Raw genomic sequence first — 223,531 nt, forward strand, 5'->3', positions numbered from 1 at the left:
CCCCCTCCCCGACCAAATATCGGAAAATAATGTAGCGGATTTTTGTCTACATGCCAACCCCAACATTCAATGAAAATTTCAAGCAAATCGCATAATTTTGTTCCAAGTTTCAAAAAGTAGGGCAAGGGGGAGGTCCCCCTCCCCATCCACATATGAAATCATCGGGTACCCCATATTAATTCCATAACCTCACCACATGTTCTCTGTAAATCTCAGATAATTTAGAGAATTTTAGTTTTTTTCACTGTACTTTAAAAAAAGTCGAACAAAGGAGAGGCCGCCAAATATCGAAATAACAAGTAGCGGATCTTTGTCTAGATGCCAACCCCAATCTTCAACGAAAATTTCAACCAAATCGGTAAACTTTGGTCCAATTTTCAAAAAGTCCGACAAAGGGGAGGTCCCCCTCCGCGACCAGGTGTCAAAAAATGAGGTACCCTATTTTCACCACATGAACGCCCCCTACGATCTCTGAAAGTTTCAAGTCGGTTCAGCCGTTTCGGAGCCAACTCGGTACATACAAACAAACAAACAAATAAACAAACATAAATTGAATTTTATATATATATAGATAGATATAGTCGAAAATCGATATTTCGATGTGTTACAAACGGAATGACAAACTTGTTATCACCATTCTATGGTGATGGGTATAAAAATTATCATGAAATGATAGAAATAAAATTTTGATTTAAAAAAAAAAAATTGACAAAATTTTCTATACATATAAATTTTTGAGAAAATTTTCAATAGAAATAAAATTTTGACAAAATTTTCTATAGAAATAAATTTTTGAGAAAATTTTCAATATAAATAAAATTTTGACAAAATTTTCTATAGATATAAAATTTTGACAAAATAATCTATAGAAATAAAATTATCTCTAGAAATACAATTTTGAGAAAATTTTCTATAGAAATAAAAGTTTGAAAAAAAATTTCTATAGAAACAAAATTTTGAGAAAATTTTCTATAGAAATAAAATTTTGAGAAAATTTTCTATATAAAAAAATTGAGAAATTTGTCTATAGAAATAATATTTAATATTAATATTAAATAGAAATAAAATGTTGACCTAATTTTCTATAGAAATAAAATTTAGAGAAAATTTACTATAGAAATAAACTTTAGAGAAAATTTTCTATAGAAATTAAATTTGGAGAAAATTTTCTATAGAAATAAAATTTTGAGAAAATTTTCTATACAAATACAATTTTAAGAAAACTTTCTATAGACATAAAGATGTGAGAAAATTTTTTATAGAAATAAAATTTTGACAAAATTTTGCTTTAGAAATATAGAAATAACATTTTGAGAAAATTTAGCTTTAGAAATAAATTTGTGACAAATTTTTCTATAGAAATACAATTTTGTAAAGATATAAAATTTTGACAAATTTTTCTATGGGAATAAAATTTTGAGAACATTTTCTATAGAAATAAAATTTTGACAAAATTTTCTAAAGGAATAAAATTTTGACAAAATTTTCTATAGAAATAAAGTTTTGAGAAAATTTTCTAAAGAAATAAAATTTTGACAAAATTTTGTATAGAAATAAAATTTTGACAAAATGTTCTATAGAAACAAAATTTTCAGAAAATTTTCTACAGAAATAAAATTTTGATAAAAATTTCTATAGAAATAAAGGTTTGAGAATATTTCCTATAGAAAAAAAATTATGAAAAAAAAAGTTCTATAGAAATAAAATTTTGAGAAAATTTTCTATAAAAATACAATTTTAAGAAAACTTTCTATAGAAATAAAATTTGAAAAAGTTTTCTATAGAAATAAAATTTTGACAAAATTTTCTATAGAAGTAAAATTTTGACAAAATTTTCTATATAAATAAAAATTTGAGAAATTTGTCTACAGAAATAAAATTTTGACAAAATTGTATATAGAAATAAAATTCTGAGAAAATTTTCTATAGAAATAAAATTTTGAAAAACTTTTCTATAGAAATAAAATTTTGACAACATTTTCTATAGAAATAAAATGTTGACCTAATTTTCTATAGAAATAAAATGTTGAGAAAATTTTCTATAGAAATAAAATTTTGAGAAAATTTTCTATACAAATATAATTTTAAGAAAACTTTCTATATACATAAAGTTTTGAGAAAATTTTTTATAGAAATGAAATTTTGAAAAAATTAGCTTTAGAAATAAATTTGTGACAAAATTGTCTATAGAAATAAAATTTTGACCAAATTTTGTAACAAAATAAAATTTTGACAAAATTTTCTATAGAAATAAAATGTTGACAAAATTTTCCATACAAATAAAATTTTGACAACATTTTCTATAGGAATAAAATTTTCATAAAATTTTCTACAGAAATAAAATTGTGATAAAATTTTCTATAGAAATAAAATTTTAACAAAATTTTCTATAGAAATAAAATTTTGACAATATTTTCTATATAAATAAAATGTTGATAATATTTTCTATAGAAATAAAGTTTTGAGAACATTTTCTATAGAAATACAATTTTGAGAAAATTTTCTATAGAAATAAAATTTTGAGAAAATTTTCTATAGAAATAAAATTTTAACAAAATTTTCTATAGAAATAAATTTTTGACAAAATTTTCTATAGAAATAAAATTTTGACAATATTTTCTATAGCAATAAAATTGTGACAACATTTTCTATACAAAAAAATTTTGACAACATAAAATTTTGAGAAAATTGTGTTTTAAAAATAAAATTTTGACAATATTTTCTAAAGAAGTAAAATTTTGATAAATTTTTCTATAGAAATAAAATTTTGACAAAATCTTCTCTAGAAATAAATTATGACAAAGTTTTTTATAGAAATAAAATTTTCACAAAATTTTATATAGAAATAAAATCTTCTCTTTCTATAGTTTTTGCCAATTCAAAATATCTGTATGAATATTGCAATGGAATGAAATAAATGGTTTTATTCATAGACCCGACTTTAAGATAGCTCAATAGTAATTTTGTTTGCATCTATTCGAAATGAGGGCTAACTGGCGTCATACAAAACTCGAGAGTCATAAATGCAAATATGCATAAACCCTACTCGTATAGGAACCAACTTTATTTCGTGTATATTTACATACGTAATGCGTTTTAGACGTTCGCAAAGCATGACAACATCTATATTGTATGGATTTTATGGTGAATCAATAACTGGCATTTTTCTACGTCATCATCTGTTCACTTTTAAGCATACGCATGCATAATGTGGCCATTCTGTTCATTTATTTTTCTGTCCGTCCTTCTAGTTAATTCAATTTAAATACTACTTTGATAGTAGTCTTCAATGCATTTCCTATATGAAATGTGTGTGTGTGTATTTTTGCTTTCAGTATTGTATTAATGTATACATACGCATAATAATTAGATATATGTTGACGCATATTAGGTTGGTTAGAGGAAGATATTAATAAGTAATAAATTATCATTGAACCGTAAAGTAAAAAATAATAATAAAAGCAAGTAAGGAAAGTCTAAAGTCGGGCGGGGCCGACTATATTATACCCTTCACCACTATGTATATCAATATTTTTGATACAATCTTAACACCTTAAAATTTGTTAGGAACTACTGCGAGTTTTCGACTTAACAGCGACGTTTTTACAAGGAACATTCGGGTATTTTAGCCATATTTGCTAAAATCGGAAGAATATATATATGGGGACTTTGTCTAATTCTGAGCAGACTTTGACCAATATATTTGGCATACATTGCTAAAATTTTGGCCTCCGTGGTCATATGAATCTAAATCTGAACCGATTTCAACCAAATTTGGCATGTGTTGCAAGAATGTTAGTCCTCCTCTCTGTGAAAAACATTAAGGAAATCGGCGTGAAATTTTGACCTCTGGGGCCATATAAGTTCGTATCGGACGAAAAATATATATGACAGCTATATCTAAAATTGAACAAATTTCAACTAAATTTGCATGCATAGTAAAAATGTTATTTCCATTTCCTGTGCACAATTTTAAGTAAATCGGACGAAAATTTTGATCTACGGTGGTCATATCTGTAAATCGGACGACAGTTTTATATGGGAGCTATATCTAAATCTGAACCGATTTCAACCAAATTCGGTGTGCATATTTATAATGTTAATTTTACTCCCTGTGCAAAATTTTACGTAACTCGGGGAAAAACTTTGGCCTCTGGGGCCATAGGAGTGTAAATCGGGCGAAAGCTATATATGAGAGCTATATCTAAATCTGAACCGATTTCAACCAAATTCGGTGTGGATATTTATAATGTTAATTCTACTCCCTGTGCAAAATTTCACGTAAATCGGAACAAGAGATTGGCCTCTGAGCCCATAGGAGTGTAAATCGGGCGAAAGCTATATATTAGAGCTATATCTGAATCTGAACCGATTTGACAGATATTTTGCAAAATTTACGAGACTCACAAAATATTCGATTATACGAAATTGGAAGAAGATAAATAAATAAAGAAGTTGATAAATACGTCATTTCTGACCAGATCTGTTATAAATATATATGACAGCTATCATCAATAGGGATCGTCTTTGAAACGAAAAAAGACCCTATGACAAATTTGAGGACGATCGGACTTAAACTGCGAGCTGGACTTTGCACACAAAAATACGTCAACAGACAGACGGACATCGCTAAATCGACTCAGAATTTAATTCTAAGACGACCGGTATACTAAAAGATGGGTCTATGGCTACTCCTTCTCAGCGTTACATACAAATGCACAAACTTATTATAACCTGTACCACAGTAGTGGTGAAGGATATAAAAAAAAAAATTAACACATATTAAACGGAAGTCCAGAAATAAAGAAAAAATAAATAACGATGAAGTGCAACAGGCATTGTAAATTTCCTATAGAAATAAAATCTTGACAAAAATTTTCTATAGAAATAAAATTTTGACAAAATTTTCTAAAGAAATAAAATTTTTACAAAATTTTCTATAGTAATAAAAACTTGACAAAATGTTCTCTAGAAATAAAATTTTGACAAAATTTTCTATAGAAATAAAGTTTTGACAACATTTTGTATAGAAATAAAATTTTGACCAAATTTTCTATAGAAATAACATTTTGACAACATTTTCTATAGAACTAGAATGTTGCCAAAAATTTTTATAGATATAACATTTTGACAAAAATTTTTATAGATATAAAATTTTGACAACATTTGCTATAGAAATAAAATGTTGACAAAATTTTCTATAGATATAAAATTTTGACAACATTTTCTATAGAAATAAAATTTTAACAAAATTTTCTATAGAAATAAAATTTTGACAAAATTTTCTAAAGAAATAAAATTTTGACAAAATTTTTTATAGAAATAAAATTTTGACAAAATTTTTTATAGAAATAAAATTTTTATAAAATTTTCTATAGAAATAAAATTTTGACAAAAATGTTCTATAGAAATAAAATTTTTACAAAATTTTCTATAGAAATAAAATTTTGGCAAAATTTTCTATAGAAATAAAATTTTGTCAAAATTTTTTATAAAAATAAAATTTTGACAAAATTTTTTATAGAAATAAAATTTTGATAAAATTTTCTATAAAAATAAAATTTTGACAACATTTTGTATGGAAATAAAATTTTGACAAAATTTTCTATAGAAATAAAATTTTGACAAAATTTTCTACAGAAATAAAATTTTAACAAAATTTTTTATAGAAATAAAATTTTGACAAAATTTTTTATAGAAATAAAATTTTGACAAAAATGTTCTATAGAAATAAAATTTTTACAAAATTTTCTATAGAAATAAAATTTTGACAAAATTTTCTATAGAAATAAAATTTTCCGTTATTGTTTTTTATTGTTGGTTTGTACTTTAAACGTATTTGTTGTTTTGATCTCAGCTTTAAAACCATTGCGTTGACTAAACTACAGGAGTAGCTTAACCAACAGATGAAAAGAATGTTTGTCAAATTTATTTGGGCAAAGCCCTATAGACTGCAAGATGGTAGGATGGACGCACGTTTCGGAATTACCACCATAGGTTTTATTTCTGAATGCAGTAGATCAAAATGCTTTTGTAGGCTTTTCAAAAATAAAAATGAATTGTCACTGGAATAAATATGTGAGATGTCTGTCAAACCTGCTCGACTAGGTTTGAAATGTTGATTGATGGTTGCAATACATATCAGTTAGCCTGTATATTATTTGAATCAATTAAAAAATATTTTCTCTAAAAAAAGTGATCTACCCTAATACACATTATAAAAAAATGTATGCATTCATTTTGTATTGGAACAAAAGACCTTAAGTGTCTAATGTCTAGTCACTATTGCAGATTTAGAAGAAGAAAACAAGGCATTTTTTTCTATCTACATAAAATTGCAATATTATTAATGATCTTGTTTTAAAAGTATTTATTTTCTTCTGGTATATCTACGATTAGTAATTCAATAGAATTCAGGGGCCAATGGAAACTTTTATATTCCAACCATAAAATTATAATTGTCAAGTTAAACATGCAAAAATGAAATTCGCTATTTTCTTTTCTTTTTTAAATGAAATTTAATTTGCATCATGAAAGCAAAAGCGGAATTTTTAATTATTTAGAATGACAATTAACCAAAAAAAAAAATCCCAAACAAAATGATATAAAAATTTATTTTTGTTTATTATGGTATTATGTATGTATGTGTTTATTATTATAATTGTTTAAGAATCTATAAAATTTATTATATTTAACTCTATATATAGATTTACGGCCAATTTCATGTAGCTTCGTTAGGATTTAACTGTCATTTAACAGAAAGTAAATTTGCGGATTTCTTCTCTATGGTTAACTCTTACGATTTAAAATTTAATTATCTATGTTAACTTAGCACTAATGGAGCTTCATGAAAATGGGGGTTAATATCTTTCACTTTTAACTTGTACTTCATTGCTGTATTGTTTCGTGCTAATTCAGCAGATTTAGTAATAACAAATGATAAAGTTAAAAATATGTATATTTAAATATATTTATATTGAATTTGTTTTTGTATATTTTTGATTGTTGGTTCATCACAGTGTCGTCTTATATCTTTTTCGCTCATCGTCATGTTCAGGGCTATACAGTTCATAATTTTGTTTTTTGCTACTCGCTTTATCATGATGGCAGTGATGATGGTCATGACTAATTGCATAGATATTTCTTACCTTTTTTTTTGGAGAGTAAAATATTTCAGTGTCATCATTAGATAGATGTGAGTAGAGAAAATTACCCTACAGCACGCTTGCCACAGTTGGTAGAATTCTACCAAAAATGGTAGATTTTCTACTGTTTTATAGATTGGTAGAGACAAATGTCAACAGAATTTCCGATAGAAGTAAAATTTTGACAAAATTTTCTATAGAAATAAAAATTTTGACAAAATTTTCTATAGAAATAAAAGTCGACTGAATTTTCTATAGAAATACAAATTTGACAAAATTTTCTATAGAAATAAAATTTTGACAAAATTTTCTATAGAAATAGAATTTTGACAAAATTTTCTATAGAAATAACATTTTGACACAATTTTCTATAGAAATAAAAATTTTGACAAACTTTTTCTATATAAATAAAATTTTGACAAAATTTTCTATAGAAATAAAGTTTTGACAAAATTTTCTACAGAAACAAAAATGTTGACAAAATTTTCTATATAAATAAAATTTTGATAAAATTTTCTATAGAAATAAAATTTTAACAACATTTTCTATAGAAATAAAATTTTGACAGAATTTTTGATAGAAGTAATATTTTGACATTTTCTATAGAAATAAAAATTTTGACTAAATTTTCTATAGAAATAAATGTCGACTGAGTTTTCGATAGAAATAAAAATTTGACAAAATTTTCGATAGAAATAAAATTTTGACAAAATTTTCTATAGAAATAACATTTTGACAAAATTTTATTTCTATAAAAAAATTGACGAAATTTTCTATAGAAATAAAATTTTGACAAAATTTTCTATAAAAATAAAATTTTGACAAAATTTTCTATAGAAATAAAATTTTGACAAAATTTTCTATAGAAATAAATTTTGACAAAACTTTCTATAGAAATAAAATTTTGATAAAATGTTATTTCTATAGAAATAAAGTTTTGACAAAATTTTCTATATAAATAAAATTTTGACAAAATTTTCTATAAAAATAAAATTTTGACAAAATTTTCTATAGAAATAAAATGTTAAAAAATTTTCTATAGAAATAAAATTTTGACAAAATTTTCTATAGAAATAAAATTTTGACAAAATTTTTTATAGAAATACAATTTTGACAAATTTTTTTATGGAAATAAAATTTTGACAAAATTTGCTATAGAAATAAAAATTTTAACAAAATTTTTTATAGAAATAAATAAAATTTTGACAAAATTTTCTATAGAAATAAAATGTTGAAATAAAAATTTTGAAAAGCATTTTCTATAGAAATAAAAATTTTGACAAACATTTTCTATATAAATAAAATTTTGACAAAATTTTCTATAGAAATAAAATTTTGGCAACATTTTCTATAGAAATAAAATTTTGACAACATTTTCTATAGAAATAAAATGTTGACAAAATTGTCTATATAAATAAAATGTTGACAATATTTTCTATAGAAATAAAATTTTGGCAACATTGTTTATAGAATAAACGTTTGGCAAAATTTTCTATAGAAATACAATTTTGACATTTTTTATAGAAATAAAATTTGGCAAAATTTTCTATAGAAATAATTTTGAAAAAAAAAAATTCTATACAAATAAAACTTTTGACAAACATTTTCTATAGAATAAAAATGTTGACAAAATTTTCTATAAAAATAAAAATTTTGACAAACATTTTCTATATGAATAAAATTTGACAAAATTTTCTATAGAAATAAAATTTTGACATCATTTTCTATAGAAATAAAATTTTGACAAAATTTTCTATAAAAATAAAATTTTGACAAAATTTTCTAAACAAAATTTTCAAAGTTTTCTATAGGAATAAAATTTTAACAAAATTTTCTATAAACAAAAATTGTCAAAATTTTATATAGGAATAAAATTTTAACAAAATTTCCAGTAGAAAAAAAATTGACAAACTTTTTTATAATTTCAATATCTTTAAAAGATTTAAGTTTCGTGTAAGGCCCTCTTATCAAGCCCATTGTGAGTAAATTCTCCATTTTTGTAGAAGAAATAACTGAAATAACAAAAAAAAAACATTTTTTTAATTAGGTAGATTTTTGGTAAAATTTTCTTAAAGTTTTGGTAAATTATTTTTGGCACGAGTGGCAACCGTGGCCGACAGCCGAAAAATTCTGGCGTGTTGAAACTTAGGTACTTTCAACGATGGTAAAGTATTATCTTGATTCTAAATTTCTCTCAACTGCATTATTTGAGGTCTAGGGAGGGTAATGGAGAAATATCACAATAATTCATGTAGGTTAAATTAGGTTAGGTTGTAGTGCTGTATACTCTCATACTTACGTCCATATAATCAAAGCAGTGTTATCGTTGATTTTGTACCACTAAATGTAATTTACAATTTTGTGCCACCTTTTTGCCATATTGTGCTACTTTATGATTAATTCAATTTTTAGTGCAATAGTTTTCGTAAATTTTGATGCCGGATCTCTTCTTGCTCGTTTTATATAGACGAGTATATAAATAATTGTGAACCGATATAAACCAGTTTTAACATGAACCAATTGAGAGGGTCAAATTTCAACCGGATCAGATGAAACTTTCGAAATTAAATCTTGGAGAGGTTAGATCATATAGCTGCTCCTGATTTGACTTCGTGGGTTTCTAGCTAGAAACCGATATTTTTATTTTATTTGCTTGAAATTGGAAATCTAAAAGTATTTTAGGCCCAGATAGAAGTGTGTCGAAGATGATGTGTATCGGACCATGTTTTGGTATATCCCTCATATAAACCAATCTCCCGATTTGATTTCTTGAGCGTCTAGATATCCGAATTTTTATCCGATTTGCCTGAAATTCAAAATCTAGAGGTATTTCGGGAGTATGAATCCACCCGAATATTTTCTTCTGTTCTGACTCTTGAAAATTTAGTTCAATTTTTATCCGATCACAATCACAATGGAATGAATAGTCTAAGTGAGCCTGAAACTTAATCGGGCTGCCACTTTAACCTTTAACCTTAACCTAGATCGACTTCACAACCTTAATTTTGAGTGTTTTTAATTATGAATTTAAAGAAATTTGACGAAGATACAAAATCTACGAATGTACCAAACACCTAGTCAGATTCTACCCACCAAAATTGGGACGTATTCATTTCCTCCAAAAATGGGTCGTATTCATTCTCTGTCTAAAACGATACCTAGGCATTAGAAACGGAACAAACAAAATGTGTTCTGTGAAACATAGTACTTTTAGATTTTACGATCTCTAAGAACTTTTGAACCGGATGGTAGCAAAATTTGAAACGATTACAACTTGGAAATCGCTGCTATAGCTTTATACACCTGAATTCTTGCTCAACCCATTGGAATTTTTCTTGCAATAAATTTATGTAGGTCAAATATGCCCATATTTCCACATTTGTTTTTCTATAGAGCAATTCAATGTGGAGTGGTGGTGTGGCAATTACATTTTTTTGGTCAAGTTGTAATTAAATCCTATTGTCCATCAAATCTTTTCAATCATTCCACACTTTGAGTGTAGGTCGAGAAGGAAGGTACAAATCATACCTAGACTATAGAGGTGGTGGTGCTTGAATATCTCATAAAACCTTGTCGTTGTAATGGTCTGAAAAAAAATGATTTTTTACTACCTCGACAATTCAATTAATACAATAATTTCAAATGTTAGAGAAATAACGATTATATTCAATTTGGCTTTCGAATATTTCGAAAAGTACCAACTAATGGTAGAGTCTGTTGCTTTTTAACCAACATAACTACCTCCGCACACACACATACGTGCCCTCTCATATAACACAAATGAAACAAAATAAATCGTAAATTCCGAATAGTCATCATCTGAATTTTATGTGATTTTATTTGCTTAGCTTCATTACCAGCATCCAGCATTGAGTATTGGGAAGTTACCATAGTCATCGTCCATATCTTTTTGCCCCTTCATCATCAAATATCTATTATATAATGATGCAGTGGTGGGAGGGGAGTGTTAGCGAAGTTGCGATTGGTTTTCTGTCTATTTTTTCTTTTGATTTTTTTTTTTTGGGTTAGTGGCATGTCTTCGTCATTTTCGTAATGTTACAAACTAAGTCAAGGTTGTCCTTGATCAATCAGGTGAATGCCCTACAATTTATCCCATTAACCATGTGAGTATGGGTCACAAACGTGTTAGAGATTAGACATGAATTTCAAATCAGATTGATGTTCCAGATGAACACAGTGGGGGGACATTTTTGAGAATATGTGGGTAGGCTACACGCAGCGAAGGAATATGATCACCTCCAAACTGTTTCAAGAGCACAATAGAAATAAAATTTTGACAACATTTTTATGGAAATAAAATTTTGACACAATTTTTTATGGAAATAAAATTTTGACAAAATTTTTTTATGGAAATAAAATTTTGACAAAATTTTTTTATGGAAATAACAATTTTTATCGTTTGATTTATCTATACATTCTGAATTTTCAAACCTTTCCGAAAGGTTAGGTACGTAAATGACCGATTTGTAAATTCGTGATTCTTTATTTTTTGGATATGTCGTTTTTTTCCTCTTTAGTAGTTGATTTATTGTATTTTGTGGGAAGCTGTAATATTCTGATTATTTTCTGTTTGTTTTATTTATGGAACCGTTTGTCGCTCGTATTTATGACCCTTTCGATGAAGTTATATGCAGTATTCATGATAATTCGTTTCGGATGTTTGGAATAATAATTCAGTAATCTGCCCGAAGAACTAAATATTTGCGTCAAAACTATTGAATGTTGTCAAAATTTTATGTATTGCACTAGTTTTAATTATTCCAAAGAGGTCGTCCACATATTTAGTCAAGATCTTAGGTCTAATATCACAGTTTTCGAGACATTTATCCAATAGCTCTTCCATCACTATATCGGCTGCTATTGGTGACTCTGCAGATCCCATGGGCAAACCCTTCATTTGCATGTAAATGTTGTTTTTGTATCTAAAATAACGGTTGTCCTTTATGCAAAAACTGAGTATTTTCAGGAAAAGGCCCTTCGTCATGTGTGTATAATTTTGAAGATATGTCCATTTGCTTTCAATAATTTATAGAAATAAAATTTTGAAAAAAAAATTCTATAGAAATAAAATATTGAAAAATAAAATATAAAATATTGAAAAATAAAATAAAACTTTGAGAAAATTTTCTATAGAAATACAATTTTAACAAAATTTTATATAGAACTAAAATTAGATTGAGAAAATTTCCTATAAAATTTTGAAAAAAAAATTCCATAGAAATAAAATTTTTAGAAACTTTTGTATAAAAATAACATTTTGAAGAAATTTCCTATAGAAATAAAATTTTGACAAGATTTTCTAAAGAAATAAAAATTTGAGAAAATTTTCTAAAGAAATAAAATGTTGAAATAAAAATTCTATGGAAATAAAATTTAAAAAAAATCTATGGAAATACAATTTTGACAAAGTTTTTATAGAAATAAAATTTTGTATAGAAATAAAATTTTGAAAAAATGTTCTATAGAAATAAAAATTTGAGAAAATTTCCTATAGAAATAAAATTTTGACAAGATTTTCTATAGAAATAAAATTTTGACATAATTTTCTATAGAATTAAAATTTTGACAAAATTTTCTATAGAAATAATATTTTGACAAAATTTTTATAGAATTAAAATTTTGACAAAATTTTCTGTAGAATTAATATTTTGACAAAATTTTCTATAGAATTAAAATTATGACAAAATTTTCTATAAAAATTAAAATTTTAACAAAATTTTCTATAGAACTAAAATTTTAAAAAAATTTTCTATAGAACTAAAATTGGATTGAGAAAATTTTCTATAGAAATAAAATTTTGACAAAATTTTCCATAGAAATAAAATGTTGACAAACTTTTTTTATAGAAATAAAATTTTGACAAAATTTTCTATAGAAATAAAATTTTGAGAAATTTGCTAAAGAAATACAAATTTGAGAAAATTTTCTAAAGAAATAAAATTTTGTATGGAAATAAAATTTAAAAAAAAAATCTATAGAAATAAAATATTTACAAAATTTTCCATAGAAATAAAATTTTGAGAAATTTGCTAAAGAAATACAAATTTGAGAAAAATTTCTAAAGAAATATAAATTTTGTATAGAAATAAAATTTTGACAAAATTTTCTATAGAAATAAAATTTTGAGAAAATTTTCTATAGAAATAAAATTTTGAGAAAATTTTCTATAGAAATAAAATGTTGAAAAAAAAATTTCTATAGAAATAACATTTTGAAAAAAAAAATCTATAGAAATAAAATGTTGAAAAAATTTTCTATAGAAATAAAACTTTGAGAAAATTTTCTATAGAAATAAAATTTTGACAAAATTTTCTATAGAAATTAAATTTTGAAAAAGAAATTTCTATAGAAATAAAACTTTGAGAAAATTTTCTTTAGAAATAAAATTTTGGCAAAATTTTATATAGAAATTAAATTTTGAAAAAGAAATTTCTGTAGAAGTAAAATTTTGACAAACTTTTCGACAGAAATAAAAATTTGACATAAATAGTAATAAAATTTTGAAAAAGAAATTTCTGTCGGAGTAATGTCAAAATTTTACTTTTCGATGGAAATAAAAATTTTACAAAATTTTGTATAGAAATAAAATTTTGAAAAAATGTTCTATAGAAATAAAAATTTTAGAAAATTTCCTATAGAAGTAAAATTTTGACAAGATTTTCTATAGAAATAAAATTTTGACAAAATTTTCTATAAAAAAAAATCTGACAAAATTTTCTATAGAAATAAAATGTTGACAAAACTTTTTATAGAAATGTAATTTTGCTAAAATTTTCTATAGAAGTAAAATTTTGCAAAATTTTATATAGAACTAAAATTGGATTGATAAAATTTTCTATAGAAATAAAATTTTGACAAAATTTTCTATAGAAATAAAATTTTTACAATATAAAATAGAAATAAAATTTTTATAGAACTAAAATTGGATTGAGAAAATTTTCTATAGAAATAAAATGTTGAAAAAAAAAATTCTATACTAATAAAATTTTGACAAAATTTCTTTTATAGAAATAAAATTTTGACAAAATTTTCTATAGAAATAAAATTTTGCTAAAATTTTCTATGGAAATAAAATTTTGACAAAATTTTTTAAAGAAATACAATTTGCCAAAATTTTCTATCGAAATAAAAATGTGACAAAATTTTCTATACAAATACATTTTTGGCAAATTTTTTATAGAAATAAAATTTTGACAAAATTTTGTATAGAAATAATTTTTTTAGAAAATTTCATATAGAAATAAAATTTTGACAAAATTTTTTATAAAAATAAAATTTTGACAAAATTTTCTATAGAAATAAAATTTTGAAAAAATTTTCTATAGAAATAAAAATTTGAGAAAATTTCCTATAGAAATAAAATTTTGACAAAAATTTCTATAAAAAAAATCTGACAAAATTTTCTATAGAAATAAAATTTTGCTACGATTTTCTATAGAAATAAAAATTTGAGAAAATTTCCTATAGAAATAAAATTTTGACAAGATTTTCTATAAAATAAAATTTTGACAAAAATTTCTATAAAAAAAATCTGAAAAAATTTTCTATAGAAATAAAATTTTGCTAAAATTTTCAATAGAAGTAAAATTTTGACAAAATTTTCTATAGGAATAAAATTTTGATAAAATTTTCTATAGAAATAAAATTCTGACAAAAATTTTTATAGAAATAAAATTTTGGCAAAATTTTCTATAGAAATTAAAATTTTACAACATTTTCTATAGAAATAAAATTTTGACAAAACTTTCTATATAAATAAAATTTTGACAAAATTTTTTTATGGAAATAAAATTTTGCTAAAATTTTCTTTAGAAATAAAATTTTGACAAAATTCTCTAGAGAAATAAAAATTTGACAAATATTTCTATAGAATAAAGTTTGGAGAACATTTTCTATAGAAATAAAATTTTGACAAAATTTTCTATAGAAATAAAATTGTGAGAAAATTTTCTATAGAAATAAAATTGTGAGAAAATTTTATATAGAAATAAATTTTTGACAAATTTTCCATAGAAATAAAATTTTGACAAAATTTTTTTATGGAAATAAAATTTTGACAAATTTTTCTATAGAAATAAAAATTTGCTAAAATTTTCCATAGAAATAAAATTTTGACAAAATTTTCTGTAGAATTAAAATTTTGACTAGATTTTCTTAAAAACTGTTTTTGGTTTGTCAACAACATCTCGTAATGTTTAAATTATTCTTAGTTAATTCCATTCTACATATTCTCGCCCAGTGTTAAACCCAAAATTGCTAATACTAATAAGACTACATCTCATCTCTCCATTTGAATTGTCTAAAGAGTTTAGTTTTTTGTTTTCCAATACAAATTCAAATATGTGTTAGAAAAAGAAAAGAAAAAATCTCCCAAAAAAAAAAATAAAATTTTAGAAAAACAAAAATTATGTAAAATAACAGGTTTTATGAATGCTAGTGGTTTTAAAATACATAAACAATCGGTGTTCCATTAAATTTTGAAGTCTTGGTAATGTGAAGCCACAGATATATGCTTAAACAAAGCTCGTCAAACTATTAGGAAATGGCATTTTTTATTTTTTTATTTTCAGTTTGGGCCATAGATATTCGATATACGATTATTAACCTTGAAATATTTAACCATATTTGGATGGTGAGATAGTTTGTTTGATGTTTTATTGACAAGTAATAGAACAAATGAATTCATTGATTGAATTGAAGACTGTAGAGGTATTTGGCGAAACTAAGCTAAGTATGATATTGACATAAGAGGCAGGCACACTCATTTCAATACTATGGGTGAACTTTACACACGGCTTGATGGGAATTTTGATTGACCAGGAATTAGAATCATTATGATACGCATGCGATGTTCATAATGGGAACAGGTTCTAGAAGAGCTTTTAATTGTAATTTTATCAGGCCTGTTCTGGTTTTTGGAACGTTTTAGATTTTCGTATTCGCAAATGCGGGAAATTTTGCAATGTAAATAAGATGTTTGCTTAGCATAGAAGACGCATTTCTGTGAAAAAAAATCGATTTACTTTACCAAAAGTCAATAAACTTATCATTGACAGCGTTTCGTCCTTAAGCCTAGTACTAAGTTTTCGCACGAACAACTTTTACACTCCATATAAAAAACGTTCGCAACAAATTGATGCATTTCTGGAATATTTGCATGGAAAAATAAGCAGACATATTATTTCACAAGTGTGTTGCCAGTATTGGAGAATTTTCCCCAAATTGGGAATGGGGACGAAATTTTTGAGGGGATTTTGGGGACTTGGAAATTTGGTGAAGAATTTTCATAAATTCGGGGATTTTTGTGGGGTATTTGTTTCTTCAAAGGCTCCGTATAATAAATCAGGCTTATATGAAACTGTTTTATTTCGATATTATTAAAAAAGGCACAACCAATCGTCAAAATTAAAATATGGAAAATTTTACTCCTCTTTATTCCACGGCAATCAATAGAGCGAAAATGGAGCATATGGGGACCTTGGGGGACCAAGAGCTTATTAATATTTTTTCTCAGCTTGGCCAAGACTTTTTTCTACAAATTGTAAAAATATTTCCTGAGGACACGAGTCTAAATCGAGAGGCCAAACCTCACTCATTTGGACAATATATCATATAAAAGTACATGGTGATCGAACTCCCATTTACATTTTCCGAGCATTTGGAAGACGATCACCCTTCTCCTGGTCTTGTGTTTCGAAAATTTGATTTTATTACAGTCTACAAGCTGTCATGACAACAATCTAATATATTTTTTTAAGTTTTAAATTATTACTGATTCTGATTTTTTTAATTACAAATTGCCAAAAAAATATTGGGGATTTTTTGTGAGGAATTTTAATTCAAATTAGAGATTTTTGTTACCAAATGTCAGAAAAATACAGACTACACTGTTTCGCACCAATAAGTTAACAATCTTGAGTTTGGGACCCTATATTCACGGTGAAAAATGCTGATATTCGTTTTTCTCAGAAATGAACTTAGAACTAAGCATTAGAGTTAAGCGATTAAAAGAAAAATCCTTTGAACTAAGGTCAACTTGGCTTTAATAATTTAGACACACATCTTAAGTATTATACAAATCGAAAGCCCGAACTTAACCGTAACCAACCGTAGTGGTCAATTTACAAATATGTCGTATTTTAACTCTTAATGCGCACTGTATCTTTTAAGATACAACGAGAAAAAAATTCCTACGTCTTAAAATTTTGACCGAATTCTATGAAATCTATGAATACATCATAGCGCTATTCTATGAATACATCATAGCGCTATTCTATGAATACATCATAGCGCTATTTCTAAAAATATGTTTTTTTCGGAAACTTTGTTGTACTTCTGAGTAATCTGCAGTCAATAATAAAAATCAAATTTTGACCAAAAATTAAAAAAAACAAGTATATACGGCCGTAAGTTCGGCCAGGCCGAATCTTATGTACCCTCCACCATGGATTGCGTAGGAACTTCTACTAAAGGCTGTCATCCACAATCGAATTACTTGGGTTGCGATAACACTTGCCGATGGCAAGGTATCGTAAAACTTTTTAACACTGTCTTCTAAATTGTAAGTTAGCCCATACGGGGTATATATTAAACAAAAAAAGGCCGATTAAATACGTATATAATCTAGTTTGACAAAATTTTCTATAGAAATAAAATTTTGACAAAATTTTCTATAGAAATGAAACCTTGACAAAATTTTCTATAGAAATAAAATTTTGACAAAATTTTCTATAGAAATAAAAATTTGACAAAATTTTCTATAGAAATAAAAACTTGACAAAATTTTCTATAGAAATAAAATGTTGACAAAATTTTCTATGGAAGTAAAATGTTGACAAAATTTTCTATAGCAATACAATTTTGACAAAAATTTCTATAGAAATAAAATGTTGACAAAATATTGTATAGAAATAAAATTTTGACAAAATTTTGTATAGAAATAAAATGTTGACAAAATTTTCTACAGAAATAAATTTTTTACAAAATTTTCTATAGAAATAAAATTTTGACAAACATTTCTATAGAAATAAACTTTTGACAAAACTTTCTATAGAAATGAAATTTTAACAAAACTTTCTATAGTAATACAATTTGACAAAATTTTCTATGGAAATAAAGTTTAGGTAGATTACAAAATTTTCTATAGAAATAAAATTTTGACAAAATTTTCTATGGAAATAAAATTTTGACAAACATTTGTATAGAAATAAACTTTTGACAAAACTTTCTATAGAAATGAAATTTTGACAAAACTTTCTATAGTAATAAAATTTGACAAAATTTTCTATGGAAATAAAGTTTTGGTAGATTATTTTTGGCGATATGGACCAATTTTTGTGTAATAAGTCATCGGCTATATATAACTAAAGACCGATATGGACCAATTTTTACATGGCTGTTAGAGGCCATATATTGACAAAATGTACCAAATTTCAACCGTATCGGATGACTTTTGCTCCTCCAAGAGGTTCCGGACGTCAAATCTGGGGACGGTTTATATGGGAACTATATATAATTATGGACCGATATGGACCAATTTTTGCATGGTTCTTAGAGACCATATACTAACACCATGTACCAAATTTCAACTGGATCGGATGAATTTTGCTCTTCCAAGAGGCTCCGGAGTTCAAATCTGGGGATCGGTTTATATGGGGGCTATATATAATTATGGACCGATATGGACCAATTTTTGAATGGTTGTTAAAAACCGTATACTAAGACCACGTACTAAATTTCAACCGGATCGGATGAATTTTGCTCCTCCAAGAGGCTCCGGTGGTCAAATCTGGGGATGGGTTTATATGGGAGCTATATATAATTATAGACCGATATGGACCAATTTTTGCGTGGTTGTTAGAGGCCATATACTAACATCAGGTACCAAATTTCAACCGGATCGGATGAATTTTGCCCCTCCAAAAGTCTCCGGAGGTCAAATCTGGGGATCGGTTTATATGGGGGCTATATATAATTATGGACCGATATGGACCAATTTTTGCATGGTTGTTAGAGACCATATACTAACATCAGGTACCAAATATCAATCGGATCGGATGAATTTTGCCCCTCCAAGAGGCTCCGGAGGTCAAATCTGGGGATCGGTTTATATGGGGGCTATATATAATTATGGACCGATATAGACCAATTTTTGCATGGTTGTTAGAGACCGTATACTAAGACTACGTACCAAATTTCAACCGGATCGGATGAATTTTGCTGCTCCGGGAGGCTCCCCAAGCCAAATTTGGGGATCGGTTTATATGGGGGCTATACGTAAACGTGGTCCGATATGGCCCATTTTCAATACCATCCGACCTACATCAATAACAACTACTTGTGCCAAGTTTCAAGTCGATAGCTTGTTTCGTTCGGAAGTTAGCGTGATTTCCACAGACGGACGGACAGCCGGACAGACGGACGGACGGACGGACATGCTTAGATCGACTCAGAATTTCACCACGACCCAGAATATATATACTTTATGGGGTCTTAGAGCAATATTTCGATGTGTTACAAACGGAATGACAAAGTTAATATACCCCCATCCTATGGTGGAGGGTATAAAAACTACAAATTGGAAGTCAAATAATATTTACCAGAGATGAAAGTAAGGTAAAAAAGCTGTGTAGTGTAAATATAGCTCTATTCTCTACTAAAATCAAATTGTTTATTTGTAAATAAAAATTTAGTTTAATTCGCATCGTATTTTATTTTTTTTTATACCCTCCTCCATAGGATGGGGGGTATATTAACTTTGTCATTCCGTTTGTAACACATATTCATATATATATATATATATATATATATATATATATATATATATATATATATATATATATATATATATATATATATATATATATATATATATATATATATATATATATATATATATATATATATATATATATATATATATATATATATATATATATATATATATATATATATATATATATATATATATATATATATATATATATATATATATATATATATATATATATATATATATATATATATATATATATATATATATATATATATATATATATATATATATATATTCTGGGTCGTGGTGACATTCTGAGTCGATCTAAGCATGTCCGTCCGTCCGTCTGTTGAAATCACGCTAACTTCCGAACGAAACAAGCTATCGACTTGAAACTTGGCATAAGTAGTTGTTATTGATGTAGGTCGGATGGCATTGAAAATGTGCCATATCGGATCACTTTTACGTATAGCCCCCATATGAACGGACCCGCAGATTTGACTTGCGGAGCCTCTAAGTACAGCAAATTTCATCCGATTCTGTTGAAATTTGGCACGTGTTGTTAGTATATGGTATCTAACAACCATGCAAAAATTGGTCCACATCGGTCCATAATTATATATAGCCCCCATATAAACCGATCCCCAGATTTGACTTGCGGAGCCTCTAAGAGAAGCAAATTTCATCCGATTCTGTTGAAATTTGGCACGTGTTGTTAGTATATGGTCTCTAACAACCAACCTTATATATGGTATATGGTCTCTAACAACCAACCTTATATAAACCGATCTCCAGCTTAGACCTCCGGAGCCTCTTGGAGGAGCTAAATTCATCCGATCAGGTTGAAATTTGGTACATTTCTCTAGTGTATGGCCGATAACAACCATGCCAAAATTGGTCCTTTTCAATCTATATTATATATAGCCCCCATATAAACCGATCCCCAAAAAAAATTATGTGTTAAAAAAACAAGTATATACGGCCGTAAGTTCGGCCAGGTCGAATCTGATGGACCCTCCACCATGCATTGCATAGAAGCTTCTTCTAAAGACGGTCATCCACAATTGAATTACTTGGGTTGCGGCCGATGACAAGGCATCTTAAAACTGTTTAACATCATCTTCTAAATTGTAAGTTAGTTCATGCGGGATATATATAAGACAAAAGAAAGGTCGATTAAATACGTACATATTCAGTTCTTGACCGGTATATATAGGAAAAAAACTACGAACCGATATGAACTTTTGGACGGTAATTATAGAGCGAGAATTAAAATATGGGAACCGCTTTATATGGGGGCTATATACAATTATGATCACGAGTCTACAAAAAAAGGCAAATTTTTTACTGTTTGGTAGATTGGTAGAATTCTCGATGTTTTGGAAGATTTTGCAAAATATTCCTCTCCAACTAAGAGGTGCTTCATAAATTTTCTATAGAAATAATATTTTGACAAAATTTTCTATAGAAATAAATATTTGAAAAAAATTTCTATAGAAATTATATTTGACAAAAATTCCCAAAGAAATAAAATGTTGACTAAATTTTCTACAGAAATAAAATAAAAATAAAATTTTCTAAGGCAATAAAATTTTGGTAGATTATTTTTGGCTCGAATGGCAATCGTGATTTTTCTGTGATTGGGGATCGATTTATCTGGCGGCTATATATAGATCCATACGGACAAATTTTGGCCTGGTTGTTATCGGCCAAATATTAGAGCAATGTACCAAATTTCAACCGGATCGTATGAATTTTGCTCCTTCAAGAGGCTCGGAGGTCAAATCTGGCGATCGGTTTATATGAGGGGAATATATAATTATCGATCGATATGGACCCATTTTGGTATGGTTTTTAGAGACCATTTACTAATGCCATGTACCAAATTTCAGCCGGATCCGATGAAATTGGCTTCTCTTAGAGGCTCCGCAAGCCAAATATGGGGATCGGTTTATATGGGGACTATATATATTTATGGACCGATATTGACCAATTTTTGTATGGTTGTTAGAGACCATATACTCACACTATGTATCAAATTTCAGCCGCATTGGCCAATATGGACCAATTTTTGCATGTTTGTTAGAAGTGGTGCAAAATTGGCGCCGTTGCACTGAAATTGCATCACTTCTTAAGGTGTGATCCGAATTCAGTGTTTCGGATGTGAATTAAAAAAGTTTGTGATATTTTCAAAATAAATAATTTTTATAATTTTTGAGGCATTCTAACGCTTGACCTCAAAAATTTTCAAAAACTCGCAATTTTTCTAGAATGGATTTAGTCGATTTTTGTCGACAAAATTTTAATAATTTGTACCACTTTATTAATTCTTACTTAAAAGTGGAATTAAAATAACTCATTAAAAATATGACAAATGCGAGTTAGGCAAAACTGAATCTAAAGAACTTCCAGAGCAGTTAAACTAAAGAACTTGTTTGGGAGGACATTTTTGGAAGTGCTTTTACTGATGTGCCTTCCAAAAATTTTTGCTGGGAAGCAAAATACAATCTTGGGATTTGCGATTACGAATATCGGAACCATGCCATTTATCGCAAAGGAATTAGAAAAGAATTTTAATATTTCATCCCAAAACATGCACCAATTCTGTGAATTAAACAAATTTACTAAAGTAAAATTTAATTCATTTCAAAATCATTAAAATAAACCTAAGTTAAAAAAAAAATGATAATATCTCACATTGGTGCTCCTCTTGATTTTCCCTATTTCCCACGATCCTGCAAAATTCAGAGTATAAATTTCTCTTTAGATGCACTTGGAATACGCAAGCGCTCTAAAATATTTCCAATAGCTAAGAGAAAAAATCGCCCCACGTAAATTGGGTCTGGGTAGTGAAAAGTGAAATTATTTTGAGCACTAGAAATAGGCATGGATGGCTATCATCAACACCAGCCAGTCACTGTGGTGCTTTCATTAACCACAAAACAGGGGAATATGATTAACCAGATCCGTCATAGCAAAAATGGAAGACCCAACAACTTCACGCAATATAACACATATTTAATTCACCATACAAATAAAAATAAGCCTAAACAAAATATGTCTCAGTCGCAATCAACGGTGGTGATGTTTTTTGTTTGTTTGTTTGTTTTTTTTTCATTTAAAATGGACAAGTTCCTTCCGCTCAACCACAAAAAATTATGATAAATTAATTTAATCACCATCGCTGGTTGGGACTTATCGTATGAGATGCGTGTAGTATAAGCTGCTGTCAATTATGAATGTACTAGGTATCATGTTTTGTCCCAGTTTGTGGGGATGCCATCATTCGCATTCGGATGAAATATTACAACGCTTTTACATTTACCCCAAAATATTGAATGAGACGATCTGTGTGAATAACGTTCACACTATGGCTATGCAAAGGGCAGACAAAGTGGCGGTCAGAGAATATATATGGGACATTTTTAAATTGTTACAAAATACACTATTCTACAGAATTGCACGACTTCAATAAGACATTGTGGGAATGGTTGATGAAAAAACAGTGATTAATTGAAAACAAATATATACGGCTGAATGTTCGGCCGTATATACTTCTATAGAATTAAAATTTTGACAAAATTTTCTATAGAAATAAAATTTTGACAAAATTTTCTATAGAAATAAAATTTTGACAAAAATTTTTACAACATTTTCTATAGAAATAAAATTTTGACAACAATTTCTATAGAAATAAAATTTCGACAAAATTTTCTATAGAAATAAAATTTTGACAAAATTTTCTATAGAAATAAAATTTTGACAAAATTTTCTATAGAAATAAAATTTTGACAAAATTTTCTATAGAAATAAAATGTTTACAAAACTTTCTATAGAAATAAAATTTGTACAAAATTTTTTATAGAAATAAAAAAATTACAAAATTTTCTATAGAAATAAAATTGTTTAAAAAATCTATAGAAATAAAAGTTTTCTATAGAAATAAAATGTTGACAAAAGTTTCTATAAAAAAAGTTTTAACAAAATTTTTGATGGAAATAAAATTTTGACAAAATTTTCTGTAGAAGTAAAATGTTGACAAAATTTTCTAAGGAAAGAAAATTGTTACAAAATTTCCTATAGAAATAAAATTTGTACAAAATTTTTCTATAGAAATAAAAATTTAGACAACATTTTCTATAGATTTAAACATTTTGACAAAATTTTCTATAGAAATAAAATTTTGACAAAATTTTGTATAGAAATTAAGTTTTGACAACATTTTCTATAGAACTAAAATTTTGACAAAATTCTCTATAGAAATAAAATTTTGACAAAATTTTCTATAGAAATAAAATTTTGACAAAATTGTCCTATAGATATAAAAATTTTGACTAAATTTTCTATAGAAGTAAAATTTTTACAAAATTTTTTATAGAAATAACATTTTAACAAAATTTTTTATGGAAGTACATTTTGACAAAATTTTCTATAGAAGTAAATTGTTGTTACAAAATTTCCTATAGAAATAAAATTTGTACAAAATTTTCCTATTGAAATAAAAATTTAGACATCATTTCCTATAGAAATAAAATTTTGACAAAATTTTCTATAGAAATAAAATTTGGACAACATCTTCGATAGAAGTAAAATTTGGACTAAATTTTCTGTAGAAATAAAATTTTGACAAAATTTTCGATAGAAATAAAATTTTGACAAACTTTTCTATAGAAATAAAATGTTGACAAAATTTCGTATTAAAATACAATTTTTACAAAATTTTCTATAGAAATAAAATTTGGACAAAATTTTCTATAGAAATAAAACTTGGACAAAATTTTCTATAGAAATAATTTTTTTACAATATTTTCTATAAAATAAAATTTTGACAATATTTTTTATAAAATAAAATTTTGACAATATTTTCTATAAAAAAAAATTTTACAAAAGTAAAATGTTGACCAAATTTTGTAAGGAAAGAAAATTGTTACAAAATTACTTATAGAAATAAAATTTGTACGAAATTTTCCTATAGATATAAAAATTTTGACTAAATTTTCTATAGATGTAAAATTTTTAAAAAATTTTTTATAGAAATAAAAAAATTACAAAATTTTCTATAGAAATAAAATGTTGACAAAAGTTCCTATACAAATAAAATTTTAACAAAATTTTTTATGGAAATAAAATTTTGACAAAATTTTCTATAGAAGTAAAATGTTGACAAAATTTTCTAAGGAAAGAAAATTGTTACAAAATTTCCTATAGAAATAAAATTTGTACAAAATTTTCCTATAGAAATAAAATTTGTACAAAATTTTCTATAGAAATAAAAATTTTGGCAAAATTTTCTATAGAAATAAATTTTTGACAAAATTCTCTATAGAAGTAAAATTTTGACAAAATTTTCTATAGAAATAAATTTTTGACAAAATTCTCTATAGAAATAAAATTTTGACAAAATTTTCTATAGAAATAAAATTTTGACAAAATTTTCTATAGAAAAACAATTTTGACAAAATTTTCTATAGAAATTAAATTTTTACAAAATTTTGTATAGAAATAAAATATTACAAAATTTTCTATAGAAATAAAATATTGACAAAATTTTGTATAAAACTAAAATAGTGACAAAATTCTCTATAGAAATAAAATTTTGACAAAATCTTCTTTAGAAATAAAATTTGACAAAATTTTCCAAAGAAATAAAATTTTTACAAAATTTTCTATAAAAATCTAAAAAATCTAAAAAAAAAATTGACAAAATTTTGTATAGAAATTAAGTTTTGACAAATTTTTCCAAAGAAATAAAATTTTGACAAACTTCTCTATAGAAATAAAATTTTGAAAAAATTTCCTCTAAAAATAAAATGTTGACAAAATTCTCTATAGAAATGAAATTTGCAAAATTAGATTGTTTTGTTTGGTAGTTTTTTGATTAAATTGTCTCCAAATTTTGGTAGATTATTTTTGGCTCGAGTGGTTGGTGACCACAATAAAGCTAAGTCACTAGAAGGGAGCCACCGAGGTGCAATGGTTAGCATGCCCGCCTTGCATACACAAGGTCGTGGGTTCGATTCCTGCTCCGACCGAACACCAAAAAGTTTTTCAGCGGTGGATTATCCCACCTCAGTAATGCTGGTGACATTTCTGAGGGTTTCAAAACTTCTCTAAGTGGTTTCACTGCAATGTGGAATGCCGTTCGGACTCGGCTATAAAAAGGAGGTCCCTTGTCATTGAGCTTAACATGGAATCGGGCAGCACTCAGTGATAAGAGAGAAGTTCACCAATGTGGTATCACAATGGACTGAATAGTCTAAGTGAGCCGATACATCGGGCTGCCACCTAACCTAACCTATGTCACTAGAACAAAATTTTCTATAGAAATAAAATTTTGACAAAATTTTCTATAGAAATAAAATCTTTACAAAATTTTCTATAGAAATAAAATTGTGACACAATTTTCTATAGAAATATAATTTTGACAAAATTTTCTATAGAAATATAGAGATTTTTACAAAATTTTCTATAGAAATATAATTTTTACAAAATTTTCTACAGAAATACAATTTTGAAAAATTTTTCTATAGAAATAAAATGTTGACAAAATTTGGTATAGAAAAAAAGAATTGACAAAATTTCCTATAAAAATTAAATTTTGACAAAATTTTCTATAGAAATAATTTTTTTACAATATTTTCTATAAAATAAAATTTTGACAAAATTTTCTATAGAAATAAAATTTTGACAAAATTTTCTATAGAAATAAAACTTTGACAAAGTAAAATGTTGACCAAATTTTGTAAGGAAATAAAATTGTTACAAAATTTCTCATAGAAATAAAATTTGTACAAAATTTTCTATAGAAGTAAAATTTTTACAAAATTTTCTATAGAAATAAAATTGTTTAAAAAATCTATAGGAATAAAAATTTTCTATAGAAATAAAATTTTGACAAAATTTTCTATAAAATAAAATTTTGACAAAATTTTCTATAGAAATAAAATATTGACAAAATTTTCTATAGAAATAAAATTTTTACAAAATTTTCTATAGAAATAAAATTTTGACAAAATTTTCTATAGAAATAAAATTTGTACAAAATTTTCCTATAGATATAAAATTTTTGTCTAAATTTTCTATAGAAATAAAATTTTTACAAAATTTTCTATAGAAATACAAAAATGACAAAATTTTCTATAGAAATAAAAATGTGACAAAATTTTCTATGGAAATAAAATTGTTTAAAAACATCTATAGAATAAAAATTTTCTATAGAAATACAATTTTGACAAAATTTCTATAAAAATAAAATTTTAACAAAATTTTCTATAGAAATAAAATTTTGACAAAATTTTCTATAGAAATAAAATTTTAACAAAATTCTTTATGAATAAAATTTGTACAAAATTTTCCTATAGAAATAAAAATTTAGGCAAAATTTTTTATAGATATAAAAATTTTTACTAAATTTTCTTTTTATTTAAATTTTTACTAAATTTGACAACATTTTCAATAGATATAAAATTTTTACAAAATTTTCTATAGAAATAAAATTTTGACAAAATTTTCTATAGAAATTAAGTTTTGACAAAATTTTCTATAGAACTAAAATTTTGAAAAAATTCTCCATAGAAATGAAATTTTGACAAAATTCTCTATAGAAATGAAATTTTGACAAACTTCTCTATAGAAATAAAATTTTTACAAAATGTTCTATGGAAATAAAATTTTGACAAATTTTTTTATAGAAACAAAATATTGCAAAATAAGATTGTTTTGTTTGGTAGTTTTTTGATTAAATTTTCTCCAAATTTTGGTAGATTATTTTTGGCTCGAGTGGTTGGTGACCACAATAATGCTAAGTCACTAGTATTGTATGAGAGTGTAAAAGAAAAAAACAATTGCAGACACGAGTGTATTTCCTGTGATGGGAACCAAACAAGAACATGGAAGTGAAAATGCATTTAAGGGGCAGACTCAAGAGTTCTCAAACACAAAAATTTTCAGAGAGAAAAGTCACCGAAAGTCAAAGAGAGTAAGAAAACTGGTAAACAATGTTGCCAATACAGTATATTATTCCAATTTGCTGATAGGGGATACATAATTTTTCGAATAATTTATTTTAGAGCAAAACCCAATTTATAGGCAAATTTCGGCAAACCGGGTAAAACATGTGTATGAGAGCTATGTCTAAGTCTGAACCGATTTGGATGATATTTTGCAGGTCTATTTAATATTGCAGAAGATTATATTGTGCCGAGTATGAATAAGATCGATAAATGAATGGTATTAGATGTTGGGGCCAAAATTGGGGAAATCGGACGAGATACATACGTATATGCGAGCTATATCTAAATCTGAAGAGATTTCGAGTTTGAATTAGATCCGTTAATAAATAAGGATATTATGGCCAAATTTCACCAAATCGGGCGATACATATATATGGGAGCCAAATCTAAACCTGAACCGATTTCGATGATATTTTACAGATTAGAAGGGCAGAGTAAAGGATTATTTTGTGCCGAATTTTACAACGATCGGTTAGTAAATCATAAATATGACCCCATGAGGTGGGGCTACACCTCACTTTGCGTCGTTTCGAAGTTGCGTCGCTGCTGCATCAGTACTAGTTTTCATTTTGCGTCGTTAGATTTTCGAAGTGGCGTTGTTATCGTTGTTAACTATCTCCAATCTTTGCATGGTTTGCCATAAAAATTCATAATTCACTTTGCGTCGTGTTTTTTTGGAACGTATCTGCGACGCAAAGCGAGGTCTAGGTGTATATCTAAATTTGATGCGATTTATTCCGAACAACAAGATTGATTCAGGTGGTGATTCTGGGTCAATTGGTAAATATTTAATGGGGTCTAAATCAGGTTACCACAATTGGTAGAATTCTACCAAAAATGGTAGATTTTTTACTGCTTGGTAGTTTAGTAGAATTCTTGATGTTTTGGTAGATTTTGCAAAATATTCCACTCCAACTATGAGGTACTTCACAAAGTTTTACAGAAACAATTTTCTATAGAAATAAAATTTGACAAAATTTTCTTTAGAAATAAAAATTTCTATAGAAATAAAATTTTGAGAAAATTTTCCATAGAAATCAAATGTTGACAAAATTTCCTTTAGAAACGAAATTTTGACAAAATATTCTATAGAAATAAAATTTTGAGACAATTTTCTATAGAAATTAAATTTTGACAAAATTTTCAACAGATATGAAATTTTGAGAAAGTTTTCTATAGAAATAAAAATTTTAACAAAACTTTCTACGGAAATAAAATTTTGACAAAATTTTCGATGGGGACAAAATTTTGACAAAGTTTCCTATATAGAAATAAAAATTTTCTATAGAAATAAAATTTTGACAAAATATTCTACACAAACAAAATTTTCTGTAGAAATAAAATTTTGACATAAAATTTTGACAAAGTTTCCTATATAGAAATAAAAATTTTCTATAGAAATAAAATTTTGACAAAATATTCTACACAAACAAAATTTTCTGTAGAAATAAAATGTTGACAAAATGTCCTTAAGAAACAAAATTTTGACAAAATTTTCTATAGAAATAAAAATTTGAGACAATTTTCTATAGAAATATGAATTTTGACAAAATTTTCTATAGAATAAAATTTTGATAAAATTTTCCATAGAAATAAAATTTTGAGACAATTTTCTATAGAAATATGAATTTTGACAAAATTTTCTATACAAAAAAAATTTTGAGAAAATTTTCCATAGAAATAAAATTTTGACAAAATTTTCTATAGGAATAAAATTTTGAGATAATTTTCTATAGAATTTAAATTTTAACAAAATTTTCTATAGATCTGAAATTTTGAAAAAATTTTCTATATATAAATAAAATGTTGACCAAATATTCTATAGAAATAAAATTTTGACAAAATTTCCTATAGAAATAAAAATTTTGACAAAATTTTTTATAGAAATAAAATTTTGACAAAATTTCCTATAGAAATAAAAATGTTGACAAAATTTTCTATAGATATGAAATTTTGAGAAAAATTTCTATAGAAATAAAATGTTGACCAAATATTGTATAGAAATAAAATTGTGACAAATTAAATTTTGACAAAATTTTCATCAGATATGAAATTTTGAGAAAGTTTTATATAGAAATACAAATTTTAACAAAACTTTCTATGGAAATAAAATTTTGACAAAATTTTCTATAGAAATAAAATTTTGACAAATTTTTCTATGGGAAAAATTTTGACAAAATTTTCTATGGGGCAAAATATTGACAAAGTTTCCATTGAAATAAAATTTTGACAAAATTTTCTATAGAAATGAAGTGTTGACAAAATTTCCTTAAGAAACAAAATTTTGACAAATTTTTCTATAGAAATAAAATTTTTACACAATTTCCTATAGACATATGAATTTTGGCAAAATTTTCTATAGAAATAAAATTTTGAGAAAATTTTCCATAGAAATAAAATTTTGACAAAATTTTCTATAGAAATATGAATTTTGACAAAATTTTCTATAGAATTTTCTATAGAAATAAAATTTTGAGTAAATTTTCCATAGAAATAAAAATTTTACAAAATTTTCTACAGAAATAAAATATTGACAAAATTTCCTTAAGAAACAAAATTTTGACAAAATTTTCTATAGAAATAAAATTTTGAGACAATTTTCTATAGAAATAGGGGTTTGGATTTTGGGTTTAGGGAACTGCCTGAATTTATTCTGATAATTGGTTGATAGTTTTGCTGCAAGTAGAGGATACTGATGAGGAATGTGGTTGCAGTTTATAGGGCTTTGCCCAAATAAATTTGACAAACATTCTTTTCCTCTGTTGGTTAAGCTACACTTGTAGTTTAGTCAATGCATGGTTTTAAGCTGAAATGAAAAAACAACAACAATGATCAAAGAAAAAAACCAACAATAACAAAACAAAACGAATAAAAAAAATTTTGACAACTTTTCTATAGTAATAAAGATTTTGACAAATTTTTCTATAGAAATCAAAATTTTATTTCTATAGAAACATTTGTCGACAAAATTTCCTTTAGAAATAAAACTTTGAAAAAAATTTTCTATAGAAATAAAATTTTGACAAAATTTCTATAGAAAAAAAATTCGACAACTTTTCTGCAGAAATAAAGATTTCGACAAAGTTTTCTATAGAAATTAAAATTTTATTTCTATAGAAAACTTTGTCGACAAAATTTCCTTTAGAAATAATAGAAATAAAATTTTGACAAAATTTTCTATGGATTTAAAATTTTGACAAAATTTTCTATAGAAATAAAATTTTGACAAAATTTTCTATAGAAATAAAATTTTGACAAAATTTTCTATAGAAATAAAATTTTGACAAAATTTTCTATAGAAATAAAATTTTGACAAAATTGTCTATAAAAATAAAATTTTGACAAAATTTTCTATAGAAATAAAATTTTGATAAAATATTCTATAGAAATAAAATTTTGATGAAATTTTCTATGGAAATACAATTTTGATAAAATGTTCTATAGTAATAAAATTTTTCACAATAAGATTTTTTGTTTGGTAGTTTACTCAAAATTCTTTGATTATTTGTGCCTCGAGTGGCAACCATGGTTTAAGCCCAATATTTCTGGTAGGCACGTTTTCTTTCTGATCAAAGTTATTATAACAACTGACAAAAGGACTTTTTGTTTTTCTAGACTATAATATGCGTTTTTAGCTTATATGCGATGTGCTTTGGTTTCATATAACGCCCTACGGGAAATGTATCAACCCCAGGACCGGTGCCACCGTGGTGCAATGGTTAGCATGCCCGCCTTGCATACACAAGGTCGTGGGTTCGATTCCTGCTACGACCGAACACCAAAAAGTTTTTCAGCGGTGGATTATCCCACCTCAGTAATGCTGGTGACATTTCTGAGGGTTTCAAAGCTTCTCTAAGAGGTTTCACTGGAATGTGGAACGCCGTTCGGACTCGGCTATAAAAAGGAGGTTCCTTGTCATTGAGCTTAACATGGAATCGGGCAGCACTTAGTGATAAGAGTGTGGTATAACAATGGGCTGAATAGTCTAAGTGAGCCTGATACATCGGGCTGCCACATAACCTAACCTAACCCCAGGAGCGGTACAGGGTTAGTCCCTGGTGTGTATGGACCAGTCACAGTTCTGGTCCAAGCGTATGGAATGGACCGGTCACTTTAACATGGGTTTGTCATTGGCTGGGAAAATTTACACTTTAGGACACGACTTGGACTCATCCCAAAGGACACGTCCTGGAACAACTTAGTAGGACTACCCCATAGACAACTGCTCATGAAACAGTCTCGGACAAACTTTTAGTATCCTGTTTCCATCCGTATCGTACCAGAAAGGAATATGTTGAACAATAAATAATTCTGATAGTTGCATTGTATTAAAAGCGTGGATTCAAAAATATTTTAATATCAAGTGTGTATAAAAATCAATAAATTATAAGACAATTAAAAACGTTGATAAACTTGAGCACTAGTACCAGTCCTGTAATGGGTCCATTAGTGGCAATTTGCACTAATTTCCCGTACGGCGGCTACATTCATAGAGAAGAATAAAAAAATAGTCGTAATAATAGCGTTTTCACGTGCGTGCATTTACGACGAGTTAGAACAATTAAAAATGTTGATAAACTGGAGCACTAGTACCAGTCCTCTAATGGGTCCATTAGTGGCAATTTGCACTAATTTCCCGTAGGGCGGCTACTTTCATAGAGAAGAATACAAACATAGTCGTAATAGTAGCGTTTTCACGTACTTGAATTTACGACGAGTTAGAACTGATTGTCTTAAGTTTAAATCCAATAGAGTTAGCATCACTGTTGCCAAAGAAAGTGATAGTGCAATATAGAGAATTGAAAATTCACAATGGACAGGGGTGTGTTTCAATGAATTTCTCTCGCACATGGCCAAAAAAACTCACGGCGAATTCAAAATTATTCATCTCATCCATTACGGGGGGTGGTAATGATGACTGCTATGCTAATGTAGTAGACTAGGCTGCTTGCAACAAACCAATGTTGAAGGGCATAATGCGCACACTCCCTAACGAATGTGGCCGAACATATTTGAGCAAGAAAATAAACGTGTGTATTGGAAAGTGGCGAAAAACCATCATCTTTTACCGCCACCGCTGCTGCTGCTACTCCTGTCAACAGCCATTAATGTGGTACAGGGCAAACAACAAACGAAGGGGAGGATAAAATACCGAAAATTGCAGGGTACCAAGTGTTTGTTGTCACCCTTTAACTTTTAGTATTTGCGTGTATATTGGGAAGTGAATCGCGCGGTACAAACGCACGCACGCACATAGATTGTGGTAACCTCCCCCCAAAAAATTTGTTCTAACAAAAAAATCTAAAAAAAAAAAACAAAAGAAAATAATTAACAAAAAAGAAAAATTATACAAGACACGCGAAGTCATTTTAGGGTTTTGTCAAGTGAAAAATAATAAGCAAAGAAAAATCGAAAAGATATATACGAAAATATTTGCCAAAAAAAAGGGAAAATAATTTGCCCATAACTAAATTGTATAAGTGTGTTTGATTGTAGCTGTTATATTATTATAAAAAAAAAATAATATTTGTTTAAAAAAATACTTGAATAATATTCTTGAGATTTCGCCCAAGAAAAAAAAAAAACATCACATAAATCACCTTTACATCATTGGATTTATTCGCAAAAAAAGAGATTTCTTTAAAGTCCCTTCACAAAAAGGTATTATATATAGTTTATAAATAAATATGTTTTATAATATTAAAAAAAAAAATAATGAAATAAAATTAAAAGAATATATAAAAATGATAACTTATTATCTCATAGTTGTCGCAAAGCATGTCTGTCTGTAGTCTCTATTGGAAATTGTGACTGAAAATGTGGTAGCAGCATATGCCAAAAAAGTGCGTTTATTCTTTGCTTTCTTTTTGACATTTCCTTTTAGTGGTGTCATTTTTAAGAGAGTTTCCTATATGACTTGACCATCATTTTGACATGATTTCTTACAAACACACCCACGCACACACATACTCCCTCTTAATATATCCAATAAGCCGGAATAAAAGATTTCCTTTTAACCTCTGAAACCTGGACTTCTTAATTACAAGGAGTATTATAATTACTACTCCAACTCCAAAAAAATTTGTATATCAAATTATGGCTCCTCTCTAGAATTTGCCATTGTCATCCTCCACGTTTCCTACGCTTTTCCTTTAGTCTCACGCAAGGAAGAAGAAAATACCACATTTTAGCTTTTATAACACCACCTTGAGCTCCATATTCATGTACATTTATGGCAGCAGGAGGAGGAGGAGGAGGCACTACATATCATTTACGAGTACTACCCCCATCACTATTACCACCACCTCCTCTAGGAATTGTTTCATTCAGTTTTTCTTCCGTCGAAAAAAGCAGCAGCAGCGGCAGCACCAAACAAGAAAATAAAACGAAAACATCCTCATTGCTGCCGTTATCCAATATCATCATAACCACCACATCACCCTTGACAATTCGAATTTGAAATTTGTTTATTAGTGTTGCCATATTTAAGTTTTTGTTTTAGCTTCTTTTTTTGTTATTGTTCTTGCTCTTCTTCTTCTGACATGATTGTACTGTATTATTTAGCAAGGTTTGTAGTTCCACTTGACATGCGAATATCAATACCGCAGGCAGGGGGGGAAATGATGAAACAAAACAAGTTGGTAAACTGATATAAAGAGATATAGCATATAAATGTGGAAAATCTCTCTCTGCATGCAAAGCAAAAAAAACGTTTGGAAAACGAGTACCAAAAACGTTTTTCTTTTGTTAGAGTTTTTTGAATTGGTTCGAAAATTTTAAACTTTTATCTCCAAAAAAATCGTTTGTTACAAAATTTTTATTTTTTCAATAAAAAAAGTTATTTTTGAAACAACAACACAGTCCATTTCGGTTATATCAAACACTGTTCTTTTCTGACTTTAGGTCTTTAATAAGACACATTTTACAGTTCAAAATTTAATATACTACAATGTAATGTTGAACATTTTTTCGGAATCTTCCGAACATATCTGGAATATATGTAAAAAAAAAAAAAAAAAAAAAAACTTTGGTCGAAGCAGGGATCGAACCCACGATCCTTGGCATGCAAGTCGGACGTAGCAACCACTGCTCCACGGTGCCAAACTAAATGTTTGTTTCTGTTAAATAAACTTTGTTTATTCGGTTCGTGGGCGCCGCAAGCTATGCTATATAAATATAACTTATATGGATGTTTATCTATTGATGACCATAACAGGTACATAGCTCAGTGGTTAGTGTATTGGCTTACAAAGTGCATGGTCCGCGGTTCGATTCTCCGTCCAGGCGAAAGGTAAAAAAATTTTAAAAATTTATAAAATCGTATAATTTCTTCTACATTGTTGGTATTACAAGAAAAGGTGGTCCCTTGTCATTGAGCTTAACATGGAATCGGGCAGCACTCAGTGATAAGGGAGAAGTTCACCAATGTGGTATCACAATGGACTGAATAGTCTAACAGGTTGGCTGATAAGTCCCAGGTCTAACGAAGAAAAACAAATTTTTTTGTCCAAATTCGTTTTTATTATTCAACATAGTTCCCTTCAAGAGCGATACAACGATTATAACGACCTTCCAATTTTTTGATAAAATTTTGGTAGTACTCTTCGGTTTTGCCTCAAAATAGGCCTCAGTTTCGGCGATCACCTCTTCATTGCAGCCAAATTTTTTCCCTGCGAGCATCCTTTTGAGGTCTGAGAACAAGAAAAAGTCGCTGGGGCCAGATCTGGAGAATACGGTGGGTGGGGAAGCAATTCGAAGCCCACTTCATGAATTTTTGCCATCGTTCTCAATGACTTGTGGCACGGTGCGTAGTCTTGGTTGAACAACACTTTTTTCGTCTTCATATGTGGCCGTTTTGCCGCGATTTCAACCTTCAAACGCTCCAATAACGCCATTTAATAGTCACTGTTGATGGTTTTTCCCTTCTCAAGATAATCGATGGGAGCCACCGTGGTGCAATGGTTAGCATGCCCGACTTGCAAACACAAGGTCGTGGGTTCGATTCCTGCTTCGAGCGAACACCAAAAAGTTTTTCAGCGGTGGATTATCCCACCTCAGTAATGCTGGTGAGATTTCTGAGGGTTTCAAAGCTTCTCTAAGTGGTTTCACTGCAATGTGGAACGCCGTTCGGACTCGGCTATAAAAAGGAGGTCCCTTGTCATTGAGCTTAACATGGAATCGGGCAGCACTCAGTGATAAGAGAGAAGTTCACCAATGTGGTATCACAATGGACTGAATAGTCTAAGTGAGCCTGATACATCGGGCTGCCACCTAACCTAACCTAACCTAAGATAATCGATAGAAATTATTCCATGCGCATCCCAAAAAACAGAGGCCATTACTTTGCCAGCGGACTTTTGAGTCTTTCCACGCTTCGGAGACGGTTCACCGGTCGCTGTCCACTCAGCCGACTGTCGATTGGACTCAGGGGTGTAGTGATGGAGCCATGTTTCATCCATTGTCACATATCGACGGAAAAACTCGGGTGTATTACGAGTTAACAGCTGCAAACACCGCTCAGAATCATCAACACGTTGTTGTTTTTGGTCAAATGTGAGCTCGTGCGGCACCCATTTTGCACAGAGCTTCCGCATATCCAAATATTGATGAATGATATGACCAACAGGTTCCTTTGATATCTTTAAGGCCTCTGCTATCTCGATCAACTTCATTTTACGGTCATTCAAAATCATTTTGTGGATTTTTTTGATGTTTTCGTCGGTAACCACTTCTTTCGGGCGTCCACTGCGTTCACCGTCCTCCGTGCTCATTTCACCACGCTTGAATTTTGCATACCAATCAATTATTGTTGATTTCCCTGGGGCAGAGTCCGGTTTTTGCTTCCACCGTATTTTTTCCCTTCAGAAAAAAGTATTTTATCAAACCACGAAATTCCTTTTTTCCTTTTTTTCACAATAACAAAAGTTGCTTCCCAAAAGACGCTCTATCTCACAAACTAATTGACTTACAGACGTCAAATTTTGACACGAATCATTTGAAGGTTGGTACTATATAAAAATAATATGCATTTAACACTAGCGACGCCATCTATGTGTCAGACCGGGGACTTATCAGCCAACCTGTTATGTGGCAGCCCGATGTATCAGGCTCACTTAGACTATTCAGTCCATTGTGATACCACAGTGGTGAACTTCTCTCTTATCACTGAGTGCTGCCCGATTCCACGGACCTCCTTTTTATAGCCGAGACGGACGGCGTTCCATATTGCAATGAAACCACTTAGAGAAGCTTTGAAATCCTCAGAATCCACCGCTGAAAAACTTTTTGGTGTTCGGTCGTAGCAGGAATCGAACCCACAACCTTGTGTATGCAAGGCGGGCATGCTAACCATTGCACCACGGTGGCTCCTAAGCCCATGTTAAATTCATCGCTTCTGCGTCAATTTTGCACCACTTCCAAAAAAGAACATTTTCATTACATTTTTGGCGACGCTTTTTTAGCTGGGTTTCTATAAAAATAAAATTTTGATATAATTTTCTAACATTTTGTCAAAAGTTTCTATAAAAATAACATTTTGTCAAAATGTTATTTCTATAGAAATAAAAGTTTTGACAACATTTTCTATAGAAATAACATTTTGACAAAATTTATTATAGAAATAAAATTTCTTATAAAAAAAGAACTTCTTATAGAATTAAAAGCCGTTATAAGTCGATGCGATTCTTTCTCCAAAATTCCTGCAATATTCCATTGTCTCTTGCTAGATGTTCCCCGTAGGATTTGTCGTTCAATGTTGGTTGCCACCTACAGTTTTTACCGCTCTGTTGTCGGATGGTCTATTGGTATAATTCTCGATATCACTGGTACAATTTCTGACGATATTGTGCGTTACGATGATGTGACTTTCTGGGTTGTTTTTCTCGGCAGGAAGCATATGGAGCATGTACTGGATTTTAACTAGATTTTACTGGATTTACTGGATTTTTACTAGATTTTTTCTAGTTTTTTGTGTGATAAACTCTGAAGAGATGGGGTATCGTATAATCGAAAAAATGGAGGGAGATGGATTTCAAGAGGATTTCCGTCCTCTGATATTGTATCACAATATGGAGCAAATAAAAAATTAGATATTAGAAGGTTAACTTGTCGTATAATCAAGAAAAATTGAGGGAGATGGATTTCTGATATTGTATCACAATCTGAAGCTTCATAAAATTTGTACTCATTAAACCATGTAAATTCTAATGCAGTAACATTGATACCTCAACAATATTTAAATACTTCTATAATTTAACCCCAAAAAGGATATCCTTAAAGTTCGTAAAAGAAATATTATCCAATTTTTGATTTCCTTCTTAAGCGCACGCATCATATACGCACGCACACACACATAATCCAAAGACAAAAATGCCGGTTTATCTACTCCCCCATTCATTATGGCTAATAATTGGGTGGCGACAGAATAAAAAAAAAAACAACAACAACTAATGTCATTCACTTTATTCTCACTGTGGAGGCATGTATGCGCTCTCTTTTTTTGTATTCACATTCGCAATAGAATTAAATTGCCGGGCTGCCAGATGACAAAATTTTCTATAGAAATAAAATTTTGACAAAAATTTTCTATACAGATAAAATATTTTGATAAAATTTTCTATAGAGATAAAATATTTTGATAAAATTTTCTGTAGAAATAAAGTTTTGACAAAATAAAAAAAATTAAAATTGTCAAAATAAATTTTTGACAAAATTTTTCTATAGAAATAAAACTTTGACAAAATATTTCTATAGAAATAAAATGTTAACGAAATTTTCTATAGAAATATACAATTTTGATAAAATTTTCTATAGATATAAAATTTTGACAAAATTTTCCATAGAAATAAAATTTTGATAAAATGTTCTATAGATATAAAATTTTGACAAAAATTTTGACAAACATTTTCTATAGAGATAAAATAATTTGATAAAATTTTATATAGAAATAAAATATTTTGATAAAATTTTCTGTAGAAAAAAAAATCTTGACAAAATAAAAAAAATTTAAATTGTCAAAATAATATTTTGACAAAAATTTTTATAGAAATAAAATGTTAACGAAATTTTCTATAGAAACATACAATTTTGATAAAATTTTCTATAGATATAAAATTTTGACAACATTTTCTATAGAAATAAAATTTTGACAATATTTGCTATAGAAATAAAATTTTGGCAGAATTTTCTATACAAATAGAATTTTGACAAAATTTTTCTATAGAAATAAAATTTTGACAAAACTCTTTTTATAGAAATAAAATGTTAACGAAATTTTCTACAGAAGTAAAACGTTAACGAAATGTTCTATAGAAATATACAATTTTGATAAAATTTTCTATAGAAATAAAATTTTGACAAAATTTTTCTATAGAAATAAAATTTTGTCAAAATTTTTTATAGAAAGAAAATGTCAACGAAATTTTCTATAGAAATATACAATTTTGATAAAATAAAATTTTGACAAAATTTTCTATAGAAATAAAATTTTGACAATATTTGCTATAGTTTTGACAAAATTTTCTATAGAAATAAAATTTTGACAAAATTTTCTATAGAAATAAAATTTTGACAAAATTTTCTATAGAAATAAAATTTTGACAAAATTTTCTATAGAAATAAAATTTTGACAAAATTTTCTAAAGAAATAAAATTTTGACAAAATTTTCTAAAGAAATAAAATGTTGACAAAAATTTTCTATAGAGATAACATATTTCGATAAAATTTAATATAGAGATAAAATATTTTGATAAAATTTTCTGTAGAAATAAAATTTTGACAAACTAAAAAAAATTAAAATTTTCAGAATAAAATTTGGACAAAATTTTTCTATAGAAATAAATTTTTGACAAAATTTTTTATAGAAATAAAATTTTGACAAAAATTTTCTATAGAAATAAAATTTTGACAATATTTGCTATAGATATTAAAGTTTTGACAAAATTTTCTATAGAAAAAATTTTCTAGATAAAATATTTTGATAAAATTTTCTGTAGAAATAAAGTTTTGACAAAATAAAAAAAATTAAAATTGTCAAAATAAAATTTGGATTAGAAATAAAATTTTGTCAAAATTTTTTATAGAAAGAAAATGTCAACGAAATTTTCTATAGAAATATACAATTTTGATAAAATTTTCTATAGATATAAAATTTTGACAAAATTTTCTATAGAAATAAAATTTTGACAAAATTTTCTATAGAAATAAAATTTTGACAAAATTTTCTATAGAAATAAAATTTTGACAATATTTGCTATATATATTAAAGTTTTGACAACATTTTCTATAGAAATAAAATTTTGACAAAATTTTCTATAGAAATAAAATTTTGACAAAAATTTTCTATAGAAATAAAATTTTGACAATATTTGCTGTATATATTAAAGTTTTGACAAAATTTTCTATAGAAATAAAATTTTGACAAAATTTTCTATATAAATAAAATTTTGACGAAATTTTCTATAGAAATAAAATTTTGACAAAAAAAAATAAAATTTGGACAAAATTTTTCTATAGAAATAAATTTTTGACAAAATTTTTTATAGAAATAAAATTTTGACAAAAATTTTCTATAGAGATAAAATATTTTGATAAAAATTTCTGTAGAAATAAAATTTTGACAAAATAAAAAAATTTAAATTGTCAAAATAAAATTTTGAGAAAAATATTCTATAGAAATAAAATTTTGACAAAAATTTTCTATAGAAATAAAATTTTGACAATATATGCTATAGATATTAAAGTTTTGACAAAATTTTCTATAGAAAAAATTTTCTAGATAAAATATTTTAATAAAATTTTCTGTAGAAATAAAGTTTTGACAAAATAAAAAAAAATTACAATTGTCAAAATAAATTTTTGACAAAATTTTTCTATAGAAATACAATTTTGTCAAAATTTTTTATAGAAAGAAAATGTCATCGAAATTTTCTATAGAAATATACAATTTTGATAAAATTTTCTATAGATATAAAATTTTGACAAAATTTTCTATATAAATAAAATTTTGACAAAATTTTCTATAGAAATAAAATTTTGACAAAATTTTCTATAGAAATAAAATTTTGACAAAATTTTCTATAGAAATAAAATTTTGACAATGTTTGCTATAGATATTAAAGTTTTGACAACATTTTCTATAGAAATAAAATTTTGACAAAATTTTCAATAGAAATAAAATTTTGACACAAATTTTCTATAGAAATAAAATTTTGACAATATTTGCTATATATATTAAAGTTTTCTATAGAAATAAAATTTTGACAAAATTTTCTATAGAAATAAAATTTTGACAAAAATTTTCTATAGAGATAAAATATTTTGATAAATTTTAATATAGAGATAAAATATTTTGACAAAATTTTCTGTAGAAATAAAATTTTAACAAAAAAAAAATTAAAATTTTCAGAATAAAATTTGGACAAAATTTTTCTATAGAAATAAATTTTTGACAAAATTTTTTATAGAAATAAAATTTTGACAAAAATTTTCTATAGAGATAAAATATTTTGACAAAATTTTCTGTAGAAATAAAATTTCGACAAAATAAAAAAAATTTAAATTGTCAAAATAAAATTTTGAGAAAAATATTCTATAGAAATAAAATTTTGACAAAAATTTTCTATAGAAATAAAATTTTGACAAAAATTTTCTATAGAAATAAAATTTTGACAATATTTGCTATAGATATTAACGTTTTGACAAAATTTTCTATAGAAAAAATTTTTTAGATAAAATATTTTGATAAAATTTTCTGTAGAAATAAAGTTTTGACAAAATAAAAAAAAATTAAAATTGTCAAAATAAATTTTTGACAAAATTTTTCTATAGAAATAAAATTTTGTCAAAATTTTTTATAGAAAGAAAATGTCAACGAAATTTTCTATAGAAATATACAATTTTGATAAAATTTTCTATAGATATAAAATTTTGACAAAATTTTCTATAGAAATAAAGTTTTGACAAAATTTTCTATAGAAATAAAATTTTGACAAAATTTTCTATAGAAATAAAATTTTGACAATATTTGCTATATATATTAAAGTTTTGACAAAATTTTCTATAGAAATAAAATTTTGACAAAATTTTCTATAGAAATAAAATTTTGACAAAATTTTCTATAGAAATAAAATGTTGACAAAATTTTCTATAGAAATAAAATTTTGACAAAAATTTTCTATAGAGATAAAATATTTTGATAAAATTTAATATAGAGACAAAATATTTTGATAAAATTTTCTGTAGAAATAAAATTTTGACAAAAAAAAATTAAAATTTTCAGAATAAAATTTGGACAAAATTTTTCTATAGAAATAAATTTTTGACAAAATTTTTTATAGAAATAAAATTTTGACAAAAATTTTCTATAGAGATAAAATATTTTGATAAAATTTTCTGTAGAAATAAAATTTTGACAAAATAAAAAAAAATTAAATTGTCAGAATAAATTTTTGAGAAAAATATTCTATAGAAATAAAATTTTGACAAAATTTTCTATACAAATAGAATTTTGACAAAATTTTCTATAGAAATAAAATGTTAACGAAATTTTTTATAGAAAAAAAATGTTAACGAAATTTTCTATAGAAATATACAATTTTGATAACATTTTCTATAGATATAAAATTTTGACAAAATTTTCTATAGAAATAAAATTTTGACAACATTTTTCTATAGAAATAAAATTTTGACAAAATTTTTTATAGAAATAAAATTTTGACAAAATTTTTCTATAGAAATAAAATGTTGACAAAATTTTTTATAAAAATAAAATTTTGACAAAATTTTCTATAGAAGTAAAATGTTAACGAAATTTTCTATATAAACAATTTTGACAAAATTTTCTATAGATATAAAATTTCGACAAAATTTTCTATAGAAATAAAATTTTGACAATATTTGCTATATATATTAAAGTTTTGACAAAATTTTCTATAGAAATAAAATTTTGACAAAATTTTCTATAGAAATAAAATTAAAAAATTTTGACAAAATTTTCTATAGATATAAAATTTTGACAAAATTTTCTATAGAAATAAAATTTTGACAAAATTTTCTATAGATATAAAATTTTGACAAAATTTTCTATAGAAATAAAATTTTGACAATATTTGCTATAGATATTAAATTTTTGACAACATTTTCTAAGAAATAAAATTTTGACAAAATTTGCTATAAAACTAAAATTTTTACATAATTTTCTATAGAAATAAAATTTTGACAAAAATTTTCTTGATAAAATTTTATATAGAGATAAAATATTTTAATAAAATTTTCTGTAGAAATACAATTTTGACAAAATAAAAAAAAAAAATAAAATTGTCAAAATAAAATTTTGTCAAAATTTTCTATACAAATAGAATTTCGACAAAATTTTCTATAGAAGTAAAATGTTAACGAAATTTTCAATAGAAATTTACAATTTTGACAAAATTTTCTATAGATATACAAGTTGGACAAAATTTTCTAAAGAAATAAAATTTTGACAATATTTTCTATAGAAATAAAGTTTTGACAATATTTTCTATAGAAATTACATTTTGACAAAATTTTCTACAGAAATAAAATTTTGACAAAATTTTCTATAGATATAAAATTTTGACAATGTTTTCTATAGAAATAAAATTTTGCCAAAATTTACTATAAAAATAGAATTTTTACATAATTTTTTGGTAAAATTTTCTCCAAATTTTGGTAGATTATTTTTGGGTCGAGTGGCAACCGTGAAGGAGGTCCCTTGTCATTGAGTTCAACATAGAGCTCTCTCAATGATAACAGAGAAGTTCACCACTGTAGTATAACAATGGACTGAAGTATCGGGCTGCCACTAAGTGAGCCTGAAATATCGGGCTGCCACTATACCTAACCCAACCTAACTGTATTCAAGTCCTCGGACATGCTGGTTTACAAGTTATGGTATGGTGACAGCCCAATGAAATGAATACCACAGATGGTGAACTACACCCTTATCGATGAGAGTTAACCCAATTATCACAATGGACTGAATAGTCTAAGTGAGCTTGAAATAAAATCGGGCTACCACTTTAACCTTTAACGAATTCTGCCCAATTCTATTAAGTATAATAAGAAGGATGTCCCCTTTCCAGAGGCGAGCCCTAATGTCGCCAGTATAACTGAAATGGATAAACCAAAACTCTTTCGAGTTCGATCGAAACTGGTACCATTTGCATGGAAGGCAGCCATGCTAAGATGTGCACTACGGTGGCTCACCATATGTCAAAGAAAATATCTCCAAATCACTTCATAGGTTAGTTTTGGATAGGTTGTAGAGGATGACAACAATTTTTGAATCGAATTTATGTCCACTTAGAACACTACAGGTCCATTGTAATTTTCTCATCTTCTTATTCGTGAAGTGGTCTTTTTTAAAGTTGCTCAAGAACTTGCATTTATTCGTCTTCTTTGCAGTTGATTAAAACATCCAGCCAGAGGCCTACCTACCGTAGATCGACGAGAGCCTGAAAGAAAAAGGGACCCAGCGTTTGTTTCTCCTACACACAAATTTTTTTTCTGGTTCAATCACGAAATTAATTGATCCAATTAATTTTTTAATTGAAATGTCTTCAATCACAGAAATGATAGTATCAATTAAAAAATTAATTGAAGGTCAATTAAAAAATTAATTGACCCAATTAAAAAATTAATTGATACTATTAATTTTTGTTTCAATTAAAAAATTTGTTGAATAAATTAAATTTTTAATTGAATATTTTTTAAAACTCAATTAAAATTTTAATTGGAAAAATTTTCGTGAAATTTTTTTCTATGTAAAGAAAAATGCTGAACACTGGCTTTGGAAGTGGTAGTAGTCTTCCGTAATTTCAGAGTCCAGACACCATCAAATATCATCATCTTTAAGGCCTTTCCTAACATATGTTTTGCAAATCTGTTATGCCCGGTTATACTGCCAATTAAAGGCCTCAAAGGCCTGTCTGTTCATCGCCATCAGCTTTTGAAAACTCTTAGGGTTCTTTTCGTCCTCGGCATAGCTCATCATATTTGACATGAATTCTGTTCATAATTGCAGATTGAAAAGTTAAAACTAATGTTTCATTCACACGAGATGACCAATTTGCCGTAACTATGTAGGGGTCCACAAACTTGCAAATTTACAACAAACACCTCAGCTTTCTTTATTTACCCTTCATAGACAGCAATTTTGAAAATCTGGCATCACTGCTGCGTGAGTAAAATAAAGTTATCTCCTCAGTGCTCTCCCTCTCTAACTCTTTGTCTCTCTCTTTTTTTGAGAGCGAAAAGAATCCTTCAGTTGGATGACAGTTTCAACAGAAGAATTTTCTACAAATTTGGCAATAAAACAGAAGTCGAAAGCAAAAGTAGACATTTAACATTGATTTTCAAGGCGGTAGTGGTGAACGACCAAACGTCAAAAGTGTTAAAGGATATGTTAAGCAATAAAATCAAATAAAATACTAGTGAAATGTGCAAAATATTCCTTCAAAAAGAAAAAGAAAATTTAAAACTTTATTAAAAGAAAAAAAAATTGGAAAACGTTGTGTGAATTCGCCTCAACTCACAATGTGCTTTAAAACTCTGCGGTCAAAGGAATAGAATCCCCTAAACAAAAAACAGAAAAAAATGTGTGAATGTGATTGCATAAAAAAAGTGTTGTAAAAATGAAAAAATTGCAAAATGTTGCGTATTCCTTCTAGTATGTTGAGGATGATGGGTCTGAGATGATGATTCTGCCACTACAGCAAATTTCCATGATAAATCTCCCACTTAGCTCCCAACGGAAGGACAAGGGTAAATAAAAGCAAATCAGAAATCACTGTCAGTTAAGTTGTTCATTTCTCTAAATATTTAATGAAATTTCGTGGCTCAAGAACTGTGAGGTGGTTTGCTTGAAGCAGAAGGGAAAATTATGATTCCCATCCAAGGAAGGTAGTACAAACAAGTACTACTTCAGAAACAGGCCAGCACAGGCGCAGTTGACACGTTAACCCACAAATGTGTATTGCAAAGGCAAAACGTGGGGCCAACACGCGTTTATGTATGGCCATAATATGCCACAAAATGTTGTGATGTTTCTTGGAAAGGGAGCAATGGTTAGCATGCCCGCTTGCATACACAAGGTCGTGGGTTCGATTCCTGCTTCGACCGAACACCAAAAACTTTTTCAGCGGTGGATTATCCCACCTCAAAAATGCTGGTGACATTTCTGAGGGTTTCAAAGCTTCTCTAAGTGGTTTCACTGCAATGTGGAACGCCATTCGGACTTGGCTATAAAAAAGAGGGCCCGCACTCAGTGATAAGAGAGAAGTTCACCAATGTGGTATCATAATCGACTGAATAGTCTAAGTGAGCATGATAACATACATCGGGCTGCCAACTAACATAACCTTGGTGGAATAAAAAAAATACCAAAAATGATATTTCCAAAAAAAAAAACTAAATTAAAAAGTGTTAAGTAACCATTGTAAAGTTTTCCATTTATTAAAAAATTTCATCTAAAAAGCAAAAATGTCAGAAATAACATCACATTTTGGAACCAGTTCAGATTTGTTCAAATCGCCTAATTTTGGCACAAATTATAGCCGTCAGACGACTGACAAAGCCAAATCCCAAGTTGCAGGAGTGGCTCTCCTGTATTTGGCCCATTTCCGGCGAAGCGTCGTCTTGAGATTATCGACACTTTGGCGTTTTGGGAGCCACCGTGGTGCAATGGTGCGCACCGTCATGGTTTCAATACCAATTTTAACCAAACACCAAAAAGTTTTTCAGCGATGGGTTATCCCCACTCCCCAAAGCTTCTCTAAGCCGTTTGGACTCGACTATAAAAAGGAAGTTCATTGCCATTGAACTATGCATGGAATTGGGCAGCACTAAGTGGCAAGAGTGAGTCTGAAATAACGGTCTGCCACTATACCTAACCTAACCTTCGTATTATGTAATGTCAACCTTACTCTCCATAATGTCCCAGGTGCAAAAGTCAAAGGGTTTGATATCCAGAGATTTTGATGGCGATTAGGATCTTGAAATGATCGTTACTTTGTTCGCCTTACTCTCCATAATGACCCAGATGCAAAAGTCCAAGAGGTAGAAATGAGGCGGTAACCTCCTTTTTGAGCCATTCTTGGTTGATGCGTGTTGAGTGCGATAATGCTGAGCCGATGGCGATTAGGATCTTGAAATTATCGTTACTTTGTTCACCTTACTCTCCATAATGACCCAGATGCAAAAGTCCAAGAGGTAGAAATGAGGCGGGAACCTCCTTTTTGAGCCATTCTTGGTTGATGCGTGTTGAGTGCGATAATGCTGAGTCCCTTTAGAATATCCGTGGTCTGCGGCCGAAATGTTTGTCTGCCCAAAATTTCATTAGTGTCTTAGGTCATTTTTCCAATAGCATTGGATGCTTTGTATCGACGAACCGCCGTCTTAAATTGAAGTTCAATAGATTGAGATCCAGGGATTTTGATGGTCTGTGGCCAAAGTGTTTGTCTGCATTACTGTCTTTAGGACATTTTTGCGATAACATTCGACCTTTTTAGTTTTGCCCATTCCCGACGAAGCGCCGTCTTGAATTGATCGTCCATCACGTTGGTATTTTATAGTGGCATCCTTACTCTCCATAATGACCCAGGAGCAAAAGTTCAATTGATTGATATCCAGAGATTTTGATGGTCATTAAGCGCTAGAAATTAAGCGGGATCTTCGTTTTTGAGCCATTCTCGGAGTGCGATGATGCTGAGCCCCTTTAGAATGTCTATAGTCTGTGGCCGAAATGTTTGTCTGCCCAGGGCTTCGTTACCGTCTTTACGAAATTTTTCCAATAGCATTGGACCTTTTGTGTCGATGAACCGCCGTCTTGAATTGATCGTCACGTTGGTATTTTATAGTGACATCCTTACTCTCCATAATGACCCACGCGCAAAAGTTCAACTGATAGAGATTCAGAGATTTTGATGGTCATTGGGCACTAGAAATGAAGCGGGAATCTCGTTTTTGAGCCATTCTCGGAGTGCGATGATGCTGAGCCCCTTTAGAATGTCGACTGTCTACGGCCGAACTGTTTGTTTGCACAGGGCTTCGTTACTGTCTCTAGGACATTTTTCCGATAACATAGGACCTTTTGTTTCGTTTACCCATTTCCGACAAAGCGCCATCTTGAATTGACCGTCTTTTTAGTATTTCTTTAGTGTCAGCCTTACTCTCCACAATGTCCCAGGTGCTAAAGTCTAACGGATTGAGATCCAGAGATTTTGGTGACCATTGTGCGGTAAAGTGAAACAAGAAACCTCCTTTTTGAGACATTTTTGGTTGACAGGTGCTGAATAGATTTTTTTGGGAAGGGATGTGTTAAAATGCATTTATGCTTCTAAAAGACCGTATTCGGGACTCGATCGATATATCTATAATACCGGCTAAAAAAATGCGACCCTTAACGCTCTTGGAGTTTTCGACGTTTTATTAACGCCATCTATACGTTCCCAGAATAATACTCAAAAGTTGTATATCGTAGCATAGTTAATTTGTTATCCTTGTACCTCTTTTTCTTACCTCTTATGACATATTCTAATGTGGACGTGCTACACAGAAAAAAATATTTTTTGTCTTCAAGTAAAAAATTAATTAATCAAATTAAATTTTAATTGAAATGTATCCATCACCAAAGTCAATTAAAAAATAATTTATTCCAATTAAAAAATTAATTATTTCAATTAAAAAAATAATTAATACATTTAATTTTTGTGATTGATTTTTGTTTCAATTAAAAAAATTTGTTGAATTCATTAAATTTTTAATTCAATATTTTTTTAAATTCAATTAAAATTTTAATTGGGAAAATGTTGGTGATATTTATTTCTATGTAGCCTATTTGGCCCTTTTCTATCTTCCTTTTTATTATACCCTGCGCCACACTGTGGAACAGGGTATTATAAGTTAGTGCATATGTTTGCAACACCCAGAAGGAGACGAGGTAGACACATGGTGTCTTTGGCAAAAATGCTCAGGGTGGGCTCCTGAGTCGATATAGCGATGTCCGTCTGTCCGTGAACACATTTTTGTAATCAAAATCTAGGTCGCAGCTTTAGTCCAATCGACTTCAAATTTGGCACAACTATGTTTTTTGGCTCAGAATAGAACCCTATTGATTTTGGAAACAAATCGGTTCAGATTTAGATATAGCTCCCATATATATCTTTCGCCCGATATGGACTAATACGGTCCCAGAAGCCAGAGTTTTACCCCAATTTGGTTGAAATTTTGCACAGGGAGTAGAATTAGCATTGTAGCTATGCGTGCCAAATTTGGTTGAAATCGGTTCAGATTTAGATATATCTCCCATATATAGCTTTCGCCCGATTTACACTCATATGACCACAGAGTCCAATTTTTAACTCCGATTTAGTTGAAATTTTGCACAGGGAGTATAATTAGCATTGTTGCTATGCGTGCCAGATTTGGTTGAAATCGGTTCAGATTTAGATATAGCTCCCATATATGATTTCGACAAAAATGGTCAAAATACCAACATTTCCCTTGTAAAATCGCCACTGCTTACTCGAAAAGTTGTAAAAATGACTCGAATTTTCCTAAACTTCTAATACATATATATCCAGCAATAAATCATAAATAAACTTTTGCGAAGTTTCCTTAAAATTGCTTCAGATTTAAATGTTTCCCATATTTTTTTACTAACATTGTGTTCCACCCTAGTGCATTAGCCGACTTAAATTTTGAGTCTATAGATTTTGTAGAAGTCTATCAAATTCTGTCCAGATCGAGTGATATTTAAATGTATGTATTTGGGACAAACCTTTATATATAGCCCCCAACACATCTGACGGATGTGATATGGTATCGAAAATTTAGATCTACAAAGTGGTGCCGGGTATAATATAGTCGGCCCCGCCCGACTTTAGGCTTTCCTTACTTGTTTTCTATGTAGCCTATTTGGCTCTTTTCTATCTCCCTTTTTTATTAAATCTAACATATCGCCTTTTATATCAATAGGCTTAATGTTTTAGAAGTCTAATCCAAACTTCCACTTTACTCTTATATATTTATATATCTCGAACTTTGCTCAATTGGTGGTCCCATTGTTTGGGAAACGTATGGAAGATCTTGGTTCTGAGCTAGATATACAAAACGGTATGCTATTAACGTAAACAAATTACTTCCGTAATCCATTCCTTACGAAATACATGTTCAAGGCTTTGTATAGAAAAAAACGGATTTGGCAGCACTTTTTCGTCCAAGCTGACACTTGCCGCCTGAAAGTATGCAAAGATTTAAATTAAAAATTTCTATAGTAGGTTATAATACTCAATAACAACGAATAACTAATAAAACGCGACAAAAATATTTTAAACTTGATATAAATTTTTTTATATCTTCTATGTATTGCTAAATGAAACCCTTGCCCATTTAATGTTAAATTTTATATTAAATGTGTCAACTAGTGTCATTGTTATAAATATCTGTGACTTTTACTTTGGAAGGAGCGTTAAATGAGTGTGTGTGTGAGTATCACAGTCGCTATATATGTCGAGTAGCTTTACGACCATATGACACTTGCCACTTGCTTTGATTTCGTGACCATCCTGCCTACTTAAATTACCTGCAAATAAAAACAAGACATTGTTATCCAAAAACAAAAAAAAAAAACAGGGTGTTCTCGGAGTTTTAAAATGAGGACGCCGCCAAAACGGCGCTTCAAACTTTATATCATGTGTTCGTTCTGGTACACCAAACCCCTTACTCATAAAAAAAAACAAGTAAACGTCAATTATTTTGTCGATGAGTATAGCATGAGAAATAACAATTTCCTATTTCACTTAGAAATGTCATACCAAGCAAGTAACAATAAAAGGTGTGGGGGGGGGGGAGGGGGGAAATAAGTATCACATATAATCCTCAAAATCCCTACATTTGTTTACAGATATTTTTACCTACTAAGCTATTTAATCAATGAAAAATCTAGAAAATAAACAGTTAAGTAGAGATTACTAAACACCGTCGTCACCAGTTATCCTCCAATCGGTGGCCAAGTGCAATGTTTCCACTACATTGACTTGTGGGAATTGCAACAAAAAAAAAAAAAACAAAGCAAAGCAAAAAACGAAAACAAACCATGAGCAACAATAAACCTCAAATCTACTCAGTTACTCACTCTTTAGTTGGTTACAGCGTTTGTGGGTGCCGTTATCTCTTTTGTTCACATATCCGTTATGCGTCCTTCGTTTGTTAGTTTGTCGTCATTTTCCCATTCCGCATTTTCTCGGTCAAAAGTGCATTATGTCATATCGTTTACACACTGGTGGGGGGCTCTGTGTGCAAACAGGCTATGTAGCAAAGAGTACAAGTGAGCGAGTAATCTTTAAGTGTCATGTTTAGTGAGATTTTAAGCTTACTCATGGGGGAAAAGCTATTTATTGACCCTACACACGGAAAGAAAATGTTTTTTTTTTCGTATTAGTTTAGATGGAGAATCGGACAAAATGGCATGACATATTAGAAATGCCATAGATTAGATAGACGATTGTTACATCAGCTACATTTAGAGAAAAAAACTCCTTAACGTCTTTCACGTTTCAACTACCAGGATGGGCAAAGGAAATTGGTTGAGAAATAAAAAAACAATCATAGGAACCACGTGGATTGTTTTAGCAAAAAAAGCCCTGAAATCATATAGAGCGTTGTGGAACCGTGACGTTGGGAACGTTATAACGCAAGCACAAGTTAAAATAAAGAACTACTGTAACGGGAAAATGTCGATTGATTTTGCCATCGTAAAATGTAGAAATTTTACAGTACCTTTAATCCTACAATGTACTGGTAAATGCTGTGGTGGCCTCCGGTGCCTTAAACTAAATGAGTATTATCACTCACTTATCTAAGGGGGTAATAGTGGTAAAATTGCATGTTTAATTTTTCCCTATGTCCATTTGTCTGTAAAAAATGATTGGTATAGAAGGTGTGATTAAATGAAGGAAATAGATAATATGTATGCTCAATGGGCAACCGACAGCACGGTTTTGTTGTTATCGTTTATCTCCTGCATAAAATGATGATTTACAATAGTATTTATGTTATTGCAAATGAAACTTAGCGAATGCATTAAAATGTCAAGGAAATTGTCTAGACAAATAACCTATGAATGGCAATACTGGCTATACTGCAGTGCTACAAGTCAAATACATGTAATCACGGTTGTTAATCGGGCCAAAAATAAACTACAAAAATCTATCAAATTTAAAAAACCTTAATTTGAAGCTTTGCATCAAATTTTTGTACAAAATGTATTTCCAAATTTTATTTCTATAGAAAATCTTTGCAAAATTTTATTTCTATAGAAAGTTTTTGCAAAATTTTATTTCTTTAGAAAATTATTGCAAAATTTTATTTCTGTAGAAAATTTTTGCAAAATGTTATTTCTATAGAAAATTTTTGCAAACATTTTTGTTTTGTAGAAAATTTTTGCAAAATTTTATTTCTATAGAATTTTTTTGCAAAATTTTATTTCTATAGAAAATTTTTGCAAAATTTTATTTCTATAGAAAATTTTTGCAAAATTTTATTTCTATAGAAAATTATTGCAAAATTTTATTTCTATAGAAAATTTTTGCAAAATTTTATTTCTATAGAAAATTTTTGCAAAATTTTATTTCTGTAGAAAATTTTGTCAACATTTTAATTCTATAGAAAATTTTGACAAAATTTTAATTCTTAAATAAATTTTTGTGAAAATTTTATTTCCATAGAAAATTTTTGCAAAATTTTATTTCTGTAGAAAATTTTGTCAACATATTAATTCTATAGAAAATTTTGACAAAATTTTAATTCTTAAATAAATTTTTGTGAAAATTTTATTTCCATAGAAAATTTTTGCAAAATTTTATTTCTATAGAAAATCTTTGCAAAATTTTATTTCTATAGAAAATGATTGCAAAATTTTATTTATATACAAAATTTTTGCAAAATTTTATTTCTATAGAAAGTTTTTTGCAAAATTTTATTTCCATAGAAAATTTTTGCAAAATTTTATTTCTATAAAAAATTTTTGCAAAATTTTATTTCTATAGAAAATTTTTGCAAAATTTTATTTCTACCGAGAATTTTTGCAAAATTTTATTTCTATAGAAGTTTTTTGCAAAATTTATTTCTATAGAAAATTTTTGCAAAATTTTATTTCTATAGAAAATTTTTGCAAAATTTTATTTCTATAGAAAATTTTTGCAAAATTTTATTTCTACCGAGAATTTTTGCAAAATTTTATTTCTATAGAAGTTTTTTGCAAAATTTATTTCTATAGAAAATTTTTGCAAAATTTTATTTCTATAGAAAATTTTTGCAAAATTTTATTTCTATAGAAGTTTTTTGCAAAATTTTATTTCTATAGAAAATTTTTGCAAATTTTTAGAAAATTTATTCAAAATTTTATTTCCGTAGAAAACAAAATTTTAATTCTATAGAAAATTGTGACACAATTATATTCCTATAGAAGAGTTTGTCAAATTGTATTTCCATAGAATATTTTGTCAAAATTTTATTTCGGTAGAAAATGTCAAAATTTTATTTCTATAGAAAATTTTGTCAAAACTTTATTTCTGTAGTAAATTTTGTCAAAATTTCATTTCTGTAAAAAATTTTGTCAAAATTTTAATTCTATAATAAATTTTGACAACATTTTAATTCTATAGAAAATTTTGACAAAATTTTAATTCTTAAATAAATTTTTGTCAAAATTTTATTTCAACAAAAAATTTTCTCGAAATTTAATTTCTATGGGAATTTTTGCCACAGTTGTATTTTATTTTTTCTGTTGGAAATTTGGTTTTTATATCTTTAAAAAAATTGAAGTACTTGATATTAATAATTCAGATAAATTCTTTAAATTTAATGCAATTGTCTTTAAATTTGTTGTCTTTTTGCATCTTGACTATAAAGCAAAAAATCGTTCAAATATAGGACATGTGTTAGCACTTTATTTTAAAGACATTTTTACTTGAAACATAGCATAATTTCTACTGGAAGTCGAGTCTTAATTTGTCGTTTACTCGTTTTTAAAGATATTTGATAGCATATGAAGAAAAAAGGCTGAAAAAGCGAAAAATTAAAATTGGCTTCCTAGAAGCAAGTACACAAAACCCAAATTTAACAGAGAATTGTGTTTTAAAAGTATCCTTATTTGTATTCTCCACTTCTTTGGCTCGGAATCAATACCAAAATTTTTAAAGTAAAGACAACCGGACATGCTTTGTTCAGTGTAGGGACATTATATATAAATATTTATACTTTGTGTAAATCGGGTGTGGGTGTTTCCATTAGATCGTTAAGGTTGAAATCTCGCGTTTAGTTGAAAAGCGATTTAAAAATGTCGATAAAAGGTAATTTCAAACAGAGTGTAAACGTAGTTTTAATGAAAACGGACTTAATATATAGTATCGCCATTGAATGCAATATTCCCTTTCATACACAATTTTTGTAGCATATCTTAAGGAGCGACTTAAATATCTATTGTCATTATTTTTCAGTAACTCCAAAAAGTATGCTTTATAATTTATGCTTAATGTAATTATAAACGAAAGATGGCGCTTTAGAGTCGTTTTGAAAATTTATATTTTTATACGATCGATTAAATGAAATGAAATCAAATTAAATTAGGATTGTACTAACAAACTAATTAATGTGGCAAACAACAACTACAATTAATTCTGATGGAACTAAGAGATTTCGTTTGGCAAGAAAAATGAAAGGCATAAAAAAATTTTATGCAAAAAAGATGGTAAATATTGGAATAAGGAAAACGCATATGCAAATTTTTTGTATTTTCATAAAACACATTGTTTATTCAGTACTTATTAAAAATGATAGGTTTTTGTTTTTTTTTTTTCAAGAGATAAGTGATTTCTCTATGATATATGAAAGAAAAATGCAAATTATATTGAAGTGTCAAATATTTGCAATGTATCTAGCAATGCGGATACATTGAAATTTAAAAGGGCATAAAGAATTGTATATGGAGAGTGATAATAAAATAAAATAAAATGAAATGAAATAAAGTAGAAATTTACGTTAGTTGTTAAAACTAAGTACGACTCTATGTTGGGCCACTGGGCCCATAAGCCTTGTTTCGACCATTGCGTATATCAAGCACTGTTCTTTTCTGACTTTAAGTCTTTAATAAGACACGTTCTACAGTTTCATAATAAACAATTGATATAGTAGTATGTAATGTTGAACATCTTTTCGGAGTCTTCCGAACATATCTGGAATATATATAAAAAAACAACTAAATGTATGTTTCTGTTAAATAAAGTTTATTTAATCGGCTCGTGGGCGCCGAAAACGATGCTATATAATTATAACTGTTTGACTGTTGATGTCGATAACAGTTACGTAGCCCAGTGGATAGTTTGTTGGCTTACAAATTGTATGATCCGCTGTTCGATTCTCCGTCCAAGCGAAAGGTAAAATTTAAAATATTATAAAATCGAATAGTTTCTTCTACATTGTTTGTATTACAGAAAAAGGTGCCAAGAACCAAAAAAAATCTAGTGGAAGTGAGAAAGATGTGAGGGAAAATGCAATTAGCCAGAAAAGATTGTTTTTTTGAGTTAGTCTTTATGAAATTGCTTTCACATCCTGGGAAATAATAAACGTTTATCACAAAAAGTATATACGTTTCTTCCAAAGAAACTTCCTTACAGCGAAAAGCAAATGAGAAACGATCTTTGTTTGTCTAAAATTTCGTTAGGGAGGAAAGAATTTTTTTCACATTTAGTGGCACAATCAAAAGCGTGACAAAAAATGTCACTCTTAAAAACTGGCAAATTGTTGACCAATATCGCTAATGCAGTATGTCTACTTTAGGGTATCGTCTTCCTTCGATTTTAGCTTTGAGTGAAGTAAGAAATTCACTACAGTTTGTCGATATTTTATTTCACCTTTACCCCTGTGGAATGATGCTAAACAACCATAGAGAAACGTCAACGTGATCGATAGCCATAAAAAACATCATGTTTATTTATTGAAAGCTTCAAAGTGACTTATTTGAACCTTTCCGATTTCACACTTTTGCCAATTGTCTTTAAAATTGTTGATTTAGTTGTACCGACAAATTTTCTATCTATTTGTTTATAAATTATTATTTATATTTGTCCATAGCCTGTGTGTGAGAGAGAATTTGATTAGTAAATAAAGAATGCAATAGAATAGAAATGTGAAATACATTTCCTGAGTTAGTGACAAAAATGCAAAAATATTGTGAATGACTTAAGGTAAGATTAAAAAAAAAAAAAAAAAACTATTTTCACGAAATTTTTTCCAATTAAAGTTTTAATTGATTTTTAAAAAATATTCAATTAAAAATTTAATTGATTCAACAAATTTTTGAATTGAAACAAAAAATCAATCACAAAAAGTAATAGTAGCAATTAATTTTTTAATTGATACTATCATTTCCGTGATTGAAGACATTTCAATAAAAACATAATTGGATCAATTAATTTCGTGATTGAAGACAAAAAATATTTTTTTGTGTGTACTTGCATTTAAAGAAAATACTTTATAACAAGTATATACGGCCGTAAGTTCGGCCAGGCCGAAGCTTATGTACCCTCCACCATGGATTGCGTAGAAACTTCTTATAAACACTGCCATCCACAATCGAATTACTTAAGTTGCGGTAACGCTTGCCGATGGCAAGGCATCTTAAAACCTCCTAATACCGTCTTCTAAATTGTATGTAAGTCCATACGTGGTATATATTAAATCAAAAAAGATCGATCAAATACGTATGTAATTCAGTTTAACAAAATTTTCTATAGACATAAAATTTTGACAAAATTTTCTGAAGACATAAAATTTTGAAAAAATTTTATATAGAAATAAAATTTTGACAAAATTTTCTATAGAAATAAAACTTTAACAAAATTTTGTATAGAAATAAAATTTTGACAAAATTTTCTATAGAAATAAAATTTTGACAAAATTTTCTATAGAAATAAAATTTTGACAAAATTTTCTATAGAAATAAAATTTTAACAAAATTTTCCATAGAAATAAAATTTTCACAAACTTTTCTATAGAAATAAAATTTTGACAAAATTTTCTATAGAAATAAATTTTTAACAAAATTTTCTATAGAAATAAAATTTTAACAAAATTTTCTATAGAAATAAAATTTTGACAAAATTTTCTATAGAAATAAAATTTTGACAAAATTTTCTATAGAAATAAAATTTTAACAAAATTTTCTATAGAAATAAAATTTTCATAAAATTTTCTATAGAAATAAAATTTTCATAAAATTTTCTATAGAAATAAAATTTTATATAGAAATAAAATTTTAACAAAATTTTCTGAAGAAATAAAATTTTAACAAAATTTTATATAGAAATAAAATTTTGACAAAATTTTCTATAGAAATAAAACTTTAACAAAATTTTCTATAAAAATAAAATTTTGACAAAATTTTCTATAGAAATAAAATTTTGACAAAATTTTCTATAGAAATAAAATTTTGACAAAATTTTCTATAGAAATAAAATTTTGACAAAATTTTCTATAAAAATAAAATTTTGACAAAATTTTCTATAGAAATAAAATTTTGAGAAAATTTACTATTGAAATAAATTTTTAACAAAATTTTCTATAGAAATAAAATTTTAACAAAATTTTCTATAAAAATAACATTGTGGTAGATTATTTTTTGCTCGAGTGGCAACCATTATTATGAACCAATTTTTGTGTGATTGGGGATCGACTATATATAACTATAGACCGATATGGACCAATTTGGGCATGGTTATTAGCGGCGTAACACCACGTTGCAAATTTCAACCGGATCGGATGAATTTTTCTCCTGCAAGAGGCTCCGCAGATCAAATCTGGGGAACGGTTTATATGGGGGATATATAAATATAATTATAGATCGATATGGACCAATTCTTGCGTGTTTGTTAGAGACCACATTCTAACACCACGTTCCAAATTTCAACCGGATCGGATGAATTTTTCTCCTCCAAGAGGCTCCGGAGGACAAATCTGGGGATCGATTTATATGGGGGCTATATATAATTATGGACCGATAAGGACCAATTCTTGCATGGTTGTTAGAGACCATATACCAACACCATGTACCAAATTTCAGCAAGATTGGATGAAATATGCTTCTGTTAGAGGCTCCGCAAGCCAAATCTGGGGGTCTCTTTATATGGGGGCGATACGTAAAAGAGGACCGATATGGCCAATTTGCAATACCATCCGACCTACATCAATAACAACTACTTGTGCCAAGTTTCAAGTCGATAGCTTGTTTCGTTATATATATATACTTTTTGGGGTCTTAGAGCAATATTTCGATGTGTTACAAACGGAATGACACAGTTAATATACCCCCATCCTATGGTGAAGGGTATAAAAAAGAGGAATTTGCTTTTGAATAAAATTTGTTTTTCCTCGGACCTATGTTTACGAAAAAAAAACGTAAAGCAAACAGTTTCTGGAAATATTAAATTCGTCCAAAAATATTTGAAATTTGAAAAATTGTTAACCAATCTTGTGAAAGATTTTTTGCCAAAGCACGAATTGATGATCCCGAGCAGAATTGTGAACGAATGTTTACAAAACCAAGAACTGATGTTTACGAAATGGAAACCCCAAAAGCAACATCATTGTTGTTATTGCAAGTATATGATTCAACTTGTCGCCCATTAATTTTTCTATTTGGATTTAAAATGGTCTCTGAACGAATGTTTACAAATTCGAGAACTCATGTTGAAAAAACTATAGAGCATTATTTGTTGTTTTATATAAAATTTTGTGAAAAATCCTTATTTAATTAAACCTTTTGGATAGTGTCCTTTTTATTATAAATTTACGGAAATTTCCTATTTATAATAATTGTTTTGAAAATTCATACCAGTAAAGCAAACAGTTTCTGGAAATATTAGATTCGTCCAAAAATATTTGAAATTTGAAAAATTGTTAACCAATCTTGTGAAAGATTTTTTGCCAAAGCAAGAATTGATGATCCCGAGCAGAATTGTGAACGAATGTTTACAAAACCAAGAACTGATGTTTACGAAATGGAAACCCCAAAAGCAACATCATTGTTGTTATTGCAAGTATATGATTCAACTTGTCGCCTATTATTTTTTCTATTTGGATTTAAAATGGTCTCTGAACGAATGTTTACAAATTCGAGAACTCATGTTGAAAAAACTATAGAGCATTATTTGTTGTTTTATATAAAATTTTGTGAAAAATTCTTATTTAATTAAACTTTTTGGATAGTGTCCTTTTTATTATAAATTTACGGAAATTTCCTATTTATAATAATTGTTTTGAAAATTCATACCAGTAAAGCAAACAGTTTCTGGAAATATTAGACTCGTCCAAAAATATTTGAAATTTGAAAAATTGTTAACCAATCTTGTGAAAGATTTTTTGCCAAAGCACGAATTGATGATCCCGAGCAGAATTGTGAACGAATGTTTACAAAACCAAGAACTGATGTTTACGAAATGGAAAACCCCAAAAGCAACATCATTGTTGTTATTGCAAGTATATGATTCAACTTGTCGCCTATTATTTTTTCTATTTGGATTTAAAATTGTCTCTGAACGAATGTTTACAAATTCGAGAACTCATGTTAAAAAAGCTATAGAGCATTATTTGTTGTTTTATATTAAATTTTGTGAAAAATTCTTATTTAATTAAAATTTTTTAATAAATTTACGGAAATTTCCTATTTATAATAATTATTTTGAAAATGCATACCACATTGTCTGAAATTTTGCTGTTTATAGTAAGTTTTCCGAAAATTTCCTATTTAAAATAAATTCTCCGAATTTTTGTTACTTATAGTAAATTTTCCGAAAATTTGCTATTTATAGTAAATTTTACGAAATTGTGCTATTTATAGTAAATTTTACCACTTTTGGCTAGGTTAGGTAATGTGGCAGCCCGCTATATCAGGCTTATCTAGACTATTAAGTCCATTGTGATACCGCAGTGGAGAACATCTCTCTGAGTGCTGCCCGATTCCATGTTTAGCCCAATGAGCCGAGTGACATTCCACATTGCGGTGAAACCATTTAGAGAATCTTTGAAGCACTCAGGTAATATAAAAGGGGTTTAGGACTTTCTCCTATGGACACAGCCCAAAGTTGTCTAACTCGAAAATAGGCACTATGAATATGGACCCCATGAAAATTAGCCCCGAAACCTAAATGAAGTAGGACCTCAAATAATTACGTGGAAAACAACAACACCAAATTTATATGAAAAACAACAACATCAAATTTTTATGTTTTTTTTTTGGAGTAACTTCATTTTATTTTTGGGGCTTGTTTGCAATATGGAAATGAACCCCAATTTCTTTGTTTGGGATTGTGCGTGCTTCGTCGTTTTCAAGTGGGGTTCATTTTCGCTTTCTGAGATTTGACAATGGTGTTAACAATAGACACTTTTGTTGTTCCGAATAGCATTATTATGCATAAAATTAGCTCTGTGCGTGGCCGGCCTTCCATCGGGGTTTAGGACTTTCTTCTAAGGACAGTATCCAAATTTGGGATAACGCCCAATTCCAAGAGATTCGTATTTTTTTTTTGTTTTTCTAAGACTTAATATTTTTCCATCAATTAAAATTAATTTTCATTAGTTAGGCTTCATTTCTTTTAAATCAAAAGTGAAAATTAGCCCTAACTTTATTTTGGTGTCGTTTTTCATGCTTCTGTTACATTTTGGTTGGGACAAATAAAACAGGGCCACATTTGTGGCTCTGTTTCATTTGTCTTTTGGAACTTATTTTACTTGTTTCATATACTTACCTGTTTCATTTGTCGTTTGGGGCTTATTTTACTGGGGGGGGGGTCCATTTTCATAACAGCGCAAAAGGCGATAGGAATATAGGTCCTATGATAATTTTCCCCAAAAAAAACTCCAAAGAGATTCGTAATCATTTAAAGCCTATTTAATTTTTTTCTTTATATTTTTCTATCATTTACGGTTCATTTTCACATAGTCAAAACAGAAAATGAACCCTAATTTTATTTTGTGGTCGATTTTCATGCTTTAGTTACATTTTGTTGGGGTTAATTTTCGTGGGTCTGATATTCAATGTGGTCCTGTGTCATTTGGGTTTTGGGACTAATTTTTGCAGGGGCCATTTTCACATCGCCTTGGCATGTCGCAGAATATATATTTTTATACCCTCCACCATAGGATCGGGGTATATTAACTTTGTCATTCCGTTTGTAACACATCGAAATATTGCTCTAAGACCCCATAAAGTAAATATATTCTGGGTCGTGGTGAAATTCTGTCTGGGTCGTGGTGAAATTCTGTTCGTCCGTCTGTTGAAATCACGCTAACTTCCGAACGAAACAAGCTATCGACTTGAAACTTGGTTGATGTAGGTCAGGTGGTATTGCAAAGGGACCATATCGGTCCAATTTTACGTATAGCCCCCATATAAACGGACCCCCAAATTTGGCTTGCGAAGCCTCTAAGAGCAGCAAATTTCATCCGATCCGGCTGAAATTTGGTACGTAGTGTTAGTATATCGTCTCTAACAACCATGCAAAAATTGGTCTACATAGGTCCATAATTATATATAGCCCCCATATAAACCGATCCCCAGATTTGGCTTGCGGAGCCTCTAAGAGAAGCAAATTTCATCCGAATTTCCAAATCGATTAAGTGATAATTTTTCAGACACACTGCCTCCACCGAGAATAAAAAACAGGCTGATAGACGCTGAAACATGTAACTTGCTACTTGTAATTCAACATCATTCTTTTATTAATGCAAAAAATTATGTTAAATGTGATAGTCGTGTAAATGTTATATTTATAAGAATTTATAAATGTTTAATCAAAAAAACAAAAACATCTAAACAATCGTGTTTTACTTGACCACAATTATTCTTTTAAAACTATCTCAAAATGCCCTTTTTCTAATAGTTTGAAGGGGCTCTTGTTGGCGTCGTTTTAAATGTATTTAAAAAGGCACCTAATAATTGCACTCATGCGATGCCTTTTTGTAGTAACTTGGCGTGGTACAACTTCTCAGTAGTGACGGCTCTTTTCCGACGTATTTTGGATATCGTATACGACTGTTTTTGACGTGGTGGGGATTCTCAGAAGCGCCGTCAAATTCAGAAAATGTTGGCAGGATAATAGCCAACATCTAATGTTGTTTGAAATCGCATGAATTTTTACTGCACACATCTGCAATATGCTACACCCAAAGAAATTTGTTTGTAGATACAACATAAAACTTTGCTGAAACAGCAGAAAGTTTGTTGAAAAAGTGAAATATGATTGTGCCTACATATTATACCGAAACAAGAATATACGGCCGTAAGTTCGGCCAGGCCGAATCTTATGTACCCTCCGCTATGGATTGCGTAGAAACTTCTACGAAAGACTGTCATCCACAATCGAATTACTTGGATTGTGGTATCTTAAAACTTCTTAACATCGTCTCTAACAACCATGCAAAAATTGGTCTACATCGGTCCATAATTATATATAGCCCCCATATAAACCGATCCCCAGATTTGGCTTGCGGAGCCTCTAAGAGAAGCAAATTTCATCCGATCTGGCTGAAATTTGGTACATTGTGTTAGTATATAGTCTCTAATGACCATGCAAAAATTGGTCCACATCGGTCAATAATTCATATAGCCCCCATATAAACCGATTACCAGATTTGACCTCCGGAGCCTCTTGGAAGATCAAAATTCATCTGATTCAGTTGAAATATGGTGCGTGGTGTTAATATATGGCCTCAAATACCCATGCAAAAATTGGTCGAAATCGGTCCATAATTGTATATAGCCCCCATATAAACCGATCCCCAGATTTGACCTCCGGATCCCCTTGGAAGAGCAAAATTCATCCGATTCGGTTGAAATTTGGTATGTGATGTTAGTATATGGTATTCAACAACCATGCAGGAATTGATTCATATCAGTCCATAATTATATATAGCCCCATATAAACCGATCCCCAGATTTGACTTCCGGTCCCTTTTGGAGAAGCCAAATTCATCCGATCTGGTTGAAATTTGGTACGTATATGTTATTTAACAACCATGCCAAAAGTGGTCCATATCAGTCCATAATCATATATAGCCCCCATATAAACCGATCCCGAGATTTGGTTTTGGGGCCTCTTGGAGGAGCAAATTTCATCAGAGTCAGTTGAAATTTGGTACATTTTGCTAGTATATGGCCGTTAACAACCATGCCTAATTAGGTTCATATCGGTCTATAGTTATATATAGCCCTCAGATAAATCGACCCCAATCACACAAAAATTGGTCCATATCAAGTTCATCATTGTATATAGCCCCCATATAAGCGACTAATTCACAATTTAGAAAACGGTGTTAAGAAGTTTTAAGATACCACAAAAAAAGTAATTCAATTGTGGATGACAGTCTTTCGTAGAAGTTTCTACGCAATCCATGGTGGAGGGTACATAAGATTCGGCCTGGCCGAACTTACGGCCGTATATACTTGTTTCTTTTAGTATACTCGTAGAATGTCTCATATTTAGACTTTCCTGTTTGAATTAAAACTGTCGAGTTAAAATAGCAACCGAGTGTTTCTACAACCAAGAACTCATGTTTACATCTTATTTGTGTAAATTTTTGTAGTTTTCCTGGAATGACCCACATTCAAGAATTTCTCTTTGATACAAATTTTTATGGAAATTTGCGTTTTAGCCCATGTAAAGGTATATATTTCCTTAATTGACATTTACTTGTGTTTATTTTCCTAGAATTCAATGGCAAATAAAGATCTAAACAAATATATGTAAATACAAAATTTCCATATGTAAACAAGAATTTTCTTAAAAACAAAAATTAAATAAAAATCACACACGTATACATGTATTGAATATAAAGTCAGATTCATATTTTGATTCAATGAAATCCGAAATTTGAATTTGGCTGGTAATTATGTTTTTTCTGTATGGTAATAAATTAAGCCATAAATTATTGCATTCTAGCTACATTTATTGCAAAATAGGTGGAAATTCTATTATTTGCTTGCGAATATTTTTGTAAATCCCCCGCTACCTCAAGAAAAGAATCGAAAGTAAGTTGAACATATGATGATGATGATGTTGAGACAATTGAACAATTTAGAATATAACATGATATTGTGAAATCGTATGTAAATAAGTTTCAGTGACTATGTTATATTTCTAAGTAAAATTTTTGTACTTATACACCCTCAAAAAAATTGTTTCATTAACATATGTTCCAAACATATTTTGCAGGAAGCACATATATTATTGGATACTGCCGAAATATTAATATGTTTGTTTTATGTGAACATATTATATGTTTGGAAGCATTTTGAGCCCAAAAATATTATATGCTTGGAAGAATTTTTCCCAAAGACGATTGTGCTCATTGCCCAACATACTCGTAATTTTCAATTCCACGAAATATTTCAGTTCTTGGCACCTTTTTCTGTAATACAAATAATGTTGAAGAAATTATTCACTTTTATAAATTTTACCTTTCGCCTGTACGGAGAATCGAACCGAGGACCATACAGTTTGTAAGCCAACACACTATCCACTGGACTACGTAGCTGTTATAGTCACCAGTAGATAATTATCGTTATAAGTTACATTTATATAGCATAGTTTGCAGCGCCCACGAGCCCATGCAAACATAACATTATTTAACAGAAACATACATTTGTTTGCCACGTGGAGCAGTGGTTAGCATGTCTGCCTTGCATGCAAAGGGTCGTGGGTTCAATATTTATACTATATTAAATTTTTATAATGAAACTTCGAAATGTGGGTTATTAATCATTTTACTGACTAAAAAGAGTATAGTGCCCTTTCGTTATTTTTATGGAGACCCCTGATTTCTTTTAACGAACCAAGAAAAAAATTATGCCCATAATGCCAAAATGGTAAACAAAACACATGTCCACACATACATAAAATGCTGCTCTCAAGGCGAAAACATAAGCTGTTTGTTTTTCAAATGTCTATTCTCTTGGTTCCGAATGTCTATTCTCTTTATTCAAATTAAATAATATTTAGACTTAAGCATATCAAATTTTTGGCCTTATCATAAAACAGTTTTCCGAAACAACATAAAAGCGGTTTCACAGAAATTGTTCTCTTTTGATTCTTTCTCTGTGTTATGTTGATATCTTTCGTCAACTCTCCCGGTTTCCATCTCTATTTCTTTCTCTATACTCTCTCTGTCGCTTTGAATAAAATATCACAACATATGTATGTTTAGTCGAAATTTGTAAATATATATAAGTTTGCATTTACACATATGATTTTTATGAAACATTCATGCCCCAAACATAATATATTCTAACATATTAACATAGATGTCCCAAACATTTAGTGTTAGTTTAGGAACATTACATGTATGCACTTAAATATATTGTGTTTTAAAATTGTGCCAGAAACACATTTTGTTTATATCGGGACATATGAAAAACATATTTTTCTAACAGTGTACTACTATGTGGTAAGCGTAATAACACTCACAGAAAAGCCTTTGATATTACCCTGCCAGCATTTCAAAGATCCATTTCATACTCATCGCTACCACAGACTCGTTAGTGACACTGCAACAATCGCCAACTGTGATGGGGAAGCGCGTATCAGAAAGTACAAAATATACATGAAGGTATTTTGCCATCACTATTGTTACAAAAGCCATTTTATATTTTGTGAAACGCCAAGCGCAACTAGCTAATTATAATTTATTTAAAAGAAAAACGAAAATTAAGTGCTGAAAACATAGTTATTACGCTTAAAATTATGAAAGGTATATTGGTGAACAATTTCCGAATTTCCAAATCGATTAAGTGATAGTTTTTCAGACACACTGCCTCCATCGAGAATAAAAAAAACAGGCTGATAGACGCTGAAACATGTAACTTGCTACTTGTAATTCAACATCATTCTTTTATTAATGCAAAAAATTATGTTAAATGTGATAGTCGTGTAAATGTTATATTTATAAGAATTTATAAATGTTGAATCAAAAAAACAAAAACATCTAAACAATCGTGTTTTACTTGACCACAATGATTCTTTTAAAACTATCTTAAAATGCCCTTTTTCTAATAGTTTGAAGGGGCTCTTGTTGGCGTCGTTTTAAATGTATTTAAAAAGGCACCTAATAATTGCACTCATGCGATGCCTTTTTGTAGTAACTTGGCGTGGTACAACTTCTCAGTAGTGACGGCGCTTTTCCGACGTATTTTGGATATCGTATACGACTGTTTTTGACTTGGTGCGGATTCTCAGAAGCGCCGTCAAATTCAAAAAATGTTGGCAGGATAATAGCCAACATCTAATGTTATTTGAAATCGCATAAATTTTTACTGCACACATCTGCAATATGCTACACCCAAAGAAATTTGTTTGTAGATACAACATAAAACTCAACTTAAAAAAAAATATTCATATAATCTCATGTGTAGAAAATTTTATTTATGCATAGGTATACAATCTTTTTATAATATTAAATTTAGCCGACGGGCTTTTTGGGCAGCAAATAAATCAATGACTTCTTCAGTCGGCACATTTATTCGGCGATGAACCGACATTAATGCCAACCCTTTGAGTCTATTCTCTCTAGTCGAATTTCTAAGATACGTCTTTAATCTCTTCATTGTTGAAAATGAACGTTCGGATGAGCACGTAGTAACTGCAGGGATGGAAAATGCAGTACTATAGTACTTTTTTCAAACCTTTTTCACCCCGGTCAGTACCGTAGTACCCCCGCGAATGATTTAGTACCTTTTGTGTAGACATTTTTGAGTCGATATCAGATTTATGGTACAATAGCTTTGACAAAATATTTTAATATTTTGAGAAAGTCTTTATCAACCTTATTTGCTAATAGTCTTTTACAAATATGGCATGTGGGAAGAAAATCTCGATTTTGTAAAAGACATAGTCAAAAACAGGATTTTATTGAACTTCAAGAAAGTTTTAGTCGAAAAAAGAATGCGATTCTATATTATCGATTTTTTATTTCGGTAGAAAATGTTGTCAAAATTTTATTTCTATATAGAATTTTTGCAAAATTTTATTTTTATAGAAAAGTTTGTCAAAATTTTATTTCAATTGAAAATTTTGTAAAAATTTTATTTCTATAGGAAATTTTTGCAAAATTTTTTCTATAGAATTTTTTTGCAAAATTTTATTTCTATAGAAAATTTTTGCAAAATTTTATTTATATAGAAAATTTTTTCAAAATTTTATTTTATTTAAAATTCAGTCTCTTGACAATAATCTTCCAGTGAATTTTTTGTTGAAATTTAGTAAAAAGTACCTTTCCGCTCAAAAAATACCTTTTTTGTACTTTCTTAAAAATTGTATTTTCCATCCCTGAGTAACTGGCAAAGTGACCAAAATTTTTAAAAGAATATGCACGTTTGGAAATATCTCTTTATTGCTTCTATCGCTGAATTAGGCAGGTTCTTTTCGCAGGTTTTGCGCCATTTCATTTACACATGTGTGTTTGGCTGTTTCGTTGTTGTTGCTATGGCCAAACAAAGCGAGTCATGTTCACAAAAAGAACAACAAACACATAAAAAGCAGAAATACATTTTCCAAAATGAAATTTGTGGTGCGAGAACAAAAACAATTTGTTTTTTTTCGACCGTCGTTTGACGGGCTTTTCAACTACTATTCTATGATTTATACAAGTTTTATAGGTAAGCGTTTTTCAAAATAAAACCTCCAGCTTTTCTTCAACATCGTCGATAAGATTTTTCTATGCAGCTAAAAATATATACAGTATGTCAAGTATGTCTTTTGACATTGCCAAATATTTCAAATTCTAGAAATAATTGAAATATTAAATATTTTATTAAATTTTTAATTCTGTGTACGTATGTATACTTTGCAAAATACATAATAAAATATTTTTTTAAAATTTCATTATATTTAATTTTGGAACAAAACATAATTTTTATCCCATTGTCAAAACACTTTCTTGACAAACTGTATTTATTTATATAAAAATATTCATTCATTTCGGGGGGGGGTTTGATCCCCCTCATCCCCCCCCTGAATACGGCCTTGACTGATATGAACCAATTCCTGCATGGTTGTTGGATACCATATACTAACATCACGTACCAAATTTCAACCGAATCGGATGAATTTTGCTCTTCCAAGGGGCTCCGGAGGTCAAATCTGGGGATCGGTTTATATGGGGGCTATAAATAATTATGTATCGATTTCGACCAATTTTTGCATGGCCATTAGAGACCATATACTTACACCATGTACCAAATTTCAGCCGGATCGGATGAAATTTGCTTCTCTTAGAGGCTCCGCAAGCCAAATCGGGGGATCGGTTTATATGGGGGCTATATATAATTATGGACCGATGTGGACCAATTTTTGCATAGTTGTTAGAGACCATATACTAACACCATGTACCAAATTTCATCCGAATCGGATGAAATTTGCTTCTCTTTGAGAGTCTGCAAGCCAAATTTGGGGGTCCGTTTATATGGGGGCTATACGTAAAAGTGGACCGATATGGCCCATTTACAATACTATCCGACCTACATCAATAACAACTACTTGTGCCAAGTTTCAAGTCGATAGCTTGTTTCGTTCGGAAGTTAGCGTGATTTCAACAGACGGACGGACGGACGGACGGACATGCTCAGATCGACTCAGAATTTCACCACGACCCAGAATATATATACTTTATGGGGTCTTAGAGCAATATTTCTATGTGTTACAAACGGAATGACAAAGTTAATATACCCCCATCCTATGGTGGAGGGTATAATAATAATTATGTCTAATAAATTTTCTTGAATTTGTCGAAAAATATTTACTGATTTTTGTGAAATCGGTGTGACATTTGCCTTGGTAATACAGATTAGTTAAAATTTTGTAAAATTAACCTAAATGTTCAAAAATTAATCAAAATTTTCCTTCCTGGCGGGTTCACTATTTTGTTGAGTTAAAAAAAAAAACTTTGAACCACAGTGTACAATGGCATTGCATGCTGATTTTTATGTTAGCCAAGAGCATAAGATTAGCATTTATTCCATTCATGATATCGAAAGAAACATTCGCATGTCAATGAACTGATGCATGATGTTGATCAATTTCAACGCATGTACTTAAAGTTATATCAAAACTTATCTGTCGGTTAAACCACTTTAAATTGAATCTCATAAACGTAGAGAAAAATATATTTGACCGTGGTAATAATTTAGAGCTTATTTTTAGAGAATTTCATGTACTGCTAAATTTCTAACCATTTGAATTGATAAAAGTTACTCAGACCAATATGTCAAACTTTTTCAAACAGATTGACACAGTTCGTATATCCACATTCTATGGTGGATATTATAAAAAAACAAGTATATACAGCACTAAGTTCGGCCGGGCCGAATCTTAAATACCCACCACCATGAACCAAATATTAGGGTTTTACTTTGAAATTTCAGGAGGGCTTGAGGACTTGAGGACACTTCCCGAAGATAAATTTAAAGATTTCACCTATGAGGACTATATCAGATTCTGGATTTATAAGAACCATTTTTGTTTGAATTTTAGAGGAATCATTACCATCTCTTGTAAGTGTGCAAGAAAATTATAAAATAACGTCTTGATTTGAAATCTTAAATCTGTAGAAGTAAAGTCTGGAAATTTTACATTGAGTTTCAAGCAATTTTCATGATAAGTGCGCCTTCTACACCCTCAAGAAGTGAAGTCGGTCTATATGGAGGCATTACCAAATAGACCGATAAAAACTTAATCCGATACACGTTTTTGTGAGCCTAACATACCAGAATATTTACAATTTCAGGCAAATCAGATAAAAACTACGGTTTCTAGAAACCCAAGGAGTTAAATCGGGAGATCGTTCTTATGGGGGCTATACTAAAATATGGACCGATACTCACCGTTTTCGGCACACCTCTTTATGACCCGAAAATACCTCTAGATTTCAAATTACAGGCAAATAGGATAAAAACTTCGGATTCTAGAAGCCCAAGAAGTAAAATCGGGAAATGGGTCTATATGGGGGCTATACCAAAATATGGACCGAAACTCACCATTTTCGGCGCACCTCTTTATGGTCCTAAAATATCTCTAGATTTCCAATTTCAGACAAATTGGATAAAAACTACGGTTTCTATAAGCCCAAGACCCCAAATCGGGAGGTCGTTTTATATGGGGACCATACCAAAACATGGACCGATACTCACAATTTTTGGCACACGTATTTGTGGTCCTACAATACCTCTAGATTTCCAATTTCAGGTAAATTGAATAAAAACTGCGGTTTCTATAAGCCCAAGAAGTAAAATCTGGAAATCGGTCTATATGGGGGCTATACCAAAACATAGACCGATACTCCTCATTTTTGGCACACCTCTTTATGGTCCTAAAATACCTCTAGATTTCCAATTTCAGGTAAATTGAATAAAAACTGCGGTTTCTATAAACCCAAGAAGTAAAATCGGGAGATCGGTCTATATGGGGGCTATACCAAAATATGGACCGATACTCTCCATTTTCGGCACACCTCTTTATGGTCCTAAAATACCTCTAGATTTCCAATTTCAGACAAACTGGATAAAAACTACGGTTTCTATAAGCCCAAGACCCCAAATCGGGAGGTCGTTTTATATGAGGACCATACCAAAACATGAACCGATACTCACAATTTTTGGCACACGTATTTGTGATCCTACAGTACCTCTAGATTTCCAATTTCACGTAAATTGAATAAAAACTGCAGTTTCTATAAGTCCAAGAAGTAAAATCGGGTGATCGGTCTATATGGGGGCTATACCAAAACATGGACCGATACTCACCATTTTTGGCACACCTCTTTATGGTCATAAAAAACCTATAGATTTCAAATTTCAGGCAAATTGGATAAAAACTACGATTTCTATAAGCCCAAGACCCCTAATCGGGAGGTCGGTTTATATGGGGACTATATCAAAACCTGGACCGATATAGCCTATCTTCGAACTTGACCTGCCTGCAGACAAAAGACGAGTTTGTGCAAAATTTCAGAAAGATTGCTTCATTATTGAAGACTGTAGCGTGATTACAACAGACAGACAGACGGACATCGTTATATCGTCTTAGAATTTCTCCCTGATCAAGAATATATATACTTTATATAGTCGGAAATCGATATTTCGATGTGTTACAAACGGAATGACAAACTTATTATACCCCCGTCACCATTCTATGGTGGTGGGTATAAAAATAGGTCACCCTTTAGAGTGACCGACACAGTTGGTATAATTGTACCAAAAATGGTAGATTTTTTACTGTTTGGTAGATTGGTAGAATTCTTGATCTGTTGTTAAATTTTCTGTAGAAAAAAAATTTCGACAAAATTTTCTATGAAATAAAATGTTGCCAAAATTTTATATAGAAATAAGATTTTGCCAAATTTTCTATAGAAATAACATTTTGACAAAATTTCTATAGACATCAAATTTTGACAAAATTTTCTATAGAAATAAAATCTTGAGAAAATATTCTGTAGTAATAGAATTTTGATAAGATTTTCTATAGAAATATAATTTTGACACAATTTTTTATTGAAATAGGATTTTGAGAAAATTTTCTATAGAAATAAAATTTTGACAAAATTTTATATAGAAATAAAATGTTTACAAAATTTTCTATAGAAATACAATTTTGACAAAATTTTATATAGAAATAAAATTTTTACAAAATTTCTATAGAAATAAAATTTTGAGAAAATTTTCTATAGTAATAAAATTTTGACAAAATTTTCTATAGAAATAAAATTATGACAAAATTTCTATATAAATAAAATTTTGTCAAAATTTTTTACAGAAATAAAATTTTGTAAAAATTTTCAATAGTAATAAAATTTTTTATAAAAACCAAATTTTTACAATTTTTTTTTTATAGAAATAAAATTTTGACAAAATTTCTATAAAAATAAGATTTTAACAAAATTTTCTATAGAAATAACATTTTGACAAAATTTTCAATAGAAATAAAATTTTGACAAAATTTTCTATAGAAACAAGATTTTGACAAAATTTTTATAGAAATAAAATTTTGCCAAAATTTTCTATAGAAATAAAATTTCGACAACAATTTCTGTAGAAATAAAATTTTGAAAAAAATTCAATAGAAATAAGATTTTTACAGAATTTTCTATAGAAATAAAATTTTGACAAAATTTCTATAGAAATAGAAATTTGACAAAATTTTCTATAGAAATAAAATTTTAAAAAAGTTTTCTATAGAAATAAAATTTTGACAAAATTTTCTATAGAAATAAAATGTTGACAAAATTTTCTATAGAAATAAAATTTTGACAAAATTTTCTATAAAAATAAAATTTTGACAAAATTTTCTATAGAAATAACATTTTGACAAATTTTCTATAGAAATAAAATTTTGACAAAATTCTCTATAGAAATAAAATTTTCTATAGAAATAAACTTTCGACAACATTTTTATAGAAATAAAATTTTTACAAAAATTTATATAGAAATAAAATGTTGACAAAATTTTCTATAGAAATAAAATTTTGACAAAATTTTCTATAGAAATAAAATTTTGACAAAATTTTCTATAGAAATAAAATTGTGAAAAAAAAATCTATAGAAATAAGATTTTGACAAAATTTTCTATAGAAATAAAATTTTATCAAAATTTTCTATAGAAATAAAATTGTGAAAAAATCTATAGAAATAAAATTTTGACAAAATTTCTATAGAAATAAAATTTTGACAAAATTTTCTATAGAAATAAAATTTTGACAAAGTTTTCTATAGAAATAAAATTTTGACAAAATTTTCTATAGAAATAAAATTTTTACAAAATTTTCTATAGAAATAAAATTTGGACAAAATTTCTATAGAAATAAGATTTAGACAAAATTTTCTATAGAAATAAAATTTTGACAAAATTTTATATAGAAATAAAATTTTGACAAAATTTTCTATAGAAATAAAATTTTGACAAAATTTTCTATAGAAATAACATTTTGACAAAATTTTCTATAGAAATAAAATTTTGACAAAATTTTCTATAGAAATAAAATTTTCTATAGAAATAAACTTTCTTTCGACAACATTTTTATAGAAATAAAATTTTGACAAAATTTTTCTATAGAAATACAATTTTGTCTAAATTTTCTATAGAAATCAAATTTTGACAAAATTTCCTATTTATACAATATAATTTTGAGTAATCTTTCTACAGAAATAAAAATTTTCTATTGAAATAAAATTTTGAGAACATTTTCTATAGCAAAAAAAATCGACAAAATTTTGTAAACATTTTCTATACAACCAAAAATTTTCTTTTCTGATTCAATCATGAAATTAATTGATCCAGTTAATTTTTATTTGAAATGTCTTCAATCACAGAAATGCTAGTATCAATTAAAAAATTAATTGAAGGTCAATTAAAAAGTTAATTGATCCAATTAAAAAATTAATTGATACTATTATTTTTGTGATTGATTTTTGTTTCAATTAAAAAATTTGTTGAATCAATTAAATTTTTAATTGAATATTTTTTAAAACTCAATTAAAATTTTAATTGGAAAAATTTTCGTGAAATTTTTTTGTGTGTAGAAATAAAATTTTTACAAAATTTTCTATAGAAATAAAATTTTGACAAAGTTTTCTATATAAATAAAATTTTGAAAAAAATTCTATAGAAATAAGATTTTTACAGAATTTACTATAGAAATAAAATTTTGACAAAATTTCTATAGAAATAAAATGTGGACAAAATTTCTATAGAAATAAAATTTGGACAAAATTTTCTATAGAAATAAAATTTTGAGTAAATTTTCTACAGAAATAAAAATTTTCTGTAGAAATACAATTTTGTCTAAATTTTCTATAGAAATACAATTTTGTCTAAATTTTCTATAGAAATAAAATTTTGACAAAATTTTCTATAGAAATAAAATTTTGACAAAATTTTATATAGGAATAAAATTTTGTCAAAATTTTCTATGAAATAAAATTTTGACAAAATTTCCTATAGAAATAAAATTTTGCAAAAATTTTTATAGAAATAATATTTTGTCAAAATTTTCAATAGTAATAAAATTTTTTATAAAAATAAAATTTTTACAAAATTTTTTTATAGAAATAAAATGTTGTCAAAATTTTCTATGAAATAAAATTTTGACAAAATTTCTATAAAAATAAGATTTTAACAAAATTTTCTATAGAAATAAAATTTTGACAAAATTTTCGATAGAAATAAAATTTTGACAAAATTTTCTATAGAAATAAACTTTTCTATAGAAATAAAATTTCGACAACATTTTTATAGAAATAAAATTTTTACAAAATTTTCTATAGAAATAAAATTTTGACAAAATTTTCTATAGAAGTAAAATTTCGACAAAATTTTTTATAGAAATAAAATTTTGACACAATTTTCTATAGAAATAAAATTTTGACAACATTTTTTATAGAAATACAATTTTGATAAAGTTTTCTATAGAAATACAATTTTGACAATATTTTTAATAGAAATACAATTTTGATAAGGTTTTCTATAGAAATAAAATTTCGACAAAAAATTTTATAGAAATAAAATTTCGACTAAAATCTGATTTGTTCACTCAATAGCTTATAACCTTCTCATTTTTCGGTCGTTTTTCTATACCACCATGGAGAGTGGTTAATACTTTTCTGGCAGAAAGGTCCATTGTAAAATACAATTTTTTTTTTTTGAAAATTTTGCCTTTTCGTATCGATATTTTTTGAACCACAGATCCTCATATCTGCTATAACGGGTCGCTGCCTGATAGGCGATTTTGCAAAAACTATTGGCGCGAAGTATAATGACTATTGTATGAGCTGTCATGATGCGGAGGAAAAGGAATCAATTAAACACCTCTTGTGTGAGTGTCCGGCATTTTGTGTAAGGCGTAAGCAAATATTAGGGGCATATAGCTTTAGATTACTGGCGGACCTGGAAAACGTTAACTTAAGCAGTCAGCTAATGTTTTTGGAACAGAAGGTTCAGCGGTTAAAACTAGAAGTGCCCATATGTAATAGGTACTTTTTGTTAAATGTGGTACCACAATGGACTGAATAGTCTAAGTGAGCCTGAATTTTAATCGGGCCGCCACTTTAACTTTACCTAACCTATCACAGATCCAATTATAAACGATTATTCGTCATCTTAACACCTTTCATTTAAGTATCAGCAACATATAATCGGACATTTCTAACTCGAGATATAATTTGTTTAGTGAAAAAAAGAGCAAAAAACTAAAAATAACGGGATAACTCAAAAACTGTTGCATAAAAATTTTTTTTTAAATGTTTTTCGATTTCAGCAGATCAAAATACATAAGAAAAGTCGACTCTCATCAAGTGTCCATGAATATTTTTTTTGTAAACTAGTGTTATTTTTGGCTCGAGTGGCAACCGTGCCCATACTAACCACAATTACAAAACGAGGCAACAATTAAAATTATTTGTGGCAAGCATTAAACGTCAACAAAACAAGTTAGTAGGGAGGACACCTATATACCTATTAGCGTCAAATAGTTTTTTCCACTATGCACATGAACTTCACACTGTCACTTACAACCACCACCCCGAACAAATGCAACACCAATGTTGCATACATAATCAATGAATGAATGAATGAACTATGATAATACCGTTAACAAGTATACGACGGCATTGTATACGTAAACGTTATACATAAACGAAGAAATACTCTCTTTCAAACAAACTCTCATACACACACATGTGCTTTCACATATATTTGTTTATTAGGTAAGGTGTTGCTGGGGACTACTTAGTAGTATTGACGAACTTAACCGAGATTTTCTTGTGAGGTTTTTTTTTCTCCCGACTTTCTTTTGTTCTTTGGTGTGGCATAAAAACATGGAAATACATACAAACATACTTGCATGAGTGTACAAATATATGTACGCGAGTATATTGTTATTGTTTTAGTTGTACTAAGCAACTATAGAGTACAAAACTTTAACTTATTTATTCTTATAATCTCAAACAAAAACAACATTAGTAGGACCATTAAAAAGCATAGCAAAATAATTTAGCCATGGCATTGGGAAGTCTGGAGTAAAGTTTCGAATACCACATTTAAAGAAGAAATGTGGCAAGTGTGACATAGTTTTCTTTGCAATTTCCATACAAGATTATTACACCCAAAACAAAGTGAATCCACCATGAAAGCAAATGTAGGTTGATTTTAGAAAACAAGTGTTGCAACCACGGTTACCAATTATTTTCGAGATTCCCAAAATTTCCCCAAAAAATTCCTAACCGAAATAGTTTTCATCATGAAAAATTCATATGATTATTTTTTGTATACAATTAAATAAATTTTATTCCATAAAAAAAAAAAAACAAAACTAATGTTATATTATCGAATTCTTTAATGGGTAAAGAATTCAATAAGTCTATGAAAAATTCATATGATCATGAAAAATTCATATGATTATTTTTTGTATACAATTAAATAAATTTTATTCCATAAAAAACAAAACTAATGTTATATTATTGAATTCTTTAATGGGTAAAGAATTCAATAAGTCTATCAAGTGGTCAACAATTGAAATCGATATGTGTTTTGTAATAAGAATTCCTTGAAAAACATTTTTAATTCCATTGAAAAAAATGTTTAGGTCCAGAAACAACTCTTGTAATGAAAAAGAACAAAATTACCATAGTTTTATAATTTTTTTTTTATTTCTTTCCAATATTATTTTTTAATTTCCGATGATCGACCCTACACAAAAAAACTGTAGTTAAACTAACACTAAATTTAACTTATTTTTTGGAAAAATTATTTGCTAATAGTTTTAAATATTATTATTTTTTTTTTTGATTTTTTAAGTATGCCTTAAACATTTTATGAACTAAACGTGGGTATCTGATCTCTCAACAGGCTTAAAAAAATACTATTTAGAAGATCATGTTATGAAGTTTTAAGAGACCTTGTCATCGACAACTGTTATAACAATTCAAGTAATTCGATTTTGGATGACTTTAGTACATAAAATTCGGCTGGGCCAATTCCGGTTTTTTGGAAATTACAATTTTATAATACATCAAAATTATTAAATTCATGAGCTTTGAACCGTTTGAATTTAATTATTTATTTTTTTTTACACCAAAATTCGTATACATTAATTTTAATCATTTTTTACAGGTAAGAACTATAGAGAAAAATTCACCTATATGGACCCTATAATTGTAACCATAAAGAATGGACATTGACTCTACTATAATAAAGTATTAAATTAAGGTAAGCCTTCAAATTGGACAATATATAATTTAAAAAAATATTAATTTTATAAAAAATCTTAAACCAAACAACCCGCTTGTGTATATATCATACACTCTACGGAATGTACACTGAAAAAAAAGTGAACCCACCAGGAAGAAAAATTTTGGTTAATTTTAGAAAATTCAGATTATATTTAGAAATTTTAATTTTTAATTTTTAACTTAACCGTATTACAAACGCTGACATCACGCCGATATCACAAAAATAAGTAAATATTTTTCGATTAATTCAAGAAAACGTATTAGACGTAATTAACTCGTTTCATTTGTTACAGAAAATTTTGCAGTTTGAAGGAAAAAATTGGAGTTCAAAATTGCAAGAATGTCTTTAGTGCCATACGAAATTCATGATAGGCGCATTATTGGTAAAATTTACAAATTTTAAGGAATTCTGAACTATTTTATGGGAGACACGAATTTAGTAAATCTTTATGCATTAATTTTTCCAGTTTTTTTATTTAATTTAACTAACGTACCCAAAAAAAATTATTAGAGCAAAGGAAACTTTCTCCAGACATTAATTAAAAAAAATGTGAAGTTGCCAATATGTTAGGCTAGGTTAGGTGGCAACCCGATGTATCAGATTCACTTAGACTATTCAGTCCATTGTGATAACACAGTGGTGAACTTCAATAGAGGGTTCACTTTTTTTGAGCGTACGTTTTGGTTAACGAAAAGTTCTTTATAGACAAAAACTCACATCAAAAGCTTAAGTTTTTATTGAAGATTTTTTTTCTTAAAAAAAAAAACACTGTAATAGAAAAGGAAACTTCTTTAGCCATTGATGACATTTTGAAAAATCAAGAAATTGAAATTTAATTTTGGTGATTTTCTCTATGGTATAGTTCACTGTTTTATATGTAAAGAAAAAAAAAAAAAACAAAATATATTCGATTTGCTGGTTTTAACCTATTGTGCTGCGAGATTAAATTTTTATTTGTATTAAAAAAGAAATTTTTAAGGAAATTAGAATCCATTTAAAGAAAAAATTCACCCCAAAAAAAGTTGTCTGATTTCCCCTAAAAACATCTTTCGCACATATCTTTTTCATTATTTCTTAAATTAATTTAATTTTTAAACTAAAATAAAGAAAAATAATTTAAGTATCCAAAAATAAATATTTTAGAAATCTCCCTTAATGGCACTCCCTCCCCATGGTCGGTAAGAGTACATAGAGGGCTGAGGGAGAGTTGTGAAGTTACGATTTTTATACCCACCACCATAGGATGGGGGGTATATTAACTTTGTCATTCCGTTTGTAACACATCGAAATATTGCTCTAAGACCCCATAAAGTATATATTCTGGGTCGTGGTGAAATTTTGAGTCGATCTAAGCATGTCCGTTCGTCCGTCCGTTGAAATAACGCTAACTTCCGAACGAAACAAGCTATCGACTTGAAACTTGTCACAAGTAGTTGTTATTGATGTAGGTCGGATTGTATTGCAAATGGGCCGTATCGATTAACTTTTACGTATAGCCCCCATATAAACGGACCCCCAGATTTGGCTTGCGGAGCCTCTAAGAGAAGCATATTGCATCCGATCTGGCTGAAATTTAGTACGTGGTTTTAGTATATGGTCTCTAACAAACATGCAAAAATTGGTCCATATCGGCCCATAATTATATATAGCCCCCATATAAACCGATCCCCAGATTTGGCTTGCGGATCCTCTAGGAGAAGCAACTATCATCCAATCCGGCTGAAATTTGGTACATGGTGTTGATATATACACCGAAAGAATTTTCTTCGTAAAAAGAACGAAAAATTTCGTTAAAAGTACGAAGTTTGTCATTGTTTTACAACCAAAGAAACTTTTCATTAAAAGTACGAAATATTTCGTACTTTTTACGAAGAAAAGTTCTTCCAAAATTTTCGTAGTTTGTAAGAAAAAAATTCGTACTTTTTATGAAGAATCTTCGTACTTTTTATGAAAAATCTTCGTACTTTTTATGAAACAATTTCGTAGTTTTTATGAAAAATGTTCGTACTTTTTATGAAAAAATTTCGTACTTTTTTCTGAAAAATGTTCGAACTTTGAGAAAAAAAATTATAGTCGAAAGTGCATTTGGTTGTAGTTGCAAGTGTGAAAAATGACATCACTACTTTACATCTTAAGTTTTTGAATAATTTTGAGTTTTATTGCTTCACTTTTATTCATAGCGCGCTATCACCCAAATGAGAAGTAGCATAGACTTGCATACAAAATAGAATAAAGGAATACACTCAAGCACATTATAAAAGACAATTTAATGCCGCGAACGGAAATTTTACAACTTCAATGAAACTTCTTAGTTATTTCAAAGAAAATGTTTCGTACTTTTTATGAAGACATTTTAACGAAGAATGTTTCGTAAAATATTCGTAAAAACTTCTTCACAAAATTCATGAAATGTGAAGAAAGTTTCGTTAAAAGTACGAACTTTTTACGAAGAAAAGTTAATGTAGAATGTTTCGTAGAAGTTTCGTATATTCGTAAAATGTTCTTCGTAAAATTTACGAAAATGAATGAAAATTTCGTTATTTTAATGAAGAATTCAGGAAGAATAGTTAATGAAGAATTCTTCGTAAAATTAACGAAGAGAATTCTTTCGGTGTAGTCTCTAACAACCATGCAAAAATTGGTTCACATCGGCTCCATATAAACGGACCCCCAAATTTGGCTTGCGATTGCTCTAAGAGAAGCAAATTTCATCCGATCCGGCTGAAATTTGGTACATGGTGTTGGTATATAGTCTCTAACAACCATGCAAAAATTGGTTCACATCGGCTCATAATTATTTATAACCCCCATATAAAACGATCGCCAGATTTGGCTTGCGGAGCCTCTAAGAAAAGCATATTTCATTAAGTATATATTCTGGGTCCGTCCGTCTGTTGAAATCACGCTAACTTCCGAACGAAACAAGCTATCGACTTGAAACTTGGCACAAGTAGTTGTTATTGATGTAGGTCGGATGGTATTGCAAATGGGCAATATCGGTCCACTTTTACGTATAGGCCCCATATAAACGGACCCCCAAATTTGGCTTGCGATTGCTCTAAGAGAAGCAAATTTCATCCGATCCGGCTGAAATTTGGTACATGGTGTTAGTATATGGTCTCTAACAACCATGCAAAAATTGGTCCATATCGGTCCACTTTAACGTATAGCCCCCATATAAACGGACTCCCAAATTTGGCTTGCGATTGCTCTAAGAGAAGCAAATTGCATCCGATCCGGCTGAAATTTGGTACATGGTGTTAGTATATGTTCTCTAGGTTAGGTTAGGTTATGTGGTAGCCCGATGTATCAGGCTCACTTAGACTATTCAGTCCATTGTGATACCACAGTGGTGAACTTCTCTCTTATCACTGAGTGCTGCCCGATTCCATGTTAAGCTCAATGACAAGGGACCTCCTTTTTATAGCCGAGTCCGAACGGCGTTCCACATTGCAGTGAAACCACTTAGAGAAGTTTTGAAACCCTCAGAAATGTCACCAGCATTACTGAGGTGGGATAATCCACCGCCGAAAAACTTTTTGGTGTTCGGTCGTAGCAGGAATCGAACCCACGACCTTGTGTATGCAAGGCGGGCATGCTAACCATTGCACCACGGTGGCTCCCATATATATGTTATGTTCTCTAATGACCATGCAAAAATTGGTCCACATCGACTCATAATTATATATAGCTCCCATATAAGCCGATCCCCAGATTTGACCTCCGGAGCCTGTTAGAAGAGCAAAGTTCATCCGATCCGGTTGAAATTTGGTACGTGGTGTTAGCATATGGTCTCTAACAAACACGCAAGAATTGGTCCAAATCGGTCCATAATTATATATAGCGCCCATATAAACCGTTCCCCAGATTTGATCTCCGGAGCCTCTTGGAGGAGCAAAATTCATCCGATCCGGTTGAAATTTGCAACGTGGTGTTAGTATAAGGCCGCTAATAACCATGCCAAAATTGGTCCATATCGGTCTATAGTTATATATAGCCGATCCCCAATCACACAAAAATTGGTCCATATCGGTTCATAATCATGGTTGCCACTCGAGTCAAAAATAATCTACCAAAATTTTATTTTTATAGAAAACATTGTCAAAATGTTATTTCTATAGAAAATTTTGTCAAAATTTTATTTCTATAGAAATTTTTTCCAAATTTTATTTCTATAGAAAATTTTGTCAAAATTTTATTTAGTCAAAATTGTATTTCTATAGAAACTTTGAGCTTAATTATATACGTATTTAATCGGCCTTTTTAGTTTAATATATACCACGTATGGACTATGTGGTATATATTACGGTGTTAGGAAGTTTTAAGATACCTTGCCATCGGCAAGTGTTACCGCAACCCAAGTAATTCTATTGTGGATGACAGTCTTCAGTAGAAGTTTCTACGCAATCCATTGTGGAGGGTACATAAGCTTCGGCCTGGCCGAACTTACAGCCGTATATACTTGTTTTTAATTAATTTTTTTTTTAATTTACCGTTTTATATATTTTTTTTTTAATATATTTTTTACGAAAATGTTTATTACTGTTGAAAATGTTAAATATATAATTAAAAAATCAAAAATATTTATAAATTTTCTCCTTCGAAACTTTTATACATATTTTTTTTTAAATATAAATTTTTAAATAAGAAATATGCTTCAGATTAAATTTTTGCATGTGTTTGAGAGAATTTTGTGTACTTCGTTATTTAAAAATTACTATACCAAATTTTAATATTTTTTTAATTATTTTTTTTTTAATTTTACTTTTTCATACATATTTTTTTTTGAAAAGATAAATATTTAATAAAATTTTTTTTACTGTTGAAAAAATTATATATAAAGTTAAAAAAATCAAAAATATTTATTAATTTTCTCCTCATCTACAGTTCTTTCTGTGTAAAAAATTTGAAGAAAAAGAAAAACTATAGGAAAATTATTCTCGAATGTTCTTCTCACTCACTTACTCACTTAGATATAGCACATTGCCAATAATTTTCTCTGAGATTATTTTTATTTGTTTTGAATTTTCTCGTTTTGCGCTAGAGTCAATGATGATGTTTTTTCTTCATCATCATAAGACCTTGAATTAGGTATATATTGCAACTTTCGCCTCTTCCCCTGCTTACATCCCAATACACTTGATCATCATCATCATAATGGATTTAGAGCACAGCCATAGGTAGAGAGTTCATGAACACAAATTGTTGTTTTGTTTTTGTTTTTTTTTGTAAATTTTTTTCTCTTTTCCAAGTTGGCTAGGAAACTATAAAATCATACCTGTTCATGTCGGCTAGATACGCTGGCAGTGAAAAAACTTTGCGCATGCGTTGTTATACAAAAGTTACTACTATGTAGGCAGCATTATTTTCTTTGATTTCATGCAACAGCTACTTTTACTCAACACCATCATCATTCAACGTGCAATTGGACAGAGACGTCGACGATGGTTGGAAGATCATGATGATGGCATTGACTGAGCCAGACTTTCAAAGAGGTTTTGAACAAAAATATTTCTACAACGATGAAAACGGTTTAGTTGGATTTTGACCGGCTTTTAAAACGCTTCTTCAATTTCTTTGGCTTTTCGAAAAAAAAATATATATATAACACGGTATATTAAGACAAAAAATAAGAAGAAAAAAAATTATTATGTATTAATGGAGCTAAACTTAAAGAGAACGAATGCTCTAATTCTCCGGTTGGGGATTCTTTAAAAGAAGAGAAGAAGTTTATGGTGGAAGTTTTTTACTTTTTCCTCTGCTTTGATTTTTTTTTTTCAAAGCCCTAACCAATAATCAATTTGAACTTCATTATCAACATTTCCACCATCGTCATCAGTAGTGTGGAAGTGATTTTGCTGCCAACCATCATAGCCAACATCGTCGTTATCGTTGTCGTCGTCAATGGCTCCATCCATGACTTCTCCTCTTCTTTTTTGTTTTTGCCCCCCCCCCAAAAAAAAACCATTCATTTTCCCCATTTCATCCAAGTATTGAAAAGTGTATGCTGAAGGCATACAAAATTATGAGAAAGTGAAATTTTTTGGTCTTACGATCGCCGTTCATATTGACCAGTATTTATTTAAAAATATACGCGTACGCATGTGCCCGTTCAACCAAACCATTGTCGAGAGTTACTTTGTGTAAGAGCCTCAGCTCTGGTAGTGTTGTTTTTATTTTTTTTTTCGTTTTTTTTTTGGTCAGTTAAAAATTTACCAAGAAATTTTTTCCTGATTTTTTTCCCTTCATTTTCGATTCTTTGTAGTCGTTTGTGGTGCTAACGGAGAAATTTCTTCAAATAGAATATTTGTGAAGTGTTGGATAAGAGAAAAACAAAAAAATAAAATAACAGGTTTAAAAAAATTGTATTGAATTGGAAAATAAATCCCAAAAAAGTGAAAGAAACGAAAACGAAACTTTTTTTTTAAAGAAATCAAAAAAAAGTTATGGAATAAATTAAACAAACAAAAATTAAATAATTGGAAAAACAACAAAAAACAAAAATTCCTCAAGTGGATGTTCTAACTTCGTAGCCGTTTCAAACCTAAAACTGAAAGCGAAAACTTCACTCTCCATAGGCCTGAAGTAAGTGACCTTTAAAAAAATTAATTCCTTTTATATAAAAACTCTTTAATATTAAATAGCCAAATATATCTAAAAATTAATAAAAAAAATTTCTAAAAATTTAATTCATTTCCCCCCATGTAATATGGCCAATAAAAAAATCGTATTGAAACGAAGCAACCAAAAAATTAACCGTTTAGCGGAAGTAGGTCAGCCATGTTTGTTGCCATTGTCGTTTTCTTTTGACGTTGCGACGCTAAGTCGCTGTTGTCAGCATTGCCTTTTGGTTTATGTTGTTAGTGCTGCTGCTGCTATTATTGCTGTTTAGGGACAGACGAATGTGTAAATTGTTGCCGATGTTGTTGACGAAATCAAAAAAATAAATATATGAAAATATTTTTCAATTTCTTAAACTTTAACCAATTGATTTACATGTCAAACACGATTGTATTGTGGTGTTTTTTTTTTTTTTGTAGTGGGGAATTTTTGCAATTATTTTTTTTTATCTTGACCCTGATCATCTGTTGATTCATGTTGATCAATAATCGAAATCAGTTTTGAGAATCATCACAGAGAGACAAAAAACCAATAATAAAATAAATGTTTCAGTAAAGTCTAGAATTATAGATTTTTCACTACATGGAAAAAAAAATATTTTTTTGTCTTCAATCATGAAATTAATTGATCCCAATAATTTTTAATTGAAAAAAATTCTTCAATCACGGAAATAATAGTATTAATCACCACCGACAATTAAAAAATTAATTGGTCTAATTAAAAACAAGTAAGGAAAGTCTAAAGTCGGGCGGGGCCGACTATATTATACCCTGCACCACTTTGTAGATCTAAATTTTCGATACCATAGCACATCCGTCAAATGTGTTGGGGGCTATATATAAAGGTTTGTCCCAAATACATACATTTAAATATCACTCGATCTGGACAGAATTTGATAGACTTCTACAAAATCTATTGACTCAAAATTTAAGTCGGCTAATGCACTAGGGTGGAACACAATGTTAGTAAAAAACCAGTAAGGAAAGTCTAAAGTCGGGCGGGGCCGACTATATTATACCCTGCACCACTTTGTAGATCTAAATTTTCGATACCATATCACATCCGTCAAATGTGTTGGGGGCTATATATAAAGGTTTGTCCCAAATACATACATTTAAATATCACTCGATTTGGACAGAATTTGATAGACTTCTACAAAATCTATAGACTCAAAATTTAAGTCGTCTAATGCACTAGGGTGGAACACAATGTTAGTAAAAAATATGGGAAACATTTAAATCTGAAGCAATTTTAAGGAAACTTCGCAAAAGTTTATTTATGATTTATCGCTCGATATATATATGTATTAGAAGTTTAGGAAAAATAGAGTAATTTTTACAACTTTTCGACTACGCAGTGGCGATTTTACAAGGAAAATGTTGGTCGAAATCAGAAAAACATATATATGGGAGCTAAATCTAAATCTGAACCGATGTCAACCAAATTTGCCACGCATAGCTTCAATGCTAATTCTACTCCCTGTGCAAAATTTCAACTAAATCGGAGCTAAAAATTGGCCTCTGTGGCCATATGAGTGTAAATCGGGCGAAAGCTATATATGGGAGATATATCTAAATCTGAACCGATTTCAACTAAATTTGGCACGCATAGCTACAATGCTAATTCTACTCCCAGTGCAAAATTTCAACTAAATCGGAGTTAAAAATTGGCCTCTGTGGTCATATGAGTGTAAATCGGGCGAAAGCTATATATGGGAGATATATCTAAATCTGAACCGATTTCAACCAAATTTGGCACGTATAGCTACAATGCTAATTCTACTCCCTGTGCAAAATTTCAAATAAATCGGAGTTAAAAATTGGCCTCTGTGGTCATTTGAGTGTAAATCGGGTGAATGCTATATATGGGAGCTATATCTAAATCTGAACCGATTTCAACCAAATTTGGCACGCATAGCTATAATGCTAATTCTACTCCCTGTGCAAAATTTCAACTAAATCGGAGCAAAAACTTGGCCTTTGTGGGCAAATGAGTGTAAATCGGGCGAAAGCTATATATGGGAGCTATATCTAAATCTGAACCGAATTGGCTGATATTTTGCAAGTTTTTCGAGACTCATAAAATATTCGGATGTACGGAATTTGAGGAAGATCGGTTGATATACACGCCAATTATGACCAAATCGGTGAAAAATATATATGGCAGCTATATCTAAATCTGAACCGATTTTTTCCAAAATCAATAGGGATCGTCTTTGAGCCGAAACAGGACCCTATACCAAATTTTAGGACAATCGGACTAAAACTGCGAGCTGTACTTTGCACACAAAAATACATCAACAGACAGACAGACGGACAGACAGACAGACGGACATCGCTAAATCGACTCAGAATTTAAATCTAAGACGACCGGTATACTAAACAATGGGTCTCAGACTTTTCCTTCTTGGCGTTACATACAAATGCACAAACTTATTATACCCTGTACCACAGTAGTGGTGAAGGGTATAAATATGGGAAACGTTTAAATATGAAGCAATTTTAAGGAAATTTCGCAAAAGTTTATTTATGATTTATCGCTCGATATATATGTATTAGAAGTTTAGGAAAATTAGAGTCATTTTTACAACTTTTAGAGTAAGCAGTGGCGATTTTACAAGGAAAATGTTGGTATTTTGACCATTTTTGAAGAAATCAGAAAAACATATATATATGGGAGCTATATGTAAATCTTAACCGATTTCAACCAAATTTGGCACGCATAGCAACAATGCTAATTCTACTCCCTGTGCAAAATTTCTACTAAATCGGAGCAAAAAATTGGCCTCTAGTGCAAAATTTCAAACAAATTGGGCCAAAACTCTGGCTTCTAGGACCATATTAGTTCATATCGGGCGAAAGTTATATATGGGAACTATATCTAAATCTGAATCGATTTCAACCAAATTTGGCACGCATAGCTACAATGCCAAATCTACTTCCTGTGCAAAATTTCAACCAAATTGGGCTAAAACTCTGGCTTTTAGGACCATATTAGTCCATATCGGGCGAAAGATATATATGGGAGCTATATCTAAATCTGAACCGATTTCAATCAAATTTTGCACACTTGACTATACTACTAATTGTACCCCTAGTGCAAACTTTCAACCAAATTCGGCCAAAAATCTGTCTTCTGGGGCCATATAAGTCCATATCGGGCAAAAGATATATATGGGAGCTATATCTAAATCTGAACCGATTTCAATCAAATTTTGCACACTTGACTACACGACTAGGTGCTATGTTTGTACAAAATTTCAAGCAAATCGGTGTAAAACTCTGGCTGCTGGGTCCATATTAGTGCATATCGGGCGAAAGATATAAAGGGTGATTCTTTTGAGGTTAGGATTTTCATGCATTAGTATTTGACAGATCACGTGGGATTTCAGACATGGTGTCAAAGAGAAAGATGCTCAGTATGCTTTGACATTTCATCATGAATAGACTTACTAACGAGCAACGCTTGCAAATCATTGAATTTTATTACCAAAATCAGTGTTCGGTTCGAAATGTGTTTCGCGCTTTACGTCCGATTTATGGTCTACATAATCGACCAAGTGAGCAAACAATTAATGCGATTGTGACCAAGTTTCGCACTCAGTTTACTTTATTGGACATTAAACCAACCACACGAATGCGTACAGTGCGTACAGAAGAGAATATTGCGTCTGTTTCTGAGAGTGTTGCTGAAGACCGTGAAATGTCGATGAATGAAATGTCGCAGCAATTGGGTTTGTGTTATTCGACCACATGGAAGATTTTACGCAAAGATCTTGGTGTAAAACCGTATAAAATACAGCTCGTGCAAGAACTGAAGCCGAACGATCTGCCACAACGTCAGTGAATGGGCCCTAGAAAAGTTGGCAGAAAATCCGCTTTTTTATCGACAAATTTTGTTCAGCGATGAGGCTCATTTCTGGTTGAATGGCTACGTAAATAAGCAAAATTGCCGCATTTGGAGTGAAGAGCAACCAGAAGCCGTTCAAGAACTGCCCATGCATCCCGAAAAATGCACTGTTTGGTGTGGTTTGTACGCTGGTGGAATCATTGGACCGTATTTTTTCAAAGATGCTGTTGGACGCAACGTTATGGTGAATGGCGATCGCTATCGTTCGATGCTAACAAACTTTTTGTTGCCAAAAATGGAAGAACTGAACTTGGTTGACATGTGGTTTCAACAAGATGGCGCTACATGCCACACAGCTCGCGATTCTATGGCCATTTTGAGGGAAAACTTCGGAGAACAATTCATCTCAAGAAATGGACCGGTAAGTTGGCCACCAAGATCATGCGATTTGACGCCTTTAGACTATTTTTTGTGGGGCTACGTCAAGTCTAAAGTCTACAGAAATAAGCCAGCAACTATTCCAGCTTTGGAAGACAACATTTCCGAAGAAATTCGGGCTATTCCGGCCGAAATGCTCGAAAAAGTTGCCCAAAATTGGACTTTCCGAATGGACCACCTAAGACGCAGCCGCGGTCAACATTTAAATGAAATTATCTTCAAAAAGTAAATGTCATGGACCAATCTAACGTTTCAAATAAAGAACCGATGAAATGTTATGCGTTTTTTTTTTAAAAAAAGTTATCAAGCTCTTAACAAATCACCCTTTATATAGGAGCTATATCTAAATCTGAACCGATTTCTTCCAAAATCAATAGGGTTCTATTCTGACCCAAATTAGGAACATGTGCCAAATTTGAAGGCGATTGGACTTAAATTGCGACCTAGACTTTGATCACAAAAATGTGTTCACAAACAGACGGACGGACGGACGGACAGACGGACATGGTTATATCGACTCAGGGACCCACCCTGAGCATTATTGCCATAGACACCATGTGTCTATCTCGTCTCCTTCTGGGTGTTACAAACATATGCACTAACTTATAATACCCTGTTCCACAGTGTAGCGCAGGGTATAAAAAATATTAATTATTTTTCATAAATATTAAAAATAATTAATTAATTATTTTTTTTTGTATATTATTTGTATGTCAATTAAAAACATAAAATTTAATAAAAAAAATAATTATATCAATGATTTTTTTATTTAAAGATTTTTTTAATTCAATTAAAATTTAAATTGGAAAAATGTTGGGTAATATTTTTTCTGTGTTTTAGGCTTTAGAATTTTTTAATAAATTATTTTGTATCTTAATTCATATTTAATTAATTTAATTTTAATAAATTTATTTCACTGCTCAGGTTTGCTTCAAATACATAGAATAAATTTTGTTTTTTGGTTAAATCATAAAATTAATTGATCTCATTAATTTTTTTGATTGAAGTTTCTTCAATCTCGAAAATTATAGTGTCTATCATAAACTAATTAGAAATAATAAATGGAAATAATTAAAAACTTAATTGATTTCTTTCTTGCAATTAAACACTGTTTGGTGGAAAAACTCTACTTTTAATAGAGGCAATCAATTACACAGGGGAACAAAATTGAACTTTTTTGTGTTGATTTGTACAGTAAATTTTTCGTAATTTGAGGTTGCTGAATTAAAATCTGCACTTGGTTTTTTTTCTATCAGCTCGAATTTTCGAGATATACCGTTATGTTCAAAAATAAGGCACTTTCGGTACATATATTGGAATAACTTCAAAACGGTTTAACATATTAAATTAAAAAAATCCGAAAATCCCAAACAATATTCCCTTTAAGCCGTGCTTACATTGTTTTAAAAATTTCTAAGTCGTTTAAGAGATATCGTCATTTGGATCATATTCCTCTTATCCCATCGCTGTTACTAAACCAGGAACATCTGAACAATAAACAAATTCATCGTCTTCGGAAAAGAATGGAAGTGTGTTTTTTTTAGAGGAACAATAAAATTTATAGGCATTATGACTTTGCTACCGCACCATAAACATAAAATAATCTGTTAGTTAATTTTATTTAATTCTTAGAATAATAAAAAACTAACTTATTGTTCACGATTTACTATCAAATTTTTTAAATGTAAATCTTTTTCATTTAATTAATCTGTTAATTGGAATTACAATTAAAGAGTTTTAATAACATAAAATCCTTAATTGGCTTAATTTTGTTTTTTTTTTTAATTGGTACTTGTTTTTACTTTTTTACTTTTTTTAATTAATTTTAATTTAATTTTTAAATTGGATTTATAAATATTTTTATTAAAAATATCAACAACAAAAAAAAAATAATTTCCAAATAAATTTGACAAGCATACTTTTCCTCTGTTGGTTAAGCTACACTTGTAGTTTAGTCAATGCATGGCTTTAAGATGAGATCAAAAACAACAATAATAATAATTTCCTTAATTTTTTTTTAATGTGGTTAAAAATTTTTATATCTTAAACTTCAATGAACTTTTTAATTGGAAATATTTTGATGATATTTTTCTGAATAAGCCTGATCAAAAGATGCCCAATAAATAACAATAAACTTCAATATGAAATACAATTGGAGGCATTGAAACATTTTCTGTATACTTATGAGCTTTCACATAGCCGCGAAAAATAATCTAAATACGTTAAATCTCACGACCTTGACGACCAATTGACCGGTCTCTAAATAAAATGTTCACCTAACTAGCCGTAAAAAAGTTGGCTATCATCTTGTGGTAGCGCTGCTCATCGTTCACAGTTACGTTACTACACACAAAAAAAATTTTTTCTGATTCAATCACGAAATTAATTGATCCAATCAATTTTTAATTGAAATGTCTTCAATCACGGAAATGATAGTATCAATTAAAAAATTAATTGAAGGTCAATTAAAAAGTTAATTGATCCAATTAAAAAATTAATTGATACTATTATTTTTGTGATTGATTTTTGTTTCAATTAAAAAATTTGTTGAATCAATTAAATTTTTAATTGAATATTTTTTAAAACTCAATTAAAATTTTAATTGGAAAAATTTTCGTGAAATTTTTTTGTGTGTAAGTACGGGCCAATAATGCCACCAGCCCATAATACCACATTGGAGAACTTCTCTCTTATCACTGAGTGCTGCCCGATTCCATGTTAAGCTCAATGACAAGGGACCTCTTTTTTATAGCCGAGTCCGAAAGGCGTTCCACATTGCAGTGAAACCACTCAGAGAAGTTTTGAAACCCTCAGAAATGTCACCAGCATTACTGAGGTGGGATAATCCACCGCTGAAAAACTTTTTTATGTTCGATCGAAGCAGGAAATCGAACCCACGACCTTGTGTATGCAAGGCGGGCATGCTAACCATTGCACCACGGTGGCTCCCATGTACTGAAAGTAAGCCTGAAATATCGGGCTGCCACTATACTATGGATCGATATGGACCAATTATTGTAGTCTTGTTCAACCGAATTGGATGAAATCTTCTCCTTTAAAGGGCTCCGGAAGTAATATCTTGGGCTCTATATAACTATCGATCGATATAGACCAATTTTTGCATGATTTTTCGTTCTGAAATTAGCGTGATTTCAACAGACGGACAGATGGACGGAAATCGCTAGATCGACTCAGCATTTCACCACGACCCAGATAATATATAAGCTTTATAGGGTCTAAGTCCAACATTTTGATGTATTACAAACGGAATGTCAAATTTAATGTACTTTTCATTATATTGGGGAGATTTTTTTTCTGTGAATAAAAAAAAATTAGTTATTTTTTTTTTGTTTTATTAGCTTTATTAAAAAAATCTTTCTTTTCCAAAAATTAGCTCCAAATTTCTTTAAAATTAATATATTTTAAAATTTTAATTTAAAATAAATATATTTTATATTTAATGAAAAGAATGTAACTAATCTTAGCTTTAAAAATTTGTTTCATTGAATTTAGTTAAATTTTCCTAAATTGAAAGTAAAATATATTTGATTAATAAAACATTTAAGTTAGCTGAGATTCATATGCAAGAGAAAAATACATTTTATTTTAGTTTTTGCAAATTATTATAATATATATCATTACAATTTTTTAAGTTTTATAAAAATATAAAAAAATATTTATTTATTTATAGCGGCGTTTGTAATATCAAAAAAAATTTTTGAAGTTGTTCCACAAACATTTCTTTTAAAGTGCATCCCGGAATTCCCCATCATTTTTTTTCATTTCCGATACAGTCCTTTTGGACAAGTCCACAGACATTTCTTTTAAAGCTCATCCCGGGCTCTATCGGTGCTGTCCTCTTCGACAAGTATTAGAAAGTACGTAATTACGCTATTTTAAGTGATTATTTTAGACAATTAAATTTCACAAAAAATAGAAAATCAATAAAAAAGTAAAAAAATATTTAAAAAATTAAGTTTTAAATAATTTGCAAAACCTTTTGGGAAGGTTTTGCAAATTACGATAGTTTTTAATATTTTTTTGATTTTTAATGGAAATATACAATTAAATGCCGAAAATATCAAAATAAAAACGATATATAAAATAAAAAAATATATACAGTGAAACCTCCGAAAAATGGACACTCACGGTCGCCTAAATGTTGTCCACATTTGGGAGGTGTCCAGCTTTGAGAGGTTAAATTTAATGTGTTAATATAGCATATGTCCCCAGCAAACTGTCCACGTTTGGGAGGTGTCCGGTTTTCAGAGTTTCCAAGTTTGAGAGGTTTCACTGTATTTTAGAAAAATATTTCACCGCTGATGAGATTCGAACCTGTGCTCCTTATCTTTTCGTTCATACTAATAAAGAACATCTCATGAAGCAGTTAGAATGTTATGCTTTAATGTTATATTACAATCATATCACAAACATTTGAACTGGCGTTTCGAAGCTTTGCGTTTAATAGCGTTTGTGGCTAAGTGTGCTAAGGCGTTATGTTATGGTGCCAACAAACCCGTGTCCAACCCCAGGCGGAGGCAAAAAAATTTTCAAATTGCTAAAAGTAGATAATAACAAAAAAATATAACAACAAATATTGGTAAAAATAAAAAGTGAAATTGGTGAAAAATGTTTTTGTTTTTTTTTTTTTTCATTGCTTAAATTTCCAACGAACAACTTCTAAAGCAATGCAAAGGATCCAAAAGTGGTGTACTTTCGTGCTATGACAAGCCCATGTAAAATTCATTGGAGATGATTCAAGTTTGCACTACTTCTGGATCACAAATTGGGGATCCAAACAATTTTTTCGGAAGCTCGTTTTTTGCTGGGATACTTCACACTGAAAAAGGGCACCAAAATCAATTAAACTCTGTTTTACTTCATTGAAATTATTATATTGTTGTTAAAATTTCCTTTAATAATTTTTTTGCGCCTTAGTTAAATTAACTAAAAAATTCATATTCTCAAAATTTGTAAATTTCATCAAAACGGAGTCCATAATGAGAGTCATATGGTGCTAAAGAAATTTTTCACATTTTTTTCCTTAGAATTCCGAAATTTTCTTTAACAAGTGAAAATAAAAAATTATTAAAATTTTCTTTAATTTGTGGAAAAAATTTACTTATATTTATGATATCGGCGTTTGCAATACAGTGTAGTTAAAAATTTCTAAAATCTACCACCTCTAAGAATGAAGAGGGTTTCCAATTTTTTCTGGTGTAGTTAAAAAAAAAATTTTTTTGTAGTGTAAAAAGTTGTGTAAAGTTTTTCTCTCGAGGTAATTCATGTTTCCCATAAAAGTTCATTTATTATTATTTTTTTGTAGATTATTACAACCATCGTTGAGTCATTGTTCACAAAACCTTGTGAACTGCAAAAATAAAAACAGCCATTGTAATAAATAAATATTAATATTTTTAAGTCTCATATGATATTTCATATATTCAATATCCCTTTTGATCATCCTACAATGACTGGGATTAATTCTTGATATTCAGAGTCAATAGGAAATATCCTTGAAAACTGTATATAATCTTTAAGTCATTGTTAATCTGAAAAAAAAAATGATTAATGATGACTAAGGTATTAAGGGCGAAATATCCTTGAAGCTATTGGTGAGAACATTGAACGTCTGCAATAAACAGGAAATTTCCTAGAATATGAATTATTATGGTGTGGCAAAAATAAAATAAAACATCATCTAGTGACCCTGCTAGCTATCAGTTAACCCTGGAATTTTTTCTGCAAACAAATAAAAAATAAACTCTTAAGTAAACCTGATAGCCAGGGCCAGGATAACTTCACTGTAATACATCGACTTGAAGTTAAATGAACTTGAATAAGGTTGATGTGTGTCATCTTCCTTATAATTTGTGTCAATATTTTTTAATGTGATTTTTATTGACATAGTCAATGACATTGGTATGGATTAACTACTGAAAATTGAAATGAGGATTTTTACAAGATTTCACTACTACCACTATTAACGGAAATTATCTATTTTATTTATCAAAAAAAAGTATATTGCATGACATTTATTGATCGATTGATTGATTGACTGGCATATTAAACCGTTAAGCGTTCAATTGAACCTGGTCTAACCTGTTTCTTATTTTTTTTTTTACTTTTTCTTCATTCGATCTCTTTATCGTCTGATGATGCACTGGGCGACATTTCAATTACAAGTGGTGGTTGTGGTGGTCATGCCATGCCACAGACAAAATGATAACACGTTTTACGCATCATCACATCTCTGTAGGCATGTATTTTCTTCTTTCATCGTATTGGGCGCATTTGTGATCTCAAATATTGCATATTTTCATGAAGTTTCAATAAGATTTCAACATTTTTGCAAATGTTTGGAATTTTTACCAGGGTTATGAGTAGTTTTTATATATTGAATTAAATGTTTTAAAGAATCAAAGTTAATTTTTATAAGTGTTTATAATTTAGTAAACTATTAACAGAAGGACCCAGCAAAAAATGCTTCGCCCAAAAAGTTGGGAAAATTTTCGTTTCGGATCCAGAAGTGGTGCAAAATTGGCGCAGAAGCGATTAATTTAACATGAGCTTGTCATAGGACGAATATGGCGGACATCAACAGCCGTTGCACTGAATATGCATCACCTCTTGAGGTTTGATCCAAATTTAGTCTTTTGGATGTGAATTAAAAAATTTTTGTGATATTTTGCCAAATATATAATTTTTATAATATTTTATTTATTTATATAAAAGTCTTCTGTTTTTTCGAGCTTGAGATCGGTATATATTTATGTATTATTTTCTTTCGTGTGTTACAACGAGAGAGCAACATAAACAAGAGATACACCTTAGAAATGCTACACATAAACAACGTACCAACGACGAGGAGAATAAATTACAAAACAGACACGGACAACATCGCTCACATATACAGACAAATGGTATGCAGAAACAAAACTAGAATATACGACGAGCAATTGGCAGAGCAACATTCAGTGCAATAATGAAACCTGACGAGAGCAGTGATGTTTCGCTGACTCCAATAAAAATAAGTGTTTAGTTATTGTAGACGATGTAAGTGAAATGAATGTTGTATCCACCTACTTTTTATGTTAGCCTGGTACAATGTGTTATGTTGAGATGTTAATTATTTATGTTGTTAATGTATTTAATATAAAAATAAAAAAAAAAGTTTGTTATCAATAGTTTATACTATTAATTTAATTTATTATAATATACTTATTATAGATACATATTTCCTGAAGAAGCAATTCAAAGAAATTGCGAAATATTGAAAGAAAATAATACATAAATATATACCGATCTCAAGCTCGAAAAAACAGAAGACTTTTATTTGAAAATAAAGATCGAAAAACAACAAAAACATAAAATTTTATTTATTTATTTTATTTCTATAGAACATTTTGTCAAAATTTTTTTCTTTAGAAAATTTTGTCAAAATTTTATTTCTTTAGAAAATTTTGCAAAATTTTATTTCTTTAGAAAATTTTGTCAAAATGTTATTTCTTTAGAAAATTTTGTCAAAATTGTATTTCTTTAGAAAATTTTATTTCTAAACTTGCAGCAAAACTATCAACCAATTATCAGAATAAATTTGGATAATTAACTCAACCCAAAGTGAATTACATTTGAACCTTCCGAAAAAAGGTTTGATAGTCGGCTACTGCCCCAAGCTACACTTGTTGTTTAGTCAATGCATGGTTTTAAGCTGAGGTCAAAAACAACAATAATGATTGAAGAGAAACCAACAATAACAAACAAAACGAATGAAAATTTTATTTCACTAGAAAATTTTGTCAAAATTTTATTTCTTTCGAAAATGTTGTCAAAATTGTATTTCTTTAGAAAATTTTATTTCTAAAGAAAATTTTGTCAAAATTTTATTTCTTTAGAAAAACTTTGTCACAATTTTATTTCGTTAGAAAATTTTGACAAAATGTTATTTCTATACAAAATTTTATTTTTTAGAAAATTTTGTCAAAATTGTATTTTTTTTAAAGAAATTTTTGTCAAAATTTTATTTCTATAGAAAATGTTGTCAAAATTTTATTTTTTTAGAAAATTTTGTCAACATTTTTAATTCTTTAGAAAATTTTGTTAAAATTTTAATTCTTTTGAATATGTTGTCAAAATTCTTTAGAAAATTTTGTCAAAATTTAATTTCTATAGAACATTTTGTCAAAATTTTATTTCTTTAGAAAATTTTGTCAAAATTTTGAATTCTCTAGAAAATTTTGTTAAAATTTTAATTCTTTAGAATATGTTGTCAAAATTTAAATTCTTTAGAAAATATTATTTCTAAAGAAAATTTTGTCAAAATTTTATTCCTATAGAAAATTTTGTCAAATATTTATTTCTTTTGAAATTTTTGTCAAAATTTTATTTATTTTGAAAATTTTGTCAAAATTTTATTTCTTTAGAAAATTTTATCAAAATTTTATTTCTTTAGAAAATTTTGTCAAAATTTTATTTCTATAGAAAATTTTGTCAATTTTTTTTATTTCATTATTGTTGTTTTTGATCTCAGCTTAACAGCATGCATTGACTAAACTACAAGTTTAGCTTAACCAACAGAGGAACAGTATGCTTGTCAAATTTATTTGGGCAAAGCCCTATAGACTACAAGATGGTGGGATGTACAGTTCTTTCGTAATTACCACATTCCTCATCAGCATCCTCTACTTGCAGCAAAACTATCAACCAATTATCAGAATAAATTCGGGTAATTCACTCAACCCAAAGTGAACTACACTTGAACCTTCCGAAAAAAAGGTTTGATAGTCGGCTACTGCCTTAAGCTACACTTGTTGTTTAGTCAATGCATGGTTTTAAGCTGAGATCAAAAACAAAAATAATGATTGAAGAGAAACCAACAATAACAAACAAAACGAATGAAAATTTTATTTCACTAGAAAATTTTGTCAAAATTTTATTTGTTTAGAAAATTTTGCAAAATTTAATTTCTTTAGAAAATTTTGTCAAAATTTTATTTCTTTCGAAAATGTTGTCAAAATTGTATTCCTTTAGAAAATTTTATTTCTAAAGAAAATTTTGTCAAAATTTTATTTCTTTAGAAAAATTTTGTCAAAATTTTATTTCGTTAGAAAATTTTGAAAAAATGTTATTTCTATACAAAATTTTATTTTTTAGAAAATTTTGTCAAAATTGTATTTTTTTAGAAATTTTTGTCAAAATTTCATTTCTATAGAAAATGTTGTCAAAATTTTATTTTTTTTTTTTAGAAAATTTTGTTAACATTTTTAGTTCTTTAGAAAATTTTGTCAAAGTTTTTAATTCTTTAGAAAATTTTGTTAAAATTTTAATTCTTTAGAATATGTTGTCAAAATTTAAATTCTTTAGAAATTTTTGTCAAAATTTAATTTCTATAGAACATATTGTCAAAATTGTATTTCTTTAGAAAATTTGTCAAAATTTTGAATTCTTTAGAAAATTTTGTTAAAATTTTAATTCTTTAGAATATGTTGTCAAAATTTTAATTCTTTAGAAAATTTTATTTCTAAAGAAAATTTTGTCAAAATTTTATTCCTATAGAAAATTTTGTCAAATATTTATTTCTTTTGAAATTTTTGTCAAAATTTTATTTATTTTGAAAATTTTGTCAAAATTTTATTTCTTTAGAAAAGTTTATCAACATTTTATTTCACTAGAAAATTTTTTCAAAATTTTATTTCTTTTGAAAATTTTGTCAAAATTTTATTTCTTTAGAAAAATTTTTTCAAAATTTTATTTTGATTTATTTTGCCACTCGTGCCAAAAATAATCTACCAAAATTTTAAGCAAATTTTACTAAAAAACTGGCAAATAAAAAAATCAAAAAACGAGTTTCTAGCAAATTTGTCAAAATTTTATTTCTATAGAAAATCTTGTCAAAATTTTATTTCTATAGAAATTTTTGTCAAAATTTTATTTCTATAGAACATTTTGTCAAAATTTTTTTCTTTAGAAAATTTTGTCAAAATTTTATTTTTTTTAGAAAATTTTGTCAAAATTTTATTTTTTTAGAAAATTTTGCAAAATTTTATTTCTTTGGAAAATTTTGTAAAAATTTTATTTCTTCAGAAAATTTTGTCAAAATTGTATTTCTTTAGAAAATTTTGTCAAAATTTTGAATTCTCTAGAAAATTTTGTTAAAATTTTAATCCTTTAAAATATGTTGTCAAAATTTTACTTCTTTAGAAAATTTTGTCAAAATTTTATTTATTTTGAAAATTTTGTCAAAATTTTATTTCTTTAGAAAATTTTATCAAAATTTTATTTCACTAGAAAATTTTGTCAAAATTTTATTACACTAGAAAATTTTGTCAAAATTTTATTTCACTAGAAAATTTTGTCAAAATTTTTGTTTCACTAGAAAACTTTGTCAAAATTTTATTTCTTTTGAAAATTTTGTGAAAATTTTATTTCTTTAGAAAAATTTTTTAAAAATTTTATTTCGTTAGAAAATTTTGTCAAAATTTTATTTCATTAGAAAATTTTGTAAAAATTTTATTTCTTTAGAAAATTTTGTCAAAATTTAATATTTTTAGAAAATTTTTGCAAAATTTTATTTATTTAGAAAATTTTGTTAAAATTTTATTTATTTAGAAAATTTTGTTAAAATTTTAAGTCTTTAGAAAATTTTGTCAAAATTTTATTTCTTTAGAAAATGTTGTCAAAATTTTTAATTCTTTAGAAAATGTTGTCAAAATTTTATTTCTATAAAAAATTTTGCAAAATTTTTGTTTTTTTCGTAAAATTTTTTTTTAAATTTTTTATTTTAGAAATTTTTGTCAAACTTTTATTTCTTTAGAAAATTTGGTCAACATTTTATTTCTTTAGAAAATTTTGTCAAAATTTTATTCTTTGGAAAATTTTGTCAAAATTTTAAGTCTTTAAAAAATTTTGTCAAAATTTGTAATTCTTTAGAAAATTTAGTCCAAATTTTTAATTCTCTAGAAATCTTTTTTTAAATTTTATTTCTTTAGAAAATTTTGTCAAAATTTTATTTTTTTTGAAAATTTTGTCAAAATTTTATTTCTTTAGAAAATTTTGTCAAAATATTATTTTTTTACAAAATTTTGTAAAAATTTTAGCTCTATAGAAAATTTTGTCAAAATTTTATTTTTTTTAGAAAAATTTTGTCAAGTTTTTATTTCGTTAGAAAATTTTGTCAAAATTTTATTTATTTAGAAAATTTTGTTAAAATTTTATTTATTTAGAAAATTTTGTTAAAATTTTAAGTCTTTAGAAAATTTTGTCAAAATTTTATTTCTTTAGAAAATGTTGTCAAAATTTTTAATTCTTTAGAAAATGTTGTCAAAATTTTATTTCTATAAAAAATTTTGCCAAATTTTTGTTTTTTCGTAAATTTTTTTTTTAAAATTTTATATTTTAGAAATTTTTGTCAAACTTTTATTTCTTTAAAAAATTTGGTCAACATTTTATTTCTTTAGAAAATTTTGTCAAAATTTTATTCTTTGGAAAATTTTGTCAAAATTTTATTCTTTGGAAAATTTTGTCAAAATTTTAAGTCTTTAAAAAATTTTGTCAAAATTTGTAATTCTTTAGAAAATTTTGTCAAAATTTTTAAATCTTTAGAAAATTTTGTCAAAATTTTTAAATCTTTAGAAAATTTTGTCAAAATTTTACTTTAGAAAATTTAGTCAAAATTTTTAATTCTCTAGAAATTTTTTTTTAAATTTTATTTCTTTAGAAAATTTTGTCAAAATTTTATTTTTTTAGAAAATTTTGTCAACATTTTATTTTTTTTTAGAAAATTTTGTCAAAATATTATTTTTTTACAAAATTTTGTAAAAATTTTAGCTCTATAGAAAATTTTGTCAAAATTTTATTTTTTTAGAAAAATTTTGTCAATATTTTATTTCGTTAGAAAATTTTGTCAAAATTTTATTTCGTTAGAAAATTTTGTCAACATTTTATTTCTGTAGAAAATTTTGCCAAAATTTTATTTATTTAGAAAATTTTGTCAATTTTTTTTTTTTTTTTAGAAAATTTTGGCAAAATTTTTATTCCTAAAAAAATATGGAGTATTTTGCAAAATCGACCAAAGCACTAAGAATCCTACCAATCTACCAAACAGTAGAAAATCTACAATTTCTGGGAGAACTCTACCAACTGTGATTCTAACTCTTGTCTGAAACGTTTGACCTGAACTATTTTGTAAAAAATCGCAATTTTTCTAAAATGGATTTAGCCTTTTCTCGACAACATTTAAATAATTTGTACTTTGTAAAGAAAAAAACCAACAATAACAAAACAAAACGAATGAATTTGTACTATTTTAATAATCATTTCTCTGTTTTTAACCTATTTGAAAAGTTAAAATTACCCATTAAAAATATGAAAAAAGCGATTTATAAAAAATTGAATTAAAAGAACTTCCTGTGTGAACAAAATAAAAAACCTTTTTTGGGAGGACACTTTTGGAAGTGCTTTTAAAGTTGTGTCTTCTATGCTAACTTATTTAGTATCCTAAAATTCAAGATTTATAATCTTTGGTATGAGGCCATAATTTTTCAGTTTAGGTTTATTCATAAATTAAAATGTAATGTTGATAAAAAAATAATAATAAAAAAATTAACATATTTTAATTCAATGTCATAATACGCATAATTACGATTGTATATAATTTTCTTAAAGTATATTCGACTTTTCTTCAATGCTTTGCCGTAGCCTTTTATCTTTAAGAAATATCTACCAGAAAACTATTGCAGTTAATTGGGTCATAAATTCATTGCCATTTACTTTCCTTAGCCTATCATTTGTCTGTGCTTCGTAGCCCATCATTTCCTATATACAATTGCTCAGACCGTGTGCTTCCGTTTATTCACAATTATTTGCCAACCAAACATTTTTCAGATAGGCAATTTGTCCATCTATCTCATGTCCATAGGCTTTTGGTCATTTCTTCTTATCTACCAGCAATGTATTTGCAAGGTTTGCGCATTTTGGGCCATTTGACAGCCGAGCCCATTTTCATAGCCTTCCCTGTTGGGTTAGTGAAGCTACCATACTAATCATGCCGCTATTTAGTAAAGGCAAATATCTTGACACTCTGTTGCGTCTTAGACGATTGTGATTGTATTTGGAAGACGCAAAAAAAAACACACACACATACACACAAAACGAAGCAAAAGCTAAAGTGTGAAATATTTACTTAATTACATAAACTTAGCTTACAAATCGTATTGACAAGACCTTCCTGGCCCCTGTAAATGTGACTTTTTATTATCATCCTCATACACTTACTATTCCCCTCCCCCAAAAATACTAGCTTCTTTTTAAGATATCCCAAAATACCTACGAACAATGTATTAGTAATTCAGCAAATATTTACTAAATTGCATGATATCGAATGTTTTGAAGGGTAGGGAGGGTAAAGAGGGTGGCAAACAAAATTACTAAAATAAATATGAACAAATACTATGAGTTACAACAACAACATAAACAAATCGTTATAATCAGATATCTACGATTTATATTAAATGAAAATGTGATGAGGATTAGTAGCATATTTACATAAAGTTGGATTTAGGCATATTTTGCATATGTGTACGATTTTATTTTTAGTTATTAAAAATTATAGATACAAAGACTGGGACAACATTTACACCGAGAGGAAATGTTGGTTAAATAAAAAAAAATTTCAAGAAATATCTGCTTCTTGATTACCCAGCAAACACAAAAACCTGGAAGTTGTCCATGGGCACAAGTGTATAAGCACTTCCAAAAATGTCCTCCCAAAGATGTTATTTTTTTTTTAACTACACAAGAAGTTCTTTTAATTCAATTTTTTTATAACTCACTTTTTTCATATTTTTCATATGGGTAATGTTAACTTTTTTTTGTAACTTTTGTGTCAAATGGGTTAAAAAACAGATTAAAAACAATTAAGTAAAGTCTAAAGTCGGGCGTGGTCGACTATATGTTACCACAATGTAAATGTAGGTGGTAAATTGTATGTTGTGAGATATTTTTTTGCCAAATCGGGCAACACAAGTCACAAACGCAAAGTATTTAAGACCCTACCTAAACTTAAAAATGAAAAACTCAACACTGCAAAACGCTTAATTAAAACAATCACTTTGTACAATTTATTTTGACGCCCACTGTATATGGGAGCTATATATCTAAATCTGAACCGATTTCAACCATATTTGTCATACTTGACGATACCATCAGTTGTACTCTTTGTGCAAAATTTGAAGCAAAGCAATATAAAATTCTGCCCTCTGGAACCAAATGAATGCATATCGAGCGAAAGATACCCAGCAAAAAAATTTGGAAGTACTTCTAAGAGCACAACTTTAAAAGCACTTCCAAAAAATGTCCTCCAAAGATGTTCTTTATTTAACTACTCAGGAAGTTCTTTTCATTCAACTTTTTATAACGAAATTTCTGAATTGGGGACTTGGGGATTTGGTGGGGAATTTCCATAAATTTGGGGGTTTTTGTGGGGATTTTTTTTATATAGAAAATTTTGTCAAATTTTTTTCTATACAGAAAATTTTGTCAAAATTTTATTTCTATCAAAAATTTTGTTACAATTTTATTTCTATAGAAAATTTTGTCAAAATGTTATTTCCATAGAAAATTTTGTCAAAATTTTATTTCTATAGAAAATTTTGTTAAAATTTTATTTCTATAGACAATTTTGTCAAAATTTTATTTCTATAGAAAATTTTGTCAAAAATTTTATTTCTATAGAAAATTTTGTCAATTTTTTTTTCTATAGACAATTTTGTCAAAATTTTTTTCTATAGAAAATTTTGTCGAAATTTTATTTCCATAGAAAATTTTTGACAAAATTTATCTCAAAATTGTTTTTCTACACAGAAAATTTTTTAAACAATTTTTTTTCTATATAGTAAATTTTAACAAAATTTTATTTCTATAGAAAACTTTCTCAAAATCTTATTTCTATATAGAAAATTTTCTCATATGGGGGTAGACGAATGACACACTTGGCCGTTGGTTAGTAATAAGGAATCATGAAAAAAGGAGACTACCTTGACATTGTGTAATCAAATTTGCCTGAGTTTGTGGAAGTTTGCGCCTATCTTGAAAAAAAAACTTAGTAGAACTATGCAAGATGACTTAAAACCATTAAATATAAAGGACTGTGGGCTAAATACTAAGACATTTTAATGAATTAGACATAAAGTGTAAAGCTGGATTCAGACTTTTTTTATTTTTTTTTTTTAATAAATACATTAGTATAGATATATAATTTATCTCAATGTACAATTTTGTTTATCAGGAAATAAAGTATAAATTACATAAATTTTGTAGCAATTGGACTCAATAGACGGTTTTTAGTAAGCAAATAAAGCTTACTAACTCATGCACTCGGTTTTGCTCTCCACTGTATATATTGGAGCTATATGCAAATCTGAACCAATTTGGCTGATATTTTGCAAGTTTTCCGAGTATTCGGATGTACAGAATTTGAGGAAGATAAATTGATAAACACGCCAATTATGAGTAGCTCGGTGATAACCGATTTTTTCCAAAATTAATAGCGATTGTCTTTGAGCGGAAATATGACTCTATGTCAAACTTATGGACAATCGGATCTAAACTGCGAGCTGCGAGCAGATAGACGGACAGACAGACAGACGGAAATCGCTAATTCGACTCAGAATTTAATTCTAAGGCGATCGGTATACTAAACGATAGGTCTGGGACTGGTCTTTCTTGGCGTTACGTACAAATACACAAACTTATTATATATACTCTGTACCACAGTAGTGGCGAAGGATATAATTAAAAAAATGGGACAAAGTATTAAAATTTTTTTTCGAAAAAATGCAAAATCCAATTTAGAAAAATTGCAAGTTTTTGACCACATTTAAGGTCAAACGTGCATTAAAAAATTATAAAAATTATTTATTTGGCAAAATATTACAAAGTTTTTTAATTCACATCCAAAACACTGAATTCGTATCAAACCCAAGTAGTGATTCAAATTGAGTGCAACGACCGTTGAAATTTATTAAAAATAATATTTTTTTCTGTTCTTTAATAAAGTTTCAGATTTTAGAAGAAAAAATTGGAATTAAAAATTTTTGTCTGTTGTGGAATGTCTTAAGCGTTATATGAATTTCTAGACAGTCACAATTTAATTAAAATTTACTCATTTGAGAAATTTATTTTAACTACGTAGAAAGTTCTTTTCACTCAATTTTGTATAACTCGCTGTTTTCATATTTTTAATGGGTAATTTTAAATTTTCTTGTTTCAAATAGATTAGAAACAGAGTAAGAATTAATAAAATTAATTAAAATTTTTCGAAAAAAACATCTAAATCTATTCTAGAAAAATTCCGAAAAATATTTGAGGTTAAACGTTTTAGATAGCTTTAGACTCTTTTAAAAATCATAAAAATTATTTATTTGCCAAAATATCACATTTTTTTTAATTCACATCCAAAACAATGAATTCGGATCACACCTTAAAAAGTTATACAGTGCAACGTCTGTTGAAATGGGGGACATCTGTTGAAATGGGGGATATCTGTTGAAATGGGGGACATCCATTTTGCACCACTTCCGGATCCAAAACGAATATTTTTATTATCTTTTTGGTGACGCTTTGTTTGCTGGGACCAAGTTTGCCAGTATTTTTCTAGCTCTTGTCCCCAAAAATCCCAAAATTAAATTAAAAATCCTCACTAAAATCCACAATACATTATTGGAAAACTTTTTATGAAATAATATAAGAAATACGTTCTGCAGTATTTTAATTTAAAAAATAAAAAAATATATAAATATAAAATTTTTGTCAAACCAGTTTGCGAGGACCAGTGATGCCAGTATTTTTCTAGCTCTTGTCCCCAAAAATCCCCAATTTAAATTAAAAATCCTCACAAAAATCCCCAATACATTAGTGACAAATTTTTATGAAAAAAATAAGAAATATGCTCTGCAGTATTTTAATTAAAAACAAGTAAGGAAAGTATAAAGTCGGGCGGGGCCGACTATATTATACCCTGCACCACTTTATAGATCTAAATTTTCGATACCATATCACATCTGTCAAATGTGTTGGGTGCTATATATAAAGGTTTGTCCCAAATACATACATTTAAATATCACTCGATTTGGACAGAATTTGATAGACTTTTACAAAATCTATAGACTCAAAATTTAAGTCGGCTAATGAACTAGGATGGAACAAAATGTTAGTAAAAAACAAGGAAAATGTTGGTCGAAATCAGAAAAACATATATATGGGAGCTAAATCTAAATCTGAACCGATGTCAACCAAATTTGGCACGCATAGCTACAATGCTAATTCTACTCCCTGTGCAAAATTTCAACTAAATCGGAGTTAAAAATTGGCCTCTGTGGTCATATCAGTGTAAATCGGGCGAAAGCTATATATGGGAGATATATCTAAATCTGAACCGATTTCAACCAAATTTGGCACGCATAGCTACAATGCTAATTCTACTCCCAGTGCAAAATTTCCACTAAATCGGAGTTAAAAAATGGCCTCTGTGGTCATATGAGTGCAAATCGGGCGAAAGCTATATATGGGAGCTATATCTAAATCGGAACCGATTTCAACCAAATTTGGCACGTATAGCTACAATGCTAATTATACTCCCTGTGCAAAATTTCAACTAAATCGGAGCAAAAACTTGGCCTCTGTGGGCAAATGAGTGTAAATCGGGCGAAAGCTATATATGGGAGCTATATCTAAATCTGAACCGATTTGGCTGATATTTTGCAAGTTTTTCGAGACTCATAAAATATTCGGATGTACGGAATTTGAGGAAGATTGGTTGATATACACGCCAATTATGACCAGATCGGTGAAATATATATATGGCAGCTATATCTAAATCTGAACCGATTTTTTCCAAAATCAATAGGGATCGTCTTTGAGCCGAAACAGGACCCTATACCAAATTTTAGGACAATCGGACTAAAACTGCGATCTGTACTTTGCACACAAAAATACATCAACAGACAGACAGACGGACAGACAGACAGACAGACAGACAGACAGACAGACAGACGGACATCGCTAAATCGACTCAGAATTTAATTCTAAGACGATCGGTATACTAAACGAAGGGTCTCAGACTTTTCCTTCTTGGCGTTACATACAAATGCACAAACTTATTATACCCTGTACCACAGTAGTGATGAAGGGTATAAAAATATATATAAATATAAAATTTTTCTCAAACCAGTTTGCGAGCTGCAATGAGGTCGAGATTTGGGAATACAACACCAAGTGGCAGGTGACCGTCTTACAAATACTCGAGATACGAAAATGAAAGTTTGGCCACCATATACTTATGAACGAAAATTCACTTCCAAATATTCAAATAGTAAAATTTGATGGTAGATCATTATGAAGTTGAACCATGTTCATTATTTCAATATTTGTGGCAATTATCATCCATATCAGTGATGAACACTGATTAGAGGGAAAATTTAGGCCCGAGTTCTCATGCAATTGTACAAAAATGACTTAGCCAAGCTAAGTGCAAATATAAATTAGCGCTTGGGTCACAAAATTATTTCATGTGTCCGTTTTTAGTCCAAGTCCATCGTTTGAACTTTCGAATACCGTGGAATAAAGAGCAGCATAGCTTTCTTTTTTATTAAATTTTAACTCGCTGTCCTTTTTTATAATAACATAGAAATTTCATGTTAATTTATTATACTGAGCTGATTTAAAAAAAAAAATCCCCACAAAATCCCCCAAATTTATAAAATTCGCCAAATCTCCAGTTCTGAAATTTCGTCCCTATTCACGAACAAATATCCCCAATTTGGGGAAAAATCCCCAATGCTGGCAACACTGGCTGGGACATAGATCGAATATCGATAATAAAAAAATTTATGAATGAAATGAATCAACTAATTTAGCTAAATCTACGCAACAACTTTGATAAATATTTTCAAAAATTTCTTCAATGGATACATTTGGGTTTTTTCTCAGGTTCATATGTTTATTTAAAAAATTCGCACAAATACTCCAAAAACTAAATTCCCAAAAACCCACGAAATAGGATTTCACACCATAGATGCCAACTATTTCATAATCCCGGTTTAGCTAAAGAAAACAAATTATGTTTTTTTTGTTATTGTTGTTAAAAAAAAGGCCGACAAATTTAGTCTCTTTTCATAGATGGTAAAATGGGTATGGACCTCAACCAAAAAAAAAAAAATACAGAAGAAGATAACCATAATACTGACCGTTTAAGCAAACAAAAAAAATGAATCTTAGTACAAAAACACAACAGCTATCAATTTTATGTGTAAATATTTCAGTCAATATCTAAAAGGCAATAACTTTTTGGCAGTATCAGCTTACCAGTCAACAATAAAGGCAAGTTAAAAAACTGTCTTAGTATACATAATTAATTTCATTTTGTGTTAACACAGTACAACAATACAAATCACTATGAAAAAAATGAATTTAAAAATTTTTTTCCTAAAAAAAAAAATAAAAATAAACCTTCATTTGGCACAGGGTCACTGGCAAAATGGCAACACAGGCATAAAGCCATAAACGATACAAATAAATTGCATAAATGTCGCTTTTTTTAACAAAATCACAATTTTTTCCTCCATCACCAGCTACTACTACTGCTGGTGCTGCTGCTTCTCTTGCTGTTGCTAGAGATGAACTGGTCAGTTTTGGGCTGGATGTTTTTTTTATCTCTGGCCCCATTCATCCATATCCGTCAGTCATACAGTCAGTGTTTGTCCATACGTCTGTCCTTCGTTGAAACCATCTGCCCATGCGTATTTAGTGGTTACAAAATGTTACACAAATGATAAACTCAAATCATAATGGTTTGCTTGGAATGTTCACTACTGCTCCTCAATCAATGAGTGTGAGGTTTTTTTTTTGGTTTTTTGTAATGAATGGAGTCGAAAAAATGTGTGTCTTTGAAGTAACCCTGGGGGTTAACGAGAAATTGCTAGCTTATCAAAGCGTGTTAATTAAAAAATTAAACTAAAAACAAAAAGATTTAATGCTCTTCACAAGATGATCGTTATACATTTACATCTATTTAATTATTTGTTAATAGTGGCATAATTATATGGGAAGCGGTCATGCGCAACATCTCATTTAATAATCTGAAGGTTTTTTCTTCTATTTGTTTTCGAACTTGCAACATAACCACGGCTGCCACTCAAGCCACAAATAATCTACCAAAAATTTGAGAAAATTTTACAGAAAACAACCAAACAAAACTTTATTTCTAAAATATTGTCAAAATTTTATTTCCATAGGAAATTTTGTTAAAATTTTATTTCTATCGGAAATTGTGTCAAAATTTTATTTCTACAGAACATTTGGTCAACATTTTGATTTCTATAGAAATTTTTTTCTTCATTTTAATTCTATGGAAAATTTTGTCAAAATGTTATTTCTATAGGAAATTGTGTCAAAATTTTATTTCTATATAAAATTTTGTCAAAATTTTTTTTCTATAGAATTTTTATCAAAATTTTATTTGCGTAGAAAGTTTTGGCGAAATTTTATTTCTACAGAAAATTATGTCATCATTTTATTTCTATCGACAATTTTGTCAAAATTTTATTTCTATAGAAACTTATGTCAACATTTTATTTCTATTGAAAATTTTGTCAAATTTTTATTTCCATAGAAAATTTGGTCAAAATTTTTATTTTTATAGAAAATTTTGTCAAATTAAATTTCTATAGAAAATTTTGTCAAAATTTTATTTCTATAGAAACTTTTGTCACAATTTTATTTCTATAGAAAGTTTTGACATAGAAATTGTTGTCAATATTTCTATAGAAAATTTTGTCAAAATTTCATTTTTATAAAAACAAAAATTGTCAAAATTTTATTTCTATAGAAAATTGTGTCAAAATTTTATTTCTATAGAGAATTTGTCAAAATTTTATTTCTATAGAAAATGTTGCCAAAATTTTATTTTTATAGAAAATTTTTTCAAAATTTTAATTCTATAAAAAATTTTGTCAAAATTTTATTTCTATAGAAAACTTTTATTTTTGTAGCAAATTTGGTTAAAATTTTTATTTTTATGAAAATTTTGTCAAAATTTTATTTCTATACAAATTTTATCAAAATTATATTTCTATACAAATTTTATCAAAATTTTATTTCTATAGAAAGTTTTGTCAAAATTTTATGTCTTTAGAAACTTTTGTCAAAATTTTATTTCTATAGAAAATTTTGTCTAAAATTGATTTATATAGAAAATGTTGTCAATATTTTATTTATATAGACAATTTTGTCAATATTTTATTTCTATAGAAAATTTGTCTAAATGTTATTTCTATAGAAACATTTGCCAAAAGTTTATTTCTATAGAAAATTTTGTCCAAATTTTATAGAATATTTTGTCAAAATTTTATTTCTATAGAAAGTTTTGTCAAAATTTTATTTCTTTAGAAAATTTTATCAAAATATTATTTCTATAAAAAATATGTCCACATTTTATTTCTATCGAAAATTTTGTGAAATTTTTCTTTCCATAGAAAATTTTGTCAAAATTTTATTTCTATAGAAAAATTTTTCAACATTTTATTTCTATAGAAAATTTTGTCTAAATTTAGAAATACAATTTAGACAAAATTTTCTATACAAATTTTATCAAAATTTTATTTGTGTAGAAAATTTTGTCAGAATTTTATTTCTATAGAAAATTTTCTCAAAATTTTATTTCTATAGAAAATTTTGTCAAAATTTTATTTCTATAGAAATTTTTTTCAAAATTTTATTTCTATAGAAAATGTTGTCAAAATTTTATTTCTGTAGAAAATTTTGTCAAAATTTTATTTCTATAGAAAATGTTGTCAAAATTTTAATTCTATAGAAAATTTTGTCCAAATTGTATTTCTATAGAAAATTTTGTCAAAATCTTATTTCTATAGAAAATTTTGTCAATTTTTTTATTTTTTTTATTACTTATTTAAATAAACATACAGAATTCTACCAATCTACCAAACAGTAAAAAATCTACTATTTTTTTGGTAGAATTCTGGCAACCGTGCATCCAATGCATCAATTGGAGCGGTCTTGTCTGTGTACTCATAGATACAAGCTTCGTCATATCTCCACAAAAAATAGTCTAAAGGCCTTAAATGGCACGATCTCGGTACCGAACTTGAAATAAAATGTTCATCGAATTTGCCCCACAATAACTTCACTGTTAACCCTCTATCACTCATGAACTCCGATTTGTATGATTTTTTGTATTGGAGATGATAACGAAAAAAATAAAATAAAATACACGTAAATATTTTTTAATTTTCATTTATTTTTATTATTTGAAGAGAACCTGCTACAAATTGGGTGTGTTGCCAAACATTATTTGCCACCAAAAACAAAAAAAAAACGTAAAACTTGTTCAAAAAGAACATTCTACAATAAAGCTCAAACACTTACCTCTCCAATTTATCAAGATTACACACAAAACACAAGCACAACAATTTTTTATTATTTTTTGAAGTCACAGCAAACCGGCACTTTTCGTAAATACCAATAGTCAATAAAGAAATGTCAATTTCCAGTAAGTAGTGCCACCTAATTGTTCTATTTTTACAAGTTTATTAGCTCAGTATGTAAACCACGGGATACAGTGCGTGATTGAGCTAAAGAAGTTATTTCTATTAATTTTGAGGCATTCGAACGGTATGTTGCCTACAGTCTACACTATGATACAGAGGGTTAAGGCCAGGTTATGCATCTAAAAATGTAACGTAGCCGTAACATAACGGCATTGTATGATTTTTTTTTGGCGATTATCCTAATTGAAAAAACGTACCAACAAACTATCTAGAACAGGTAGAAAAAAGGTTGATTTTTGTACACTTAAAATGAATTCTATGAATAATATTAATATCTTATAGTCAATTTTAACCGAAAACAACACAATAATATTTTTTATTGAAATGAATTTTCTCGTTATCAAGGTTAGGTTAGGTTATGTGGCAGCCCGATGTATCAGGCTCACTTAGACTATTCAGTCCATTGTGATACCACAGTGGTGAACTTCTCTCTTATCACTGAGTGCTGCCCGATTCCATGTTAAGGTCAATGACAAGGGACCTCCTTTTTATAGCCGAGTCCGAACGGCGTTCCACATTCCAGTGAAACCACTTAGAGAAGCTTTGAAACCCTCAGAAATGTCACCAGCATTACTGAGGTGGGATAATCCACCGCTGAAAAACGTTTTGGTGTTCGGTCGTAGCAGGAATCGAACCCACGACCTTGTGTATGCAAGGCGGGCATGCTAACCATTGCACCAAAGTGGCTCACGTTATCAAAGTTTTCTCTCGCTTTCAATCGATGACGCTTGTTTTTTGATCAGCTGATGCGAAGACTAAACGTTTACATTTTGCTAACGTTGGGTAATAGTTTGTATGGGCTCTCGTATATCAAAAAACAAACAGCTGACACGCAATGCTACGTTTACAAGCCGTTTTTGAATGCATGGGCCACCAAGCCTTTACCCGTGCTGTGTGGCATGTGGCTCCGTCTTGTTGGAACCACATTTCATGTAACATAGATCAAGCTCTTGGATATTATATCACGGTAGTGCTCACCATTCACAATTTGCCTTCATCTTTGAAGAAGTACGGTCCAATGACGCAACCAGCCCACAAAATGCACCAAATGGTGACATTTTCTGGATGCATTGTAAGCTTTTACAATGCTTCTGGCTGATCTTAAATCAAAAACTGACAATTCCGTTTATTTACGTATTCATTGAGTCAAAAATTAGCTTTGTCGCTGAACACTACTTTTCGCGCGATGAACTTTCTGAACAGAGCATACATTTAAATTCAATAACTTCCAAGCCTTTTTCGTTTGTAAGACGAATCATGGTTAAATTATAGACCAAAGTGAAGATTTTTGACAGTGAAACAAAACACGATACGTTCGTCAGTTGTTCATGTTGTCAAAAAGATAACTAAAAATTCACCCTTTAGAAATGTTTTTTTTTTTGCCTTAGCTCTACCAATTAAAGTTGACTCATTACCAATTCATTTGTCTATGATTTGGTTATAAGTCTATTAGTCAAGAATTAGGTCTATAAGAGAAGAAAAAAAAATCACCCTTTATATCTGAGTTATTGCCTTAAATCTACCATTTAAATTTTTCTCATATCAATTCGTTTGTCTATGAAATCAAATTTGGTGATAGGTCTATTAGTTAAGAATTGTGATTATAAGAGCTTTCATATCGCACCATAGCCATCCATAGCAGATTCATAAATAAGCAAAAGAGTTTTATACGATTACGTATAAAAATTTTCATAATAATATGCATCTGAATCAAGTTTAAGAAAAAGAGGTCAAATATATGAAATAATATGTAAAACTTATTTAAATTCAGTAGCATTTGTTAAATCTTGCAAATTTTTTCATAGCAAAAAAAAATGCGGAATTTAACAAAACATAAATAAAAGAAGAAATGCTGTATGTTTTTTTTGTGATATTTAGATATTAAAAATCCCTATTCATATTGCCACTTAATATCTGGTTAGCCCATTTGATTTATTGTACGTAAACATATGAATTGCAGTGTGCCAACATACAGAAAAATAAATGTGTAAGTTTGCTATGCTGCGCTGCTGACCTACTTTACACCTGCGCACTCGCGTGCTTTCATTCAAAAATGTTTTTCTCCACCAAGATATTGAATGCTACTCTCTTGTTGTGTTTAGTTTTACCCAACATATGAATGGGTATGTGTGTGAGCGTGTGTTTGTTTGTATGATATAAAAAAGGAATGTTAACTCCCGCTATTTCTCTCGCTCTCTTCCCAGTTTAAAGAGTAATTCAATCATATGAAATATCTTCTTACATATGAGCAAATGACTGTGTGCGTGTGTGTGTGTGATATATGATCCAAGTATGTTTGATAGCAATGCACGAGTAATGCTTGTATATTATTTCTCAACTCTCTACCGGCATTAGCATTCCTCGGCCCCATCAATGCAGTCGCCAGACGCAGCAGCAGAAGCAGAAGCAGCAACATAAGACAAGTTTATTAACTTTGAAATTATTTTAAAGATGGTATGGACGTGTAAGTCTGGTTTAGTGATTTTTTGACGGACATTTATAATTTGGCAAATTGTAGTAGCATTGCTTAAATTCTTAGCATAGGATTAGTAGAGGAGAAAGCTGTCTAAAATAAATTTGGATTAAAATTGAAGATGTGCAATGCCGTAGTAGTTTTTAGAGAAAATTATAATTCGGTTATTTTTATTATGGGCCAACATAAGATAAGTTTATTAACTTTGAAATTATTTTATAGATGGTGTTGACCAACGTGTAAGTTTGGTTTATTGATTTGTTGACGGACATTTATAATTTGGCAAATTGTGGTAGCAGTGCTTAAATTCTTAGCATAGGGTTAGTAGAGGAGAAAGCTGTCTAAAATAAAATTGGATTAAAATTGAAGATGTGCGATTTCGTAGCAGTTTGTAGAGAAAACTATAATTCAATTTGTATTTATGTTATGGACCAACAATTATTATTAAAAATAATTTAAATGTTGCAAAATGCATTTCCTCGGTTTGGGAAGATATAAACTAATCGATAGGTATACGAAAAATAGTTCAGATGAAGGCATTACGAGTATGTTATATTATTTATTTTTTATCGACTAAAGGCACATAACACTGAAAAACAGCATGGTATTGAATTCCGAACCAAAAAAGAAGCGGAGCAAACTTAAGTCACAATTCCCTTTAACAGATTGGCTGATAACTCCCCGGTCTAACAACGAAAAAACACATTTTTTTCTCAAAATTCGTTTTTATTATTCAACATAGTTCCCTTCAAGAGCAGCGTTGCCAATTTAGCTTTTTTCCCGCTAGATTTGGCTTTTTTTGAAGACGTTTAGCGGGAAAAAAATGCATTTAGCTTTTAGCTTTTTTTCTGGCTTTTTTTCATGGCCCTTTTAGCTATTTTTGGCTTTTTTTATTTTCGACATGTTTCTATTGAAATATGGATAAATCGGCGTTTTTATCTAAGCCTTGCTGCAAGTATAAGGGTTTCCACATATTTCAAAGCTCAGTTGAAACATTAATAATGAGTCCAGCCATTATGCGGGCATTCTTGTAGCAAATACACCTTGTAAAGTTTTTTCATTATATACATAAAAGTTATCGTAAACTTTAAATCTACTATTACCATACAAATTTGTTAGATAAACTGTCAGTAAATTATTGGGAATATTATCATTTGACTCGTTTATCCTTTTTATGTTATTATAATATTCTAAAGTTATTACGATATTACTAAATTAAAATAGTAGATGTGAATAGCTTTGTGCACTGAAAAAATACGAACGCGAATTTTGGTTATAATAGCATTTGTGAATTTCTTTTATATAAACTGTTTTCCTTGTCCAAAAGACGATAAAGTCGTTTTGTCCTTATAATTAAGTGATTCAACTTAAAAATGGGTATGTTTTCATGAAAGAAGGAAGAATAAATGAAATAGTCTTTAAATGTGAGGAGTTTTTGCATCTTAACCACAAACCAAAATAGCGTTCAAAAAGAGAAGATGTTTTTCAACACTTTATTTTAAAAACGTATATATACAATAATTTCTACTTGAAGTCGAGTCTGAATTTGGAAATTTAAGTTGGCGTTAGAACGTTTTTAAAGCACTTTGATAGCTCATGAAGAAAAGGAAAATGTTTTTACTGGGAAATGTAAACTATAGGTATTTTCTACAATTTAAATAAAAGTAATGTATTTCGAATTTTTCACAATTTCAAAACCAAACTAAAATTTTATTTAAAAAAATGACAAATCATTTTTTTACCAAATCCAAAGCATGCTTAGATCATTTAATATTTTAAAATAACAAGTAAATAAAATAGAGGTGTTGGGAAGGTAGCTCCCACAAAACGAAGGACTTCCAGTAAAAAATTTGTGATAGTAATCAAAATGTATCGAATACGCAAACAGAGCTAAATGCTTTAGATATTGTTACAGTCTCACAGAAGTGAAATTAAAATGAAAATAATATGCATTGTAAGTGAAATAAAGCCTTTAAGTTTGTTAAATTTCAATCAAAAATGTGACTTTTGATACAAAAAAATTTAGCTTTTTTTCTAGCTATTTTCTAGCATTTTTTAGCTTTTTTTAGCTATTTTTTTGGGCAAATCTAGCGGTTTTTGGTGAAACAATTCTGGCAACGCTGTTCAAGAGTGATACAACGATTATAACGACCTTCCAATTTTTTGATACCATTTTGGTAGTACTCCTTTGGTTTTGCCTCAAAATAAGCCTCAGTTTCGGCGATCACCTCTTCATTGCAGCCAAATTTTTTCCTTGCTAGCATCCTTTGAGGTCTGAGAACAAGAAAAAGTGGTTGGGGCCAGATCTGGAGAATACGGTGGGTGGAGAAGCAATTCGAAGCCCAATTCAAAACAGAGGCCATTACTTTGCCAGCGGACTTTTGAGTCTTTCCACGCTTTGGAGACGGTTCACCGGTCGCTGTCTATTCAGCCGACTGTCGATTGGACTCAGGAGTGTAGTGATGGAGCCATGTTTCATCCATTGTCACATATCGACGGAAAAACTCGGGTGTATTACGAGTTAACAGCTGCAAACACCGCTCAGAATCATCAACACGTTGTTGTTTTTGGTAAATGTGAGCGGCTCCCATTTTGCACAGAGCTTCCGCATATCCAAATATTGATGAATGATATGACCAACACGTTCCTTTGATATCATTAAGGCCTCTGCTATCTCGATCAACTTCGTTTTACGGTCATTCAAAATCATTTTGTGGATTTTTTTGATGTTTTCGTCGGTAACCACCTCTTTCGGGCGTCCACTGCGTTCACCGTCCTCCGTGCTCATTTCACCACGCTTGAATTTTGCATACCAATCAATTATTGTTGATTTCCCTGGGGCAGAGTCCGGAAACTCATTATCAAGCCAAGTTTTTGCTTCCACCGTATTTTTTCCCTTCAGAACACAGTATTTTATCAAAACACGAAATTCCTTTTTTACATTTTTTTCACAATAACAAAAGTTGCTTCACAAAAGACGCTCTATCTTACAAACTAATTGACTTACAGACATCAAATTTTGACACGAATCATTTGTAGGTTGGTACTATAGAAAAATAATATGCATTTAATACTAGCGACGCCATCTATGTGTCAGACCGGGGACTTATCAGCCAACCTGTTAAAATTTGAGTTTTGTGTACTTGATTCTAGGAAACAAATTTTAACTTATTGTTTTGTCCACCATTAAAGTCAAGTTGACTTAAGTAAAACGAAATTTTCTTTCATGTTATGATAACCAATTTGAAGTCGAATCACTTAACTATAAAGACAAAATTACTTCATTTCAGAGTTTATCGACTTTTGGACAAGGAAACAAAAAAATTTATATAAGAGAAATGCGTCTTCTATGCTAAGCAAAATTCGCATTCGTATCCCAGCAAAAAAAAGCGTCGCCGAAAAAGTAGTGAAAATGTTATTTTTGGATCCGGAAGTGGTGCAAAATTGGCGCAGAAGCGATGAATTTAACATAAGCTTGCCATAGGACGGATGTCCACCATTTTAACAGCCGTTGCCCTGGATTTGCATCACTTCTTAAGGTGTGATGCGAATTCAGTGTTTTCGATGTGAATTATGAAATTTGGTGATATTTTGACAAATAAATAATTTAAAAAATTTTTTTTATGAGTTTTAATGTATTCTTACGCTTGTGTGGAACGTTTGTTATCAAATATTTTCAAAAATTCGCAATTTTTCTAGAATGGATTTGGTATTTTGTTTTCAGAAAAAATTAAATAATTTTTACCATTTTATTAATTCTTAAAAAAATTCTTATAAAAATATGAAAAAAGCGAGTTATAAAAAATTGAATTAAAAGAACTTCCTGTGCAGTTAAAATAAAGAACTTCTTTGGGAGAACATTTTTTGAAGTGCTTTTAAAGTTGTGCCTTTAGAAGAACTTCCAAATTGTTTTGCTGAGATTTTAAGGGCATGAACTCTTTGGCCTCCCGACAATATTTTTCTCAATGTGGAAGACCACAGGATTTTCTCTATTATCGATATATTGGATTTTCATAGATTCGGAACTACGGTTACAACTCGTACCAAAAATAATCTACCAAAATTTAAAGAAAATTTTACCAAAAATATGTCAACTTTAAAAATTATATTTATTTTGAAGTTTCTGATCATTTTTTTTTTGGTAAAAACAAACAAATTTTTTCTTCGAAAGAAATGTATTATTATATTATTTTATAAGTTTATTTATTATGTATTTTGATCTCACTTACTAGCGACAATTTTTTTTTTTGTGTGAATAAATATCACTTGCATTGAAAAAATAGTGAATAGCGAATATAAGAATACACTGCAAAAACAGTGAAACCACCATAAAGAAAAATGTTGAAATTAGAAAATTTTAACTAAATTGTATTATAAATAAGATTCGCCCTGGCCAAACTTTCGCCAGTATATACTTGTTTTTATTTCCTTTATATTCCAAAAAGTTTTAAATATATTATAATATTATGACCTTATAATGTTTATACCCTCCATCATAGGATGGGGGTATATTAACTTTGTCATTCCGTTTGTAACACATCGAAATATTGCTCTAAGACCCCATAAAGTATATATATTCTGGGTCGTGGTGAAATTCTGAGTCGATCTAAGCATGTCCGTCCGTCCGTCCGTCTGTTGAAATCACGCTAACTTCCGAACAAAACAAGCTATCGACTTGAAACTTGGCACAAGTCGTTGTTATCGATGTATGTCGGATGGCATTGAAAATGGGCCATATCGGTCCACTTTTTCGTATAGCCTCCATATAAAGGGACCCTCAGATTTGGCTTGTGGAGCCTCTAACAGAAGCATATTTCATCCGATCCGGCTCAAATTTGGTACATGGTGTTGGTATATGGTCTCTAACGACCATGCAAAAATTGGTCCACATCGGTCCATAATTATATATAGCCCCCATATAAACCGATCCCCAGATTTGGCTTGCGAAGCCTCAAAGAGAAGCACATTGCATCCGATCCGGCTGAAATTTGGTACATGGTGTTGGTACATGGTCTCTACCAACCGTGCAAAAATTGGTCCACATCGGCCCATAATTATATATAGCCCCCATATAAATCGATCCCCAGATTTGGCTTGCGGAGCCTCAAAGAGAAGAAAATTTCATCCGATCCGGCTGAAATTTGGTACATGATGTTGGTATATGGTCTCTAACAACCATGCACAAATTGGTCCATATCGGTCCTTAATTATATATATCCCCCATATAAACCGATCCCCAGATTTGGCTTGTGGAGCCTCTAAGAGAAGCATATTTCATCCGATCCGGCTGAAATTTGGTACATGGTGTTGGTATATGGTCTCTAACAATCATGCAAAAATTGGTCCACATCGGTCCATAATTATATATAGCCCCATATAAACCGATCCCCAGATTTGGCTTGCGGAGCCTCAAAGAGAAGCAAAATTCATCCGATCCGGCTGAAATTCGGTACATGATGTTGGTATATGGTCTCTAACAACCATGCAAAAATTGGTCCACATCGGTCCATAATTATATATAGACCCCATATAAACCGATCTCCAGATTTGGCTTGCGAAGCCTCAAAGAGAAGAAAATTTCATCCGATCCGGCTGAAATTTGGTACATGATGTTGGTATATGGTCTCTAACAACCATGCACAAATTGGTCCATATCGGTCCTTAATTATATATAGCCCCCATATAAACCGATCCCCAGATTTGGCTTGTGGAGCCTCTAAGAGAAGCATATTTCATCCGATCCGGCTGAAATTTGGTACATGGTGTTGGTATATGGTCTCTAACAATCATGCAAAAATTGGTCCACATCGGTCCATAATTATATATAGCCCCATATAAACCGATCCCCAGATTTGGCTTGCGGAGCCTCAAAGAGAAGCAAAATTCATCCGATCCGGCTGAAATTCGGTACATGATGTTGGTATATGGTCTCTAACAACCATGCAAAAATTGGTCCACATCGGTCCATAATTATATATAGACCCCATATAAACCGATCTCCAGATTTGGCTTGCGAAGCCTCAAAGAGAAGCACATTGCATCCGATCCGGCTGAAATTTGGTACATGGTGTTGGTATATGGTCTCTAACAACCGTGCAAAAATTGGTCCACATCGGTCCATAATTATATATAGCGCCCATATAAAACTTTCTCCTGATTTGACCTCCGGAACCTCATCCGATCCGGTTCAAATTAGGAACGTGGTGTTAGTTTATGGTCGCTAACAACCATACCAAAATTGGTCCAATCACACAAAAATTGGTCCATATCGGTTCATAATCATGGTTGCCACTAGAGCCAAAAATAGTCTACCAAAATTTTATTTCTATAGAAAATTTTGTCAAAATTTGATTTCTATAGAAAATTTTGTCAAAATTTTATTTCTAGAGAAAATTTTGTTAAAATTTTATTCGGTTCATAATAAAATTTTCATCATTGTCAAAATTTTATTTCTATAGAAAATTTTGTTCAAATTTTAATCGGTTCATAATCATGGTTGCCACTCGAGCCAAAAATAATCTACCAAGATTTTATTTCTATAGAAAATTTTGTCAAAAGTTTATTTCTATAGAAAATGTTGTGAAAATTTTATTTCTATAGAAAATTTTGTTAAAATTTTATTTCTGTAGAAAATTTTGTCAAAATTTTATGTCTACTTTGTCAAACTGAATTATATACGTATTGGATCGATCTTTTTTTTTTATTTAATCTATACCACGTATGGACTTACATGCAATTTAGAAGATGGTGTTAGGAGGTTTTAAGATACCTTGCCATCGGCAAGCGTTACCGCAACTTAAGTAATTCGATTGTGGATGGCAGTGTTTAGAAGAAGTTTCTACGCAATACATGATGGAGGGTACATAAGCTTCGGCCTGGCCGAACTTACCGCCGTATACACTTGTTCCCTTTGTCATGACCACTTGTAACGATGGTCAGGTTGTAACATAAATTAAACTGTCATAAAATGTAAAAGTCTTACATGTATGGTAGGTATTTGGAAAACACTCCTTATAAATGATTCACAATAGACCGTGTTTTAAGGATAAACAAATTGTCGTTAGTGTGTTCCATTTAAAGAGGGAGTTCTTTTTGCTCTGCAATAAATTCCAAATAAAAAACAAACATGTATATTATAATATTACTTAATTGTTAGATGCCTACAAGTTATTTCATTCCTACAAATTATTGCGGCATAAAAGGGTGGTTCCTAAATTATAGAGAATTTTGCATAAGGCTGACAACCAATTCTATTCCCCCTATCAACATAGGGATACCGTGACGAAAAAACAACGACTCGCCATTTGATTTGAATTTTTAAATATTTGAAAAAATCCTCCAATTTTAAATTGACTTTCCAATACGAAAAAACAATATTTTTTCTCTTCAAACAATGCATGTCCCCAAATTATGCAATATACTGATGAATGGGGACAGTCTTCTAAGAATGCAAATGACCACAAACAAAAGAGTATAAAAAAGTGTCCCCGAACAATGCGGTATGACTATATAAACTAGCCAAATCGTTCGAAGTTATACTGCAAATGACCACAAACAAAATAGTATAAAAAAAGTGTCCCCAAACAATGCGGTATGACTATATAAACTAGCCAAATCGTTCGAAGTTATACTGCAAACGATTTCCCATCGATTGAAATTATTGGAAATGATCAAACAGCAAGGGTATCATACGCGTTGAAGCCGAGGGACATCGAAAGGGGATTTTTCACTTAAGAACGGCGGCTCCAAAGGCAAAAGAGTTATGGGTTTTTTGCATTGCATTGTTACTGGTGATGAAAAGTGGATGCACTACTGCAAGCTGAACAAGTGAACAAAATCATATGGTTACCCTTTTAATTTAAAATAATCATGTACCTGAACAATGCGATTACTGGTAATCATATCCCTAAACAATGCGATATACGTCAAGCCCAAGTGAAATAATTCATATTGTTACCCTTTTAATTCAAATTAATCATGTCCCCAAACAATGCGATATACTACTAAAAAAGTTCGGGGACAGTCCTTAAAGAATGCAAATCATCTCAAACAAAACTGTATATAAAAAAGTATCCCCGAACAATCACAAGAGCATTGTGTCGAACTCAATTTATGAGTTTGAACCGAGCATAGAGTGATAAATGGCCACAATATTCCGATCGTTGATGTACTTTTTTAATTCAAATTAATCATGTCCCCAAAATAATGTGTTATTCTTTGAGCTCTGGGGACAGTGATTGAAAAATTGTCCCCGAACAATCAACAGAGCTTTGAACTCAATTGATTAGTTTGAACCGATCATACAGTGATAAACGGCCAGAATATTTTGCGCGATATCACTTGGTCACACGTTGCAAAACCGGTCAAAACTTATTTGGAAACATTTAAATGAGAATTCTTACTCACCCGCCGTATAGGATATACATTGCCATTTATTTATTTCGATCGTTGACGTACTTTTTTAATTCAAATTAATCATGTCCCCAAACAATGCGATAAACGACCACAATATTTGACAAGGTGATGTTGCACGATAACGCTTGACCAGACGTTCCAAAATTCGTCAAAACTAATTTAGAAACACTACCCACATCCCGTATATGGCAGACATTGCTCTTATAATTACCACTTATTCCGATCGATGACATATTTTTTTTATTTAAACTAATCATGTCCCCAAACAATGCTATATACTGGTAAAAAGTTTGGGGACAGTCCTCAAAGAATGCAAAGGACCTCAAACAAAACATTTTTCAATTCAAACTAATCATGTCCCCAAACAATGCGTTATACTGGTAATAACTTTGGGGACAGCCCCCAAAGAATGCAAATGACCTCAGTATGTAAAAAATGTCCCCTAACAATGCGGTACGACTATATAATATATATTAATAGAGTTTTACTTTCAAAAATAATTCAATTTTTAATTGCATCAATTGTATTTTTGACGTGTTATTAAAAATATGATTGATAATATAATTTTTGGCACTGTGGAACCACCCTAATATAAAGAAAAATATTTCTTTGTGTATGCCATATGAAAAGGGAAAATTATAATTCTTTCAAAATTACATGACAAAAAATCGTTACTGTTTTAAATAAGGAATAAGTGAGTAATATCTCTCAATCTGTTATGACTACTTTAGAAATTTCTTTAAACTAATGATGTCCCCAAACAATGTGTTATATTGGTAATAGGTTTGGGGACAGTCCTAAAAGAATGCAATAGACATTAGTATGTAAAAAAACAGGTCCCCGAACAATGCGATACGACTATATAAAATACATTAATTGAGGTTTTCTTTCAAATATAATTCAAATTTTAATTGCATCAATTGTATTTTTGACCTGTGATTGATACTATCATTTTTGGCACTGTGGAACCACCCTAATATAAAGAAAAATATTTCTTTGTGTATGCCATATGAAAAGGGAAAATTATAATTCTTTCAAAATTACATGACAAAAAATCGTTACTGCTTTAAATACCCAGCAAAAAATTTTGGAAGTTCTTCCAAAGGCACAACTTTAAAATCACTTCCAGAAGATGCACTCCCAATGATGTTATTTATTTTAACTACCCAGGAAGTTCTTTTAATTCAATTTTGTATAACTTGGTTTTTTCATACTTTTAATGGATAATTTTAACATTTTTTGTTTCAGATAGGTTAAAAACAGAGTAAGAATTCATAAAATTTTAGAAATCATTTAAATTTTGTCGACAAAAATGTAAAATCCAATCTGAAAAAATTTGAATTTTTGAAAATATTTGAGGTCAAACGTTTCCGACAAGCGTTAGAATCCATTAAAAATTATAGAAAATTATAAAAATTATTTATTTGACAAAATATCACACAATTTTTTAATTTACATCCACAACATTGAATTCGGATCACACCTAAAGAAGTGATGCAAATTCAGTGCAAAGGCTGTTGAAATGGAGGACTTCCGTCCTATGACAAGCCCATGTTAAATTCATCGCTTCTGCGTTAAATTTGCACCAATTCCGGATCCAAAAAGAACATTTTCATTACTTTTTTGGCGACGCTTTTTTGCTGGGTAAGGAATAAGTGAGTAATATCTCTCTCTCAATCTGTTATGACTACTTTAGAAATTTCTTTAAACTAATGTGTCCCCAAACAATGTGTTATACTGGTAATAGGTTTGGGGACAGTCCTAAAAGAATGCAATAGACATTAGTATGTAAAAAACCTGGTCCCCGAACAATGCGATACGACTCTATAAAATACATTAATTGAGGTTTTCTTTTAAAAAATAATTCAATTTTTAATTGCATCAATTGTATTTTTGACTTGTGATTAAAAATATGATTGATACTATCATTTTTGGCATTTTGGAACCACTCTAATATAAAGAAAAATATTTCTTTGTGTATGCCATATGAAAAGGGAAAATTATAATTCTTTCAAAATTACATGACAAAAAATCGTTACTTCTTTAAATAAGGAATAAGTGAGTAATATATCTGTCTGTCTGTCTCTCTCTTTCTCTGTGTTATGACTACTTTAGAAATTCCTTTAGAGGTGCGTTTCGCATTTCACTTTTCTACCTTTATTTCTCATCAAAAAAAAAAAAAAACACTTACAGTTCTTTGAACAGAGATACAAGTCGATTTTTCAAAGTAAATTATGTCACGTTCAGTTTGATTCTGTAATTCTTCTTGATTAACACACAATACACGAATATTTATTAAGGTCACTGACTTGAGATATTTTAATCCACATGGAATTCTGAATTCTGTACTATTGCTAAATTCAAAAGGAAACACCATATAGATGCTATGTGGATGGATATGATAGTCAATAGTTGACTATTCATAGTTTAATAATACAGTAGGCCATAAATGATGTTGAGCCAGATGATAATGATGATGTTGGAGAGGAGAAAACTCAACGTTACTTTGCCACGAATAAGAAATATGCTAAGCTTCACATGTGAATCCGAGTCTTGTTTTCTAGACCAGACTGCCTATGGGGTTCAGAAAGAAAATAAATAAAGAATAGGAAAAAGTTATACAAACAATCGTCGTAATCATCATAATCATCAACATCATCATCCTCTGATTTAATAGATCATCAACCACTAAGATTTGTTTTGTAGTTATTGTTGTCTCTCTATTCGCTCTGATGATATTCCTTAGTTTAGAGGGTAATTAAGAATGATTTTATTTGCTGCTTTAATTCATACATCATCTAAATACCATGCGGGACAATGTCGAATTTGAGGTTTGACAGTTGTTTTTTTTCTTGGTCTATCAAATTGTTGAGTTCCCAGGCGCAATTTCTGCGCAGTTTATTTAAATGAGACATTAAGTAGATATTCGTAATCTTTGTTTTGGGAAAAATAAATTATGATTCATTTTCAGTAAGTAAACACATTGATTTCCGTTTTGTTTTTGTCAATGATTCTATTTTAATTGATTATCATTAGCATTTTTTTCATATAAGAAAAATTCATAGAAAAGAAGAACATTGAAATCACACAAAAAAATATAGTAAAATATTTTTTCTAAAATTTAGATGGAATTGAAATGAAATTAAAATAAAATTTACAAATCTACAAAAGGCTTGTATAGTTATACACGCAAAAAAATAATTCTTTCCTCCCAAACGAAATTTTAGACAAACAAAGTTCGTTTCTCATTTGCTTTTCGCTGTAAGGAAGTGTATTTGGAAGAAAAGTATATACTTTTTGTGATAAACGTTTATTCTTTTCCAGGATGTAAAACAATTTCATAAAGACTAGCTCAAAAAAAACATTATTTTCTTGCTAATTGCATTGTCCCTCACATCTTTCTCACATCCACGAGGATTTTTAGTTCTTAACACCTTTTCCTGTAATACCAACAATGTAGAAGAAATTATACGATTTTATAAATTTTTAAATTTTTTTTACCTTTCGCCTGGACGGAGAATCGAACCGCGGACCATGCACATTGTAAGCCAACACACTAACCACTGAGCTATGTACCTGTTATGGTCATCAATAGATAAATATCCATATAAGTTATATTTATATAGCATAGCTTGCGGCGCCCACGAACCGAATAAACAAAGTTTATTTAACAGAAACAAACAGTTAGTTTGGCACCGTGGAGCAGTGGTAGCTACGTCCGACTCTCATGCCAAGGGTCGTGGGTTCGATCCCTGCTTCGGCCAAAGTTTTTTTTTTTTTGCTTTTGTTTTTTTTTTTTACATATATTCCAGATATATTCGGAAGATTCCGAAAAAATGTTCAACATTACATTGTACTATATTAAATTTTGAACAGTAAAATGTGTCTTATTAAAGACCTAAAGTCAGAAAAGAACAGTGTTTGATATAAACGAAATGGACTGTGTTGTTATTTCAAAAATAACTTTTTTATTGAAAAAATAAAAATTTTGTAACAAACGAATTTTTTTGGTGATAAAAGTTTAAAATTTTCGAAGCAATTCAAAAAACTCTAACAAAAGAAAAACGTTTTTGGTACACGTTTTCCAAACGTTTTTTTTCTTTGCGTGTAGTTCAACACATTGATTGCCGCTTTTTCAATGATTCTATTTTAATTGAATATCATCAGAATTTTTTCCATAGGATTTTTTTTTTCATATAAGAAAAAGTCTTAGCAAAATATTTTTTTTTCTAAAATTTAGATGGAAATGAATATTAAAATAAAATAAAAGTTACAAATCTATACTACAGGCTTGTATAGTTATAGTTCAATACAGGCGTATATACCTGCTGTGGGAGATAAATTTCGGCCATTATAAATAATCAAAAATCGAAATCCAACCATATCCAATAGGAATATCCTCTAAGGAATTTGCAGTCGTATCAACGGATGATACCCAACACTGAAGAAAAACAGCTTTTATTAAAATCTTAATTGTAATTATTTGAAATTTTACTATAGTTTCGAAACAAAAATTCATCATAGAAATTAGTTCAATTTTTTAATGAGATCAATTACACACTAATTTTTTTTTTATTTAATCACGAAATTAATTGATCTAATTAATTGTTTAATTGAAGTGTCTTCAATCACGAAAATGATAGTATCAATCGCAGTTTTTAATTGGGCATAAAAAAACTTGATTAGAAATTTAATTGATTTCCTTGGCAAATTTCAATTAATGTTGATTGTAAAACTCAATTAATTTTTTTATTAAAAACTTAACTATTTTCAATGACTTCTTAACTGACTTACCCCCATTTTCATAAAACTCCGTTAGTGCTATGTTAGCTAACGAACTTTTAAACCATGATATGTACAAATCTGTCATCTTGCGTATATATTCCATATGCCAGTCATAAACTTAACTGCTCAAAATTTTTCAGTTAAAGTTACCCGTATACAAGATTTTTCGATTTTTCTTTCTGTTAACTGGAAATTAAAGCCAAACGGAGCTACATGAAAATGGCCGTTAGTGTTCTTAGTTTGACTAAAGATTGATTATTTGATATAAATGTTTAATTAAAAAAATTCATTCGCCTTTTTTAACTGACTTAGTCTTCCGAATTTGATTAAAACGTTAATTGTATCAATTATTTTTTAATTAAAAATTTCAAAAAGTTCAATCATTGACTTAATTAGCTTAATATTTCTATCTGGATTAAAAAGTTAATTTATCAATAAAATTATTCATTGAAAAAATTTTCAACTTCAATCTACTTTTTAATTGGAAATATTCCGGTGATATTTTTTTTCTCACCTCAGAAGAATTTTGTTTTTTTATACCCTCCATCTTAGGATGGGGGTATATTAACTTTGTCATTCCGTTTGTAACACATCGAAATATTGCTCTAAGACCCCATAAAGTATATATATTCTGGGTCGTGGTGAAATTCTGAGTCGAACTAAGCATGTCCGTCCGTCCGTCTGTTGAAATCACGCTAACTTCCGAACGAAACAAGCTATCGACTTGAAACTTGGCACAAGTAGTTGTTATCGATGTAGGTCGGATGGTTTTGAAAATGGGCCATATCGGTCCACTTTTACGTATAGCCCCGATATAAAGGGACCCTCAGATTTGGCTTGTGGAGCCTCTAACAGAAGCATATTTCATCCGATCCGGTTGAAATTTGGTATATGGTGTTGGTATATGGTCTCTAACAACCATTCAAACATTGGTCCACATCGGTCCATAATTATATATAGCCCCCCTATAAACCGATCCCCAGATTTGGCTTGCGGAGCCTAAAAGAGAAGCAAATTTCATCCGATCCGGCTGAAATTTGGTACATGGTGTTGGTATATGGTCTCTAACAACCATGCAAAAATTGGTTCACATCGGTCCATAATTATATATAGCCCCCATATAAACCGATCCCCAGATTTGGCTTGCGGAGCCTCAAAGAGAAGAAAATTTCATCCGATCCGGCTGAAATTTGGTACATGATGTTGGCATATGGTATCTATCAACCATGCAAAAATTGGTCCACATCGGTCCATAATTATATATAGACCCCATATAAACCGATCTCCAGATTTGGGTTGTGAAGCATCAAAGAGAAGCAAATTGCATCCGATCCGGCTGAAATTTGGTACATGGTATTGGTATATGGTCTCTAACAACCATGCAAAAATTGGTCCACATCGGTTCATAATTATATAGCCCCCATATAAACCGATCCCCAGATTTGGCTTGCGAAGTCTCCAAGAGAAGCAAATTTCATCCAATCCGGTTGTAATTTGGAACATGGTGTTAGTATATGATCTTTAACAACCGTGCCAGAATTGGTCCATATCGGTCCATAATTATATATAGCCCCCATATAAAACGTTCTCCAGATTTGACCTCCGGAGCCTCTTGGAGGAGCAAAATTCATCCGATCCGGTTCAAATTAGGAACGTGGTGTTAGTATATGGTCGCTAACAACCATACCAAAATTGGTCCAATCACACAAAAATTGGTCCATATCGGTTCATAATCATGGTTTCCACTAGACCCAAAAATAATCTACCAAAATTTAATTTCTATAGAAAATTTTGTCAAAATTTTATTTCTAGAGAAAATTTTGTTAACATTTTATTCGGTTCATAATAAAATTTTCATCATTGTCAAAATTTTATTTCTATAGAAAATTTTGTCAAAATTGTATTTCTACCGAAAATTTTGTTCAAATTTTATTCGGTTCATAACAATGGTTGCCACTCGAGCCAAAAATAATCTACCAAGATTTTATTTCTATAGAAAATTTTGTCAAAAGTTTATTTCTATAGAAAATTTTGTTAAAATTTTATTTCTGTAGAAAATTTTGTCAAAATTTTATGTCTACTTTGTCAAACTGAATTATATACGTATTGGATCGATCTTTTTTGATTTAATATATACCACGTATGGACTTACATACAATTTAAAAGATGGTGTTAGGAGGTTTTAAGATATCTTGCCATCGGCAAGCGTTACCGCAACTTAAGTAATTCGATTGTGGATGGCAGTGTTTAGAAGAAGTTTCTACGCAATCCATGATGGAGGGTACATAAGCTTCGGCCTGTCCGAACTTACGGCCGTATTGTTTTTTATTAAAATCTTAAGCTGAGTACTATGTTCAGTTTTCAAGCTGAAAACTAGCTTGTTTTCACGGTTACTTTTTTTTTAATTAACTAATTTAGAAATATGAAATTATTTGCAATCAATTCCTTGAATCTTTTCCATCCATTATTTGGCAAGACTCGATCAAAATATAATCGTCTTCATAAATATATTTGTACTTTTAATTTAGTATTTTGGTGAAAAACCCGAACATAGTACTCGCCTTTAATTGAAATTATTTAAAATTTTGCTATATTTTCGAAACAAAAAATCATCACATAAATTAATAAAACTTGTAATGAGATTAGGTTTTATATGATTTTTTTTTAATTTTATATATTTTGTTTTAACCATTTTATTAATTTTCCAAAAATTTTCTTTTCATTACAGGTAATTATCCCAACAAATTTAAATACAAATCACAATCGTAAGTTTTAAAAAAAAATTAAATTTGGGAAACATTTTTACACTGCATAAATAATAATTAAAAACAAGTAATTACGTTCGTAAGTTCTACCAGGCCGAATCTTATGTACCCTCCACCATGGATTGCGTAGAAACTTCTACGTCTTCCAAATTGTAAGTTAGTCCATACGTGGTATATATTTGACGAACAAAGGTATATATAGGCAAGTCTAGATAGCCAGAATTGAAATATGGCGGTCGCTTTATATGGGGGCTATATACAATTATGAACCGATATGGACCATTTTTTGTGTAATTGGGGATCGATTTATCTGAGAGCTATATATAACTATAGACCGATATGGAGCTAGTTAGGCATGGTTGCTAACGGCCATATACTATACTTTGGGAAACATTTTTACACTGCATAAATAATAATTAAAAACAAGTAATTACGTTCGTAAGTTCTACCAGGCCGAATTGGGGATCGATTTATCTGAGAGCTATATATAACTATAGACCGATATGGAGCTAGTTAGGCATGGTTGCTAACGGCCATATACTAGCACAATGTACCAAATTTCAGCTGATTCGGATGAAATTTGCTCCTCCAAGAGGGTCCAAAACCAAATCTCGGGATGGGTTTTTATGGGGGCTATATATAATTATGGGTTGATATTGACCAATACCTGCATGGTTGTTAGAGACCATATACTAACATCACACACCAAATTTCAACCGAATCGGACGAATTTTGCTCTTCCAAGGGGCTCCGGAGGTCAAATCTGGGAATCGGTTTATATGGGGGCTATATATAATTATGGACCTATTTCGACCAATTTTTGCATGGTTGTTAGAGACCACATAGTAACACCATGCACCAAATTTCAGCCGGATCGGATGAAATTTGCTTCTCTTAGAGGATCCGCAAGCCAAATCTGGGGATCGGTTTATATGGGGGCTTTATATAATTATGGACCGATGTGGACCAAGTTTTGCATAGTTGTTAGAGACCATATACTAACATCACACACCAAATTTCAATCGAATCGGATGAATTTTGCTCTTCCAAGGGGCTCCGGAGGTCAAATCTGGGAATCGGTTTATATGGGGGCTATATATAATTATGGACCGATTTCGACCAATTTTTCCATGGTAGTTAGAGACCACATATTAACACCACGTTCCAAATTTCAGCCAAATCGGATGAAATTTGATTCTCTTAGAGGCTTCGCAAGCCAAATCTTGGGATCGGTTTATATGGGGCTATATATAATTATGGACCGATGTGGACCAATTTTTGCATGGTTGTTAGAGACCATATACTAACACCCTATACCAAATTTCAGCCGGATCGGATGAATTTTGCTCTTCCAAGGGGCTCCGGACGTCAAATCTGGGAATCGGTTTATATGGGGGCTATATATAATTATGTACTGATGTGGACCAATTTTTGCATGGTTGTTAGAGACCATATACTAACAACACACACCTCATTTCAACCGAATCGGATGAATTTTGCTCTTCCAAGGGGCTCCGGAGGTCAAATCTGGGAATCGGTTTATATGGGGGCTATATATAATTATGGACCAATTTCGACAAATTTTTGAATAGTTGTTAGAGACCATATACTAACATCACACACCAAATTTCAGCCGGATCGGATGAAATTTGCTTCTCTTAGAGGCTCCACAAGCCAAATCTGGGGATCGGTTTATATGGGGGGCTATATATAATTATGGGTTGATATTGACCAATACCTGCATGGTTGTTAGAGACCATATGCTAACATCACACACCAAATTTCAACCGAATCGGATGAATTTTGCTCTTCCAAGGGGCTCCGGATGTCAAATCTGGGAATCGGTTTATATAGGGGCTATATATAATTATAGACCGATTTCGACAAATTTTTGCATGGTTGTTAGAGACCACATATTAACACCATGTACCAAATTTCAGCCGGATCGGATGAAACTTGCTTCTCTTAGAGGCTCCGCATGCCAAATCTTGGGATCGGTTTATAAGGGGGCTATATATAATTATGGACCGATATGGACCAATTAGTGCATGGTTATTAGAGACCATACACTAACACCATGTACCAAATTTCAGCCTGATCAGATGACATGTGCTTCTCTTAGAGGCTCCGCAAGCCAAATCTGGGGATCGGTTTATATGGGGGCTATATATAATTGTAGACCGATGTGGACAAATTTTTGCATTTTTTGCAATTTTTTTGCCCATTTGCAATACCATCCGACCTGCATCAATAACAACTACTTGTGCTAAGTTTCAAGTCGATAGCTTGTTTCGCTCGGAAGTTAGCGTAATTTCAACAGACGGACGGACGGACATGCTTAGATCGACTCAGAATTTCACCACGACCCAGAATATATCTAGTTTATGGTGCCTCAGAGCAATTTTTTTCAAAGTTGTGTCTTTAGAACAACTTCCATTTTTTTTGTGGGTACTTTAAGACATTGGGAGCCACCGTGGTGCAATGGTTAGCAAAAAGTTTTTCAGCGGTGGATTATCCCACCTCAGTAATGCTGGTGACATTTCTGAGGGTTTCAAAGCTTCTCTAAGTGGTTTCACTGCAATGTGGAACGCCGTTCGGACTCGGCTATAAAAAGGAGGTCCCTTGTCATTGAGCTTAACATGGAATCGGGCAGCACTCAGTGATAATGGAGAAGTTCACCACTGTGGTATCACAATGGACTGAATAGTCTAAGTGAGCCTGATACATTGGGCTGCCACCTAACCTAACCAACCCAACCTTTTCTTTTATAGCCAGTTTAATTTTTTACGTTTTTGTTTTTTATTCGTTTTCTTTAAAATAAGTAAACAACAACATGATATTTTTACGCTTCGACATTCAATTTCTTTTACTATACAAAAACCATATATCGTTAACAATATTCGTAGAAGAAACAAAATAAAATCTTAACAAATAAAAACAAAAATAAATAGTTACTTGTAAATAAAAATAAAATCGTCATCGCTTACAAGTTTTAAAACTTAATAATAAATATTGGCTAGAATTCTATTGACTTTGTGTTATATGAGAATGTGAGTGTGTGTATGTGTGCACATGATGCCTGTTGCTAAAGTCACAAATTTTTTGTAAATATTTGGTCAAGTATTTGCGCATGTATAACCACAATTTTTTTTGTATTCTAAAAAATTTACATACAGTTTTTTATGGCAATAGACGCTATACAAAAAGCTGACGAAATATACGGAAGAGAAAACAACAAAAAAAAACAAAATGAGGCATATTGAAAGTAAAAGAATCGGTTTATCGCAATGGGAATGGTTCTTAATTATATATCTGGATCAATAATGGTCACTTATGGTACACACAATAGGCCGACTTCTTTGAACTAAAAATATTTTGAGGAAGCAAATCTAGTGTAAATCTAGGACTTATTAATTGAAAATTACACTGAAAGAAAAAATTGACCATTTAGGAATAATTATGTAACCTAAATTTAAAGACACGTAATTTACATTATAATAGGGACAATTTTTTTTAACTTGATACATTTTTAATTAAAAGGAAGTCTAGAATCTTTGTTTCAAACACAATTTTCATTAAATTTAGGACACGAATCTTGAAAGTTTGCGCCCCTCAGCTAAAGTCTGATTTTTTTGACAAATTTATCTATAAAAATAAAATTTTGACAAAATATTCTATAGAAATAAAATTTTTGTCAAAATTTTCTATAGAAATGAAATGTTGACAAAATTTTCTATAGAAATAAAATTTTGACAAAATTTTCTATAGAAATAGAAGTTTGTAAAAAATTTTTATAGAAATAAAATTTTGCCTAAATTTTCTATAGAAATAAAATTTTGTCAAAATTTTCTATAGAAATAAAATTTTGTCAAATTTTTCTAAAGAAATAAAATTTCGACAAAATTTTCTATAGAAATAAAATTTTTGTTAAAATGTCTATAGAAATAAAAGTTTGTCAAAAATTTCTATAGAAATAAAATTTTGTCAAAATTTTCTATAGAAATAAAATTTTTGTTAAAATGTCTATAGAAATAAAATTTTGTCAAAATTTTCTATAGCAATAAATTTTTACAAAATTTTCTATAAAAATAAAAATTTTGGCAAAATTTTCTATAGAAATAAAAATTTGTCAAAAATTTCTATAGAAATAAAATTTTGTCAAAATTTTCTATTGAAATAAAATTTTGACAAAATTTTCTATAGAAATAAAATTTTGACAAAATTTTGTATGGACATAAAATTTTGACAAATTTTTCTATAGAAATAAAATTTTGACAAAATTTGCTATAGAAATAAAATTTTGCAAAAATTTCCACTACAAATAGGATTTTGAAAAAAATTTCTATAGAAATAAAATTTCGAGAAAATTTTAGATTACTTTTGGCCCGAATGGCAACCGTGGTTGCACCTCAAGACTTTCATTTTATTTTTTTTATTTTATATTCTATATAAATAAAATTTTGACAATATTTTCTATAAAAATAAAATGTTGAGAAAATTTTATATAGAAACAATATTTTGAAAAATAAGATTTTTTTGTTTGGTAAAATTTTCTCCATATTTTGGTAGATTACTTTTGGCCCGAGTGGCAACCGTGGTTGCACCCCAAGACTTTAATTTTATTTTTTTTTATTATATATTCTATAGAAATAAAATTTTGAGAAAATTTTCAATAGAAATAAAATTTTGAGAAAATTTTGCTATAGAAATAAAATTTTGAGAAAATTTTCTACAGAAATAAAATTTTGAGAAAATTTTCTATAGAAATAAAATTTTGAGAAAATTTTCTATAGAAATAAAATTTTGAGAAAATTTTCTATAAAAATAAAATTTTAACAAAATTTTCTATTGAAATAAAATTTTAATAAAATTGTCTGTTGACATAAAATCTTGCAAAATAAGATTTTTTGGTTTGGTAGTTTTTTGACAAAAAATTCTTCCAATTTTGGTAGATTATTTTTGACTCGAGTGGCAAACGTGCACAATAATTTACTAAATTTTGGAGAAAATTTTACCAAGAAACTACCAAAATATAAAAATCGCATTTTGCAGTTTTTCATCAAATTTTTTGTGGTTTTATCAAAAAATATTTCTTCGAAGGAATTGATTTATTATTTTATATAAGAAGTTTATTTTTATTTTATGATCACTCTTGAAAGCGAGAATTAAAATTTTTAAAGATGTTGACCTAATATTGATTTTATAGAAAATGCAGTCAACATTTAATTTTTATAGAAAAAAAAATTCATTTCTATAGAAAATTTTCTTTTTTAAAGAAAATTTTGTCAAAATTTTATTTGCATAGAAAATATCGACAAAATTTTTTTCACATAGAAAATTTCGACAAAATTTTATTCCTACAGAAAATTTTGTCAAGTTATTATTTCTAAAGAGAATTTTGTCAAAATTATAATCCCAGAGAAAATTTTATTTTTTATTCCTCCACTCAAAAAAAAGTGAACCTTCTATTGCACTAAAGCCAATTTAATTTTATTTTAGGTCAGGGAATTATTATGTTTGGAGAAAGCTTCCTTTACTCTAATAATTTTTTGCGTATGTTAGTTAAATGAACTAAAAATCGGGAAAATATTATACACAAATTAAGCAAAATATTTACTAAATTTCTCACAAAATAGTTCATTATTTCTTTAAATTTGTAAATTTTACTACAAATGCGCCCATATTGAACTTTGTATGGCACTAAAGACATTTTTGCCATTTTGAACTCCAATTTTTTCCTTCAAACTACAAAATTTTTTTTAACAAGCGAAAAAAAAAAAATAATCATGTTGAATAAATTTTCTTGAATTTGTCGAAAAATATTTACTTATTTTTGTGATATCGGCGTGATGTCAGCGTTGTAATACCGATTGGTTTAAATTTTCTTAAAATAATCTAATTTTTCTAAAATTAACAAAAAATTTTCCTCCTGGTGGTTTCATTGTTTTTTTTTTCAGTGTGTGTACTGAAATCAGTAGGTAATCAATACGAATCCTAGAAGACAATAATTATGAGAAACTTATATTTATGTTTTCATTAGAAGCCTGTTGTTACTTCATTGTAGACTATAAACAACAACTGGGTGGATAATAAAACTTATAGACCAAAACCATATAAATATAGTATATAAAAATTCAAATCAATTAAGATTAAGTTTAAAGCATATTATTTATGTTTGTAAAAGTCAAAATGCCAAAGTCATAACATCCAAGTACTATATTTTTCTAACGGTTTGAATGGAGCATTTTAATTTCATAAATTAAATTCTTATTTTGTTTATTGCACTGAAATATAATTATATTAGAGTAATAAACTGATTTGCATTAAACTATGATTTATTCACTAATCCTATTAACAAATTGTATACAGTGAAACCTTCCAAAAGGGGACACTCATGTGTTGCTCAAGTGTCCATTTATGAGAAATTAATATTATTTTAATAACGTTTGCCCAAGAAAACTTATCTTTGTTTTAAAAGGTGCCCACTTTTGTCCAATTTAGAGAGGCTTCACTGTATCTACTATCAAAACTATACGAATGGAAATTGAAATTTCCCATAAGAAATTCCATATAAAGTTGTATGCCCTAGGAAAATTTTCCCATATACTGACTGTTTCAAAGTCAATATGGCTCATCTTGAGAATTGAGGAAACAGTTAAATGTGTTTCGTCTTTTGAATAGAGGAAACTTTTCTATACAAATTTTTATGAAGATTTGCGATATCTCTCTACTGCGAAAAACAAATAGATGGATAGACGGACGGAAACATGAGATGTCTGGTAGACATATTTTCAATTAGGTTTTTCAACCCGACCACATAGTGGTCATGGTCGAAATCTCAGCCATATTTACTTGTTCATTTATTCTTGGTATGTAAAAAAGTCATTGTTAAATGTGCCTTAAAAATATTCTCACTTCTTTTGCCATATTAACACATTTTAATTTATAAACAATTAATTTTGTTAGACTGTATAATGATTTAAGTTAACAATTTGTATAGCACATTATATGGACAATAGCTAGATGAACGTGACTCCAACTAATCGCAATTTTATATAGAAAAGTATTATAATTAAAGGATTTTTTTTCTGTGTTCACGCCAAGAGTAGTTTTCAAAAATTTTGCCAAAATTTTCCATAGAAATAAAATTGTGACAAAATGTTCTATAGAAATAAAAAAAAACAACAATACCCAGCAAAAACTAGGTAACCACATCTCATTACAATTGACATTACCAGGAGTAAAGCTGTCATTACACGTTGCATTACATTGCGGCGAGTTATAATGACTAACTTGTAATGACAAAAATAAATACTTCTCGGTAATTTTCGAATTGTTATTCTCAAATTTTTAGGCAGTTGTAGTTAATATAAGTATTCACATAATCGAGCACTTACATAAAAAATCAAAAAGAATATGTAATGTAACGGTAATTCTGAAGATTTTTCCGTTAAGAATTTTTTATCACAAATATTTCATAATAATTGTGTGTAATGACATTATCATATTATGTTTTAAATAAATGTTTTCTTATACCTCATTGACATTACACTTCCAAAATGCGATATTTTGATCCATTGTAATCGGCGATAGAAATCAATATTTTCGAGATTTGGTTGCCTGAGACAATAAGTGGCTATTTTGCAAGCTTTGGTGTATCTACGAATAAGTCATTACATATTAGGTGATTATATGCTTTAAATGCACTACTTATTTTATGGCCGAAAGTATGCCTGGGGAGAAGTACTTTCCTCCTAGGACACGCGTATGTAAATGTAATCCGAAACGATGCCAATTAATAAGTGGTTATTAATTTTTAAATAGGCTTACCTACAAGATTACCGGGTAATGAGAGTTTTTGCTGGGTAACGATTGAAGACAAGCCAACAATAATAAACAAAACAAATAAAATTTTGACAAAATTTTCTATAGAAATAAAATTTTGACAAAATTTTCTATAGAAATAAAGTTTTGCCAAAAATTTCTATAGAAATAAAATTTGGACAACATTTTCTACAGAAATAAAATTTGGACAAAATTTATTATAGAAATAAAATATTGATGAAATTTTCTATAGAAATTTAATATTGAGAAAATTGTCTATAGAAATAAAATTTTTACAAAATGTTCTATAGAAATAACTTTTTGACAAAATGTTCTAAAGAAATAAATTTTTGACAAAATGTTCTACAGACATAAATTTTTAACAAAATTTTCTATAGAAATACAATTTTGACAAAATTTTCTATAGACATAACATTTTGACAAAATTTTCTATAGAAATAAAATTTTGAAAAAATTTTCTATAGAAATAAAATTTTGACAAAATTTTCTATAGACATAACATTTTGACAAAATTTTCTATAGACATAAAATTTTGACAAAATTTTCAATAGAAATAAAATTTTGACAAAATTTTCTATAGGTAAAAAATTTGGACAAAATTTTCTATAGGTAAAAAATTTGGACAGAATTTTCCATAGAAATAAATTTTTGACAAAGTTTTCTAAAAAATAAAATTTTGACAAAATTTTCTATAGAAATGAAATTTTGAGAAATATACAAAAAAAAAATTTTACAAAGTTTTCTAAGGATATATATATATATATATATATATATATATATATATATATATATATATATATATATATATATATATATATATATATATATATATATATATATATATATATATATATATATATATATATATATATATATATATATATATATATATATATATATATATATATATATATATATATATATATATATATATATATATATTATTATTATTATTATTATATGGACAATAGCTAGATGAACGTGACTCCAAATGATCGCAATTTTATATAGATAAGTATTATAATTAAAGGATTTTTTTCTATGCTCACGCCAATAGTAGTTTTCAAAAATTTTGCCAACATTTTCTATAGAAATAAAATTGTGGTAACATTTTCTATAGAAATAAAATTTTACCAAAATTTTCTGTAGAAATAAAATTTTTACAAAATTTTCTATAGTCATACAATTTTGACAAAATGTTCGAAAGACATAAAATTTTGACAAAATTTTCTATAGAAATAAAATTTTGACAAAACTTTCTATGGAAACAAAATTTTGACAAAATTTTCTATAGAAATAAAATTTTGACAACATTTTCTAAAGACATAAACTTTTGACAAAATGTTCTATAGAAATAAAATTTTGACAAAACTTTCTATGGAAACAAATTTTTGACAAAATTTTTTATAGAAATACAATTTTGACAAAATTTGCTATAGAAATAAAATTTTGACAACATTTTCTCTGGACATAAAATTTTGACAAAATTTTCTAAAGAAATAAAATTTTGACAACATTTTCTATAGACATAAAATTTTGACAAAATTTTCTATAGACATAAAATTTTGACAAAATTTTCTATAGAATTAAAATTTTGACAAAATTTTCTATAGACATACAATTTTGACAAAATTTTCTATAGAAATAAAATTTTGACAAAAAGTTTTCTATAGAAATAAAATTTTGACAAAGTTTTCTATAGAAATAAAATTTTGACAAAAAGTTTTCTATAGATATAAGATTTTGCCAAAATTGTCTATAGAAATAAAATTTGGACAAAATATTCTAAAGATTTATAATATTGAGAAAATTTTCTATAAAAATAAAATTTTGCGAAAATTTATTATAGAAATCAAATATTGAGAACATTTTCTATAGAAATAAAATTTTGACAAAAAGTTTTCTATAGAAATAAATTTTTGACAAAATGTTATACAGACATAAACCTTTGACAAAATTTTCTATAGAAATAAAATTTTGACAAAACTTTCTATGGAAACAAAATTTCGACAACATTTTTTATAGAAATACAATTTTGACAAAATTTTTTATAGACATAACATTTTGACAAAATTTTCTAAAGAAATAAAATTTATACAAAATGTTCTAAAGACATAAAATTTTGACAAAAATTTCTATGGGAATAAAATTTTGACAACATTTTCGATAGACATAAAATTTTGACAAAATGTTCTAAAGACATAAAATTTTGACAAAATTTTCTAAAGAAATAAAATTTTGAAAAAATTTTCTAAAGAAATAAAATTTTGAAAAAATTTTCTACAGAAATAAAACTATGACTAAATTTTCTATAGAAATAAAATTTTGCTAAATTTTTGTATAGAAACAAAATTTTGACAAAATTATCTATAGAAATAAAATTTTTAAAAAATTTTCTATAGACATAAAATTTTGACAAAATTTTCTATAGAAATAAAATTTTGAAAAACATTTCTTTCTATGGAATCAAAACTTTGACAAAATATTTTATAGAAATATAATTTTGACAAAATTTTCTATAGAAATACAATTTTGACAACATTTCTAAAGAAATAAAATTTTGACAAAACTTTTTATGGAAACAAAATTTTGACAGTTTTTTTTATAGAAATACAATTTTGACAAAATTTTCTATAGAAATACAATTTTGACAAAATTTTCTATAGAAATAAAATTTTGACAAAATTTTCTATAGAAATAAAATTTTGACAAAATTTTCTATAGAAATACAATTTTGACAAAATTTTCTATGGAAATAAAATTTTGCCAAAATTTTCTATAGAAATAAACTTTTGCCAAATTTTTCTATAGAAATAAAATTTTGACCAAATTTTATATAGAAAAAAAAAATTGACACAATTTTCTACATAAATAAAATTTTGTCAAATGTTTCTATAGAAATAAATTTTTGCCAAAATATTATACAGAAATATAATTTTGACAAATTTTTCTATAGAAATAAAATTTTGCCAAGAATTAAAATTTTGACAAAATTTTTCATAGGTATAAAATTTTGACAAAACTTTCTATGGAAACAAAATTTTGACAAAATTTTTTTATAGAAATACAATTTGACAAAATTTTCTATGGAAATGCAATTTTACCACCATTTTCTATAGAAATAAAATTTTGACAAAGCTTTCTGTGGAAACAAAATTTTGACATAGTTTTTTATAGAAATACAATTTTGACAAAATTTTCTATAGAAATTTAATTTTGAAAAAATTTTCTACAGAAATAAAATTTTGACAACATTTTCTATAGACATAAAATTTTGGCAAAATTTTCTATAGAAATTTAATTTTGAAAAAATTTTCTACAGAAATAAAATTTTGACAAAATGTTCTATAGATTTAATGTATTGAGAAAATTTTCCATAGAAATAAAATTGAGACAAAATTTTCTATAGGTATAAAATTTTGACAAATTTTTTTATAGAAATGAAATGTTGACAAAATTAAAAAAAAAAAATTAAATATTGATAAAATTTTCTATAGAAATAGAATTTTGTCAACATTCTCTATAGAAATAAAATGTTAGCAAAATTTCCTATTCTATATTTATTTCTATCAACATTTTATGACTATAAAAAAATTCGTCAAAATTTTATTTCTATAGAAAATTTTCTCAAAATTTTATTTATATAGAAAATTTTCTCAAAACTTTATTTATACAGAAAATTTTCTCAAAATTTTATTTATAAAGAAAAATTTGTCAAAATTTTATTTCTATAGAAAATTTCGTCAAAATTTTATTTCTGTAGAAAATTTTGTCAATATTTATTTCTATAAAAAAATTATTTTTATTTATCTACCAACTCTGGCAACCGTGATTACATCATTGCGGTAGTCTTTGTAAGCAAATAAAAAACTAACAAAATATTTAAAATTGAGTAGTTGACAAACAAAATTTTATTTTCTTTAAAATTCAGTCTGTAGGAGTTCTTGACAATAATCTTCAAATAGAATTTTTGTTGAAATAAATAAAGAGTACTTTTTCCATCTAAAAGAAATACATTGTTTGTACTTTCTTAAACATTGCATTTTTCATCCCTGGCTGATAGACGAGTATGATAACAAGTATATACGGCCGTAAGTACGGCCAGGCCGAATCTTTGTATCCTCCACCATGGATTGCATAGAAACTTGTATTAAAGACTGTCATCCACAATCGAATTACTTGGGTTGCGGTAATACTTGCCGATGGCAAGGTGTCTTAAAACTTCTTAACTCCGTGTTCTCAAAACAAAAAAAATGCCGATTAAATACGTAAATAATTCAGTTTGACAAAATGTTTATGGAAATAAAATGTTGACCAAATTTTTTATAGAAATAAAATTTTGACAAATTTTTTTTATAGAAATATAATCTTGAAAAAATTTTGTATAGTAATAAAATTTTGACAAAATTGTCTATAGTAATAAAATGTTGACAATTTTTTTTTGTATGGTTGTGAGAGACCATATACTAACACCATGTACCCAATTTCAACCGGATAGGATGAATTTTGCTCCTCCAAGAGGCTCCGCAAGCCAAATCAGAGCGTCAGTTTATATGGGGGCTATACGTAAAAGTGGTCCGATATGGCCCATTTGCAATACCATCCGATCTACATCAATAACAACTACCAAAAAGTTTATTGATGTAATGATCGGTCATTCATTACCCCTTTGTCTGCGAATATTTAACGTGATCGGAACAATTTATGCCCGTCCTACAATTACACTAAAGGTGCACATAAAAAGAAATGTTGCGATTCAATCACGAAATTAATTGATCCAATTAATTTTTTAATTGAAATGTATTCAATAACAGAAATGATAGTATCAATTAAAAAGTTAATTGAAAGTCAATTAAAAATTTAATTGGTACTATTATTTTTTTTTCAATTAAAACATTTGTTAAATGAATTAAATTTTTAATTGAATATTCTTTAAAACTCTATTAAGATTTTAATTGGAACAATTTTCGTGAAGTGGGTATTAAGTTTGAGTTTAGACGCTAAAATCGCTAAATTTTTTTCACCATAGATTTGGGGCTATTTCCTATTATGAAGTACAATTTTATACTTTTTTTTAATGTTTTATTTTTGATTTTCGCGTCTAAATTCGAACTTAGTACTCACCTTAAACACTGATTAACTAGCGTAGAAATTAACATTTCGCTTTGAATTCTGTTCTGTTTTCTTAGCGTTTCACAGTAACACAGGCACAACAGCATCCGCGCCCCCTAGTAGTAACGCTTTAGCATTAACATCAACCTCATCTTCATGAGTATCGTAGAATGTCGTTATCATCATCATCGGCGTTTTCGTTGTTGTTGTCGTCGTCAATGTTGGTGTTGATGTCTAGAGCAGTTCAGAAAACGCCTTATTGTTATTCTTATTCTTAGTCAGTTATATATAGTCTTTGTATTGTGATTAGAACAATTCAGTCGATTTTCATAATTTATCGTGTTTAGATGTCGTTATCGGTCAGTCCCGGAAAAAAGGTAGTACCTAGTAGCATATGAATGAATTCGGCAAAGACAATTAAAATCAAATCAAAGTGATAACAGTGAGTTTTTTTCTCTTTAAATTTCCCTCCCTGCTTTTGGTTGAAAAGGAAATGTAAATACAAGAAAACATGAAGAAAGAAAAGTAAAATATTTTCTAAATATTATAAATGAAAAGCAAAACAAAAAAAAATAATACAAACCATAAATAAAATATAATTAAAATTAATTGCTATAGTGTTGATGTGTGTGCCTTTTTTTTAATATGTGAGAATGGTCAGCCATTACCTTGCTTTTGTGATGTGCTAAGCATAAGCTAAAGGAAACGGAAGTGCATACACATGCTCCAATTGTAATTCCCTTATAATTAAGAAAGAACAATGCCAACAATTTAATTAAAATAAAAAGAAAGTACACTGAAAAATATATTGACCTAATATGAAAGATTATGCAAAGAAAAATTTTAGGACACACAATTTAAACAATATGGAGGACAAATTTTTTTAACCTTTAAATGCACAAGATCACCGATTGCTCTGAAAAAATATTTAATATGCAAAATGATAAATAAAGAACATTTGCATACCTCATTTAAAAAAAATTATATGCGTTATATTTTTTATTTTTATTTATTTATTTTATTTTTATTTATTTATTTTTTTTTGTTGAAAAAAATAGAAAAATGCAATGCGCATTAAACTAAGTTTTTATTTAAAAATAAACACTCAAAAAAAAAGTTTACTTGGATCCAAAGATTTCGACCTTCCCTTAAGGATTTTGGTATTGATTCCGAGCCAAAGATGCGGCTTCTTTAAAATAAAGAAATTTTTTACCGACCTTTCTGGCTTTAAATCTAGGACCAATAATATTAAAATTAGGATACAGATCATCTCATTTATCAAATTTTCATTCTCTTTTCGCGGTTTATTAAAAAAATACTCACGTACAAACAAATGCCAGTTTAAAAATCCAAATTATAACGGATACTTCAAAGTAAAAAATGTTTTCTTAAATCCAAAAAACACTTTAAACCAAACACGCTAAATCCTCAAAATAAGTCTTAGCCTATATTTGAAGCGTTTTTATCTTAAATCTAAAGTTTCAATATTTCAGTTAATTTAAAGATAAATTCTTTAAATCAAAAATGCGTTTCTTTACTTTAAAGAAAATTAGCCTTAGTTCAAAGACATGCGACTTTAACGGAGGAGCTGTCCAAATTTTATTTCTATAGAAAATGTTGTCAAAATTTTATTTCTATAGAAAATTTTGTCTAAATTTTATTTCTATAGAAAATTTTGTCTGAATTTTATTTCTATAGAAAATTTTGTCTAAATTTTATTTCTATAGAAAATTTTGTCTAAATTTTATTTCTATAGAAAATTTTGTCTAAATTTTATTTCTATAGAAAATTTTGTCAAAATTTTATTTCTATAGAAAATGTTGTCCAAATTTTATTTCTATAGAAAATGTTGTCTAAATTTTATTTCTATAGAAAATTTTGTCTAAATTTTATTTCTTTAGAAAATTTTGTCTAAATTTTATTTCTATAGAAAATTTTGTCAAAATTTTATTTCTATAGAAATACAATTGGTCAACATTTTATTTCTATAGAAATTTTTCTTTAAATTTTATTGCTATAGAAAATTTTATCAAAATTTTATTTCTATAGAATATATTCTCAAAATTTTATTTCTATAGAAAATTTTCTCAAAATTTTATTTATATAGAAAATTTTGGCAACATTTTTTACTATAGAAAATTTTTTTTTAAATTTTATTACCGTAGAAAATTTTGTCAAAATTTTAATTCTATAGAGAAGCTTGCCAAAATTTTATTTATATGGAAAATTTTGTTTAAAATTTTATTTCTACAGAAAATTTTGTCAAAATTTTATTTATATAGAAAATTTTGTCAAAATCTTATTTCTATGGAAAAATTTGTCCAAATTTTATTTCTATATAATTTTTTTATCAAAATTTTATTTCTATAGAAAATTTTCCAAAAATTTTATTTCGATGGAAAATTTTCCCAAAATTTTATTTCTGTAGAAAATTTTATTTCTATAGAAAATTTTGTTAAAATTTTATTTCTATAGCAGATTTTCTCAAAATTTTATTTTTATAAAAAAAAAGTTTTATCTAAATTTTATTTTTATAAAAAAAAAGTTTTATCTAAATTTTATTTTTATAGAAAATTTAGTCAAAATTTTATTTCTATAGAAAATTTTGTCAAAATTTTATTTCTATAGAAAATTTTGTCAAAATTTTTTATTTCTATAGAAAATTTTGTCAAAATTTTATTACTATAGAAAATTTTGTCAAAATTTTATTTCTATAGAAAATTTTCTCAAAACTTTGTTTATATAGAATATTTTGTCAAAATTTTATTTCTATACAAAATTTTATTTCTACAGAAAAGTTGGTCAACATTTTATTTCTATAGAAATTTTTCTTTAAATTTTATTGCTGTATAAAATGTTGTCAAAATTTTAGTTTAATATAAAATTTTGTTAAAACTTTATTTCTATAGAAAAATTTCCCAAAATTTTATTTGGATAGAAAATTTTCCCAAAATTTTATTTCGATAGAAAATTTTCTCAAAATTTTATTTCTATAGAAAATTTTGTCAAAATTTTATTTATATCGAAAATTTTCTCAAAATTTTATTTCTATAGAAAATTTTCTCAAAATGTTATTTATATAGAAAATGTTGGCAACATTTTTATACCCTTCACCACTACTGTGGTACAGGGTATAATAAGTTTGTGCATTTGTATGTAACGCCAAGAAGGAGTAATCATAGACCAACCTTTTAGTATACGGATCGGCTTAGGATTAAATGCTGAGTCGATTTAGCGATGTCCGTCCGTCTGTCTGTCTGTCCTTCTGTTGATGTATTTTTGTGTGCAAAGTACAGCTCGCAGTTTTAGTCCGATTGTCCTAAAATTTGGTATAGGGTCCTGTTTCGGCTCAAAGACGATCCCTATTGATTTTGGAAAAAATCGGTTCAGATTTAGATATAGCTGCCATATATATTTTTCACCGATCTGGTCATAATTGGCGTGTATATCAACCGATCTTCCTCAAATTCCGTACATCCGAATATTTTATGAGTCTCGAAAAACTTGCAAAATATCAGCAAAATCGGTTCAGATTTAGATATAGCTCCCATATATAGCTTTCGCCCGATTTACACTTATTTGCCCACAGGGGCCAATTTTTTGCTCCGATTTAGTTGAAATTTTGCATAGGGGGTAGAATTAGCGTTGTAACTATGCGTGCCAAATTTGCTTGAAATCGGTTCAGATTTGGATATATCTCCCATATAAAGCTTTCGCCCGATTTACACTCATATGACCACAGAGGCCAATTTTTAACTCCGATTTAGTTGAAATTTTGCACAGGGTGTAGAATTAGCATTGTAGCTATGCGTGCCAAATTTGGTTGAAATCGGTTCAGATTTAGATATAGCTCCCATATATATGTTTTTCCGATTTCGACAAAAATGGTCAAAATACCAACATTTTCCTCGTAAAATCGCCACTGCTTAGTCGAAAAGTTGTAAAAATGACTCTAATTTTCCTAAACTTCTAATACATATATATCGAGCGATAAATCATAAATAAACTTTTTCGAAGTTTCCTTAAAATTGCTTCAGATTTAAACGTTTCCCATATTTATTTTTTACTAACATTGTGTTCCACCCTAGTGCATTAGCCGACTTAAATTTTGAGTCTATAGATTTTGTAGAAGTCTATCAAATTCTTCCAGATCGAGTGATATTTAAATGTATGTATTTGGGACAAACCTTTATATATAGCCCCCAACACATTTGACGGATGTGATATGGTATCGAAAATTTAGATCTACAAAGTGGTGCAGGGTATAATATAGTCGGCCCCGCCCGACTTTAGACTTTCCTTACTGGTTTACTATAGAAAATTTTTTTAAAATTATATTACGGTAGAAAATTTTGTCAAAATTTTAATTCTATAGAACATTTTCTCAAAATTTTATTTATATACATTTCTATATAAAAATTTATTTCTATAGAAAATTTTGTCAAAATTTTATTTCTACAGAAAATTTTTCAAAATTCCATTTCTATAGAAAATTTTCTCCAAATTTTATTGCTATATAAAATTTTGTCAAAATTTTACTTCTATATAAAATTTTTTTAAAACTTTATTTCTATCGAAAATTTTGTCCACATTTTATTTCTATAGAAAATTTTCTCCAAAATTTATATAGAAGTAAAATTTTGTCAAAATTTTACTTCTATATAAAATTTTGTTAGAACTTTATTTCTATAGAAAATTTTCTCAAAATTTTATTTCTATCGAAAATTTTGTCAAAATTTTATTACTATTTTCTCAAAGTTTTATTTCTATAGAAAATTTTCCAAAATTGTATTTCTATAGCAAATGTCCTCAAAATTTTACTTCTTTAGAATTTTTTATTTCAAAATATTATTGCTATCGAAAATTTCTTTAGTAAATTTTCTCAAAATATTAGTTCTTTAGAAAATGTTCTCAAAATTTTAGTTCTATAGAAAATTTTGTCAAAATTTTATTTCTATAGAAAATTTTCTCGATATTTTATTTCTATAGAAAATATTCTAAAAATTTTATTTCTACATAAAATTTTTCAAAATATTATTTCTATGGAACATTTTCTCAAAATTTTATTTCTATAGAAAATTGTTTCTACCTTTTGTACGCGATGCAATACTGCCAGTATCACGGTAACGAGCAATGTTAGGAGAAACAAAAGATTTTTTTCACATTTAAATGCAGGAGGGCTCTAACGATAACCGCTTGTGCTTTTCCAGCCAAATAAAAAGTCATCACACTATCTCGTTTGAATTCCATCACAAATAACTTTATTTCTGAATATAACAGATCAAAATGATTTTGTAAACTTGTAAACAATAAAATTAACTGTCACAGGAATACATTTTACAGCTAATAGACGAGCTATTTAGAAATTATAGCAATCTGATATCACTCACCCTGTATATAAATTTTAGTTAATCACATGTAAGTTCAACAAACTTTTGATTAGAGTGGAGAAAACAAAACACTTTAAACAATTTTAATATCTTGAACTGGTTTCCTAAAATTTGCTGTTATTTTACAAAATTTACATACTCTTCAAATTTTTGTAAAGAATCTAAAGTAGATGAATAACAAGATATTGCGAGCCCCCAAAAACGACTTCTTCAAATTTCTTCATAAATTTAGAATAACTTGAAAACAAATTAAAAATAATAATAAAAACCCCCCAACCATTTTTACATTAAAACTAGATTGATGGTTAGGATAAAAAGTTCATGTGTAAATTTTTTTATGAATGAATCAATTATATAATAAATAAAAAAACAATCCCCTTAATATTAACTAATGTGAAACTATCATGTTGTCATCGATAGGTTATTGTAAGATATAAAATTTAAAACCGCTATAATAATAAAATCGCCCCAGGTCAATGATCTTCATGAGATGTAAATGGCAAGGTCGTAGTTGATATTGATACTGAATGATATTGAATACTATGATTAAGTATTTACATATCATGAATTCTTAGGCCAAGTAATTTATGTTTATCATATTAAAATTTATACACATTTTTGATTGGAATAATAAGAAATAACCCCCCTTAGATCTTAGATTATGATAAACGGTTTCCATAGGCAATAACCAGAGAACAACGTTATGGGAAATGCTAAAAGTTGACATATCTTAATATCGGATTTTATTGATGATGAGATTCACTTTCATTTTAATCGCTGTCCAGTAGAAGTTCTTGAAGAATTCCTACTTGTTAGATTTTAATTTTTATTTCAATGGTAATGAGGCTCTAGTTTACAGATTAATTCTTATTTAACATTAAAAAAATTGCCCAATTTTGTGTTTTAATATATGAAAGTTCAACCTTTATACAAACAAAAACAAAATAAGCGAACATTTCTATTTTTTTTTTGCGTTATGAAAACGGGTCCCTGGAAAATGAGCCCTAAAACGCAAATTAAACAGGGCTACAAATATGGCGCGACAAAAAATAAAAAAATTACAAAATACAATACAATGCCATTTAGAACAACAAACGTGTTTGTAGTTGCCACCATTGTCAACTCTCAGAATGCAGAAATAGGCCCCATTTTAAAACGAAGAATAATCCCAAAACGGAAATTGGGATTTATTTTCATTTAACATATTGGGGTTTAATTACATAATGCAAACGGGCCCCAAAAATAAAATGAAGTAACTCCCCAAAACAACTTAACAATTTGGGTGTTGGTATTTTCCATAACAATTTTTTGGGGTCATACTTCATTTAGGTTTTTGGGCCAATTTCCATTGGGGCTCATATTCATACCGCCTTTTTATTTTATATGAAGGTGCAATCTTTATACACAGAAAATTTTACCAAAAAACTACCAAACCAAAAAATCATTTTTTACGAAATTGTATTTCTATAGAAAATTTTGTCACAATTTTACTTCTATAGAAAATTGTATTTCTATAGAAAATTTTGTCAAAATTTTATTTCTATGGCAAATGTTATCAAAATTTTATTTCTATAGAAGATGTTGTCAAAATTTCATTGCTATAGAAAATTTTGTCAAAATTTTATTTCCATAGAAAATTTTGTAAAATTTTTACTTCTATAGAAAATTTTGTCAAAATTTCATTTCTATAGAAAATTTTGTCAAAATTTTAATTCTATAGAAGATTTTGTCAAAATTTTATTTTTATAAAAAACGTTTTATCAAAATTTTATTTCTATAGAAAATTTTGTTAAAATTCTATTTCTATAGAAGATTTTGTCAAAATATTATTTTTATAAAAAAAGTTTTATAAAAATTTTATTTCTATAGAAAATTTTGTCAAAATTTTATTTCTATAGAAAATTTTATTTCTATAAAAAATTTTGTTAAAATTTTATTTCTATGGAAAATGTTGTCAAAATTTTATTTCTATGAAAAATGTTGTCAAAATTTTATTTCTAAAGAAGATGTTGTCAAAATTTCATTGCTATAGAAATTTTTGTCAAAATTTTATTTCCATAGAAAATTTTGTCAAATTTTTACTTCAATAGAAAATTTTGTCAAAATATTATTTCTATAGAAAATTTTGTCAAAATTTTATTTCCATAAGCAGGTGAGATCTTTATACACAGAAAATTTTACCAAAAAAACAACCAAACCAAAAAATCATTTTTTACAAAATCTTATTTCTATAGAAAATTTTGTCAAAATTTTATTTCTATAGAAAGTTTTATTTCTATAGAAAATTTTGTCAAAATTTTATTTCTATGGAAAATGTTGTCAAAATTTTATTTCTATAGAAGATGTTGTCAAAATTTCATTGCTATAGAAAATTTTGTCAAATTTTTACTTCAATAGAAAATTTTGACAAAGTTTTATTTCTATAGAAAATTTTGTCAAAATTTTATTTCTATAGAAAATTTTGTCAAAATTTTATTTCTATAGAAGATGTTGTCAAAATTTTATTTTTATAAAAAAGTTTTATCAAAATTTTATTTTTATAGAAAATTTTGGAAAACATTTTATTTCTATATAAAATTTTGTCAATATTTTACTTCTATAGAAAATGTCAAAATTTTATTTCTATAGAAAATTTTGTTAAAATTTTATTTCTATGGAAGATTTTGTCAAAATGTTATTGTTATAAAAAAATGTTATTTTTATAGAAAATTTTGTCAAAATTTTATTACTATGGAAAATGTTGCCAATTTGTTTTACAATAGAAAAATTTGTCAAAATTTTAATTCTATAGAAAATTTTCTGAAAAGTTTTTTGCTATAGAAAATTTTCTCAAAATTCTATTTCTATAGAAAATTTTGTTAACATTTTTAGTCTATAGAAAATTTGTCAAAATTTTATTTCTATAGAAAATTTTGTCAAAATTTTATTTCTATAGAAAATTTTGTCAAAATTTTATTTCTATAGAAAATTTTGTCAAAATTTTATATATATAGAAAATTTTGTCAAAATTTTATTTCTATCGAATATTTTCTCAGAATTTTATTACTATGGAAAATTTTGCCAACTACTATAGAAAATTTTGTCAAAATTTTGTTTCTATAGAACATTTTCTCAAAAGTTCATTTTTATACAAAATTTTATTTCTACAGAAAATTTTGTCAACATTTTATTTCTATAGAAAATTTCTCAAAATTGCATTTCTATAGAAAATTTTCACAATTTTATTGCAATATAAAATTTTGTCAAAATTTTACTTCTATATAAAATTTTTTTAAAACTTTATTTCTATCGAAAATTTTGTCAACATTTTACTTCTATAGAAAATTTTCTCCTAATTTTATATAGAAGTAAAGTTTTGTCAAAATTTTACTTCTATAAAAAATTTTGTTGGAACTTTATTTTTATAGAAAATTTTGTTGGAACTTTATTTCTATAGAAAATTTTCTCAAAATTTTATTTATATAGAAAATTTTGCCAACATTTTTTACTATAGAAAATTTTGTCAAAATTTTATTTCTATAGAAAATTTCTCAATATTGCATTTCTGTAGAAAATTTTCTCCAAATTTTATTGCTATATAAAATTTTGTCAAAATTTTACTTCTATATAATTTTTTTAAACGTTATTTCTATCGAAAATTGTGTCAACATTTTATTTCTATATAAAGTTTTCTCCAAATTTTATATAGAAGTAAAATTTTGTCAAAATTTTCCTTGTTAAATCTTGCTAGAATTGCTAGAATTTTGACAAAATTTTACTTGTTAAATCTTGCTAGAACTTTGTCAAAATTTTATTTCTATAGAAAATTTTGTCAAAATTTTATTTCTATAGAAAATTTTTTCAAAATTTTATTTCTATCGAAAATTTTCTCAGAATTTTATTACTATGGAAAATTTTGCCAACTACTATAGAAAATTTTGTCAAAATTTTTTTTCTATAGAACTTTTTCTCAAAAGTTCATTTCTATACAAAATTTTATTTCTACAGAAAATTTTGTCAAAATTTTATTTCTATAGAAAATTTCTCAAAATTGCATTTCTATAGAAAATTTTCACAATTTTATTGCAATATAAAATTTTGTCAAAATTTTACTTCTATATAAAATTTTTTTAAAACTTTATTTCTATCGAAAATTTTGTCAACATTTTACTTCTATAGAAAATTTTCTCCTAATTTTATATAGAAGTAAAGTTTTGTCAAAATTTTACTTCTATATAAAATTTTGTTGGAACTTTATTTTTATAGAAAATTTTGTTGGAACTTTATTTCTATAGAAAATTTTCTCAAAATTTTATTTCGATAGAAAATTTTCTAAAAATTTTATTTATATAGAAAATTTTGTAAAAATGTTATTTCTACAGAAAATTTTGTCAAAATTATATGTCTATAGAAAATTTTGTCAAAATTTTATTTTTATAAAAAAGTTTTATCAAAATTTTATTCTTATACAAAATTTTGTAAAAATTTTATTTCTATAGAATTTTTTTTTTCAAAGTTTTACTTCTATAGAAAATTTTTTCAAAATTTTATTTCTATAGAAAATTTTGTAAAAATGTTATTACTATAAAAAATTTTTTTAAAGTTATATTTCTATAGAAAATTTTGTCAAAATTTTATTTCTATAGAAGATGTTGTCAAAATTTTATTTTTATAAAAAAGTTTTATCAAAATTTTATTTTTATAGAAAATTTTGTAAAAATTTTATTTCTATAGAAAATTTTGTCAAAATTTTACTTCTGTTGAAAATTTTGTCAAAATTGTATTTCTATAGAAAATTTTGTCAAAGTTTTATTTCTATAGAAAATTTTGTCAAAATTTTATTTCTATAGAAAATTTTGTCAAAATTTTATTTTTATAAAAAAGTTTTATCAAAAGTTTATTTTTATAGAAAATTTTGTAAAAATTTTAATTCTATAAAAGATTTTGTCAAAATTTTACTTCTATAGAAAATTTTGTCAAAATTTTATTTCTATAGAAGATGTTGTCAAAATGTCATTGCTATAGAAAATTTTGTCAAAATTTTATTTCTATAGAAAATTTTCTAAAAATTTTATTTTTAAAAATTAAAATTTTCTAAAAATTTTATTTCTATAGAAAATTTTTTCAAAATTTTATTTCTATCGAAAATTTTCTCAAAATTTTATTTCGATAGAAAATGATCTCAAAATTTTATTTATATAGAAAATTTTGTAAAAATGTTATTTCTATAGAAAATCTTGTCAAAATTTTATTTATTCTATAGAAAATTTTGTCAATTTTTTTTCTATTTTATTTCGTCCCTTTTTTCAAGTCTCATATCTGGAGTTATGGCAATTTTTTTTTAATTTAAAGAAAATCATTTTTGTTAAAAAATATCTTTAAATTTACTGAGATAGTGAATCTTTGGACTAATGTTAAAAAAAAAGATCTAGAAAGGCTAAGATTTTAAATTCTAATAAAAGCTATGATTTATTTTGAGGATTTTCCATCCTTGGTTTAAAGGTGTTTTTTTTTTTTTGTAATATAGGAAACATTTTGAAATGAAAGATGATGATTGCTTCAATTTTTTCATTAAATTTAATCGTATATCTTTTAGTTAAAATAAATTGTTTTAATGTAAAGAAAATATTTTTTTTTTTATTTAAAGAAATAATCTTAAAATTAAATGAATAATGAAACTTTTGATTAAAGCTAAAAAATCTTCTAACAAAAGCCCAGCCAGATCTTACTAGAGACTATGGAAATGTGGATTAGCCAACACTGAAACATATGTATAGTCAGGCTTGTAAGATGGGTATCTGGCATTTTTCTTTTCAATAGCATAATAACGCCAATTCCTTAATCTTCACGTCCATTTAGCTCGCATTTAAAATTGTAATTAATGTAAAGTAATAGATTTGGACGAAAAACCAGCCTATGTTGATATCAGACGAACATAAAAATAAAAGCTAAGACGTAATTTGAGAATTTTTCATTTTTAGTTTAAATTTAAATTTTACTTTTGTTTGTTTTTAATTTGAGCACAATAACTGCGAAAAATCCTTATTTGAAAATATAACCACATCTTTCGAATCTATACCAAATTCCTTAAGGGAGGTCAAAATCTGTATTTTTATGCGTTTTTAAGTTGATGGTAAACCATTATTCCCAAGCAAACGATAACACTGGCCATATGACACAAATCCCCTGGGTTTGTCAAAATTCAGTCCCCCATTATACAACGTCTAAACGAAAGGGATATGAAACCCCCCTCAAAGTATTTTTCAATTACAACTGACGTCACACACTGATACTGACAATGATGATGTCAAAATGAAATTTTGGCAAAGTGTCAAAGATGCTCTTTATGTGTGTCACACATTATCGTCGGGAACATTGAGTGCGTAATTTTTTTGTAAATATTTTATAAGAGGATAATTTCTGGTCGACATATATCACAGACCAAAGGTTACCCACATTATATCAATGTATACCACAAACATGGTGGTTGGGATTGTGGTCAACACTACTAACATTTATTGAGTAAAAATAACCTAAAGTGTCAGATAAGCAACAATTTTTGTTTATCACAATGACAGTTGTTTTTAAATGAAAGGACTTTGTGAAAAAAGGAAAATTTCAATTATGACGTCATTCAAAGAATTTTTGAATGACATTAAAACAAAAAGGTCAGTTTAGGGTTGACCCCGGTTTAAATTTAATTGATGATATATGTGGTATTTGAGATAATTTGTACAAGGAAAGGATGACATAGAGGATATGATTTAATTTTAATTTAGCATATGAATGCTTCGACTAAACGAAAAATCTGTTGGAAAAAAAGAAAGTTGATCAGAGTCCTTGATTCTCTGGACCCAACTTTATTGAATTGGCATACCATACCCTCAACAACAAAAAAACGCCTCTGTAACATATACTCCCAAACATATTCTGCTTCAAGCATATATATTTTCAGAATTTGTTTATACTGTGCAAACATATTATATTTTAGCCTAATCATATATTTTTTAAGGCTTCAAATAGTTAATTCCACTTCGCTCCTGCAGCACTTTGTACAGAATTTAATAAATCACATATATGATTTATTTAATTTTTTAATTTAATAAAAACTTTATATATGAAATTTAATATACGTATCTGAATTCATTTTAATAGGAGATAAACGAAATTTCTACATAGGCCACTTATTCAAGAATATTATATACAACAAAAAAAGTTTTCAATGAAATGATGTCTTTTCGTGGTTTTTTTGCGCTTTAATTTTCATTCATTCAAATTCGCTTTGCTTTGTTGTTTTTCACTTTAATTAGTTTTACTTTGAACGTGGTGTGGCAATTTTAAATGCCATCACATTATTTTAATTGTGATTTACGGGATTTCTTAAATATTTATCTTAGCTTCTATCATAAGCATGCAAAAATGTGCGAAAAATATTTACTTAGTTGTGCGTTATTGAAATTTTCGTTTCAATTCATAAATGCCTTTTTCCACTGAGAAAAATTAAGGACTTAATAAAAAATATATAATAAATAAACAAGAAAAATTGATTTACTTAACGCATTTCGCTTCTTTGTACAAAAAATATCAAGAATTAAAATTTTAAGGAAATAAAAATTAAAACCCAACCCTCCCTTCCTTCTTCGGTTTACATCAAGGTTTACATCAAGGAGTAGGGAAAGAAAAATAAAATTAAAAAACTAATAATAAATTATTATTACCCAAAATCCTCCATTAAAAACCTTTCCTCTCCCTCGACTTTTGGATTCATTTTTATTCAATAAAAAATAAAATTAAAATTAAAAAAAATTGAAAAAAAAATAATGGGCATAATTTATTTTTAAATTTCTGTAATTTGAATTTAAAAACATAAATAAAATTCGAAAAAATAATAATGAATTAATAAAAGGAAAAAGGAATATTTTAAGCAACAGTTGGCATAGCTATTAGGTCTCTTCTTTCAGCAAATAAAAACTAAAACCCAACCCTCTCTTCATTTCTCGTTGAACACCTGCCCTCGAGAGGTAGGGAAAGTTTTTAAGAAAAATTTATGAAATTTAAATTTAAAAACCTAAATAAAATTAATAAAATAATAATGAATTAATATTACCCAAAATATAAAAAATATATAAATAGTATTTTTTAATAAATAAAAAATCATCCATTAAAAAGCTTTCCTCTCCCTCGATTTTTGGGATTCATTTGTATTCAATAAAAAATAATGTTAAAATTAAAAAAAATGGAAAAAAATAATGAGGAATTATTTATTAATTTATTTTTAAATTTCTGAAATTTGAATTAAAAAACATAAAATTAACAAAACAAAATAAAGAATTATTATTCAAAATATAAAAAATATATAAATCCTATCTTTCAATAAGTAAAAAATCCTCCATTAAAACCTTTCCTCTTCTTCGACTTTTGGATACTTTTTTATTCAATAAAAAAAATAAAATTAAAATTAAAAAATAAAAAAAAAATAATGAGGAAGTTTTTATTAATTTACTTATAAATTTCTGAAATTTTAATTTAAAAATATAAAATTAACAAAACAAAAGAATGAATTATTATTATCCAAAATATAAAAAATATATAAATCCTATCTTTCAATAAATAAAAAATCCTCCATTAAAAACCTTTCCTCTCCATCGACTTTGGGATACTTTTTTTTATTAAATAAAAAAATAAAATCAAAATTAAAAAAAAAAACAAAAAAAATAATGAGGAATTATTTATTAATTTATTTTTAAATTTCTGAAATTTTAATTTAAAAACATAAAATTAACAAAACAAAATAATGAATTATTATTATCCAAAATATAAAAAAATATAAATCCTATTTTTCAATAAATAAAAAATCTTCCATTAAAAACCTTTCCTCTTCCTCGACTTTTGGATTAATTTTTATTCAATAAAAAAAAAATAAAATTAAAATTAAAAAAAAAAATAAAAAAAAAATAATGAGGAATTATTTATTAATTTTTTTTAAATTTCCGAAATTTTTGATTTAAAAATATTAATAAACTTGAAAAATAATATTGAATTACTATTATCCAAAATATAAAAAATATATAAATCCTATCTTTCAATAAATAAAAAATCCTCCTTTAAAACCTTTCCTCTCCTTCGACTTTTGGATACTTTTTTATTCAATAAAAAAAAATAAAATCAAAATTAAAAAAAAAAGAAAAAAATAATGAGGAATTATTTATTAATTTATTTTTAAAATTTTCCGAAATTTTTGATTTAAAAACATTAATAAAATTGAACAAAATAATAATGAATTACTATTACCAAAAAAAAAAAAAAAAAAAAAATATATATATATATATATATATATATATATATATATATATATATATATATATATATATATATATATATATATATATATATATATATATATATATATATATATATATATATATATATATATATATATAAATCGTATATTTCAATAAATAATGAAAATCCTCCCTTAAAACCCTTTTCTCTACCTCGAATTTTGTATACTTTTTAATTCAATAAAAAAATTAAATTAAATTAAATTTGAAAAAAAAATTAATGAATAATTATTTATTAATTTACTTTTAAATTTCTGTAATTTTAATTTAAAAATGTAAATAAAATTAGAAAAAAAAATTATAATAATGAATGACAATTTATATCATATCTTTCAATAAATAAAAAATCCTCCATTAAAAACCTTTCCTCTCCCTCGACTTTCCGACACTTTTTTATTCAACAAAAAAATTAAAATTAGAAAAAAATAATGACGAATTATTTATTAATTTAATTTTTAAATTTCTGAAATTTAAATTTAAAAACGTAAATAAAAATAAAAAAAATAATTATTATTATCCAAAATATAAAAAATATATAAATCAAATAAATTTGACAAACATTTTTTTCCTCTGTTGGTTAAGCTGCACTTGTAGTTTAGTCAATGCATGGTTTTAAGCTGAAATTAAAAAAAACAACAACAATGTATAAATCATATTTTTTAATAAATATTAAATCCTCAATTAAAAACCTTTTCTCTCCCACGACTTTTGGACACTTTTTATTTTTCTCCTCTCCTTCGACTTTTGGATACTGCTTTATTCAATAAAAAAATAAAATTAAAATTAAAAAACGGGAAGAAAATAAAGAGGAATTATTTATTAATTTATATTTTTAACTTCTGAAATTTAAATTGAAAAACGTAAATAAAAAAATGAATTATTATTACCCAAAATATAAAAAATATATAAATTATATTTTTCAATAAATAAAAAGTCCTCCATCAAAAACCTTTTCTCTCCCACGACTTTTGGATACTTTTTATTCAATAAAAAAATAAAATTAGAATTAAAAAAAAATGGGAAGAAAATAAAGAGGAATTATTTATTAATTTATTTTTTTTTAACTTCTGAAATTTAAATTGAAAAACGTAAATAAAAAAAATGAATTATTATTACCCAAAATATAAAAAATATATAAATCCTATTTTTCAATAAATATTAAATCCTCAATTAAAAACCATTCCTCTCCCTCGACTTTTGGACACTTTTTATTCAATAAAAAAATAAAATTAAAATTAAAAAACGGGAAGAAAATAAAGAGGAATTATTTATTAATTTATTTTTTTTTTTAACTTCTGAAATTTAAATGGAAAAACGTAAATAAAAAAGAATGAATTATTATTACCCAAAATATAAAAAAATATATAAATCATATTTTTCAATAAATAAAAAATCCTCTACTAAAAACCTTTTCTCTCCCACGACTTTTGGATACTTTTTTCTTCAAAAACAAAAAATTAAACTTAAGTTAAATTAAATTAGGAAAAAATTATTAATTATTTAGTAATATATTTTTAAAATTTTAATTTAAAAATATGAAAAAAATTCAAAAAATAATAATAATACTGAATTACTATTACCAAAAATATCAAAAATATATAAATCATTTCATTCAATAAATAAAAAAATCCTCCTTAAAAACCTTTTCTCTCCTTCGACTTTTGGATACTTTTTTATTCAATAAAAAAAATTAATATAAATAAAACAAATAAGGAAAGTCTAAAGTCGGGAGGGGCCGACTATATTATACCCTGTACCACTTTGTGATCTACATTTTCGATACCATCTGAAATCCTTCAAGTTGTTGTTGTTGGGTGCTATATATAAAGGTTTATGTTCTCATACACATACGTTCTGCGCATATATAACTCCATATCGGGCGAAAAATATATATGGGAGCTATATCTAAATCTAAACCGATTTCAATCATATTTTGCACACTTGACTATATGACCAAGTGTTATGTTTGTGCAAAATTTGAAGCAAATCAAAATAAAACTCTGGCTTCTGGGCCGATATAAGTGCATATCGGGCGAAAGATATATATGGGAGCTATATCTAAATCTGAACCGATTTCTTCCAAAATCAATAGGGTTCTATTCTGACCTAAAACACATACTTGTACCAAATTTGAAGTCGATTAGACTAAAACTGCGACCTAGACTTTGATCACAAAAAATGTGTTCACAGACAGATAGACATATCGACTCAGGAGCACACCCTGCGCATTTTTGCCAAAGACACCATGTGTCCATCTCGTCTCCTTCTGGGTGTTGCAAACATATGCACTAACTTATAATACCCTGTTCCACAGTGTGGCGCAGGATATAAAAATAATGAGGAATTATTAATTAATTTATTTTAAAATTTCTGAAATTTGAATTTAAAAATAGAAATAAAATACAACAAAAATAATATTGGATTAATATTACCCAAAATATAAAGAAATATATAAATCATATTTTTCGATATTTTCTTTATAATATATTTAAATTTTTATAATTTACAAATGGCTTAAAAAATACTAATCCCCAAAATTATTTATTTTTCTTTCTCTTTTCAGAAATCGAAATAACAAAATCTTTGCGACCATCTTAATATAATCCGAGAAAATTTCTTTTGAGAAACGAAAATGGATAAAAGCTCAAATTCAATAACAAACGAAACAGCAAAGCTTTTCAGAAGTTGATAAAAAGAAAAACATCACAAAAATAATAAATATACCCACAAACAACAAAACCCCCAAAAAACGTTTGTAGTGCAAATAAAATTAAAATTAATTTATTTTTTATAACAATCAAAAAAAAAAAAAACAAAAATAAAATAAATATTGTAAAAAAAAGTAAAGAAAAAAAACAAAATCAACTGCTTCCAATAACTTCCAAAGCTTTTTACAAAATTTTAAAAAATAAATAACTAACTAAATAATTGTTCTAACAATAACTATACGCACATAACTACACATTTCTTTGTAATTATAATCGCTTCTTCCTAAACAAACAAAAAAAAATTTAATTAATATTACAAAAAAAATTAATGTAAATTTGAAAAACAAAAATATATAATTACAAACATTTATTGCCTGCTGAAAAAAAATCAAGAAAAATTAAAGTCCCGCCATTTTAAATTCGGTGTTTTTGTGAGTTGTTTTTTCTCTATGCCACAAAATCCGAAAGAATTTAAAAGAAAATTAAATCTTAGACCATACAAAAATTTTTATATGTTTCCTGTGTAGCAGATAACCCTAAAATTATTTCCTTATTATTTAATTTACGACCACTCTCTCTCTCTGTCTTTGTGAATCAAAATAAAATTCTTTGGTCCAGTCTCAATCTTCTAAGTCTTTGTAAAAAAAAAGAATCGTAAAAAATTTTTTGCAAATAAAAACGAAAATACAAAAACTTCTAAACAAAGTCACTCATCCATCCATTTACATTAATACAACAAAAATATAAAATTTTTAACCATTAAAAATGTCGGAGAATACTTTAAACAGCACCACCGCCTCTTCGAGTACCACCAGTGGCAGTACGACGGCGGCGAGTACTAGTAACGGCGGCACCACCACAACAACCATGATGAACGGTCACATCGGTACACATTTCACCTCGAAAAATAATTTCGAATCGTATGACCGTTCCACCGATACATATTTGTCGATACCGCAATTCTATGCTGGCCGCAGTGTTTTCATAACCGGTGGTACCGGTTTTATGGGCAAGGTAAGTTTTGCAAGTTCTTTTTTTTTCAAAATAATTTTCGAGTCAATCTTAAGAAACTTCTCCAAAAATATAAAATTTTATATGAAAAACTTGTTTTCCATGTATATCCTTAAATATACACTTTAACGGTAAATTCGTCATTACTAGGGATTGTAATCTGAATTAAAAGTCGACTTTTAGAGTTTTCGACTTTTTTGGAAAAATTGACTTTTTAATCTTTCGTCTTTTTTTTTTTAAAATTTGGAAAAGTCAACTTTTCCCCATTCTACATATATTTTTTTTAAATTTGTAAATAACGAATTTTTCTGTTTTTTTTTTTAATTTTTTAAAATGTGGACTTTGCCTTTTTGAAATTTATAAAAAAAAATAGAATTTGAAAAAGACGGCGGTTTTTAAGATTTGACTTTTTCAAAATTTGAAAATTGATTTTCCAACCATTTAATTTATTTGAGACCATTCGAATTTTTGAAAACATGGAAATATCGAATTTTTCAGTTTTGGACTTTTAATGTTTGGAAAAGTCGACTTTTCAAGTTTCAAAATTTGACTTTGATTTTTTTTTTAAATTGGAAAAGTCGACTTTTCATGTTTTTGAATTCAATTTTTCAAGTTTTTTAAAAATTTGGAAAAGTCCACTTTTTTTTAAATTTGGAAGTCGATTTGTCTTAATTTAATTAATTTTTTAAAATGTGGAAAAGTCGAATTTTTGAAATGTAGAAAAAAATAGAATTTGAAAAAGTCGACTGTTTTTAAGATTTGACTTTTTTAAAATTTGAAAATCGATTTTTCAACCATTTAATTTAATTGAGACCATTCGAATTTTTGAAAACTTGGAAATATCGAATTTTTCAGTTTTTGACTGTTTGGAAAAGTCGACTTTTCAAGTTTTCAAAATTTGACTTTTTTAAAATTGAAAAAACGACTTTTCGTGTTGTCGAATTCGATTTTTCAAGTTTTTTAACGTGGAAAGTCGAAAGAAAAATGTGGAAGAACATTTCGATTCGATTTTTTTCAAATTTGGAAAAGTCGACTTTTCAACCATACGAAATTTTTAAAATGTGGAAAAAAACGCCTTTTTGAATTTTTGCAAAAATTAGAACAATTGTTAAAAATTTGGAAAGTCAACTCTTTTTAAGATTTGACTTTCAAAATTTTGAACCTTTTGAATTTTTAAAACGTAGAGAAGTCGACGTTTTTAATTTTCGACTTTTACAAAATTTAGAAAAGTTGACTTTTCGAGTTTTCGACTTTTTAAAAATTTGGATAATTCGACTTTTTCTAAAATTAAAAGTCAATTTTTCGACAATTCGAATTTTTTAAAACTTGGAAATATCGAATTTTTCAGTTTTTCGACTTTTCAAGTTTTCAATATCGAATTCGATTTTTCAAGTTTTCTTTTTTTAACGTGGAAAGTCGATAGACTTTTTTCGGCTCTTAAGAAAAAGTCGACTTTTCGACTTTTTAAAAATTTTGTAAGTCGACTTTTTCCAAAATTGGAAGTAGATTTTTCGACTATTTGATTTTTGTGAAAACTTGGAAATATCAGTTTTTGTTTGGAAAGTCAAGTCAAAATTTTACTTTGACTTTTTTAAAATTGAAAAATTTCGACGTTTTGAGCATTTGGAAAAGCTAAATTCTTGAGATTTCTACTTTTCCAAAATTTGGAAGTATATTTTTGAACCATTCGAATTTTTAAAAATTTGGAAAAGTCGACTTTTTGAAAATTTTCGACTTTTTCAAAAGTTAGAAAAATTTTTCGATCTTTAGACTTTTTCAAAATTTGGTAACCAATTTTTCGTCCATTCGAATTTTTTACAATTTGGAAAAGTCAACTGTTTGAGTTTTCAACTTTTCAAAATATTGAAATTTGAGGAAGTCGACTTTTCGAGTTTTCGACTTTTTAAAAATTTGGAAATAAGGACTTTCCCACCTTTTGAGCTGCTTTTAAAACGGAAAATGTAACGTCTTCATTATGTTTTTATTTAATAATTTTTTAAAAGACAGAGTTACCATAAAAATATTTGCATTATATTCCGCTTTTAATTCAATATCGACGTTTTAAAAGCTGATTAAACGATTGCGGCTAAGATCTATAATCGATTACTCGATTTTCACAAATATCAAAAATCCTATTAGACGAATTTGACGCGGACGAAAAAGACTGTTTTTCATATGTTTGGGTGGAAAAATTGTATGTTTGGAACCCAAATTTTTTAACACAATATTTTTAAGTTCAAGCATACAATGTTCATAAACTAGCATAACATGTTTGGGACATATATGTTAATATGTTATTATGTTTGAGACATAAAATGTTTGTCAATATAATATGCTTGGATTCAAACATATATTAATTTAGAAATAGCCTATAAACATATATGTGTTTAGAATGAGAGACCTAGAGAGTAAGCTGCAAGTAAAAGAATGGAAGTAACCACTTGGTGCCTTCAAAATATATACAATTTCATTAAAATTTTATTCTACCAGTGTATGCCTAAGGTGAAACATAATATGTTTAAACAATACAAACAATATTTTGTTAGGACAAATCCTGAAAATATATATGCTTGAAGCAAAATGTGTTTGGGGTATATGCTACATAAGCTATTTTTTTTTTTTTGAGGGTGCACGTATACCAAACATGTTTCAAGAGCAAAATGTTATTTTTGGATGGTGAACATGGAACATCTTGTCGGGAAAATGTTCTTTTCTCGGCAAACATATACATGATTGCCGAAATCAAATACATAATTTTCGGGAAAATAAAATTTTTGCTTCAAACATGTCACATGTTCTCCACTCAATTTCGTTTTCGACGGTTTTTTTTAACAAATTATCAATTATTGGAAAATCGGGTTTTTATATTTTGTATCGCTTGTCATGACCCTTAAAAAATCTCAAATTTTATGAAAATCTTGCGTCAAACATGTCACATGTTCTCCATGCAAAAAATAATATTTTGCTCTTAAAACATGTTTGGGTGATCATATTTCTTCTCTGGGTGCAGAAAGCCGCTTTGGATGTTTTTTTTTTTTAACAAACAATCAATTATTGGAAAAATCGTTTTTTAATTTTTGTATCGCTAGTCAAGTCATGACCCTTAAAAAATCTCAAATTTTATGAAAATCGTTTTTTTTTTTTGAAAACCCCCGTTTTTTTTCTAATATCTTCTTAGATATGTATCCTAAAGCGAAAAAGAGGTTATGTTATTATTAGATTATTAATCCTTAAAAATCCAAAACTCCCAAATGAAAGAGATTTTTTTAAACCTAAATTCCCATAATGGATTTCTCAAAGTCATTTACCTTCTTCTACTTAAAACGAAAAACTGTCTATTGCCAAAAAAACCGTCTATTTTTGCATCAAATATGTCACATGTTCTCCATGCAAAAAATAATATTTTGCTCTTAAAACATGTTTGGGTGATCATATTTCTTCTCTGGGTGCAGAAAGCCGTTTTGGATGTTTTTTTTTTTTTTTAACAAACAATCAATTATTGGAAAAATCGTTTTTTAATTTTTGTATCGCTAGTCAAGTCATGACCCTTAAAAAATCTCAAATTTTATGAAAATCGTTTTTTTTTTTTTTGAAAACCCCCGCTTTTTCTAATATCTTCTTTGATATGCATCCTAAAGCGAAAAAGAGGTTATGTCGTGATTAATCCTTAAAAATCCAAAACTCCCAAATGAAAGAGATTTTTTAAACCTAAATTCCCATAATGGATTTCTCAAAGTCATTTACCTTCTTCTACATAAAACGAAAAACTGTCTATTGCCAACTACAAAGCATTGGCATTTAATTTTAAAAAGTAAGAAGAAAAAATGCAAATCTATGCAAAAGTAGATATTTATGTTATAAAGAGGAAAGAAAAGCAAAGCAATTAAGGCAATGCAAAAAGATGATAATAATGGTTTGCCACAAATTGTTGGTTTTGCGTTGTTTTTTTTTTTTTTTGTGACAATAAATAGGCTTTTATGTTTCATGAGAACAGCCATTTGGTTCAACACCATCTCTGATTACGACCAACTAGCATCCGAGTTGTACACTAGGTTTCGAAAAAAGAAACATAACCATCATCATTATCAAACAGGGTCTTCCTTGGCATTTGTAATTTACAACAGACTAGTATGAGCCCCCAAATGCTTTGTTGTACATTTAAGGGTATTTTAGATTATTCATGTCGTAGTATGTTCGGATAAAGGGATATACGCTCAAAGAAAAAAAAAATAATAATAATAACTTACCTACAAATATCCTGCTACTCTCTAAGTTGGTTAAATTCAACTAATTCACCGTTTAAAGTCCTTTGCATTTTTTGTTTATTAATATATTGATTTTTGTTTTGGTGTAATAAAATTCCTTCCCAGCTACTTTCCCTCCCTCACAGCAATATATCTATAGTGCCATACTTTCGGTGGCCCATCATAGACTTTCATAATTCTCAAATGTATTATAAAAGCAAAGAACTATTTTTAGAGACAAAATGAAAAAGAATTGTATTGTATTCGCATTGTATGACGATGATGATGATGATGAAGAAGATGACAACGAATGAACCTACAACTAAATAAAGCAACAACAATGACTTTTGACGATGATGATAATAATGTTGAACATGGGATATAATAAAAGTTGTTGAGTATCTCACTGCCGCAGGTTGTTGTTTTTGTTTTTTATTCTTCGCCTTCTCAACGTATCGTATCGTATAGTATCGTATTCTATAATATAGCAAAGAGTAGCGTTGCCACAACCAAAGAGGACTAGTTGTTATAAATTCATTAGTATGTAAGTGTGGGTGGGTGGGAGTATAATATTAAATGCCATTGATATTCATAGTTATACGATTCACGAATATCCATTAAAGAGACACGAATAGGCAGGTTAGCAGAACGAAGTTTAATACACACTCTCCTATAGTAATGAACATGTATATATGCAAGTACTTAACACAAATGACGATACATATGACGATATTTTCTGTTATACACCCACCCCCATTGAGCTACTGTAACTAGGAGATTTCATAGCTCTCCCTATTCATTCGCTCTTTAGCTATGAGCTGTGGGAATGTAAATGTATGAGTGGGTGCATGTTATGAGTAAACTTTCTTCATTGCATTGTTATTATCATTGTTGGTGTAAGTATTAGTCGATTTTTTTTGATGTTGTTGTTGCTGTACTTGGAGTCATACGTTGGCTTTTCATTGTGAGCTTTGTTGGTGTGCTCTTTATTTTTTGTATGATCCGAATAATGAAAGACATTTGTTTATTTTAAGGATTTGTTAAAGTGATTCTATAGAATAGCTGGGGATAATCTCTTCAAGAGTTTTTCTCTGGGAGTCTTTCATTTTTATAATCGTACATTTTTTTTTGCATATTTTTCGTATATGAACTCATACATATTTTTGTGAGTATTTTATTTTTCGCTGTTGTTGTCATAAAATTCCAGAGTGATAATAGTCACGAGTTTGTGTTAAGCTTTTGCTTGACATACTTCCTAGTATACGACACTTTTCCATATAATTCGTATGGGGACATAATTGTGATTATAAAGGTACTGTGGGTAAATTCATACACTCATAGAAAAAAATTGTGCTTGAATCGCGAGATTAATTAATACAATTAAAATTTTAATAAATTTAAACCACTAAAATATAAAATATATATAAAATAAATTTTATACAATCAATTATATTTTTATTTAAGTATTTTTTTAAAAATCAATGAAATTTTTAATAAAGAAAATGTTGGAAAATTTCTTTTCTGTGCACAAAAAAAGATAAAGGATCACTGACATCATAGAGGGATAAAGGTTCAAATGGCATAAGACCGTTTTATAAAAACCCCATCTCTAGTCGATAATAGTATCCGCATTGCACTCATCCCTGCAGACATTTTTTATCAAAAGGGTATCAAAGTGATTTCGCCATGGAAGGTAAAACTTTCATAGGCAATACAATCTTCTTATCGAGTGTCCCCGTTTTGGGTGAAAATGCTCCACTAGGTGATAGTTTCTTGGGAAAGTTGTATCAGTGGCTAAGATGATTCTTAGCTATATTTTAAAAAATAAAATTGGTATTCGCCCAGATCGAGCGTTCAAGTAGGAACCTTTCATTTTCAAATCATAGTTTGTTCGTTACTATGGTGAAATAGACATTTTTCTCCGCCAACTGGGATTGTTTTATTCAATTAAGCAAAAAAATAATAATGAAGTGCGAGGGTAAGGCGTTTGTCAGGATTTGCCCCAGTTTTGAAACTGGGACTGAAGACAAACTGGAAAATAAGTTCAAAAATAAATTCATAAAATCGCAAGTTAGAGTGTTCTTGGTATAGCAAACGGCCAAAATCTACTTTTGCTAACGATCAAAATCGACTAAATGACGTTAATGAAAAACATTAAAAAATCTATTTTCCCGCACAGAAAAAAACTTCACGAATTTTTTTCCAATTAAAATCTTTATTGAGTTTTAAAAAATATTCTATTAAAATTTTAATTGATTCAAGAAATTTTTTAATTGAAACAAAAATCAATAACAAAAATTAATAGTATGAATTAATTTTTTAATTGGATCTATTAATTTTGTAATTGACTTTCAATTAATTTTTTAATTGATACTATCATTACTGTGATTGAACACATTTCAATTAAAAAATTAATTTGATCAATCAATTTTGTGATTGAATCAGAATTTGTTTTTTGTGTGCGACAATTTTTCTGATTCAATCACGAAATTAATTGATCCAATTAATTATACCCTTCACCACTACTGTGGTACAGGGTATAATAAGTTTGTGCATTTGCATGTAACGCCAAGAAGGAAAAATCTGAGACCCATCGTTTAGTATACCGATCGTCTTAGAATTAAATTCTGAGTCGATTTAGAGATGTCTGTCTGTCTGTCTGTCCGTCTGTCTGTTCATGTATTTTTGTGCGCAAAGTACAGGTCGCAGTTTAAGTCCGATCGTCCTCAAATTTGGCATAAGGTCGTTTTTTGGAACAAAGACAATCGCTATTGATTTTGGAAAAAATCGGTTCAGATTTAGATATAGCTGCTATATATATTTATCCCCGATCTGGTCATAATTGGCGTGTTTATCAACCGATGTTCTTCAAGATCAGTACATCCGAATATTTTATGAGTCTCGAAAAACTTGCAAAATATCAGCTAAATCGGTTCAGATTTAGATATAGCTCCCATATATATCTTTCGTCCGATTTATACTCATATGACCACAGAGGCCAATTTTTAACTCCGATTTAGTTGACATTTTTCGCAGGGAGTAGATTTAGCATTTTAGCTATGCGTGCCAAATTTTCTTGAAATCGGTTCAGATTTAGATATAGCTCCCATATATAGCTTTCGCCCGATGTACACTCATATGACCACAGAGGCCAATTTTTAACTCCGATTTAGTTGAAATTTTGCACAGGGAGTAGAATTAGTATTGTAGCTATGCGTGCCAAATTTGGTTGAAATCGGTTCAGATTTAGATATATCTCCCATATATAGCTTTCGCCCGATTTACACTCATATGACCACAGAGGCCAATATTTAACTCCGATTTAGTTGAAATTTTGCACAGGGAGTAGAATTAGCATAGCTACAAGCGTGCCAAATTTGGTTGAAATCGGTTCAGATTTAGATATAGCTCCCATATATATGTTTTTCTGATTTCGACAAAAATGGTCAAAATACCAACATTTTCCTTGTTTTTTTTACTAACATTGTGTTCCACCCTAGTGCATTAGCCAACTTAAATTTTGTGTCTATAGATTTTGTAAAAGTCTATCAAATTCTGTCCAAATCGAGTGATATTTAAATGTATGTATTTGGGACAAACTTTATATATAGCACCCAACACATTTGACGGATGTGATATGGTATCGAAAATTTAGATCTACAAAGTGGTGCAGGGTATAATATAGTCGGCCCCGCCCGACTTTAGACTTTCCTTACTTGTTTTTTAATTGAATTGTCTGCAATCACAGAAATGATAGTATCAATTAAAAAATTAATTGAAGGTCAATTAAAAAATTAATTGATCCAATTAAAAAATTGATTGATACTATTATTTTTTGGAATTGATATTTGTTTCAATTAAAAAATTTGTTGAATCATTTAAATTTTTAATGGAATATTTTTGCAAACTCAATTAAAATTTTAATTGGAAAATTTTTCGTGAAATCTTTTTCTGTGTAAAGGCCGTCATTTTCAACTTTTGGAGAACTTCAACAATAAAATTGTCTTGATTTTGAAGAAGTCGAAAAAAACCTACTTTTTGAGCTTCACTACAATCCCATAGGTTATAAAGAATACAAACAATATATTTTAAATTAAAATGTTAATTGATTTTGGGAAAAATAAGCAATTAAAAGAAAGTCAACGTTCGTCTTTTCCAAATTTTAGAAAAGTCGAAAAAACGAAAATTTTTGTTTTTGAAGAAGTTGAAAAGTTGACTTTTCGATCTTCATTACAATCCCTAGAGCAAAGAAAAAATATCAGCAAAATTTTTTCACTTAACATTTTCATTGAATTTGAAAAAAACGTTCAATTAAAAGATTAATTGGTTTAATTAATATTTTAATCAAGACAAATATCGAGCACAAACATTATATGAATTAATTAAATGGCTAATTGCATCAATAAATTAATCAATACAATTTTAATTGGAGCTGCTGATTAATAGTATAAATCATTTTTAATTGCATCAATTAATTAGTAAATATTTTTTTACTTGGCGTTGGTGATTCATATTATCAATTAATTGATTCAATTAACTTCGTGACTTAAATCAAAAATGTCTTTTTTTTCTGTAAGTTCACAAATATTCGAATACTGTTCTAAATTAACATTAGCCAATATAAGATAGGTAAACCTGGATAAAGTTGCAAATTTCTCGATGGTCATCATCTTCTTCGTCATCTGACCACCAGGTACAAACCATTGTTTTGGTCATTTCTTGATCTATTATTTTATTTTAATTGTGCATTTTCATAACATACCCTAAAGAAGTAACGAAATCCCTTCTATACATATTTCTCTCAATATTAATATAACTCATACGACATTGTGCACCCTGTTATTGAATTCACAATATTAATATCACTCATACGGCACATTGTCGCTATATTATTACAATCAATCATACGCCATGTTGTATCGTTCTTTAATTTTTTTTCTTGAACTTTATGAAAATATTTAGAATTTATAAATAGAAACAAAAATTTATTGAATAAAGTCTGCATTTCTTTTTAATACTGATTATTGATAAAACACAAAATTTTTTTCTTTCTAAGTTCTCAAAATAAAATCGGTCTATTTAACGTCAGCATGGGAACAACCCATAACAGGCTTATGTATGTGAAAAGCTTTTGATGGAATATAAAATTAAATTAAAGGTCATAAAGCATACATTTAAGAATGGCTATACTTGGTAGACTTGAATTAGTTTCTATGTTCTTCCATGTTACAATGCTTGGGACATAATTTAACGATTTAAAATAGAATGACGAATTGTGGCCTAGCTATTGTCTTCTTTATTAAGTCTTATCTAGAATTCTAAATGGTAAACAATAGCTGGTTTAGTAAAATAAATGAAAGACATTTCCCCATTTAAGCAAAACAGTATAACCATGTAAAGAATACAAAAACAAATGAAAAGGCTGTTATTTAAATTTCTAGACATATGAGTATATAAATAAAATTTAAAAAAAAAAAAAAAAATCCTCTTCCTTACCAAACCATATGTGAACATGTGTTGAACATAGTCGTACAGTAGGGTAGTACAGTTTAATACAAGAAATCCATTAAGTTCTCTTAAATGGCATATTAATTTATTGTTCGATTTTTATTTATGTATATTTTTTAATAGGAAAATTCGACTTTTCGGGTTTTCGCCTATTTGAAAAATTTGGAAAAGTCGCATTTTAGAGTTTTAGACTTTTTTTAAATTTGCAATAGCCAATTTTTTGAATACTGGGAAAGCCGACTTTTCGAAATTCTAAAAATTTAGACATATTTAAAATTGGCATAACTCGTCTTATTGTAAATTTGGAAAAATCAAATGTTCCATTTTTTTAAATATGCCACATTCTATTCTATTTTCCTCAATATTCAATCATATTGGTGATGCATTAAACAAAATCAATTTAAAATGATGTTCTATTGTGTAACTGTTGTCGTTGCCATTTTTTCCCTAGATATCCTTGTTATGACACTTAAGTTACCATCAATGAGATGTGTTAACATTACATGCGACAGAAATGACAACAATGTCAACAAAATGTCACCATTAAGATGCTAGCACTTATATATGGCCATGACATTAGGGTGGGTCGCATTTCATGAAAATTCGATAAAATTCATTATCCTTCTCCACACACAAAACAAAAAATTCTTTTCTCTGGAAAAACACTTTAAAGCAGCGAAGATTTCTTTTCTTGGTAAAGTTGACTCATCAAAGAGTTCGTTGATGCCAAGTTTGTCATCAACGAATTTTGTTTGAAGCAATTTTAACAATAAATGAGAAATTGTTTGGTCTAAAATTTCATTTTCGAAAAAAGAAATTAATTTTTTGCATATAGTGAAACCTCTGAACCCTCGGTCACCTAAATTTTGTCCATCAATTTATAAGAGATTAACTTTTATGTGTTAAAAAAGCACACTTCTCACGACAGTTGTCCCTTATTTGGGAGGTATACGCTTTAAAAAAAAAAGTGTCATTTCACTTAAACAAGGCTTTATTTGATATGAATAGCGTTTCATTTGATTTGAAAATGGTTTCATTTTAAATGTAAAAGGTTTCACTTGACATGAAAATGTTTTGGAGAATTATTTTCTTCATATGTCACGGTCATGTAAAAGTTAACAAGATTTCCATTCGATACTTAAGAATATTAATTAATTAAAATTCAAGATTATTTGGTAATGAAAAATCTTCCGGGGTAATTTTTATACCCACCACCATGGAATGGTGATGGGGGTATAATAAAATTGTCATTCCGTTTGTAACACATCGAAATATTGATTTCCGACTAGGTTAGGTTATGTGGCAGCCCGATGTATCAGGCTCACTTAGACTATTCATTCCATTGTGATACCACAGTGGTGAACTTCTCCCTTAACACTGAGTGCTGCCCGATTCCATGTTAAGCTCAATGACAAGGGACCTCCTTTTTATAGCCGAGTCCGAACGGCGTTCCACATTCCAGTGAAACCACTTAGAGAAGCTTTGAAAGAAACCCTCAGAAATGTCACCAGCATTACTGAGGTGGGATAATCCACCGCTGAAAAACTTGTTGGTGTTCGGTCGTAGCAGGAATCGAACCCACGACCTTGTGTATGCAAGGCGGGCATGCTAACCATTGCACCACGGTGGCTCCCTTGATTTCCGACTATATATATTCTTGATCAGGGAGAAATTCTAAGACGATATAAGCATGTCCGTCTGGACGTCTGTCAGTCTGTTGTATTCTCGCTACAGTCTTCAATAATAGAGCTATCGTCCTGAAATTCGGCACAGAATCGACTTTTGTCTGCACACAGGTTCGAAGATGGGCTATAGGACCATAAAGAGGTGTGCCAATGTCTGTCATCAAACTCCTCTGAAATTTCAAAGGAAACTATTATATTTGATTGATGGTTGTTACTTACTGCTCTATATACTTGTTTTTATTTTAATTTTAATTTTTTTTTTTTTTTAATTTTTAGAAAATTATTTTCTCACTCACTTTTATATTTTTTTCGGGGTAAAATTTTTTATTTTATTTTTTATAATATAACAGGTTGGCTGATAAGTCACCGGTCTAACAAAGGAAAACTCATTTTTTTGTCAAAATTCGTTTTTATTATTCAACATAGTTCCCTTCAAGAGCGATACAACGATTATAACGACCTTCTAATTTGTTGATACCATTTTGGTAGTACTCCCTCGGTTTTGCCTCAAAATAGGCCTCAGTTGCGGCGATCACCTCTTCATTGCAGCCAAATTTTTCCCTGCGAGCATCCTTTTGTGGTCTGAGAACAAGAAAAAGTCGCTGGGGGCCAGATCTGGAGGTGGTTGATTTTTTTTTTTTTTTTTATTTCCCTGGGGCAGAGTCGGGAAACTCATTATCAAGCCAAGTTTTTGCTTCCACCGTATTTTTCCCCTTCAGAAAACAGTATTTTTACAAAACACGAAATTCCTTTTTTTTCCATTTCTTTTCACAATAACAAAAGTGGCTTCACAAACTAATTGACTTACAGACGTCAAATTTTGACACGAATCATTTGAAGGTTGGTACTATATAAAAATAATATGCATTTAATACTAGCGACGCCATCTATGTGTCAGACCGGGGACTTATCAGCCAACCTGTTACATATATACTTTTTTTTAATTTTAGAAAATTATTTTCTCCCTCACTTTTATATTTCTTCCTAGGTAACATTTTTTACATTATTTTTTTATAGTATAATTGTTCAAGCTTTTTTTTAATTTTCGAAATTTGCTTTTCCCCTTCACCTTTATCGTTCCACCTTATGATTAAAATAAACGTAAAATGGAACCCTAACATTGTCATCGGCATCCCTTTAAATACTTAGACCCCCGGTAATGCAAATCATTACCACCAGCTCTTGATCATTGTTTCAAACAAGGCTCTTCATCATTATCGACAGTTTAGCTTGATGGATTTTCAATTCTCTTCTTGATGTAGGAGGGTGGGAATATTTGTTTGTGTTTTTTTACTCGAATATTGGTTAAATACGCTTGAAAAAATTACAAACAAACAAAATATAAGCACTTCTAACTAAAGTACTTTTTTTATCCATATACGAATGATAATCGTTGTTGTCATAGCCATCATTAGTGAGATTGTTTGTTTTTCAGAGACCCCCTCCTCCCCCATATACCCTAGATTAGTATGCAATTTTTATATTATGGCCTATAATGCAGTCACTACCACCACAACCACCACCACCAATGACTTTGTTTTTTAGATGATGGCGATGGTGATGACAATGGGCCAACAATAATAGTTGTGGGACTCTTCAATACGATTAGTATGATAAATAAACAAATTGTCAACAAATAAATTGTTTTCTCTTTTATTGTTGTTGTTATTGTTGTCTCCTCATCCTCTATGGCATATTTATTGTAGTAGAGAATTCATATTGATGAGCTGGGAGCAGATGCCACCATCTATCTCTCCCTAGCTCTCTCTATCTCACTAAATGTGAATAGTCAGAGACTTAAAATGTACATTCTACATGACATAGTCCTTTCCCCCTCAGGCTCTCTTTCCTTCTTTACCCACGCAGACTAATGGGAAAAGGCAATCATTTTTATATTAACAAAAAATACAAAGAAAAAATATGGCAAAGAGCTACTAAATCGTTGCCGGAGACATGTTATTAAAAAATCCTTTGTTTGGTCTCCTCCTATCATGATAGAAGATGACATCGTTATAGTATCCTTGAATTCAGGTTTGTGAAACAGCAAGACGATAACAAGACAATGTTAAGCCATAATATTTGCCATTCTATTGAAAAATAGGTTTTTAAAGAATTTTTTTTATTTCATGAAGTTGATGTTTCTTGATCAACTGCACTGAAAAAAAAATATTCAACTATATGACATGTAATTTACCAACATTAAGGATATTTTTTATATAATAACATTTTTATCAAATTCGAATATAACAGATTGGCTGATAAGTCCCCGGTCTAACAAAGAAAAACACATTTTTTGTCAAAATTCGTTTTTATTATTCAACATAGTTCCCTTCAAGAGCGATACAACGATTATAACGACCTTCCAATTTTTTGATACCATTTTGGTAGTACTCCTTCGGTTTTGCCTCAAAATAGGCCTCAGTTTCGGCGATCACCTCTTCATTGCAGCCAAATTTTTTCCCTGCGGGCATCAAAACACGAAATTCCTTTTTTTTCATTTTTTTTTTTTCACAATAACAAAAGTTGCTTCACAAAAGACGCTCTATCTCACAAACTAATTGACTTACAGACGTCAAATTTTGACACGAATCATTTGAAGGTTGCCAACCTGTTACAGTCGAAGCTCGGTTTAACGAACGATATATTGTCAGGCCCTTTCGTTATTTCGAAAAATTCGTTAAATCGAACGGGAATATTAAATGTTAAAAATCGTAGTTTTTACCAGGCACTTAAAAAATATTGATTTAAATAATCCTTAAAAACTGATGAACTTGATACATCTAGTTGAGATTAGATTGAAAAGAGGATCCAAGATTCGCTATCTTATGGGGGCCTATATACACCCATGTCAATATTTGTAATTTGTTTCCAGTCTCCGCTTTCAAGATGGGCCAGGCATAGGAAGTTTTCATAGTAACATCTTCCTAAAACGTCCTACATGCTCCTGTCGGCATAGATGTACTCTCAACGCACCAGCACCAAAAAAAGTTTTTCAGCGGTAGGTTATCCCTCTCACAAATGGTGTTGACATTCCTGTGTATTTCTTAGTTTCTCTTCAGCTAGTTTTTCACAAAAACACATACATTTTTTATACCCACCACCATAAAATGACGGGGGTATAATAAGTTTGTCATTCCGTTTGTAACACATCGAAATATCGATTTCCGACTATATAAAGTATATATATTCTTGATCAGGGAGAAATTCTAAGACGATATAAGCATGTCCGTCTGTCTGTCTGTCTGTTGTAATCACGCTACAGTCTTCAATAATGGCGCTGTCGTCCCGAAATTTGGCACAGATTAGTTTTTTGTTTGCAGGCAGGTCAAGTTCGAAGATGGGATATATCGGTCCACGTTTTGATATAGTCCCCATATAAACCGACCTCCCGATTTGGGGTCTTGGGCCTATAAAACCCGTAGTTTTTATCAGATTTGCCTGAAATTGGAAATCTTAAGGTATTTTGGGACCATAAAGAGGTGTGTCGAAAATGGTCCGTATCGGTCCATGTTTTAGTATAGCCCCCATATAGACCGATCTCCCGATTTTGCTTCTTAGGCGTCTAGAAACAGTATTTTCTATCCGATTTGTCTGAAATTGAAAATCTAGAGGTATTGTAGGACCATAAGGAGGTGTGTCGAAAATCTTTCGTATCGGTCCATGTTTTGATATATCCCCCATATAGACCGATCTCCCGATTTAGCTTCTTACGCGTCTGGAATCAGTATTTTCTATCCGATTTGTATGAAATTGAAAATCTAAAGGTATTTTGGGACCATAAAGAGGTGTGTCGAAAATGGTCCGCATCGGTCCATGTTTTGATATAGCCTCCATATAAACCAACCTCCCGATTTGGAGTCTTGGGCCTATAAAAACCGTAGCTTTTGTCCAATTTGCCTGAAATTGGAAATATAGAGGTATTTGAGGACCATAAAAAGGTGTGCCGAAAATGGTGCTCATCGGTCCATGTTTTGGTATAGCCCCCATATAGACCGATATCCCGTTTTCGCTTTTAGGGCTTCTAGAAACTATATTTACCATCCGATTTGCGTGAAATTGGAAATCTAGAGGTATTTGAGGACCATCGGTCCATGTTTTGATATAGCCCCCATAGAGACTGATATCCCGATTTTGCTTCTTGAGCTTCTGGAAACTATATTTTCTATCCGATTTTCCTGAAATTGAAAATCTAGAGTTCTTTTGGGACTATAAAAAGGTGTGCCGAAAATGGTGCCCATCGGTCCATTTTTTGGTATAGCCCCCATATAGACCGATCTCCCATTTTGCTTCTTGGGCTTCTAGAAACTATATTTACCATCCGCTTTGCCTGAAATTCTTGAGCTACAATAAACTGCATTTATTACATGATTTGCCTGAAATTCGAAATCTAGAGGTATTTTTAGACCACAAATAAGAGTGCCGAAATTGAGGTATATCGGTCCATTTTTGTTATAACCCCCGTATAGACTGATCTCTCGATTTTTACTTCTTGGGCGTCTAGAGACTATATTTTCTGGCCAATTTGTTTGAAATTGAAAATCTGGAGGTATTTTAAGATCACAAATATGTGAGTAGCAAATGGTGCCTATCGGTCCATGTTTTGTTATAGTCCCCATATACACCGATCTCCCGACTTTATTTCTTGGGCCTCTAGAATCCGTAGTTTTTATCGGATTTGCTGGAAATTAGTAATCTATAATAAAATTTTAGACAAACGAAATTTCTTTTTCTTATAAAGCGTTTTCGTTTATTCAACGATTGTCTCTAAAATTTGTGTCAAAAGAAAACTTTGCTTGTCTAAAATTACGTTTCTCAAAAAAGAAAACACTTCTTTCAGGGTATAGCAGGCGCACTGATCATGAAAATTGCTTCAAACTGAATGTAAAAGTTCCAGATTATACTCATCGTATTTAAATAAATGCGGAAAAATCTACAGATTTAAGATTTTAAATCAAGGCGTAATTTCAACATATACACGATATGTTTATATTTTCTCTAAAACTCAAACAAAATTGGTGCTCATAAATCCAGAATCTTATCTGGTCTTCATAGGTAGAATCTTTAAAGTTTGTCTTCGGAGCTGGCTCGTTTCGGAGAAGATTTGTCATCAAACCATCTACAATTCTATATATTATCAAGTAAACCACTACGAGGAAGAGTTTTCATAGTAAACTATTATACTTGATTCATGGTGGTGGGTATTTAAAATTCGGCCCGGCCGAATTTACTGCTGTATATACTTGTTTTTTTTTTTTTTAATGTGGTATGTAGATTTTCTTTTTTACCATTTGGCATATTATTTCTTTTCGGAGGATTCGATGATCTTGTGTATTTAAGGGTTAAGTAAAGCTGAAAATCTTTGGACCCAAGTAAACTTTTTTTTTTGAGTACATCCTTAAGCTTTTAAATTATTTTGTTAAAAATTTCACTCGAGTTTTTTTTTTTTATATATAGAAACGCTTTGATATTGAAGCCTCTCTTATCTTGTATCTCTTTTGCCCATTACAATGAAAATTTTAATACCTGTTACAAATAAATTTTACACTCAACACTATGTAAATTTTATTGATATTTAAATTTAAATGGGTTCAACGAACACCAAAGAAATAAAAAAAAATAAACAATAAAATGCAAAATTACAAATGGTATTCAAATTTCCAATTCTAATTCTTAATATTCGTTACGAAAACTTTAGGTTTTGACAGAAAAGAGGGCATGAACACCAATTTATGTAAATAATTAATTATAGTTTTATAACGAAAATTGTTAAGCAATATGTATATTCTTTACACCCTGATCTATTACAAAGTTTAATGACTTGCCTAAAGGCATGTTAAAACGCAAAAACGAACCTGTATTGATTTAATGGTAACATAAAGAGATCGCATGGTCAAATTCAATTAATATTTTAGAAATGATAAACATTAATTTACATAAACTAATATAAACAACTTTCTTCATTTTACAAAAAAAAAATAAAACTATTTAGAGTTTTTACCCTGAGATGTCATTAAAGTTTTGTCTAATATTTGTTTGCTAAAGAGATTTTATTTGAATTTTTAATTAACACTAAGCGCAAAGGTTTTTGTACTTTGATTAAATTCAGTTTCTATATTTTATATGCACAGAAACCAATTCTAATGGATTCTGACCAATTTTCTTCATTTTACCATAATGAAAAAAAAAATTTGTTTAAAAAATTTAATTTATTTAGGGATTTCCCCTTTTAGAAATAATTTAGCCTATATTTCATATTTCATATTTGATTTTATTTTGGATTTCCTCTCCAAAGATTAAATAATTTCTTAATTGCGGCAACCAATTATTTTGTAATGAGTTTTGATTTTTGGTTTGATGTGATGGTGTTGTTGCAAAAATTTGGCCTGCCTAATGAGGTGCCGGCGCTTAAAAACGCCACTTGGCAAAAAATGTTGTTATTCTGTTATTACAGGCACAATTGAGTGCCACAGCAATTTAAATGAAAAGATTTTTCTTTTTAGGTTGAAATGCCAGTTAAAGGCTTCAAAACTTGAATGTTGCTTTATTTAATTTTTCTTGATCTTTTATACAAAGATAACGGCATTTCTTATTTTATTTTCTTTTTTCAAACATATCCTTAATAAAAATAAACAACAATCCTTATATCTAATCATATGTTCTATTACTTATTACTAAACAGCTGTTTGAAAATTTTCTGAATCTAATCATACATTTTATAAATACATTTTTCTAATTCAATTACGAAATTAATTATTTCAATTGCGGCAACCAACTATTTATACATTTTTATACCCTCCACCATAGGATGGGGGGTATATTAACTTTGTCATTCCGTTTGTAATACTAAGACCCCATAAAGTATATATATTGGGGGTCATGGTGAAATTCTGAGTCGATCTAAGCATGTCCGTCCGTTTGTTGAAATAACGCTAACTTCCGAACGAAACAAGCTATCTTGAAACTTGAAACTTGGCACAAGTAGTTGTTATCGATGTAGGTCGGATGGTATTGAAAATGGGCCATATTGGTTCACGTTTACGTATAGCCCCCATATAAACGCACCCTCAGATTTGGCTTGCGGAGCCTCTAAGAGAAGCATATTTCATCCCCATATAAACCGATTCCCAGATTTGGCCTCCGGAGCCTCTTGAAGGAGCAAAATTCATCCGACCCGATTGAAATTTGGTACATTGCGCTAGTATATGGTCTCTAACAACTAAGCAAAAATTGGACCACATCGGTCCATAATTATATATAGCCACCATATAAGCCGATCCCCAGATTTTACCTCCGGAGCCTCTTGGAGGAACAAAATTCATCCGATCCGGTTTGGTACATTGCGCTAGTATATGGTCTCTAATAACCATGCAAAAATTGGTCCACATCGGTCCATAATTACATATAGCCACCATATAAGCCGATCACCAGATTTACCTTGTGGAGCCTCAAAGAGAAGCAAATTTCATCCGATCCGGCTGAAATTTGGTACTTGGTGTTGGTATATGGTATCTAACAACCATGAAGAAATTGGTCCACATCGGCCCATAATTATATATAGCCCCCATATAAACCGATCCCGATTCCCCGATTTCAGCTCCGGAGTCTCTTGGAGGAACAAAATTCATCTGATCCGGTTGAAATTTGGTACATTGCGCTAGTATATGGTCTCTAACAACTATGCAAAAATTGGTCCATATCGGTCCATAATTATATAATTGAACCCACCAAATTTGTCAATCACGTGACTAATTAGAAAAAAAGGTGATTAAATGTTTAATGGTATAAATAAAATTTTTAATTTAATTCGTTGTATATCTCAACTTTTTTTTTGAAACAAAACGTTGGTGATATTTTTTTTTGTGTAGAGGAGCTATATCTACTTATGAAACGACATGTACTGATGTTTGTTTGGTTGCTAGAGAGTGAATTACCGCATTCCGCATTTCATGTAGCTCGACTAAAAAAATAAACTATTCGGTGACCTATGGAAACAACCTACACAAAAAAAATTTGTAATTGGATCAATTTTTTAATCGACGTTAATGATTGCTACTATCGTTTCTGTGATTGAAGATTTTTTTATTTATTATTCAATTTATTATAATTACAAATTACAATAAACTTATTTATACGGGCACTAGCAACTAGAGGCTATCGGTTATCGGCCTAGGAGCCACCGTGGTGCAATGGTTAGCATGCCCGCCCTGCATACACAAGGTCGTGGGTTCGATTCCTACTTCGACCGAACACCAAAAAGTTTTTCAGCGGTGGATTATCCCACCTCAGTAATGCTGGTGACATTTCTGAGGGATTCAAAGATTCTCACTGTAATGTGGAACGCCGTTCGGACTCGGCTATAAAAAGGAGGTCCCTTGTCATTGAGCTTAACATGGAATCGGACAGCACTCAGTGATAAGAGAGAAGTTCACCAATGTGGTATCACAATTGACTGAATAGTCTAAGTGAGCCAGATACATCGGGCTGCCACATATCCTAACCTAACCTAGGTGATTGAAGAAATTTCAATTGAAAGTTAGTTGGGTCGATTAAATGTGTTCGATTGAAGAGAAAAAAACTACTGTGCAGTAAAAGAGAAGCTTTCAAAAAGTGATTTGTGATCAGGAAGTTATGAAAATTTCGATAATTTCCAATCTATGTTACATGGGCTTATGTTATAATCGGACTGAAGAATTTCATGTGGAATTATTTATTTTTTTTTTTTTAATTTATTTTTTATTTCTTTAAATTTAATTAAAATGTTAGTTGGAAAAATACAATCAATATATTGGAGATTTTTTTCTCTGTGTAGTGACCTTCTGTTCAATTACAAAATTTTATAAATACATTTAAAAAATTAATTATTTAATAAATCTCCAAGATATCTGCAATATTTATTCAATTAAATTAAAAAATAAATAATTTAAAAAATTAATTAATTCAATTTTTTAATAAAAAAAAATAATCACAAAGGCCACTAGAATCAATTGAAGTTTTAATTGGATTATTTTATTTTGTTATTGGTGTGGTTGATTGATATCATCAATTCAGTGATTCAAACAATTTCAATTAAAAATTAATTGGATCAATAAATTTCGTGATTGAAACCAAAAGAAAAATTTCTTTGTGTGTGTATATTCAATTAAATTAAAAAATAAATCATTAAAAAAATTAATTAATTCAATTAAATTTTTAATAAAAAAATAACCACAAAGACCACTTGAATCAATTAAAGTTTTAATTGGATTATTTTATTTTGTTATTGGTGTGGGTGATTGATATCATCAATTCAGCGATTCAAAAAATTTCAATTAAAAATTAATTGGATCAATAAATTTCGTGAGTGAAACCAAAAGAAAAATTTCTTTGTGTGTGTTGAAAATGTTCAATTATTTTGTCAATTGAAAATATATTTTTATTTAATTAAAATATTAATTGTGATAGTTAATATTTTAACTAAAAGCGTAAAAATTTTTAATATTTTGTTTTTTAACTGAATGTTTTTAATTTGATTACAAATTTAATTTTATTAGCAAAAATTTTCATTTGACTGCATTTTCATCTTCAACGAATTTTTTATTGGAGGAATTTTTTATAGGAATTTTTTTCGGTATATATTTGCTTTTAGCATGATATTATTGTTAAATTTTCTGAGTTAAGTGATATTTAATTACTAACGGCAAATGAATTGTATCAATCAATAACTCTGATCAGATAAACTGCTAACAGGTCCCACTGACTACTGATGTATGGTTGTGGTAAAATGATTAGTAGAATATTACTAACGGTGTTTATTAAATGTCATATTAAATGGCTCGAATTAGCTCCCATTAAACTCTATTCACAATAATCGCATTTTATTGGACACACAATTAAAACACATAAATAATTAATAGACTTATTGTGCATCTGGCAGTAAAGGTTAATTGGACACTAATAAAAATAGATCAGTTTTCGTAAAAAATTTTACTAAACTATGTTGTTGAGAAACGAATTACCATATCTGAAAAATAATTATTCGACTAGCTTGAGGATGGGTTCCTATACAAAAAAAAATGTTTCAATTCAATCACAAAACTAATTGATCTATTTTAATTAAATTTTAATTTACATTTCTCTAATCTCGAAATTATTGGTACCAACTACCGACCGATTTAATTGACAACAAATCAAAGTTTCAATAAAACAAAAATTGTTGTTTACAATATGATTGACTAAATTAATATTTTTTCCATACATATTTATCTAATTCAATTCTAATTTTAATGTGTTATTTGGGTAATACATTATCCCAAATCTCATTAGAAATATGGATGTGATTTGTGCCTTAATAAAGTTATTATGTGTGTGTGAGCACTTTTCCCTACTCATATCATGGCCTTTTTGAAGCGTAGAAATTATACAGCCTAAAAGTATGCAACAAAATTTGTATATCAAGTGTAAACCTAGTTACTGCGCTAAGGTACATATTTCAAAGAGCGATTTTCGATGAAATGAAAATAAAATAATTTTTAGATTAATTTATATATGATATGGAAAAGGTGATTTCACAATTCCCTATAATTAAACGAATGTAAATGTGTTTAAATCATATTTATCCTATTATGACGAAGTATACAATTTTTTTTGTCACTTTTCAACTTTTATTGGGAATTCCATTTTTTAGACATTCGGCAACAGCAACGCTTTTGCCAATTCTTATCTCCAAACCTAATTACAATCCCATATTTTCCACCCAAATGAAATTCCATATTTTTTTTATTGTTCGTCTTTCTGGGAAAATAACTCATATTTATGAATTCGGTCATTTTATGGCTAGACCCTAAAACTAAATGAGAAAATTAATTAGTCTACGTTCAGTTATGGGAACAAATAAACTGATAAGGGAAAACCTACATTAAACGTCCATTAAGCAGGACCACATAACTAAATTGGAAAAAATCACTTTAATAGCACCAGCTAGCCTTGAATGTTTGTCCATTTGGTATTTTCAAAAAACATAGAAGCCTTACCAAGTTTAGAGTAATAGGAATATGTCCTTACATATCCTTCACTTCCTTTCACCCATCAGAATTTGATCGAAAGGCCGGCCGGCCGGTAGCTTGGCTTCCATGGCTATCGACTGTTGACAGCAATGAGTTAAGTTATACAACCTATTATTATTAGGTTGGTAATTGCCTGGGTAAATGGACTTCTCTTAGTGGTGCGGGAGGTGACCACCAATGGACAACCCTCATCATTGTCACCATTAGCCCCCGTCCCCTCTACTATCCTTCATGGAAACGTTGTTATAAATTTTTAAAATTGTGTTCATAAAAGCGTGTTGAAAAGTCAAAATGTTTGGGGCTAGTGTAAATGTGAATAAAGGAAAACATTTTACTCCCTAAACCAAGAAGGAGGTTCATGACTACGAATAAGAGGTATGATAAATACTACAGGTATATGAGGAGGCGGTTGTGGAGGGGTTGAATAATTTATTACATGTACATACATATATCCCTGGAAGGTCAACAAATAGTCGTTTTAATGGATTTTTTTTGATTTCAGTAGCAATTTCATCGATTTATAGCTAATTAATAATGGACATTTGGCTTTATCTAATTTATGGTAGGGTCTTCAATGGCTTAAAATCTTGTATAGGATTCACTAAATGGAAATGATTGTACACACGAAAAAACTCCATCGTTAACTCAAATAAAAATTAATTTACTTTTATATTTTGTATGGATTTATTTTTAAAGTTTTTTTTATAATTTTTTTTTTTTAAGAAATTTCCCCCATACCAATGAAAATATAAAAATCATTGACCGTACAAATAAGTTCAATGCAAACTAAAACACAATAAGTTTTTTTTTATAATTCTTAAAATTAGTTAGAATAAACTACGTGGTGGTTAATATGGTCATGATTGGGTGCCAATTATTTTTATACCCACCACCATAGAATGGTGATGGGGGTATACTAGGTTTGCTATTCCGTAGGTAACACAGCGAAATATCGATTTTCGACTACAAAACGTATATATATTCTTGATTAGGGAGAAATTCTAAGATGATGTAGGCTTATCCGTCTTTCCACCTGGCTGTATGTCTTAGTGTTGGGAAAGTAACGAGTATTTGATTACAAGTACTCGTTACTGACTAATTTTTTGAGTACTCGTTACTAGTAAAAGAGTACTCAATATCTTCAATACCAGTTTTTTTCTTCTGACGGTAAGTAAGTTGGCGGTTTGGAAGTAAAATTCTTGACTTCTTGGAAAATATTAATTGAAGTTTTCGAAAATAGTTTTGTCAGTTAAAATAACACGAAAAGGATATATGGCTTCACCTTTGAACAAAGTGAAAAATGTATCTGATTTCTTAAAAACGTTTGCATTTGAAAAAATTTGAAGGTACCCAAGCTTATTCAAAAACCCTTGGAAAATTTCAACATTGGGTCTCACGATAAAAATGATCGCTAAATATGTTCATCCACTGTCAATGGTGGATTTAAAAAGTTTGCAAATTGCAAGCATCAGTAATACACAATGCCATTTAGATATACCCTGACGAAAAAATACCAAATAGTGAATACGAAATTGGCTCTAAAAATTTGAATGATTGGTGAAAATCTTTTTCTAACGAGACCCATATATCTACAACACCACATTTTATAACACTAGAATAAAACTGGATAATGTAATTTGCTTTTCTATACTGTTTTTAAATTTAAAAAAGAGGAAGATATTATTAAAAAGTGCCCACAATGTCTTTTTTAATTTTTTTATAAAAGTAACGAGTACTCAATTCAAAAGTAACGGGTAGTAACGAGTAGTCAAAAGTAATCAAAAGTGGCAGCCCGATTAAGATTCAAGCTCACTTAGACTATTCAGTCCATTGTGATACCATATTAACTAAAAGTACCTATTACATATGGGCAGTTCTAGTTTTAACCGCTGAACCTCCTCGATTATTTTTCTTCGCTGAACCAACCAGATTGTTCCAAAAACATTAGCAGACTGCTTAAGTTAACGTTTTCCAGATCCGCCAGTAATCTAAAGGTATATGGTCCTAAAAGTTGCTTGCGCTTTACACAAAATGCAGGACACTCACATAAGAAGTGTTCTTTTTCCTCCGCATCATGACAGCTCATACAATAGTCATTATACTTCGCGCCAATAGTTTTTGCAAAATCGCCTATCAGGCAGCGACCCGTTATAGCAGATATCAGGAGTGATATCTGACGTCTCGAGAACTTGCAATTCTCCCATCGAACATCATAACAGGCTTCTCACGCAGTATGAGCTTGCAGGTAGCTAGGGGCATACCAACAAATTCTAGTTCCCCTGGAATATGTAAGGTAGTCCCTAGCCTTGCCAACTCATCCGCTTCGCAGTTGCCCGGTATGTTCCTATGGTCAGGCACCCATATTAGGTGAATATTGTACTGCTCAGCCATCTCATTGAGAGATTTGCGGCAGTCGATGGCCGTTTTCGAGTTGAGGAACACAGAGTCCAAGGATTTTATTGCAGGTTGACTGTCTGAGTATATATTAATGCCCACATTTTTTGGAACATTACTTCTCAGCCAATTCGCCACCTCTCTTATTGCTAATATTTCAGCCTGAAAAACACTACAGTGATTAGGTAATCTTTTCGCTATTCGCCCCATGTATCAGGCTCACTTAGACTATTCAGTCCATTGTGATACTACATTGGTGAACTTCTCTCTTATCAATGAGTGCTGCCCGATTCCATGTTAAGCTCAATGACAAGGGACCTCCTTTTTATAGCCGAGTCCGAACGGCGTTCCACATTGCAGTGAAACCACTTAGAGAAGCTTTGAAACCCTCAGAAATGTCACCAGCATTACTGAGGTGGGATAATCCTCCGCTGAAAAACTTTTTGGTGTTCGGTCGAAGCAGGAATCGAACCCACGACCTTGTGTATGCAAGGCGGGCATGCTAACCATTGCACCACCGTGGCTCCCAAATTGCTAGTTTATGAACATTATATGCTTGCACTTAAAAATATTGTGTTAAAAAATTTAAGTTCCAAACATATAATTTTTACACCCAAACATAGGAAAAACTGTCTTTTTCATCCGTGCAATTTTAATGAAATGAAATGAAATTCAAAATCTACACCGAAAAAAAATCCGTAGTTTAATGTTCAATGACCATACACATAAGTTCAATATAAACTAAAGCAAAAGAAAATTTTCGTTCGATTGCCAAAAATAGTAAGAATGAATTTTTCGGTGTAGAGGAATTTAGGTTACGTAAATAAATATGTGTGGCGAAAATGTTGTGATTCGGTGCACATTTTATTATAGCCCCATATAACCCGATCTCTCGATTTGACTTCTTGGACTTCTTGACTTCTTGCGCTTATCCGATTTACTTGAAATTAGAGATGTTTTAAGTCCACACATAAGTGTTTCGAAGCTGGTATGTATCGGTCCATATTTTGGTATCTCCCCCATATAGACCGATCTCCCGATTTGATCTTTTTAGTGTCTAGACACAGCAATTTTGTAAAATTTTAGGCGATCCTTCACATTTTTATTTTTCAGACCTGCTTCTTGTTTGTTTTATTGACCGTCCCCCTGTATAGGACTGTAATTTGAAAATGCCAGAATAATAAGTTCTCCGACTACACAATTAATATCTCTCCTTCCTTAAGTGAAGTATTGTAGATTTCAGAATCCTTGGACCACTTTAACATCCCAGCAAAAAAAACTTGGAAGTTGTTCCACAAACTTTTCTTTTTAAGAGCATCCCGGGCTCCCCCATCAATTTGTTCCACTTCCGACGAAGTTCTTTTTGACCGGCAGTTTAAAGTCGAAAATTAAATGTTGGATAATTAAATGTTGCAAAAAAGAAAAGATAATCAACAAAAAAGAATAATAAAAATAAAATTAAAAATTTCACTCATGCGGGGATTTGAACCTGAGTCTGTTGATCATTTTTTTAACTTTTGGAGAAGGCTTTGCAAGTTACTAGAATTATCAATTTTTTACATTTTTTAACAATCTTTTGAAGAAATATTTGATAAAAAATTTGCCCCTGGGGAGATTTGAATCTGTGTTCTTTATTTTTTCGTTGATATTAACAACGAACATCTCCGGAAGTAGTTAGAATATTTTGTTTTGGTGTCATGATCCAAGTTGGCACTACTTCCGGACCACAAGCTGGGGATCCAAACTACTTTTGTGGAAGCTCTTTCTGGGGACTCTTATAACAATTAAAATTTCAATACTTTTTATACTCGTTCAAATTTTCAAGGATACATATTAGTTGAAATCATTTAATGAAATTTAAAAACAAAATACCCAAAAAAAATCGTCTTTCCGCACAAAGCATATTTGACTTTATATTGTTTAAGTGAAAAATACCCCCCCAAGAGTAATGACGTTAACAGGGATTTCCTTGTGCAACAGGAAGTAAAGAAAAAAAGGCTAAAACATTAAACAGCAGTAACTACAACTTCAAAGTTCATGTCTTGCAGCGACATAATAGCCTTCTCTCTGTACTCCCTGTACACCCGCACTCTTCACACACACGCTCACGCTGGTATTAAATTATTCAAAATATTTTTGTAGTTGCTGCATAATATTGCCACCCACAAGTGTCAACACTTTTTACAGCTCACGACTCTTAATACTCATAGAAAATTGGGTTACAGTGTGTGTGTACACAGTCTTACACAAGTTTACATACGGTTTAAGAAATTGTATTTTCTTTAATTATTAAAATATAATAAAATATGCATATATATGCTTTAGATTTTGTAAATTAATTTGAAAAAACAAAGTATTTGTCCATTTTCAAGAAGATGTTTTTAGTCTGGATTATAAACAACAACAAGAAACATGTTTAGTTATAAGGTAAAAACCTCAAGGGTATGTAAACTTATGTGAGACTGTGTATGTGTGTAGTAGTGACCACCAGTAGTATGCAGAAGTATGTGCCTGTTCGGGATAGACATAATAATCATAAAGAGTTGGTAAGGACATGATTATATACAGTGGCGAGCACTTGTGGATACACTGAAAAAAGGGTTTTTTTTATACCCTCCACCATAGGATATTAACATTGTCACTCCGTTTGTAACACATAGAAATATAAGACCCCATAAAGTATATATATTCTGGGTCGTGTTGAAATTCTGAGTCGATCTGACCATGTTCAAATCACGCTAACTTCCGAACGAAACAAGCTATCGACTTGGAACTTGGAACAAGTAGTTGTTATTGATGTAGGTCGGATGGTATTGCAAATGGGCCATATCGGTCCACTTTTACGTATAGCCCCCATATAAACGGACCCCCAAATTTGGCTTGTGATTGCTCTAAGAGAAGCAAATTTCATCCGATCCGGCTGAAATTTGGTACGTGGTGTTAGTATATGGTCTCTAACAACCATGCAAAAATTGGTCCATATCGGTTCACTTTTACGTATAGCCCCATATAAACGGACTCCCAAATTTGGCTTGCGATTGCTCTAAAAGAAGCAAATTTCATCCGATCCGGCTGAAATATGGTACATGATGTTAGTATATGGTCTCTAACAACCATGCAAAATTTGGTTCACATCGGTCCATAATTATATATAGCCCCCATATAAACCGATCCCCCGATTTGGCTTGCGGATCCTCTAAGAGAAGCAAATTTCATCCGATCGGGCTGAAATTTGGTACATGATGTAAGTATATGGTCTCTAATGACTATGCAAAAATTGGTCAACATCGGTCCATAATTATATATAGCCGGCATATAAACCGATCCCCCGATTAGGTTTGCGGAGCCTCTAAGAGAAGCAAATTTCATCCGATCCGGCTGAAATTTGGTACATGGTGTTGGTATATGTTCTCTAATGACCATGCAAAAATTGGTCCACATCGACCCATAATTATATATAGCCCCCATATAAGCCGATCCCCAGATTTGACCTCCGGAGCCTGTTAGAGGAGCAAAGTTCATCCGATCCGGTTGAAATTTGGTACATGGTGTTAGCATATGGTCTCTAACAACCATGCAAGAATTGGTCCATATCGGTCCATAAATATATATAGCCCCCATATAAATCGATCCCCAGATTTGTCCTCCGGAGCCTCTTGGAGGAGTAAAATTCATCCGATCCGGTTGAATTTTGGAACATGGTGTTAGAATGTGGTCTCTAACAAACACGCAAGAATTGGTCCATATCGGTCCATAATTATATATAGCCCCCATATAAACCGTTCCCCAGATTTGATCTCCGGAGCCTCTTGGAGGAGCAAAAGTCATCCGATCCGGCTGAAATTTGCAACGTGGTGTTAGTATAAGGCCGCTAATAACCATGCCAAGATTGGTCCATATCGGTCTATAGTTATATATAGCCGATCCCCAATCACACAAAAATTGGTCCATATCGGTTCATAATCATGGTTGCCACTCGATCCAAAAATAATCTACCAAAATTTTATTTTTATAGAAAACATTGTCAAAATGTTATTTCTATAGAAAATTTTGTCAAAATTTTATTTCTATAGAAAATTTTGTCAAAATTTTACTTCTATAGAAAATGTTGTCAAAATTTTATCTTGTCAAAATTTTATTTCTATAGAAACTTTAAACTTAATTATATACGTATTTAATCGGCCCTTTTGTAGTTTAATATATACCACGTATGGACTATATACCTTGCCATCGACTTCAGTAAACGTTTCTACGCAATCCATGGTGGAGGGAACATAAGATTCGGCCTGGCCGAACCTACGGCCGTATATACTTGTTTTTTGTATAACGAATTTTAAATATCCCGTCAGATCTACACAAAAACTATTGAGATTCGAATTTGGCAGCATTGAAACAAGTGTACAGTCATGCTTGCAGAGATTGGTATCTGGCATTTTCTTAATAATATCAGAAGAGAAAAAATTGTAATTATATACGAACACAAAATTTTCTTTGAAGTTTAAAAAATGTTCTTTAAAATCAAATAAAAACAAGTCCCGTGACAATTGTGACATCGTTTATCAAAAATTTGGATTTACTTGCACTGAAAAAAATATTGTCGTGGGGCAAAGATTTCATGTTCTTAAAATACGAATGCAAATTTAGCTTAGCATAGAAGACGCATTTCTCTAATATAAATTGTTTTCCTTGTCCAAAAGTCGATAAACTTTTCAATGAAGTCGTATTGTCCTTATAATTAAGCGATTTGATTTAAAAATGGGTATCATAAAATTTTTTTGCGGTAAGGTCAACTTGACTTTAATAATTCAGAAACAATTTTTAAAATTAATGAAATTGTCTTTAAATTTGTTGTCTTTTTGAATCTTCACTACAAAGACAAAAATCGTTACAAAATAGGACATGTTTTTCAACACTTTATTTTAAAGATTTTTTTACATAATTTCTATTTGTAGTCGAGTCCGAATTTGCCAAACAAAATTTTCTTTCATTTTACTCAATACTCAATTTTAAGTCGAATCACTTTACTATAAGGACAAAATGACTTCATTCAAATATTTATGGACGTTTGGACAAAGAAAACAACTTTATATAAAGGAAAAGCGTCTTCTATGCAAAGCAAAATCAAATTCGTATTTCAAGGACATGAAATCTTTGGCCTCACGGCAATATTTTTTTCAGTGCACAGAGTGCATACACGAACTGGTCTGACATTTGCTATAAAACAAACAAAAAAAACACTGTAGAACAATTCTATTTTGCGATTTTTTTGAAATTTTAAAAAGTTGACTATGGACTTTTCCACCTTTATACTGTTTTAAAATCTGGCAATGTCTACTTTTCGAAAATTAAAAAAAAATAGACTTTTAAAATTTTTGGCTGTTTTAAACTTTGAAAATATGGTTAAATCATTTTTTTTTGCTTTTTCCACATTTGAAAATATCTACTTTTCGATTTGTTGACTTTTTCAACATTTGAAAAATGAACTTTCTTGAAGACTTCAAAAAGTCGACTTATGCTTTTTTTTCAATACTTTTTATACTCATTAAAATTTTCAAGGATACATATTTGTTGAAATCATTTAATGAAATTTAAAGACAAAATACCCTAAAAAATCGAACTGGTCTGACTCAGCTATAAAACAAGCACTGTAGAATAATTCTATTTGCGATTTTTTTTTTAATTTTAAAAAGTTACCTATGGACTTTTCCACCTTTATACTGTTTTAAAATCTGGAAATGCCTACCTTTCGAAAATGAAAAAAAATATACTTTTCAAATCTTTGGCTGTTTTAAAATTTGAAAATATGGTTAAATCGATTTTTTCCTTTTTCCACATTTGAAAATATCTACTCTTCGATTTGTTGACTTTTTCAACATTTGAAAAATGAACTTTCTTGAAGACTTCAAAAAGTCGACTTATGTTATGCTATGATCACACTGGGCAAATATTTGACAGAAATCAAAAAAGAATCCGTCGCCACAGCCGAAGCGGAAAACATATTTAGCTCATATTGGATATATAACATAATGGTAGGATTATTTTCCAAAAACCGTATTCAGATATTTGGAAAATGATTCTAGAAAAATGTTTGACACTCATTTTGGTCAAATATTTGCCTAGTGTGACCATAGCCTTAGATTTTTGATATTTTTCAACGATTAGTCGGAAAGTCGGTTTTCGACTTCTGTATACCTAATCCTGTGATTGAGAAAAATGCCAGTAGAGAACTATCGTAGGTTTAATGATAAGGTTTAATCCAAAGGTAGGTGCTCTGACACTTAACTAAATAAAGGGTGATTTGTTAAGAGCTTGATAACTTTTTTTTTTAAAAAATCGCATAAAATTTGCAAAATCTCATCGGTTCTTTATTTGAAACGTTAGATTGGTCCATGACATTTACTTTTTGAAGATAATTTCATTTAAATGTTGACCGCGGCTGCGTCTTAGGTGGTCCATTCGGAAAGTCCAATTTTGGGCAACTTTTTCGAGCATTTCGGCCGGAATAGCCCGAATTTCTTCGGAAATGTTGTCTTCCAAAGCTGGAATAGTTGCTGGCTTATTTCTGTAGACTTTAGACTTGACGTAGCCCCACAAAAAATAGTCTAAAGGCGTCAAATCGCATGATCTTGGTGGCCAACTTACCGGTCCATTTCTTGAGATGAATTGTTCTCCGAAGTTTTCCCTCAAAATGGCCATAGAATCGCGAGCTGTGTGGCATGTAGCGCCATCTTGTTGAAACCACATGTCAACCAAGTTCAGTTCTTCCATTTTTGGCAACAAAAAGTTTGTTAGCATCGAACGATAGCGATCGCCATTCACCGTAACGTTGCGTCCAACAGCATCTTTGAAAAAATACGGTCCAATGATTCCACCAGCGTACAAACCACACCAAACAGTGCATTTTTCGGGATGCATGGGCAGTTCTTGAACGGCTTCTGGTTGCTCTTCACTCCAAATGCGGCAATTTTGCTTATTTACGTAGCCATTCAACCAGAAATGAGCCTCATCGCTGAACAAAATCTGTCGATAAAAAAGCGGATTTTCTGCCAACTTTTCTAGGGCCCATTCACTGAAAATTCGACGTTGTGGCAGATCGTTCGGCTTCAGTTCTTGCACGAGCTGTATTTTATACGGTTTTACACCAAGATCTTTGCGTAAAATCTTCCATGTGGTCGAATAACACAAACCCAATTGCTGCGAACGGCGACGAATCGACATTTCACGGTCTTCAGCAACACTCTCAGAAACAGACGCAATATTCTCTTCTGTACGCACTGTACGCATTCGTGTGGTTGGTTTAATGTCCAATAAAGTAAACTGAGTGCGAAACTTGGTCACAATCGCATTAATTGTTTGCTCACTTGGTCGATTATGTAGACCATAAATCGGACGTAAAGCGCGAAACACATTTCGAACCGAACACTGATTTTGGTAATAAAATTCAATGATTTGCAAGCGTTGCTCGTTAGTAAGTCTATTCATGATGAAATGTCAAAGCATACTGAGCATCTTTCTCTTTGACACCATGTCTGAAATCCCACGTGATCTGTCAAATACTAATGCATGAAAATCCTAACCTCAAAAGAATCACCCTTTATGACACTAAAACCCTATTTTATTTAGACAAAAAACTGTATTGCTATGATTTTTTGATATTGAAACTGATTTTCTAATACCGTTTTTGTCTTATCTTCTTCTTTTGCAGGTTTTGGTTGAGAAACTATTACGCTCTTGTCCAGATATAAAAAATATATATTTACTAATACGACCCAAAAGAGGACATGAAGTATCACAGCGTCTCAACGAATTACTCGAAGCACCGGTATGTAAACAACCATTAACCCCCATTTTCATGAAGCTCCGTTAGTGCTACGTTAGCTAACGAACTTTTAAACCGTACACATATCTGTCATCCCGCCTATATATTCTATATGTCAGTTAGACATCTAACTGCTAAAAATTTTTCAGTTAAAATTAACCGGAGAAAAGATATTTCCATTTTACTTTCTGTTAACTGGGAGTTAAAGTCTAACGGAGCTACATGAAAATTACCGTAATAGATATAATATAATTGGTTAAAAAAATTTTTCTTATTTATTCATTAATAGCTTTTTGAAAAATTAAGAAGAGAAAAACCAAAGGATTTGAGTAAAGTTATTCCTATATCAGGCGATATAACATCTGAAGAATTGGGTATTTCCGATAGTGATCAGGTAAGAGAGAACAGCATAAACTACAAAAAATATATATTTTTATTCCATAACAATCAAAGTTCATAGCATATTACACAGAAAAAAATATCACCAAAATATTTACAATTAAAAGATTGATTGAAGTTCCAAAAATTTCAATTAATAAATTAATTGATGCGATTAACTTTTTACTCAAGATAGAAACATTAAGTTAATTAAATCATAATTGAACATTTTAAGATGTTTAATTAAAAAATTAATTGATACAATTAACTTTATAATCAAACTCAGAAGAGTAAGTCAATAAAGAAGGTGATGGATTTTTTTTTTAATTTTTAACTAAAAATTAATTTCAAACAATCATTTTTTTAATCAACCTATAAACACTAAGTCAATTAAGAATGTAATTGCAAATAGTTAGGTTCATAATGAAAAAATTAATGGAGTTTTGCAATCAACATAAATTAAAGTTTTAATTGAATCAATTAATTTTTTAATCAAGTATTTTTTTAATGTCCAATTAAAACTGTGATTGATACTATCCTTTTCGTTATTAAAGATTGATTTTTGTTTCAATTAAAATTTTTATACCCTCCACCATAGGATGGGGGTATATTAACTTTGTCATTCCGTTTGTAACACATCGAAATATTGCTCTAAGACCCCATAAAGTATATATATTCTGGGTCGTGGTGAAATTCTGAGTCGATCTGAGCATGTCCGTCCGTCCGTCTGTTGAAATCACGCTAACTTCCGAACGAAACAAGCTATCGACTTGAAACTTGGCACAAGTAGTTGTTATTGATGTAGGTCGGATGGTATTGCAAATGGGCCATATCGGTCCATTTTTACGTATAGCCCCCATATAAACGGACCCCCAAATTTGGCTTGCGATTGCTCTAAAAGAAGCAAATTTCATCCGATCAGGCTGAAATTTGGTACATGGTGTTGGTATATGGTCTCTAACAGCGTTGCCGTTTTGGTCCGATCGGACCAAAATTGGTCCAAAAGATTTCTAATTTTTAAATTTGGTCCGATGGTCGGACCAAACGAAATTTGGCCCATTTTGGTCCATTTTCATAAATTTGGTAAAATTTATAAATTGTTTCTAGTATTTAAAATTTCTATCACATATTCATTAGTATATGTGCACTGTCGTGAAGGCAAAGATTTCATGTGCTTAAAATACGAATTTTGATTATTTCTCTGAAATAAAGTTTTTTTCCTTGTCTATAAACTTTTCAATGAAGTCCTTATAGTTAAGTATCCTAACATGAAAGAAAATTTCGTTTTACTTAAGTCAAAATGGATTTAATATTTCTGAAAAAATCTTCAAAATTAATGATATCGTCTTTAATATTGTTGACGTTTTGCAGTTTGACTGTAAAACTAAAAGCGTTTCAAATAGGAGATGTTTTCACACACATTTTTTAAAGTCGTTTTTTTACTTGAAACAAAATAATTTTCAATTGCAGTAAAAGAGCATTGTGACGTAAATGTGTCCTCACTTCAAATCTCTGCTTCTGAAAAAACAGTGAACCCACCAGGAAGAAAACTTTTGGTTGATTTTAGAAATTTTTTTAAATTTTTAGAAAATTTTAACTAAACGGTATTACAAACGCTGGCATCACGCCAATATCACAAAAATAAGTAAATATTTTTCGACAAATTCAAGAATATTTATTAGACATAATTATTTTTTTCATTTGTTAAAGAAAATTTTGTAGTTTGAAGGAAAAGATTGGAGTTCAAAATTGCAAGAATGTCTTTAGTGACATAGGAAGTTCACGATGGACGCATTTATAGTAAAATTTACAAATTTAAAGAAATAATAATAAATAATTAACTATGTTGTGAGAAATGCGAATTTAGTAAATCTTAATGCTTAACTTGTGTATAATTTTGTCCTGTTTTTTAGTTAATTTAACTAATGTTAAATTGGCTTTAGTGAAATAGAGAGTTCACTTTTTTTAAAGACAAAATCTTTGGAGCCGTGAGTTTGTTTTCAGTGTGGTATTAGATACCATTTCAATCACAGAAAATCGAATAAAAATTCGCGTTGATGTCAACTACAATTGACTTTAAAATTCAACCTTTTCACAAAGTAATTTTTTTCAAATTTAAAAAAAAATTGAAAAGTCGATGTTTTGGTGTCAACCACTAAATCATATCAGTCCTTTCTGATTTACTATACTTTTTTAATAAAAGCACTAAGTACAACAATAAAATATTTTTTAAAGCCTGTTTCTTCAAAATTGGAAATTTGGTCCGCTGGAGGGAATTTTGGTCCGATTTTGGAAAAGTTTTGGTCCAAAATAAAATTTCGTAGTGGCAACGCTGGTCTCTAACAACCATGCAAAAATTGGTCCATATCGGTCTACTTTTACGTATAGCCCCCATATAAACGGACCCCCAAATTTGGCTTGCGATTGCTCTAAGAAAAGCAAATTTCATCCGACCCGGCTGAAATTTGGTACATGGTGTTAGTATATGGTCTCTAACAACCCTGCAAAAATTGGTCCACATCGGTCCATAATTATATATAGCCCCCATATAAACCGATCCCCCGAGTTGGCTTGCGGAGCCTCTAAGAAAAGCAAATTTCATCCGATCCGGCTGAAATTTGGTACATGGTGTTGGTATATGTTCTCTAATGACCATGCAAAAATTGGTCCACATCGACCCATAATTATATATAGCCCCCATATAAGCCGATCCCCAGATTTGACCTCCGGAGCCTCTTAGAGGAGCAAAATTCATCCGATCCGGTTGAAATTTGCAACGTGGTGTTAGTATAAGGCCGCTAATAACCATGCCAAAATTGGTCCATATCGGTCTATAGTTATATATAGCCGATCCACAATCACACAAAAATTGGTCCATATCGGTTCATAATCATGGTTGCCACTCGAACCAAAAATAATCTACCAAAATTTTATTTTTATAGAAAACATTGTCAAAATGTTATTTCTATAGAAAATTTTGTCAAAATTTTATTTCTATAGAAAATGTTGTCAAAATTTTATTTCTATAGAAAATTTTTTCCAAATTTTATTTCTATAGAAAATTTTGTCAAAATTTTACTTCTATAGAAAATGTTGTGAAAATTTTATTTTGTCAAAATTTTATTTCTATAGAAACTTTAAACTTAATTATATACGTATTTAATCGGCCTTTTTAGTTTAATATATACCACGTATGGACTATGTGGTATATATTACGGTGTTAGGAAGTTTTAAGATACCTTGCCATCGGCTTAAGTAGAAGTTTCTACGCAATCCATGGTGGAGGGTACATAAGCTTCGGCCTGACCGAACATACGGCCGTATATACTTGTTTTTGAATCAATTATATTTTTAATTAAATATTTTTTTTCAAACTCAATTAAAATTTCAAGTTGAAAAATTTTCGTGATATTTTTTCTGTGTATGTTTGAAGCTATGATTATTACTAATATAAATAAATTCCCTTAGTTTTTGTTTGTATATATTTAATTAAATTTATATGATTTCTTTTTTTGTCATCTCCGTAGGCTCTATTGTGTCGCAATGTCTCGATTGTATTTCATTCAGCTGCCACTGTTAAATTCGATGAAAAGCTCAAATTATCAGTTACAATCAATATGTTAGGGACAAAACGTTTGGTGGAACTATGCCATCGTATGATGTCCTTAGATGTAAGTATATAACCGCAATTTAATATTGAATAAAAAAACCAAATTTGTAATACATATTTCACTATTTCCACCTTTCTCTCCCTCTCTTTGGTCAGGCATTAATTCATGTTTCCACTGCCTATTGCAATTGCGATAGAACCGAAGTATCTGAAGTAATATATGCACCACCTTATAATCCCGATGATATTATATCCTTAGTAAATTGGCTTCCGGAAGATACACTTGATAAGGTAAGAGACCGGATGACGATGATAGGAAACGATATTGAAAAAAAATCCATCTATATAAGCTAGTTAGCCGAACAAGTATCTCTTTCCTCTAAAGAGCATTTGTGCTTTTTTTTAAATATATCCTCTATATATGTATGAAAGAGTTTATATGTGTGTCTGGTTTTTCTCATATCTCTTACTCTCTATCTCTCTCTTAAATTCAGCTTACCCCCTCATTGATTGGTGAACGTCCAAATACTTATACATTTACAAAAGCCTTAGCTGAACATATGCTACTCAAAGAGGCCGGTAATCTTCCAGTTGCCATTGTGAGGCCATCTATAGGTGAGTACGAACACACGCATCCACATATATACACACTTGAAAGAAGATTATACTTACGATTTCTCATATTTATTTGTTGTTGTTGTTTTTGCAGTGACTGCCAGCTTAAATGAACCCTTTGCCGGTTGGATAGATAATCTAAATGGTCCCACTGGACTATTATCAGCCATGGCCAAGGGTATTTTTCGCACTATTGTATGTGAGGAGAATTGTATTGCCGATGTGGTACCTGTTGATATTGTGATTAATCTAATGATAACGGCCGCCTGGCGCACAGCATCACATAAAACTGATAATTTATTAATTTACAATTGTTGTACCGGCCAAAGACATCCCATTACATGGGGCACATTTGTTAACTATGCCGTTGATCTTGCGCGCAAACATCCATTGGGTATGTATATGATAAAAAAAATGTGAAGAAAGTATTTATTTTTTTGGTTTTGATCCGAAAGAAAATCTAGGACATTGTTCATAAACGCAAACATTTGACAGACGATTCGGTTTCCCTTATAGCCGATGTACCAACACATCGAATTTTCTAAATGTGCTAAATGGGTTCTTCCTTCTCATTCTAGTCAGGACCAGAGATTAAGGTCAACTGCTTTGCACAAAGAAAAAATACTTTCTTCCGAAACGAAATTCTAGTCAGACGAAAGAATTTATAAGAAGCATTTAACAATTTGCTCCAATAGTTTTTTATTTGCTTGGAAAGAAAAATGTCTTTCCTCACAAAAGAAATCACGTTTTACAAAGTATCTTCTCATCATATTTCGATAGATCTGTGAAACTTTTGTTTTAATTAGATTTATGCGCTTTACAGACTATCAGTTATTCCGGACGACAGTGCAAGTTTCGAACATATCCCATATATTGTGCACATATAAGTTAAGTCCGAAGGTATACTCGATACTGCTGCTTGTTTATGGTATCGATAACACATTTACCGATTATTTAGTCATCGCCGACAAGTCGTATCGATCCGACACATTGTAAGATTCTTTACAAACACCGACATTCCGTCCGGAATAACTGATAGTCCTTAAAGCGCATTAGACAAGTATAACAGAACATTTTCTTAGCATACTTTTAGGCTCAAACTCTTTTATATGTAAAGGAATTAACCCTGGAAAGTCATCCTTATTTTTTGTACACTAACGTCATCCTTCGTCATTTTGACTACGGCTTATTTCAAGACGCTATAATTTACTTCGTAAGCAAAAATGAGAACCAAAATTGAGTTTATTTTCTTATTCAATTTTTTTTTAACTAGTATAAAACAAAAATTCATAAAATGATTGAATTAGTATAACATAAATTTATCATTTCCCAATCGATTAAAACGCATTTTAAATCGAAAATGAAATTACGCGTCGTCGTTTTGACGAAGGATGACTGTCCAGGGTTAATCACATCTCTAATCTTGAGAGGAGCTAGGATCAAAATTTGCAAAAAAAAAGTAATACGTTGCAGAGGGTTATGGGTTCAATCCCAGTTTCGACCTAGCACCAAAAAGTTTTTCAGAGGTGTATTATCCCCTCGCAGAAATGCTGGTGACATTTCTGAGGGTTTCCAAACTTCTCTAAGTGGTTTCACCGCAATGTGACACGCCGTTCGGACTCGTATCACGGTTGCCACAGTTGGTAGAATTCTACCAAAAATGGTAGATTGTGGTAGATTGGTAGAATTCTTGGTGTTTTGCTAGATTTTGCAATGTATTCCTCTCCAAAAATTTTCTATTGGAATAAAATTTTGACAAAATTTCTATAGCAATCAAATTTTGAAAAATTTTTCTATAGAAATAAAATTTTGACAAAATTTCTATAGAAATCAAATTTTGACAACATTCTCTATAGAAATAAAATACCAAAATGTTCTATAGAAATAAAATTTTGACAAAATTTTCTATAGAAATAAACATTTGACTAAATTTTGTATAGAAATCAAATTTTGACAAAATTTTCTATAGAAATAAAATTTTAACAAAATTTTCTATAGAAATAAAATGTTGACACAATTTTCTATAGAAATAAACATTTGACAAAATTTTGACAAAATTTTGTCAAAACTTTCTATAGAAATAAAATTTTGACAAAATTTTGTCAAAATTTTCTATAGAAATAAACGTTTGACAAAATTTTCTATAGAAAAAAAAAATTGACAAAATTTTCTATAGAAATAAAATTTTGACAAAATTTTCTATAGAAATAAAATTTTTACAAAATTTTTTGTAGAAATAAAATTTTAACAAAATTTTCTATAGAAATAAAGTTTTGACAAAACTTGCTATTGAATTTTAATAAAAATTTTCTGTAGAAATAAAATTTTAACAAAATTTTCTATAGAAATAAAATTTTGACAAAATTTTCTATAGAAGTAAAATTTTGACAAAATTTTCTATAGAAATAAAATTTGGACAAAATTTTCTATAGAAATAAAATTTGGACAAAATTTTCTATAGAAATAAAATTTTAACAAAATTTCTATAGAAATAAAATTTTGGCAAAATTTTCTATAGAAATAAAATTTTGACAAAATTTTCTATAGAAATAAAATTTGGACAAAATTTTCTATAGAAATAAAATTTTAACAAAATTTTCTATAGAAATAAAATTTTGTACAGAAATAAAATTTTTTCCAAATTTTCTATAGAAATACAATATTGAAAAAATTTTCTACACAAGATTTTTTTGTATGGTATTGAGCTAAACATAGAATCGGGCAGCACAGATTGATAAGAGAGATGTTATCAATCTGTGCGGACGCCAATCGTACGTGGAATTCAGGGACAAGAAGTCGAAACTCCGTAGAGTTCAACATGGAGTTATCCAGGGTAGGTGATATCTCCGGCACTGTTTAATATCTACCTGTCTTCGATTTCCCCTCCTGACGGCGTCGAAATTGTATCATATGCGGACGACTGTACAATCTGGCATCCGGGCCCATTGTTGATGGCATATGCGATCGCTTAAACGTCTACATTGCTGATCTTATTAGTTATTTCACTGCTAGAAATTTGAGGATATCTGCCACCAAACCACTACATGGACGGCGGAAATGCGTAGGCAGTTGAGTGTTAGAGTCGATGGCGAAATAATTCCGACAGTAAACTACCCCAAGATACTCGAGGTCACATTCGACAGCCTTTATAAGTCGTCTGCCCATGCCACTGCATAAACAAGGTCCTCACCTTGTTTATGCAGTGGACAAAGAAACTTTGCTGACTACTTATGTTATAAGGCGATTGGCCGGTCAGAGAGACCTCCCACGGCAGACTAGTGGTTTTAGCCCAATTAAAATCAGGCAAGTGCAGCCGCCTCAATTCCTACCTATCAGTGATTGATAGCAGCGTAGCTGACGTGTGTCCCATCTGTAACCAAGGGCCACATGACACTCGCCACATGACACTCGCCACATGACACAACTAAGAAAATACCGTTTTTTTAATATACCTTCTGAACTGATCGTTGAGTTCATCTTTCCCCCAAATGTGAGGGAAGGAAATTAAAATAAGCACAAACATTCATTAAACGAGAAAGCAGACTCGACCAGTAAAACAGTTCTATAACAAAAGTGTTGAGACATCCGCTATAAAATTCTGGGTTGATGTAAGCGAGAACTGAGAATAGCTCAATACGAGTCCCGAACTAAATTATGTTACAGTACACAATCCACTTCCAGATCTCTAGGCTAAACAGGATTTAAGTAACCACAAAATTCTTTATCGGTGGACCACTGATCAATATCCAGTGAGCAGATTTGAGAGGTACTGTTGGACTCGCATTTTCCTGAAAATAACACAACTGGCATGTGGCCTAGGAACAAATCCTGCAAAAAAACACAACTAATTTAAACCAATATCCTTATAAGAAATTTCTTTGAGTTTGTACTAAGAGCAAATATGTAATATATATTTGTTTTTAATTTTAATTTTCAAAAAATATTCATTGATTGATTGAATAAAATGAATATGTATTGATTTGTTTTATTTTTCTTTTTACAGAGGGTTGTGCTTGGTATCCAGGTGGTTCACTGCGCAGCAATGCTACCATGAACACTGTTAACGCTTTTATTGTACATTATATACCAGCCTATATATTGGATGTAATGGCTCGGTGTATTGGTAAGAAACCTATGTAAGTATTGAGAAAAAAGGAATAACAAATAATGTTTAGAAAGTCAAAAATTAATTAAATTTATTATTTATTTCTTTTACGCTTTTCTAGCTTTGTTAAAATCCAAAATAAAATCGCCAAAGCTGTTGAATGTTTGAATTATTTTGCCACACACGAATGGCAATTCAAAGATGACAATGTGTGCGCATTACTTCAGACCCTGAGTCCAAAAGATCGCGATAATTTCGTTTTCGATGTGACCACAATTAATTGGGAAAAATATATGGAACGATATGTGCTTGGCTTTAGAGAGTTTCTGTTCAAACAAAAGCCACAATCATTACCTGGAAGTCGAAAAAAGATGATGAGGTAAGCGAATGAATTCTTTGTATAAATTAATTTAAAATTAATTTAATTAAATTTAATTTAGAATATTTTAAATTTAATATATAGTTCTTAATTTGTTACATTTTCCAAGCAATGATACTTTTGCCATAAATATTTAGTGAGAAATTTTAGGGTGATAGCTTCTTGTTGCTAGTGTCCGTATAAAAAAGTTTATTATAATTTGTAATTATAATAAATTAAGTAATAAATAAATAAAGTTTGATCCCAAATAATTAACAAACAACATCGTGTTCACGCTTCTAATATTATCACTTTTTCCTTCGCATAGCATAATGGATTCAAGCGAATACATGTAGCGCCTAAAACTATGCAACGAAAGTTATCTATAATACGTAAATCCTGCACTGTAAATTTCAAGTGGTGATTTTTGATAAAATATATCTTTTTTCTCTCAAATGATTATTAGATTTTTTTCAATTTAATTTGAAACAAAGTGATTTAATAATTCCATAAAAAAGAACTGATGTAAATTCATTTAATATTTATTTATTTTGTTATGAAAATGTATGAAACTTTTTGAAATGTTTTTTTTTTTTTTTAACTTAGATTACAGTTCTTTAAATTATCATTGAGAAATAAATTCAAACTAAGCGAAAACCTGTATTATTTTTAATCTCCTATATAGTGGGTATTGGTAGTCAAAAGATTAATAATTAAATCTCTGATAAATTAATCTATATTAATATGCAAATACACAGAAATAAAATCGATTATCGATACATTTGATAAATTAAATATTTAATAATAAACTAGCGTAACCCAGCCCGTTTCGCTGCGCCTCCCGAAGCAATTTTTCGTTAACTTGGTCAACCATATCCTTCGATCTGAAAACAAATTCGGAAAGATTTGAACTCTTTTAAAGAGTAGGGTCAGGGGAAGTGTGGCACAAAAACTGAAGTAATTAATCACTCCATGGTTTCCACACACGTGTCCCGTACATTAAAAAAAAAACAGGTATATACGGCCGTAAGTTCGGCCAGGCCGAATCTTTTGGACCCTCCACCATGGATTGCGTAGAAACTTCTACGAAAGACTGTCATCCACAATGTAATTACTTGGATTGTGGTAATACTTACCGATGGCAAGGTATCTTACAACTTCTTTACATCGTTTTCTAAATTGTGAGTTAGTCCATACATGGTATATATTAGACAAAAAAGGTATATATAGGGAAGTCTACAAATAATTACGAATCGATTTGGACTTAGAGAGCTATGGTACTTAGAGAGCCAAAATTGAAATATGGGAGTCGCTTATATGGGTCCTAAAGGGTGATACGGCCAAAATTTGGTCAATATAAACTTGACGTATTTCTTTCAATTTTGCATTTAAAAAACCTGAACACCCCTCATTTTGAAGGTGTGTGTGTGTAGAATGTTGCTCCTATTTTGATTTTGGAATTCACTCCTCAGTTGTCAAAATGCCGTCGAAGCAAGAAGAGCAGCGTATCCAAATTTTGCTCGCGCATCGCGAAAATCCGAGCTACTCGCACGCAAAGCTGGCAAAATCGCTAAAAGTTGTCAAATCAACCGTTACAAATGTAATTAAAGTGTTTGGCGAACGTTTGTCGACAGCCAGGAAGTCTGGATCGGGGGGAAATCGAAAACCGGAAGCCGCTGAGACGACAAAGAGAGTTGCCGGTAGTTTCAAGCGAAACCCTAACCTCTCTCTCCGAGATGCCGCAAATAAGCTGGGTGTATCGTCTACAACCGTGCATCGAGCCAAAAAACGAGCCGGACTATCGACTTACAAGAAGGTAGTGACTCCAAATCGCGATGATAAACAAAATACGACGGCCAAAGCGCGATCCCGGAGGCTGTACACGACGATGCTGACGAAGTTTGACTGCGTGGTAATGGACGACGAAACCTACGTCAAAGCCGACTACAAGCAGCTTCCGGGACAGGTGTTTTATACGGCGAAAGGAAGGGGAAAGGTAGCAGATATTTTCAAGCACATAAAACTGTCAAAGTTCGCAAAGAAATATCTGGTTTGGCAAGCCATCTGTACCTGTGGCTTGAAAAGCAGCATTTTCATAGCTTCCGGGATTGTCAACCAAGAAATTTACGTGAAAGAGTGTTTGAATAAACGTCTGCTGCCTTTCCTGAAGAAACACGGTTGTTCCGTTCTGTTTTGGCATCTTGCCATTACGGTAAAAAGGCCATGGAGTGGTACGCCGCCAACAACGTACAGGTGGTTCCCAAGGACAAGAACCCTCCCAACACGCCAGAGCTCCGCCCAATTGAGAAATACTGGGCTATTGTCAAGCGGAACCTAAAGAAGACCCAAAAAAACTGCTAAGGACGAGCAGCAGTTCAAGGCAAACTGGCTTTATGTGGCGAAGAAGCTGGACAAGGTGGCCGTACAAAATCTGATGGCAGGTGTCAAGCGTGAGGCCCGGCAATTCGGATTTGGAAAAGCGAAAGCCTAACTGAATATTTTTCCTGAATTTTATACTAATTGAACTTGAAAAAGAAATTTAATTTGATTTTTTAAATAAACGATTTCACCGATTTACACACGTTTTCCCTTGACCAAATTTTGACCGTATCACCCTTTATATACAATTATGAACTTGATATGGACCAATTTTTGTGTGATTGGTGATCGATTTATCTGAGGGCTGTATATAACTATAGACCTATAGACCTAGACCTATAACTATAGATATGGACTTAGTTAGGCATGGTTGTTAACGGCCATATACTAGCACAAAGTACCAAATTTCAACTGACTCGGATGAAATTTATTTATAAATTCCAAATTTATAAATTCCAAAACCAAATCTCGGGATCGGTTTATATGGGGGCTATATATAATTATGGAGTGATATGAATACCTGCATGGTTGTTAGATACCATATATTAACACCACGTACTAAATTTCAATCAGATTGGATGAATTTTGCTTCCCCAAAAGGGACCGATATGGACCAATTTTTGCATGGTTGTTAGAGACCATATACTAACACCATGTATAAAATTTCAACCGAATCGGATGATATTTGCTTCTCTTAGAGGATCCGTAAGCCAAATCTGGGGGTCCGTTTATATGGGGGCTATACGTAAAAGTGGACCGATATGGCCCATTTGCAATACCATCCGACCTACATCAATAACAACTACTTGTGCCAAGTTTCAAGTCGATAGCTTGTTTCGTTCGGAAGTTAGCGTGATTTCAACGGACATGCTTAGACCGACTCAGAATTTCACCACGACCCAGAATATATATACTTTATGGGGAGCCATCGTGGTGCAATGGTTAGCATGCCAGCCTTGCATACACAAGGTCAAGGGTTCGATTCCTGCTTCGACCGAACACCAAAAAGTTTTTCAGCGGTGGATTATCCCACCTCAGTAATGCTGGTGACATTTCTGAGGGTTTCAAAGCTTCTCTAAGTGGTTTCACTGCGATATGGAACGCCGTTCGGACTCGGCTATAAAAACGAGGTCCCTTGTCATTGAGCTTAACATTGAATCGGGCAGCACTCAGTGATAAGAGAGAAGTTCACCAATGTGGTATCACAATGGACTGAATAGTCTAAGTGAGCCTGATACATAGGACTGCCACATAACCTAACCTAACCTAACCTAACATATATAGTAGATAATTTAATTGGCATGAGTATCTAAATATATAGAACTTTAAATTTTTAAATTTTTTAAATTTTAAATTTTTTTTTCAAATAAAATTTCAATTAGAGTTTAAAAAATATTCAAAACAAAATTAATTGCTTACATTTTTAATTGTTGTTCGTGATTGATAAATTCAATTAAATTCTTTTCATGCATCAATTAAATATTTAATTATTTTTATATAAATATTTAATTATAATAGATATAATTAAATATTTATATAAAAAATACATTTAATAATTATTTTTTATTACAAAAAAATGATTACCATCGAAAATTGTGATTGTTTTTGTGTTTTTTTTAGGTAATTCTTTTTAAAAAAAATTAAACAAAAATATTGTTTTTGTTTTTCTCTCATTTCAGATTGTATTATATCGATATATTAACAAAACTTTTTATGGTCATTTGTACTTGGCGTTTCCTGATGTCACGTTCAAAACGTTTGAATGCCTTGTGGTCATCGTTTTTACAAAATATTTTAAAATTAGTGCGTTTAATGCCATTTTTGTAATATAATTTATAAACTACAAAACAAACAAACAAACAACCAACCAACCAACTACTCAATTATTACTTTTTGGGGAATGAGACAAACAAACAGACATACATAATTTTACATTTACAAAACAAACAAATACACACTCACACACAAGAACAAAACCAACATACAGACACATACACCCATACATATTTAAGCATCTAGTTTGTAATTAAGATTTAAATTTTTGTTTGTTTTTTTTAGTTACATAAAATATATATTTTTTTTTATTTTTGTGTTTTTATTATTATTATTTTTTGTTTATTTTAAAATAATAACATTTTATTTTAAATTAATTGTTTTTATATGGAAAGTGCGAATGATTTGTATTTATATAAATATATACATAAAAAAAATAATTATATTATTATTATAATTATTATTACATATATCATAACTAAATTAATTCTTTATTATTGTTTTATTATATATTTACCTACATTTACTATTATAAAGTTTTTTTTTTCTTATTTGTAATTATTACATGAAATTAGAAATAAAAATTAAGGCTTTTTCTATTAGATAACGTGAGGGGATCGAAAGATTTCATAACAGAATTACGAAATAAACAATAAACTTTGAAACCCGAAAGGTAACAGGTGGTGTGAGGAAAAAGGATATAAGTGAAACATGAAAATATCAGGGATATATTTCCAAATCTTGAATATCTTGGATTTATACAGTATAGACATTTCTCTCAAATTAAATTACATTTCTAAATTAAATTGTTTGTTTTTTACTAAATATACTTAAACATAACAGAAAATTTTGAAATTTCCATAATGCACATCTTCAAAAATATCCTAATTATTATATTGAGGATTTTGGATATAGGTTTCACTTTTGTTTATCAATTCTATATTCTATTTCCAAATCTTGAATATTTTGGATTTATACAGAATAGAAATTTCTCTCAAATTAAATTGCATTTCTAAATTAAATTGCTTGTTTTTTACTAAATATACTTAAACAGAAAATTTTGAAATTTCCATAAAGCACACTCAGAAAAATCTTCAAAAATATCCTAATTATAATATAGAGGAATTTGGATATAGGTTTCACTTTTGTTTATCAATTCTATATACTAAAATATCTGAAAAATTTTTAAATTTCTCAAATTTTCATAATTTATTAATTACAATAAATTACAGTTCTAAATTATTATTTTTTTTTTTTTGCTAATTCACACACAGAAAATATATCCATAATATCCCATATATTATATTAAAGGGTTTGGATATGATTTCCATATTTGTTTATCAATTCTTTATACTAAGATATCAAAAAATTTTAAATTTTCTCAAGTTATCATAATTAAATTGATAAAATTTATAAGGGTTTAACTTTTGTTTATCAATTCTATATTTTATTCTATATTCTATTTCCAAATCTTGAATATCTTGGATTTATACAGAATAGAAATTTCTCTCAAATTAAATTACATTTCTAAATTAAATTGTTTTTTTTTTAATAAATATACTTAAACAAACCAGAAAATTTTGAAATTTCCATAATGCACACACAGAAAAATCTTCAAAAATATCCTTATTATTATATTGAGGAATTTGTAAATGGGTTTCACTTTTGTTTATCAATTCCATATACTAAAATATCAGAGATATTTTTAAATTTCTCAAATTTTCATAATTTATTAATTAAATTCTAAATAATTTTTTTGCTAATGCACACACAGAAATTATATTCATAATATCCCATATATTATATTAAAGGATTTGGATATGATTTCCATATTTGTTTATCAATTCTTTATACTAAGATATCAGAAATTTTTGAATGTTCTTAAGTTATCACAATTAAATTTATGTTCTCAAACAAATTTATTGAATAAGTTATCCACAAATTTAAAAATTTTCGATTATAACACTAAGACGAATTGTCCTAGTGTTATTTCGTTTTTTTATGAAGACAAAAACCATGGTTTAGTAAAAACTAAGATAAACATTTTGAAGTTAAAAGTGACTATCAAAGTAGCAATACAAAATGTTATATTAAAATTCCAGAAGAGTTGATCTTTCAAAAGCATATATTATTTTGCAGACGATATATAGTTTGACATCACTGAGAGTCAGGTCGAAATATGTGTGCGTTAGAAAATCTATATAAAAACAAAAATCGCATAAGGTTTTCTAAAGTTATCATACCAACAATAAATTTTTGAAACCTAAATGAATTGATATTTGACAACGTCAATCCACTTGTTATGGGTAATTAACCGCACTTTTAGAGTACAGTTAATATTTTCATGTGTGCATTCAAATGATTTTAGGAAATGATTTTGAATGTCCAAAGTTATGGATTTTTTTCTCTAAACTATTAGTCACATGTATATGACCCATTGATTTTCAATTAAGTCAATTAAGTTTCTTTTGGAGGGGTATCACCTATTCATAGAAATTATAAATGTATCCATGTTTGAATACCAATCTATTGAATTAGCGAAATAAAACTACAAAACTTCTTGCTAGGGACCGGAAAAAATTGCACATTGTATAAAATCCAAAATGCACACATAAATCACCTTTACCCAGTTATAAGGATATAATATAACTGAGTAAAGCGGATGGTTAGAAAAACGTATATCAATTACTTGAGACGTAAAACAAGCAAATGAATTAATTAATTTTTTTCCTATAATTATTTGAATCATATCTCATGAAACACAGAATACACAAAAAAAAAATGATAATTGAAAGATAATATCTAGAAATAAAAATTTAAAAGGTTTCTTATCAGTATATCAATACGTTGATATAAAAATTCTTAAATAAATTAATAACAACATAATTGATTTTGAAATATCAATCATGGTTTCCTGTCAACCTATATGCTGGCTTTATTAAAATGAGAAATATTTCTGTGTGTGCAATTATATTCCATAAAAACTTCTATATTTAATGAGAACCCAAAATCTAAGAACTTGAATTTATAATGAATTCCGACTTCCGATTTTTTTTTAAGAATTTTAATGGCCTCTAGGATTTTTTAAATTATAATAATGATTTTGTTTACTATAATTTCATTTTATTCTCTCCCTTATTATTATTTCCAATCTCACGCCAAATGTTTCACTTATCACTTCAAATAATCACTTTATAATAATTTCCCAAACACCACCACCACCACTGAATTAAAAACAACAATAACGAACTATTTTTATTAGTTGTATAAATTATTTATTAAATAAGAAAGTAAAAGACATGTAAACATTTTTCAATATTCTTCAATATCCAATTTCTACAATTCTTTTGATTTTTCTCGAATTTCAATTTTCAAACTATTTATAATTTCTACAAAATAGTAACATAAATACCCACACGAAAGCATACTATATTCTCGCTAATTGTTTATTTTTTTTTTCTCTAAAGAAAATATTTATAAAGAAGAAGGTAACAAAAAGAAAAACAAGCGGAAAAAAAATTATTCACAACAAAGCAATTCTCCTTAAACTATTTCTAAAATTACAATCTAAACAAAAAGATGAAGAACAACAAATTATAGTTGTAGTCATTATACAAAAAAAAAGGAAAGAACAACAAAGATTATAAAAAAACTACCACAAAAAATGCATAAAACCTTAGTGCAGTTTTTATTATTAACTAAATAAAAAATAAAACAAACAAAAAAAGAAAAAAATAATGATGCTTATTGTTGCTTTAAACAAAATATATAGTAAAATTACAAAAAAAAATATATAAAATAACTTAATTGGTATTATAAATAAAAAAATAAAAAACGAAAAGAAATAAAAGAAAAAAAAACACAACAAATAAATTTAGTTTAAACAATTTTTACAAACGTTATTATTAAACGAAACAAAATAAAAAAAGAAATAATGCTAATTTAATTGATAAAACAAAAAACAAAACATTGACATTTGCAAATCATACCGACAACCAATCCAGAAGAAGACAACAACAAAACCAATTAACAAAGAAACATCCATTAGATTTATTACAAACAAAATTTAGAAAACCCAAGAAAAGAAATTATTAAATAATTATACCTAATTCTATTATTTAAAGAAAGAAAAAAAAACAAAATAAAACAAAAAATGCGTAATAAACAAAAGACATTAGTTCTTTACTGAAATACACAACATGTAATAATGATAATTACGAGTAAAGGTGAACAAAAACATACATTACGAATTTTGTCTTTGAGTTTTTAATTTTTGGGGAATCGCAGAAAAAAACAGCATTAATATATTTTATTGAATTTGGAAATATATTCACTCACAAAAATAATTGAGTCATTTAAAAAAATGTATGGACTCAATTAGTTAATTAATCAAAGTAAAAATCTGTTGCACAAATTAATTGAATCTTAGAATTTTTAATTGCATCAAAAAATCAATTACAAATTTATTAAATCAATTACTTCCGAGATCGAAGTAAAAACAAACTATTTTTCTGTGACTGAGAAACATTGGGTTTCAATGGGGATAATAGGTAAGTGTAATGTTGCCAAAAACCTACAAAACAAAAAAAAAATCATATTAAAAAAATTATTTCTATAGAAAATTTTGCCAAAATTTTATTTCTTAAGAAAATTTTGTCAACATTTTGTTTCTATAAAAATGTTTGTCAAAATATTATTTCTTAGAATATAGATACAAAAATGTTATTGCTATAGAAAATTTTGTCAAAAGTTTGTTTCTATAGAAAATTTTATAAAAATTTTATTTTTATAGAAAATTTTATAAAAATTTTATTTTTATAGAAAATTTTGTCAAAATTTTATTTCTATAGAAAATTTTGCCAAAATTTTATTTTTATAGAAAATTTTGTCAAAATTTTGTTTCTATAGAAGATTTTATCAAAATTTTATTTTTATAGAAAATTTTGTCAAAATTTTATTTCTATAGAAAATTTTGTCACAATTCTATTTCTATAGACAATTTTATCAAAATTGTATTTCTTTGTTAAAAGTTTATTTTTTAAAAATTTTGTCAAAATTGTATTTCTATAGATAATTTTGTCAAAATTTTATTTCTATAGAAAATTTTGTCAAAATTCTATTTCTATAGACAATTTTATCAAAATTTCTATAGAATTTCTATAGAAAATTTTGTTAAAAATTTATTTTTAAAAAATTTTGTCAAAATTTTATTTCTATAGATAATTTTGTCAAAATGTTATTTCTATAGAAATTTTTGTCATAATTTTATTTCTATAGAATATAGATATAAAAATTTTATTGATATTGGAATATTTGTCAAACTTTTATTTCTATAGAAAATTTTGTCAAAATATTATCTCTATAGAATATAGATATAAAAATTTTATTTCTATAGAAATTTTTGTCAAAATTTTATATCTAACGAAAATTTTGTCAAAACTGTATATATATAGAAAATTTTATCCAAATTTTATTTCTATAGAATATGGACAAATTTTGTCAAACTTTTATTTCTATAAAAATTTTTGTCAAAATACTATTTCTATAGAATAAAGATATAAAAATTCATTGATATAGCAAATTTTGTCAAAATTTTATTTCTATAGAAAATGTTGTCGAAATTTTATTTCTATAGAAAATTTTGTTTTAATTTTATTTTTATAAAAAATTTTGTCAAAATTTTAGTTCTAACGAAAATTTTGTAAAAATTTTATTTCTATAAAAAATTTTGTTAAAATATTTTTGTAGAAAATTTTGTCAAAATTATAGTTCCATAGAAAATTTGACAAAATTTTATTTCTATAGAAATTTTTTTTGAATGTTATTTCTAGAAAATGTTGTCAAAATTTTAGTTCTATAGAAAATGTTGTCGAAATTTTATTTCTATAGAAAATGTTCTCAAAATGTTATTTCTATAGAAAATTTTGTCAAAATTTTACTTCTATAGAAAATTTTGTCAAAATTTTATTTTTATAGAAAATTTTGTCAAAATTTTATTTTTATAGACAATTTTGTCAAAATTTTATTTCTAACGAAAATTTTGTAAAAATTTTATTTCTATAAAAAATTTTGTCAAAATATTATTTTTATTGAAAATTTTGTCAAAATGTTAGTTCCATAGAAAATTTGTCAAAATTTTATTTCTATAGAAAATTTTGTGAAAATTTTATTTCTATAGAAAATTTTGTCAAAATTTTATTTCTGTAAAAAATTTTGTCAAAATTTTATTTCTATAGAAAATTTTGTCAACATTTTATTTCTGTAAAAAATTTGGTCAAAATATCTCTATAGAATATAGATATAAAAATTTTATTTCTATAGAAATTTTTGTCAAAATTTTATATCTAACGAAAATTTTGTCAAAACTGTATATATATAGAAAATTTTGTCCAAATTTTATTTCTATAGAATATGGATAAATTTTGTTAAAATTGTATTTCTATAAAAATTTTTGTCAAAATATTATTTCTATAGAATAAAGATATAAAAATTCATTGATATAGCAAATTTTGCCAAAATTTTATTTCTATAGAAAATGTTGTCGAAATTTTATTTCTTTAGAAAATGTTGCTAAAATTTTATTTCTATAGAAAATTTTGTCAAGATTTTATTTCTGTAAAATATTTTGTCAAAATATTATTTTTATAGAAAATTTTGTCAAAATTATAGTTCCATACAAAATTTTGTCAAAATGTTATTTCTATAGACAATTTTGTCAAAATTTTATTTCTATAGAAATTTCTTTTTAAATGTTATTTCTATAGAAAATGTTGTCAAAATTTTATTTCTATAGAAGATTTTGTCAAAATTTTATTTCTATAGAAAATTTTGTCAAAATGTTATTTCTATAGACAATTTTGTCAAAACTTTAGTTCCTTAGAAAATTTTATCTCTATAGACAATTTTGTCAAAATTTTATTTCTATAGAAAATGTTGTCAAATAAATTTTTTTGACAAAATTTGACAAGCATACTTTTCCTCTGTTGGTTAAGCTACACTTATAGTTTAGTCAATGCATGGTTTTAAGCTGAGATCAAAAACAACGATAATGATTGAAGAGAAACCAACAATAACAAACAAAACGAAAATTTTATTTCTATAGAAAATTTTGTCAAAATGTTATAGTAGTTCACTCCAAGACGAATTTCATAAAGGTCTTCCAAAATTAGTTGTTCCGGAAACCACTGTGCGCCAACTGAGACAACCTTAGCCATTAGTGGGACCAGCAAAAAAATTTGTTCGCGTTTGATCCTACACAATTTGTCAATCGCAAAAAAAAAAATAATCGTGTCGATTAGTCGAAAAAAGGCTAGATCTTAATGGGGAATATTTTGAAAAACAATTTTCGATTATTAATAGTTGTTTTTGTTCTCTAATACCGAAATATAAAAGGCAACCCACGTACACTCATTGATATCTCAAGATTACCGATCTCTGAATTCACAGTTGTTTCGGCTTTTGTTATTTATTGTTATTGTAACTGATATCTGTTTTCCGCAAATAAATGAACGCTTACAATTTTTATACCCACCACCATAGAATGGTGACGGGGGTATAATAAGTTTGTCATTCCGTTTGTAACACATCGAAATATCGATTTCCGACTATATAAGGTATATATATTCTTGATCAGGGAGAAATTCTAAGACGATATAACGATGTCCGTCTGTCTGTTTGGCTGTCTGTCTGTATGTTGTAATCACGCTACAATCTTCAATAATGAAGCAATCGTGCTGAAATTTTGCACAAACTCGTCTTTTGTCTGCAGGCAGGTCAAGTTCGAAGATGGGCTATATCGGTCCAGGTTTTGATATAGTCCCCATATAAACCGACCTCCCGATTTGGGGTTTGGGCTTATAGAAATCGTAGTTTTTATCCAATTTGCCTGAAATTTGAAATCTAGAGGTATTTTATGACCATAAAGAGGTGTGCCAAAAATGGTGAGTATCGGTCCATGTTTTGGTATAGCCCCCATATAGACCGATCTCCCGATTTTACTTCTTGGGCTTATAGAAACCGCAGTTTATATTCAATTTACCTGAAATTGGAAATCTAGAGGTATTGTAGGACCACAAATACGTGTGCCAAAAATTGTGAGTATCGGTCCATATTTTGGTATAGCCCCCATATAGACCGATCTACCGATTTTACTTCTTGGGTTTCTAGAATCCGAAGTTTTTATCCTATTTGCCTGAAATTGGAAATCTAGAGGTATTTTCGGGTCATAAAGAGTTGTGCCGAAAACGGTGAGTATCGGTCCATATTTTAGTATATCCCCCATAAGAACGATCTCCCGATTTAACTCCTTGGGTTTCTAGAAACCGTAGTTTTTATCTGATTTGCCTGAAATTGTAAATATTCTGGTATTTTAGGCTCACAAAAACATGTATCGGATTAAGTTTTTATCGGTCCATTTGGTAATGCCTCCATATAGACCAACTTCACTTCTTGAGGGAGTAGAAGGCGCACTGATCATGAAAATTGCTTGAAACTCAATGTAAAATTTCCAGATTTTACTTCTACAGATTTAAGATTTCAAATCAAGACGTTATTTTATAATTTTCTTGCACATTACAAGAGATGTTAATGATTCCTCTAAAACTCAAACTAAAATGGTTCTTGTAAATCCAGAATTTGATATAGTCCTCATAGGTGAAATCTTCAAATTTATCTTCGGGGAGTGTCCTCAAGTCCTCAAGCCCTCCTGGAATTTCAAAGGAAACCCTAATATTTGGTTCATGGTGGTGGGTATTTAAGATTCTGCACGGCCGAACTTACTGCTGTATATACTTGTTCATGAATCTGTTCCTTTAATTTCGTTAAATTTTCAACAGCTTTCGATAGTAATTATTAAAAAATAGGTAATTAGACGATTCTAGTTTCCTTCTAAACGAATCACTTCGTAACGATTTTTATACCCTTCACCACTACTGTGGTACAGGGTATAATAAGTTTGTGCATTTGTATGTAACGCCAAGAAGGAAAAGTCTGAGACCCATCGTTTAGTATACCGATCGTCTTAGAATTAAATTCTGAGTCGATTTAGCGATGTCCGTCTGTCTGTCTGTCCGTCTGTCTGTCTGTCTGTCTGTCTGTCTGTCTGTCTGTCTGTCTGTTGATGTATTTTTGTGTGCAAAGTACAGCTCGCAGTTTTAGTTCGATTGTCCTAAAATTTGGTATGGGGTCCTGTTTCGGCTCAAAGACGATATCTATTGATTTTGGAAAAAATCGGTTCAGATTTAGATATAGCTGCCATATATATTTTTCACCGATCTGGTCATAATTGGCGTGTATATCAACCGATCTTCCTCAAATTCCGTACATCCCAATATTTTATGAGTCTCGCAAAACTTGCAAAATATCATCCAAATCGGTTCAGATTTAGATATAGCTCCCATATATAGCTTTCGCCCGATTTACACTCCTTTGTCCACAGAGGCCAATTTTTTGCTCCGATTTAGTTGAAATTTTGCACAGGGAGTAGAATTGGCATTATAGCTATGCGTGTCAAATTTGGTGGAAATCGGTTCAGATTTAGATATAGCTCCCATATATAGCTTTCGCCCGATTTACACTCATTTGCCCACAGAGGCCAATTTTTTGCTCCGATTTAGTAGAAATTTTGCACAGGGAGTAGAACTAGCATTGTAGCTATGCGTGTCAAATTTGGTTGAAATCGGTTCAGATTTAGATATAGCTCCCATATATAGCTTTCGCCCGATTTACACTCAAATGACCACAGAGGCCAATTTTTTGCTCCGATTTAGTTGAAATTTTGCACAGGGAGTATAATTAGCATTGTAGCTATGCGTGCCAAATTTGGTTGAAATCGGTTCAGATTTAGATATAGCTCCCATATATAGCTTTCGCCCGATTTACACTCATATGACCACAGAGGCCAATTTTTTTGCTCCGATCTAGTTGAAATTTTGCACAGGGAGTAGAATTAGCATTGTAGCTATGCGTGCCAAATTTGGTTGAAATCGGTTCAGATTTAGATATAGCTCCCATATATATGTTTTTCTGATTTCGACAAAAATGGTCAAAATACCAAATTTTCCTTGTAAAATCGCCACTGCTTAGTGGAAAAGTTGAAAAAATGACTCTAATTTTCCTAAACTTCTAATACATATATATCGAGCGATAAATCATAAATAAACTTTTGCGAAGTTTTCTTAAAATTGCTCCAGATTTAAATGTTTCCCATATTTTTTTTTACTAACATTGTGTTCCACCCTAGTGCATTAGCCGACTTAAATTTTGAGTCTATAGATTTTGTAGCAGTCCATCAAATTCTGTCCAGATCGAGTGATATTTAAATGTATGTATTTGGGACAAACCTTTATATATAGCCCCAACACATTTGACGGATGTGATATGGTATCGAAAATTTAGATCTACAAAGTGGTGCAGGGTATAATATAGTCGGCCCCGCCCGACTTTAGACTCTCCTTACTTGTTTAAATTTAATAATTGTGTCATTAAAACCTGCTTACTAGTGCCATCTATACATCAATATTATTGAATTGTTTGGAACAGATTTGAATTCCAGCCCTTTGACGCATAGCGCCATCTACATTTCGTCATATCAATGTACTGAAGGTTGGCGTCTGTGGTTGCACTACCAATCTGAATTGATGCTAGTGTTACCAACAACCTTAAGTAAGTGAGTTGCCAATTGAAATCGAAAATGTGGATCATAATGCAGTAAACTAGCTGTAGATGTCGCTGTAGTTTGTCCCATATCTCACTCTTTAGGAAAAATTCATTCAGCTCAAAAATTGAATAGCTGACATTTTGAAACGCTATAATTTTGTGACCCGTGTATTTCCGAAATACGAGGGTTGCCTTCTATATTTCGGGATTACAGAACAAAAACAAATATTAACCATCGAAAATCGCTTTATTGTTTGTCAAAATGTACCCCTAAAGGCGAAACAATTTTTTGACTGTCAAACAATCAAGCAATATTTAGTGTATGCTGGTCCCACAAATGTCTAAGGTTGTCTCAATCTTACGATGAGTCACAAGGCCATCTGGCAATATCAATTGATGAACAACATCAATGGTTTCCGCAACAAAAACTGATATTGGACGACTTACACGAAATTCGTCTTGGAGTAAACTACGACATCGGTTGAATTCACCATACCATCGATAAACACTGGTCCTTGACGGAACTTTATTGGTAAAACTTGAATTATTCGTTGCACCGTTGTTTCAGTAAATCCACGTCGAAAATTGTAAAATAATCGCACAAAATTTTTCACCATTAAATTTCTTTTTTTTTGGCGAGATGCGTTTTTTCAGCGGCTGTAACTTAAAAACGCAAATAGCGTTCGTATACCAAAACTTTCTGAGTACGTATAACCGCAAAAAAATGCCAAGCTTTATAATAGAGCTGTCAAATGGCAACACTAGCGTTGCCCAATCCCGAAATATAAGAGGTAAACATCGTACTTGCCAAAGAAGTCAACTGAAAATTCCCTTTTTGGATTGATTATTTGAACTTGAGCATGGTTATGGTGTAGGCCTCCGTAACAGCCGATTATTGGGAAAATATCCTAAAGACAGTATTGAATCCCTAGGCAGACAAACATTTCATTCGCAGACCAGGGACACTCCAACAGGACTCAGCATCATCGCCCTCAGCATGCGTCTTGATTTCTACCGCACAATGACCACCAAAATCTCCTCTTATCAATCCGTTAGACTTTTGCGGCTGGGGTATATTGACGAGTAGGGTCCTAAGAACAGTATTGAAGCCCTAGGCAGAAAAGAAAAACATTTCGTTTGCAGACCAGGGACACTCCAACAGGACTCGGCATCATCGCCCTCAGCATGCGTCTTGATTTCTAACGGACAATAACCACCAAAATCTCCGTTGGACTTTTGCGTCTGGGGTATTTTGGCGAGTAGGACCCTAAGGAGAGTATTGAAGCTCTAGGCAGAAAAACATTTCCAAAAAAAAACAAGTGATCCAAGTCTAAAGTCGGGCACATCCGACTTACTAACAGGTTGGCTGATAAGTCCCCGGTCTGACACATAGATGGCGTCGCTAGTATTAAATGCATATTATTTAACCTAACCTTCAAATGATTCGTGTCAAAATTTGATGTCAATCCGTTGGACTTTTGCGTCTGGGGTATTTTGGCGAGTAGGACCCTAAGGAGAGTATTGAAGCTCTAGGCAGAAAAACATTTCCAAAAAAAAAAACAAGTGAGCCAAGTCTAAAGTCGGGCACATCCGACTATACTAACAGGTTGGCTGATAAGTCCCCGGTCTGACACACAGATGGTGTCGCTAGTATTAAATGCATATTATTTTTATATAGTACCAACCTTCAAATGATTGTGAAAAAATGGAAAAAAGGAATTTCGTGCAAAATTCAAGCGTGGTGAAATGAGCACGGAGGACGGTGAACGCAGTGGACGCCCGAAAGAGGTGGTGACCGACGAAAACATCAAAAAAATCCACAAAATGATTTTGAATGAGCGTAAAATGAAGTTGATCGAGATAGCAGAGGCCTTAACGATATCAAAGGAACATGTTGGTCATATCATTCATCAATATTTGGATATGCGGAAGCTCTGTGCCAAATGGGTGCCGCGCGAGCTCACATTTGACCAAAAACAACAACGTGTTGATGATTCTGAGCGGTGTTTGCAGCTGTTAACTCGTAATACACCCGAGTTTTTCCGTCGATATGTGACAATGGATGAAACATGGCTCCATCACTACACTCCTGAGTCCAATCGACAGTCGGCTGAGTGGACAGCGACCGGTGAACCGTCTCCGAAGCGTGGAAAGACTCAAAAGTCCGCTGGCAAAGTAATGGCCTCTGTTTTTTTGAGATGCACATGGAATAATTTTTATCGATTATCTTGAGAAGGGAAAAACCATCAACAGTTACTATTATATGGCGTTATTGGAGCGTTTGAGTCGAAATCGCGGCAAAACGGCCCCATATTAAGAAGAAAAAAGTGTTGTTCCACCAAGACAACGCACCGTGCCACAAATCATTGAGAACGATGGCAAAAATGCATGAATTGGGCTTCAAATTGCTTCCCCACCCACCGTATTCTCCAGATCTAGCCCCCAGCGACTTTTTCTTGTTCTCAGATCTCAAAAGGATGCTCGCAGGGAAAAAATTTGGCTGCAATGAAGAGGTGATCGCCGAAACTGAGGCCTATTTTGAGGCAAAACCGAAGGAGTACTACCAAAATGGTATCAAAAAATTGGAAGGTCGTTATAATCGTTTTATCGCTCTTGAAAGGAACTATGTTGAATAATAAAAACGAATTTTGACAAAAAAATGTGTTTTTTTTTTGTTAGACCGGACTTATCAGACAACCTGTTATTTTCAATTTGTGGCAAATCGCATAAAAACTAAAATTTCAAGAAACCATAGGAGTTAAATCGGGAGTTTGGTGTAATGGAAGCTATACCAAAACATGGAAGGATACACACAGTATTCAGCACATTTAATTTTAGTTCTACAATCTAGACCCCAAATCGGAGGGCCGATTTATAAGGGGGCTATATCAAAAACTGTACCGATACTCACCGATACACCCCATTATGGTCCTAGAATCCATCTAGATTTCCAATTTCAGGCAAATTGGGTAAAAACTACGGATTTTAGAAGCCCAAGAAGTAAAATCGGGAGATCGGTCTATATGGGGGCTATATCAAAACATGGGCCGATAATCACCATTTTCGGCACATCTCTTTATTTTCCCAGAATACCTCTAGATTTCCAATTTCAGGCAACGGATTCTAGAAGCCCAAGCAGTAAAATCGGGTGATCGGTCTATATGGGGGCTATATCAAAACATGGACCGATACTCACCATTTTCGGCACACCTCTTTAAAGTCCTAGAATATCTCTAGATTTCCGATTTGAGGCAAATTGGGTAAAAATTACGGATCGATCTCCCGATCTATAAAATCGGGAGATCGGCCTATATGGTGGCTATATGAAAACATGGACCGGTACTCACCATTTTTGGTACACGTCTTTAGGGTCCTAGAGTACCTCTAGATTTCAAATTTCAGGTAAATTGGATTAAATTTATGGCAAATTTGAAGGCGATTGGACAAATACTGCGACCTAGACTTTGATCACAAAAATGTGTTCACAGACAGACGGACGGGCTTGGCTAGATCGACTCAGGGGCCGACCGATATTGCCAAAGACACCATGTGTCTATCTCGTCTCCTTCTGGGTGTTGCAAACATATGCACTAACTTATAATACCCTGTTCCACAGTGTGGCGCAGGGTATAATTAATTGATACAAAAAATTTTTGTAATTGATTTTTGTTTCAATTAAAAAAAAAATTTAATATTTAAAAAAATCAATTAAAAATTAAATTGTTTATCGTACCTTTTCTTTAAGGATAGAAAAATAAAGCAATACTCCCATATTAAAATAAATAAAACAACTTTTTTTTTAACAATTAAATACATTTATATTTATGTATGATTTCTTTTCTTTTTCAATTGGGGTATTTCCATCTGTGTGTATGTGTGTGTGTGTGTGGGTTGATTTGTGGTTTCCTTAAAGGAATTTTCCCCAACTTGTGTATGTCATCTTTTGTAGTTTGTATGTGTATTTTTCTTTTCTTATTTTGTTTTTCTTGTTTTTTTTTTTTGTGTAATTGTTGTATATTAGAAGATATTCGATCGATTACTAAAATTAAAAATAATGATATACAATGATAGATTCATTAGATACAGATACATTTTTAGATTCTTTGTTTTTTTTTAGTTTTTGCTCTTAAATTTTTTTAATATATAATTTTGGTTTGTTTGTTTTTTTTTTACTTAAGAATTCATGTTTAATTATTTGTTTAAATATTCGTTTGTATGTTACTGTTGTTGTGGTTCTGCATGATTTTCTTATTTTTTTTTTTTTGCTGTATGTGTATTTTATTTTTTTTTTGTGGTTATAAATATATGATAATATTTACAAAATGTATATGAGAATCCTTAATTAACTTAGTTTTTTTTTTTGTGAGATTATTGGTATATATGTTTGTTAAATGTTTATATATAAAATGTCTATGTGTTTGTGTGGGTAAGATTTTTGAGTCAGCATCCTTTTCGTTTAAGGAAAAAAAAGGAATTTCTGACTTTCTATTTAAAATGTCTATGAATAGGGATTTTTGAGATATATTTTTTTGGGGGTATGTATATTTTTTTTTTTATTTTTTTTTTTTTTTTGCTTTTACCAAAAATCCCCTAAGACAATAATGATAAAATATATATTTTATTTATTTGTTGCACTTTTTGTTGATTTAATTTAAGTAAGGGATTTTGTTTTATTCTTGGTATTTTTCGGGAAGGGGGGGAAATAGTAAGGTTTAGCAGTTTGTTTTGTATGGTTTTTTGAACTAGAGTTTTTTATTGTTTTAATTTGCCTTCTTTGTGGTTGTGATTTGTTTTAAGATTATTGCTTAAAACTAATTGGTTTCCATTTTTTTGTAATTTAATATAATAGAGAGATTATTTTGTTAGATTTTTTTTTATGATTTCATTATCTCTCAATCAACACATACATATAGGTTTTAGGGATTTGTGTTTGTGTGTGTGTTTTTTTATAAATATTAACAATTTTGTATGATTTTTCTTATATTTTTCGTTTATTTTTAATGTGTTGTTTTTTTTTTGGTATTTTCTATTATAAATATTGCAACTTACATATGTTTTATAAAAAAAATATTCTTTTAAAGCTTTTTTATATATTTGTTTGTTTGTTTTGTATTTTCTTAGTTCGTTTTTCAAACTTACAAAATTTGTTTTACTTTCGTTTACTTTTTTTGTTTTTGCATTTCTGAATTTTCTTCAATTGTTTGTTTTCAAATTAAAAAAAAAACCTTAAATTATATCGAAATAATATTGTTTATAAATTAGATTTCCTTGGTTTATATTTAACTAAATCATATATACTCTTGTAAAAAAAAACTAATTGTATTATTAAACTAAAACAATTTATCTACAATTTTAAAATGAAATATTTTTATAATGTTTTGGTTTTTATTTATAAACATTTTCCTGTTTTTTGTGTTTGTTTTTTTTTTTATTTAAATCTTATATAATCTACCAAGACGGATGGATGATGTTCACTAATTGCCAAAAAAAAAACATAAAAATTAAAAAAAAAAAATAAAAAAACAAAAAAAAACAAACAAAAAAACAAAATGGATTAAACCAAATTTACTATTTAAAGAAAAGACTTTTGGAAGTGCTATACTATACAAAAGACTCAAAGAAAAACTGATAAAAAATAGGAAATAAATTCATTCCTATCACAAAGTCACTATTTAAAGAAAAGACTTTTGGAAGTGCTATACTATACAAAATACTCAAAGAAAAACTGATAAAAAATAGGAAATAAATTCATTCCTATCACAAAGTCAGCTACGACTATGAAATTTTCACTGGGAGTCTTATTACCATTCCTCCGCTGATCTCTTCTTTCCCAAATATTCTACCACTGTGGAAATTTTTCTTATGGGTTACACTGCTTAAATAAATTGGAAATTTTAATTGCCAAACAAAAACATAAAAATTAAAAAAAAAATGGAGTAAAACAAATTTCCTATTTATAGAAAAGACTTTGCTATACTATACAAAAGACTCAAAGAAAAACTGATAAAAAATAGGAAATAAATTCATTCCTATCACAAAATCAGCTACGACTATGGAATTTTCATTGGGAGTCTTATTACCATTCCTCCGCTGATCTCTTCTTTCCCAAATCAACTAACACTATGGACATTTTTCCTACGGATTACACTGCTTAAATAAATTGGAAAATTTTAAAAAATTTTTAAAAAATTAAAATTTTACTCAGAAATTTAATCAAAAAAGATATTCCCCTTCAAATTTTTTCCAACTACGGCCATGAAATTTTTAGTGCATTAATGGTTTCTTCAATTTATTCCACTCCTAATTTCTCATTTCCC

General features: G+C 29.0%; 1 protein-coding gene across 4 annotated transcripts; it reads left to right on the forward strand.

Annotated features, from left to right (window-relative positions):
* The first annotated feature begins 33,135 nt into the window (after positions 1-33,135).
* LOC142240962 (putative fatty acyl-CoA reductase CG5065) lies at positions 33,136-207,398 on the forward strand. Of its 4 annotated transcripts, none has more exons than XM_075312707.1 (11): positions 33,136-33,614; positions 159,493-160,651; positions 193,227-193,343; positions 193,630-193,734; positions 197,246-197,389; positions 197,485-197,619; positions 197,823-197,943; positions 198,038-198,337; positions 201,947-202,079; positions 202,170-202,427; positions 206,465-207,398. In XM_075312707.1, exons 2-11 carry the CDS (start codon positions 160,403-160,405, stop codon positions 206,610-206,612), a joined length of 1,710 nt encoding a protein of 569 aa, XP_075168822.1. In that variant the 5' UTR covers positions 33,136-33,614; positions 159,493-160,402; the 3' UTR covers positions 206,613-207,398. The 4 variants fall into 4 exon arrangements, with proteins under 4 accessions (XP_075168822.1, XP_075168824.1, XP_075168821.1 ...); XM_075312709.1 differs by lacking the exon at positions 33,136-33,614 and adding an exon at positions 45,374-45,738; XM_075312706.1 differs by lacking the exon at positions 33,136-33,614 and adding an exon at positions 142,551-142,661.
* Positions 207,399-223,531: the final 16,133 nt, after the last annotated feature.

This window comes from Haematobia irritans, chromosome 5, assembly GCF_050003625.1.
Source record: "Haematobia irritans isolate KBUSLIRL chromosome 5, ASM5000362v1, whole genome shotgun sequence".
Taxonomy (NCBI): domain Eukaryota; kingdom Metazoa; phylum Arthropoda; class Insecta; order Diptera; family Muscidae; genus Haematobia; species Haematobia irritans.

Coding starts and splice junctions, on each gene's coding strand:
- LOC142240962 (XM_075312707.1), top strand. CDS start 160,403: ATGTCGGAGAATACTTTAAACAGCACCACCGCCTCTTCGAGTACCACC. Junction 160,652..193,226: donor GTACCGGTTTTATGGGCAAG/GTAAGTTTTGCA, acceptor CTTCTTTTGCAG/GTTTTGGTTGAGAAACTATT. Junction 202,428..206,464: donor AGTCGAAAAAAGATGATGAG/GTAAGCGAATGA, acceptor CTCTCATTTCAG/ATTGTATTATATCGATATAT.